Here is a 239,586-nt window from a genome sequence, read left to right as displayed (position 1 = left end):
CAGACCAGGTGGAAGCTGTTGTAAGTGATACTCAGTTACAGCAGCTTCTGAATTTCAGTAGACTTGGACAACTATCAAGCCTATACATGTCATGATGTCAGAATTAGAAGCACCTAATATGCATTGTTAAAAAAAGTTAAAACCCAGGAATTAACCTCTTATGTCATTAGTCAAACAGCTCCCTTTTAAAAAATTCCTTACGGAGAACAAATTACACCACCTAACACTAAACTCATTCCTCTTCTTCACACAGTCCGCTCCGGTGTTATAACTCAGTGAGCGTTAAAACGGAGTGCAAAATTCAAATTAACGCCTCAGACACCACATTTTTAAGACCTGTGAGCTGAAGCATGTTTACAAAACTGCACAAGACTGTAAATGAGTCATGCAGTTCTTGTCGACGTGGGAAGTTTTGGCAACACTTTAAGGACAGTCATGTCAGAGTGGATTAAGTTCAGATGGGAAAGCTGATAATAGATTGTGATGAAAATACTTAGAATAAGTATTTGTGGAATGCTTTGATGGAGAGGGGAGAGTAGTGTTTTTATGCCATTTAACAGACCTAAATATAAAAGTCATACTATATTCTTCCTTCTTAGCAGCCTGGATAAACACTAGGTGTCATAAATAAAAAAAGAAAATCATCAAAACCAGAGTATTTATGTGATATCCCATAAATATGATTCTCTGTGTCATTTATCTCCTTACAAGGAGTCAAGACCAGAGGTCTGGGGGAAATAAGAATCGCTTCAACATGACTATTTCTTTTGAGGCATTTACAAGAATTATCCTCCTCCAGGATCGGGATGTTGTATAAATAAAGAAATGAATGAGTTAGCATGACATGGATTTTAGTTAAAAGTCCAAACATCAGCTTAATAAAATAAATAAATTACTCAACAACCAGATATGGTTCCATATATCAGTGGAGTCTGAAACAGAAACAAAGGTTTTGTCTCCTATTTCTACACTTATGGCCCGGGAAGAACACATTGAAAACAAGTAAAATGCATAGAAAGACAAAAGTGTAAGAAAAGTCGTAAGGCATAAGACTATGTGTCATGCATTACAAATAATTATTTCATTATGTATCTGCTGCATTATACCTGCCTTCACTGTTATAAAAAACTTTACGTTAAGTTCGAAACAAGACTTCTCTTCTTTCCTTTCCATTCTATATTGATTTCAGATTGGACTAACTACAGTACATTCATATACCCTGATATTACTACGTCCAACCAGGCAACTGCCCAGAAAACCCAGACTTTCAGGAGACCCAAAGGAAATGTGTGTCAGCTGTGTGTTCACTTGAGGATATTCAACACTACAGCAAAGTACCAGCTGAAATTATCAGGGCCTTACTTATTTCTCTACTTCACTACATTTCAAAGGCAACTTTACAGATAAAGTCAATTTAATAATTGACATACAAACTGTATTGAAGAATATTTACTGTAAAGGATACTGATCTTGCCTCAGGATAGTCTGTTTCCAGGAAAGGCAGGAGTTCCAGTTCAACTGGTTTATCTAACAACAGAAGCAAAAGGATAAAAAAAAAAACAGATTAATCTAGACATCATAATTGCTAATTTCAATCATTAATAATCTAACAACAGCAATTTAGCTTCAAACGATTACTGCATACATTTGGGAATGAAGAAATAACTTTACCACTGCTGAAACGTAATCAGTACAGCTAATAAATCATAAACTACTAAAGCTGCCATAAAGGTTTTTAAACAAAAGGAAACTTAAATATCATATACACAGATACATTATTGAAGGGATCCACAGGAGCCCAGCTGGCTTGTTTTTTCTCAATAAGTTTGCAACAGGTGAGCAGCCTGCATTTAATGACTCTGAGGCTCCACCCATGCAGGAAGCAGAGAGGCAGGTAGAGTCGCAGTGGGAGGAGATTCTTCTCTACATGATTCATAGATATGATACACAGAACCACCCAACAGGATGAATTAGCTCCACCTGGATCAGCTGCAACATAACAATTATGCTTACACATTAATGCTTCAGTAAGAATAACCAAATATTCTAATATAATATAATATGATAGAACAAATTGCTGTTACTTCTGTACTTTTACTTAACATTTCAAATGCAGGTCTTTTACTTGTTTTTGGAGTATTTTTTAATTTTGAAGTACTTTCATACAAGTAAAGGATCTGAATATAATTCTTTCACAACTCCCAGTCAGTCTAGAAAAGCATCATAAATATATATATGTATATATAATTAGATGTATTCATTTATTCAATGTTATTTTAAATGGAGAGTATTTTTAAAAGATCACCACATACATACATCACATAATGGCCTACAATAACCCCAGTTAGGTTTAAATGTTTTTTCTTAATTGTCATTCTCCTGTTACTCCACAAGGGGGAGCTGTCATGTGAAAAAATATAGATCTCTAAATACAGTACTTAATAAATATGTCCTGAAACTGCAGGATTCATTTATGAATTTCAGACTAATTAAAGGTGTATATCACAGCGTGCTCTGAACACGTTGAACAGGAATATGGAACCATGCAGATACAGACAGTTAAAGGGAACTCTCGCTTCAATGGCTCCATGTTGATTTTGTTAATTATAATGACACCTGTAGGTGATATTCTTTGTTCTGTAAATATCTTACTACATGAGGACAGTAGAATCAAAATTCCAACTAAACTTATCATCAGTCAGCCTCATCACTTCTTCAGCTCTGCTTCATTCCTTCTGTCTTTTATACCTCTTTCTGTCTCTGATTCCATTCACACAGTACATCTAAATTACTACTAGACTATTAAATAATAATCATTTTTGAGTATTTTGTTTTGAAATTATAATTAAGCACAAAACCATTATCTCAGCTAGGTTAATTATTGATGTTTGTGAAACATCATGTGGTGGGGATTAAACACAAACATAATAAACAGGGTGTATGCACATCCTGGATCCATCCATGTCAACAGCATTAAATATGAAGACAGGAAGGCTCCAATAAAAGCATTCAGCAATAAAGTGTGTGTGGTGGAGACCGGGGCAGAGGCTGCATGCTAGAGAGCGAGTGAATTGATCTGCAGGATGTTCACTTCCTTCGGCCTTCCAGCTCTACACCTTGCCCCACTTCTCCCTCCCCGCCCTCTAATCCCGTTATTCCATCAAATCCTGCCACTCCCAATCATCACCCCACCCCAAAGCCCCTTTAAAACATTCATGCATGCATACTACAAACACTCACACACCCACCAACCAACACTGAAAAATAAACATCCTGGCATGCACAGACATTTTTTATATCTGACTCAAATCAAAGGCATTTTACCATCATTTAAATCGCGCCCTTCTGACTGTACATTGTTTGAACTGTGGAGCCCTACTAGAAAGAAAGGCAAAGAGAAGGGCGGGGGTCAAAAGTTTCAAGGTGTGGAGCATATTATGATCCACATGGGAGCCAATTTCCTTATAGCTAAAAACAAAGGCTGACAACAGCAGTACAGCGAGCGGCACACAGAGAGAAAGGAGTATCCTGAGGCTAATGTAACTGTGTAAGCTTTACTACAAAGGCCTGGCATATCTCTGCGTACCATCAATAACATTAATGTTGTTTGCTAAACAGTGTGCCCATCTGCAAAATGTCCAAACAGCTTTCCACAGAGACTGCTATCATCAGCATCTCTACAGCCACATTCACCTCAAGAAGAGCCAAGTGCCACTGTTTGCAAAGAGTCAGACTGCAGGACATCAAAACCAGCAAACAGAAGATTCTCTGTTCAGTCATCACGCCAGCCCGCTCACAGAATGGCCATCATTCTTTGCAACTGCAGGGATGGTGCCATGCAAGATCTATTAGAGACACAAAACACAAATTAAGCAGCCTTTGCTCCTACAGTACCACCCCCTCAAACTCAAACCAGCCAATCAGAAAGCTACAGCGTCTGTAGCAGCCACTCTGGACCACCTTACTCTACTCCAGACTGTGTGTTAACACTGTTTACACGTCATAGACGACAGTCATTTATCATGAGTCCAATCGGGCCATTGAATAGTTCTTTGCTGAAACACAAATTGTATTCACGCAGTGTCATCTTTTTCAATCAGCGGTTATATAAATTCAGTGAATTATTAATGGTTATTTAGGTTTAAAGGTTTTAAATATTTATGGATGCGAATAGCGAAATGCACATGAATTATGAATGAACATGAGGAGTCAACAATCTAGCTCTATTATAAAATGATGCATCCATGACCTCACATTATTCCCCACCTCAAAGCAATCTTGTATAAATCTTAAAATGCAATTAGAAATGTTACGCCCAATGTCTTAATGCAATCATTTCATTATATAACGAAAAATACAGGCCAAATGGATAGTGTTAATTCATCTTTGGAGAGTTCAGAGTTGCTCAGCGAAGAGGAGAAACACCTGCTCGCAGCAGTTGTTCAGGCTGTCTGGGTCCTCCAGAGTCACCGCTGCATCCTCCGTCCTGCTATCTTCCTCTAAAGATGTCTAAACTCACCAACATGCTGCAGCTGGACATGGGAGGAGGTTGTAATACTTTGGCATGTTTATTGTAGATCTTGTCAGTGCTGTTACCAATAACAGATGTCTTGTATACACCAACACTATTATCTTCCAACACGCTATAATGTTGACGTGAATATTGAGGGGAAACACATATAATCGTTAATTTGAGCGGATAAAGAGAGGATAATAGGTAAAGTGAGTTACTTTAGTATTCTCTGTTCAGTTTAAGTTCCTCGCAGGCAAGGGGGTTTCACTTTTTTTTTTATTTGGAGTTCATTAACTCCCGCATGGCCCAAGGTCTAACCTGCCATTATCACCCCATGAAAAATATGTCAGGAAAAACAAATAGCTGTAACGATTTTTTATTTGAAAATGTCAAACCACATGCAGTCCAAGCGTGGTACGAATTCCTGCAGATGAATCACACTTTGTGATCAAAATGGATGCCATGTGTTATTACGCAGTTTGATTTTCTCGTCCAGTGTTGCTTTCATTAACCGACTTTTCTCTCCCTCAGGTCCCGCAATTCTTTGCTGTGGGTGTGTAGCCGTTTTGGTTGAAGGCCATTTACTGCAGTGGCAAGTAGCGGAAATATCTGTTTATATGAGAGGTAAAGTGGCTCCACTTTTATAGCTGTTGTAAACATTTTAAGCATATTTTGGGTAATAAAAAAAGACCAAGAAATGACGATGTAAATACAACGTACTGGGAAATGCTCTCCAAATCGTTCTCTTGTAACTGGAGCGAGAGTCGTCACTGTTGAGGGAAATTCTTGCATATATTGGATTTCATTGCATCCAAATGTTTGAGGGCCTAACCCCTTTGATGTGAAGGTCATGTACTTCTGTAATTCCTGTAGTTGGCTTTAAAATATGAAATTGCTCAAAATACAAACTGCTGAAGTCATTTCTCCCCCCACAGCTGTAGTAAATACAGTAAGTCACAGTCAAACTGGAACATGTGCTCCGCTTGGCCAAATCAAACCCAAAGGGGAAATGATTATTTTTTCACTCACAAAAATACAACAGTCACCCCGGACCATCCATCAGCCACTTCATTCTGTGTGACCTGCCTCTGATCGACTCTAAACTCGGATAACTCGCGCTGACTTCTGTGTTGCCGCCAAATGCCTGCAGCCATGGTATAAACTCTAAGAGGTGGTGTTGCCTCATTGGAGCTGTGCAGGAAGTTGTGCAAGTTGTGTTTGTCTGGCCTTTTTCTGGGATTTTTGTTTCCCAGGGAAAACAAGCACTTCATGCAAACATAACTCAGGGAAGAGCTTTTCCTGCTTAATATAACTGATACTGAGGAAATATGGTAATAGCATATTACATTTAAGATAACTTACATCCAAAGTGCAGCATGGGTGGGCCAGAGAGCAAACCCTCCACAGCACTGTAACACCATTACTTTTCACAAGACCTTCAGTATATACTCTACTCCATATTGCCTCCAAGTCAGAGCTGGCATCTGCAGGAGCGGCATATACCTCAAACAAATATTGCTCTTGAATTACCTCCACATGAAAAGGTTATTTCCAAAACAATACTGTATATATCGCTTGCACATGGGAACCCTCTGACTCCACTTTTGGTGTGTTTAATGTTCTCAGATTCTCAAACACTGTTGAACATTATCAAATATGATTTTCAGTGTATTGCAGGAGTTGTCATGAATTGTTGCTGTTAGTTTTCTGATTAAACCACATCCCCTAAACCAGCCTCCTGTGCTTCCCTCCAGTTAGAGAGAGATATGAGAATGCATGTCAATGGTAACAGCAGTAACATTTCACACAGTAGACATTTTGACTTTTGACAGGAAAATCACAGGTTTTACTAATATAATAATTAGATTAATTATGGTTTGTACCTTTTAGGTTTCCCAGTAGGTGACGTCACTGAGTCAGCATGCAGCATAGCTGGGCTGGGATCAGACACATTTCGAGGAATGCAGCTGCAATTAATTGTATCAATTACTCAAGTGCTTTACCTGCCATGGCACGTCAAAAGAGTTTTCCTTTTGGAATAAAGTCAAAAGTTATGCCTTTATTTCAAAAAGCAGGCTGTAATGTGGCTGTGTTAGCTCCTGCTTTACTAATTTGACCATTAGTGGAGAAATTAGCATTTGTTGTCAAAACAATGAATCTTAACAGAATTGAACAAATTCAAGCATTCCAGACATCTAAATTGCTGCCCACAGATTTTTTCTTTTTTCAGAGATTCAAATCTCTCAGTTGTTGTGCTCAAAGACGAGTCTGAAAGACATTTCTCTGGTTGGAAAACCCACCAAGCCAATCACAGCTTTGTAGGTGGGACAAAGAATGAGGACGTCCCCTTCCTGTCCCCAGCCTGAAAACCGTTAAAATGAATAAGACTGAACAATAAAGTGAAAATGAAACGTCAATTCAGTCTGATTATCAGGCATTGATAATCCACCTTTCCGTTTCTGGAAAGACAACTGGCTGTAGAATTTTTCCAGTTTCATTTCCAAAGCTGTAACAGGCACAAATAAAATTCCATTCACCTTCATTGGCATGGATGCAGAAATCCAAGAGGCAGATATCTGAAAACCAAAACAAATATAAACCAAAACATCCTGCATGGCAACGCGCTGGGGTAAGTGAGACATTATTTGTATTACTATTATTATTAGTGTTGCCAACTCGTTTCCAATGAAATTAGCTAGAAGCACTAGCTACAAGAGTTATTAAATCTAGCGAGAAAGTTGCCAAGTTGGCAACACAGAGTTGTCAGAGCATTTGATTTATTGATTGCTGTCAGGATGTAAGGAGAGTTTCAACAAATACAACAAAGATTAGAACCTGTAATACTCCTTTAGGGGTTCAGAAAGTTCAACAACTCATGACGCCTCGTGAAGAACTCATAAAACCTTTCGGCTAAACTCAAAACTGCATGGTGGTCAAGCTAAAAACAAGTTTGTTTATGTTCACCATATGTTCTGGTCTAAAAGGGGATGCAATTTACAAAAAGCATTCCCTGAAGCTCATCTTCTTAATATCTCCACACAGTATGCACTCTATAAGAATCATGTAATTTCACTGAAAGGATACGGTTGGCGTTATTTGACATTTTTCTTATTGTCAACAAATCCCATACCTCAGCCCCATGCACATTGGTTCCTACTGATAACTTAAATCTTTAAAAAAAAGGGTCACAGATGTATAGTTTCAGTAATTTCTCATAACAGCTGGGCACTGTTATTTTTCGCAAACATTTGTCAAATTGGAGTAAATAGTGCATTAGTTGGGGACTACTTGCAGCCGCGGATTAATACACAATTGAAAGGCTGTCGCAGTCACATCCCAGCTGATTTTTCCTGCCTGTCGGAGGGATCAAACTGGTCACAAGCCCTGTTGTATAAGGTTATGTCATCACTGCTGTTCAGCACATGGGCTGCTGTATAATAGATGATTTCAGAACCTCAATGAGTGAACCAGCGTTATCCAGAAACATTTAGATATTAGCATGACAAAGGTGTTGTGTTTTTATCCGCCATATGATTTATTTAGTGTAATCTGATGGTTAACTTTCATCACAGGGATCCCCTTCATATAAGAGTTTATTTCATGATTAACGGCATCTCGCATTATAAGAGTTTTATTATTTTATTTATGTATTTATTCATTTTAAATACAATCTGAATACAGAATCTTTGACACCCAAAGATTGATAGTTTGAGAGCAATGATGCACATCCTTACCTCTGAAATTATGTTTATTCAGCAGTCAATATAGTATGTTAGATAAAACATTTTTGGCACAGTTGCTTAATGATAATAAGCTGTCCCGTTTCTGTGTGGTAATCTAAATAAATATGCAAGACCATAATTTACTTCCCAAATAAATACATTATAAACTACAATAAAGATGCACCGCATCCGCGCCCCGCACTGCACCTCCTCAGGAAAAAAACAAACAAACATAATTTATTGTACTTCAGGCAAACAGTTGCAATGGGTTCAAACCAAATAAAGATTGTCGAAGGTGAAAAAGATGCTTCATAATTCATTTAAACAGCTTATGTTACCCTAAAACTCTACCAGGCAATACAACGAGGAGGCATTTGATGGGCCAATAGAAGGCTGTACTGTGGGCTTCGGATCGTACAGGGTTTTATGGATGGGTGCAAACACATTTCCAGATGCCCACTCTAATACTACGTCATAGTTTTCTGTCAGCGAGAGAAAAAAAAACACGCCTCTACTGATCACTAAAACCATTATTCTCTTTTACACTTGAGCCTCGGATTAGCTAAAAGTGTAAACATTCATAAATCACATCCAGAGACGATATCAAAGAGGTTATATCACCTGGAACTTGAGATGTTAGATGTTTATGAAAAGTTTGTGAATTCGTCATGCGTGTTGAATTGACTTGGTGTGTTTTGGCAATTCTTTGAGGAACATAATTCCAGAGGATTATGGGTAATTACAATAATGGGTTATGTGGGGAAAGTATAAAAAGCAAGACTCAAAATGACAATGTCTTTGCGTGTGATGAGTTATTCTATGGAGAGCAGATGGGATCACTTTTCATGTTCTATTACTTAAGTGATTATTTATGTGTTTTGAAACAGGCCCTCTACACAACATCAATATACACAAGAATTAAAGGTGGGTATCTGACCTGGAGCTATAGAAAAGGATTTTCTTTCCTCGTCAAATTCTTATCATGACACTTTTACCTGTGTAATAACACTGCAATCAGTAACAGTAATGCATACAAGCAGGGAAACAGGTCACAAGGTCATGACCCCTGATAACAACAACTCAATGCTCCTTTAAAGGCATTTACACACTGGGGGCGTTTTTTTTCGTGCGATTAATTCGCACATCAATATGTTTTTTTGAAGTGTTGTTTTTGTCATTAGTTCCTTCACACAGAACACAAATATTATGCAGCGATTAAAAAGCGACAAAGTTGATTTTCTGAGCTTTTGCACCACGAATAAAGGCATCAACCAATCAAGATCTGCGGAACGGATTGGAGTTGCCCCTTTTTTGATGAAACAACAACACGGAGGCTTCATAGTCCGAACCAGGACGGCAAACTTCATTACTCCTTTCAACCTTGACAAAGGCACCGCAGACCAACATGTTCTCACCCCCAACTCGTCAAATACCGCCGTTTGGCAAGTGCCCCTCGGCATAGGAAACAGACGCATAGAGGCACCCTTTAGCGACAAACTGTGCTTTCAACTAACTCCAATGTAAACCCACCCGCGGTGTTATTCAACGGTCGGAGCAACTGACGTAGTATTAACAGCGTGAAATTTCGTGTAGGGCGGACGGGAGGGGAGGTGGATGGGTCAAACAAACACAAGACTTTCATTCAGTTCGTGTCTCGTGTGAAACTTAAAGTACTGTTGACTTAGTAGCGTGACTTGTCGATATCGTCGGTCCCGTGAGTCGCCAGTTACGTGTATCGCCAGTCCTGTGAGTCCCGTGAGTCGCTAGTCAGTGGAGTTAACGTCAATCACGACCGTTTCATAACCCTAACTATGTGTTGCCTAATCCTAACTTCCTGTGAAAACGGAAGTTTATTTTGAAAGGACGCTATGCATGTAACGAGTGTATATTGACATGCCGTTCCTGTTCTGTCCAAAAGTAGTAAAAGAGGGGTACCCTGTGCGTCGGTCTCCGATGCCGAGGGGCACTGACCAAGCGGCTGTTTTTGACAAGTTGGGAGTGAGAATGTGTATGTCCTTTTCCATTCTTACCTTTCACAATAAAAGCCCTCGTTATTTCATATTTTCAGGCCAGTAGGCTATTTCACATTTTCGTGTCGTTAATTCGTCACACCCCCGGTGTGTAAAGACCTGAAGTCAATATACTTTCTGGAGACCATTGATCACTAGACATCAATTTAGGTCAATGGTTCAATGGTCTGCACAGATACTGACGCATTATATGTTTTTTACGGCAGAGTTTTGAGCATTTTTTTGTTGCCTGAAAAGTGATTTACTGTCACAATTATAATAATATAAAATTTGGACTTAGTGAAGGGAACGCCCTTGGATATGAAGTGTCGTAACAACAACAATCTAGTCCCTCATAGCTCATCTATCGTATGTCCTACTACTCAAATGTAATATCACAAACATAACGTTGCTACATTGTTGTTGCACCACAGGTTACAGTGTTACTAGACAGATAGAAAAGATAATAAAAACGTTTTTGGTATGAACAGTCATTTTCTGTGTCTCTTTACATGGAGTCCACACAGACGCAGCACTCGCTGTCCATGTGATTCGGTTCCAATTTGTATTGACAGACGCCCAAAAGAAGTCAAGTCTGCCTGTCACAAAAAGGCTGCCGTGGAGCAGCCATAAACATTTTCCCATCCTTTCCTCTTTTCCTTGAGTTTATATTCCATAGTTTTAACAGCATTCATGTTCAACTCTCCCAACAGAGGCTGAGAGCAGCATGAAGAAGTCCATTTCTCTGGGTCATACACACCCACAGTTCTTCGCCGACACATTTTGTATCGTGTGATAGCGGCTCCTGTTGTCCAGGAAGGAAAAGTCCTTCTCAAAAGCAGTAGGTCGGCAGCAGGGCCCGTTGCTCACCTTGTCCTTGCGGCCCTTCTTTCTGAAGCCTGTTCGCGTCATGTGCTCCATGGTGATGTCGTAGTTGTGCCGGTGGGCCGTGCACTTGCCGCTGCAGTAGCGCAGCATCACCGTCTCGTCGCTCTCGTAGCCGAGACCCAGTTCGCTCACGGTCAGCTCCAGCTCCCTCAGAGAGCAGGGTTTAGGCCTCCGGGCTCTTTTAGTCCTTCGGGTCTGGTTCTCGCCCAGACGTCGGCTCTTCCTTCTCTTCCTGTCGAGCAACGTCCCGACCACGTGCTGCAGCTCGCCCTCCGTGAAGCTCTGGAACATCATGGAAACTGGCAGAGAGGAAACAAATCATACGTTTATGGACAGGTGGTAGAGCGATTATCTGATTTTTGGGTAATTTTGTGACAACAATCAGTTATGAGTCACAGAGATAGCATAGGCCAGTGGTTCCCAACCTATTTTCTTAAGAAAATCTGAGCCCCACCCGACGCCATCACCCAAAAACAAATTACAAATCCTCAAACAAAATCCTCAGTTTGAATAAAGTGATTCAGTGTATTAAATGAGTTAGTCTTTTTTTATCAAATCAACTTTCTTTAAAGAATATAACTCATCAGTTTCGTCTTGACAGATTCGCCAAGCGAATGTAGATACATAATATGATCTTTCTTTTGGTAACGACTTAATTCATTTAATATAATAGCATTAATAGCCTTTTGGTTATTGTGGTTAAATAAATGTGGTGCTGTTAGCCTGCAGCTAGACCGCCCAGTTAATACAGGTGCAGGCCTCCCTTTGTGTGCGTCAAGCGGGAGAGCAAATAGGTTTTTGACCATAGTGAAAATGTTGTTTTTGAAAGGCTGAATGCCAAAAAATATGGATTGAATATTTCATTAGATTTTGCTACTGAGTATCAAAAATATATATATATAATTTTAAATAGTTTTATATCCAGACTTTTGTATAAATTACCCAGTAAGTGTGTTATTACGATTTTAGTTATAAGGCAGGATAATGAAAAGTCATGTTGAAACAGAAGAACACAAGTTTATCTTATCTGAAATCATGACAGCTACTGACTAGTCTTATCACTATCAGCATCACAGAAAGATTTCCTTGAAGCCTATTTATGTTGACGAAAGCTACACAATAAGGCCAAGAGAAACCAAAAGAAAGTGTCTATGTCATCTTCTCCTGAAGGGTAGAACGGTTCTACGGAGAGCCAGTTGTGAACTATGAGGTGCTAATTGACTGCAGATTATTGTGAGACATTAAAGCCTGCTCTATAAACAGCAGCGTCAGGTACTAAGTGTCCTGTCTGAACCCCAGCTGCCCTTTCACACGACACCTTATCTCAGACCAGACGAGGAAGGAAGACAATAACAGTTTATCTTACACTCTGAGAGGAGAGAGTTCATCTCGTCTGCTGAGCGGGTTCTCCGATGAGGACCACCCATCTGCCGGGACAACGCCGTCAATTCGGCTGACGATGACGATGAGGGTGATTGCGGTGAGGTCTTGGATGTTGATTGTGATGATGAAAACGATCTTGATGAGGATGAAGATGTGTATTTTGTCTTGGGTTTGAACTGTCCGATAGTGGCCATGTTTCTAACGAGGATGATGGACAGGGTTGCGCCGCAGAGCATGAAGGCAAAAGTAGCACCTTTCCATAACTTCATCTTAGAACGTGGAGGAGCATTGAAACTCTGTTGGGAGAGGCAAAAAAGGACAGACATGTTCAAACAGTCACACCTTCCATCGTGTAAACAATCTCAACTTGTCACATTAAAGCACAGAGAACAATGCAAAAATTGTTATCTCCAGCGCCATCACATGTCTTTGACCTTGCCGTGAATCCACTTCTCTCACCAGGGCTTTTATTCTACCGTCAGTTTACTTTTTCTGCTTCTGCTGTCAGCTCATTTTCACTCTAAGTGGGTTCGTGATCCGCAAGCTTGACATCTCTTGCTGACATATGAGAATGCAGTGTGTGTTTAATCGCGGCTGCCTGAGGAGGAAAAAACACAACTGCAATTTCTTATTTGAACTGAAGGCATGCTGGATTAGTTTTGCAAACCCCTTGCCTCTTGAAACCTTTTAAAAGTTTGTGTATCATAGCAAAAACACCTGATGTGAATATAAGCTTCTTCTCTTCATTTCCGAAGAAAAATACACTTTCTTTGCAGAGGTAAATGTTCCTGAACCATCCTTTTAAAAAGGGGGAAATCCATTCCTTCCTTTACAGGAACCACACCTATTTACAATGCTATGTATGATGAGGCCTGAGTGAACATGTGTGTTTGTACATCCCTTTATCTTATACCGCCCCTCCCTTCCAATAGGCACTGCGCCATGGCAGCCACAAAAACTCAATTTGTAGGAGTTGTACCTTATGTTTCCTCTCTTCTTATTGTCATGCCGCAGGCATTTGAGAAGCTTTACAACCTCACTTCTTTGTATTTTTCATATCGTGTCACCAGTGAGCAAAACATTTCCCCAGAGTCGGAAATGGTATACTGGCAGTGACTAACAGCATATCCAGACCGGCCTCACAAAGTGTTTTGCCAGACTGGATTCTGTAGTGTGCATATACAGGCTGCTGGAGTGTTTACAATGGGACAAAATGTCACATATCTTTGTCTAGTTTAGTACAGAAACAAAAATCACAGAAGTTTATGAAAAATACAGGAACATTTCAACTTTTTGCAGGGTAGTAAGTAAAACAAAAGAGAAGAACTATATGGAAATTGAGAGTTTCTGAGTGTATTTTCCCTCTGCGGTGCCCAAAACAAAGACGTTGCATGCATGAGTTGGATTGGTATAAACAGCGTATAAACAGGTGTAACCAGTCCTATCAGTCAAAGCTTGACTCATCACTCATAATTCCATATGGGTTTGACGTGGTAAGCAGCCTGCGCACAATGAAGGGGTAGAATGGTATTCATTTGAAAGTCAAACATTTCAGCTAACAACCTCATTTGACACAGTCAATGTGGAGCCGCGGCTGCTGCAGATTGTTCCTCGGTGCCCGGCTATGCAGTACGTCTGTCTCTCACTGTATATTTAATCAAACATGATAGATAGAAGCCTCTATGGAAAGTCTCATTTTGTTTCTGTTGGTTCAACACCAACTCCTAACACCAGAAAACTTGCCGCTCCTGCTCTAAATATGATACATTTTCAATTAAAAAAGGAGTTTATTATGATATATGGCAAAGGATGAGATCATTGTTTTCTTCTGCTATTAATAGGTCAATTTGGGACAATTATTCAGCCTCGGAGTTAGCCGATTCACACGGTCGTGATACATCACTGTCTGTGGCCTGTTAGCTCTGTGGCTCATCTTGATAAAACAATTAGCTCGTAAAGAACAGATGAGTCCTGCGATGTCTCAGTCGCTGACACTGGACGAGGCCTGGTCATCAAACACCGATCTCACGTCCCTGAGGACACTTTAATTGTCATAATTACTCTACTCAGAAACACATTAGTCCCATCTGCAGGCGATTGGAGCCAATAAAAGTGCCAAGGAGCATTCTGTAGCTTGTTCAGATGGTCGCGGATGATTAATCAGCACGGACATTTAATATCTACCACTGGACATAAATATACGGGTATTGATAGAAGGAAGGGGGCACCGGTGTTTTTTTAGGAGAGCAACGGAAAGACATGAATGACTACTCCACTTCCTGAGAGGACAAATGCTGCTGTTTTCCAGCAAACAGAGAAGAGGATATAGTGGACCCCCAGAGGACTCTCCAGCAGAAGGAAAAGCCATTCGCAAACTGAGACATAAAAGTGCAGATGAGTCGGAAAGACAACTAAAACAGCAACATGTCTTCTGGCCCTCACAAAGCATCTGATGTGCCCATGCACGCTCCCGTGTGTGGAGATAAGGCCGGCCCAACGTGTGAGGCCCTAAACAAACAAAAAACATCCATTCACAAGGAGGAAACGACAAAGTGTTCATGCATGAACGTTCTTATCAGGATTTAGTGTTTCTAGTGAGAGTGGGAGTGAATATGAGGTGTGTAAGAATTAGTCCACCTGATGTTAGCCTTATGTTACCTGAAGAGCTACCAGCTGAGTGAAAACAGTCCCAGGGGATCATTAAGATGTTTGAGGCCAACCCTGAACGTGAACAGCTTGGCCAAGAGTTCCTCCGTCTGTCAAAGCCATTCCTGAGACATTATGTATTCTCCGACGCACGCATCGCACACATCCTCAACCCTCAACCGAGCTCTTGTTGTGACTCAAAGATCGCATTATTTCAAAATGACACAATAAAATTGATGTTTTCAAGGAATAATTGGGTCAGTGGCGATGGCGCTGCTAAGCTGGCGGTAATGTAATTACAGCAGCATGGCACTTGTGTCCACTCCGCCCTCCCATGCCAGAAGGAGACACTCAACAGAATGGAAGATGAACTAGAGATCTGTCAAAATGGGGATAAGGGGCGTCTGTGGTTAACACTTGTGAATGAAGCTGGCAGACAGGGGGTGCCTTCTTGTCAGCCTGCTTGGATCTTGACCATTGTGATATAATTACAGCGAGAGAAGATCACAGAAAAAGGAATGAATGAAGAGCGTCTTTGTGCTGGAAAAAAAAGCAGATACCAACTTTTATAGCTCACCACTCTGTAGAATTTGCTCCTATACATTTCCTAAATACAGCCTGCTCTGTCCCACTCGCTCTCCCTCGCTGTGACTCACACATGCCATAAACACACACACGCAGCAGCAGCACTTGCGTGGTTTCACTTTTCCCAAATCATATGACACGGGCTGGTGTAGAAATCGAGACAAAGTCTAACCTTCCATTGTTGTCCAGACACCCTCTTCCCTTCCAGAGCGCACACACACTCCCAGCAGCGCCATCACACAACGCTAGATAATCCAGCTTACATAACACTGCTGCTTCTTGATATCTAGAGCTGTCTAAGCATTGTGTATGTGCCACTGCACAACCCGAGGCCTCTACCGCAGAACATTATTACTACGCTGTGTCTCAGCTCGGCTCCACCCATGTGACGGGCTGTCTCTGCGCTACGGTGAACACACCCCATAAATACCTGTACTGAAAAGATAACAGGAGCATAACAAACAGCGGGAAAGGCACCTACTGTGTTGTTCCAAGGAAACAACGTGCTTTAGGGAGTCCTAGAGAGGCCTTGTCTCGTCTTTTCCCTCTTAAGTGAGCATCAGGAGGCCTGGGGACAGCTAGAGAGTGCTTGGGGAGGTAATAGGGACATATTCCAAAGATCAGGGCGGGATTATCACTAATGCCTGCCGGCTTTATCTGCAGTCACGTGGGTTAACACCTGGCTGCAGTGTTGGTGGCGGAGCTGTATGTGTGTGTGCGTCTGTGTTAATCCATCAGACACCTCTAACTCGGGGGTTAGGCCAGCATGTAGGGCCCAACGAGAGAGCACCAGCAGGCGCTTCTTCTTTCTTCTTCTACTTCTAAAACCTGACCTGCTTTCAGTCAGAATAACGAAGCGGAAAAGTGACGAGTTTGGTTAGTTAGATCTGCTCTGTTGGCACCAGGGTGGGCCAAAAAAGGCTGCTAAATAAAGTGGATGTTCTGAGCCAGGATTGGCTGTTCTAAATCCAGCCTCGGTTCTAATGCAACTGAAAAAGGCTTAGGTTAGACTGCGCTGTAATTTTGCTGGGCAACTGTTTCGGTTGGCTCGCGTTCTGTCACTCAGTAACCAAAGGATAATTAAAACAAGCCTGTTCCTTGTTAGTGAGAAAAGCTGCCGTTCATTATTGAGAAGAGAAAAAAAGGGGGAAAACATCTGTGGGCAATGCCAGAAAAACTGTGATAATTTTTACACACGTTCTGTAAATACTAAACAAACATCCTGTTAATCTACCGGATGGAGATGAGTGGTTAATAAGATTCAATTTTATTAGAGCTGCAACAATTAATCGATTAGTTATCGACTATTAAATTAATCGCCAAATATTTTGATAAATCGGTTTGAGTCATTTTTTAAGAAAAAAAAAGTCTCCGATTGCAGCTTCTGAAATGTGAATATTTTCTGGTTTCTTTACTCCTCTATGACAGTAAACTGAATATCTTTGATTTGTGGACAAATCAAGACATTTGAGGACGTCATCTTGGGCTTTGGGAAACATTGACTGTCAATTTTATAGACCAAACAACTAAATAAATAATAATAATAATAAATAGACACCCTGATTAAGGCTGTTTGTGCCGCTACGCGTGGGTTGTCAATCTGAACATGTACCAGCATTATTTTTCATCATGAAATAGCCATTTGAATAAAGACTTTTTATTTTTTGCCAGAAGAGTGCCTTGGACTCCCCCTTTTTTTGAACCTTTGTGTACCCCACCAAAGAGCACCTTCATCACACTGATTTGAACTTCTGAGCAATCTGGACTTTTTCCCTTTTTTGAAACTAAATGAATAAATAATAATAATAATAATATTTTTAGCTTTTTCATGCCTTTATTTAGAGTGACAGGGACAGTATTGAAAGGTGGAGAGAGAGAGGGGAAGACATGCAGCAAAGAGCCACAGGCCGGACTCGGAACCTGGGCCGCTGTGGCAAAGACCCAGCCCTGACACATGGGGTGCCCCATCGCCCTAATTTTTATTGTGGGAGCTCCACTATCCCACCCCATGGATTCATATGGATTAATCCAGTGACCCAACAGCCAAGCACAAAATCTCAAAGACTCAAACCTGTTGCTGTTAGGGCAGCGTTCATGAGGTGTGAGGGGAAGACACACTTATAGATCAGCACATGTGACACCAGTCCCAATTTGTCACCTCTTTGCTATTCCTGGAAGAGTTGAGTCAAGGTATAGTGTATTTAAATAGCCTTTCTAACAGACAAAGAGGTTACATGAGGCTTGGCAGGGAAACGTCACCTTGCCTCATCATTTTTGTGTAGTAAGATTGATGATCGTGGTCTCGGCTACTTTCTAAAGAGTCCATAAGCTGCTATTCTGGATGCTAATCTGTCTATGCCAGATCCTCTATGAACACAACAGCATCGCCTCTAAACCCATGTTAAACACGTTGATGTAGCTGCTACAAAAGGTTGACTGCCATCTGGCACACGCTGAATACTACTTTCAAATATGACCCACGCGAGCAAGCACAAGCAAGTACAAACATCTGAAATATGACGACATTTTACGTGTTTATAAGCCCATGCTCTCCTCAAACTACTAACATACTAATTATTTGCACGCACAATGCATATTTTGGCAAAGATCTGATAAAAACAAATTGCTGCTGAGATGATGAGGAGTGGTGCAGGAGTGCAGCTTCTCCTTCAGTTTCCTCCAGTTATGAGCACCTTTGGCAGGTTATGAAGGTTATGACAGTTGAACGGCTCAATTGACTTGAGGCTTAACCTCTATCCGGCCTCTCGGGGCTCCGCTGGATACAGTATAATCTCTAAGTATGATATGGGCTTAGTGAGAAGGGGATCATCACTTCAGTAAAATGCCCATAGTGAGTATCATCAAGTGTGCTTCTCTCAGAGCATCTTCATTATATTTTTAGATGACAAGTTCAGCAATTTGATCCAGCTCCTCTTAAATATTTAAACTATTAAAGCCGCAGCGCTGCAAAAAAAAAAAGTCCATCTCTTGAAATGATGAACGCAGAGAATAATAATGATCTGAAATCACTTTTTCATAAGCGTTCAAAGTAGTGCTCCAACTTGTGGGAAAAGGAAAGCCAGAGAGTATTTGAGGGAGCAATTATGCATGATAATGAGGAAAGCCACCATGTTGGATAAGTGACAGGGAAAGAAAATATTCCTCCCTGACAAAACAAACTTATCTGCGTGGTGAGAGCTTGTTCAAATTGTGCAAGGAAATTATAATGATAATTTATTTTTCTTGTTGCTTTTCCAAAATTGCGGCGTGCCACCTTGTGATCAACAGTAACCGCTATGCAAACAGTTCGTGACGGGCCGCTCTGCACTATTGACATGCGGTTCCAGCAAGGGCCGCTTGTTGATACAGATAATCCAACGTGTGTTTTCTGCCACTCAAGCACTTGGTGAGGCATCCCTGTCAGCGGCACCTAACGCCTTCCCCATAAGCTGCCGGCTTAAACTAACAAAAGAAGATGTGGTGTCCTTACCGTTCGGCCGGCTAATCCAGACTTAGCTGCGTGGCGTCGTCTTCAGCTGACCTCCACAGGCAAGTGCTGGCTGGGTAAGTCCATCATCATCACAGGCGAGGAGCGAGGGCAGCACTCCTGCTTCTTCCCCAGAAAATCATCCCAGCTCCCCGTTCCTGCAAGTAGGGGAGGTGTCCTGACTTGATTCAGGTCCAGACCGTATTATTCTTTTATCATATTTGCATTTCCATAGATGGCTTTTAGGTTGCAAAGATCAAGATCAACATTCCTCTGAAAATAAGCATGGCGCTTCATGGCACTCAGGTTGGTCCATTCAAAAAAGAGGAGAGTTGGGTGTTTAGAGAAGTCCCCCGACTTGGCATCTGGTTCACTTCAGAAAACTTCTGTCATCATACTTCTCCATGCAAAACTTTCTCTTTGCAAAAACCGGAACCTGAAACAGAAACAGAGCAAAACAGTGTCATGTAATAAACAGATCTTGCAGAAGCCTTAACTTGTATTCCATCTGTTGTGAAACTCCTTTCACTTCGGGATCATTTTATCTCCTCACAGCACTGTTGGAAAGATAATGTACATCTCCTTACCCCGTTTCCCAGCAGCAGGTCTTCTCTTCAGCTCCGGGGTGGGGAACTCTGCGGGTTGAGAAGATGGGTTAGGGTGAGGAGGGAGAGCGTGGTTACCGTAAGTGGAGCAGAGAGCTTCTCTGATGCCTCTGCCTCCTGCCTCCCCCCCTCAACTGTTGCTCCTCCTCCTCCATAGTTGTGCTTGTGGGCCGAGTCGGATTACTCCTGACATGATAATCTCCCTGGCTCTAGCTCCAGGAGCACTAAAGGATGCCTTGGCCTGAGCGAGGGCTTACATTTACCTTCTGCCGCGATAGAGTCTGCCATCTTAAGTGGCCGATTGATAATAGCCTCAATTGGGCAGATCAGAGGGGTCTGCGGACGCAAGTGTTTTTCCAATCTTTTAGTAGGAATTAAGAAAGTTCACAATTGGTTTAAATGGTGCTAAGTAAACACTAACCCCAGTTAAATGGACTTATCACAGCAAAGTTGTACAGTACAGCTGGCTTGAGATAAAACCAGGGATGTTGTTGTTGAGAATCTCACGTTCACATCCCCTCCGATACAAACCAGTATTTTAGCTCTTGAGCCTCGAGCGGCAAATGAGGAGCAGATGGTTGTGCTTTTGGAAGGTATCAGGCACTCCAGACTGCAATCTAAATAAATACTCCATCCAAGGGGGAAATGTGTCAGGTGTGTGGGGTCAGTCATACGTAAACAAAGGCCAACCAGTTTGGAGGCAAGTGAAGCGATGCATAATGGAGGGAGAGCCGAGGGAGATGTGCTGTGTTTGGTAGAGTCAAATAAATCTACAGGTACGATGTTGATCTAACCAGAAGTGATGGTTTCAGAACTGTGTCGGCAGCCAAAGAAGTTGAGATGAAGCAGCTTTCACTGCGAGAGTAATGAAGTCAGCGTCACAACAGGAAGCAAATAATTTGCTAACAAACATCTCATTCTAACGCCATGAGTCACTCGGATATCCTCGGGCCAAATTATACACAAATCACGCTTTGCAAAAGTTCCACTAGCGAGGCGGAGATGTGGCCAAGCGCTAACTTTCTAGGACTTAAAATTCCTTCAGTGTTGACTGAGAGAAAAAGGGGGAAAACCAAAGCAATCTTTACCCAAGCTTTACTAAAAATGTGTATTGATGGATATTCTAAGGTTCTTATCTCAGTGACCTGAAGTGTAAATTTCATGTTAAGTTTGGAGCGAAGCCAACACAAACCCTTCTCTTCATTTAAACCCTTCAGCGCTGACCTGAAGGGCGACACTGGGCCACAAATCACAAGAACATTTCGTCACACTAAGAATATTTTGGTCAGCAGGTGCAAAATCACCCAGATCCCCTCCCCAAAAAAACATGAGAATTATTACAACTAACTTGTTTGACATAACTCACAATTATTGGCTAGAGGGGCATAAATGCATAATGACTTCCAGTTAACAGGGGATATCGTGCTTTTCTAGCCTTGAAAAGGAACCGAAACATTTCCTGACATCGGGCAGGAACATTTCTACTCTATACATATTGTTCACAGATGTGTAAAGTTTTCATAGACTAGCCTCCGCTGCAATAAAAGCCCAACAGCTGTTAATTGCTAAACCAAGTCAAAGACAATAAGAGTGAAACATTTGATCCGATCCGTATACAATGCAGAGTCTCACTCAACAGATAAGATTACATTAGTCATGAACACATTCGGCATATACAAGAGAAAAAAAAACAACAGAGTATGTTTCCAATTTGAATATGATAGAATCCCATACACATCGGATAGAATCTTTTCCACTGGGCGTGGATGAGTGAAGAAACACATTTTGTTTAGGTTTGGGCAAGATTTTAAGGAAGCCCTCAATCAGTAACACTATAAACACACCATTCCAGTCGAGGTGTCATTAGAAAGGCTGGAAATAAGGCACAAATGTTGCTACTACGCTCGTCTTGCACAAGATGTGGTTTGATGATTGGACAAGTAGCCTTCAGCCAAATGTTATCGCAGAGAATGGAAAACTACTTTTTAGCGAACCAAAATCTAAACAGGCATTTGTGAAAAAGATGCAGTGGGACAATGAGGGCTCTTTTCTGAGCGTTTCATGTTGAAAGACAACACCTCTTTCGTGGAAAGTGGTAACAAGGTAAATCCATCCTGACCCAAGAACAAATATACATTGCAATTTGCAGTGGTGACCAGATGAGCTGAGGCCGCAGGAGTGCAGAGGCTGCTGGGGTTTCAAAAAAAGGGCCTGTGTGGATTCTGGGACACTTTAACTTCAGCACTTAAATACCTCAGTTTGTGTAACAATTTGTACCTCCAGCTAATATGTGTTGTAGTCTATTTAAATGCTTTGCAGTGTATTTACTTCCTACGCAACTCCAGCTTGACAAGGACAGAGTGAGTGTTTAAAATAACACAGCTGTGAACACAGCTAAATGCTGCCCCCATCTGTCAGTGGTTTACAACTACATGCAACCCAGAATAAACAATCTCTCATCATTAGAGAAAACCTAAATAGTTTTTTTTTATTGTTTAAATTTGCAGTAGACAGAATATTTTTGGCATCATTGGGCAAAAATTCCATAATAGCCTTTCAGCATATTGTAATGAAAAGAAATTGAGAAAACTAGACTTCTGCACCTCCTCATGGCTGTTTTCAAGCTTTAAACAAATCTATCCTGTGACGGGAAACTTTGGCCTCTCAGAGAGAGAGCGTTCATATTGGCTGTTCATTCAACGGAGGCAGCTGTCAATCCCTCGCGAAGTCTGATCAAACGGTCAAACTAGGCAGCGCTGAGAGTTTGTTCCGGCTGGTGGGCAGTGCTTGGTATTTCCTAAACTGATCTTGACATGGCTGCCGGGTCTTAAACTTTCTCATTTTACAGCTAAACAGTACACTACAAGATGCTTCTGAAAACATTTGCATTACAGTAACAGAATATTGATTCATATTTGATCAGCGCTGCCTAGTTTGACCGTTTGATTGGAATTTGCGAGTGATTGACAGCTGCTCAGAGACGGCAGACTCCAGCTCGCCTCTGATTGGTTGTTTTCCTCCGGTGTGTGAAATCTTGCAGATGCCATTAGGAGCACCGGAGGACACAGAGGCACATGATTTTTTTAAGATTACCTGTCTCATGCACTACTGTCAGGAGATAGTGACCGTTTTATAAAAATAACTTTTTTGTAATCATATTTGCTCCAATTCCACGCACTGCTGCTTTAATGCAAAAAATATTTTATTTCCTTCATCAGCTTTTAGCGTGTTGTTGCTCCACAGATCTGCCATTGTTATTCAGCACAGGTGGTGTTACTACCACTAGTGTTTGAGCTCCTCCTACTACAGCGGCTTCCTTCTGCTCCGAAAGCCCTTGGTGCCGTCAGGGCCGAAGGGCTGACGCAGCACTCTTTGCATCAAGAAGGGCGCGTTCACGTGCTGAGCCACCTTGGGGTTTAATGCGCTGGCTGCAAATTTGCGCCTCAGCACCCAGGGGCACTGAGAAGTCTCCGTATCACCGGTTCCAGAGCACTGGCTCCTCTCTATACTGTACCTCTGATTCCAACCGGAGAAGGGCTGGCTGCTACAGCTGACGGAGATCTGCTGAAAGGCTCTTTGCATAGAGTTATCCAAGGACTTCTGGGGTTGAGATATGTCTGGAGTCTCGTCAGAAACTTTAACTGGTGCAGAGGGTTCCTCCTGGACTGAATCCTCTGAGGTTTCAACTGGATTTTCCTGGGAAGGTGTGTCCTCAGGTTGGTCTTTGTTGTCTCCCTCATTCGTGGTGACGTGGCGCATCGAGTGGAATCCCAAAGGTACCACACGCATGCCCTCGCCGTTAGACCGCTCCTCTTCCGCTTTCAGGGAGTTGTAGGCCTTACGAACTTCCCCCAAATGATCGAACTTCACCACTGCGCACAAATGTTGGCCGAGCTCTTTGTGACGCTTGGCGTAGCACTGCAGCTCCTTGGGAAGCTCTTTGCCAGGATGCAGGATCCAGACTGACGTAACGCTGCCATGAGAGCTGAACTTTTTGAGGATCCTCTCCTCTAAGAGGAAAGGGTGCTCCAGGCCTCCGTCTTCTCTAGTTGTTTCCTCCACAGCAATGTTCCAGGCGAGGAGGAACTTGCAGGTGGGTGAAGACAGCAGCCACTTGGGAAGCGGCTCTATCCGCCTCACTTTGGTGCATTCATCGTTCACCTCCAGCAGCTCTGAGCACATCGCTGCTGCTACGGTCATGTACCACTTTGTGGTCAGCACCTTTATCTGTGACAAACAGTGGCAACCTCAGCTTTGTTTGCATTTCATTGTTTTCATTCAAACTGGTGGAATGTAAACACCACAGAAAGCACATGAAATCTTTTTTACCTTTTTCGAACAAGTGAGGAGCTTGAGACTGACGTAGCCCTGCTTGTTCCTCTGCACATGCTTCAGCAGGAAGCCGTCCTTTGCCAGGTGGCTGTCCGAGAGCAAATCCTCCAACTGGTCTTTAATCTTCAAGCAGAGCAACTCACCTTCACGCTCTTCTTCACCTTGGGCAGATTGTGCATCACCTCTACAAGAACACACAACTCAGCATCATGATATACTGCATTGTAGATTAGTCAACCATATGTTTTCTAATTTCCTTACCCAATCGGATTACTCATGGTATCGCCAAAGGATAGTGATAACAGGTCACTGAGCAAGTAAAGACGGTATTAAGGAAAAGCAGCAGGCTAGATACAGTTAATACTACCGAATGAGGAAAAAATGCACCTGGACTCAGTTGGTTCTGTGGGATCCAAAACAACATTTTGTAAAATGCTACAGGCAAAATTCCACATTACACAACACCACCTCTATAGCACTAATAATGACTTGCACTCAAAACAAAGTTCAATACATGTTAAAAAAGGGAAAACGGTCGACAAACAGTTAGCTGTCATAAACATAAGAATAGTATCACTGCTTTCTCTGCACAATACAAAGAACAGCAAAGTATCAGTTTTATTATCATAGCACAAAAGAGCAACAACATCATTAAAGGCGTGCATTTCTGCAGCGCTGCTCAGAGCTAAGTGCACAAATCAAATCAAAAGAAAATTATGATACTGCTGGATTCCCAAATACACAATATACAGCAGCACTGAAGTATTAGGCAGCTACAGTAGTTATCCCTTAAATCCAGCTTTATATCCTGTTTGTGTGCTTTTGTGATCCTCTTCAGCAAGTTACTGCAACAACAAATCCATCTGTTACCTGTTAGTTTCCATGTTTTCATTAACATCCCTTCCATATGTTACAACCATTACACAAAGGATACATATACACAAATCCAAACCTTGGCAGGCTTTTTCCACAGATACAGTAACGGTCAACTTGTATTATTATTATGTTATTGCTATGTGACATTGACAGGCAGTGCATGATTTAAGAGGCTCTGTGGGCTGCTGGTGAGAAGTAGACTGAGCAAGTTACTGACACACACACACACACACACACACTGTATATATAGAAAGAGTACTGTTGCTGGTGTAGTGAAAAAAGGAAGAATCAAATCCTAAAATAAATAAATAAATAACAATTTAAAGCAACTGAAAACTTGGTTCTCTACAATATGATTTACTAAATAAGCTTTAATTAAAATTAGCTCCAATCATATTTAGATATTATATGATAAGAGTTTAAGACTCAAAGACCCAACAAATTTGTGTGACAGTGGCGTCTCCATGGCAACATAAGCAACATTATATAATAATAATAATAATAATAATAATAGTAATAATAATGATGATAATAATAATAATAATAATGATGATGATGATAATAATTTAAAGCAACTGAAAACTTGGTTCTCTACAATTAATAATCACTAAATAAACTTGAATTAAAATGAGCTCCAATCATATTTAGATATTATATGATAAGAGTTTAAGACTCAAAGACCCAACAAATTTGTGTGACAGTGGCGTCTCCATGGCAACATAAGCAACATTATATAATAATAATAATAATAATAATAATAATAATAATAGTAATAATAATGATGATAATAATAATAATAATAAAAATAATAATAATAATAATAATGATGATGATGATAATAATTTAAAGCAACTGAAAACTTGGTTCTCTACAATTAATAATCACTAAATAAACTTGAATTAAAATGAGCTCCAATCATATTTAGAAATGAAGACCCAAAACCCCCCAAAAATCTGTTTGTGACAGTGGCAACATAAGCAATAATAATAATAATAATAATAATAATAATAATAATAATAATAATAATACACACTTCACCCCCAAAATAATCCTATCAGTTACTCACCTCTGTTATGTTGAATTCGTGAAGAAAGCTTTGTTTTTCTCTGATGCCTCCAGGGTGAACGAGGAATCAAAACACGTCTTGATGATGAATTAAAGTAAATGGGGAACACGTTTAACAGCAAAACTACACCAAAACATCCGTTTACAAACTCTCACACAACTCGTGCAGTTTAATAGAAGTCTCATTTATCCAGTCGTATGCTCACTACTTCCCAAACACACATGGATCTCCAGTAGAACCCCTTACCATTTAAAACACTTCCGTAGAAACAGGCTCGCGCTGCTCGTTTGAAATACCAATGAAGGTAATTAGCAAAGAGTCTAGTGAGCAATGAGTTGAGATTTCACACACCTGTGAATCATCACTTACCGTCATCATTGACAGGTGTCATGCATGTTGCGTGCACAGACATATACAGTACACATATGGTGCCTTCAAATGAAACTGGTGAACTTGTGAACTTTACAACATGGTAAAGTCATGAACATGATATGCTTGGCCTTCACGTGGTTAAGTCTTGAGAACACCTCTGCTAAGCAACAGCAATGTTAATGCTACTGTCAGCATCTAGGAGTAAATGCTAAGGCATAATGACAGAGGAAAAAGATGAGGTCTTTGGGAATATCAACATTTTCCTCAGACATATTATAAAATTACCAAAAAAAAACAATATACAACTCAAATAACAATATATTAAAGGGACTGTTTGTAACTTCTTACACGTATAAATCACACACTACACACTGCAGGAGAGTTACTTTAGCTCTGAGAATATCTAGTGAATGTACAGGGGACGTTTGTGCATAAAGAAATGCTGCAGCTCCTCCAGACCATCAGAGGTTTCCCGTGTCTTGTGAAGTGACGGGGCTCCGCAGAGAGAAACGTTATCGTCTCTGACCAAAACTCCATTGTCTCCCCTGTTCCCTCCGGCCGCGGTCGGGAGGCTGAATCAGGAAAAGCCAACACTAGGATCAGCATTGATTCACTGAGAGACCTTCGTCTGGTCAGCTAACATTACTGCCAAGCAGCTGAAATATAGAGTGATATTGTGGTTTTAGCTGACGTGTGTTGCCTCACTGTTTTGAGCGATGTTCGTTCATGTCTATGTAGAGCGAGCACAAGCGCGAGCCCGACGCTGACTTTCGTTGACTTAACGGCCACAGGTGTCGCTGTTAACAAGCATTTCTGATTCTTACAAACAGTCCTTTAACATATTACATGTCACAACTCGTGAACTCTGAGTTTTCAGAAACTTTCCACTTACACGTAGTGAATACCACAAGAAGGGGGGGGCGTTCATATGAGCCCAACTCTTAAAGACGGTAAACACGACCCCATTTGAAGGCACCAATAGAAGCAGCATTGGAAGCTTCAGCCCGTTGTGGCGATACGTCAACGTGGGTGCCATATTGGACCGGGCAAGACTGGCCTGTAAACCACCTACTGTATATATAGCAAGGAAGGTACTAGCAGAAAGTACGGTGGGCAATGAATTGAGATTTCATACACTTGTGATCACCATTTTGCGTCATCACTGACAGGTGTCATGTTGCATGGCTGTAATTTGAGCGTCCTCAAAATGAGATGAATTGCACTGTGGGATTGTTAGAAGAAAGTAGTGATCGTGTCATGGATGTTACTTTTCCATTTCATTGTTGAAGTTTTGAAGGCACTGTAGGCACAATGGATACATTTCACACTAAAGGCCTTTCACACTGGGGTCGAAACGAATATTCGTATTTGGTCTGAAAAGACCTTTAAAATTCGAATACAATGGCGTACATTAAATAAAATGCACTATTTTTTTAAATAAAGGGAGATTTTGAACGTAACCAATCTGCTTGATCAGGACTCCATGGCAACATAAGAACACAACCCAACTACGGTCATAAGATTCAGATTCTTTAACTGTTAATGTCATCATCATTCATTCATCATGTGACATCATCTCTCTCCAACAGAGCCCCGCCCACTTTAAACCAGTCAAAAGACAAAAAGCACAAATACATATAAATATATTTAAAATATCTTTACCTTAATAATTAGTGATGACAACTAAGCCATCTCCATGACAACTGAGCAAGGCTTATTGAAAGAGGCTGGGACATGGGGTAATGTAACTGGAGCTGCGGTTGTGCGTTGCTAATGGCTCAATTTCAACGAGTGCGCTTGTGTTGTACCCCAATGATATGACGCGATGATGACATGTAACACCCTCTTTGGGGGCTTGCAACTAAGCAAATTCAATCCGTTATTGAAGACTGTGACGTGGTAGAAAGCCCTAGAAAAAACTAGTAAGTGGACCTTGAGTTTTTGTCAGAAATAAAAGCTGATAAAGAAAAGTGGTTTTTGGGGGCCTTTCAAAAAATAGGAATGGTTGGATATCTTTCAGGAGTCTTAGCTAGACACCTGCAAACACACACGTTCAAGTATGTGAACATTAAATTACATCGTTGGAAGAAGACAACAAGAAGCTCTTAGAAATGCCTTGAAACAAAGGACACAGCGGTCATACATCAGGAAACATTTTTTGGGCAGAATAACGGGCAAATATTCCTGGAAATGAGAGATAAAGCAGACAGTTTCCTGGTGTCCCTACGGGCAAATGGCAAAACAGCAAACAACAGGATCAAGAAACGAAGCGCCACAAGCTGAGATTTGTACAAAAACCCAATTATTTAACTTTATTAACATCAATGTTTTTTCTTTTTCATCAACAGTTTCTTTTTAAATTCCAGTTCTTTATCAACAAATAGAAAACAGACTGTGTGTACAACAGATCGAACCCCTACAGCACTAAGCATTCACAAGGTAAAAATGAACATTTTAGTTTTTCGCCAGTTTTCAAGTCCCCCCTCCCTCCCACCACCGCCTCCACCACCGCCACCACAACGTTTAGGCGATCTGACGCTCCCCTTCCTGCGGCTCGTGTGGGAGAAGATGTGTGCTTGAGTGGTGCGATTGGGTGAGGAGTAGTCCGTTTCGATGGGTGGGGTGGGGGGTTGTGCTGTTTTTCCTCATTCAGACGGACAACCAGCTGTCGAAGATTACTATGGTAGTACAGTAGATACAACGGTGTTTCCATTAATACACACTCTAGGACAGCAGGCTCTCTGCGGTGTCTCTAGGGTTGGTAGATCAGCAGAATTAATCCTTTTTAACAATATACCTTTGAAGCTGTGTATATATCTATATGTAATTGTACATATATATAATCAATCATAATTATATATATATTTATAGTTCTATTCTGTATAAAATAATATCAGGTTTCAGTCCAAAGGGCCGAGTCTCTTTCCCTCTGGTAGGAATGGTTGATTCTGTACAGGTGCCAGCGTTTGTTGGCTCTCTACTCCGCAGCCCATATGAACCACTTCCGCTCCTTTCGGTCCGTGTGGCTCAACTCCAGCAGACTGACCACGCTAATGGGCAGCGAGGAGATGGGAGGGACTTGAAGAGCAACTTTATTCAGAGATCGGGGAGTTTATTTTTTGTCAACTACCCTTTGGGTACAAAAGTCTGTTTTCCTCAGGTAAGTTCTCCGCTGTGGAGTATGAAGGCCTCAATGCCATAGGCTTCTGATGAAAAACAAAACAAAAAAAACACGTAGAAATCATGTGCTTTCCATTTCTGTACACCTCTGATTTAGTCTCTTGTTAGCTAATTCACTTCTTGTTTTATAAGTAGCTACCATGTTTACAGGCCAAACTTTAGCAAGTGTGTGCTCTGAAATCAATTTTCTCAAAGTTGATTTTTTTTTTTTTTTATATATCCAAAACGGCAAGTGAAAAGGCAATTTTCTTGAGTTATTGAACTGAGTAAGACCAAACACAATGTTTATGACACATATAATGAATAAAATAGATGTCATGTGACAAAAGAAATCTGACAGCAGCTCAGAGAACAGTGGTCCTCCTGTATTAGTATCTAGGAACGTGTTAAAAATACATGTCCCTTGTGCTAAAGTACCCTAAAATAAAAATATAAAACAAAAAAAGTACCGATTATGAAAATAATGCACGCCCCAGGCTGGGCAGTTTAAGACAGAAGAAATGTCTGATGTTAAAATGATTATTAAAAACAAACAATATACGAAACAATAACATTTGACATAATGAATCATAATATTGACAATAAAATAAAAACAAAAAAAACAGAGAGAGTGCTCTCTTAGTGCTACCAGTAGCCTTTGACAATCAGGGAGGTTTGGCTTCGACAGAGCAGAGAGGCGATCTGCCAGTCTGCGCTGTCGCGTCTGTACAAGAGTTGTCATATTTGTCATAGTCACTGTAATGTTTCTGTTATTATTTTTAAAGCAAAATCTCATGTGGTTGGTTAAGTCGGCGTGGATCTCTGTGATTGGTTGAACCCCGTCGCTGGGTCTGCAAGCGCGTCCCTTTCTCCTCCCCTCCGGTAGCTGCGAAAGGGTCGGGTTTTTAGGGGGTCAAGTGAGTGGATGGTGGCTGAGATGGGACACTTGGCACACTCCTGAGAGGTTTGACCAGGGAGGCTGCTCAGTGGGAGTGGTTATGTTGCATAGTGGTCAAAGCTCCCCAGGTACTCCAATGCTGCCCTGTAGCACAACTGGTACTGGTCCTGAGAAGGAGAAGGAGAAGGAGAAGGAGAAGAAGAAGAAGAAGAAGGAGAAGAAGAAGAAGAAGAAGGAGAAAAAGAATAAGAATAAGAACAACAAGAAGAAGCCTCTGTTAGAACGTCTAAATATCACATATCAACCTGTAATTTATACTATTCCTGTCTGCTCTGTAAATACAACATCTACTGCATGTCTGTCTGTCCTGGGAAAAGGATCCCTCCTCTGTTGTTCTTCCTGAGTTTCCTTCCATTTTTAACAACCGTGATGCATCCACGAAACGTTTGGGGGGGTAGTTGAGATCAAAATGAAGGCAGAGTTTGAAGATGGGTATGGTCCGAGCAACGGTGCCGGAAGTAGGGGGGTAGGAAGTGGGGAAGGGGCCATTGGTCCTCCCACATTACACCCCTGGCCCGATTTGGCGCCATGGCTGGTACTCTCTAGTTTTACCTGACGGTTTCTTGAGGGGAGTTTTTCCTCATCTGTCTAAGAAAAGAAGGTGCTGTATGCTGTATGCTGCACAGCTGTAAAGCGACTTGAGGCAAACTGGTGATTTGTGATATTGGGCTATATAAATAAATTCGACTTGATTTGACTTCTTGTGATTATGGCAACACTTTTCAGAGGACACAGAGAGCTTTTCAACAAAAAGCTGGTCGTGTTATTTTGTCTTATTACACTGACACACTGACAGCTGTTGTTGCCTGTTGGGCTTGAGTTTGCCATGTTATGATTTGAGCATGTTTTTTTATGCTAAATGCAGTACCTGTGAGGGTTTCTAGACAATATTTGTCATTGTTTTGTGTTGTTAATTGATTTTAAATAATAAATATATACATACATTTGCATAAAGTAGGCATATTTATCACCTCCCGTGTTGATAAGAGTATCAAATACTTGACAAATCTCCCTTTAAGGTACATTTTGAACAGATAAAAAAACGTGTGATTCATTTGCGATTAATCACGATTAACTATGGACAATCATATGATTAATCGCAATTATAAAATATTTTAATTGATTGACAGCCCTAATAACTATATGTTGATTACAATAGAAGTCATAAAGTGACTCTTCTCTATAACTATAGCTGTACTACGTTAGAGTGTTTGCACTAGAGGCACTAATGAAATGTTTCTGTGTCACCTTAGTAACCTTAAGTTGAGAAAATCAAACTTTTTTCTTTTCATTTTCTATCTTATCTAAAACGTGTATGAACTCATTTAAATTCACACCACAACCGTTTTCTTCAATATGCTTTGCCTGTTTGTTATCGAACGTATTTGTCAATTTTTAATTTGAGGAAAACTTGACACTGGCCCTCTGAGATAGCACCAAAGGAGTTTGCTACTCTGAAGCACCTCTAAAAACTTGTCAGTAAGTCAGAAAAGGACACTTACTAGATAGCATCAAGTTTACACCGTAAAAATATTCAATATTGACTTTGAAGTAGCATCCTGTCACTGTGGGATATTGAGTATGAGCAATCTCCGTTCTTACCTCGGTCTGCACCATGGCAGGCCGCTGGGTGCGAAGTGTCTTCACTGTCTGGAAGAGGTCGACCACGCCTTCGTACCTCATCCTCTCCAGCACGATGCTGAGGGTGATGAAGACTCCGGTCCTGCCCACCCCGGCACTGAAGAGCACACACACAAGAGTCTTTATAACATCTACTCTCTGAGGCTCCTAAACTCACTTCACAATTAAAAGAATTAAAGCTCATTGTACTGCAATAAATCATTTCAGGTTTCTCTGAATAAGGAAGCCTGACTGGAATGTGGAATTATAAAGAAATGTATTGGGAGGAGAGTCTATCCGAACTGTGAGCAGGTAACATGAATTATAATACCTATTTCTGTTGCTTTTACTCTTATAATTCACTGTATGTATACAGTACATTGTATTTTATAGCATTCCTGGCTTAAACAGTATTTGGACATGAATGTAAGTATTTTGTCAACCACGATCAAATACTTAAAATAACTCTCAGTATAACGTAATACAGTTCAACAGCACCACAAACTACAGCCTCTGAAATGACTATAATAACATTATAATCTTCCTGAAGGTAGGACTTACTGCAGACCTAAGGGGCCGTGTCCACCAAAACATTTTTTTCCCAGCTGAAAAACGCCAGGCGCTCTTCTGAAAACTCTCAGCTGGGAGCGCTTGAGAACACTTTAGAGGCGTAGGACGATTTTCAGCTGAGATGCTTTGGTTGTGCCTGGTTACAATGAAACGGAATATCCACGGAAGTAAACATGTCAATACAAGGTAGAGTGCTTGCTCTGGCCTTTGCTGACGGACCCACCAGACTATGTGGGTTCTTGAGATTTTGTGGGCGAGGAAAGATCTCGGCGAGTACGATCGTTTAGTTCAGATTCAGATCAGCTTTACTATCCCAAATTTGTTTTGGTCCAGTGCTTCAGACAAGAGGACAACATAAAGTACGCAGTAAAAACAATATCATAAGATATACAATAAGACCACAACATACTCATAATAATAACACATTTCATCACGTCTTTGTGGTAGGCTATTTGTCCCGCCCCTCCTCCACTGTGATTGGACGGCTGTGTAAAGAGTGACAGCGCAGAAGAGATGCAGAGCTCCCATCGCAAAGCATTAAAATAAATACGCTGGCCTTAGGAAAAAGCATTTTGGTGGACGCCCTACTGGTGCAGTATACATCTCCGTCATTATCTCTGGTACTTGGTGCATGATTAACACAGTTTGTATGAAACTGCAGAGAGAATCAGAAGAACTCTGCTGCTACATAATCATTTAGGCATGTAGAGAGGTCTGAAGTAGCAGCCATCCTTTATGCCTACACATTTGTCTTAATTTTACGATTCTAAAATGAATTTATGATCCTCCTTACCTGCAGTGTACAGTGATTGGTCCGTCCTGTCCAAACTGTTCCTTGGTTTTGTGCACTTGTCCAATGAAATCAATAAAGCCTTCTCCAGTTTTTGGCACTCCTTGCTCGGGCCAGTCGGTGAACTGGAATTGGCGGATTGTTCTGGACTGGCCGTCCTGAGGGGCAGCAAATAAGTACATTTACAAAGCGCAGAAAAATGTAGGTGATATATACAGTATCTACATATTAGGGCTGTCAAAGTTAACGCGATAATAACACGTTAACACAAATTTGTTTTTACGGCACTAAATTCTTTAACCGATATTTGGAGGTTGTAGCGGGCTCAGTTTTAGAGTGAAGATACTGGTATATCATATGAAACTAGAAAACCTAAGGAATTGGTACCAACCATGTCGCAAAGGAGGGTAAATAATGCTCCAAACTTATGCTAACTATTGGTGAGGAAAAACCAGCATGGCCATTTTCAAAGGGGTCCCTTGACTTCTGACCTCAAGATATGTGAATGAAAATGGGTTCTATGGGTACCCACGAGTCTCTCCTTTACAGACATGCCCACTTTATGATAATCACATGCAGTTTGGGGCAAGTCATAGTCAAGTCAGCACACTGACACACTGACAGCTGTTGTTGCCTGTTGGGCTGCAGTTTGCCATGTTATGATTTGAGCATATTTTTATGCTAAATGCAGTACCTGTGAGGGTTTCTGGACAATATTTGTCATTATTTTGTGTTGGTAATTGATTTCCAAAAATAAATATAGACATACATTTGCATAAAGCAAGCATATTTGCCTACTCCCATGTTGATAAGAGTATTAAATACTTGACAAATCTACCTTTAAGGTACATTTTGAACAGACAAAAAATGTGCGATTAATTTGCGATTAATCAAGATTAAATATTTTAATCGATTGACAGCACTAATATATATACTGTATATGTGCATAATTCAGCTGAGCTTTTGTCGATGCTTTTATTCATCTCTATGAGTAAATAACACTCTGCTGTACTCTGCAGTTTGTGCATCAGACATCTCTCTCTCTCTCTGCAGCCTTCGCTCTAATATGCACTCAACAACAACAAAAAAAAAAAACATCACAGCACAGCCTCCCAGTCGATGTCAGCGACAACCGTAACCCTGCTGGTTTTCACCGCAGCCATCAAATCATCTAATTTTCACCTGGGATGCAATATGAATAAAGCTGATGACCTGGCAGGAGAGGAAACCAGCAGGACCGTGGCACTCTAGGACCAGGACTCACAGACACTCAGCAGCAAGCTGGAGTCCCACATTTGACGGCACAGTGATGTCAGCATATGTGAATCGACTGTTTTTTTCGTGCATATTGGGAACGTAATTCTCTCTTTCTATGCAGATACTGTATATATAGATGTATATAGATGTGGAGGAAGGAGTGGATGTGGGATTAGAGTGCTGTGCTGTGGGCCCTCTGATGACAGTAAGGTATATTTATAGCCCATTGAAACTACTGCATCACAGGGAGTTGCAGTACAGGCCCTCGGGGATTGAAGGCTATGCTTTTCATGTATTTTCACAGTGATCTTGTAACACACACACACACACGCACACGCACACGCACACGCACACGCACACGCACCCCCCCCCCCCCCACACACACACAATCCATAGAGCGAGCATACTGTTACTAAATCCGGGTAAACATGTTTGATGGTGCATTCACTTGATGTCAGCCTGTCAGGAGAAATAACACGGGATGCGTTCTGATCATCTCTACCTTGAAATCACAGCCGGTATAATTCTTAACACCTAGCGCGACTGTCAGCATTTGTATGAAAACCTAAAATTAAGATGGATTTGGGTTGGATGGTCGTATTTGTGTAAAATGCCAATCAGTCCTCACCCCGAGCCACATAGATAGACACATACGAGAAGAACACACAGACACACACGAGGCCAAACCCACAGATACTGACACACAGAGTGAATCCAACATACCCTGGCATCTGTGACTTTGAACTCTCTGAGGATGTACTGGGGCATGTTGTACTCAGCCATTGGATCCACCACAAAGTACTGATACCTGGCTGAACGCTCTGCTGGCCAGTACTGATGGCACTTCTCCTACAAAAGAAAACGGAGGCAAAATTTTAAGTATATTTGAAGAATCTTTTTCCAAACACATTCAGGGGAAAAAACAACTGACTTTTACATAAGGAAGATGGATATTAGTAGTGCAGTTTTATCATTTTGAGTGATGAGAAGGTCTGTGCTTACAGAGGAAAATTGGGGAGAGATTATTTTTTGAAATATTGTCTGATTCATTTAAGGTGGCAAAATATTTACATCATTTGTTTGTGTTCTCAACTACAGCGATGATGAGCACGAGGGCTTTTGTTCATAAACTGTGATTATGGATGAGAGGGTGATAAAAGCTTTGAAATGCAGTTGAGTGCTGTCGGAATCACTCGCATAATCACACAAAAAAACTCAGTCAAAGATATTATGGATTTAATCAAACTGGATGAGGACACTGATTTTTTTCATTAAAGGAATAGTTTGAAGTTTTGGGAGATACGCTGACTCGTATATTAGCTCAGAGTAGATGAGATGATTAATACCACTCTCATATCTGTCCCTCAAACATGAAGCTGGTGCAGCTGGTCAGCTTTGCTTTCCATAAAGACTAGAAATCACAGACTGTCTGCAAGAAGTGGACAAAGTCACAGTGACGTCACCCATTGGTTTTTGGACTGCCGATTTGAAGCCTCGAGTTCGGCATTTTGGCCGTCGCCATATTGTTTTTTTTTTTTTTTACAACCAGAGGTGAAACGAGAGGATGGAGCTAAGTACAACCGAACACTGATTAAGACATTTTTAGGCGACCAAAATGTAAGAAATAACTTTCATGAACTGAAAACACACTGTGAAAGGGTTAAAGTTGTAAGATTAAAGCACGCACAATTCCCAGACCGGACAACGCCGTGGTAGCGACCTGTCAATCACAAGGTAGCCACGCCCTAAAGCATCCCCTACTTTATGGTCTATTTGACTCTAAATGGGACCATAATTTACTAAATGAACATCATGCTGTATTGAAGAAGACTTGAAACTAGCGATTGAGACCATAAACTCATGTTTACAATGTTTACCGAGGTAATAAATCAAGTGAGAAGTAGGGTCATTTTCTCATAGACTTCTTCCAGAGGAGTCGCCCCCTGCTGGTTATTAGAAAGATTGCAAGTGTAAGCATTGGTTTAACCTTTCAGTAACGGAGGTTGCCACCTGCTGGAAACAGGGGGAAATAGCTAGCCTGGCTCTGTCCAAAGGTAAACACATCTGTCTACCAGCACCTCTTTAGAACAAAGGTTCCACTTCTGACAGAGCCAGGCTATCTGTTTCACCCTTTTTCCAGTCTTTATGCCAAGCTAAGCCAACCATCACCTGGCTGTAGCTTCATATTTAACAGACAGATGTGAGACTGGTATTGATTTTCCCATATAGCTCTGGGCAAGAAAGCGAATAAATGGATTTCCCAAAATGTTGAAGTACTATATTAAAGATTCACTCCTCAATTTTGTTGTGGTGCCCTTATGACCCATACCAAGTCACTTTTGCTATTTTGAAACAGTAGGCAGTAGGAGCAGTAGGAGTGTTATTACAAACTTAGGAGTGTATATTGTTAGGTTTTACATTATTTAGTTCCCTTGTTACCAAAACAGAACCAGTCTTTGGCAAAGTGTGATGATGCATTCGTGCAGTATGGGAATTTTCAGTATGCTTGGAATGCAACCAATTATTGACAAATCTGACCCGGTAGCATGCTAGTTTCAACCCAGATGTATTCCAGCCATGGTGATAAGGAAGATAACTTTCAGCCAAAGTTACTGTTCGGGGTTGGAATGAATTAATATTTGAGCAACGTGACGCTGTAGCTTAGCTGAACCGACTGAGCGTTTAAACATTATTATCATTCCCTGAAATGGTCCAATGACGATAACAGGCACTGCATGCATTTATGTACAGTATGTGTCAGCGTATTACCCGTCCCATCTCTCGTAGCTTGGTGAGCATGACGACGATGGTGGAGTTGTGCTCCCACAGCATCCTCCAGAAGTCCTCGGTGGTCTCTGCCAGGGGGCCCTGTGTGGCCAGGTAGGCCTTCTGCTGTCTAAAGACACAACACCACACACAGAGATTAAACACAACACATCATAATTATCAACTTTATGGCGCTTTTACAACTGCTATTATAAAGCACATCACAAAGCAATAACCAGAAATGGATTTAATGATAAAGGAGTGCTGTTGCTGTAGAGACTGTTAAACCAACTCACGCCCCGAAATTTAATAACGGACAAGAAGATATAAGACGTGCAACAAAACTGGTGTCTCATAAAGCGCTCAAATACATTAAAATTTATTCTAATAAAATTCAAAGGCTGGGGAAGAGCGTTCTGTGTTACTCCATGTTTGTTCTATAAAAGCAACATATACATTTAGTGGACATTTATATATGAGGCATGACTTGTGGGAAAGGGAAACCCATGAGGCCATGCTGTTTAAAAACATCCAACTGCAAATTGTAAAGTATGTACAGTCCTGCTGTCCTTGTACTGTTTGTCAAAATTTTCTCCAACCTAATGCCAACAAGACAAATTCCTACACATAGCAAATAATCCTTGGCAACTATCATCATCACTGAGCTATTTAAGCCTGTATAGATCCTCTACATCTTCCTCCTTCCTCTGTAAGGCTCCACAGACTGAGAGAGAGAGAGAGAGAGAGAGAGAGAGACAGAGAGAGAGAGAACGCTTGATATGCTCACAAAACTAGAGATGAGCTCATCCACTGAGCCAGAGCTGTGCTGGTGTCCTACGTGACTTTGCTTCAGCTGAGCAGTTTTTCTCTCAAACAGCAGGTGGCAGCAGCGCACTGATCAACAGAGGGAGCACCAACACAAAACACGCGCATGATGGTGCACGCACACTCTCACATGTCTGCAGCACATGCAAGTTTGTATTCAGGTGTACGCATATACGCATGCAGTAGTTTCGCATGTATATTCAGACACGCTACGATACACACTCAGTCACACACACTGAGCCACGGCTGAACAACTAATGAAGGTGCTGCAGGCGAGGCACTAATGTGGAACCGGGAGATTAGAATATGCTCAGGGCCTCGCTCGCACAAATAAAGAAACAACAGATTGGTTGAGAGGAGAGGAGATGGCATACGAGGAGGGGAAGGCAACAGAGTGAGGAATCAAATTAAAAAAGATGAAAACGGGGGAAAGAGAAATGCAAAGTAAAGAGAAGAGGAGGTGGTGTACAAAGTAGAGGGAAAGAAGAGGAATAAAAAGAGTGAGCGCTACTCTCTCTCTCAAGCTGGTCATCAGAGTACAAAGTACAACTGGCTGCTGAGGAGGAGAGGAGAGGAGATGAGGAAAAGAGAGGAGAGGGGATGAGAAGAGAGAAAGAAAAAAGAGGAGGGGAGAGGAGAGGAAAAGAGAGGAGAGGGGAGGGGATGAAAAGAGAGGAGAGGAAAGGAGAGGAGAGGAAACGGGAGGAGAGGGGATGAGAAGAAAGGAGAGGAGAGGAAAGGAGAGGAGAGGGGATGAGAAGAGAGGAGGAAAAAGAGAAGGGGAGAGGAGAGGAAAAGAGAGGAGAAGAAAAGAGAGGAGAGGGGATGAGAGGAGAGGAGAGGAGAGGAGAGGAGAGGAAAAAGAAGAAAATGAGAATGTAGGAAAGTGAACATAAGAGCAGAGGAGGAGGAGGGAACGAAAGCAAAGCTAAGCAGAGGGATGAATGCTAAATTTCAAATTGATAGGGTGGACCCCTCTAACCTCCCCATAATACAGCCCCCAGCCAAAACAAAAACAATTCTAACCGTATCACACAATACTGACTCCTCTGCACACAGTGTCCTGACGAGCGCGCTGCCAAACAGCACAAAGCACTCTCTGCATCATCCCACATGACTGCAGTGCTTGAGGACATAGCGTTTCATTTCAACCTCATTACAATGCTAAAACTCCAGCCTGCATCGGAGCATATCCAGGGCTCATAGCTGGAATCAATGGTTCGCCTCTCATTAGCTTAGCATATTATTGGCTTTTCTTGAAGACGCTGGGGTGAAGGGCACTGGAGGCCCCTGTTTAGTTCTTATTTATGCCCAGGCTTTAAAAGTGGCTTAATCACACAGTGCCGCCGGCGCACACAACAGGTCCCCACCCGGATATGTCTGTGTCTGCCATGATGTTTGGACGGAAAATTAAGATGGCGAGCGAGAGAAGAGGGTGGGAGGAGAGAGCGAGTGCGAAAAAGAGGTGCGAAGGAGACAGATTAAGGAGGAGAATAGTGAGAGACAGAGATAGAAAAGGGTAAAAATAAAGAAGGAAAGGGAGAGAAAAGCAGAGAACATGGAGGAGAAAAAAAGAGAGGGAGGGGTTTTGGAAACACACTTCATTACACTACTCTCTTGCTGCAATTATGCTATTTACACAGCAACAATAGAGGGTCTGCCTCTGCGGAGCACCGTCTCATTAACAACAGGACTGGAGGAAGAGGAGGGGGTAAGAGGGGCGGGGGTGGGGAGGTGTTGTCTCTTGTCATGGCCCTGTACCAAGCAGAACCCCATATTGACTGAATGGCATTTCAGGCTCGCTAAATCCATCCCCTCTCTGTACACTTCAACCACAGACGAGTCAGCTCCTTCTGTCTCTTCTGTGGTACTTATATAGATATAAAACACAGAGCTGCCTTTTCATCTTCCTCCCTCTAGGAAGCAATTTGGACTCACAGAGCACACAAGGACGTGCAGTAGCTTGGATATGAAAGCGGTAGTGGCTCAGCGGACGAGAGCCACATTGACAGAGCCGCGAGTAATTCTTGCAACTGGATACTGCCCACTGCGGACTCATCTCCAGTCCCCTCCCATACATTTTCATCTAGTCCGCTGTGAATAGCTACTGGGTTTTTCACACCTGTAACAATCTCTGATGCCAGAAAACACCTGCAAGCACATTTGGTGCAGTCCAGAAGGTATTGGGACATCGAGGCAATTTTTGTTGTGCCGGCTCTGTACTCCAAGACATTGGATTTGAAATAAAACAATAACTGTGAGGTTAAAGAGCAGACTCTCAAACAATGTCTGCCTTGAAGTCTATGACTCATTAACATCAGCAGACCCTTGGCATTTCCCCTGAATGCTCAGCAAGGCCTGTACAGCAGCCATCTTCACCTTTTGCATTCAGTGTGGTCCAACCTGTATCGTTGGATTGACAGGTGACTATTTCATTGTGCGGCCATAAAAAATATTGTTGGTTGCTTTGTATGCATGTTTAGGATCACTGTCTTGCTACTATGTCCTAAAATTGGGTGACTATGTATACAAAAGAGCTGAACACCCAGAGGCCATCCTTACTATAATAATACTACTTTAGGAGCAACGGAAGTCAAACGGCAGCTGGCGGTACCACGGTTTTTCACTCTGCGGCTCACGTTACAGCAGTTTCACAAGCGTGTCGGAGAACTACGGTGGCCTTCAGGTGATGTAAAAACACGAAAGGCTCTCTCTAGAGCCAGTGTTTGGTTGTCTGTTCTGGGCTACTGTAGGAACATGGCGGACCCGCTCCCTATGTAGATATGAAGGGCTCATTCTAAGCTAACAAAAACACAACGATTCCTATTTCCAGGTGATTATACACTAATGAAAACATAGTTCTGAATGTTATATTCCATTTCTGCTAATAGATCCCGTGAAACACACTGTTCCTGTAAAAACATACCAATGAGCCACACCGTTGCACTGGGTGACATGTCAATGCCACACACACCATCCTGCTGTATTAAAGAGGACCTATTGTGCTTTTGTGCTTTTCCCCTTTCCTTTAGTGTGTCATATGTTTTTTTTTTGTGCATGTAAAATGTCTGCAAAGTTACAAAGCCCAAAGTTCAGGCCAAAGGGAGTTCCTCTCCCCCACAGAAACACTGCTACTGAACTGACTGAAACGCCTTGCTTAAAGTCCTGTCTTTCCTTCTGTGGAACGTGGTGATGTCACCAAGTAACACATTTGCATAATACCTGCCTGGCAGCTAGTTTGGCACGCCCTCAAACAAAGCTAGTTAGAGTGGAGCTCAAGAGGTGTCCGAAGAGTTTGGTTCGGTTTACCAATCACAACAGAGTGGGCCAACTGACCAATCAGAGCAGACTGGGATTTCCGGAGGCGGGGCAGGAGTTCAAACAGAGCGTTTCAGACAGAGGGTGAAAAGAGGTGCAGCTGGTATGAGAAAAATAACATGTAAACATGTTTTAGTAGAAACACAAGTATGAACCTGAAAACAAGCATAATAGGTCCTCTTTAAATACTCACTAGAGCAACAAATGTGCATTAATCCATCACTGAAAATAGTCCTCAATAAATGATCTATTTACTCCAGTTTGAGTAACTTTTGCTAAAAACTACAGAGCCCAGCTGTTTTGGGAAATTAATTACCAAGCCGTGGGAACTATACATTTGTGAACCGTTTTTTAAGATTTATATCTCCAGTAAGAACAAATGGACTCGGGGATGAGAGCCAAAGGCAGTGTGGCATGGATTGTGAAGTTGGTTAATGTATTGTTGGCTTTGGTCTTTTCATGGGATTTGTTAATTAGATTAATATAGAACAATGCAGCCTGGTCCTTTAAAGCTCAGAGTCAGCACTTTAGCCTCACTCATTGTGACTGCATTCAGCTCAAATCTGAAAGTTGAAGTCCTTTGCTGACCTGTAGCCGTCGATGCAGCTGGCGTTGATGTAGTCAGAGCCCTCGACGCCACGGATGGGCTGCAGGCAGACGCGGGTGGACTCGAAAGGCATGATGTTGACCAGGCGGTTCTTGAACTTGTTGCAGGGCAAGTTGGCGCTGATGAAGCGTGACGTGTGGGCTTTGGAGTTGGCCAGTCTCTGTTTAATAAAAGGTTGGAAGAAGACAGGGAGAGAGATGGAGAGGAAAAATTAGTGACCTGTGACCTGCTGTAAACAAACAAGGAAGTCTGGAAGGCTTCCCTGTCAAGTCTCTATTTAGACTTAGACTCAAGATAAATAAGAAACGCTGCTGGTAGGTATGACTAAGTGCAGTGGACTTGTCTCCTATAGAGTCCCAGAGCTTGAAGGACTGTGGGCGTGACAAGCCCAGTGCTGGCAGTGGACAGAGCACAGATGGACAGCACAGGAGTGTGTATGGACAGTCATGATACTCCGGAAGAATTTGTGTGTGTGTGTGTTGTGGCCAGACTGTGTGGGCATGGAGGCTGTGGCCCCCACATACGTCGCAATCATTCTCTCACTCTTTCATTCTCCGATGTTGGCAGGAGTGTAGATGCTATTATCACTTCAAACAGAATGGATCATGGTCATAAGAGGGCTAATGGCAGAGCCGCGCTGGGAGGAAAGTGTGTAATAACATCACAGTCGATGGCTATTGACAGAAGGTGTGCGTGTGCGTGTGACTGCGAGTCACCTTGAACACCAGCTGCGTGTACGTGCGTGTGTCAGTCATTTTGTAATTCTCCACGTTTATCTGTTTGTGTGTTTATGTGTGTTTGTTCTGGTCCATTTGTCCCTGAAACATGTGTGTTCATACGTAATGATGCTCCTGTAGCTGCTGAGATCAGCACCAATGTCAGAGACAAATTCCTGGGCATTGACTTATTTGGTGATTCAAACATGCTTAAACCTCTATGTGACCACACAGGCACAACAGCGACACCCTGGACAGAGGGTCATAATCTTACAACTGAAGTCTGATGCTCTTTTCATGGCGTTAAACAATAAAGCTTTCAGATCAGAGTGGATTGAAAATGTTTCTAATATCTGTTAATTATTAACAAAAGCTCACTTACTGTACAGAGTTACAATGTCACCCCTGCAAACTATCCAGTGCACTATGAATCAGGATAAGCTCTTCTGAAATGTCTTTTCTTAAGTTAAATGCTTCATCAGCAGGAGTCAATTACAGCACTGGTAAAAAATTAAGTACCTTTTTGACACTACTCAAATAGAGCCTTAAGTAATACTTGTCTGAGGTGTGAGCTTATCAGTCACCTTGAACTCCAACTCCATGGCAGTAACCGTTTCGCCGGGCGGGGGCTGGGTGAGTTTCTGGATGTGGGCGTACAGGTTGCGTGCCGGAACCTCGGTGTTACCGCATGTGGCGGCTTCCAGCAGTGCTTCGTGGATAAAGATGTACTGGTCCTCGGTCTGGACCATGTAGTTCCTCTGGGCGCGCATGCACGTCACGTGGCCGTAGATGTCTACAGACTTCTCGTGCTTCATGCGCTCCAGCATGGCGTCGATCACGATGAAGCAGCCAGTCCTGCCCACGCCCGCACTGATGGAGAGACAGAGAGAGAAGAGATGTGAATAACTTCACTATATATGGCAGATCATTGTCTTACGTCTGTTTACAAAAGATCCATCGATAGTAGAAACACAATGGTAAACATCCATTGAGACTGAACTAGCACTAAAGCACAAGGTTATCAGTGTAGAGCTGGAAATCCAAAGCACTTATAAACTATTTAATCACAACAGTATTGAGTTAATATATCGTTCAAGAGTATTTATCATACAAGATACAAATGATCTCTTTATCAGTCAGTCACCTTCAGTTCGTTTTTGCCTGAGAATGTGAACTTAAAGGGTAACTTTGGTATTTTTCAACTATTTTCCCATGTTTTTGCCACTGACATCTTCAGATTGTTATCATAAGTGTCTGACAACATTATAGAAAGGAAACTACAGAGAAATAAAACATTTTTCTTTAACTTTCGCTTGACCCTGTCTGTTTGTTATTGTGTTTACCTGGACTCATTGTTATTGTGTCTCGTTCTGAAATCTCCCGTCATATCCCCATTGTTGAAATCATCTAAATATTCAGCCATGACATTGAAAATCTTTTAGATAACACTAAGCTGCAGTTTTTGTACTCCAACACAACAAACTGACAACACCGGCATTCACGTTTCCACCGATGTCTTCCGGCAAACAAGTCACATGACACAATATCTAAAAGATCGGATCTAGTGAAAGGTAAATAAAACATTTTATTTGCTTTCCCTTCCTTTCCATATTTAGAGACACTTAAAATAACAATCTGAGCCTGTCAGTGGCAAAAACAAGCACTTTTAGTGAACGTACATTGACGGTGCGGAATTGCGAGTGATTACATTGCAGCCCGTTTAACGTTCTCCCTCAATACTGGACCAATTTCAAAAATTGTTGTCCCCTATTAGTCACTTAGAATGATGAAAATGGGGTTGAAAAATACCGAAGTTACTCTTTAATTTCTCTAACCGTACCCTTATTGTGATATATGCACTATATGAGTGTGTATCAAAATGCAACTTCACATTACATGAGGTTATATGTGTACGAATGTTCATCTGAATGTGGTCAAAACAGGTGTGGAGATCAAGAAATTGAGATGAGTCAGGATGCATTGAGAATATGTAATGTAAGATAAGTTCTCCAGTCCTATTACGTATGTTCTCTCTGTTTGACAGCTGAAAACTGGACATTTTGCATTCCAGATTAGTTGATTTACACCCTCCAGCAAAAAAGCTGGACCATAATGAAACTGTTGCTGCAGATTGTGCACAACATTTGTGATTGGGGAAGGTGTTGACCCCAAAAACAGGATTTCCATATATCTGTTACATGTGGTGTCCTTTACGGTGTATTGGCATTAATCTTTGATTAAAGAACACAACCTTGTCTTGACCAAACCTGATCATCCATGAAGGAGACAAGCCATGCAAAAATAAATAAATGTGATGGGGACAATTGGCAGTTAATTTACTGTGTGCACACATACTGAGCTTGTTCCAGTCTACACCCACCTGCAGTGGACCACCATGGGCCCTGCATCTGGAGGATTGCAGGCCTTTACCCGCCGTAGGAAGGCCAGGATGGGGGTGGGGTACTCTGGCACCCCGTGGTCTGGCCAGGCCATGAACTGGAACTGTCTCACCTCTCTCTTCTCACTGGAGCCATTCTGCAGGAAAGAGTAGAACGGTGTAAGATATCCTGACATAGTAAACTGTTATTAGCTGTTTTTTAAAGATAAACCTGTCATGCTGGTGAAAAAAAACGTTTTCAACAGGTTAAGGTCACACTGTTTGGATGAAAGCGAGCTGAAATTCTACAGTTGAAATTTGAAAAGCACAAGTGATTTAATCAGAAATGAAGCTATTTTAAATAAAGGTCTCGGGTTAACTCCTAACTTTGATAGCAGCAGCAGTAGGTGTAGATAAAGTGTAGAATTTCGGAATTGAACTCAGCAGTTTCTCGGATACGGCTTCTTGGCATTGTCACCATTCCTGATAGAAACCGCTCCAGCTGGAGACATGCGTTTAATTAGGAATTATAATAATAGAAATCACAAGTAAGTAATGGGAAAAAGAATGGCAAGAGGAGAAATAAAGGTCACATCGTCGTGGCACTGAAGTATATGAATCAAAGTGAAAAACGGAAATATTTTATTGCTTTTTAGAGAACAAGAGACCAATCTTGGATGTAAAAAACCAATTACAGCAGTGAAGAAATGATTCCAGTGGTAATAGCCTTTATCTGTCTTCAGAAAAATAAGAAATTACATTTTAAAATGTGACCCCAGTCATGATGAACTGCAATTACCTGCTGGGAACATGTCCTTCATGAGGATGTCTCGGTTAAGTGCAAGTATGTGTTATGGATATCGCTGGAATGGCATGTATTGTGTTGCCTTTATGTATTGTATGTGTTCTAACATAAAAATGTTTTAGTGAATGGAAGAAGAGATCTTGTATCTCAATGGGACCTTCATGGCTAAATAAAGGATGAATAAAATAAAAAAATAGAATAAAAAAGGCAGTACTGTACCTTGTAGAGGGCGAAAGTACGGACGCTGTAAGTGGCCAACTCCACAGTGTCCAGCATGGTGACCTGGATCATTCCATAGGTCTCTGTTCCTCGCGACGGCCAGTACTGGTCACACTTCACCTGGCAGAGCAAGAGAGAGGGCACACTGTCAAGAGTGAACTGCCGCTAACAACCGCCACGAGGCCCGCGAGAGGCTTGTAGGATCACACTGATTAACAAGGAAGGAACATTAGAGAGGTCAGGTCAAAGGCTTTTGTCCACCGTCTAATTAAAAACTGAAGACTCACAGTCAGCTCCTGTATCTGCTCAAAATTTAGCACAAATGAATTGAGCATGTGCATCCATGTGTGTCTGCATTTGAATCGGACTTCAAAAGGGCATTAAAAAGCCCACTTTGTCTTTTACCGGCTTGTGATCATTTTCAATTAGCTAATTGTCGGGGGTGGTTCGCAACACTTTGTCATGTATGCTTTTGGCAGATTTGTGATGATTGGGCACTGCATTGTGGAGGGAGATGTGTCTAAAAAGCCTGTCGTGGAGGGACAGCAGGACCGGCCACCTGGCTCCATATGTGCACAGAACTAACTTCACTGTGAATGAGGCTAAAGATCCTCCAAACACTGGCATTGAGTGGCTTTACTTCAATCTGTGTATCTATGAAAATGACAAACTGGCCTTTGCCACAATTCTCCCTTTACTCCCTCTCTTTAGCAAGGATCAATTAGACTGGAACAAAAAAGGACTTTAAAAACTGTTGACCAGTGCTTAAACATTTACATGAACTCTTCCTCATCATACGGATGAAAGTCACTACTGGCTGCCACTGGAGTTTGGCTCCGGTTTTAAAACAGCAATAATAAGGCAAATATGTCCTAAACTACTTCTGAATCAGTCAAAAATAGGCTGATGCTGTTTGTATTGATTGTATCGTTTCTGTTGTTGTGGAAAAGTGGAAAATCTTAATAAACATATTGTTTAAAATAAGTAGATAGACCATGCGGTTGCACAATCATGCTTCATTTGATGTTTCTAACATCTATTTGAATAGTTGTTCACAAGGTCTGCAAGTATCTATAGGCAATGAGTCACATCATTATCTAAACACTCGGTGTAGCATAGGATGTTTTCAAAACTAAAATCTTATTTGGAAAAACAGTCCATACAACAATTTCTGAAATTGCTTCAGTATTGATGGAGAGCGCTGTAGACGGCAGCTGCTCACAGGCTGCAATGTAATACTATTAGGGCAAGCTGGCCCCGTCATTTACGTCCACTAAAAGTGCTTGTTTTTGCAATGACAGGCTCTGATTGTTATTATAAGTGTCTGACATTATGAAAAGAGTGTCTCTCAAGGAAAAGTCTCGTTCTGAAATCTGGTAAGGTGACGTGTTACCGGAAGACAACGGTGGAAACGTGGAATACATCAACGCGAGTGACAGCCGGGCAGAGTTTGTTGTGTTGAAGTACAGAAAGAGTAGCTTAGTGTTATCTAAAAGACTTTCAATGTCATGGCTGAATATTTAGAGGATTTCAACAATGTGGACGAGGTTTTTGAATTCGATCGCCGCCTGTATTTATTTGAGCCAGAGTATACGGATATTCAAATTTCACAACGAGTCTCCTCTTTGAGCTGGACTTGGACACAATAACAAACAGTTTTATTTCTCCGTAGGGTCCTTTCCATAGTGTTATCAGACACTTATAATAATAATCTGAGCCTGTCAGTGGCAAAAACAAGCACTTTTAGTGGATGTAACATTACATTGCTGCTCACTTGCCCTTGCAGCTCATCTTGCTGCTGCCAGTTATACAGCTCTCCCTCAATACTGGACCAACTTCTAAAAATGTTGTCCCCATTAGTCACTTAGACACAAACACATGGAAAAATAGGGTCCAGATTGAAAAATGCAGAAGTTCCCTTTTAAAAATGTGATCTACCTTCTTCTACTACTACTACTACTCATAATAATAATATAACATTTTATTTGGTGGCTCCTTTCAGGACACCCAAGGACACTTTACAATGCATAAAAGAAATACTCAAACACTCGAACTACGTTTCTTAAATGAGAAGCTGAACCCATCTTCAAACAGTCCTCGGCACTCTGAATAATAGCATGAGCTAAAAAAACAACACATTTCAGAAGTGTGTGGGTAAAGTTTGTCAGTTCACAGAATCTCTATGAGTCTGTTCAGCTCCCTTTTTACATATAGAAACAGAGCAAATGCAAACTGTCAGAACTGCAGGGACAAGGACTTGCTGCTATTGATTTGGAAAACATTAGAGGAAGAGATGTGGCGCGGGTAAGCTAATCATATTGATACCACAGTACCGAGCTGACATTTGGAAGCACCTTGGCTGTCTCGGCGAGCTGGTACAAATCGACAAACAAAATGCGTTAAAATTCACCCCCTCACATTTCACCTCCCCTGGTGACAAGTCCCATTCAGAGGCAGAGGGAGACCTTGCAGGAGAAACTCAATTGAGTGATGGGGAACTGCTTGCAGTACAAACATATGGATTAGCAGTCACCACCGTAATGAATATCTCTGTGCTGTCTGAGGTTGGGTGGCATATCCTCCCTCGCAAACACACACATAAACAGACACACACAGGCACACATGCACAGACTGCAGGTTTCACTATCATCTGCTTCTGCTTTGAACCTCGCTTCTCGCATGTCGTCGCCTGGCCTTTTGCAGAGGACACAGGCCTCTTATCTAGACACATACAACCACACACATACACACACAAGTGAGTAATATCTCCGGTCTCACGTCAAATCCTGACCTTTTAGGGTTTCACTAACTGGTAATAATAGTGCTAGAGGAAGCTGAAGTTTTCCTGCTGCCGGATCTCATCATATATGTCAAGCTCCTGCTCTGTTTGTCATAAGACATCAGCCTGGCTGAGTGGTGGAGGTTAACTCACTCACCATGTGTGTACGTCCGTGTGCGTATGTGAGAGAGGAATAGACAAATAGAGGATGTGTATTTATGTAAAGGATATAACAGGAATAATAAATAACAGAAATCCCTGAAAATTTAGAATACCATGTGTCTAATCAGGAGTACAGCCGGCTTTCAGTGTTGGCTTGTTAAATGTCTATTATCAACTTACAATTGCTTTTCTGACGTACTGTAGTTTGCAGTCTGATGGGATTTTTCGGGACAGATCCACATATTAAATAATTTTAATTTTTGGGACTGATGCAGAAACAATTTAATCAATTCAGTTCACAGTTACATGCCTCATATTGTGTTGTAAAAAGTCATTTAAAAATTGTGACAGATATTAATATCACAGCCAATGTTAATTGTAATTTAACTAACAATGTTCTTTTCTGTATAGCGGAGGTTGTAATTGTGATTTATATACACTAGTGTTCAAAGAGTAATTAAACACACAAATGTTTTTCAAGCTGTTAAAACATTAATGTATAATATGTATGGAAAATTCTTTCAATAGTATAAATGTCAGAAATGCAGATAAAACTCTACATGCTCGTTTTAGCCGTTAAAGTGGCTAAATTCGAAAAATCGGAGCATATCTATGACTGAGGTTTGCCTCCACATGGCTCTCAACATGGCGAAAGCTGAGATGGTGGCTAGCAGCTAACAGTGCAAACAACAGAACTGCTTTATGTTATTGTCTCTATGTCTGTCCATCACATCTGTCTCCTATGTATATACTGTCACTTTATATTTAAAAAAACAAAAAAAACACTCTCTACCGGGCCAGAATAAATAAGAAAAGAGAAAATAAAGAAACTTATTTATTAGAATAAAATAAAATAAATGGGGGAGGGCGGGCGTTACGCTTCCGTGACGACGCATGCGTCGGGACTGCGTTATCAGCTGTAATCGCCGGACGAGTGCAGCGCAGAGCGACGGCGATAGCCAGTGGCACACACACAAGAACTCACATGCACTAATATGCAAGCGTGGCCAGCCCGGCTATGTCGACAAGGCAAAGAGAAGCTTGGATTACAACACACACAGAGGGAGAGTGATTTTGTTCTCTGCTCAGGTAGACATTACTCCTCTATATCTTAACATAGCAAATAGTTGTTTTCTGCGATATTAATGCTCTGAATTTCGAATTTTGCACCTTTAAGAGTGTAATTAAAGACCCTCTTCTGGGTGGAAATTCCAGCTGTAAACCGTTTGATGATGTTATACTGAGGATTTCAAGCTACCCTGACATAAGTGGGCAAAACATGTTTTCACCCCCATTGGTGAAAGGCGGGGTGGTTCTCTGAGTCTCTCTCCATGGTGTTGGCAAGCCAGTTGATTCTGATATGTGTGAGGCTGGGACAGGCTGAGAGGCTGCTTCATTTCTCTTTAAGTTCCTTATGTTGTGCTGTGGTGATTTTATCCCTGTGCTGTGAGTCTGAGATCAAAGCGGGAGAGCATGTTCATCCGTCACAGAGCTCTGAAATTGCCACTCAGACACACTAAATATATGGAAAGGTATTTGTGAGAATGTGTGCATCCTCGCTGAGATCAACTGAATGTGTAATAAAAATCATCTTATCAAGTATATCCGCGCTGCAGATATTCTCCGAGGTACAAATAAATGAGCTCTGTTCCAAAAAGACATGTTGTGCCCACAATTTGCCTAAATGATTGATTGCATCGATAGCTCAAAAATTAAAACAGATGATGGTACGTTTTGAAGGATGGCAAATCATTTACTTGACAAAACAATTGCTTTTTTTTACAGACTCACCATAGATACTGAATAATGAACTGAGCATCCTGTACTGATTCACCCCACCCCCAAAAATCAATGTCTAGGATTTTGGAAATGAACTCTTTCATTTATAATCCCTGTTACTTCCAGTTCTTAGTCTGGGGACTCTCTTTCATTAGGGCACCGGGTGCACACACTAATAAAGAAAACCACATACTGGCAGGGCTCCACACTGATTTATTTCCTCCGAGGAATTCATGAGCATGATTTTGTGATGGTAATTAAATAAACCCATCCCAATTTTGAATCTCAAGTTGCTCATGTGCTCTTTTTTCTTTTTTGCTTTTATTAGCTTGACTGTATTTTTAGGAGCACACGGGTGTTGTTGGGTGACAATCCTCTTAACTCCAACTTCAGAGTTTTCATTACAGCGCCGAGGCTTTTCCAGAGCCAAATTCAGAAAGTGCAAACACAAATGAGACACTCGATGTCTATGAAACCTTGGCATGGTGTTGCAAAAATAAATATGTAGTAATCAAGTATTGAACTCTCTGAGCAGTTTCTAAATAACAAATGAAAAATAGAATTCGCATGATAACTACACTGTATATGTTCATAATTTAGCTGATTTTTTTAGTGATTATTTTTAGTAGAGGGTATGCATGTGTTGACATCATATGCAAAGTTGCCATGGTAACTCCCCCATCAGTGGCAAACAAACAGCAGGAGGGAAAATGGGAAATGGTGAAAAGCTGTTGCGCCATGTTACTTCACAAACAGATTTAGACTGAACTCATGGAGAAGTTTCTAGAGATTGCTGAGGACTCATGAGAAGAGAAGCAACAAGAAGCGATACTGTCCAAAGACAACCAAAATATACTTTGAAGTGCTTGTGACTTTGATCAGGCTGACAAATCCTGCTTTAAAGTAAGAACAGGTGTCTATATGCCTTCAGGCTTTGTTGGGTGTAACGTTACTTCCCCGGTGTTGAGCTATATAAATGTATACATATATATTTGTCAGGAAACTCCATCTCTGGCCACAGTTCAACTGACTGTCTGATACTGTTGTCTTCAATGGCCTTAAGTTTTACAAGATAGTCATCCGTTTTTCCTCCTAGTATCACAACTCTCCCCACTCACAGAGGCCACCTGTCGGTTTGTTTTGGTAACTAGGTTGTGAAAAAGGGCGTGGTATCACATAAAAAAAGGTGAAATCAATTCATAATCTGCTGCATGTCATGTGTTTTGATGATATTTCACAACAGGAAAATGTATTTCTTCTTTATTTACTCGTTTATCACTAATATATTATGGTAATCATCATCACAAACTAAGGTAATCATTATTTACTGCTTATTATTCAAAATTAAATCATTTATGATGATTGAGTTCATATGTGGTTTATTATCAATAAATTATTGAATGTATGTCATTAAATCTTTATGTATGCACATGTCAGGAAATGAATACATCATAAAGAATTAAAGGTAATTCAGAGCATCTATTACCTCCACATGGCCCTTTAAAATGGAGACGGCTGAGCCGGCGGCTAGCAGCTAACGGTGCTAACTAGTGACGGTGCAGCCCCACTGTACACGACCAGACTGGCGACAAAATTTGCTGCCTTTCATCGTGTATGGGAAGCGACTGCTTCGTTGCACAAAGTATGCTGGGATACCTTCGATGCGGACCAAGCTGGCGGTGCGTCAAGAGGGCGTGACCATTTTAAAAATTCAAACCGTGCTCACATCAAGGCAACAAATCAAGCTGAACATCGTGACTTTCTGGACAGCTGTGTGTACGACACAATGATATTTGTATTGTTGTTGATAATATATCCATGTAAAAAATATTTTTTTTTCATCGAATGTCTGAGCAGGAGTCATGTTAACTGCATTTTATCCAGAATCCACTTCTTGAACAGCATATACCTTTAACGGCTTTTTTCCACCTCATTAATTGATGTCATAATCATCCATCTGACAGAAAACAGTTTTCAGCGAGCTAGTGGGGCACGACAGTAGTGATGTGTAGACCAACTGTTTTCATAAAATCGGTTCCTTCGAGTTGACACATGTAAATGTATCGAACCTTTCGAGTTTTTGCAAAATCTAGCGTCATTTTCTCCGTGACTCTCCGTTATAAGTGGCCATCCGAGGACCTGCCGTTAAATCCGTTTCGACTCTAGTCCGATTCAATCGGTCCTCGCTAGTTCATTCAGTGCTGTTGGGTTTGTGTACGCCGTTCCCTATGTTTTGAGCGACTGCGCCACCGTAGCAGGCAGCGTGAGCAGTACCGTACAGTAACAGCGAGTAGGCGAGTGGGAAAAGTCTGGGATTCATGATCCCTCTGTCTGTTCGACAGGCTGACCCGGTACATACTGGACACTAAAAAGAGTTGTTCAAAAAGATTTGTTTGTCCATTTTTGCACATCATTACACGACAGAGAGACTCACAGCCAGAGAAGCTCTGATTACAACACAGACAGAGTGAGAGTGACTTCATTCTCTGCTCAGATTGACATTACTCTTCCATATCTTTATATTGCAAATAGCTGTTTGCGGCTATATTAATGCTCTGAACATTGTATATAAAACCTTTAACTGTTATGGAATGAAGTCAGTGATTGTCAGCATTTTAAAGTAAATGACAGCATCTCTCCTTACCCGTGACTTCTCCTCCAGTCTGGTCATCATGACGATGGTGTTGGATCTTTGCTCCCACATCATCCTCCAGAAGTCGCTCAGTGTCTCTGGCAGTGGCCCCTGTGTGGCAATGTAGGCATTCTGCTTCCTGTAGCCGTCAATGTAGTTGGAATTGATGTAGTCACTGCCTGGAACGGCTGTAACAAAGACCAGAAGTAAGGATGTGACTGATGTATTACACCGTAGGGTTTCTTTGATCTAATAAGGTTGATCAGAAACAGAGATCAGATTAAGATCTGAATCTCTTTAATCACAATGGATGATAAATCACTTCAGACGCATGGCACTTTCCAATCTACATGTTGTGATCAAAACTCTATATGAAGCACAAAGTGAACATGTGTTTTGTGGTTGAACTGGGGCTTTCTAAAGCAGCAGCCATAGGCATCCAAAATGTTCTTGGTACTTGTGAAGGAGGTCTCGATCAATAGCAGCCTCTGTCAATGGCTATCTGAGGGGTTGAGTGCTTACATGAGCTCTTACCATCAACAGAGGTGAGCACCACTCTGCTGTGGTCATAGGCAATGACGTTTGCATAGCGATTCTTTGGCTTGTTGACCTCCATGTTGGAGTTCTCCCAGGTAAACTGCTGGCCTGGATCAATGGACTGTGAGAGAGAGCAGGAGAGAGAGTGGACAGAGAGACACAGACAGGAGGAAAGAAAATAGAAGCACAAAATGAGGCTCTTGAGTATTAAATGGATAGAGTGGAGTTTGACAGTAGGGTAAGGGAGTAGGGCACAATTACCCTACTGCTGTTACCCATTCAACCACGGTATACAATGGACAACAAAGCCTTTAAATGGAACATATGCTAACATCGTGCCTCTTGAAAAGCCACCGTGGAGCGTTACAGGTGAGTGGTTTTACACTGTGTAGGAGATTGTGCAGACTCAAGCTATCAGTTAACAAAGTGCCATGTTGCTGACTCCACTGTTGGTGCATTAAAGTCCCCATGAAACGGAAGTTAAAGCTTCTCTAACTTCTGTACTGTGACGTATATTTGAGCGGTGTACAGTTACAAGAGGGATTCAAATCAAATCATTCGCATTTGATTGGTTCGTTAAAATAAGTGCCTTATTCATGTGACATTGTCAATGAGCCTGTCTTTTTTCGTTTACTAGTACAATGTATACATAGCTGTGTCTGTCTATGTTTAAATATGTGTACCGAGACATGTGGATGTGTATATGTCTTTATATGCACATGTGAATATACTGTACATATGTATATTTTTGTAATGGATTATTGGTTCTAATTGTGACAACAAACCGAGTCTCTTTGTTTTCATACACGTTTAATTAACTATCTTTTCTACATTTATTTTTACTAATTTATATTTCTACTGTTATTTTTTAACATCTATTTAGCAAATAACAAGAGGTAAATTAACAATTAACACAGGGAGACAGGATTAAAACTGGGAAAATATATCTTTCATTTCATGGGGACTTTAACAGATTGATTATTTGCATGACAATTGATCCCTGCATTGCTAATGAGGCAGAAATATAAAGACTACTGTTTTGGTGATGTAAATCAACAACAGCCAACAACAGAAAGGCCATCTTCCATGGATTGAGCCAAGAGAGTAAACCAATTCCTCCAATTTCTAAACCCAACATGATAAAAATGTTCACTTTAGCTGGGAAATGAGTGCAGCCAACCACAAACACTCACCCTCTCCCTTTAGGATGGTCCTATTGAATTACCTCATTCTGAGAAGCCACATGCATGACTTGTTGCGGTAACCATGATTCTTCTCATCCTCTTTCTTTTCTCATCTTCTATTTCTGCTGCCCTTTCCTATCTTGTATTTTTGTTTCAGCCCCTCCCCTTCCCCCCTCTCTCTGTTTCTAACCCTTTCCTTCTTACGTCATTTGTCTCTCGGGCTAAGACGACAGTAGACTGCATACATATTGATCTGGGGAGATATGTGACGGCCTCCCATCCCTCGGCTCGATAATGTCACAGAGTCTCTTGTTATTCCGAATCGATCCCCCCTCAGCTCGCACCGGAACCATGTCCACTAATTCCCCAGACCTTTCGCCTCGCAAATCCAGCAGGAGACAGAACGACACCTTCGAAATTCCTTCACTTACTTAACGTGGCTGTAGCACTGATTTAATTATTAGAGGTTATCTTGTGTCAAAACTCAAACTGTCTCAAACATAATAATAATAGTGATTGGATAATGGATGAAATAAAGGGCACAAGGTGAGGCCTGGAGAGTGTGGAGATTAGGATCTAGGCCATAAAGTGATTTTTATAAGTGTTGTCCTGGTGTGTGGGGTCATAAGCTACACATGAGGCCGGTGTAGTTTGCCTTACTATAACAATCTAGATACTATCAGTTCATTTATAAATCAAAGGTGGCTTTCAATTGCTCTCCCACGACAACAGTAACTTTCTAGCTCTCACTATGTTGTCCTATGGAGTAAAGTGGCACCTACATAGGTACGAATATGGCATAAAAGTTATATACAAGCTATTTACAACACAAAGTTTACTTCCAGAGAAAGTCATGTATTTGTTTATGAAGAAGATATGAAAAATGTGGAGTGCATATATGCAAGAAATTTTCCACTACAGCTCCAAATTGCTCGGCACTAAGAGTCACGTGGGTATAGGCCATATCGCTGCTGATGAGCTCAGCACTGCCAATTTCTCTGTCCGCGCCCGCCAGTACGAAGAGAAAGATTTCATTTGCAGTCAAAACATGTCATATCCATTTGAGAGCTCAGTGAACACAGCATGCACATAAGACTGATGACAACTAGCAAACAAGTTAGGTAGAGATGGTAAAAAAGAGGTGAAAAGCAAACGCCCAAAGGTTTTCTCGCTGACACACTGGAAATGCTTTCAAATGAACATAATGATGCTATGATGACAGCAGCGTGATAGTGCTTCCTGCGGTAAAAAAGACTGTCAGGGGGAACTGCAGCACGTCTGATTGTCAAATTCTGCTCATTACCCAGTGTGCTCATTGCTCAGTGTGATGTGGACTGACGTTGGTGGTAAAGGAAGTGTCGGGCCGCCTAAAACATCAGGGAGAGGAAGTGGTGAAGCCTCTACAAATTGTGTGCCTCGGGGTAAGGCGCGACGGGAGCAGCCGGCGAACGTGACTGTGACAAAGCGCCGTGAGCTCTGCCACAGCGCCTTGGCTGGCACAGAGATGGTCGGCCATCTGCTGGGCCATGGAGGGGGTCTTCCCTGGCTTGGAATGACTGGTGCGGAGAGGGAACGGGGCCGGGCTGGTTTCCTGCAGTCATACGAGCCACTTCCCTGGCTTGATTCGTTTACACTAACTGAACAAGCCGGGAGGGCGATGTGCTGGAGAGGCACTGAGCAACACAAGATAGCACTTAATTGAGTGCAGATTTTTTACCAAGGCCTAATTATCTCCCCGGTTAGCTGTTAATTTCATGGTGAATCGCTATATTTTTAATATATTGATATCATATTATCATTATCTCTTTAGGAGCCACCATTATTGTTTTGAACGCTTCTCCATGTGGTCACGACACACACAGATAAACCACACCCGTAGCTGCCAGTAGCTGCCAGTAGCTCCTCACAGAACGCTGAGTGGTCCGCTCACTGGCACAAACGCATTGCTTGAAGCCTGACTAGGTGGATTTTTGTGTGATATGTGATGCTGTGATCCTCGCATGATCCCGTGATAGCTTGAGAATCCAGCTGCCGTGCAAGGTAAAGGATTTATTGCATGGCTGTTATATAGAGAGGCAAAGCCCCGCCCCTTCCTGTGGACCCCATGGGACCTTATTTCTGACAAAAAAATATGAACGGTAGTCAACAGTTGGTGACGTATGTTGTGCGAGACGAGAGATGTAGTTCACTGAGCGGTTTCACACAAAACTAAATGATACTACGACAAACTGGAACTTTCTTGACTTGCAAAATTATCTTTTAAATTGACAAACATCATATGTGTGATTCATGGCGCAATTCAAACAGGGTCAAAGAATTATTTGTCTCTTGCCGTTGACTACCGTTCATATTTCTTCTGAAATAAGGTCCCATGGTGGTCCACCGGAAGGGGCGGGACTTTGCCTCTCTATTAGAATGCATTAGTTTCTGCTGCAAGTACTGCAGTTGAGAAAAACTCATGTATGAAATCTGAAGAATTCAAGGATTCAACTTACTCATGCAAGACAAAATACACAAACACTGGCTGTTAGTGTAAGCACCATATGGTTCTAAATGTTTTTTTTTTCATGCACGCAAGGCCACTGGTTAGATCGTAATGAAAGTTTATCAAATAGATGTTATTTTCACAGTAAACACTGGACAGAACAGATAACAGGACAGTTTGGGCTCGTGTTGATGCTCAGGGAAAGGGTTATGAGGTCACCAAAATAAATTAGCTGTTTCACTTGGGAGTCAGCAAATTTCATGGTGTAGCAACATATGCCGGTCACAGACAAACAGGCAGAGGCAATCAAGTTTTTAGGTGAAGGTAAAAAAAAGCCGAATGGATTCATCAATGTGAGGAATTGAGCTGATTAGACAAAACAGATCAAACACTCAGAACAAATAAATAAAAGGCAGCTCTTGTTTTTCTGTATTCAATGGTGCCTCTCCTTTTCATCTGGCCTCGCTTCGTCCCCAAACCAACTACATGCCACTTTAAATGCAAATTCGTTCCCCTTTTTTTTTTTGAGGAAGAACACTGACAAGAGATAATCCCTCACCGAGTTGCATCGGGGAGACCGCCTGCAAAATAACATTCTTCGGGGAAACATCAAGATGCACACAGATTGCTTAAGCAAGTCGCCACCTGCTAGTTTTGTGAAAAAGCATCACGCAGCATTCAATGTAAGTGTTGGTTTCCTGGTGGGATTGGTAATAGAGTTGTAAAAATGACTGAAGAATGTCTGTGTAAGAAGTCTTCCATAATCCATTAGAATACATGGGTATGGGATCAAAGAGGCATAAACACAAAACTTCCTCACAGACACGATAACAAAGAAACACATTTATATGCCAGAAAGAGAGGGAGACACTGCTGCAGCATTAGTGCACGGCTCTTACCTCATACTCCTGGGAAAAGCGGAGGCCGTCGTTGGCCTTCAGGCGCTCGATGTGGTCAGCCAGGTCGGAGACAGTAATGGGTGGGTGCTCCCTCATTCCTGGGAGAGGAAGAGGAGGAAGAGGAAGAGGGGGAAAGACAAAGAAAGGAGTGAGTTCTAGCTGCTCCTTCATCAGACACAGACACAAACACTGGTAGGACCACAGGGTGAGTGAGGCTGCCGGTGGGACCATGAGGTGGCTGTGTAACGGTGAGCAGAGTGCACTTTGTTCAACAATGCATGAAGAGAGGGAGAGAAGAGAGAGAAGAGAGAAGAGAGAGAGAGAGAGCGAGAGAGCGCACAAGTTGAAACAGGCTGGTGACATTTGGTGACATTTGGTGATGTCGTCATGCTAAGTGAGGAGGACAGAGGTGGGGCTGGCACGGCGATGCACATGAGTGACTGGGTGAGCATGCTCCTGGAGGAAAGCAGGAGGCAGACATCGCTCTGACTCCACAGCGCTCATTTGGTGGCAGAGGTGGATGATCAGAGCAGGAACCCACAAGTCTTTACAAATCAGTCACACTGTCACTTCCCAGAGAAGAGAAAAAGAAACTGACTGGTCACCAGCCAAAACTCATTTCTTTGAAAATCTCTTTCCCTACAATAGACTATCTTTCGGCCCAGCCTGGAGTGCTTGGGCTGGATTAATTTCAACCAACCCCCCCTGCCGCTCTCTAGATTTCTCATCGCCGAGTTATTGGATGATATATTGCTAATCTACCGACACAAATTCCCCCTGTGCCTCTGAACTTGGCGAGGCTCTGTGCTTAAACGGATTGCTGGGAACTTGCCTTATGTGTTAAAAGTTAACTGTATGCGACGCATGACGAGGCTCTGAAGTTATACACGGAGCATCATTAACCTTACATATATCCTTTAAAAGGTACACATATTAACATTAGTGTCTTTGGCTGGGCTCATCTGTAAGGTCATGGGTCATGCTTTTCAGATGAGCGACTGCTGCAAGCTCATTATGGCTGTAATGCTAATGGCTAATGGCTGGTAACTATGGCCACTGCACAAGATGAGACCTGACCAATTACACTAATTTAATGCCGTCGCACCGAGGGACCTATGAGCACATTAACATCAGTGTGTATGTGTTTGTGCGTGTTCAGCCAGGTCTTTTACAGCCACGCTGTTGGGTAAATGGAGAGTGAAGCCATAGTTAACGAGGCTAATGCACAGCAAGAGTAACTGTTCGCACTGCTCAACTATCCATGAAACCATCTAGTCCTCCACCAAAAAGGTGTTGTGGGAGGTTCACAGCCAAAGAGAGGACATCGATGCATCCTTGGAGCGCCAGGGGCTACAAGCTTGTGGGCTTGTGATGTCTGTCGGGATCGCAACGGGGGAATGGGATCAGGAGCACGTGAGAGAGGGGGAGAGACTGCATGTGTGGGAAATACACAGTAGGTGAGAGAGCAGACTAACTTGGAGTGTTGGGGCAGCGATGAGAGCTGGGACCTGTGGAGAGAGGAGAGTGAAGGAGGGAGGAAGAAGAACACTCAATCAATGGGGATGGCTCTGGATCAGACCAGGGCCAAACAGTATCTGCAAATAACCTTTCAAGCTAGTTGGAGTGTGCAGCGGGAGGTGTTTGCTCTGTCAGGACAATTAAAGTAGCGTAGTTAGGGCTGTTAAACAGAAGTGCATACAAACGCCTGACTTTAAAACACAGCTCAGTGTGAACTGCAACACTGAGTACAGGGCGATACATGTTCACTTTATTAGAACTTGGGTGTATTTTCATTGTTTTGGCCATCATTTTAATGGAAATCGGTTCTGACAACATCATAATCAAAGTAATTACTGAGATCTGGGAACATGAAATGGTCATACGCCAGGTTGTAAACAAGTTCTGCCAAATGATCTAAACCACTTTATTTGGAGGTAAAATAAAAGTGAGCGCACCCGAAATGTTGGTAATATCCCCTCATTGCACATTAAAATACTCCTCTGTGACTACTTACTGTAAATTGCACTACTCCATAAATGGAACTACGTGCTTTATCCGAAGTGTAAAACACAAGGGATCTCATTTTAGGTATTTGCAAACACTATCTGAACCAGGTCTGCCGAGGATCAACCGGGTCTGGTACTCATAGAACCACACGCCTGCTGCTGAAGTGCCAAAAGGTGCAGCCGGAGTCTGTTTAACCAACCAACATGCTGGAGACATGAGCTGCAACCGACTGGACCACTTAGCAACAATCAGAATCAGAGCAGGAATGTTTCACCTTCTGTGGGCGAATCAAAGACAAGAGAGAGCTAGAGGACAGAGGAAAGGACTGTTCAATATTCACCCAGCTCAACCTTGGATTCTCACACGTTTTCACGAGCTAGACGCAGCCTTGGTGATTTTTGATAATCACCACTCTTGAAGCAAAACAGCGAGGTGGAAAGGGAGAGAAAGAAGGAGAGAAATGTTGATCTACAGAGAGAGAGGGGGGGGGGGGACAGAGAGTGAGAGAAAGAGAGAGAGATTACCCTACAGGGGAAAATGGAAGACAAAAGAGGAAAGAGGTGGAGTGGGAGGACGGGAGAACAGGGCTCTTTTAGAGCGGCAGCGCTGCTTAATTCCTCTGCAGGGGTTCAAAGGGGCTGTGTGTGTGTGTGTGTGTGTGCGGCGAGTGGGATCTTTAATAACCCGTGAGAAGGGATACACACACACACCGAAAACACACAGAAACGTGCACAAACGCGCGTGCACCGAGGTTGACATTTTCTCTCAGCTCCATTGTTCCCTTCGCCTGGCTCACCTTGACATCAGAGGCAGCAGGACTCATTACCAGCTAGGGGGAATGAAAGGAGCTCACGGAGGGAGGAGGAGCGAGGACCGGGGGAGGAAGGAGGAGATCAGGAAGAAAAAGGAAGAAGGCTGATGCTGAGGCGGGCACCCTGACACAACACCCCCCCACCTCCCAACTCCCTCCCCACCACCACGCGTGGATGGAATGTGAATTCACTTGGCTTGACTCCATTGAGTCCAGAGCCGGGTATGATGGTGAGCATGATTTGTTTATTTTCTCTTATTGACCAATTTTTCTTTTTTTTGACAACTGGTCAGATTCACAGCCTGAGGATAAATAACAAAATAAGCAGGACACATGAATTTCATACGGCAACACCTGCTACAAAGCACTAATAAACAAGAGATCCATCAAAAGCAATGGGAAGGCAGGCGTTCATTGCCGAGGTAGATTGCTTTTGGATAGTTGAAAAAAATAAAAATCATTCTAAAATGCAATATCTACCATTGAGGAAAAAAAAAAACACATGATATTAAGAAACACTATTAAAGGTAGTATTAAAGTCCCCTTAAGATAGTTTCTTTCAGCGTAGACGATAGGATCATCTGATAAATTTCAGGGAGGATTTTCCTTTTAGAATGAAGGCTCGATCACAAAAATACACTTTTAACTCATTTTTTATGAAAGGAACATTAACTGAACCTGCATAACCTGATTAAAATACACACACTTAGTGCTGCAAAGACATTCACACAATATGTAACAAACTTGCCCAACAGAGCAAACTTTCCTTAGTTTACCACAAAGCAGGCCGATGAGTTCACGTCAACATCCAAGTCGTAATTGCTCGGGATATGGCGTATTGTCTTTGCACATTATTTTAAGGCAGATGCTATTAGCACCCAGGTGTCAGTAGCCAACAATACTATTTGCATCCGACCCGGACACACATTAGATACTGTATGTATATATGTAGTACTGTATGTATATTTTCCCTAAACCAAACCAAGACGTTTGGTTGCCTAAACCTAACCAAACTGTGACTGAAAACTGAAAATAATAATTAAAAAGTCAGAACATAATAAGTCAACTATGTGAAAAACAGGCTTCTTACAGGACTCAAACTCCAGTCTCTGGGGTGAACAGTAAGTTCTGAGTTTGACCCATTCATCCACCACAACCTACTCCTTGCCTGTAGTTTGTCACTCTTTATATTACTACTACTATTACCGGGTGTAAATAGCCAAATAGCTGCCGTGTGAATAGACACTCTTTAGACAATAGACACTATTTTTTGATCCTCACACAACCAACTCTGTTATCATATAACCATCTAGTTGTCAACATAGGAATCTTTCCATCTCTACCACCCATCCCATATGACTTGAACGCGGTAGTTCATTAGACGCCGGTTGTTGAGGGAAAGCAGAGCAAAGTTTACCATAATGTAGATGATTGTAAGACCGCTTTTTATTACCTGAGGTCTGGTAGTTGAGTCTTCTCATCTCCACAGGGTCGGAGGAGTTGGCCAGCAGGGAGTCTTTCACCCCACCTGAGTGGTCATCTTTGGGTAGGGGTGACGCCCGCTTCCTGAGGTGGCAGAAACAGACAGCAAGGCGTTAATCAGGAGCGAATACAAGAGCTCTAACTCAGCCATCAATTCCTCAAGCTAACTGCAAGTGGAAATGACAGGTTGATTAAGAATGACGTCAGTGTTTCCTCCACTTGTTTAGAAAAAAAACACACTTTGATGAGGTTAATGGAATAATGGTTCTCGAAACTAGTTCTGAGGACCAGCAGTTCAAGAGACACTAGGTACCATGGCATTACCCCCATTAGTTTACCAACTGGAGTTTAATGTGTTTGAAGGAACGCCATCATTTTCCTGGAGTGGGCTAGGTTGGGTTTGTTTGCTGCTGGATAGGTGACAGCTGCTGTGTGGGTATGTGTGTACATGAGCGTGTGTGTTTGAGCGCAGCAAAAATTTAAATGTGTGATTTTTTTGCTGCTGTGTGTGTGTGCTAACAACACATTGTGTTTACTGGCTTTCCAGATTGAGAGGAAAACAGGCGGATGCTGTAATTAGCTCATCAGCTGGGTGGCACAACACTGGGTAATTAGACCAGTTCTGCAGCACCTGCGCTGCCAGGCCCGGCCTAGCTGAGTCTAGCATAGCACAGAACAGAACAGCACGGCTCGGACTGGCTCAGCTCAGTTGACCGTGACTTTGTCCGTCAGGCGGAGAGAGAGGAACAGAAAACGCAGCCTGCCTGTATTCTAATGTTCAGACAGGCAGCATCTGTTGACATACACACACAAACAGGCACACAGATGTATGCTTTCACAACTACACACGCTCACACAGATACAGCTGCAGACTTGCAAGCCTTCTGACTGCAAATGGAAATGGGCGGAGGGAAGCATCAGGGCGCCCTGTGGAAATTTCACATCTCATTGCACTCCATTTGTAAGTGGCGAGCGTGGGTTTTAGGCAGGAGCGGGGCCTTCTGTTGAAGCCAGGCGTGGAGGGAATACATAAAGCTGGTGGTGCACACACAGCCATAACCCAATCCACCTCAGCCGCTGGGGCTCGGGCCTCGCCGCCACCTGTTATCTTATGCTGCAGGGGCTTAAGCTAATGCTAGCAGCGTGACGGCTAATCTATGACAAGCATCTTTTCCTCTCCAGCCGAGAGCTGGGCCAGACCGTATCCGGTTTTCCCAGAGATCACTGCTGTTGCTGGCCTGGGCCGGGCCGGGGGAAAGGGTTGAGGAGTTGGGCATCTGTGATCTGCTCTCCACACCCCTCATCTTTCCCTCTGACCCAATCAGATGCCAATCTCCATCACACTTAAGTGCTGGGCTAAAGTAAACATGGCAGCAATCAATGGTGTTATTCATCTCAGGCTAAAAGTGAAGGGTAAGACGTGTGAGAATGTAAGTACATACAGACTCATACACACACAGTGTGAATGTATGAGTGTGTGTGCAGTACAGGGTACGCTTAATGAGGGTAGAACAGGGCCCTTTGTTGAGACTCCTGCCACAAGGAAGCAGGGAGAGGGGGGGGGGAAGGCTAAAAGTGTAGGAATGGGTCTTGGTGGAAAATGTCAGCTTAAAAGATGGGAACATTTCTTTTTCAGCAGTTCCCCCGTCTGGCATTTCCTTCACAATGGCCTATTCAGGAGCAGGTGATGCCTTGGCATATTCAGATGAGGCCAATCCTGAAGGGGCGCGCTGACACTGGCTGGATAATGAAACACAGCACGGAGACAAACCATGGCAGACAGGACGATCTGAGAAGGAGCACTGGCACTAGATGTGGAACATGCACTGGTACACGGACATGACCTGGGGGTTCCTTTGACCCCAGTTATAAAGGGCTGCGGAGTCAGCTGCTTCTCATGTCTTGTAAAACGGAACAAATCAGATTAAAGACGTTTCCTTTTATTTCTACTTCAGTGGATTTTTTTGTGTGTAATGCCGGAGTTGAGAGGAAGCTGACCCTGCAACCCTCAGGAGCTGATGAATACCACCAATTTCACAACACAAATGAAAGGGGCTAGGGTGGTGGGAGATGACTGATGTAACAGTGACAGTACCCACCTTTCCTGTTTGCTGCTTTCACAGAGGGCAAAAAGAGGAGGGGAAGGGGTGGATTAATAGGTAATTGTTATCCATAAGGACCTATAACCTCTTCACTCAAAGTTTCTTCTAACTCTGTACTATTTTCAGAGAGCTAAATCCAGTTCTTCCAAAAATGTAAACCACATCTTGAGCGTAAAAAGTTCTTAACACTCACTGCAGACTTTTGAGAATAGCCTCATCATTGTTCGCTGCTTGTATTGGTCTTGGCGAATATGCAGGTAGCAATAACAACCCGAGCAAGAGTGTGATTATTCCTTTGCACATTTACTGCCAGTCCACAGTGAAAAGGGCACACAGCCACCTCCCCACAGTCCCTCCTGTCGATCTGTGTCTACATGGAGAAAGAGCTTCCAGACAGAGGATGTGCTGCTCAGCAGCAGGCTGTCTCAAGGCCTATTATTAACCAGTCCCTTTGTGAGTCTGGCAGAGACGGCAGCCACATAGCAGCCTGCAAGGCTGTGGATGGCAGGTTGGAGAATAGGTACTGTATGATGTGAAATGGAGAATTTGTAATGGAGCCATCAGGAGAAGATAGGGAGGAAGGACTCAATCAGTCAATCAATCACTTCCTATCTAGATGATATTTTCATGGTGTCCAACCCACATAGATAAAAAAACTAGACTTCTGCACCTCCTCATGTCTCTGTTTTCAGGCTTTAAAAAATCTAAAGACTTTGGCCAATCACAGGTAATTTCAGAGAGAGAGCGTTCTTATTGGCTGCTCATTCAACGGCGGCAGCTGTCAATCACTCATGAACACAGATCAAACGGTCAAACTAGGCAGCGCTGATCAAATATGAATCAATATTCTGTTACTGTAATGCCTATTTCTCGCCTCAAATGTTTTCAGAAACATCTTGTAGTGTACTGTTTAGCCGTAAAATGAGAAAGTTTGCTCCGGCTGGTGGACGCTGCTTGATATTTCCTCGACAGATCTCAACATGGCTGCCGGGTCACAAACTTTCTGCTGCTCAGAGAGGGCAGGCTCCAGCTCGGCTCTTATTGGTTGTTTTCCTCCGGTCTGTGAAATCTTGCAGATGCCATTATGAGCACCGGAGGACACGGAGGAACATGATTGTTTTCAGATTACCTGTCTCATGCACTACTGTCAGGATATAGTTTAGTAGTTTTTAATCATATTTGCTCCAATTCTACCCACTGCTGCTTTAACATACAAATACTTGTTTATTCCTAACGAGCCTAAAGATGGCTAAGGGCTGCAGCTAATGATTATTTTATAGAGCTGCAACAATTAGTTGATTAACCCTTTAGTCGATTGACAGAAAATTAATCAGCAAAGAAGTCATTTTTAAAGGAAAAAATGCCCAAAATGTTACAGTTCCAGGTCCTCACATGTGAGCGTTTGCTGCTTTTCTTGGTCTTTCATTATAGTAAAATAACTATTTCTCGCTTTTTGACAAAACAAGACATTTGATGAAATCACCTTGGGCTCTAGGATATTGTGATGGGCTGTGTTCACTGTTTTATAATGTTTTATACAACAAAACATTATTTAGGAAAATAATTATCAGATTAAACAAAAACAAAAGCAATCGTAGGTTTGTCAACGACTAATCTGTCAATTATTTGTTTGATTAACTGATTAGTCATTATGCATATGAAATAATGAAAAATCCCCATCACTGTTTCCAAGAGCCCAAAGCTGACTGACAGTCCAAAACCCAAAGATATCCAATTTAAAGATATATAAAAAATAGAAAAGCAGCAAATCCCCACAGTTTAGTAGTAGTAGAAGTTTGGCTGTATGTTTGTATTTAATAAATAAAACTAATCAACTATTCGTTTCAGCACTAGTAGCATCATTATCCATTTATCTGTTCCTCCCCAGCACCTTGTTGGCCTAAGTGTATCCTCGGCGTGCTGCACTGTGGCAGCTGAAGTGCTTTTAAGAGATATCGACTGAGCTTTTAGTTAAGCCCTCTGTTGCAGCCTTCTGTTTCTTATTTGAAATGACCAATGGTGTTGGCCAAAACACATTTCTCCCTCCTAACTAAGGGTTTTTGACAGCCGAGCTGTGCTTTTCATTAGGGAGGCAATGTCAGCTGCCATTTCAACTGACACTTCACATAGCACTGTTAAAACCGACCAAATGGGCCAAAATCTTTTGGGGAGAAATGCGAATTTTCTGAAAGACAAATCAATCCGCCTTCGTTTCCTTTCCCGTCACCCTGTACATTATGGTAAGGAAATTGAATTTTACAGTTTGGTGTGTGAGCAGCCTGGTGCAAGTGGCAGAAGGGAGCATGACTCATTACCATTCCTGATGCAACCAAAAGAAACCTACAATCACAAGTGTCAATGCAGTTCAACCGCACACAAACACAGAGGAGGATAACTGAGAGCAGCCTCTTACTTCTTAAAGAGCAGGATGGCGATGACGATGCTGATGATGAGGATCACAGCCAGCACTGGGCCCATAACCCATAACATTTCAGGTTGCTCCATCCCCTGGGCCAAACTCGATGTGACCTGGATCGGGTCTGAGTAGGGACTGGCTGAAAACGTCAACTGGAAATGAAAAGAAAGGAGAGAAAGTGCAGGTGCATGAGAGCCAAGTCACTATGCAGGATTTCCCCTTCTTATCTAAATGTAAGGGTTTTTTAGACTTCCTTAAAAGCCCAAAATAATCCACACATCACAGGAAAAGGAGACAGAATTTGAGAGAACAAGCACGTTATCATGCTGTCAAGGTAAATCAAACATTTTCTTTTAATTGTAGAGGAACCACAAGAAGTCTTGGAGGATATGTACAAAGTTGGTCTAAATCTACATTTGAATATTTTTCTTAACGTTTTTGTTGATTTTCACAAAGGTTATTATTATTACATAAACACCTCCATCACACAGACTCGAGGAAAGCTTTTTGTTTTAAAGGATATGGGTCATACATTTGAGAAGTGGCAAACAATTGGGAGACAATGACAAGTTAACAGGCAGCTCCATATTCTTAAATTACTCATTTTTAAAATGAAATAGCAGACATTTATTACACAGTATTTTCTGTAGCTCATGTTAGAAACAGTGAAGCATATAAAAGTATATATAGTGTCAGCTCTGTCTGCCTTGATAAGGAAAAGGAAATCAAAATATCTGACTGCAGATTTCTTGTTTCTGGCACCCTGAGAGCCAGGTTATTTCATGCTAATAATAGGCCACGGTTCAAGGAACCAGCAGAACAAGCCATAAAGCTATCGACCTAACTCAAAAAACACTTTCCCAAAAAACAATAACCATCTCAGCTAATGAAGTGAGGTTTCTATTAAAGCATTGCATCACGTTAGACATGACGACGGAGCAAGTGTGAGACGGGAGAGCGAGAGAGGCAGAGACAGAGGGGCTGGGATGAGTGTGCATGTCCCTCGGCCGCTGAGATAAATGGGGGCACAGGAGAGGACTCATCTCTTCTTCATTAGTGTTCACACCGTGACGGAAGAGGAGGAGGAGGAGGTGACGGTAAGGATGCGTTTCCACCTTGGTTGTAAATGAGACATCTCCGTGCTCCCTCGTCTTCAAATGACGGAGAGCAGGAGGAAGGAAGGAGGTGTGTGTGTGAGCGTGTATCTAAGGAGTGGGTGCACGAGGCGACACGGTACGGTGTTTAAAAATGTGTGTGAAAGAGGAGGGAGTCCAACTTCAGGAGAGCAAGGTGACGGATGAGAAAGAGAAAGAGGGAGGAGCGAGGCATCTGTCATTAGAGCTCAGCGTGCCTCCTATTGAACGACGATGGGAGATGCAGGTCCTGGAGAGGAGGGTGTGTGTGTGTGCGGAGGGGCACGGGTGACAGATCGCAGCCCTCGAAGGGAATTGGGCTCCCAGCATGCAGCGGGAGTGGCGGGGCGGCAGGCAGCAGTAATCCGGATCATTAGCCGCACAGCAGCCGGCTCTTCGGCACCCAGGCAGATATTAATTGGAAAGATAAGCTGAGATGAGCTCAAAGAGTCCTGCGTTCTGTCATATAGTTCCGTTATCTCTCATACTCTTGGGCAACTGCCGGAAAAAATTTACAGTATGGGTGTGTGAGCGTTACAGCATGTCTCAGCCGTGTACGTGCAAACCAGCGTGCTCTGATATTAGGCACAGGCACAAGATATCTCAAGTAGGAAAGTAAAAAGATTCACTTTTTCATATTACAGCAGTAGTTTACAGCAGCAATGTTTTTCATTTGTCTTTGTCTTCACGCACACACTGATACACACCAGGCTCATGAGACTGGTTCTCTCCTGTTCTGCGTGCCTTTGGGAGGAACCTATTATCTAAGAACAAAGAGAAACTGCACAGCAGTGGGACATTGCTGATGTGACGACGCCACAAGGCTTCCTGTTCCTTCGGGAGGGCCCAAAAAAGGCTGTAGGATGTGGCCCTGCAGGGAATCCTGGGAAAAAACTTTTCTTTTTTTTTTCTGTAGTGTAACAAATGACTGCAGCTGTGCTTTTAGTTGAAGGATAAGGGAGGAAGAGCGAGAGGAGAGGAGAGGGACAGACAAAAAGAGAGGGCTTTTTGTCTGTTGGTCACGGCAAAGTACTGGGATCATCCATTTGAACGGCCCTAATATCTGATAAAAGCTCAGTCACGCAGCTCCTAATGCCTCGCAGAGTGCTATCACAATGGAGCAGTGAAGGAATGTGTGAGCCTGAGAGTGAGTGAGTCAGAGAAAGTGAGAGACATAAAAGTAAGTATATGTGTATGTGAATCTCTTACCATTCTGAATCAGTGTGTATGTGGGTGTGTGTGTGTGTATGTGAGAGGTAGGGTCGGCTCCATGCAAAATACCAACGCATATAATATTCAGGTAACAGGCTTTTTCCTTTTTAACCTCCACTGACACCGACACATTGGTCAATTGAAATACCTCAACTGTGGCTAATTAACCTCGATTACATAAGAAATTTGCATTAAAGCCAAAGCACAGACTGTATATAAGAAGTAGACGTAGTCACCGTGGCAACACCTATTGGTTTGTGGACTGCTGTTTTGAAGCCTCGAGTTCGGCATTTTGGTTGTTGCCATCTTTGTTCTTTGCAACCAGAAGTGACACGAGAGGGTGGAGCTAAGCACAACCGGACGCTGAATAAGACATTTTTAGGCGACTTAACTTCCATGAACTGAAAACACACTGAAATTGTTAAACTTCAATGACAAAAACACGGACAACTCCCAGACCGGACATCGCCGTGGTAGCGACCTGTCAATCACAATCACAAGCCACGCCCTAAAGCATCCCCTGCTTTATGGTCTATTCTGACTCTAAAGGGGACCTTAATTTACTAAATGAACATCATGCTGTATTGAAGAAGACTTGAAACTAGTGATTGAGACCATAAACTCATGTTTACAATGTTTACTGAGGTAATAAATCAAGTGAGAAGTAGGCTCATTTTCTCATAGACTTCTATACAATCAGACTTCTTTTTGCAACCAGAGGAGTCGCCCCCTGCTGGCTATTAGAAAGAATGCAAGTTTAAGGCACTTCTGCATTGTCTTCATTTTTCAGACCTGGAGGTTGCCGCCTGGTCAGTACTCAGATGAAGATTGGTAGAAATAAAAAGGCCTCTCAAGTCAATCTTATCTCAGTTTAGATGACATTTAGGATTTGTGGACACTAGGTATATACTGTGTATATATATATATATACACATACACACACACATTAATTTAATTAAAAGGTGGGATGTCCTGTCCTCCGACTCCTCGTAGCTAAAATTGAACACCCAGAAGCATTGATAGCAAGCTAGCTAGCCAGTGACAAGAGAGAGAGCTGTTGATATTTTAGCTTGTTCATCTCAAGTAGTAGTAGTACTGGTACATTCTAGTCAAAGATGCAGGCATGACAGGACGGGTGCCGAATGAAGTCAATCAAATTTACAGTTATAGTTAAGATTTCTTAAATTAAGATAAGATAAGAGGTCTGAGATAGGATGGGACACAGCCATGAGTTTAGGATTGCTTCTGTAATAGGAATAGAGGATTTATCCTATCTTTGAAACTTAAGTTAAGATAGGACAAGCAGTTAAGATATTTTTTTCTGCAATGAGGCCCCTGATCTCATTTTCAGGTTGTTTCAGGCTGACAAATTGTGAACGGTAATCAAGCTGCTGGCACTCAAAACTGAAGTTCCGTCACATCTCATTTGATCTTTTTAGTTATTCATAACTGAAGTTGCTTTAAAATGTTGACAGACAAACCTAAATAGATTTCATAAGGGAATCAAATTCAGAGAGCGGAGAAGATATTGGATTCAGATTTGACAAAATTCTATCAAATGTCATCCCTACTGAGAAGAGACACAGGAGAGTATATGACTTTGTTTGTTAACACTACAGATGAGTATTATTATTGTACTGTAGGTACTGTACATACAACTGTAAGCATTACGAGTGAATGAATGTATTTGCTTGTGCTGGTGCGTGTGTGCATCCGTCAGTGAGAGAAAGAGAAAGTGTTTGAAAGACTCTAAACAAATGTGTGTAAGCGTGTGTGTGCATACATGAGTTTTTCTGAGCCTTTTCACAAGATCTTCTGGGCCTCAACGAGTGTGTGTGTGTGTGTGTGTGTTTGTCTAGGTAGCAACCGCTGAGAGAGTGTGTGTGTGTTTGTCTAGGTACCAACCGCTGAGAGAGTGTGTGTGTGATTGTAAGTGTTTGTTTGAGACAGTAAGAGAACAAGAGAGAGAGAGAGAGAGAGAGAGAGAGAGAGAGAGAGTGAGAGTGGGTGATGAGAGATGGCAGAGAGCAAGGAGACAGAGAGACTGAGGCAGAGGTGTTATGGTAGTAGCACTATATCGAGTCAGCTATCTGGCCCGTGGGCTGCACAGCCTCCCCAGTCAGCCGCTGCTCCGCCATCCCCTGAGCGCAGAATCCGCTACGCGCAGCACACAGACATTTGTTTCAACTCGTCGTTGACCCCGCTAGCGCCGTGTCTCTCCAAAAGTGGCTTAAATGAGCCGCAGGGTTGTGCGCCAGACAAACAAACAAACATGCAAAGACGGCCATTATGTATCTGCTGCTCTCTCTGCCTCCTCAGGGAGGCTGAGGAGCCCACACGCTCCTCATTGTTGCAAGACACAGGGAAAGACAGCAAGAGGGAGGCAAGAGAAAGAAACAAAAAAATGGAGGTACAAAAAAGTGAGAGGGAAAGCTGATAGCATGTGTGAGTATGCCTTTATCTACAAGGAACAGAAATGTGGCTGCGGGGTCTAGCCTACCCTCTACGATAACCCTTCTCCTTCGTACTGTAGTTCTCCCTTCATACTTTTATTTCCTTCAACACCCATTTTTCCCTCACATGCACTCTTTTCCAATCAGCACCAGAAACCACACTTTTTCCCTCTCTAGCCGTCTGAATACCAAACATCCAGATATCTACAGGGATCGCTAGAGGGAGACGCCTCTAGGAGCCTATATGTTGCCTATATTTCTACCACCCTTGTTGAAAAGTTAGGCTTGAATATGCTTATACTCTCTGCCAGGAAAAAAACATCTTGTTTTCACAATTCTTCCTTGATATTGTTTGTCAAAGCCTGTTAAATTTAGAAAGAAGCCAGTCTTCCATGTTAAGGGTTTAGAGCCCAGAGCAGCAACAGAATTAGAGCTACAAAGCCAATTCTTGTTGAGAGTGAGCAGAATATAAACGCCTGGATAACAGTGCAAACAGAAAACTGTGGTAAACACATTCGAACACTCCATTCTCTCTACGCCATAAGCTCACCTCTCCCTTATCAAAAGAAAAGCACACATTAGCACAACATCCTCCTCTTCTGCCAGTTCACTCTCTCTCATTCAAGCTTCACAGGCTGGACGGGACACAAGACAAAAATGTTCCTCTTTTCCTCTCTCCAACACCATCCCTCCTCTCTGTCTCACATCACACAATATTTCATGCTACCTCCCTCTCTCACTCTCTTCTCGCATTAAATGATACTGTTTATACACACCCAGCATCTATCATCCCATTTCACACTTCCCCCGGCTTGTTTATCTGCCTTGGGTGCTGGGGAGACATGAAGGCACACTCTCTTCTTCTTTTCTCTCTCTCATCCCCCTTTGCCTTCCTTCCTTCTCTTCTTCCCTCCAACCACTGCTGGCTGCTCGTGGCCATTGATATACGAGGGCTTATTAAGCTCTGGCGGTCCCGTTTGATCTACGCTCAGGGAGTTTGGGTGGTGGCGAGGAAGTGTAGTAAAGACACAAGTCATTTACTTCAGTACTTGTTGTCTTATTCTCCTGGGTCTGGTGAAGATCCAGCTCGAGGCGGCTTCTGCCAACTGCTCGAACTCGCTGCACGCTTTACCTTCTGTAGCCGTTTGTGGTTGGTAATAAACGTTTGCAAGTGCCGCGTTGGGGGTGACAAAAACAAACACCGCTGTGGTATCTGAGCTTCCCAAAGAGTGCGGTTGGGGGATTTGTGTGGCGATCAATGACAGCCTGCCTGTAGTCACCACCTCAGAATTCAGTATGTTTTCATGCACACAAGAAACCAGGTTACTGGGAGAAATGTGGAAATCAAGGTGTTCACATGCACTGCAGTAATCTTGTTAGTGTAAATCCCGTGTTTACTATATGCAGCAGGTCAGTTATTGGATTTCCTTCCTATCCCCTACTGTATTTTTGAACCAAGGATGGTACATTTTGATTGAATTTGGGCCACAATATTATGCTCCTGCACAAAGAGGGTTTTTTCCCTTTATATGTGCTTCTGATTTTTTACAATAAGTCTACTGCTCAGCTGTGGATGTCAACTCATTCAGACTTCTTTTTTCAGTCTCAGCGTTAGTCTGAGTTCGGATATAATTATTTTGGGTACAACACAAGGATGCACTCCAACGAGTAACGATCTTTCCTTTAATCCCTGTCAGACACCTTCTCTGTCTAAACTAAGTCTTTGTCATGCACATGCCCACATGTAAAAACTAGGGCTGTCAAAGTTAATGGTTTCTTTAACGCATTAACACAACTTGCAATTTTTAGGTTGTAGCGGGCTCAGTTTTAAAGCTAGAGTGAAGATACTGGCATCATATGAAACTATAAAACCTAAGGAATCCATTGGTACCAACCATGTCATACTAGCTTGTCGAAGGAGGTTAAATAACGCTCCAAACTTGCGCAACATTTTGGCAAGGAAAAACTGGCAGTTCTCTGGGTACCCACAAGTCTCCCCTTTACAGATATGCCCACTTTATGATAATCACATGCAGTTTGGGGCAAATCATAGTCAAGTCAGCACACTGACACACTGACAGCTGTTGTTGCCTGTTGGGCTTGAGTTTGTCATGTTATGATTTGAGCATATTTTTTATGCTAAATGCAGTACCTGTGAGGGTTTCTGGACAATATTTGTCATTGTATTATGTTGTTCATTGATTTTCAACAATAAATATATACATACATTTGCATAAAGCAAGCATATTTGCCCACTCCCATGTTGATAAAAGTATTAAATACTTGGCAAAGCTCTCTTTAAGGTACATTTTGAACAGATAAAAAATATGTGATTAATCAGGATTAAATATTTTAATGGATTGACAGCCCTAATAAAAACCCTGTTGGAGTTCATACTTGGTCAATAAAACCTTCACCCCAGTTATGGATATCAGGTGTCTCATTTGCATGAAGTTTAAGAAATATGATGACTGCAGAAAGGCGTCAATAACCAGGTTACTGAAGTGAAGGTAAGCACATTGATTGACTCATCCTGTGAGTGAAGCCTGATTAATCCAAGCGATTTAGTCTGAAGGTGGGAGGGTGCAACACAGTTTAAGGAGGGGGAGTACACAGAAAAAGACAAATCTTGAACGCCGCACTGATCCAACCTGGTGTGTCTGGCAGGTGCAGTGAGAGTGTTGTGCAGCGATGGGGTTTAAGCATCTCCTTTGAAGTCAAGTGTATCATGGCTGCCCACTACAGCCTCCTTCGCACCTCCCTCCCCTTCTCAGAGCGAAGGAGTGGGGGATTATTGGGGGGGTGGGGGGGCTTTAGGGACATTTAAAGCAGCATTTCAAGGGAATCAGGCCTGCTTTACAGATTCCCTAGGCCATGTGACCAGGCCCTCGTCTCCCTCTTAACTCCAGCCACACTAATCAATCTCCTCTGCTCTCTTCACGGTCGAGAAGGATGGGGAGAGGGAGAGAGACGCAGAGAGGCAGAGAGTGCGCAGAAGAAAAAGAGCTGAGAGGGGAGAGAGAAGAGAAAGGAATAGGTGAAAAGTCTGGGATTTGGTTTCGGACATGAAGCGATCGCTCTCTCTCCCTCTGTGGTTGCCCAGGGCCCAGCTACTGAATATGCATGTCCTGCGTAGTGGAGGAGCCCAGAGCAATCGCAGACTCTCATCCTTCCTGCAGTGAAGTTTACTCCAGACCATCCCATGGAGAGCTGGGCCTCCGCGTTGGTGCTGTTTGACGAGTGCACGGGGCCTCCACTTAAAGAGCCAAGAGCCTTGTATAAGCAGTGTAAAGAGACGTGCGTGGGGCCCTGCTGGCTGCCGAAATGGCAAAGCTGGATCTCTGATGTCATTGTGGACTGATAAGGGAGTTATCAGGACAAGCTGCAATGACTTTTAAAGGCGGCCGTATTAAAGGGTAAGTGGTAATAAAACAACAACAATTTGGCTTGCCGCTGCCATTCTGGAAACGCTTGAGGGGCAGCGTGTTTAGAGTGAGAGGATGGGTGATAAACAAAAATAGTTTGTCCGTGAAACTAAAAGGTGACACATGTACAAATATATAGAACGGGCTCAGGTAAATTCATTTTTTAATCTAACAAATACAGGAGGGACCTTTACTCAGAAAAAAACTACTATGAGTTATGCTGTCGACAATGATTGTCTGCCCTTAATCAGTGAATGGAAATATTAATGAATGTGTGCGTCTCTTACATAATTAGCAGTGCTGTCGGTCCCTTCGTTTTGGAGCACGGCCAGGACAAAGCATTGGTACTCCTGCGGACTGGTCAGCGGCTTGTTGTAGAAGCCGTTGTACGTCTTCTCATCACCCACGGTGAAGGAGTTCGTCAGTGAGTCCAACTTGGCAGCAATGTAAGGCTTGGAGGAATCCAGGTGACGGCGGCGTCTCAGGGCGGGGCCTTCACTTGACTTGAGCAGCTGGGGAAAACATAGAGGGCAAATGTTAAGGTCATGTTTGGCTAAACTTTTACATTCTCCCTATTTAAACTTTTTAAATAAGTTAGTACAGAGACTAAATTTACTGCATCATACAGTAGCCTGGAGGTCAAAGGCTCAAGCCTCTCGACAATCAATGGGGCTTTGGGCAAGAAAATCTTTGTGGGTTGTGTGTAGGCTTGCCACTGTAGTCGGTGTTATCACTGTTACCGGTGTTCCGCCCCCACTGTCATTTTGCATTTTTTTTAATAGAAATAAAACCCATTTCGTTAATGTTTGCGTATCAGCACAAACATTCATCACATCAAAAATTCTAATTTGTAAAATACTAAGCGTGTTATCAATACATAATCGGACAATGGATGCTACAATTATAAACTTAAAGTGAAAGTGTCTGAGGCTGAGTATCAGCACAGAGTAGCAGGAGTCAGATTTCACGCTATTATCACGGTACAAGAGAGAGTTGACAGACAAGACGATGGCGGAGGATTTGTTGTCAAAGGGAAAAGCAAAAAGCAAAAGCGCCTATTTGGCAATATTTCAGAATTAAACCCAATGCTATAAGAGAACCATAACGTTAATGAGGCAATCGCCGTGTGGAGGACACAGCCGGTGTGCACAGTGGCGCCGGGTGGAAACCTGCGGCCCCGCAGCGAAAGCTCAACCGGATAGGCCAGACACAGCCATCCGTCGTTAAAGATCAAAGTAGGCGCGCTACACATATTGAGGGTCACCTTTTCTTGTAAAATGTCCAGTGTAATCAGTAACACCGGTGATGTCACGAGTTTATTAACTGGTGGGAAGTTTTCCTCACCGTGACCATGAACTAATTTATATGCATTAAAACAACTTCCATCAACTCCTCTCAAAATCCCCCCCAAAAAACAAACCTTCTGCATTCACACCATAAGTCCGGGTCTGGTTCTTACTATGCCTCCTACGAGATAATGAATCCACACAGCTGAAATGCCCTTTGCTCAGTGATATAACTTTGCAAACAATGCAGCCAAGTTACGAAGTGAGCAATTAGCGCTTGCTCCAGCACACAATCCCAGCATGACTGCCAGCCTGCTTAATAAATGAGCAGGGGCATACAGCACTGCGGCATTGTGTTTTCAGCAGCATTTTGTTTTCTGTCAGTGACGTCTCATGTGCTGCTCCAGATGTAGCTTTATTAAATCATTATGTCTAAGGGAGGAGACAATGGCCTGCTCAATGTTTAATGACTCAGGGAGTCCCATCCCTCTCCCACTGCTGGTCTCTTCTGCCATTTCTTCAGGGAGCTTGAACAATAGCGATCCAAACCAACGAGCCTCGCCGTTTACTTAAAAATGATGCTATTAATATTCAGGCACGTCATTTAGCTTCAATTCTCTTGTGGACAAGGAAGACCTTTATTCAATAATAAAGCAGCCATAAATCTTTATTCTCATTTGAATACCTTGTGTTAAACTTTGTTTGGAGTTGCCAAACCCTGACAATAAAGACTATAAAGACAAATGTGGAGGAGGTAGAGCAGTAATTTGTAATTACTGTTTGCTTAACATTTACATCAATGGCTTTATAAGATTAAGATGACTCTGTATGCACTTGGATTCAGCAGATGGGTACTGTGTGTAGACCTGGCGTCCAATCAGGATATTCCCCACCTGCCCGAATGACTCATTGTTTAAAATCTCTGCCCTGCCGCCCCCCCCCTCCCTGAGCCCAGGAGGGTAGAGCTAATTAGCTACAACCAGTGACTTCCTACCCAGTTGGAACGGGAGATGCTATTGGCGACCCCTGACCTGGCACATTAGCATATCAGCCACCGGCTGGCACTCACCTCGTCCAGGTCCATCTCGTCTGGATTTTTCCACCGGCGCGTTGACTGCGACACCGGCACCACCACGATGTAGTACCACCTGCCAAGAAAAATAAAGCCTGTGTTAAGGCAGACTGACTGAAGCACATACACGCTGAGATCAAAGTGAAGCCGAGCGCATTAATAACACAGTCAAAACATTTAGTAAGACATACTTTCACTGTGAGGCTTGCTGGGCGCAATTCAAAACTTGAGTGGTACACAAGCGGGTCCTAACCAAGGTCGAACACCAGCAGATTGGCACTGCATTCCCCAATTAATGGCTAATCACTAAGAACATCTGCCATGTAGACTGGAACAAACACTATCCCAGTGAGAGGAGCCTTCAGCTAATAGAGATCCCCATAGGATTCTTTAGGTTAATAGGACCAGCTATGTGACTACTCGTGTGTGTGTTCTTTTACTGCTTATTATAAAGACCAAAAATAGAAGAAGAAAGACACCAGAAAGACGTTCAGGAGTTTAGGGTCAAACTAAGGAGTAAGGTAATGAATGAAGGAACGTGCTTGTGAGTACAAACATCTGTGTCTGCAGTTATTGATGTGCTTTCGTGTTCTCCCTGAGTCTGTCTTCTCCCAGCTCAAAGTTTTTCCCCCTCTGTGGCATTCAACCACTTGTAAAATCAGCTGCTGCTGACAGCGAAAGCAGCTGCTTCTCTCCCCTTCTCTCCAGGCCTCGACTCTGTGATTCAACAGTCAGTCAAGTCTGGGAGTGGGAGAAGACATGTATAACAAGACTCCTCAACCCCCCTCTCTCACCTACACACACACACAGACCGCCACTCTGCCATCCCCAGTCACGTGCTCTCTTTGCCCGTCAATCTGAGCTGGAGCTCGGCCAGCCCTGACAGCCCTGTAATCTTTTTACCAATCAACCCTATGCACTCCCCTACTCAGATGTGTCTGGAAGTGTGTGTCTGAAGAAAAAGGCTTTACTCGCCAGGGTCAGGCACAATTCTGCTCTTTACAATTTGAGTCAAAAGATAATACAGCTCCACCTGATGTTAAAAGCCTCGATTATCATCAGCCGCTGTGTCATGAAGTTGGCTCAGATTAAAAGTTGAAGTTTTAAGTTTGAAAACAGGTTTAGTATTGATCAGATACACAGTGAGCCACATGTGCTGCTGTTGCTGTAAGAAAGGTTGTTCAGAGTTGCAGTTGAATTAGCTCCCGAATGAATGATAATGTTTTTTGACAACAACTAAGGGCGCTTTCACAAACCATAGTCCATTTTGCTGGTCTGAATCAGAGTGAAATTGATACTTTGGTTCGTTTTCTATTTAGTCTGGTTCGGTTTCAAAGTGCACACATTAAAGCAGACCAAATAAAAAAATGAATTTGCTGAGGGGCATGTGCAAAGGAGCAAATTTATTTATTATTTTTTTTTTCGTCTTGAGACCTGCCACTTCTATGCAGGGAATCGCGGGCTCTGATATAAAATATTGCTGTTGAAGATTTTTCACTTTGACCCGGCAGTGATCTACTGTGTGCATCTCTTCTCCTCCAGTTTATCTCGAATGCCTTTATAAACGTCACTATTTTTGTGGACTTTATTTAGCATATTCTGTATGTTCTCTTCGGCCCACATGTCAAGCAAACATCGGACTTCTTTTGGTTCGCTTGGAATCGGTCTGAGACCACCTCTCGCAAGCGGTCTCGGACCGATTGTTTTAGTCTCCACCAGAGTACAATTACTGTGTTCACAACCGCCCAAACGAACCGCTGGCTTGTGAAAGCAAAGTGGCCGTTTAGGGGTCCAGGGCCACAAACAAGCCCCCACATGTACATATTTCAAGTACAAATTCTTATACAAAGTCTTAATTTTATGTTTTTTGGTGTTTATACATTTGAACTTTTCATAAAATGAAATTGTAATGAAATAGTTTTTATCAACTGTCAGTAAATAAATGATTCAGTGGTTTTAACTGCTGGTTGTTCAGCATATTTGCACAAATGCTTGTAAAAACAGTGTTGCCTAATTTAAATGTATATGTGATAAACATTAAGTTCATTATTGAAGTTATAGAAAGGGATAAGACCTTATAATGTAAGTTTTTACCTTCTGCCTACTCCTTTTTGAACATATAATATTTATTTATTTAGTTTATTTAGAATATACTGTATATGTTTACTGCTCATTTTATTGGTGATTCTTGTTTTGTTTTGTTATTAGTTATTACATGTTCGAAATAAAATCCATCTATCCATCCATCCATCTATTTAAAAGTCACCATATTCTTAGTGCCACAATGTGTTTTTTGAACGGTAACACTTTCAATACTAACTGGTAGTAATATATGGGTCCCTGAAAGGGCGACACTGATGGAAAGCTTCGTTGCTGCAGCAGCCAAGAATCAAACACAAATGAAGCTCCATTATTCCGAACGCTAATTCAAGAAAACTGAATCTACTGGCTAACAACAATCATCATCTATTGGTGGATTTATGGCCAGATTCGGAGCTCGCCCGTGCGTTCGGTCCCATGTGTCTCAGTACTGACCTGACACGTGTGGGGTTCTGGACCTTAGGCAGGTTGATGGTCATCTTGCCCCCCTGAGGCTGATGTGTGCTGGGCTTAGTCTTGATCAGGTCAGGGGCAGTGCGGATGGACACCTGCTGCTGCAGACCCCCAGCAATGTTGCCCCGGCTCGTCAGCACAAAAGAGTAGTCCGTGTCTGGCTGCAGTTGCGCGATCAGCTTCCTCTTCAGGTTTCCCTGCACTTCCACGCTTTGCTGGTTGTACAAGATCTGTGAGCACACAAGAGAAAACTTGGAGTTATGTTTTAAGTTAACATGACATACACATAATGTATATCCTCCAGACAAATGCAATACTCTCTCAACACACACAGACACACACATGGAAAAGAGCAGCATGGTCCTAAGGGAGGCGCCCATCTCATCTGACACCTCATCTCATGTGCATCGGTGTCACACTTGCCCATCGGTGCAAATCCAATAGTTTTTTTACACTTCAAATTGCTCCATTACCATGAGGTGGGAATTGATATAATATAATTTTGACAGATTATTACACCTCATAAATGAGCATGAGTCTGGCTTTTCAGTGAAAATGGGGAAAATCACTGCATCACACCCTGGTGAAAGTGTTAACAGCTGATAGTGCTGCAATGCAGTTAGGTTGCAATTATATGCACAGTGAATCTTATACATTGTGTTGTAGTAACAATGACAGTAATAGCTTTCCAATTAAAAAAAATCATGTTACCATTGTTATATTGCATTTTGTTGGTTGAAGATTTGAGATTTTACAATGATATCTTTTTTTGTAGAATTTATTCAACCAGGTAAAGCCTCATTGAGATTAAAAATCTCCTTTTCAACAGTGTCCTAGCCAAGGCAGCAGCAGCGCATTACACAAAGTTTCAGACATACAACAAATGACAGTTACAGAAAATAAAATCTCAGGTCACAGCATGAGTATACAAAAATAAGACTCAAGTCACTCACCATATTCTAGATCACATAAGATCAAATGGCTCAGAAAAGCATCCACAGCCTGATGTACCTTCCTCCAACTTCTTCAATCTATTTTTAAAACCACTTAAAGAAACCAGCTCCCCTAGACCTAAATCATTCTGCAGTAAATTCCAAGCCGCAGGAGCAGCGTACTTAAATGCCCTTTTTCCCTTTTCAAGACTGTTGATAATACTAAGTATTATAGTTTATGAAACCGTTGAAAAGTGATCATTAAAGGTACAGTGTGTAGGATTTAGCCGCATCTAGTGGTGTGGTTGCAGATTGCAACCAGCTGAGTACCCCTCTGCTCCCTCCTCCCTTTCCAAGACTGCAGTAACGTGAGGCACCGAGTGCAAAACCGTGGTAACGCCGTTCGGCTGCTGGCGGCTGGCGATAGCCTGATTTTGCACTCTGCGGCTCACGTTACCGCAGTTTCACAAGTGTGTCGGAGAACAACGCCGGCCTTCAGGTAACGTAAAAACGAGAAAGGCTCTCTCTAGAACCTGTGTTTGGTTTGTCCGTTCTTGGCTACTGTAGAAACATGGCGGAGCAACATGGCGGAGCAACATGGCGGCTCATTCTCATAGTTTCAGGTGATTATACACAGTTATGAATATCATATTCCATTTCTGCTAATAGATCCCCCAGAATGCTACACACTGTTCCTTTAAGGTAAAAGCTATGTCTATGCAAATTGTGTTCATGGTGAAATGTTTTGTATCTGACTTTGAGTAAATGGATGGGGATTTTGTCATCCTGGCACTCACCTTGAAAGGCGCTTGGGATTTGTAGTTCGGTGGCAAATCCCAGGTGAGGAGGACAGATGTTTTCATGACAGCTTTGACACCAAAGTTCAGGGTCGGAAAATCTAGGGCGGGAAAATTCTTCGATTAATATCTCAAGTAAGACATCTTGTATACCGCAAAATGTAATCTCTGTGCGTAATACAATTTCACACTACTGTACAGCAAGTAACCCCCTCAGTAAACAATGTGAACACATTACCTTATGACTAAACTTGACAAGCCACAGGGGGGCTACAAAGAACATCAACAATCTCATTCACGCTTGGTTATAGATCACATAAAAATAGCCTTCATCTCCCTAAGCCTGTTCCATTTATTACACCCCTTTCACAATAAGACATACGCAACAGGCAGAGATCTCTGTGATTACCAAGAAATGTATATGGCAGAGGGAGTGGCAACATGTGTCTTAAAATAAACATCACGCACAACTCAGGTTATAAATAAGAAATCTCCCATTTATAAGATTATAAAATGCATGAGGAGGTACATACTGGGTACGCGGAGGATGAGGAGGCATGGTAATGTGACTGTGGCGTGTAATGAGATTAGTACTCTATAAATCAATAAACACAGTGCTGTACTGTACTGAGTGGTAGATGAGAAAGACGTGGCACTGATAAAGACAGAAAAGAGCCCGTTAAAGTGTTCAAATAGAAGCAGGTGTTTATGTATATGCTCAAGTATGCTGTGGGCAAGTTTGCCGTGTGTAGATGTACGCTAGTGTGTAATGATTATGTGGGCATGTATTAAACCCTGATTCTATGTTTTCAAATCAAACACCTCGGGCATGTTTGTGTATAAATATCATTCATGTGTCCTACCGATAGACATGGTCCGGCTCTGAATGCTGGGGCTGAGGGGTCCCCCGCCCTTATTGGTGAACGCCTGCACCCGGATGTCGTAGGTGGTGTCAGGATTAAGGCCCTGGATAGTCATGTGCGTGTCGGCCGTGTGGTTGGTGCTGTTCTGCTGACTGTTGATGTCCCTGTACACAACCACATAGTGCTGAATCTTCCCGTTCCTTTCGGCTACCAGCGGGGGCTCCCAGGTCAGCTGGGTGCTGGACTGGGTCAGTCCCGTGACTTGGAGGTTGAACGGGAAGCCTGAGGGCACGTCTTCGGGGGTGCTGATCTCCTTTACGTAGGCATCGCCGATGCCTGCGCGGTTACGGGCGCTGAGGCGGAAGATGTAGGTGGCGCCTTTGTGCAGCCCGGTGACAGTGTAATGGTCATCGGTCTTCCTCAGCTCGCGTGAGGTGTAGTTTTCCTCATCGGTGCGCTTGTACTGCAGCTGGTAGCCCATCAGCTCACCCACCATTTCCTTAGGCGGCTGCCACTGGATCAGTGCCGTGTTGCCCGAGGTGGTGCTGATCATCATAGTGGGCCTGCCTGGCACTGAAAAAAAGATTAAAGAAGAAAGCAAAGAATAAGTACGCAGGAACTATTGTAAACAACCTTCACTTTAAAGGTAGGGTGGGTCATGTTGTTCAAATACATTTTTTGTTATATTTGTTGAAATTCTCTTTACAAAAAAGGAAAAAAAGGACTGTAATAAATCCTCATTCCAATGAAATGATTGGACGGGCTACAGTCCGGCCTGCCTGCATGTACTCTGCCCGTGCAATCATTGCATGTCACCAGAGTCTTCTAAAAGCTGCAAGCTTGACAGATGTGAGTACTACAATAGCCATGTTCATTGTTTACGATGTTTATTATGATATATTTGCGTTAGGGCTGCACAATTAATCAAAATTGTACTGAAATCGCAATACGGCCTACTTTTTCAAATCACAGGAGATGCAATGTTTGTTAAAGGGGAAATGTGCGTCAAAATACCATTTTAAATTAGATATTGTGGTGCTCATGTCCTGATCTACATCATATTCTACAGAAAACATCTTTGTTTGGTAAAGATCCCTTGTTGTTCAATGAAAATGAGAATGATTTAAAATGATCATTCCCTCCAATATCGCAAATCATATGGCAATATCAGTCAAAATAATCGCAATCTGATATTTTTTTCAAAATCGTTCAGCCCTAGTTTACATTCATAACGATAATTTTGGGAGTGTGGCTTTGGAGGGAGGCCTGAAGTGACAGACTGTCAATGTTGCTGACTTGGCGATTTTCTCGCTAGATTTAGGGACTATTGGAGCTAGTGCTGCTAGCTACTTTCACTGGAAAACAGTTGGCACCATTGGGCTGGGTTTTTCAGTTGGATCATTTTTAAAATGTAGTGTACTCTTGCTAGTTTCTCAACATTACCGACCCTACCTTTAAAGGTGAATAGTTATTTGGTTTTATGGCACTATCAAAAGGAAACAAAATCCACCAAACCAGAAGCTCAATAATGAACTAGATATGAAGATATGAAGGTTACAGGCCTTGCTCATAGCACTTCAGCTGCAGCTAGTTATGGTAACTAGTCTGGGTGTTGATGGAGCATCCCACTAAAACTAACATGACATTCCAGTCACATGCACAGTCTTCTAATCATACCACAGGAGTACAGAGGTTATCATTTTTAAGCCTTAAAGATAATACCACCGTATTCACAGTAAACAGATAGCACATATCCTATGTTTTACATGATAACCCGGATAAAAACAACCCTGACCTGCTCCAGTCGTGGTAATGACTTTAGCTTTGCTGCGAGCTCCGTCTCCCTTGGTGGTGTACGCTGCCACGGTGACGGAGTAGGTGGTTTCAGAGTGCAGTCCAGCAATGACGGCCTCCTGCAAAACGGAACAATCACGAGGTCAGAGTTTAAAAGGAATCAATAAGTTTGAGCGGGACCGCCTCAATGGCAAAAATAACAAAACCCATTTCACACAAGCTCCCATCCCCTCGCAGAACACACAGCACCAAAAGAAACCATAATGAGATTAAACCCCCTTCTCCATCCACTTGTAGTTTCTTGATCAATTTGCCTATAACAGGAAACAAAATATGTGACGCATTTAACAGAGAAAGGCACACAAGCAGGACCAGGAACTTTTCTTCAGTCAAGAAAAACTCCTGGGCCCAACCGTAAGGCACACTCTGAACCCATTAACCAAACAAACCAACCAGATGAACAAGAACGTCACCAGTGTATCAGTGTTCATGCCTGCTGCATGGATAAGCATGAGATTATACCCAGAGGAGCTTAGGATCATCACCACACTATAAAAGTCCACAAATAGTACACTTCTGACTGTGGGACATATTTCTTAATAAATCTTAAAGATTAAAAACATCAGACAGATGTTACACATTGCTTTTTTTAATAGTTAAATTAGATTCTTGGTATTTATTGTCCTCTGGATTACCATGCAAGCTGGGTTGAACAGTCTCAAAAACACAGACACACTGAGGTGGTTGAACAAATCAGTAACTCAACAGTCGGGAACCAACAGAAAAACAACAAACAACTGAGGTAACACACTGTTATTGATAACCTGCTGCAGTGCTGGCACTCACTTCACCAGACTGCATCGGTCTGAATAAAAACACCCACACACGCTGGAATTAAACACTCTCTGAGCTCGAACAAAGCTCATATGCAAACAGACATACGTGAATGAACATACTCACAGATGTATATATACTGTATATGAACACACACTAAAGTATATGCATGCACGTACAGAAAAAAAAAATGTTCACACACACAATGATACACGCAGACATGAGAACACACTCGATACCAAGAACAAATGAACGCCTGCGGCTTGAGCACACATGCTGGAGTTGTCTGTTTCTGACTGGGGCCACCGAGAGGATGAATACGCCGATGCCTACGAGCCTTCCTGCCGGAACTCCTCGCAAACTTCTCATACTTGGGATATTATACGGCTTTGCCCTAATGCTGTTTTTCTAACTAATGAAGTTTTAATTTCCTAACCATAGAAGAACATTTAATAGTCTACATAAGCCCGCTCTGTTTGACAATGCTTTTTACTGCCCCTCTCTTTAAGGGACATTTGGTGCTCCCACACTAGCCTTTAAGAGAGACGGGGGAGAAAATGCTAAATTACTGTATCATAAAACCATTTTAACTTTATGGAAGAAGTCTCATTACTTTAATCATACAAAATGGCTTTAACAGTCTCAGCAGTGGCAGCCGAGGAGATATTTTTTTCCCCTATTCTGGCAAGGTCAAATCGGGTCTAGTAGCACTTTTGAAACTCAGCAGAAATAGAAAAGCAAGGCTTCAAAGTTTCCTTCAGAGCAAATGCTTAGAGCAGCACCAAAGGGCATTACAGAGATTATCAAGTCGACTAGTTATAGAAATGGATTCTTCTCTACAAGCCTCCCTTCACCACTATCCTCCTCACATGGGGCTGAAAATGTCAGGGGAAAATACAAAAAACAAATATATACGCTTCAGACATTTTCTTTTTGCTAAACCGCAACATTTGAGTTCTATAGAGTGCTCCAGGGACGGCGTATTTTTGTAGGCCAACAGGAAGTTAGCATCACCCTGGTTCCCTCGACAAAAAGCCAATGGGATTGTTCCATTGAGTTTTGGATTATTGCAGAAAATAAACTCTGTGGCAAACAAACGTTTAAGATACTTAAACGTTTTGTTCAGCAAGATAATATTCACAAATGAACTCTACTTTTATGATTTGGCATTTCAAGCCTTTATTGACAGGACAATGGACAGTCTAGAAAGGGGGAGAGAGAGAGGTCGGATCCGAACCCAGGCCGCCGCGGTTAGGACTCAGCCCTGTTATATGGGCACCAGCTCTACCAACTGAGCTATCGGGACGCCCACAAGTGGGGTATTTATTGATGTTTTTAATGTCGTAATTCTCTTAATCTTATGTTAACGACATACCTCATTTCAGGCATCTAACTAAAAGCCCATTCAAAAAACCCATGGACTTCCAGACGAGGGAACCGGAAGTGCTAAAATGCTAACTCATTTCCAGGTTTTAGGACTCAATCCTGTAGCACTCTATTCGTGTTGATTTGCATTAAAAATGCCACAATTATCTGTAATCCTTCTCCCTGTGAACACGCCAAGGGTCAACAAGAAATGCTAATGTTTTTGCTGTTGACATCTGTCTGTGGCTCGTCGCACTACATTAGTTACCTGGCACACACATTGCTATCGCCAAAACGTGGCTGCGAAAGAAATAATAAAGATGTGTGAACAGATGTCTTCCTCTGACAGCGTCTAGCTCTGTGTCTGTCAGGTGTTAATCAACACATTAAGAGGAGAGGGAGAGGAGGCAAGCCTGACTCATGCCGTGTGGGTGTAGCTGAAGGAATCTGGCCGTGTGTGCCGTGCAAACAGATTTCTGTTTTACTAGCTGTTATAAAATAAATAAAATGATCTGCGCACATCCCGCTGGCTCATTTTGTAAAGAGAGAAAAACATCCAGTGTTGATATATAAACAGGTGACCGAAAAATCTTTGCAGGTGGTCACTGGATTGATTAACCAGTTTTCTCTGTGAGAGAGGAAATTAGCATCCACAATTGTTCAAGTTAATTTCTTAAAAGCAATAAACCTTTTTTAAACAACTTCTTTGCCCTTGTTCGAATGCTGACAACAGTATTTGTTATTCTGGCAGGTTTCTATTGAATTTCTGACTGGGAACAGTAAGTGGCTCTGCATTTATGCTAGTGCGATATGACGTCTAGGAGGTAATAAGCCATAACAAAGGGCTGCGTGACAGCCATGGAACAGTGAGCTGCCATCCAGGCAAATGAAAAGAACATGAAAGGCTGGTGGCAATCTCGGAGATGTGCGGAGCTGATAAAAACACACAGCTCCTCCCCTCAGATAGACATGTCATCTGGAACAGTAGGGGAGACAGCAGGTTAGGCGAGCCTGATTAATGTCAGCATCACACTGGGATGGTGACATACAGCCTTTGACTGCGCTGTACGCTCAGTGACGGGAGGGAGAGCGCTGCATGCTCGCTGCAGTAAGCGCCTCAGATCCGAGTGAATGCCCAGCTGTTATTACGAGTTTGTCTTATGGTAAAATGGTGAAATATTAGACTTGTACGCAATCATCAGTGGCAATATCCTTATGCTTTGTGGTTGTAGTAGCGCTTAGAGAACATCACACACAAATATAAAAACCAGGAATCATTAGGGCACACATCTCTCGCTGTGGTTATGATGGGGTTATGATCTTTCATGAGGACTCACACCGAGTGGATTACAAGCATGGCTTACACAGAAATAAACACACACACACAGGCACGCAACTCATAATCCAAAGCACACACAGCACCCCCAAAATTGCAGTGGGGAGAAGAGCCTGCCCTGCAAGACAACCCAGCAGCACACATGAGGGTTACTCACATGCTCGGTGGACTCCTCAATATTCCACTGATGGGAGAGAAGACACAGGACACAGGATGGGGGAGAGAAATGAGTCAGAGACAACACTACGGGAAAAAAAGCACTCGTCTTTTTTTCACTCCAAGACAGATGAATGTAGGTGTCAACAGAGTCATGCGGTAGAGGGAGACAGTGTGATGGAAGGAAAAGAAATGAAGACAAGTTGAGTGGCATAAAGCAAATTGTGTAGCCAAGTTGAGCGATGGTCGTGAATTCATTATTGTTTATAATGCACTGCCTTGTTTCTCATTTGCCTATGAATCCAATAAAAACCTCTCTCTCCCTTAATCACAGAACACCTCTATTCAGTATGATAACTATCTCGCTGTGGACATAAAATATTCAGAATCTCTGAAGCATTTCCTCTTTTCAGAAATGGAGGGAGGGCCTTTTATTCATTATATTTCAATATGTTTTTCAAAATGTTCTCCTTGCTCACTGTGCTTGGCCAAGTGATTCCCGGGGGAAGTGAAAGCCCATTTCGTGCCGCGGGGCTCCGTCGGTGCCGAGCGTGAAATCCTATTACCAGTGCTGCTATGCTAGCCCTGTGACATCAAACCCCATCGATGCAGAACGCAACTGCTGGTGTTTACCAGCAACTCGCTCCACAGTTGAGCTACTGCAGAGAGTTCACTGATGGGTGGCGTGGCTGACAACGGGCAGGAGAGATGATGACACTGGTGACACTGATGTGGGACAACACAGAAGGAAGGGGGGGGGTGAGGAAGTAAGGTAGGTGACGGTGGCGGCAGCGACGGCAACCAATTACATTCGAACATTAGGGTGCGGAACTACAAGAAGAGCTGCTGGTGGAAGGATGGAGGAGACTGGCAAGTAGTGATGCTGGAACATGAGGGGTTCACCTAAATTACAAAAAATATTATACCTCTGTTAGTATCAGTCCATGCTTGTTTGGATTTTATTTGCCTGTTTTGGAAGCTGGTATTTTACTGGTCCTGATTTGAGAAATCCATGTTTGAGATTTTCATTGTCTGCCCCCATACAATACAATACAAAGGCAGTGAATGGATTTTCATTGGTTGTGCTCACAACATTGAAAAATTCAACAGCAACGTCTCCTTTCAGTCTGTGAAGTTGCAATGTAATCTCATACAACGGTTCATATGATATCTTAAGAAAAGTTATTCCTCATTTTACGTGCGTTTTGACTGTCCATCAACACGTGACGCACGTGCCAATTTCCACTCCAGTCTTTTCAAAATAAACTTCCCTCTTCACAGGAAACATTTTGGTTGGGTTTAAGCAACAAAACTACTTAGTTATGTTTAGGAAAAGATCACACAATACTTGTGGTTTGAGTTAAAATAACTCTGGAAGTGGTGTAACTTAAGCTCCTCCCTACATTGTGTTTGTTGCTCTTTATACCTCCTGGTTCACCATCATGCGGATTACATAAGAATTGATTTCATGGGATATGTATGAATTACAGTGCAATACTTTTCGTAGGTACAGCTTTGAACGGTGTATGAGTACAGTCTGTGAAGTTAACATGAGAAAACATTAAGATTCGTTTATCAAATATCAAAACATTGTCAGATGAGACTTATGAGCTGAGTGTAACGTTATGCAGCTTTCATCATAAAATAGAACGCTTCTGTGGAATGTTAAATTATTATTTTTGAAAATTACTGAGTAGTGTTGTTGTTAGCTAAGTTGACAGGCAAGTTGGCTTTTCTGCAGCTGAAAGGTTTAAAAGCTACAACAAGCAACTTCATCATTTTCTTTTCCAGCAATAGCTTTACTTATTTTTCAAATTACTCCCAATGACAAAGAAGCTAATGTGTCCTCATCCAGAAAAATATCAAAGGCACAGAGTTTATTGTCCAACATTAAAATGAGGCCTTCCCTTACATGTCAGGCATTTGAAAGATAATAAACTGCATCAATTTATCATGTTTTCTTGTAGAAATAAGCTTGTGATTATGTCTGTGCGTTGTGTAATTTAGACCATCAATACAGGCCTCAATTACTTCATACATTTAAATCTCACTCACAATATTGGTTTTCATCAAATTGCTCAGCCATTGAGACCGATGCATATCTCAAAACACAAAAACTTGCAAAAAAATCGATATGTTTTAAATACCATCTAGCATTATACCATCCACCATTAGAGGTAATTGAGAAAATATCTATTTTTTTGTAATTTAGGTGAACTAGTCCAGTAGACACATGCCTTCAAGACGAAATTGGGCAGCGGTGTCTGCCTTCCTGCTTGCCCATTCTCCCTTCTCGCCTCTCCAGACATCCACAAACAAAAGGAGTGAGCCTCACACACCGCTGATTCATTGTGCACTGGCGAGACGTGTTCATCATCCTCCATTGACTGTTGGCATATGAAAAGACAAAAGACCCAAGTTCTCCGCCCTCCTCCCTGTGGATGGGTCTTTATCAACAACCAGCTAACTGAAGCATAAGCGAGGCCTTTGTATGCTTCCCAGTTGCGACTGGTCGAGACACTTGCATCAAAAACTGCTGCCTCATGCTCCCCTGACGTAGCGGGGCACTAAAGAGCACCATTTAAGAACAGCTGCTACTTAACTCCATGAATAACAGTTTGCGACGTGCCTAATTGCTTAATTTGTTTACCGTCGACTCCGCTCAGTATGTCAACAGAGCAGCGAACACATTAAGGTTCGGAAGAGTTCCTATCTCATCTTGGGCTTAATCCCTTTCTATCGCAACTCCTTTTGCTTTCTGCTTAAATCCACGGGAGAATTATAAATTATCCCCCATTTATATTTCGAATGCCAACGCAAGCTGAAAACACATCATTGCTGATAAGCGTCGTTTGTGGAAACGGAGCGGTATAATTTGCAGGCGGGTGAATGCAAATGTGATGACATGGGCTGAGATGTGTGGCTATAAAAATGGGAACGAGGGGGGAACGAGTGATGTGGAAGAGAAGGAGCTGTCATGATTGATGGAGTGAAACGGGCGGAGGTGCTTCTTTTCTCTTTTTTTTTCGATTCACATTCAACTCCAATCTGAGGCAGTGAAGGCCGTAGACGCAGTGAGGCATTGCCTCGCTCGCTCGCTCGCTCCCACACACAAACGCACACGCACCACAAAAACGCATGAGTGGTCAAACAAAATGAACCTGGAAAAGTGGTGCTGAATAAAGGCAAACTTGTGCAGGAAGGCAAACTTGTGCAGAAAATGTATAGAGACACAGACCGTCACTAATGGCTTCAAACGCAATCACGCCTTTTTTATAGATGGCTGTATGAAACACATGAGCCTAGAGGTTGCTGTGAGTGCACAGTGACGGAGCAGGCTATGTGATGTGGAGTTGCCCACTCAGGTTTAGGCCACTCTCCCAATGGAGACATGGTTGGAAAGGGGTCGATAACATCACACTGTTAACATGGCCTCTGGTTTAAATTTAGCAGGGAAATGAGGGCGCTGTGTGGGCTCCTGCTTGAAAAGAAAAGAGGCGCTTAAACCGCCCACGCACAGCCGAGCTCTCCTAGCTCTCCTCCCAGCGTTTCGGCTAACCCTGAGAGAGGGTGAAGAGGAGAGAAGGAGCCAGAAACACAGAGACAAAGACGAGGGGAGAGGTGACAGCGATTTTGACAGAATCTGCAATCCAATCAGCCTGCTTAGATTTGTGATGGAAGCCTAAGGTGAGGTTGTGCTATGTTGTGAGAGCCCTGGAAAATCAGGATTTTTCTTTTCCTCCTGGCAGGCTTACTGTGAATTCAATGCAGGTGAAAGGGTGGATATGGAGCTGATTTCACAACACATTAGGCAGATTCTTGAGAAAAACACTACAGGATGTGTCAGGATAGAAGAAAATTGTTTTTTTTCTCCAGTTATTCATCATCAATTACAGGTGTGCGTTTGTGGGATTTGCATGAGTCTAGAATGAGTCATGAACTCTTCTCAGCCAGCTGGAACGCCTACTGAAAGGTTGATCTAACAGCGAGCATGTCTGCTCATGTTATCTGGGCTGTTTTTTTCCACTTGTTGTTGGGGTACGGGAATGGAAGAGATGTGTGAAAAAAGGAGGGATTGTTTTAAAACCAGTTGGGCGAACGTGGACGAGGGAGCGTCGGCCGACTGTGTGGTCTGTGATGACGTCTGGGCAGGTCCTTGCAGGTCGGCTACTCGGCGCCGTCTCATGGAAAACAATCTGTTGAGATGACTCAATCAAGGGTAACCAACCTGCACGCAAGCCTCTGGTAATTACTCAACCGGCTTCTCAGGCAGGAAGGGTGCAAAAGGAGGACACGAGAGAAAAGGGAGGGGAGCTGGAGGGAAGGAGAAAACATAAGAGGAGGGTGGAGAAATTCAGGTTTCTGCCAGGGAGGGAACGGTGAGTGTGAGAGGTGTCCTGGACACTGAACTGGAACATGAGAGCTATCCTGAGTGCCAAATTGCAGTGTGTCTCGGTGTTTATTGTGTGAACTTGGCACAAATGAGACATGGCGGGGAGTATTGTTTGCACAACAAGTAGGGTCATGTTCAGTTCAGTTTTCATAATGCAAAACAGAGCCACGCTAAACACTTCCAGGAAGACAAGCAGCCACCATGTTTTTGTCTTCTTTCAGGCCAAACGATGCTGTCCTGGCTGTCAAGCACTCTGGTACACAGTCAGATAACAATGAACTGTCAGCAGCAGCTGCCGGAAAATAGTGCTGTGGAATAAAGGTGCTGGACGGTGTCTGGGAACTGAGGGGAGACCATTTGGCCAGAGACATGGACAGAGCCTCACTTATACACTTATTCGCAGCTCTATCTGGCAAAAAATTATGTTCTTTTTACACTATAAAGTCCCATGTGAGCTGTGCCACTTGGGTGGCTTGACAACCACACAAAAAATACTCATTATGTATTTATCACTGATTGCCCAGTTACACAACTGGGATCCATGCGCTCCTTCTTAGCGTCGCTTGGGATGTAGCACGTCTGACACGAGATTCCAAGGTGACTTTGACAGTGCTTCCTCTTCTGTAATGATAAGACTTAAGACAGCGGGGTGTTTGCCAAAGCAAATGAGGGTTAATAGCTCCACTCAAGGGCACAGCAGCGTGCACCGCCTGGGAACTGAACCAGCAACCTGTTGGTCTCCCTAAATACTGCAGCAAAGCGTTTATCAGCTGCTCAGAGATACATGCAAGGCTGCTCTGATTTTCTTCTTTTTTTTTTTGTGGTGTTCCTGCGGCCAGGGAGCGCTTACTTGTTCAAATGAGATGTTGTTGTGCGAAGCCATCGGGGCTGCGAGTGAATGCGTGTTCGCGCAAATGTTACTCCCGGCAAACAATCAGAAGGAGGCTCTTAAGCCGGTCTCTCCTCGCCCAAAGAGAGGGAAAAAGTGAGAGAGGGGTTTTTGGTTTTAAAATATTCATGAATCTCTGAATCCCTCTTAAGGATTACAATCTCTCATTCATCTCATGGTGTCACATAGCTTTGGGCGATTCGGAGCGGCCCTGCATTAATGCGTAAAGGGCGGCGTCAGGAAAATAACTCTAATTTATAAACATGGTAACAAGGCAGTGCATATGTATTACTGCTAAAACCCGCAAAGAGAGGTGCATTGATTCCACTAAGCCCCATCCTGATGTAACACATATAAAATATTTAATAGCTATTACTGTAGAATTAGAATGGATCTTGTTACGACAGCTAATCCAAAGCTGAGGGAGCGGGATACCAATTTAGAGTCAAATGTCACATGTGGAGAAAGATGAAAAAAAGGGGAGGGGAGGGTAGGGGAGGGGAGGAGAGGGGAGGAGAGGAGGATACTGCAGCCGACAGAAAGAAAATTCCATGTGTGTCATCCAGTATGGGGGAAATGAAGTGTGAACTCAGAGAATGTAAGGGAATAGGGGAGCGGTGGAGAATGAAAATAATGGGAAACGAACATAAGACAGCTATCGACAGTGAAAGAGAGACAGAGAGAGGCAGGACAAGAGTAAGACATCATCCAGTACCTGTGCCTCTGGCAAAGCAACGTCCATGATGTTAGGCTGGCCTCGCGGTTCACCGTTTTCAAGTCGAGAGAAGATGACTTGGTAGCCTCGGATTTGGCCGTGCTGCTTGCCCTGCAGGGGCGGCTTCCAGGTTACCCGGATTGCTGTGGAGTTAATGGCCTCTACCTCCAGCTTCCTGGGGGGTGCTCCTGGCACTGGAAACCAGAAAAAAAGGGGGAGAGGAGAGGGAGGGAAAGCAGAATGCAGGAGTAAGACAGAAAGAGAGAGAGAGAGAGAGAGGGAGGAAAGAGTCAAACTATGCTGAGTTGGTGATTTTCCTCACTTGACTGTGTTTTGTGATGAGGAGCCAAAAACTATCAAAATAATGACTCCTGAGTTGTTGTTTTTTTATAGACTTGAGTGCTCTGTAGAAGGAGACCAGATTTGGCTATGAATCAAAATCTACTCAGTTTAGACCTTCTATGTCTACCACGTCCCCAAAATCCCCCCCCATGCGGGACAGCACGTGGTCTAGCGATGTCTGTAATGTCCTTAATTTCAGTATGAAATTAGCTGTGTTGCAGCAAACTTCAAACACATTAATTATAGACGACTCTCTTCGGAGCAGCCGCTCTCTATCACACTGCAAACAAAACGAGGAACGAGTGAGAAAAAGAGGCAAGACCGACAGAACGGAGAGGGGGAGTTCTGCTCCACTTCTATTCCTCGGAACAGAAGAAAGGAAACAAGAAGGCATTTGAACAGTGAAAGCAGAGGAAAGTGGTGCCGAGCCGGGGCCCGGTGGGTGATGAGCCTTAACCTGTCAGAGATGCAAAGTGTTAAAAGAGAAGGTGACCCGCTCTGCTACCACTACCGCCTCATTAACTCTAAACTGACCAACAGGACAGAGAGGAATGTTCAGTAGAAGTTGAAGAGAGTGAAGGGAAATAAGAGTCAGGCAGCCCCAAGCTAAAGAGTCTGAGAGCACTGAGCTCAAGGGGAGGTTTCAACCTACCATCCTCTTTGGTTCTTATCCTCACCGGGGCACTCTCAGGGCCCGGGCCCACGTCAGTGTGCGCCCTCACCCACACCTGATACTCAGTCCATTTCTCCAGGCCCTCCAGCAAACAGCTGGTGGCGTCCGCGCCGATGTCCTTCACCTCGTGCCGATCCGTGTCCTCTCCGGCCAGGGCCTGGTAGCTGACTGTGTAGCGCACAATGGCGCCGTGGCGGCTAGCGGCGGGCGGCGCCACCCAACTCACCTTGAGGCTGGTGGAGCTCAGGCTGACCAGGTGTACATCCTGAGGGGGGGCGGATGGGGCTGCAAGGGGAGGGGAGCACAACCACTTGGACGAGGGCACGGATCAAGCAAACAAAAAATAAACTAAAACACAAGCAAACGTAACAGGTAAAACTGTGGAAGCTTTTTGTACAGTAGTCAATATGAAAATTAAAATCTTATATTCAAAATGTAATATTTTTGAGTTCCACCACCGACAGTATGTATAGAAATGAAGCTACATATGAAGACTGGAAATGTTTAATTCTACTGCTCATCTGACACATTTCCCTATGTGCAGATTTTAGTATTTTCTGTTGTACTGCATTTGCATTTTTTAGACATAACACATTAAGCTGGGAGAATGAAAATTGTGGTAAGTGGCATTAGTCTTTTCAGTGAAAATGTAATGGTTATGTATGATCCTAATGTTTATGCTTATGTGTTGCCAAAGCTGGTTTTAATGTTGTTGTTTTTTCAGACACTGATTCTATCCGAAGTACGTGATATCAAGGTCCAGCCGAACTATTCCATGTTTTGGATGAAAGTCTATTTTGAGTCACTTTCTGAGCAAGTGTGATTCACAAATCATTTGCACTCATACTGTCGGTGATACATTTGTTACAAGTTTGAATATTACATTTTCATTTTTCATTATACTGGATACAAAAAGCTTCCATACTAAACAGGATGCTGCCTCCGGACTGAGAGATTGGCTGCAAAAACACATTACCAGTCTACTGCTGAAGCTGTGTTTGGCACCGCATTTACACGAGAGGCCATGAAACTACAGGGTGGGATGAACCGAATATAAAATGTGCCCAATTTTTACAAGGCTGTGTTTTTGTAAAGATGTAATTTGTCCCTAACTGTCCTCTCCGCTGCCTCTCGCAGTATGCGGAGGGAGCAATAAACTGGCCATGGATGTGCGAGAGTGTGAACAAGTGCTCGACAGTGTTGACTGGTGTTCACACATTGATGCAGAAGCTCTGGGCTTCATAACAGCGTTTGTCAGATCCTGCTCAGTGCTGCAGCTGAGATACGCTGGGCTGTCTCCGAAGTCAAGCAATCGTTTCATAAACAATAACAGTCATGAAAATTCCAGCTATTGTCAACGTCTGTTTTTTAGCCACAGCAATGGAAAACTATATTGTTATGATTATCAGATGGTACAAATTCCTATATGTTCAAGATTTACTACAACATGCTGCTCTGTCATTAACCCTTTGGATTTGAATGACTGTAAACGAGGTTGTAGCAATATGGTTTTGGTCTTAAAACTACTGTCTAACAGGACATCAACATGATTTTTGTATTTAATATCTAGGTATAATATCGACATAAGGGCTGCAACTAATGATCATTTTCATTGTCGATTAATCTGTTGAATACTTTCTTCATTAATTGATTAGTTGTTTGGTCTATAAAGCCCAAGATGACGTCCTCAAATGTTTTGTTTTGTCCACAACTCAAAAGATATTCAGTTTACTGTCATAGAGGAGTAAAGAAACCAGAAAATATTCACATATAAGAAGCTGGAATCAGAGAATTTAGAATTGTTTTTTCTTAAAAAAATACTTAAAACCAATTAATCAATTATCAAAATAGCTGGCGATTAATTTAATAGTTGACAACTAATTGATTAATCATTGCATGTCGACTCAACATGCCAGATACAATTATATTCTGTCCACCTCACCCTGCTATGTTTTATAATCACAAACTCCTCTGGCATGTTCCAATATGTGTAGAAACACAAATAACATCTACAGTATAATATGTCTATATAGAGTTAGACTGGAATAATAAGATTACTGCAATAAAAAGGATTATTTACAACAGCCGCAGTAAGAAATATATGTAAACTCTCAAGTCCAGAGGTAAAAACAGAAAACCAATAAACTATTCTAAAATACGGAACAAAACAAACATAATAGCATCATACATTTCATGCATTTAACTCAATCACAAACTTATTCAACTCTACAAAAAAATGCGTCTACAACAGAGAATAAAATGAACCAAGGAAAAAAGGGAAATTCAAACCAATGTGTCCTTACAGAGCATGCCCATGAAATGTCTTTTTTTAATAAGCAGAGCAATGAACAGTTCGCTCAAATATGAATCCAATAAACTAATGCCAGAACATGAAACTCCACCTTTCCAAAACACTGGCGCTCAACAGAAGAGAAGTGAGTCTCCTCAGGTGGTCCCTGATGCACAGGGGAGTGGACAGGAAACTACAAAGACCTGACAACACTGTGTGTGTATTACAAAAAAGGTGACAGACTGAATCAAACTAACGCTGACGATTTGCAGAATAGATTGTGATATTGAGGTCCTGATGAAAAATCTGCTAGATCACAGTCAAATTGGACGAGGTGAGGACAACACCACAGGAAATACATACGCCCGGAGCAAGAGCGGGCTTAAAATAGAGACCAAATTATAGATGAAGAAGATAAAATACCTCCATGTACCTCTTCTTCTTCAAAATTATAAAGCCCAATATCTAATAGAAATACAGAACTGTTTCACTGCTGTGTCTTCGGTTTGATTTTTGGCGTTGGAGATAACCTTTTGCTTAAAATCTGATTATGAATTGCACCTTCAACTACTGACTTTCAGTTATCTTAACCACTGTTACTTCTGTAATTTCCCATTCCATTTTAGGCAAAGCATCACATAACTTTTACAAAGCTGAGTAGCATAGGTGTAGCGTTTCATCATATATAAACAGCTGAGTTATGTTCATTGCTCTGAATCTTAAAAAAAAAATATATATATATATATATACTAACCATTTAAATGCAGCACTAGAAAATGTCACACTTTCCCCGCTGCCTATTTGCCTCAGCAGCTTCCCAAGGCTGCTGCTTATTTCATGCACACCATCCTCCCGCTGCATGAAATCCAAATTCTGTTCTCCAAATTCTGTGTCCTTGTGACTCCTGCTGTCGAGAGGCCCAAGGACGCAGACTCATCACCACTCGTGATCTCAGACAGTTATATAACTCTGTGGTTGTCGGAGGTGTTGGCTCTTCAATGATTGTGTCTGTCCTAATGGGGAAAAATTTCAGAAAGAGATTCTGTCCCATCTATTGTATTCTTTTCTTGACTATTGCTAAGTAAAACGTGACGTATCAGAATCCGCTAAAATAAAGCCAATCAAAATCCTCTCTTTACTGTTCTCTGCTGTGTTTGTGCTAGTGTGCTAGCCAGAATTGTGTGGCGTATGTGAGTGAAAATTAGAGTGTGTGAATGGGTGCACCGGTGCGAGTGCGCACAAATCAGCTAACATTAATTCCATGAGCAACTTGATGGCGGGCCAATATTAAACATGCCTGTTGTCAGGGTTCATGTGCTCTCTGCAAGCTGGTGTCTGTCCTCAAAGATCTTTTATGAGGGCAGGAGCTCCACTCTGTAACACCTCCGAACAACCACAAGAGTTTCTGTAGTTCTAAAAACTCCAACGGATACTGGCGATACGTCTTCTCTCTGGCTGATCACATCAGTTTCAGGAGTTGCATTCTCCCAGTTAGACTTTTATCCATATCATAGATAAAGCTTATAAATCAAATGTACAAATCAAACAATTCAAATGTAGTTCTATGCAGGGCAAATGCAAGGCACAAATGTACTGAGTGTACGCCTGCTGGTTGAGGTACGGCACGGTGCCACCACAGCAAAAATAACAGCAGTCAGCGGGGAGAGTGACATTTTGAGTGCTGCCACTGTAAAAGCACATAATGATATGAGGTAAAATAACACAGCACAGCTCACGAATGTGGGAACAAGACACATTAAACGTACCTTTGACACTGAACACAGGGCCTGCCCTCAGATAGACGGACAGGAGGGTTAGTGTTGGTGACAAGAGGGGAGGTGGTGGAAGCGAGACCGGGTTGGCTGCACTGTCAGCATTTTATATGGTGTGCTGAAATTGACTTGACATTCAAGTTGCCAACGCTGTCTGATTTAAGCTCTATGTAACTCAACTTTCTCCCGCCTGAACCTAAACCTGCTTCAGACGGCTGTGGGTGACTGTTTCTCCACAAAAGCATTGGTTAGTAGACAACAAGGAGAGAAGACAAGAGACTTACTGGACTGGGCGGTGCGAGCCTCGATGGGCTGGGTGTAGACGCCTAAACCCATCTCAGAGCGGGCTGCCAGCGAGAAACGGTACGAGGTGTCAGGCTTTAGACCGTCCACCGCATGGGTGCCAGCTGGGTTGAAGGTCACATGTATCTGGAGGTTTCAAATCAAAGACAGTTACACAAGTGTTTTCATGTGTAGAGCTATAGGGGCAGTATTTGTAGACTGCTGTCTCTCCTTCCTACATGCATACAAAGTAGAGGATGCAGCCAAATGTGAGAGCAAAAAACAAATTGTCCTCTAGTTTACAACTGGTGCAGCGGGCCAGCAGAGTTGAACGAATGGCCACAACACAACTGAACGACTTTGCTGTTTGTTACTACAGTAAATCTTTCTCATCAGCTGGGGAGTTGACTGCATTACTACCATAACATTGCTGCAGCCGAGGCTTCCCATTCAGAGAAATTGCATCATAAAGAGCAAGATTCATTTGACAGATAGATAGCTGGAAACATGGATAGATAGATAGATAGATGGATAGATGGATAGATGGATAGAGAGATAGATAGATAGATAGATAGATAGATGGATAGATGGATAGATGGATAGATAGATAGATAGATAGATAGATAGATAGATAGATGGTATGTAGGAGAGAAAACTAGGTCATACAATAGTTATAACTCCATGTTGTTATTCTAACCTTGTTCTCGGAGCCGTCCTCCCAGTACTGCAGCTCATACTTAGTGATGGGGTCCTGTACGGGCCACAGCCATGTTAGCATGATGCGGCTGTCCAGCTCGGCTTCGGCCTCAAAGCTGGACGGCTGGGCAGGGACTGGGTACAGAGGGGCGAGAGGACAGAGGGTAATGAATTAAAGGGACAAAAAAGAGCACATTACTAAAGCTACATGTTCTCCACGGTGTCAGCAGCAGTAACCACCTCCCGAAAACTGACTGTATGAGAAAGCGTTTGCAATGGCAGAGACAAATTAATACACAAATAACCTTATGAGCCCTTTCGCACACGCTGTAGGGGAGTACATGTAGTGCTAATGCCTTAACTAACAAACAATACCAAAATATGTAACGATAATGAATAAATTGATACAAAGATGAAGGAGAGTGATTGCACTCAATGGATAATGAGAAATAAATGAATAAATGAGCCCACTGAATACAACGATTAACAATTAAAGAATGACTGCCATGTAGACCAGGTAGAATCAGTGAATAATATCCTTGATGTTGACCAATGACATTAACTGAATGCACCGTTCAACAGCTGAGAGTTTAAGAAGCACCAGATTTTGAAGCAATTCAACATCACAGTCTTTCTCAATTGCTTTGGCTAATTTTTTCCTCACAGTACTTAACACCGTGTCATAGATATTTACGGAATATACATATATACAGATTTTGATATTTTAATGGATCATTTTGCATGTGACGGCTCAAACGATGAAAGGATGTTTAGAAGTTGTGAAGAGTACGACAATCTATCTGAGAATCAACTCATCAGTTACTTACTCTTTTTGCACACGTGTGCCAAAACATGTGCAATTTGCTTGAATGAATGAGAAATTCAAATCTAATGTGAATGACAAACTAATTGTTCAGAGATTTGAACTCATTATTTTAATAACTCTCATTCAACAATTAAGCCAAAGCAAATGAGAAAAACTGTATTTCTAACACTTCTAATCATCTTCTCAAACCCCCTCCCTTAGCTGGCTTGAAGTCATCGTGACAGCTTTTATCAGACCCAGTTCAATTCAGGTTTTATAGACTTCTTCCCAGGGTTCCAGTGTCACTGGCGTTAAACCCTAACCACTCCCATCAGTGAAAGTCGTTGGTTGGATTCTTTTTTTTTTAAAGAATTAGAATTAATATTGTTTGCTTCACATATTTAATTCTTCCATATTGGAAAGTTGGGCTCTCTCACCTGTCGAACAGTACCAAACACCTGATATCAATCACTGAATAAAACCTGATGAGTTCAATTAAAAGCATTAAACAGGCTCATGGATGGCTCTCATGTTAAGGCATGTTATTATGATATAGATATACTGTATATAGGTGGACCTATATGCATAGTAAATGAATGGATAAACTAAAATCAGGACAAGTCTTCAGGAATGCGGAGGAGAGGAGGATTGCGTATGAGGATCAGGACGAGGAGGTGGTGGTGTTAGTGGTGTGTGTGTAGCCCTTTGTGTGATTTTGAGGCCCACATGGCCGTGAGGTATGCAAGATAGTAGCCATAAAAAGGGGAATGGGGTCATAAATTGACCATTTTGTGGCTTAATATTGAGTTTGAGTTTCTGTTCATCTGTCTTGAATCAGAATTCTGTGTAAGATTGTAGAGTTGCAGTCACCAATATACGCTACATACTGTACAATACACACAACATTGGTGTAATAATAAAATACTTCAGCTAACTATTAGGGCTGTCAAAGTTAACGCGATAATAATGCATTAATGCAAATTTGTTTTAAGGCCATTCATTTATTTAACACATGATTCTTAGGTTGTAGCGGGCTCAGTTTTAAAGTTAAAGTGAAGATACAGATATCTTATGGAACTACAAAAAACTATAAGGAACCATAAGGAATCCATTGGTACCAACCATGTCATACTAGCTTGTCGTGAAGCAGGTAAAATAGCGCTCCAAACTTATGCTAAATATTGGCGAATGAAAATGGGTTCTATGGGTACCCACGAGTCTCCCCTTTACAGACATGCCCACTTTATGATAATCACATGCAGTTTGAGTTTGCCATGTTATGATTTGAGTATATTTTTTATGCTAAATGCAGTACCTGTGAGGGTTCCTGGACATTATTTTTCATTGTTTTGTGTTGTTAATTGAATTCCAGTAATAAATATCTACATACATTTACATAAAGCAGCATATTTGCCCACTCCCATGTTGATGAAAGTATTAAATACTTGAAAAATCTCCCTTTAAGGTACATTTTGAACAGTTAAAAGTGCAATTAATTTGCGATTAATTGATTAATTATTTTAATCGCATGGCAGCCCTACTAACTCTACATGCCTAACCTCAGCTGTTACCTTGTCTAGCACTATATGTAAGCATAATTAGAGGCGGTTACACAACTGACACACATTAATTAACACACAGAGCCACACACAGTGGTCGGCTGCTCACCTCCCTGCTGAGTTTTGACTTGCAGGACGTCAGAAGGTGGCCCGTCACCCACAGAGGTGAAGCCCAGCACCCTGAGGCTGTAGGTGATATCAGGAGTCAGGCCTGAAATGGTCGTCAGACTGCTGTCATCGGTGTTGTGTTTCTGCCAGGCGCTGAGTGGAGCCGTCAGATCCGAGCTGTAATAGACCCGGTAGCCTCTGATCTGCCCGTTGGGTTCCTCGGGCGGTTCCCACTGTACTAGCATTGTGCTGGCACTCAGCATGCGCGCTTGGACGTGCAGAGGCGGCGAGGAGGGGGCCTGTTCACCGGTGCGCGTCTCCACGGGGTCGCTGGGCGGCCCGCGGCCAATGTTGTTGACAGCCATGACACGAAACTCATACTCAGAGTAGGGGCTAAGTCCACCGATGCTGTAACGGGTAGTTGCCACACCTTCCACTTCCTGGAAGCCGTTGTCTGAGGTCTTGGCTCTGTACTGGATCATGTAGTAGGAGACGGGTTCTGGGTTTCCAGAGTCCCAGGTGAGAGTCACACTGGTGGCGGTGGTCTCAGTCACAATGAGGGAGGTGGGGGGCTTTGGCAAGGCTGAGGACAGAGAAGCGGAGTATTAGCTTTGATATCAAGAATGGACTTTTAGGACTTGTGGGTAATTTGAGACAAATTGGATGTCTGCCACATTTGATACCATGATTCTCAAAATGTAGGCACAATACAGCTAAAATCAGCTTTTGTGGAGAAAAGGCATGACTGGTCATGTAATTGTTCATTCTGTTACTCATAGCACTGCAATGATTGTTTCATAAGCTAATCCTTATAGTGCTGTCAGCAGACATTACCCCCAAATGAACAGAAACGCTGGACTGAAATCCCAATTTTGTGTTTTATAACCGGCGTGGTCATTACTGACAATACAAGAAAATTGCAAGAGTGCTTCCCATTGTGACTGTACAACACATACAAACAAAACAGAGGGTCTTCATTATGGCTTCCTTACAGAGGGGGCTCGGTATTGCCGCGGTCTCTCTAAATGCCTGAGTATCGATCAGCTGAGGGGAAAGTGGGATCAATACAGACGTCGACAACTGATAAGAGAGGCTGCGACGGGTAGACAACACACTTGCATAGCCGCATATATACACAGATGGGTAGAGCCACACTCACACTCTGATACAAAGGACTCAACGAACATGAAGAAAGAAACACCTACCAGCCCTGACATCGATGGTCACTGACAAAGAGGCTGCAAATAGCAACAGCCTCATATTCTGACCTCTCAGTATCAACAAAAACCATCGGCCCCAGCACAAGGGCAGCGATGATGATGTACAAGAAGTTTTGAAAGGGTTTTATTCTGCTTTATAACATTTCATTTTCAGATCTGTTGGTGACTCAAATCAACAGCAAAGTTCACACAGTTAATCACAGCAACAACCTCCCACGTAGATACAGTAGATAGAACTCACCCTTGACAGTGACCTGAGCGGTGGCATCTATTATGCCCAGAGAGGACATGGCCACACAGGTGTAGTTGGCCGACTCGCGGATGTTGGTGACTTCCAGCACGTTGCGTCCCAATGGCATCTCCTCCTCCTTGGTCAGGTCCTTCTCGCCTATCATCCACTTGACGTAGGGCATCGGGGAGCCCACCGCCACACACGTCAGGTTGACGCTGCCGCCTGGCATCACCTCTTGGTTGGTGGGTGGAATGGAGAATCTAGGTGGGACTCTTCGCACTGAGGGGATGAAGAGAGGCAGGAGAAAAATAGTGAATAGGTGTGATAATGTCAGGTGAATATGATGGTTCTATGTGATTGCATGAATGGTCTTGACCCACCACGAGGCTAAAAGCTAACGCAGAAAAAACTAACCGAAAGGAGGGCTTCTGTCCTAATGTGCAGGCGAGCACAATGGGAACAATAATACTGTCACAAAATGGATAGAAATTCACAAGAAAACTTTGAGGGGGCGTTTTATCCTCTTGCTTACAATAGGGGATATAATCAAAAAATAGCCCAGAGACTCTGTCTGGCCCTCTTTTGTCAGGGTGTCAAATGGTAGCGAGAGTTGCATCATTGAGGGACCCTGTGGAGATGGCATTGTTTGATTTCTCCTCCCGCTCCCTCTCTCTGGCTCCTTCTGCTCTGCCTGTCTTTCTCCCTCTCTCCCTCTCTTTGTGCAGTTCTGATATGCAGATAGGCTGACATTAAAAAGGGTTCCCATGGAGACAAGAAGGGCCCGTTGACGTCGCCAGGGACATGGCAAACACCGATGCAGAAGCTCCATGCAATACTGAAAAGCCGGCCCAGAATAAACAGGCAGCCAGCATTTACATATGACTTGTTTTCTGTCTAAATAAAGATACACAAGAAACGGCTGCCATATTTACACACTTCAGATCTTTTTCTGGTAACTTTTGGCAACCGTAACAAAGTTATCCGCTTGACATGGCAAAGAAAACATAACGTGACAGTGCAATGTGAGCATCCATCAGTGTCACCTGTGAAATGTATGATATGCTGAACGTTTCGTAACGTAGTAAGAAAGTAAGAAGGAGGAGCTCTGACTTCTTTAACCTTGATTATGGAGAAAGTGAAGCCAAGCCAAACATTTAGCTCCCCGGTGAGGACCCATTATTGCTATCCCACGACTGCTGGGCTTACGTATTCAAAACACTACGGCATGAAACTGTCCCTGCAGAATTTATACTGCGTGTTTCCCCTAATGCACTACAACATCTCTGTGTCTCTCTGGGAAAAAAAGAAAAGAAAAAACCCATGACTGTAATTGCTCTTTTGCACTGGTCTCCATGAAAATGGATTTTCAAATGTGAGTCTCCCTCCACCTTCCCTTTCCCCCCCCTCCTACCCTTCACCCCTCCCTCCCCGATCTAATTTGAACCAGAACGTTGTTATAGCCATGCTTGTTATTCCCCTCATTATGTGCTGAAATGGAAAAAACACAAAAGCACCTTTTGAGATTCCAGTCAGGAGAAGGCTGGTTCTCTGGACCATAATAAGGGGGACCTGGTTCACACTCATCTGAATTTTCCCCAAATAATTGAGGTGCCATATATAGACTTGCTATTTTTTTTTCTTTTCTTAAATCAATACAATCCTATGGGCTTAAACTACTTGGCTCGATATCTCATAAAAATATTAATATCCCAAGTCTCAGCCACAAAACGCTCTTGGAATTTGGTCTTGTGTTTGTTTTACACCATTACCGAGATAAATCTAAACTGTGCAGTTCGTTTTATAACCTTTTCAGAGGGTGTGTGGCAAACAAAGAAAATCAATTTAACACTGGGAACAGTTAAGAGGTCAGCAAAGGTTTAGAACAGAGAAATGATGACCCTTTAATATTAATAATAATAATGATAAGTTTACAAAATGACTCAACAGCTTTAGTGAGTGTCAACATTATAAAGGAGGGTTTCATGCAGGAAAAAAGTGACACATATTAAGAGTCCAGAAAGATTAACATCAGCCGTGAGGTTCACAGGCATATGGCTGATTTTGAAATGAAAACGCTGGACAGGCCGAGTGGTGTTACCAGCCTGGGAACGGGACATGGACGACATTCTCAAGCAAAGCATGCGCGGGAGCTGAGGAAAGATATGGGACGGGATCACAAGCCTGAGCACGCTGGGAGACGAAGATAAAGGAGGAACTTGGTCCAATTTTCTCATATGAATGGCTGAACATCTGATTTCCAGTCCGACTAATGCACAACAGACTCCTGTGAGTATTTCTTGGGTAAAAAAAAAAAACGTTCCACTTATATTGGTGACCACCTGTGTCTTTTCACACAACCGTAACGTTCTCCAAGTGCTGCTATTTCTCACAACATATGCTTATGGAAAAGAGAAACCTGAGAGGAGCGGTCCTAATGTAAGACCATTAAGCTCCGAGTATCTGTTATTCTTTCATGATTCCATAGACTAAACAGTGCTAAGAGCAGTCAGTCAATGGGGCCTGTGTATATTGAACACTTAATGTTGTGAATAATTCATGGCGTGCGGTTAAGTTTGGAGAGGTGCTGCGGAACAAAATGACTAGAGGGCAGGTAATTGTTATCGATTCCCCCGAAGCCTCTCTCCTGTCGAGAGCGGCGTGGAGAGACGGGCTCCGGGACTCTATCAAAACCACAAAATAAGCCCTGTCTCCACTCTGCATGCCGGCTTGCTGGATACCTATAAATTTAACTGCCTTGACAAAGTGCCCAAGGATAGCAGAACCTGTCCAGTCAATCAATATGTGAGCAAACTGGCACAGAGTCAGCGGGCTCCCGGGCTTCCTGGCAGCAGCGCTGGGCTATGCTGCTGCCATGATGGCTGATCATCCCCCCTGTCAGCACACTGCCAGCTCTTTCTTAAATATTCTATAGGTCAGCGCTTTGAGCAGCCGTGTTTTGCAGATGTTACAAGTGAAGAGAATTTCCGAAACATTAGCTCTCTCTCTTGGACAATGTTAATGTCACCATCCATTAACTCTAAAACGTATGTCTATGTGTGGACAACATGATAAACGTATTGATAGCTTAATTCCTGCAGGGTCTCCTGCTGCAACATTACCAGACCTGTCTCCTAGAATTTACAGTCTCATACAATTAAATTGCATTCTCAATTACGTTTGATAGGTATTTTGTCACGGATTACGTTTGTCTTTTACGTATCAGAAATACCTTTGTAAGTCTGCAGACGGCCGCAGTGAGTGACGTAGTACAACAAGCGTTGCGCAAAGCAGGAGACGCAGTATATCGAGCGACCGTGAATGAAAATATGTTGAATAAAAAATTTTATTGAATCATAACAGGTATAGCAAGTGATAAAGTCTACTACTGGCAGGCGGGAAAGGAAGTGGATGGGTCCAATAAACACCAGACTTTCCCCCAGGAGACCGGTGTTTGTGTTCGTGTTCGTGTCCCGTGTGAAACGTAATCATTTCATTTAGTCACATTAAGTTTTTGTTTGGTTTTTAAATTTTAAGCCAAACTATGATGTGTTTTTACTAAGCCTAACCCAGTAGTGATGTTGTATTTTTGTTTTGTTTCCATTTACAATGTTAATCACATGTTTAAAACTGTGACCGTAATCTGGGAAAAAAATTGTTTCCCTCAAAATGTATTTTGGTTATGCAGTTTTGTTGTAAGGGAAAATAATTTTTTGGGAGACAGGGTTGACATCACACAAAGACAGGGTGGATGTCTGTCTTCTCATTAGGCCAACATGTATCACATCCCTCAGTCTCTAGGTAGAGGATGCCCATGGCGGTAAAACAGACATAATCCCCTGAGAGTGGCTTTGTCAGTTCTGATACCCGTGTCCCTCGGTGGGAGAGCCGGGGTGTTGCTGCCTAAATATCTGACAAATCCGGTTGCCACCTGAATACCGGAGTAATCCATCACACACCTCTGATGGGCCTACAGAGGCGGATGGAAAGTCGGAGGGTGAAAGGAGCTATAGTTTTTAGTGGATGTGGTTGACATTGACAACATGGGTGTGGTTGGGAAGAATGCACGAAAGAGATCTAATAATGACTTAAACAAACTTCACGGGGAGTCCTTGTGTGTCTTGGCAAGGCTAATCGAAACACGCTTTGTGGGGAGTGGCGTTGGAAGGCATGCATGAACTATTCAGGGATTCATGCTGAGACAAAACGACACATTTATACTATCATGGATTAGGGAGAGCTATTATTAATATTCAGGTTTTTCAGGGAAGGGATATATCGGTGTCTTCCTCAGAGGGTCTGGAGAGGATGGTTGACCTCACCTAAAATCTGCATCAAATAAAAGGTAGGGGATTAAAAGTGAAAATGACAAACCTTCACGTTGACCTGTTTGCGGATGAAGTGATTTGATGGAGGTGAGCGATGGAATGAGAAGATACAAAGAGGAGAGGAAGACAAGACAGTGAAACAGAACAGTGTTTCCGTAGACACAGTGGAGGTTAGTGACATGGCACAGATAGGCAGAGTAATGCATACATACAGTACCAGGGAGGGAAACTCACTTTTTATAAATGATTTAGCATTATTCTTTAGCATCTTTTTGGTATTGCAGATAAACAAAATTATATTGTCTATATCTATGATATCAAATAAAACTCAAACACATTAGATGTGGAACATTTTAAGAAACACACTTACACACTTACTGTTACATAATTGTGCAGTTACAGTAAATCTATTTGATGTCTTATCATTAAGGATAGACTCATTTCTCATATCCAGAATACTTGTTGATGTAAAGGACACTCAATGTGCTCCTGTACCCAACTTTTGTAAGTTCCCCTCCCTGACACACAAGACACACACACACACACAGTATGAAGATATTTTAGTAAGAGAAAAGCTCGACTGCAGCACTTTATCCTCTGTGACATATTGACATGTCACACGGATATATGAAGGAGTGCCAGCAGACAGAAGCTGACATCCCTCCTCCGTCGTGGGATAAACAGTTGACGAATGAGCCCTCATGCACAATCACAGGACGCTCGCGATTCTGCCCACGTTGACGGAGTCCTCCTCTAGAGGAGGGTCACCAAAAAGCGGCCACAGCAAAACAAGGTGCGTGCGCACCTGAAACACCTAACAAACACGCACATAAACTCTTAATGGATGATAAGTGGAAGGACATAAATAGATGCGCAGACAGGGAGGGAAAAACAATCCATGAGCAGAACCCCTATTCTTCTCCTTCAGTCTAACTCACCCTCCCCCCTCCCACACAGAAATATGAGGACATCATTCTCTGGTGGCTCTAAAATGTCAAGACAAGGGTGGCGACGCTGGTGCTGGCAGTGTGTTTGTGTACCTGCAGACAGGAATTGGATCAGGTAGCTACGGTGAGTGGAAAAAAACACAGAAACACATTCGCAGACACAAAACACCGACCTATAACAACCCGTTTAATGCAAGTCTGACAGGTGTGTGTGTGTGTGGGTGGGCGGGTGGGTGTTAGAAGGGGTTGATAGAGAATAATACCACAATTCGTTCTCCCATGGTAATCTTTTCATGTCACCTTAAAGTAGAGGTAACATTATTGACATTTCAAGGCTACATATTACTGCTGTAACCAGAGAGGACGCTGAATTTAATCAAGTGATCGATTCTTATAATTTATTCAAAAGGAAAAAAAAAAAAATGAAATATTGAAACTAATGCTGTCAAAGTTAATGCAATAATAATGCGTTTATGCAAATTTGTTTTAAGGCCACTAACTTCTTTAAAGTATTAATGCAACTTGCGATTTTTAGGTTGTAGTGGGCTCAGTTTTAAAGCTAGAGTGAAGATACTGGCATCATATGAAACTACAAAAACCTAAGGAATCCATATGTTTTATATATATGATACCAACTTGTCGCTAAGGAGGCTAAATAATGCTCCAAACTTACACTAAACTGGCATGGTCATTTTCCAAGGGGTCCCTTGACCTCTGACCTCAAGATATGTGAATGAAAATGGGTTCTGTGGGTACCCACGAGTCTCCCCTTTACAGACATGCCCACTTTATGATAATCACATGCAGTTTGGGACAAGTCATAGTCAAGTCAGCACACTGACACACTGACAATATTTGTCATTGTTTTGTGTTGCTAATTGATTTCCAATAATAAATATATACATACTTTGCATAAAGCAGCATATGTGCCCACTCCCATGTTGATAAGAATAGTAAATACTTGACAAATCTCCCTTTAAGATACATTTTGAACAGATAAAAAACTGTGTGATTAAATTGAGATTAATGGTGATTAACTATGGACAATCATGTGATTAATCATGATTAAATATTTTAATCGACTGACAGCCCTAACTGAAGCACTGTTAATCTTAGCACTGAATTGCAATATTTTGTACACGGAAGTTTGGAATAAACCAAGGTTTTACAGCTTGCTGCTACACATCAGCACTGTGAAATTTAACAGTTGTCAACTGACATGTTTGCTCCCAAAGCTTGTTATGTTTGCAAGTTTGAAAGCAGACGCTGTAAGCCCCTAAATCTCCCCTCTGGTGTCTCGGAATAAAAACAAAAAACATATAACAACAGGAAAGGAGGAGAGGCATGTCAAAGGCCACTTGTCTTGAGTCCCTCAAGTTTTAAACCCAATCAAGCCGCCTGTGATAGCACAGCCTCGGGTCTCGTCTCCTCATTCTTGCAGCGGTAACAAAGACGGAGTGAAAACATGGCTAGAGCCTTTGTTCTCCATTCCAGACAAGTGCACTTTTAAAAGGTTACGGTTGGTTTGATTTCTATCTCTTCGCTGGTGTGGTGAGGCTGGCGGAAAAGTTGGTGTCGGGGGCCAACGGGTTGACAGCTACCTGGGTGGTGTTACAGACTAGCTGGGCCTGGGGCCCCTGCTGGCGCCACGCCACACAACTACTGTAATTACCTCTGTGGGGGGAGAAAAAGCTGTGTTTGCACCTGTGACAGACATGCCCTGATTAATAGACGAGACTTACATCCCTTCCTCGCCTTTGCTGTTTGGCTGACTACCTCCCCCTGTCAAGATTTACTGTTAGATCTAAACCTTCTGGAGCCCACAGTGTTTATTTAATCTGTAAATTTGATGCCGCTGTGGTCCTTGAGGATGATTTTACCTCTGATTCCTCTGATCCAGGAGGAGGGTCTGTCTGCTGGAAAAACATTTTTCTTGGATACCTTCCTATAAGAAAATACTTGTTCTAAAGCTTATTAGTGCACATCTTAGTGAGAGGCTTTTTTGTTTAAAAAATAGTACCCTAAGCTGTGGTTTGTAATTTTTAGACTGGAGTAGAAGGGAAACATTGGACACTAATTTGCTTATCTTATCTTGATGGATGGAAAGAGACACTGGAATCACTCAGTCATAAAATAGCCTCTATGATACACTACTGCATATGCTTTTAACAAAATTATGAAGTGATAGCCGAGTGTGTCTCTTTCTTACACTGACACTTTCCCTCCCTTCCTCCCGCCCTCCTCCACCCACACTAACAACTGGAGCAGCTATTCTGTTTCATGTACATCAGACATGGTGGTGTTATCCGCAGGGGCTGACCTAGACTACTCTCTCTCCCATACCAGCTCTTTCCAGAACGGGTACAATGCTCACCCTCACCCTGCATTAGTCTGCTCACGGAGACACCACAACAAAAACAAACCCTGAAACTCCAGACCCCTCCATGCCTTTAGGAGCTCTGGGTTGTGGGCGGGTGGGGGGGGGGGGAATAATGGAGCCTTTCGATACAGTCAAAATAAAAAAGAAAGGGGGCCTGGCACGGCTTTCAATGCCAGCGGAGGAAATGGTTTCAATGCAGCTGTTTTCACAGAGGCTGCACCTGGTCAAAGTCGCAGCCAAACAGGAGGGTTGAGGTTAGTTCAACTCATTGGTATGGGAGGAATGGCAAGGCAAGGATAATGGTTAGAGAAGTGAAGAAAAGGAGAGAAATAGTAGCATAAATGTGGAAATTACACAACAGCCAAAGGCCCACAGGTGTCTTCACTTATCTCGGCTAATTAGAACTCTGCTCAGGTTGAAGGTGGGCAGAGCGATGCTGAGAATTACTCCATGCACCAATAAGAGTTACAAAGGTGTAATTTGTCCCACCCTGACAGGTGCAACCGAGCTGATAGGAGAGCGAGGAAGATGTCAATCAAACACCGTCTGAGGAGAGTTCTAATCGTCCAAGATAACTGAAATCCCCTGTGAGGCTTTAGCATTGGAGAGTGGCTCCAAAGGCAGAAAGAAACATAAAGATTAGAATGTAGAATGAAACAGACAAGATGTTTTTGCATGGCTGTTTGTGGTCTGTAAATGCTTGAGACAACAGAAATGACAGATTAATTCAAAAAGTGAGAGAGACATTTGACTTTACCTCGTACGTAGAGATTGGCAGGAGAGGAATAACGGGTCCCAGCACTGTTCATGGCAACGCATTCATATTTCCCCTGGTCGGACTCCTCGCTGTTCTCGATTTGCAGAGCTCCTGCGTAGGGGATTAACAAATTTAGCCGTCTTGACAGTTGTGGAATATGAGATGTAATTTGGCATGAAACCACAGCAAATATCTGCACAGTGACTCGCTAGAGAGCCTGTAGTCAACTAGTCTAACCCAGGTCATGCGTAATTAATGTGTCAGACGTGGTCGCAGATTTGTCGAGAAAATGCTTACGACAACATGAGCATTTAGCTGATTTGGCAAGTTTAATGAAACTGCTAACAGAATATTTGCCTAGTCGTATTAAGGAGAGAAAAAAGACCATGACTGAGGGTCAATTAATCATCTGAGTAACATGTCACAACCATCACAGTCTGATCAGGCCTTCTGCTTATGGGAATAATTGACAAACCAAAGTGTTTGTGTCATGGAGGGTTATCTATCTCAGCCAGATATCAGGACGAGGCTAAGCTACACTGCAGAATAACCACAACAAAAGCAGAAGAATTGATCAAATCTAATAGAAATATCTAAAGAACTAATGAACCTGCTGCTCAATATCAACAACCGTGCAATATGTGTTTTACACAGTTTTACCAAAACATATTATTTATAGTTAAGGGCCTCAAGAGGAATGCTAATCTGATTAATGCTCGGGTTGGTAATCCTCTTCAAAATCCGTTTTTGTTACATTTGTGAAATTCTCATTACATCCTGACATCAATAAATCAATCAAATTCTCTAGGCTGGATTTTTCGGATGGATTATTTTTATTATCTAGTGTACTTTTGCCAATTTCTTAAGATTACCAACCCTAACTTTAAGTATTCCAATTTTTGAGCTGAGAGGAAATAAGGTTTAACTTTAGGTTTAAGGACTTAACCTTTTGTCTAAATGGTTATTTTTTCTTGATTTTGCTGCAAAGTGAGTGACAGCCAGTGCAGGTATCTTTCTTCAATCTTTGTTGAGTATGCATTTAGCAGTGAGGTTATAATTGTGTTCTTTCATTACCAACTATTTCCCCATGTGTCACCGCAGCCCTCAAGAGAAACACTCCTATGCCAGATGGCTCAGATTAGTATTCACAATCCCAAGAAGCTGTAGTCATCAGACTGAAGGCTAACATGTTGTTTCTAACAAAGCATGAATGCCCTGGAGACCTGTCTTTGTGTGGTCACTTTGACACCCCGTGACTATAACCATCATATAATCATTGCTACTGAATTGCAAATGAGACAAGCTGTAATTTGAGAAATTAAAAAAAGAGACCTAAAACAGCAAAACTTACCTGCATCACAGAATTTTAAAAATACATGTTTAAAAACTTCTCTTAGCAGTACATGTGTACGTCACAAGCGAGTGGTAACATTTATCACGTCTCCAAAACAGCATGGTACTAGCATGAAAGGCAGCCAGCCACCATGCAGTTTGAGAATGACAAAAATACTCAGCATAAGATGATGTCAGGATACGTTTTTTTTTTTTTTTTTTCACATCATGCAGTATGAGATGAATGCAACAAACATGCTCACCACCAACCAACGGGGACTCGAATCAAGACGAGGCCAAAACAACGAGAAGCGAAACAGGGCGGGGCAGTAACATGTGATAGCATCGCCTCAGATCTCATGACAACATATCTCTCCAAGGTGTTTGCTCTGCACGCTGAACTCATCGCTGTCTGATTCAGCACTGACATGCACCTGCATACTAATGCTGGTGTCACCAATCTGTCAATCTGCCCGTCCTCCCATGGGAGAAAACAGCGTGACTACTACAGGAATGTAGAACGTTACTGCTATGGCAGTTGTCAGAGCCGCAACACTAAACCCCTTCAATTACTTCCAACTAGTCAAACACTGGCGGATCTTCTGCAAGCTCATTTCACTGTTTACAAGTGCAGGCATGACATAAGGGGCAAAGAGGCTGCCATAAGGCTGCCTTAACTCCTTAAGAGTTAAACATGTTATTGAATATGGGCGGTGTTAGGAGCCAAGGACGTACAGACAGCGAGACAGACAGCTGGTAGCTCCAAATGTATTCAGCTTGCCCCAGACGTCCACTATTTACCCCACTGTTGTTGAGCGGAAATCATGCTTTCACTCAGGGGAAAAGCGTGCCATTACCATAAAAAGGAGTTGAAGCTTCCACCTTAACAATCTCGACCAGGCATCCTGTTCCCATGCTGGGGGGCAATGCTGCATAGGCTGTATGCAAATGCAGCCATTTCAGTTTACAGCGAGGCTGCAGAGAGGAGACAGGTAGATCCTCTAGTGGCCACGGTGGCCTTTAGTTTAAAATGCAACTCCTCGCCCCTTTTTCCGCTGAAAAGCCAAGAGGAGAGGCTGAAGCCGAAAGGTGTGAATGTGTGTTCATAAACGTGGCTCATTTCTAACCGTCTATTGGAGGAGCCTTGACAAAGCTAATTTACAAGATGACACCTTGGACTTTCGCATTTCCATTCTCCTGACGTGAGGGTTGGTGATCATTTGTTTGTTAGGGAGCAGACAGCAGACAGGACAAGTTGGGAGGAGACGAAGGGGGGAAGTGGAAGAGGGGCGGGTTGGCGCTGACAGCGCCGATGAACCTGGTGATGTGGCGTTCGGGGGGGTAATGCAGGGGTCTGATGTGGAGGTGAGGGAATGGTGTGGATGTGATATTTTCCAACACACTTCATCATCCTTACCTCTAATTGGTGTACCACCTAGGTGGGAGTAATTTCGATGCAAACAGGGTTGAGAGATTAGTTAGTAATCCACTTATATCAGTGGGAGAAAAAAAAACATGGCTTCTGACACAAAAAACGGATACAGAGTAGAAGCCACTTAAATGCAATGTGACAAAGTTCAGTGTACTAATCAACGCTATGAAGCAGGTATACATTGTGGACTGTATATGTTGTCTGTAAATGACAAAAAAAAACAGAAAACAGGATCCCTTCTCTCAGGCAAACATTTTGAAATATAATGCTGCTATTTTTGTATTTGCAGACAACACCCACAGACACATTTACGCTTGCTTCATAGTAGCATTAAAATAGTAAGCAATTTAAGCAGATTCTTTTATTAAGCTTTCTTATTTAAGACGGCCTTACTCTTTGTACAGACTGCATTTGTGCAGAAAGCAGTTAGTAAAATGGGCAAGAGAAATGAATGAAAGTCGTACACAGTAAATAGAATGATGCACAGCAAAAAACTATTCAGGTCAGAGGTATTAAATAGAAAAGAAGTTAGTATCTCTACAGAGTGAATGATTTGGATGGTGTGGAAAGATAGACCAAATGTGTGTGTGTGTGTGTTCACTAAAACATCGAGGAGGAACTCGGTCTGCCTTCTCTGTTAAACTGTGGTGGCAAATTAATGCGCTTTTTTTTCTGCCATCGCAAAAATTGGCCTCTTTTCAGGTCATAGGCAGTAACGTAAATCCTGATACAGCAGATGTCAAGAAAAGGGTGGTGGATAAAAAGAATTGTTAGTGTGAGGGCATTACATATCAGCATATTTTCAGGCACTCTCACTATTTGCGAGAAAGAAAACTAATTAAAAGTTTGTTGCTAGATATAAATATATATATATATATATATCTTTAGGCACTGTTTTAGCCCTGTTATCTAAACATTATCAAACAATTAAGTGTTATTATCCAGCTTCTGTATCTAATTTAGGTTGTGCGTGCAGTAGGGCCGGATTTTAATATTGCAACAGCATGGACAGTCTAAGTGAATGTGCTCCAGTGACCTGTATTCGGCCTCCACTGGGCAGCTCTGGTGCCAGGCTTTTTCCGGAGTAGCTCTCATCTTTAATCTTTGGGGCCTGACACTCTCTAAGTGAGGTAGATTTAGTAAGGAGTCACAAATCTGGTCAAAAGCCACTAATCTTTCCACCTTGCACCTTTTCAATCTGATCCAGGTCAGCCACACACTGTTTATTTATCAAACCGACTGCTACTGCAAACAAAGAGCACCTCGTACATTTTTTTGCAAAGTTTGAATCCGAGCTAATGCATCATCGGCTGGCCTCATTGTCACCCAGCTGCATGTTTAAAAGGGGATTAAGGATTATTTAATATGGTGAAAAAAGTCTCTTTCTGTACTTTTGGATGGTTACAAGCTCATGCATCACTGTCAACGAACGCAGGAACAACTTCACTCCAACTTCTGTGTAACTTTATAAGTGGCTGCAGCTGTAAGGAATAAAACTCTGTAGGAACTCAGCCAACTCGTCAAGGTGACAAACTTTGAGTGAAACTTTCGTGTCCTTTGTGATGAAAGAGAATACATGAAGTCATACATGACAACAAAGGCCTTTTGTGTTCTCACATCCTCCTCATGTCTAGCATGTCTCATGTCTGTTGGCATCTTGTACTCTGCAACTTGCCTTTGCTGTGTTTACATTAACAGTGTGTCATTTAGAGTAACACCTTGAAGATATGAAATCAGATGAAATCAAATTTTACCTGAACGAAGCTGTTTAATGCGCCCGTTGCTGCTGCTGATGTCTACAGGAAGCATGTCCTTGAACCAGGTTATCTCCGGGTCCGGGTTTCCGCTGGCTGCACACAGCATGGTGGCGGTTCTGGTCTTTTCAACCACCTTCAGCTGGGGACCCATATCGATGGTGGGGAAGCCATGGGGGATCTGGTTCTCTGCAAATTTGCAAAGGCAGATTGTTAGTGTATGCAGAGCCTCACAGAGAAATACATTGCAGGAGGGGGAAATAAAAACAAGAGGAAAAAAAGTGTAAAGATTGCGACAGAATATAGGCTCTCAATTGCTGTGAGAGGCGTTGAGTGCATCAAAGCTGTTGAGCAGGCAAGGACAGAGAAGAGGATGAAAGAGAGCAAATGTGTTTCAGGTGCTACAGGCCGAACAGCAATCAGAAAGCACACACACAAACAAAATGAGTGCAAGTGCAGAATATACTACAGGGGAATTAAAGATCTGGTATAATTTGGATTTCAAATTTGGTTGGAAAAAAAATATCTCTGATTGATTATCATAGCAGGCTTATTACCCGGCATGGGGAGACTCAGGTTTAGACAGAGGAAGGATTGCAATCTGTCTCTGGGCACCCATGCATAAATGAGCCGCCTTAGGCTTAGCAAGCTAAACAAACCTATTTGAATAATCCAACTCATCATAATGAATGTAACAGCATATCCATGACAGCACATAAAGTATTATCCTTAAAGCAAGATTTGGTATTCTAGGGTGAAAGGTTGTTCTCAAATATATACTGACGTTATTGCATAAGATTAGCAAAATATGAACAATATATAGTCCTGGGCGATTTCAGGCTCAGCCTTGACATATCGGATTCAAAATGTCATCAGGAAGAGGAACATCCCAGCATACAGTGTCTACCATTGACATTTAACACCTGCATGTATGTGTTTCTATTGTGGATACCTTACAAATTATACAAACTAGGGAACACTTGTTTACCTCTGAGTTCTCTCTGATCCCCCGCTATGTTGAGTTTTGAGAACGTTTGTTAGTGGCAAAACTCTCTAACAGAATTCTTATCTTTAAAATAAACTAGTGTAGTTCCCGTTCGGAACGGGCCAATTGCTTGGCCCCCAGAAGTTGTGCTTGCAGCGTTGTCGAGAGCAGCGGTATGGCTGCTTGTACCCGCCAAGTGTGAATTTGATTGGATGAATGGTTCTCGAGATATGCGAAGGGCAGTCATACAGTCATACATACATATAGACAAAGCATACCTCCTTTACAGTTAGATGGTGCTGCTACAGCCCCACCTATTGGCCCGATAGCACCAAATTTCTCATGGTCACTCAGACATAATATCTACACATGTCCACCAAATGTGGTTGCAATAGCACAAAGCATCCAGGAGATATGACATTTTGTGTAATATAAGCCCCGCCCACAGCACTTGAGCTAACTTTGAGGACCAGCTTTAGCAAAACTGTATGAAACATCAACAATCCAAAATAGTTATTTTTCCTGGTTTGGTCCAGAGATATTCTGTACCAAATTAGGTGTTGATTTCTCAAAATTTGTAAGAGGAGTAGCAAAAAATCTGATCTGAATCTCAAAATTCAAAATGGTGGAAAATCAGCCTAGACGCAAAGGGGTGTGGCTTATATGGATGGATTCGTCTGGACCCACAGAATCCAGGAAGAAATCATTTCGTTTCTAAGAGGTAAGGTTCATAAGTTAAAGGCCAAAACATAAAGTTCATCATTATAGCGCCACCATGTGGCCAAATTGCACCACATTTGATACTGTCGAATGAAGTCGATCGGATGAGCGACTCTCGAAATATGCGAATAACACACAGAGGGACAGACCGACAGACAGATTCCTTGCTTTACAGTTAGATGACCCAAATTATTTAACTGTTTTGTAATGGTTTTGCAATCCCCATTTGGTCACTTTAATAAAATACAAAACTGTCACTGACATGGCCTAACTGTGCTGCAAATCCTAAATCAGATCTCCCTCCCACCTGCCCTCCTAATAAACCCTAATTTAACCTCTGGACAGCGTTAATAAAGAGGAAACACGATGGCCCTTGAGAGGTCTTATTATCAGCTTGCTCTTAAACTTGTAATCTCTTTTATCTTTTTCCTCATACGGTATGTAGATGTGTCTCTGGGGCCAAAGTGCTAAGATGAAATCCTTGAAACAGTGCTAATGATTGTGGTTCACCATGAGAAGATACCTAACTGCAGGTTAACAATAATCAACTGAGAGCTGCTCTACAGCGATGAACACAATTAATACAAGACAGAAATTTGGCTTGATAGGAAATAAGTGTCCAGAACAGGATTACGATGTCACAAAACTAAAACTGAATGGTCCACTAGAAATTAGTTACAATGTATTCAAGAGAATTTGTGTTATGATAGGTGAGGAAAACAAAAACAAGGTGTCTTGGCGCACGGTATTTAATGTCAAACTACAGCCCTGAACTGGTCGACCATGTAAGACTGTGATTGCAACAGTGTGCATGTACAACTGAGAGGGAGAGAGCCGGCACTCTCTGCACACTTCCCTAATTAATTAAGACATGAAAGTTGTTGTTCACTCCAGACTCAGACACAGAACAAATATCTTCTGTTACAGTGTACACTGTGAGCTGTGTTACCAGAGACACAAGGTTGTCTCACATCAGTCATCAGCTATGAGAAGAACAATACACAGTCGTCTCTTGTATGTAGGAAGTGATTCTCCAAGATCCAATTAATGCACCCTTAAAAATATACTTCTGATTCATCTGTTTCCGACTACATCTACTCCACTCAAAGTATTATTTGAGTATTATTTTTCTACTTTCTTAAGCAGACATTTACAGCGTGGACCTATGTTTTGATTTGATAGTCTCTAAGATCACGTCAGCAAGAAGGCTGTTTAACTTAAAGGTGCAGTGTGTAGAATCTGGCGGCATCTAGCGTTGAGGTTGCAGATAGCAACCAAGTGTGCAAAGCGTGTAGGAGAACACGGTTGCCGAACGCAAATGGCCCTTTCTAGAGCCAGTGGTTGGTTTGTCCGTTCTGGGCTACTGTAAAAACATGGCGGCCGGCTCCATGAAGAGGACCCGCTCCAGAACGGCTCATTCTAAGTTAACCATAACATGACGACATACACTAAAGAGAACATAATTAGCCAATAGATCCCCCTAAATGCTACACACTGTTCCTTTAAGATGGAGTTAAAGGGATGCATTGAATAGTATTTTTCCACTTCACTTTGCTTGTCTGACTCCTCAATCCATATGTAAACTTATATAGCTGGAGCATGAATAGGTGCATGGGTGTTGTACTTTGTTCTGATCCCCAGCAGAGCACTTGTTCCTGCGTTCACCCTTGTGTTTGGCCTGTAGCCCGGATCGTCTCATATTCAGATGTAGTTGACAGATCTCTGCGTGGCCTCTTATCTTTGTGGCGAGGCTTACTTCCTGTCTAACGATATGGGATTCGTTTTCGGACGTCCCAAATGAAATCGGGATACCTCTACAAAACAGACAACTGCAGCACAAGGAAATAATACTGTACAATTTGTCATGACGGTAACAGTAGCGGCCTGTGTTCCTCTGTGGTTTGCTCTCTCTAACCTTCAAAGAGAGAGAGAAGGGAAAAGACTTGTAGATACACACCCTATATAATGTTGATGCTGCAGTCATTTTCTGAAAGAGGGTTTATTTAGAAGATTTTTTTGTTTAAATGGACAGTTTTGTGGCCAAAGATGAGTAAAATAACACTCTTCTGCTATTCTCCTTGCCTCCATACACTGGTTGCCTGTTAGCTACAGAATTGATTTTAAACTCCTGATGTGTGTGTTAATAAGGTATTAAATGGTTTCACCCCATCTTACATTACAGAACTCCTGTCCCCATATCACACTGACACAAAACTGATCGTCTGACCAAAGACTTCTGTCTGTCCCGAGATCCGGGACTAAGTGTTATAGGGACCTTCTGTATTGCGGCCCCACTGTCCGATTCTCCCCCACTATTGAGATCTCATCTCATTAACTTTTATCATTAGCCTACCTTAACCAGCTCACATATTTCTCCTTAAGTCTCTGTAGGTCTATGTTGTCACTATGGACTCTGTGTGGTCATGTGCCTTTACTATTATTATTATATAACCAGCTGCGACAGTGACGCTGGTATTGTTTTCACCTTGTGTCCAAATACCTTGATATCAATATTGCGCATTTAGAGATTCTTTTAATTACACACAGAGATTGAAATACAGTTGCACATCTCTCCACACACATGCTACAGTAGTACTGGCCCCATACCAAACTGCCTTCTTTCATGTCATGTGTTCCACAGCACAATGAACACAGATTTGGCGCCGCAGCTGGTGTGATCCCATCACAAGATGGTCTCTGTTATCATTGTTATTTATCATCATTGATTTTTTTTTCTCTTCTGTTGTGTTTGTTTCCTTCTTTTCTTTTTGTTCTCCTCTGTGTGTGCTGTAAAGCACTTTGGAACAACTGTGTGGGAAGTGCTATATAAATAAAGTTGAGTTGGGTTTAGGGTGCAATGTGGGGAAAACATTAATTATATCAAACCTAGAGAGAGCTGAACTCCAGTCTCACCTACTTACAGTTCATTTAGAACATGTTAATAATGGCCACAGATCACCTGAGAGGAAGTCCCTTTGTGACTGCTGACATGGACCCAATTTTCCCAGGTAGGAGTGTGGTGGGAGGCACAGTTGGTATGTGCTCAGGTGGCTGTGTTTGTCTCGAAAAAATGACTTTCATAGATTTTTGTTTTGAACATTTATTTAATCAAATCATTTTAGTAAAGTCATTAGTTTTATTACTCAGGAGTAATCTTTATAGAAGATTAAAATGTTTAACAACCGTATCTTTGCACAACCTCTGCCAGTCTGTCAGTCAAATGATGACTGATGCAGAACGAGGACAAGAAGTTTGTGAATATAGACACGTATGCACATGTAAACCCATTGATTAAAAGAAGTTGTGTCCTAACGTGTTAAAAATCTCTATCGATTTCAGCGCTGTAGAACCGAGCTGGTGGCTGACCTTTAATCAGGCGTGAAGATGAAAAAAGTGTGCACATTGAAGTCTACCTCAGTCCCCTGCTGATTCCCAATGTTCATGTGTTCACATTGTACATGTAACACATGGTTGGCCATCCCAAATCACTCCATCTCTCGGCCAGAAAATGGTGTAGCTTCCCTCTAGGTCTAGCATTAAGTAACTGTATGGTAGAAACCAATCGATTCAATGAGGCATGACACTGATCCTGTCAATCACACCTCGCAGTCACCCCAGGGATCACACTGAGGAGGATTGAGAAGTCTGTCGTACCACATTTTGAGGTGAATTTCCTAAGATTTGTTCTATTTCATCCAAAATCTACCTGCAGCAACTTCAAGATTTGTAACATACAGTTTCCCTAGAGAAAGAAGTGTCTTGTCTTACCGGAGGGAAAAAGCTATTAATGCCATAGTGCCTTGTGGAACTATGCCATTCACTGAAGAAACTGGAATATCAGCATCGGATATTTTCCACCAAACCCTCTTGTATTGCTGCCTGTAGAATATTTATGATGAAGATTATTGGCAAAGGTTCCTGGGCTGTGAAAAATGCAAACCATTGGTAAAACAGGGTGAAAGACCCCAAAGGAGTTATTACACGAGTCAGCAGCTCTGCCATATCAGGAAGCACAAATAGAGAATACTTTAAAAAGGCGAACTGCTGCTGCAAAGCTTATACATGAATCTTTCCCCTACTTTCTAATGTTTAATGTATGTCTGATAAGTGGAGTGTACTGTGGCTCCACTTGGTGTGTCAATTTAAATTGCTGAATGAGACTGACCGGGTTGCATGTACAGTAAATGTTATACATATATAGGAGGCAGAGCATTGCTTAGCTTCAATGTTATTTCCATAGTGTGTGCTGTTCCGTGAGCATGATACAGTATATCCAAGATTAGCTACTCTTGGGGAAGCATAAGCAGAAAGAATACAGAGAAGCAGTTGTATTTCTTAGGCAAACAAATTGGATTTCATTGGTATGGAAATGAAAGAATATAAAATCCCTGGCCAATTTAAACTGTTAACACAAAGGACAACAAAATTCCATCTTCTTAAATGTGAATATTTTCTGGTTTCTTTACTCTTCTATGACAGTAAACTGAATATCTTTCACTTGTGGACAAAACAAGACATTTGAGGATGTCATCTTGAGCTTTGGGGAACACTGAACAACAACTTTCACCATTTTCTGACATTTTATAAACCAAAAAACTTAGCGATTGATTGAGAAATGGAAGACTTAGTTAAGCTGATACCCATCAAGAACTTTGTAACGTTTGAAAATCTCGTGTTCATTATTTTAATTAGGTTAGAATGTTAACATAATGCTCCGTATGAAAAGGTAAAACGTCTCTAATAGTTGCAAAACCATGCAGCCCACATCTAATATAGCTTTCTTAAGCTGTCTATGCTTTTGGCTTTAGGTAAAAAAACATAAATAATTGAAAGTTCTCTCTTTACACATACAGTACTTATCAAAGATCTTGTGGAGCTGATAAGATTTGCGCTCTGTCTGTCTTTTCCTTCTACTGCAATTCCTGCGGCTGGCCTTGTCTGCCAACTTGTCATACCGGGAAGACAAAGACATGCTTTGTTCAGTCCTCTTTAATTTGAAGGGAAAAGAAAAGGAATGGGGGAATCTGGAGAGAATCCAATGAAATAGTGCAGGCAATGCAGGTTGATGTTTGTCAAGATAGAGGGCATTTTTAATAAAAAGGCCCTCTTGTGCTGGAGTGTAATTCATCAAAAAAGCTCCACTTCTCTGTCTAGTCAGGGCGGGAAAAAATATGTGTAAGGAAAAATCCTGCGATAATGTCATGCAGGCGATCCATTAAGGCTGATTTATAGTTGTAAGTAGGCTCTACACAGAGTAAAGCTCCTAAAACGCCAGTTGGCGGAGGTGCTTCTATGCCACTGTGTCGGGTTTCTTCGTGTACTTCAAGAAATGGCGACTGAAACTGAATGGATCGTGTTGCAGTTGGAGTTAATAAATGTGAACAATCGTTAATGTGGCAAAAAAGAGTCATATAAAAGTACACATTTACGGATTTTCTCAGTTAACCTCTCCTCGATTTGGTCCATGATCACGGAGAAGAAGGAGCAGCTGGAAATGCGATGCTACCAAGCGGATTAATCACGGTTGTTACGGTCTGCGTCGCCACAATGTGGCATGTAGTTACACTTTGGGGGAGGTGCACGTCAGGCTACACTGTATGGTACATATCTACGTTGTAGATTCAACACAGAAGTATAAATGAAGTGGCCTTTACGCAAATTTGATTTAACACAACTAATTTCTTTAACGCATTAATGCAATCGATCTTTCGGAGGTTGTAGCGGGCTCATGGTATCAACCATGTCACTAGCTTGTCACGAAGGAGGCTAAATAACGCTCCAAACTTACACCGAATTTTGGCGAGGAAAACTGTCATGGCCATTTTCAAAGGGGTCCCTTGACCTCTGACCTCAAGTTATGTGAATGAAAATGTGTTCTATGGGTACCCACGAGTCTCCCCTTTACAGACATGCCCACTTTATGATAATCACATGCAGTTTTAGGGCAAGTTATAGTCAAGTCAGCACACTGACACACTGACAGCTGTTGTTGCCTGCTGGGCTGCAGTATACCATGTTATAATTTGAGCATATTTCTTATGCTAAATGCAGTACCTGTGAAGGTTTCTGGACAATATTTGTCATGGTTTTGTGTTGTTAACTGATTTCCAATATAAATATATACATACATTTGCAAATAGCGAGCACATTTGCCCACTCCCATGTTCATAAGACTATTAAATACTTGACAAATCTCCCTTTAAGGTACATTGTAAACAGATAAAAAATGTGTGATTAATTTGCGACTAATCATGATTAACTATGGACAATGATGCGATTAATCACAATTAAATATTTTAATCGATTGACAGCCTTAAAAAAAACACAACATGCAGGCAGACTTAACAGTCTGAAAGGATGCGTGTTGCATGCGAACCGGAGTCTAATCTGTCTTAGAGAAGTAGTATTTAATGGAACTTATTTGTAAAGTGCTTCTGTGACACAGTTGTTCAAACAAAAAGCAGTAGAAACGCCCTGGATTTGCAAATACGTAAGGCCAGAGGCAGAAAGGCGTCGGACACAAAGCTATGTACGCATGAACTGGTTCCTTCATGATGTGAAAAATACGGAACATTGTTCTCTCAACAGCCGTTTATCACGCACACAGCCATACTGCAATACGAGCAGCTTAGCAGATGAACTTGTTTACAGCGGTTACAGCAGCACGGTAGGAAGGAGAGGGCAGGAGGGGAAGGCTTTCTGTGGGTTTGTGGTTGTACTACTCAATTAGGATAGCAGTGGGGGCCTTGACTATACACAAAATGAATGGGGAGACATGGCCAATATCATGCGTCAAGAGAAAATTACAAATATGGTAATTAGTGAAATTAAGAAAACATGATCATAAACTGTTGTGTCAAGGAGGTGTGCCTCTGTTGTAATAGCCACAGGCCGGACCAGAGAGGTAAGATTCAGATGAGAGAGGAGAGAGAGGGAAAAGAGTAAAAAGGAGAGGGAAAGGGGGGAGGAGAGGAGGGGGGCATGCCAACCTCCTGCCAGCTCCAATTACCAGTGTGAGTGGAGCGTGGCAGCTAGGGCGATGGGTCTAATCAGAGCCCTGCTGAAAGAGACCCGTCCCTGTCCTCCTGTCCCACTGGGAGGCTGCTGGAGCTCAATCCCACACTAGCGTCAGCTAGCGTTTTTCCCCTCAGCCCAAACATACTCATCTCAATGGGGGAAAACACTCCAGACACCCCAGTTCCCTCATAACAGGGGAGCCCTGACACAGTGGCACAAGATACAACAGCTCTGCATAAAAAAAAATCCTCATTTCCATTTCAGTGTGTCCTAGTACAGAATCTCCTCCGTTCTTACACTCTCAAGTGCAAAAAGTGGCGAATGGCATGTGATGCTATGAATGTTTTAAGTGAGTGAAAGGTCCCTTCAGAGAGAACATGCAATCATGAAACGTATGGCGAGCAATATTCATGTCAAAACATCGCTGCAACATGAACAGGAGTTGTGTGCATGCTCGCTAGCTGCCCACACCGTCTTGCTTCATTCTGTATCAATAGTTAATCTAACTCAGCATCAACGTGTGCCATCAAAAATGAAGGTGAAGCCTTTCTTAACTTCCTCAGCTTCTGCATCTGAGCTGATCTCATTTCCAGCGAGAAATAAAAGGCCTTCTGATCTCCATGTGTGCCAATTGCCAAGTGACGGATGACAACAATTAAAGGTGATGTCTCCTTTGATAGTGCGAACCAAAGGACCAGAGTGACAGCAACACAGCCACTTGCCTCATGAAATATTACTGCTCTAAAATCTTTTAAACATACATCAGTGCACTGTCTTAATAGGTAGAAAAAAGGAAAAGGTTTATGCACTTCTAGAGAATATGTAGGCCGTTTGGGTATTTAATTTGCATGTGTGTGGGGATGTTTAGCATTTAGCTTTAATTGATGGCTAAATGTTTGAAAGAGGTTAAATTTGTTGAAACTACAAAGATTGCAGTCTGAGTGTTTCCTACCTGATAAAGCCCTTTAATTATTCACCTTTCTGCTAGCCCAACCTGTGAGGGAAACTAAATATAGTGCAATAAGTGTTGTCGACGTCTCGACTGGTCTTGAGTCAGTCTGGCAGTGAAAAGCAGACGAGTCGTGTACAGAAACAAAGCGCATGGCCTGCGGCTGTTTCTAGCCAAGAACACCGTCGAGACAGACATTTGAGACACGGAAGTGTGTGAGGCGTGTCAGCGCCAGTGGGAGGTGCAAACACAAAGCCAAAGCTAACACGAGTTCAGCCGGAAGAGCTCTATGAATAGTTGGATCGCTGGTCGTGTTCAAAACATTCAGCAAGTTCACTTGGAAAATGTTTATCTGCAAAGGATTTATGAGTTTGCATGTTCTTTCTGTGCCTGAGTGGGTTTCCCCTGGTTTTCCCCCCAAAGACATGACCCACCTAAGGCCTGGAGGTTGCCCGTAGGTCAACCTATAGCCCTGTTCAGACCTGGAATTAACATGCATCCTGGGTGATCCAGGTGTGAACGCACTCAAGACGCATTGAGGACGCATTAAGATCCGATCACTCGGACCACATTCGGAAATGGTCTGGGCCACAATGAAGGACCGCCTACTAAACTGATGTATGTGTGTGTGCGTGCGTGCGTGCGTGTGTGTTTGTTACTAACCGAGAGGTGATCACAACAGCTTGTCTAGCCGAGGGTTACGTTGCGCCTATACTTTATGAAGGTAATAAAATAACGGCAAACACTTTATTACTCCCAGATTGTCAACAGCAAAGCACAGCAGCTTCACTCCTTACGTTCTGACCTTTCACAATAAAGCCCCTGCACATATAGACTGCATCAAGAGGCAACTGAACAAAATAGCTTAAGAGTTTGTCGGTGATGTGTCGGTGTTTCTGTTCGAGTGCTCTGCACAGATCCGACGCCTGCCTTGCCGCTCCCTTTCATCGCCTGCTCTCTGAAGCTCTGTGCGTCAAGGAGGTCCAACAGGGACTACCGGTAGACAATAGCCATATTTATGTTGTGTAGGTGAGTGTGGTATAGAAATAATTAATCATGATTAATCGCACATTTTTTATCTGTTCAAAATGTACCTTAAAGGGAGATTTGTCAAGTACTTAATATTCTTATCAACATGGGAGTGGGCAAATATGCTTGCTTTAAATTAATTAATAACACAAAACAATGACAAATATTGTCCAGAAACCTTCACAGGTACTGCATTTAGCATAAAAAAATATATTCAAATCATAACATGGCAAACTGAAGCCCAACAGGCAGTTGATGTTGTCAATGTGTCAGTGTGCTGGCTTGACAATGACTTGCCCCAAACTGATTGGGATTACCAATGGATTCCTTAGGTTTTCTAGTTTCATATGATGCCAGTACCTTCACTCTAGCTTTATAACTGAGCCCGCTACAACCTCTGAAAGATCGAATAGCTGCTGGGCCCAACAGCAAGTTGGGGTAATGCGTTAGTGGCGTTAAAACGAATTTGTGTTAACGCATTATTATTGCATTAACTTTGACAGCCCTAATTTTTCTGTTCATAAAATGTATCAAAATTCACGAATATGTAGGATATTACTACTGCTGTATCTCGCTGATTAACAACAACAATGCATTTGGTCTTTGCAAACGGAAATGATACGTATTTATTTGCATATAGAGATGGGAAGTGAGATTCGATCACACATGGTCACTCGAGACGCATGAGATGCATTCTAATGCCAGGTGTGAACTGACGGGTTAGAGCTGTCCACTCGCATGTTAATGCCAGGTCTGACCGGGGCCTGTGTGTCAGCCCTGTGACTGACTGGCGACCTGTCCAGGGTGAACCCCGCCTCCTGCCCCGATGTCAGCTGAGATCGGCTCAACCCCCCCTCGACCCTCAAGGATAAGCGAGTATAGCTGATGGATGGATGGATTTATGAGGAACAAGAAGGTGATGGTGGTATTACACTCTGATGTAAAGTAGTAATGGATAAAAATCAAGTGACAACAGTGTTTCCAGTTACGGTAACAATACATCATTACAGCTATTGCTTATTAACAGTTAACTTTCATCTTTGATAGTAGCACATGCAGGTGTTTCTTTCTGAAATCCTGTGACATTCAGGCAGCGACTAATAAGTCCCACAGAAAGGCAGGCAGGCAGGCAGACAGACCCGGCTGGTGTTCATGTAACTGCCTCGGCGCCTTTGACTTGCAAAACATCGGAGGGCAAGGAGTTTTCTCACATGTTCTGCCATGAAGGGCATGTGAGCAGGACCCTCCTGCTCTTCAGAGAAATACTAGCTGGCAGAGCTCCCACTGCAGAGGTCTCCTCAGCAGGGATGACACGGCACACCCCGACATCAAAGACACGCCAAGGAGGCCATTGATGTAATACTGTTGTAATGACATGAAAATGGTAAAAAAAAAAAAAGAATCTCCATGGAAATGGAGGCAAATGTACAGTGTGCACCGAAATGTGCATTGAAATACGTCTCGACTTCTCGTCAAGCCTGTTGTCTCTGGCACGCTATCTCTTAGACCAGGTGTTATGGCAGTTGCTATGGCGATAGTAGTGCATCAAACAAACAGTGCTCGGGATAGATGAGCTGCACGCACAGACACACCTGCATGCAACGGACCGTGACAAAAACACAGTCATAACAAAAACACTGTTAATGCCGTTGTTAGCACACCCTGCGCTACATGCTGGTGGTCGTATCACGGCGCTGTTATTCTGCTGTTTATCCAAGTGTACTTGGAGTAAAAAGACTGTAATGCATGCCACGACCTTTGAAATAATACACTTTTTTGTCTAGCAGAGCAGAACATTTGGCCTCACATCCTCGCCTACAGGCAGATAATCAATAACAGTCATCTAATTCCCCCCCAACTCCTTCCTTTCCTTCATCTCTTTTTATCATCTCCCTCTCTCCACTTTCCTATTCATCTCTACTTCTCCCTTTTTCTCCTATCTGATATCATACTTCCACTGTCGTCAGTATGATCTACGGCCCTGCCAGATGCCCCGCGCCTGTTATTTATGCTGCTGCGCACCAGTTAGTACATAACCGTGGCCTCCGACCATTACTGCAACCCAAGGGTGGTCCTCTGAATTCACATGGTTATGCTGACCGAGTCACCTTGTGGGACAAGCACTGCTGCACAGAATCACATCCTCCATTAACTACGCTATACGAGTAGCACAGCTGTAGGCTTTCATTTTGAGATTACAGCTCTACTGCTTGCCTTGTGGACCTACCAACAGGAGTTTGATTGAAGACCCTTGAGATTATAGTATTACAGACTACACGGTTTGTGGTTTACTACTCATTTTAATGTAACTGGCTCTAAGGTGGGAAAAGCTAAGAGCTCATGGTAAATTTATGTGGTAACACGATGTGGCTAATAAGACTATTCCTCCAGGTGTCTCGGAAAAAAAGAACAAGGACAGGACCAAAAATCAGGAAGCGTGACGGTTAATGAAATCGGTCTACAAAAGGAAGCAGAGCGGTGGTTTGCAAATAAATGAATTAATTGATCCTCTCCACGACTCAAATTAATCATCGGCAGAGCTTTATTGTGACATGTTTAGTGTAATTACAGCAGATAGGGATGGCTTTTATGAGTTCTGAGAAAGGCAGTGGATGTAGTGGAATGTGGCAGGTTCTGTTAATTAAATCCTCACTGACTGGGCTCCTGTGACAGCCTTTACTTATTCCCTCGGTCTGAGATAAAGAATAATAGTCTGTGAGTCAATGTCGACAGCCTCAGCTATGGAATGGTTTGCAGAAGTGTTGGGTGTTCGGAAACACCGCACTGTGGCACGACCTATTAACTGCTCACCTCCAAATGCAGTAATTTCATCAGTGTTGGTCAACAGTAGCAAAGAGGTGAAAGAAACATAACTATGATGGAAAGGTCGAAACACCTTCGACCACAAAAGGCACGATGGCTGCTGTTATTCTGTGGTTATAGTGAATTAGCTGGCAGCTATGAATGTTGAATATTATCAAGTTTACAGTTAAACCAAATCTGATTCTACTACATTTATCAGGGCTGTCACAATGTCAGATTTTCTCTACATGATTATCGTGGCTAAAAGAATTCACAACAGCAATATTATCGCAATCTCGATAGAAAATGCTACTAAAAAAATAATAATAATACCGTCAGTCAAAATCATCTGTGGTTTTGTTTATTGTGCATTTTGTATTTTTTGGCAAATTTTGTCAACTTTTTTCAATTTAAGTATGTAATAATAAAGTATAAATCTCAAAATATCCCATGAAATAAGGAATAATCCCACAACATTAATCGTTATTCATATTCAACATTAATTATTATTAGTTATTCTCAAACGGCCGTGCCGAGAAGCTTTGAATATTACTCACTGAAGCTTTGAAGCTCAAAAATGGTATTCGGGAAAGCCCTAATATATATATATGTATAAAATTATTCAAGAGGCACTGGATTATTTACACGATATAATCATATGTCTATTAACATAATATCAGTGATATAGGTTAATATTGCTAACCTATATTTAAGGTTCCACTGACCATTTTAGTATATTGTTTCCTGTATTTGGTACTATCTTGGTCCTAACCTCACCACAATTTCATTAGGAAATGACAAACACCTGCATTACCTTACAAATAAAAAAAAGGAACGGGTAAGTGCTTCAAACTCCTTGGTGAACAGAGTGTTAAGCAGCCGGGCAGACCTGAATCCGAGCATGCTTGCTCAGTCAACCTCACCTTGCAAAACAGGTTAAAAATATTGATGCTGATGTAATGCATGCAAAATCAACAGTGCCTTTGACAGCTGTAAGCAGGCCGAACAACTACAACCTTGAGAAACACAGCTTAGCAGCTTAGAGAAAATGGGACTATGCCTCTTAAACATGAGGAAAATGTCAAGCTTAAGGCCGAGCTATAAGGCTGATAGTGAGCCAAGCCGTTCTCCCCTGCTTTCTATGGCCCAGTGGGTAAGCCAAGAGGGCTTGGTGTGTAAATGTGTGAGGAAAAGGGGGTCAGGGTGAAAGGACTCCCATTAGCCAGCTCATTGAGTGTAGGTATTAGAACCCCCCTGACATGCAGCGAGCCCATCCATCCATGGCCAGTCAGGGCCTGGGGAGCCGTTGACTCATTGGCCTGCAGAGCTTTAAGGTGGACCTTGCTCTTTACCTGCCGGGGTGCAGGCCCCGGCCTTCATTATTAACAAATAAAGCAATGTCAGGTGGGGGTTTTCTTATGTGCACTCGGTGATGTTTTTACTTTTACTTATTTCATACAGAAACTTGTGCACAATATGATGCAGCAAATGCAATATAATAAAAAAAAAAGCCTAGCAATAATATATTACATTTTTGTTGAGATTGCATCAGTAATGTGTTACCATGGTCATTTTTGAGGTGGTGTGTTGTGTTAAATAAATAGTGGTGGGCAAAATATTTGAAAATGCTATTAATAATGAATGTGCTTCAACACAACAACTGTGGCCTAAAAATGACCAGAGTTGTAAATCAATTTGCATTCATTTAGATTAACTGTCTTCCATTATACTGGGATTTCTAGTTTTCTGGTGTGGTGTCTATATTGGAGTGTTGTCTAATTGATGGTTTTGCATGACTTAGAGACAGACAGAGACAGGCATCTATAATAAACCAACCAATACAATGTGCAATACATTGTGAGGGCTAATAATATGAAGCAACTGTTAGAAATCTATTAAATCAAAACAACAAAACAAACAAAGGTCCTTTCTACGGCTGTCAATTGATTAAAATATTTAATCACGATTAATCGCATGATTGTCCATAGTTAATCATGATTAAACGCAAATTAATCACACATCTTTTATCTGTTCAAAATGTACATTAAAGGGAGATTTGTCAAGTATTTAATACTCTTATCAACATAGGAGTGGGCAAATATGCAGCTTTATGCAAATGTATGTATGCATATATTTATTACTGGAAATCAGTTAACAACACAAAACAATGACAAATATTGTCCAGAAACCCTCACAGGTACTGCATTAAGCATAAAAAAATATGCTCAAATCATAATATGGCAAACTGCAGCCCAACAGGCAACAACAGCTGTCAGTGTGTCAGTGTGCTGACTTGACTATGACTTGCCCCAAACTGCATGTGATTATCATAAAATGGGCATGTCTGTAAAGGAGAGACTCGTGGGTACCCATAGAACCCATTTTCAATCACGTATCTTGAGGTCAGAGGTCAAGGGACGCCTTTGAAAATGGCCATGACAGTGTTTCCTCACCAAAATTTCAGATAAGTTTGGAGCGTTATTTATCCTCCTTCACGACAAGCTAGTATGCCATGGTTGGTACCAATGGATTCCTTAGTTTTTTTTAGTTTCATATGATACCAGTATCTTCAGTCTAACTTTAAAATTGAGCCCGCTACAACCTCGGAAATATGGATTGTATTAATACGTTAAAGAAAATAGTGGCGTTAAAATTAGATTGTGAACTTCGACATCCCTAGTCATTTCTTGTATTGAATTCTGTGCATTTTTGAAAATATAACTCCTGCTTTTATCAACTGTAAAGCAAAAATTAATTTCAGCCCACTTCTGATTTACATTGTCGAGTTTTTCCTGTGCCACGGAGAGGAAATTAAATGTAATATACTTCCTAATAACAACTGTTGAAGTAGAAAAATGCAGAACGGTAACAAGGGTGGGGGTTGATCCAAGGCTGAACATTAAACACTTTCAACTAAAGTAAGAAAAAAAAGCATGAAGCAATGAACAAATTGATTCGCTACAAATTTACACTGTAACTGTCTGCAGGGCTCAGAGTGCTCAGGTGTAAGTAAGTGTTTGACTTGCATTTGACCCTTCAAATATCAATTTGATTCAGGAACACATGAGTGAGTGACAGCTTCCATCACTCTCTGTGTTCATATTCAGTGAGGCCGCTTATATTTCTGGAAAAATAACATTGGATCTTCATATTTAGATGTCTGACTGTCTCTCCCTGCTGGCCTCTTGTCTGGTTTTGAGTGAAACGCTCCAATAAAAACGTCAGATAATCATGAGCAAGTGCGTGCAAACGTAGGGACTAACACAAAAAGTATCAACCCAAGGGGGGAAAAAAAGATGACCTGTTACTTTGCTTAACACTCAATGGAGGAAGCAGTCTGTCGCTGCACGCATGGTGAAACACTATTGATAATCACATCGGTCACGCTCTCGCAAACAAGTCTTCAGTAAAATCTGTAATTGAATAATGAATGTCTGTTGCAGCTGTTTGTGGCAGATATTTAATAGCAGATGTCAATTCACGGATATCGCTGTCTGTTCCAGATGATGCGCAGATATCAAGGGATGCGCATGTCTTGTCACATCTCCAATATCTTCTGAAGCCCAGAGACAAAATCCAGATAAGGAGTTCAATATGGCCTGACAATCGACAGTGGCCATAACTTAGGGTTTAAAACAGTGACAGGCTGCAGCTCTGCTCTCAATAACTGTATGACAGCAGGAGCCATAATGTTTTATTGTAGCTATGTATGGACACAATATCAGAAACAACCATGGAATAATGGGTGAGCTGTTCCTGTTTATTCCCCCACTGTATTTGCACAAAAGCCGTATTTATTGCTGTAACTGTACAGGTGTTATTATTATAGTGTCCACCCACCCTGTCTAGGTGATTATACACAAGAGACAACAACTTTAACTACGCATAATTATTTTATGTTTGAATGGTTTTGATGATTCCCCAAAAGACTGGAGCTGACACCATCATCAGTGCATCAGATGATACCAAAAGGAAGAATTTCGTCTACGTTCGTTTTCTTTTTTCCTGCTTCTTGTACTTAGGAGTTTGAGCAAATGTGTTTCTTTGGGAGAAAGTGAAAAGCTCTGACACTCTTTGAAAAGCGCTGGCCCACTTAAAACAGGATAAATACGTCCCAGCATTAGCTGTTCCTTAACACCTTTCAGGATGTTGAGTTTTCGCCAAAGTGGTTGAAGTTATGGGATAAATTAGAGAAAATGTAAATCCGCTCCGCGAGTCATTAGGACAGGCTGCAGATGTGTTTTGAGGCTTTAATACCAAATTACATGCTCGCAACAATTTAGAAAGTGGTGGGAAGCAGCCAAAGCTGTAATGATTAAGTGAGTTTTAAAGAGCTGGTCTAATTCACCACCAGTGGCAAGAAAAACAAAAATATAAAAAAATATATAGACTCTAAAATGTTGCCGTAATCTCTATACAATTAAATGTCTGACTCTCTTGGTTCCCTAATATTCTATCAACCACTTATTAAATGTTATTTTTACTCATTGACCTCTTTCCCTCTCTCCCCTTAGGCCATAGACATGATCAGCACTGACGGCGCAGACATACCAGACGTTGCGGTCTTTACAGATACAGCTTGCCAAAAGCATTCAGCAATTGATGGACAAGTACAGACGATAAAATGTTGCCTCGAAGCAACAATGACTCCATCCAGATGTCTAGGCTACGTAACATGAGATATGTGTCCTGGTATCAAACAAATCTAACAGGACAGATCGATTAACCTAACAACATTAAGTTTGACTAGTAAATGAAAAATTCTCAATCGGTCATACCACATTCATCTTAAATTATTTAACTTAAAACAGAAGATTATAACTAATAATAAATAATTATAAAGATATAAATTCTTTTTTTTAGATATCTGCTTCCCGATTAGCGCTGCATAATTAATCAAACTTTTATCAAAATTGCAATATGACCTACTGCAGTTTTCTAATCGCAGGATGAGGAAGAAATTGCAATATTTGTTAAATGTGAAATATGTGCCAAAATACCATTTTAAATTAAATATTGTGGTGCTGCAGAGATGTCCTGGCTTTCACATCATATTCTACAGGCTTAAGAAAAACATCTTTGTTTGGTACAAATCTCTGCAAAAACCACACCATAATTATTTTACCATGTTGTTCAATGAAAATGAGAATAATGATGTAAAAATGATCATTCCCTCTATTATCGCAAATCATATCTCAAAAGCAATATCAGTCAAAATAATCCCAATTTGATATTTTTTTCAAAATCGTGCAGCCCTATTCCTGGGTGTTTTTTTAAGATAATTTAATTTAATGATAATTTATTGATCACACACACATCAAGACCAGCAGAAGGTCAGATCCACAACAAGCTGGCAGAGTTATTGTCCTGCTCAAGGACACTCCAGCAAGGTGGCTGCTGCTAATTAAAGCCACAGATATCACCCCCCAAAATCTCAACAAACTGCTCATCTGCATTCCTCTGCATAGCACAAATTAATTGATTGGTTAAAGAGTGAAGACTATCTGCCAGCGTCAGTGTTGGGCCAGCTCAAAATAATACAAAAAGCCAAGCAGCAAAACCAGAATTCCTATTTTTTAATTAATGTTAATATTACTTATTAGACTGATTTTCCAAGGTTGAAAACAAGTTTATGTTTTGTAGTTTTCTTTTTATCTCCTGTGTATCTTGGTAAGGTAAATGGGGACTACAATAGAAATGCTACAGCCCTGACCAAACCTAAAAAGCTATCTGTCCCCCATACAGTGCCCAAGTCCTTGGAAGTAAGGATGTGAGGATGCAGATTGGGTGGCCAGGAGGGTGATTCCACCCTGCCATATTGTGTGAGTCCTTGGGAGAAGCATGAATAGACAGATGCAGTTTGTATCTGTCAGGCTGGATATGATCTACGACGCTGGGCCTCCAGCCAGCAGATGGTGGGAGAAATTAAATCTGTGACACAGACCGACACAATGGAGCTCAGAAATACAGTAGGGGGGGGTGCACCTGTAGTACGGTGTGTGTGTGTGTGTGTGTGTGTGTGTGTGAGGATTCGTGTCCCTGAATGGTTTCGTGTGCGTGCAGGTTCGTGCTTCTGTATTCCTACAGCATGTCGTGACAAATAACAGCCCTGCCCCTAGGAAAGACGGAAGCCAAACCTGTTCTACTTAAACTAAATGCAAACTTTCACACCCTGCATCATTTTCATAGATAAGCTACAGTAATGTAATGTTAAACACTGAACTGACCACTTACTTTCTTCAACAACACGAGGGAACAGCTATTGAAATTGCAGCATGAACATTACAGAAACCCACCAGTATTCAAAAAGAGAATCAGAGAGAGTGAAAAAGTGATGTGGGGGGAATAGCAGTAACACAACAGACCTTATTCTGGTCATTGTGGATGATTTGAATAGCGCGAAGGAAAGGATTAAGTTGTCGGAGGAGCGGGGCTCGGTATTAAATCATTCCGATATAGCTTCTGTATTTATCTTGCCTGGGAAGAGGCGCAATGCGATTTCTATGCTGTTTATCCAGTCAGGTTTGTTGTCCGCACTTGCCTGGCTCCTGAGATATTTATTACTGGCATTGTGTCGCAGTCATTTTTTGCCTCTGCACCAGGGACTATAATGCATGCCAAGCAAATAAAGGCCTTTTCTAACCATTTGTTTACTGCCACCAAACACAGGGCAACTAAATACAGTCAACACAGTAAAGCTGGGACACTTTGCTGAGTTCCATTTTGAAATTTGGTGTGCAGAAACTGATGAGTTTTTAACACTGCTTTATAATTATGGCCTCTTTTCCAATCTTTAAAATTAGAGAGGCATAACATGTACTCACAGGGCAGAACTCTATTAATATTACAAGGAGCTGAATCGCTCAAGAGTTTGATGTTTGACATGTTTTCACTAAGCAAAGGGGATATTTTTTCACCACTGGAGAAGCTTTGAATCCTTGCATATTTCTCATTTGACCTTTCCAAAAAAAAAAAATCATTTTTTTCTCGACATTACATGTTCAGAAACGAGTTGCCGGGGAACTTCAAAAAAGGTGTGCAAGCTGGTCTGAAGGAGAACCTTTCTAATTCGCGCTCTGACAGCGGAGGATTCCGGTAATGATGGGGGCTTTTGATCTGGTACCGTTAGATAACATTCCTTTTTCCTAGAGACAGGTCCGCTGTCTCCCAAAGGACAAGAGAATGTTCTCCAGCACAGCAGAAAAGTCACAGAGTATACCTGAGATTCTGCTCACACTTAAGGAATACTCTGGAGTCACAAGGAGCTCTGCAGATTATCCGCTTGACATTTTTACGTTGGTTTTAACTTTTTATTTTAGAGGAATTTTGCTGAAACTACTGAAAGTTACAGTGGGTAAGCAGTTAAGATTTGACTGTTGTCAGGCCGTTGAATAGGCATTATCGCTCGCTATAAGCACCATAAATTGGGGTTGAATGGGAACCTTTTACACCCAATAGTAGGTTTTATCATATATTCACATGGTAGATCACCGAAAGAAGTTATAAAAGAACACGACAGGAACCTCTAGCGACCGTAATAATTATGACAGGAGCAGAAGCGGAAGTCAGGCGCAGTAGTATAGACAGCATGCAGCTTCGTATGGAGTGGAGGTTGGGGGCGATGGATGGGATGCAAAACAAAGGGTTTTTACTAGTGCTGTCGATCAATTAAAATATTTAATTGCGATTAATCGCATGATTGTCCATAGTTAATCGTGATGAATCACAAATTAATCACACATTTTTTTATCTGTTCAAAATGTACCTTAAAGGGAGATTTGTCAAGTACTTAATACATTTATCAACATGGGAGTGGGCAAATATAATTGCTTTATACAAATGTATGTATATATTACATTTAGCATAAAAAATATGCTCAAATCATAACATGGCAAACTCAAACCCAACAGGCAACAACAGCTGTCAGTGTGCTGACTTGACTATGACTTGCCCCAAGATGCATATGATTATCATAAAGTGGGCATGTCTGTAAAGGGGAGACTCGTGGGTACCCATAGAACCCATTTTCATTCACAGATCTTGAGGTCAGAGGTCAAGGGACCCCTTAAAAAATGGCCCTGCCAGTTTTTCCTTGACAAAATGTTGCGCACGTTTGGAGCGTTATTTAACCTCCTTCACACATGGTTGAGATGGTTGGTACCAATGGATTCCATAGGTATTTCTAGTTTCATATGATACCAGTATCTTCACTCTAGCTGTAAAACTGGGCCCGCTTTAACCTTAAAAATGGCAAGTTGCATTCGTTAAAGAAATTAGTGGCGTTAAAACAAATTTGCGTTAACATGTTATTATTGCGTTAACTTTGACAGCCCTAGTTTTTAACCAGGAGGCCGGTGTTCGCATTCCGTGTGAAACCAACAAGCACTGAGTTTCGTTTTCACCTTGGAAACGTAGTTACTTTAAGCTAAAACCACTGTTTTTCCATAAACTTATCTAAGTGGTTTTGTTGCCTAAACCTAAAGAAGCCTTTTTGTTTGTGTTCAAAACGTAACGTTTCATGCAGTTTTACAACGTGTTAGTACGTGTTGTGTTTAAGTTTCACTTTTCACTTTTACAACATAGTAGTCTATGGTGCTTATAGCAACCGACAACGCCTATTTAATGGCCTGATAACAGTTGAATGGAATGCAGCTTCACTTTCCTGGGGTTTGATAGGACATTTTATTAATACAAATGACTACAACCACTTTGGCTGGAAATAAGATTCCAAGCTTCCAGCTTGTTTTGAAAATACAGAACTAAAGCAGAGCAAACAGAGCAATTTCATTCTCACGCCATAAACGGAAATAAGAGCAGCTTTAATGTTTGTACAGTGTTTTTTTCTCTGTGATATGTGACTTCCAATTGGATGTTTGTGTTGAATCGCCTACCAAGTATCTTGCTGATTTGTTTTCACTTGGGAAAATATGCCTTATTATTTCTAAGTTACAAGTCTGGGTCGCTGTAGGCCTTTCCCAGGACTTGTAAATGTTGCAATTTCCTGGTTGCTGACAGCAGCCAATTAAAAATATGCACCTTTAGGGATGTTGCGCAACAATCTGGCTCTGGTTGTGGAGAAAACCTGTCAGCTTCCAATTGTGAAAACAGTCACTCTATTCATTGCCCCACAGAGCCTCATCAGTTTTATCATCACCATTAGCGCTGTGACATGGCTTTGACACGGCTTTGACACCACCTTAGTCATTTCTTGATCTGAGTCATTGCATTTTACATTTTACATGCTCATCAAATGTTAACGGCGGTGAAAATATGAAATATTGCCTTGACATGGAGAAGTGACAGCACACTGCTTTTAAGACTGATGTTGTGAGCCGAGATGTCTTTTCTGTCCGGCAGTAGTTTATTTCATACATCACCGAGACAAGCACCATTTACCTGAACATTTACTGAGGCAGTTCAATTCAGGAGGGGCACTCAAGGTCAAAACATCGGCATCGTTACCCAAGTAATGAGTCATTGTTCCCTCTGGTCATCTCTTTAAACTGCCCTACAACGTCAAAGCTACACTGTCCACTATATTTAACAGAGAGAGAGAGAGTAAGATAGAACAGAGGAAGGAGTAGATACAAAGAAATACAAGTTAAAGAGACAAGAAGACAGAAACAGAAATGAAAGAGGGAACGAAGTGAAAAACTGACAGCAACAATTCTTCTCAATCACACATCCCCGTCTTGTCTCAGCACCATTTATCCATCCAGGTCAGACCTGCACATAACTGACTGACTGACTCTCTCTCTATACATATACACACACACAGTCTGGGCAGAATTGTACATTTGTAAAGTAATTTTCCATGTGGACCATTATTCAAAACATCACAGTGAGAGAAAGATGATTATAGACAAGGATCCTCAGATGTTGACAGTGTGACGACAATAAAGAAACACAACTCTGTTTTTACCACTCTACCGCTGCATGTGTGTGTGTCTCTCTCTCACACACACACAATGAAAGATGGCAGAGCTGACTTTGGGCCCGTATGTAAGTCTCAGCGGTGTGACCTCTTGGGCGGGGGCGTGAGAACCGCCACGAACAAAGAGCGGGGCTGTTACAGCGTGACAGAATTACAGAGTGACTCGAGACTCATGACTGCAAAAGTGCTAAAGCCCCGACTCGACTCTGGAGTGAAAACATACCATTGTAACTCCCAACAGGTGAGTGGCACGCTAAACTATACAGTCACAACTCCCCTAACTTCCCTAACTCCCCTCATCTGTGCTCAGGGTTAAGAAAGAGACGGGCACCAGACTCCAGACATAACATCCAGGTCTAGTGTGACATGCATATTCATTTCTATACAACCGGTAACATTCATCTTAGTCATTATTTGACAGCCTTTGACCCAGTTGCTGGCACAGAAAGTCAAGTAACTGCCAGTGAGTGAAGTCAACTTAAAATATTAAGTTTGAAAAGTAATTGCACGAGTCACTATTTTGAGACAGCTCTTATGTTTCCATGCAAATATAAAATCTCGTGAAGGGAATTCTTGCCTGCTGGTTTCAGTTGGCAGTACTGACACAATATTAACTTGGACCCAAGACGTGTCCACAATATGCTTGGCGTTCAAGTGGTTAAGTCTTGAGAACACCGATGCTAAGAAACGGCAATATTAGCGTTACTGTTGGCGTCTAGCAAGCGGTAACATAATGCAGGAAATGCAAAGGCATAATGATGTTGGGAATATCAACATTTTCCTCAGACCTATTCTAAAATTATGAAGAAAAACATTAAACGACTAAAATTACAATATATTAACTTATTATACACCGAAAAATTAACTTCCATGGCCCCCGTCATTTCTGACAGCGTCACCAAAAACGTCACAACTCGTGAACTCGGAGCTTTCAGAAACTTTCCACGTACGAGGTTGTGAATACCACAAGAGAGGGGCGTTCATATGGACTCTTCTCGTGAACACGGTAAACACAACCCCATTTGAAGGCACCATTAGACTAAAAATCACAACCAAGTGATCCAGACACTATAATGCACTTCTGAACCTTGATATTTTCCTTCGAGCACAGTGATACGACTGTCATAATCCATATTTTGCAGGCTTGGCATAACAAAATAAAGAGCCAGTATATGGAATAATCATAATTAATGCTCGACCTTCCTTTGCTCTGCTAAAACCTATAATCCAGATCGACTTAGTGCTATAATGACTTCTCCATTCTCACTGCCTCTCTGGACGGGGGTGCTCAATGTGTTATGACAACTTCCATGTGGATGTAAACTCGCATGTACTTTAAGTCATGCGGAAAGACTGAGGCTTTTCTTTTGGAATGCACAAACAGGAAGTTTATGCTTATGAAGTCATTTTCTCAACCTTTATTCAGGGAAGGTTGACTGAGACGTGGCGTGTTTTTAAGCAGTGTTACCCGAGACCGCTACAGTCCTCTACTATGGGTAAGTGAAGCTTTGCTGCTTCTGTGCCTTGCTCAAGGGCACCACAATGCAATAAGTTTACAAAAGCTCGGCAGGTTTCTTCGTCACTTTCTCCAGATTTTTATCATTTGATTCGAAACGGCAACACGGTGTGACGTGACACCGACTTCTCAAACCTCCAGGCTACAACCGCCCCATTAAGGAGGTGGATCATTAGTCTCCGTCTGTTTGGTGCTGCCCCGGTGTTTTCTTGTGTAGTGCTGCTGATATGAACTTGATGTATCGCTGGGCTACAAACAATAGTCTAAAAATAGAGCCGAGCTGACAACTTTGCTCCATGAGCGTGTGTGTCTTTGCACCGAGTGTGTTTGTGTGAAGTGAATATGCATGACTCTGTGTGAATGATTGTACTTTTTTGTGCACGTATGAACAGGCTCCAAGTTGCCCAGCACATCCTCGGGGTTCTGGACGAGCAGAGGAGTTATTTTGATTAAATATGATGTGTGGTTCTGTCCTCTACCAGCCTCTGTGGTTGCAGTAACACTTGTGAGTCGTCCTCTGACGACAAAGAAAAACGATGAACTACTTGAAAGGTTATCACCAATTCTATAAAAGCCGAACCACTTATTTAAGGACAACCCATTCTCACACCACTGCATGTTTAGTGACCCTCGGCACGGATACCGACACAGAGAGGAACCCTTTAGCGACTGTATGTGACACACCGGGCTTTCAACTAACTCTAATGAAACCCCACCCGCAGCATTATTCGACGGTCAGATAAGTAACGTAGTATTAAGATCGTGAGGGGTCAAACAAACACAGGACATTCCACCAGGAGACTGCTGCTCCGTGGCCCGTGTTTACTTATTTTGTCACGTCAGTTGTTAGTCAAGCGACTTGTTAGTATGATTAGTCCCATGAGTCGCTAGTCACATGAATCGTTAGTCACTCTGTAGTCACGTGAGTCACTAGTCAGTGAAGTTAACGTCAACCACGACCATTTTTGAACAATAACAAGTGGAAACACTCTAAAACAATATGACAGCAACATGCTTTTATCAGCTCATAAGGTTATCGTTTTCAGTTTTGGCTCAGATTGCTTACTTCTAGCAGATACAGAGCAACTTGGCAACATCCTACTAAAGTACTAAATATCTATCTCTCTTCACATTGCGAAATGTTCAACGAACACTTCAACTTCACCAGCCATTCGTTTACTTTGGCTGTCTGCCATTTCACCCTGAACAGGTAGCGTAGAGCTGGCTTGCTTGAGCTTGTAGGCTGGGAGCAGCTGTCCACAGTTTGCTATGAACCTTCGTTGTTGTGGTTTGTCAGACCAAAACAAAGAGCTTAGAGAGGCTCACCTCTGCATGGAGGTGCAAATTCAGGTGTTGATTTTTGGTGGAATCGTCAACACTAGCGACCCTATCATATTTCTGTCACTCGATTTAATATTATCATAAAGAATATTGCTTAATGCAGCTTTAAATAGGTGTATATTAGGAGAAATTGTAGAAATATAACTTTTCAATTCATTCTGACTTTAAAGATTTTATAATAACTGTACTTGGTTCAAGCCAAAACACAGACTGTTGGTAAAGCTGTCGTGGTTAAAGGTTGGTTCCCGTGCTGAAAATGTCTGCAGTGAATGTGCACTAGTAAAGCGCTACAGATAAAGCCATCTATCATATGGCATGTGTCTGTGTGGCACTTGACTCAGGGGTCAGCAGCTACTACACTGAGCACAGGATCACAGAGAGAACGCGACTTCATGCAAAACACGTCAGCTGGTGAGAACAGTTGCTCACTGTTGAGTAAGACTGTTGTGCGTCTTTCTATTCCACTAACTGAGGGGATCCACCCCTCCCTCCCTTCCAACACTAAAACTGTGAGTAATTTCATCTCATTCATGTGCGCTTCATGTCACGTTAGTGCTGTTTGTTTGTGCAGCATTCCTCACGATACAGTGCAAAGGACGGTGCAGAAAGAGAAGCTTTCTTTATGCAGGAGAAAAGTCCCTACGGGAAGATTACGCAAGCCCAGTCGATGATATCATCAAATCAGCGTGGACAGAGAGAAAAAGGAAAGGGTGGGTGTAAGAAAGATGGGATTCAAACGAGGGATAGAAAGGCTGTATTTGAACGAGAGGGAATCTGCTTTAATGCCAGTGTAATGGCTGTGGACGGCCTTAATCCTCCTGCTGGCGAGCTCTGGAGCCTTTTTCTTGAAAGTTTCTAATGAAATCAAGTCCTGCTGTGACTAGCACCCACATGACAAAATTACAATCAATTAAACAGGAAATTCATGCTCACAGCTCAGCGATATGGAAGGCTGAGCAAGGAGAGGTGCAGCGCCTCGCTCCACATAAATCACATACATTAACTCTATGGGCGAGAAGGGGAAGGAGGTCCACGGAGGTCAAACCAGCCTGTAGGCATGGAGGGAGGCTCTATATGTGGAAACATGCTAAAAGTGTTTATATATATGGAGCAAGTTCTCCGGATAAGCAGGGAAGTCATATATTTTAGCCATCCCTATAAGGCTTTTTTTTATTCATTATGGGATTCATTTTCTGTTTTGGACAATGCTGACTGACTCAATGAGATGAGGAGACACATTAAATATAGTATTATAGCCAATAAATGGCAAATATATCTTACAATATAACTGGATTCCAGGTCATACATTTGCTGAATTGCTGAACTGTATGCTATCTTATTTAAAAACGCATTCCTTGCATTTTTTTTTCACCTTGTGGAGTTTACATTAAGCTAGATCTGCTCCTCCGTGACACCAATACCAGGAATTCTAACCATTTGCAAATGTTTATGTATGAATTGTTAAGGTAAACACTCATATTTGCTTTTGAGATGTATTGGAATAAAAAGCTTGAAAAAACCAGCAGAAGGAAAATGAAGAGGGGTGAAAGAAAAGAGTGAGAGTGAAAGCAAGATGGAGAAAGAAACCAAGCGAGAAAAAACAAAGACTTATCTTACCTTCAAGCACTGTGAGCTTGGCACTGGTGTTGATCTCGCCAGCGCTGTTGGTGGCTGTGCACTCGTAAATGGCTTCGTCTCTGTGTGTGCGCAGTGGCTGGATCCGCAGTACGGAGCCCGAGCCGTCATCAAACTCAATCACCTGGGAGAGCCGGAGCAAAGCAAAAGGGCAGGGATGTTATTTTTTGGGGCCGAGGATAGCACTTTATTGCAACATATAAATAATATTTGTTTAGATGTTTTTTTTGTTTTTCTGTTCTGAGAGAAGAGAAAATTGAACATTTGCCAGTTTTGCCAGCTTCTCAAAGGCCTATTTTCATATCTTGGTACAAAAGTTAGACTTTTCAGAAGTAGAATATGAGTCTGTTGTTCTCACTAAAAATTAGGGCTGCCCGGTCTTTGTCGACTTTTGGTCTTAGTCGACTAAAATCTCTTTGGTCGATTGTTCATATTTTATGTTTTCATACTGAATGACTTGTTTCTAAGAAACTTATGAGCACATATTTGGTAAACACAAGATTTAAAGTAGTGCTTCAGTGTAATTCTTTGTGGAGAAACTCAGTTTTACAGATCTGTCAATTAAAGCAGCAGTGGGTACAATTGGAGCAAATATGATTACAATAAAGTAATTTTTATAAAACGGTCACTATATCCTGACAGTAATGCATGAGACAGGTAATCTGAAAAAAAAAAAATCATATTCCTCCGTGTCCTCCAGTGCTCCTAATGGCATCTGCAAGATTTCACAGACCGGAGGAAAACAACCAATCAGAGCCGAGCTGGAGCTGGAGCCTGGCAAACTCTGATCAAACGGTCAAACTAGGCAGCGCTGATCAAATATGAATCAATATTCTGTTATTGCAATGCCTAATTCTTGCCTCCAATGTTTCCAGAAACATCTTGTAGTGTACTGTTTAGCTGTAAAATGAGAGAGTTTGCGACCCGGCAGCCATGTTGAGATCAGTTGAGGAAAAACCAAGCACCGCCCACCAGCTGGAGCAAACTTTCTCATTTTACTGCTAAACAGTACACTACTGTATGTTTCAGTAACAGAATATTGATTCATATTTGATCAGCGTTGCCTAGTTTGACTGTTTGATCGGAGTTTGCGAATGTTTGACAGCTGGCTCCGATGAATGAACAGCCAAAAGGAACGCTCTCTCTCTGAAATGACCTGTGATTGGCCAAAGTCTCCCGTCACGTGATAGATTTTCTAAAGCCTGAAAACAGAGCCATGAGGAGGTGCAGAAGTCTAGTTTTCTCCTAGAGCACTTGAATTACAATATGCTGAAAAGTTATTATGGAATTTGTGCCCAACGATGCCAAAAACATTCTGCCTACTGCAGGTTTAAATCAACTAATCAATTCGTCGACCAAATCCTATGAGTGTTAGTCGACTAAGAATTTCTTTGGTCAAGGATATTCCTAGTAAAAATGGATAACGAAAAGATTGTTCCTCTTAAATACAAGAGGGAATCAACCAGGATGTTAAGAGAGAATGATATTATGAAATAATTTCCCAAAATACTGTGATGCCCAGCGGAACCAGTACATGTATCATATCAAGGAATACCAACCAGGAGTCAAATAGCACCCCCAGCTACCACCACTACATTATGCTACAGAGGAAAGGCTGGTCAGAAACAGTGTGAGTTCCCACCTAGGGCACTTCCTTCTGTTCACATGGGTTCAAAAGAGGGAGGGGAAATACATCAAGTAATACATCAAGGGGGTGTATGGCTAGCAACGGTGGAGCCGAGGAACACAAGGGGAAGGATGGGGGTGTGAAAAAGTCTGAAAGAGATGAAGAGGACTCTATAAATCAAGATGGAAGCAGATTAAAGAGCAGGGAGGCCTGTCTGGTCTCGCTTGGAGAAGAGAAGAGTTGGTGTGATGCTCAATAACAGGCCAATTGATTGTGTGCGAGTGTGTGCTTTGTGAAAACGAGTGTGCGCGCATGTGTGGGTGTGTCTGTGTTAATGAGAGACGGGTTATAGAGGCAGTCTAAAAGCCCACGTCTGTAATGTTTTGTCACGTGTGTTGTGTTTGTGTGCCTGCTTGTGTACACGTGGGTGTGTATGGGAGTGTTCAAAGATCTGAGAGTCACGCATGAGTGCTCACCTCAAAGCGCTGAGAGCTGACTTTCTTGCCTTTCTTCATCCAGGTGATCCTGGGTTTGGGGTCCCCGGCGGACTGGCACACAAACGACGCTACCCCTCCCGAGATGCCCGTCTGGTCGTCTGGGGATTTGACGAAACTTGGCACGCCTGAGGAAGCCGGAGCAAAAAGGGGGGGTAGAGGGAGACGGGGAGTGATAAAATGAGGGAGGGAAAGAGGGAGAAGGGCAGAGCAGAAGGGAGGGGAAGAAATGAAGGTGATGTTAGTGCCTGCTGCCAATCAGATCGGCATGTGAAACTTGGTTATCTATGGGTATCACTTTCTCCACACAAAAAGGGCAACAATGACAAAAAAAAAAACACAGTGGCATTGTTGCTGTGCACACCTGCAGCTCAGTCATGGGAGAAACATCCAGGCTTTGTGAGCCGCCCTGTCACTGTATCATGTTGGATTTCTCACCTCTGCTTTGACACGCCATTTGAAAAGTTTGTCGCCCAAAGACAATTAAGCTGCAGTTCTATGTTTTGAACATAAAGGATCGCATTAAACCCAGTAGATAAAACGAGATAAGCACACACAAACTCCTAGAGCAGGTAAATTAGACACTTTGGGAGTTAATCAGGTTATTTAGCATTCAAACCATGTCTGTTTTAAGAGGCATTAAAACTGGTTGATGTGTCCTAAAATCCAAACAAGGCCACTACTTGGTTGTGATTCTGTAACCTCTGCGTGACTTCCTAGATCACGTGTGTTTACAACAACACAGCGGACTACCTAGGAGAACACCTCTTGACTTCCCCTGTTTGCCTTCAGGGTGTTTTTACCGACTCCCGAGCTCCACACCCAACATCATTGTGCGCAGGACAATGAAGTGTGTGTTTCAGCGGCAGCCCGTATTAAGTTGACATGACGCTACACCTTAGCTCCGCGCTATAGCCGCCAATGCTTTATGCTTTATTTACAGCCTCAGACGTGCATAATGCGAGTCTGGCTTCAACAACGTGACACGATGTCCTCATTACCAGCTCCGTCAGCTCGTGTTTCATCTCCAGAGTCATTAGAGAGGGAGGTGGGGAACACCTAAACCGCAGTGGTGACGAGCAGACCGCCCCGCAGAGACATGCACAAAGGGGTGAATCATTATGCTGTATACACAGAGGAGACGCCAGCCTTCCCTCTCTGAGCACACGCTGGGGAAAATCCAGCAGTGGCTGCCACCGTTCCTTTCTGGTTTATGTGTTCTAATATAACATTGATGGGAGAAGGGGGTGTGGGAATGTGGGGAGGTCAATATCTAGTTAACATAATATTGTACCTCTTTCTGACACGGTTAGGGCCTTCAGTGAGCATATTCTCCAGGTCGACCTGTTGTATGGTCAACCTCTGCCCTTACTTGGATACAGAGAGAGAGAGGTGGTGCTGTCTGTCCTTGCTCGAGGACATTTCTGCAGAGGAGCTTTCTTCAAGCAATACAGCAGCACACAATAAAAGAGATACTGAAAGCATACACATATCAGGGCTTAACAATAAGGATTGTCAGATTGTCAGGGGCAAGTAAAACACCACGTCTTGGTAGTAAATCTAGCAACTCACTTGTCTGATCGGGCAAGTGGTAAAAAAAGAAATAAACACCTTGTTTTTTCCGGAGCTGTTTATTGCTTCGCATCTATGACACACTGTGTCCTTGTTCTGATTCACTTACTTAAAGGTGCAGTGTGTGTAGGATCTGGCGGCATCTAGCGGTGAGGTGGTAGATTGCAACCAACGGAAATTTCTCCCGTGTGCCAAGCGTGTAGGAGAACTACAGTGAACTAAAGTGGACTATGGCGGACGCGAAAATGTGAAAGGCCCTCTCTAGAGGCCAGTGTTTGGTTTGTCCATTCTTGGCTACTGTAGAAACATAGCGGACTATGTAAAGAGGACCCGCTCCCTATATGTAGATATAAATGGCTCATTCTAAGCTAACAAATACACAGCGATTATTAGGTTCAGGTGATTATACACTAATGAAAGTTAGTTATGAATATTATATTCCATTTTTGCCAATAGATCCCCCAAAATGCTACACATCGTCCTTTAAACAAAGATAAAACATAATAATTAACTTTAGTCTTTGTTGTTATTTAATTACCGCTAACAAATAAAACAATTTGTATAGGAGAAAGTAAAAATTGACCTCAGGCAAGTAGATTTCTGACCTGGCCAAAAAATTTAAAACATTAACATTGAACCCTGCATATACTCGACACTTTTAATATACACATATACACATCGGGTGGAGGGACAGAGATACTAGAAGAAATATGAGATATTTATGCTAAAAAATATATATTTTTTAACAATTTGTCTTAATACTTGCACAACATGAATTGCAAACTCAAGTATCTGACAAGGTTGGGTGACACAAGTGATTTAAGATGACCATAGAGATAACAGCAGTGCAATTACACTAGTAAACATTTATATATCAGTCAAACGGAAGTTAATACCTTAAAACTGCTCCATACACTTCACATAGGAACGCACTGAGAGATACCATCTCTTCCCTGCTGTAAAAAGTAAACAGCAGGAATCTATCTATCTATTATTTACTCTTGAAATGATCCATTATATGACCTGTTTTTCTTGGATCAAATCATTGTCAAATAACTGTCACATTAGCAAAAGAGATTAAAGCTAACCAGGTCCTTTGTTTAAAAGCCAATCCTGATAAGCTAACAATGACGAAAACACAATCGCTTTACATAACACAGATGGACTGAAGTGTGCTGTAGTGCAGTGTGAGTAGTGAGTGAGTAGGCAGTTATGCGTGCTTGGCGATACACAGTAATCCAACACATCCATCCATCCATCTGTGACCTGTGACCCCTTCATAGTACCTAAACCCACCTGACATTTGAATGATATTTTCGTCCTCCCGGGGACAAGATTTAGACTGCAACAGCACCGCACTAAATCGTTTTCTATAGCGTCAGAATGTGACTGTGACACACACGCAGGCGGCAGCGGGAGAGCTGTGCTAATGATTCAAACCTGATAAGCTCTTCAGAGTATATGCCTGAGCATGCATCGGAGCGTGCTCGGGCGCTGAGTTGGAATCCTCGAGACCTGATTATCACCGTTCTGACTTCCAAGAGTTCCCGCCAACATCTGTCAATAGCAGCTACATTTAAGTTGATGTGAGGGCTTTCCACGTTGTTGCTAAGATGCGGGATCAGGCGGCATTAAACAGTTCTCGGCACATGCTTCAAAATTAAAGGATGTAAGCTTGTGCACTGCAACAAACATTTAAGTGAGAAACCGCTGGATCTTAGAAATCGTAAGGATTTTTAGGGATAAGTGGAAGAAAAGGGTAAACTGGCCCTCGCTGAGCTTTTCCCGTATTAATCCTCTTAAAAAAAGCTTTGATAGTTAACCTTTGACTCAAAGGCGAAACTATGGCAAATTCTGAGCTGTCCATCGTTAATCCAGATCTCACCAAGCATTCAATCACAACATTTCAAAAAGGACTGCGGTGACCCTGGACCCCGGACTCACGGACAGGGTTAATAGTGGCCCTAATACAGCTCAACGAAAGGGCAGAAGCATTTATTTTTGGACTTTGCCGAGTTCCTCCATCACTCTGCCACCACTGGTGGGAGAGGATTTCAAACTGTTGGGTTTTGTCAGTTCTTTTCTTAGAGACAAAATCCAGACTCGACCCTTTTTTTCTCTGCCTGTGTCCCATTTTCCTGGCTGTCAGGCACTTGTCACATGAAAACAATGGCAAGGACGAGGTGGAAAACACATAAGCCTACCTATGCAAATCCTTCCCTCAGCCACTGACTGCAAGCTTTGAGCTGCACTTTTTCTAAGCTTTGATAAATCACATCCAAAAACTCCTGTCTTGACACTCAAGACTTTAACTCATGCTCGTCTCGCTGGCAATGTGTAGGAAGCGCTGCCACAACTGTCAGGCCTGCAAGGTGCCAGAATTTCAGGGCCGAGGTTATCGACTCATGAATATTTCATATTTAGCACATTTAGTTTACTCTCGCTAACAAGATCAAGGCGCTGCTCTAATTAATGACGCTATCATGTAAACACCTAAACTGGGTTATAAAAAATCAAAGCAGATAAACAGATCTGGATTACAAGTCAATCATTCAATATTTTGGTTATAATTACCATATTAATGCATTAGAAAGATCAAAAAGTGATCTGCGTGCAAAACAGTGTTGCTGGAAAAAAACACATTTGTTTGTAGAGCAAAAAGGCTTTCATGTTACAACTAATGAATGGAATAAGTTAATCAGAGCAACAAAAAAAAAAACAATACACAAAACCCACAGTTGTTTCTCTTATTTTGTGGGGCTAATAAGGTGTTTCTTGTATGCTATCACATCCTGACAACCTGATTATCAAACAACTCATAGGGTTATTAGGGAAATGAATGCAAACCCTTTTAACGCCTATGTTCAAAAACGTCATACAAAGTGCTAGCTCAGCAGTCATTGTTAGTAGTAAGTCATAATATTTAGAAATTACACTGTATACAAACAAGGTGTATTCTCACTTATGCATATTTGTGCCCTATTGACTGGAATGTAAAATTTGTGAGGGCAGGATATTGACAATATGTGAATAGATCCCTGGTGTGAGGAAGCCTAGAGGCAGCTGATTTCTCTGTGTGTGGGGGATTAAACAGCTTCTCTCAGTAAACCAAATGCCTGCAGCAGTATTTGTGAGGTCTGAGGTCATTAGAGAGATGAAAGGTATAGGGGTTCCCCAACTCCGGTGTTGCTACAGGTGTTTTATTTTTCACTAGATCTGAAGATCTGAAGGTGTTGGGACGGGTAAGACCTGTCAATGTACAGCAAAACAGTGAACGACATTGTCAAGTACAGCGCAAGAAAATAGGTAAACTAATGAATATGGGTCAGCACAAGAATAGACGTGAGCGTTTAAGAGACCAGATAAAAACGTAAAGTGGTTTACTAAAATATTTATTCATATGTATTTTTTGCTGTTCTGACCCACTCAAAGCAGTGTTACTGTGTGCTATGTTTCCTAAGCAGCTTTACAGTTTTCTCTTTTATCCTTGTCGGGGGCCTCGGAGCTAGGCTTGTAATAAATGCAGAGACAGCAGGGAGAGTCGCGTAAATGGCACTTGTGTGGCTAACAATTAGTGTATTCCCAAGCCTGCCAGAGTGCCCAATGAGAGCTACTCTGTGGTGTAGAGTATCAGGGATCGATACCCACGCGGCACAGAGAAAACCATTAATTCTTATTAATAATGGATTAGCAAGTTATCATTTTCACGAGGCAACACTTAGTGGAAATTTGTCTGATGGCATCTGCACTGGTTGTTTTAATGGAACACTTCCATTAAGGCCTTTTTCGGGCCATTAGCAGGCAACTTGTTTGCAATTAATTCCATATAAAGCTGCCTCCCCTGCAAGTTATTTACCCAGATAAAGTCAACTGCACTTCAGGCTGTTTGTTTAAACCAATAAACATCATGTTTGCTATCTGCACTTCTGTTTTACAGCTGAACACCAAGGACAATTGTGTTTTTTTCCCCCAAATGTGACATGTACATAGTACAAGTTAGAATTTATGTGGAGGAACCCGAGGATTAAACAATATGAAGCAGGATCGACTAAGACCAAAACGACTGATTAATGGACTAAGAGGGGGCAGCGCTATTTTTTTTATTATCTAGCTACCTCAATTTAAATCTCACATTATAAAGTGATAGCAATGCAACTGATATTGTGCAACAGTACAGCAGTCCACCTGCTCCTCCACTTGTTCTTGCTGAGTCAATCACACCACATTGTGAACTTTTGACACAAAGGTTCAGTGTCTGGTATTTTCTCCTCACACTGAAAACATCCTGTTTTCAAACAAGGGCCTATATGGGAGGTGTTAGAACAGGTTTGTGCTGGATGGTCCGATTTCGTTGCACTATCCACTCCCGCTCATTGACAGTCAGTTCACACTGCGTTCACTCATGATAACACAGAAACCAAAGCATTTTTTTTTCTTTTTAGAGAATGATAGTGTAGTGGCCGAAGATTGATGGAGCTTTTAAAGCTTTATCAGAACTTCAAGAGCGATGTCATTCATCATCTCTGAGATACTGTACTTAAGATAAAATGTCTAAACCTATAGAAGAGAAAAAGAAAAAAGAAAAACATCAAACTTTCAATACCCTCGTGGACCATGAAGACGGGCTTTCTATCGGGCCTTCCAGCCTTCAGTGAATTATTCACGACAGCGGAGAAGAACAAGAACTCTAAGTGCAATTACCCTTCACTCCTCTCTTCCCAGTGTGAGCAACATTAATGTAATGGCTTTCATCTTCTCAAGACGATTATGAACGAGGCAGGCATCTCTCAAGGCTGCTCTCTTTCTCTCTTCTTGTCTGTCAGTCAGTATATGACATTTGAAACAAAAAACACAATGTGCTTTGGTGACCAATGCCTGGAGTGGGCATTTAGAAACATCTGTTTCAAAAGCATGCAGGGATAAATGCTTCATTGTGTACTTTTTGATGGTGCTGGTGAGGATGTGGGTGTTTGTGTTATCACACGATTAGAAATCTGAGGTTTTATATTACCTGTGGTGTATTCACACTGGCGCCCAACCTAAATCTAGACAACGATGATTCACTACCTGTGGCTTTTTTTCAACCCACCCAAAAGGATGCAGATGCTCTTTGGCGGTCTTTGTGTTAAGGGGAAGTTTTAACAGACAGATTAGATAAAGGCAGACACTAATTCCTTTGTTACTTTCATAAAATAAAACTAATTTTGTTGCACTATTGCGTAAGGATATATATGCTGTTGTAATGGAAATGATGATTATGAAACGAGAGCAAACTATATTACATGTTTGACAGTTTCTTTTCTCAATGCTAACACCCATAATTTTTGCTGGTTGGAGACTCACCATATCATTATCTGAGTGAAGAGTCTGCCACACGACAATACGAATGTAACATGCAAAATCACTCCGTCTCCAATGAACATGCTCTTTATGAGGTATTTGGCCTTCACCTACAAGACAAGCCTGCTAATGTCTCGGCTGAGCTGCGCAGCTCATCTGCATAACCCTCGGGCTGCATCACCTCCGATGTTCATTTATTTCACTTGATGAAATGTGCTCATTTGCCCTGTCATGAAACTAAGCGTTTTTCCCATTCTGAAGCTGTGAAGGACTGACTGACTGCTGCATAAGGAGACATGTGTGGGTGGGCAACAAAATACAAAGAAGAAAAAGCACACTTTGAATGCAGTTTGAATATGTAATAAAGTATATAGCGTGACATCTTTGTAATGGAAATCCAAACTACTCTGTAAAGTTGCAGTGGGAATACGAATGGAGATTGAGGCAAATGACGGGATGGCTTTTTATTAATGTTGCTGGGTGAAGTCCAATGGTCACCTTGGCTCGGACAATGACATTAATAGACCCGTGTGGGGAAAATGTTAAGTGTGTTAAGTGATCCCGGGAGGGGGTGTGTCGTGGGGGTCCGCCGCTGATATGGCTCCTAGCTTCTTCTTCTTCTGGGGTTAACTCATCATCCATCACCACGCACCCCCCGTGCGACCCCACTAACCTCATTAATTTGCCTCCCCTAGATTAGCCCTCCCTCAGAGACCACAGAGAGCCCCTACCATTGTTCTCGTCTTCTCACCCACACGGCCCGGAGCTCTTACGTAATTCAACTCTCCACTAACCGAAATTAAGGGAGAAATTTAATTATGTTACTGTAGGGACATGGAACAACAATGGGATTCTGTCTCTTTGTTTAATCCCTTATGATTTAGCACCATTTACCCAAGAACTAGTTCTCACTTGAGGTCCAACCATGCTTTATGCTTCAACATGTCCACAGGCTGTTTGGGTTGAGTTACATGTCTTTAAATGCACCTTAGAGGATGCTCCAACACTAAACAATACGTGGGTGTATGGCAATATGCCTATACGTTACTTTATTGTGTCCTATTTAATCAGTGGGCAACCTCCTGGTCTGAAAAGTGAAGCCAATGAGGAAGCAGCTTAAATGTGCATTCTGTCTAATAGCCAGCAGGGGGCGACTCCTCAAGTCTATGAGAAAATGAGCCTACTTCTCACTTGATTTATTACCTCGGTAAACATTGTAAACATGAGTCTATGGTCTCAATCGCTAGTTATGGTCCCATTCAGAGTCAAATAGACCATAAAGCAGGGTATGCTTTAGGATGTGGTTACCTTGTGATTGACCATTGTCCGGTCTGGGATTTGTCTTGTTTTTCTCTTAGAAGTTTACTTTCACAGTGTGTTTTCAGTTCATTAAAGTTAATTGTAACATTTTGGTCAACTAAAACCGTTTTATTTAGCGTTCGGTTGTACTTAGCTCCACCTTCTCTTCTGGTTACAAAAAAACAAGATGGCAACGGCAAAAAACTAAGAAGGCGATGTCCAAAATGCCAAACTCGAGGCTTCGAAACGTCAGTCCACAAACCAGTGAGTGAAGTCACGGTGACTACGTCTATGTATCTAATGCCAGCTATCTTGAATTTCTCCAATCTCAACACAGTCTGATCAATAATCAGAATGTAACAAAACAGCTGCATGTGCACAAATTAAATCCACATCAACCCTTCAAACTCTCTGATTATATTGGATTATTTCAATTCAAAGGAACCAAAGATTAAGTGAGAATGTAATACATAATAAATAGCAGCGAGGGATTGAAGTGTCTTTTGTCAATAAAGCCGTCACTATGAACACAGAATTTAAATGTCTTTCTCAATCTGCCCTTTTCTGGAAGGACACTGGCGGTTCTTGTCGTCCTGTGGCATTGCCGAAACCGGGACACAGCAGAGGGTTTGGGTGACTGCCTCTGGCCCTGCAATTGAGCTCCCTAATTAAACTATTAATCTCACATCATTAACCTCTGATGACCCTTTCCTCCCTCCATTCTGACATTGCTGCACTGGCTTATGAAAACAACTTCCCATCAAATCTCCCCAACCTCTAAATTGCGTCCCTCCAACACTTTATCTTGCAGATGTTTTCCTCACTTATATTGCACACACACACACACACACACTGGTTTCTCAGAGAGCATTTTCTGTTGTTTAGTTCTCCCTCCACCTTAGCCTCTCTTTCTCTCTCTGTCTGTATGATGTGTGTGGACCACAGCTGTGTGCTAACTGCATTACTCTCCAAGTGGCTCTCCAAGGTGGATATGGTTACTTTTAATTAAAAAAGAATCAATTTCTATCCCTGTCAGTTTTTAGACTGGGTGACCATATGGGCACTAAAAAATACAATCCAATTTCCAGCCACCCAGCCCCCCGTCTGGCCACCCCTCTCAAAACCACTTTGGCACTTCAATCACATCAGTCCATTGTAAGAGCTTTAGAAATTGCCAAATCAATCTATGGAGCTTGTCTTACAGGTTAATTTGTTTAAGATATGCTGTATTTTGGGATATTTATGTCCAAAACCAGAGTACCTATATATTTAGCATAGCAGCACCATGGGAAACCTCTTAGTGGTTTAGCCATTCGACAATAAATACACACAATAGCCAAGACAAACAAACTTCAATTAATCAATTGGTGGTACGTGGGGGGTCACAAATAAGACATTTGAAGGTCGTAGCATGACATGTAAAAAGTCACTTTAAACTTATGAAGTTAATTATGGTCCCGTTGTAATCCTCCTGCCACTGGGAGTGAAAAGAGCGGAGCTCGGGTACAAAGGCCTCGATGGTCCTGCCGCACCTCGCGTGAGAAGCCGCCCAAGATTATAACATGAGAGGCACAAGAAGATACATCAAAAGCTTATTAAAGCCAATGAAATAACTCACAATGACAGCACTACAAAAAGATAACCATTACATTTAAGTGCTGGGTATGTATGACTTTGGGGCTGACCTTGCGAGCCAGTGGCCTATTGTGTACCAGGAGGCTGTATAGAGAGCTGGTTGATTAGGCTGAGCTCCCCGGGGATCGATGGGGCGTCTGCGATCAGCACTCAACAGTAATCACACTGTATTGTGTTCCGACTCAATGACGCTATAAGATGAATGATGTCACAGGGCTATAACACTGATGGTGCCGCTGGAGGATTTCTTGTACTTATTTGTGATTCTAAATCATGATGAATTGTACCATCTTAAGTATTACAAACACTACGACAACAACCTTTCAAATGTAGCCACCCTAAACCAGGAAACAATGCACTGTGAAGGGAATAGATTTCGTTTTTATATAAGGAGAAGGCCTAAAGCTGCTCACACGTTTGCTACCTGTGGTTGCTTCGCTGAAATTTTTCAAGGGGGGAGACTAGGACACCAGACCGAACACCGAACCCATGTAATCAGAAACTTGCCCGGCACTCCACCCATAATATCTGTCTGGTGTCTGCCCTGTAATACAGGAAATCCAAACCAGAACTATCAAGTTCACATAACTAAGATGCGTACAAATTACAGGCTGCACAAATGCACACAACCCTGCTATTAGTGGTAGGTGTTATTTTTGCCCCCCAACTGTCTTATTTTAATTCTATGTCTGTTTGCTTTACAGTCTGGGTAATAGCAGGGCCAGGCCTTTTTCCCATGTGTGCTTACATTAAGCTACAACCACAGGTTAACCTCGGACCGGTGCCAGGCTTCTCGATAAGTTTGTTTTATGTTTCCTTTAAGATAAAAATTCCATCTTTTTCTCAAGTTCCTCATTCATGTAATGTATGAGTGTTTGGGTGCATCTTCATTAAAAATCCTCGTGCCGGCTCGTCACAGCAGAGTATCTTTGTCTGTTAATTAAAATGCTTGGCTCTGGGTTTTTATCCGTGAATGAGATGATTACCAAAATTAGAGACCAGGGCAATCTTGCTCTCATGGAGACAGAGAGGCAGAGAGCAAAAAAGATTAGCTTTACAAAAGTAAAGATACTGCAGATGAGATTATTGTCCAAATTAACCCAATGTTCGAATGCACACAGTGAAATACAAGCTAGCCAGCTGTGTGGGAATCCTTAAATATCTCAGGATTGTTTGGCAACTGAAGATGGCCAACAAACCTTAAAGACATAAAATACTGTGGAGACAATCGTGACAAAATATGTTCTACACAATTTTAAATGACTTTAGCCATCCTTCATTTTTCTTAATATTCACCTTTATATGTAGCACAATATAGATTAAAAACAACACAATAGCAACCCAGCTTAGTAATCAGGGCCATACTGGCCATCTGACAGACTCAGCACATTTAAATAATACCTTGGCACCTTCGACGCCCATGGCATTACCTTGTTTCCTTGATGATGATCTCTAAAAAGCATATTCATTTGAATCTATTCTATGCATCCCCTTGGTGGCAATTAAAATGCAGGAATAGAAGAGCATATGTACACAACATAACATGACAATAAACATGGTGCCCAACCAATAAATAAATTACTGCAGATCTTGCTTTGTAAAGAAGAGCGCCACGCCAATTATTCATAGACCAAGAATTGGCTTACAGTTATTTAATTTATTTCCTCCAGACAATTCATTATCGGCAATTCATACTTTATTTGAATTCTTAAGCAACTGTTATTATTCCGAGTTTGTTATTTTTATATCAGAATGCAATGGAGGGACTATTGCAATAGTTTTGGTTGCGTAGGAACAGCAGCACAAATTGACTTGGGTCAAATAGATTTCCCTGTGTTTAAGTCTGGGGATGGATTCAGTGCAGAGGGGCACATCTTATAAGTCTTACTTGATTTGGTCCGATCACATTACAGGCAGAGCAAAGACAGAGTCTTGCCAGACCACAAGAAAAAAGACGGGAGTGCAAAACTTTTCTGCAAGGTCAAGTTCACTCTGATACTGTGCAAAGCTCTACACACACCTCAAAGAGACACAGCTGACAACACAGGGTTGAGTGAGACGTGGCAAAGGGTACAGAAAAACAAATCCTACTGGACCCATGTATGAAAGCGCGGGGTCAGTTGGCGTGTTCGGGTGGGGGAATGGGAGGGTATTGTGGGGTATAATTGAATTACAGTGACCTCATGACAGCACTATAGGTGAGGTCATGCGCTGAATTAATTCTGTCCCTGACCCCGTCTTCGGCAGGGCAGTGATTCTTGGCTGGCCCCCGGGACCCAAAGGCGCAGCTACGGTGACACATCTTTCTGAGCTCCTTCTTCCGGCCAAAAAACGTCATTCAGATTGACAGCCAGGCACATGGAGGCCGATGGAGAATCACTTTGTGCACTGTACGCTTATTTGTAGTGCAAATACTGAAGCTCTCTATACTCTGGGACATTCATTAAACAAGCTGCTATTTCTGTTTGTCGGAATCCACCAAAGACACCAAATGTAAATTGAATCTATATTTTATTTTGAATGAAGCTCTGTGATGCACAGCATGAAAGCTTGTTCTCTGCAAATATCCCTACATTCAATTAAAGTGCTGCGATGTAGTGGGTTAAATTCAACATTAGATAATACAGTCAATCTCTTAAAAGAATCTCTATATGATATCCAGAGTATTAATATAGCAGCAAACAATGATTTGCTATGTAAAGATATAGAGTAGTACAGTAATGTCTACCTCTCTACCTGTGTGTTATAATCCGGGTTACAGCTGATAACGCGGTCCCGACTGATGCCGTTATCGCGGAAGTGTAGCACGCACGCTCCGGTTCTGCCCACACTGTAAGCTATGTCAGCACTGTTGCCATTGTTTCCTAGCGCTGCTAGCATCGTTAGCGCCGCCAGTTCAGCCTTCACCATGTTAAGAGCCGTGCGGAGGCAACTGAAATGCTCCCAATCTCATATTTAGCACCTGTAAAGGAGGAGAACGTCTACAAAAGAGCGTCACTAGGTAAGGTAATACACCTGCTGTTACTGTCAAAATACTTATGAAGATAATTAAGGTATTATTAGATTGTTCAGGAAGCAAGGCAAGTGAATGAGGTTACTTACTGTCTGCCTGAGAGGAGAACACCATGCAGCTGAGTAGAAGCAGGAACAGCAACGCCCCTCTGGGCAGGAGGGGCACTGCCAGGTGAGTATTAGGCCCCATGTTCCAAGTTGGCACTGCTCCCTCCTCAGTCCCCTGCTAGACACGTCCCACTCTGACAGGATCAAAGACTAACACCTGGGAGAGGAAACACATGCACAACAGGAGTACAGAAACATTAGTATTCAAACCCACTATTTATTTGCATATATTTGAATGAGCATAATAACACTGGTAGCAGAAATATCAAAAGCAAGTCGCAGAGCAGAACCAAAGGAGACGGGAATTTTGTATACTTGTAAGAAACCCTAACCCTACACTTGTTCGAAAACAACATCACACGACGCTGGAGATCTTTGGTTGCGATCAACGCAGCACCCAATACCCACAACAAAATCCTGCTCGGGGGCAAGAGGAAAATACAAGTGAAGCGAATGTAACGCGCAAACTGCATCAGCAGAAGAGTTAGGGAACAAATGCAGTACAGTGAGAAATCATGGGAAGAAATAGCAAGAACAAAGGGGGAGGTCAGGACGCTGGATTAAGCTCCTCCGCTCTCCTCTCACAATGGGGATCAGTTAAAAACCCAGAGGAGCTCCTAAACAGTTTTCCCTAAGGACCGCCGCCCACTTAATGTTCCCCATTAAGAAATTGAAACTGTGTCTTCCAGATGGGTTCAAATCACACAGAGTGCCATGATCTCATAATATGACAACATGTATGCATACATGAACATTTAACATACAACACACCCCCAAGGGGGGACACGGCCGGTCAACAAAGCAGCAGCAGGTGTACCACAAATTAACCGTAATTAACCGAGCAATAAAACAGAAAGCATTGCTCCATCGTCTTAAGTAGTGGGTGGAGACACAATAACAAAGGCTGTCCCTCAAATTGAACCACGCCAGCATTGATTCTTTGTCTTTTTGGGAATTAGATTTAGTGTAGGAAATGACTATGCTGATAAGATTCGGATATATGACCTTAAGTTTGTTACAGCCTGCAGTTTCGACGTCTAATGCTATTATAAACAAAGTAGCTGTGTATCCCCATGAATTGAGCTAACTAAATTTCTTATCCCTAGACTCTTGCCCATGGCCATCTGTGATGAGTAATCATAACGCTGTAAAGCGGACCACAATATGGTAAGGATAGATATCTCTCTTTTGATGGAATTAAAGCAGTATCTCCAGAGGACTTCAGAAAAAAAAATTAACTAAAATGAGAAAAGTTTTCAAAGTTTTAAGCCTACTTTTGTCTTCAAGGGCTCCCTGACAATGACTCTGTGTAAAGCTTTTACAAGAGGCCTATTGGAATTGAATTGAGAACTTTCTCAGCTCGTCTGTTCAGTCTCACTGCCGAGTTTATAGTGGAGACTGAACAATACTGATTGCTGATATTTGTGAGAAGAGAAAGAGAGGCGCTCCACCAATGTGGAATATCTAGAGGCTTGCTGGGTGGCCGGTCAGCTTTAGTCTATTCAGTTCAGCTAAATAAGTTAGAGTGTCAGGAACACAAAGCCTCCAGTATCTTGTGGAAAAAAAACCTTTCCATTCTTAAGCCTGTGGAGGTGTTGAGCAGCCCATTACTCATGTTGCTATTTCAATGCGTGTGGAAACATTGAAAAAACTGCACACAACGGGCACCTCTTTGACCACCCTCTTTGTGAAACACGACCAAGGAAAACACTCTGCTAAGCAGAGATCTTAGGAAAGCAACATTTCGAGAGTGGCCTTTTCTTCGTCTGAGCTCTGCTTTTAACCTCTTTTGACAAGTCACTTGGCAAAGGAAAAAAGACAGAATGAAGTGAAGGAATGTTATGTGTGAGTTACGGCGCCGCTGCCTCACCTGGGCACAGTTGCCGACAGGTATCATTGACGGCTCGCTCCTCATCACCGTTTGTCACTTACAGGAATGTGCCTCTAGGCTTTCATGTCGATTAAACTAGCTTCCGATGCAACACACCTTGCATCTGGGGAATTTCCAAACACTGTGTGTGCAGTCAAGATCATCCATCGTCAGTGAAAGTTCAAGCTGTGATCGTATCAAGCTGTATTATACTCCTACCTGAGTGTAGATTTTTGAGAAATACCCACAAGTGCAGCAAAAAATAAATTAACACCTCTGGAAAAAGAGATTCCCCTCGCGTCTTCACCTTCACTGCTAATGAGAAAACAGCTCATTGTTGGTGTGTTAAGCTGTAGCAGTCAGAAGAAGAAAAAGATACACAAGGTGCCAAAGAACTGGATCACACCCCCACTCTGCAACCAGAATCAAACGCATTTAGGCCCCATTTCTATTTCAACTTAATACCCCAAGTTAGCTTTACAAAATGAGTGTAACTCGCGTCAAGTTTGTTGGCTGACAGATTTGTTTTGACACTCATTTTTCTGTACGCCAGCGTTGCGTTGGTTCATGTCGGCGGGTAGAGAGAGTGAGTGGGGCTGATAGAGTTGGCTAGTCGCCGTGCTCCAAACCCTTGGCGGTGGAGGGATATCTTTTACAGCAGATGCCAGAGAGAGGCAGATGCTTTTCATCTTCAATGAGACAAATTCCTAGAGCGAGGTTTATTCTTTATTTATATAGCTGCTTATTTATCCCAGTGCAGCTTGGTGCCTCCCAGCTGCAAACAAATACTATGGGACAACAACACTTGCCACTATGTGCGTTTGTGCTGTGGCGTTATATAGTGCTGCTGAGAGAAGGACAGGAAACCAACATGGAAACGGTGCGGCGTGATCCAAAATCTGAGCAAGTGGCTCAGCACACAGGAAGACATTGTTTGCAACTATGTGGGAGAGCGAGAGAAAAACAATAAGAACGTGTAGGGGTGGATGTCTGCCCTTGTGAGATTGTGTGTGAATCCTTCTGTCTTGGTAATGATTTAATTCTGAAGCCTGTTTAGTGTGTGAGAGGACGAGAGGAAAGTGTGTACGGCAGAGAAAGAGTTAGCGCTGCATAATTGCAGGAAAAATGGTCATCCAGATTATTTCATCAGAAATGAGATTCTAATTAATAATCACGATAATTAGTCAGAAGCAAAATTGTTTTACAGTTAGAGTATGAATATGAAATATTGTTTCATAAACCAGTGTGCCACAACGTAAACCAAAGTTCTACAATATTTTTTTTTATTATCAACAAGCTAACAAAGTTTAGACTGAATTTAATTACCACTCAATTCTGTCTGGTTCTGCCTTTTTGTTAAAGTAGTAGAGATTTCTGGCATAACTTCACCTACTTCCAATGTGCATGGAGAAGGGAAAAAGTCTGAAGTAGAGCTGCAACGATTAATTGATTAGTTGTCAACTATTAATTAATCGCCAACTATTTTGATAATCAATTAATCGGTTTCAGTATTTTTCAAGAAAAAAAAGTCAGAATTCTCTGATTCCAGCTTCAGAAATGTGAATATTTTCTGGTTTCTTTACTCCTCTATGACAGTAAACTGAATATCTTTGAGTTGTGGACAAAACAAGACATTTGAGGACGTCATCTTGGGCTTTGGGAAACACTGTTTTCACCAAACAACTAATCGATTAATCGAGAAAATAATCAACAGATTAATTGACAGTGAAGGTAATCGTTAGTTGCAACCCTAGTCTGAGGAGATCAAAACTCCAGCAATACTTGTAGTATAAAGAACTACTTCTGTTGCCTTCTCTTCTCCCATTTTCTGGGATTAGATTTTGTCTTAACCAATCATTTGGCACAATTAAGCGAGTTTATGGAGAACAGAATTTGGGGTCCTGATATAGGAAAATAATAGACAAAACAAAGATTTGTTAATTCCCTCCACCTCATTATCACTTGTAACCTATTGAAAAAAACAAAAGGTTGTGTTTAATATATTCAAGCTTCCTAGGCTGATGATTAGCTAATGTTTAGGGAACAGCTATTCATTAGAGCCCAAAATGTTCTGAATCACTCAACACAATTTGAGATGTAGATGGTGATTTGGGATAAACACAATTTAAGGTGCAGCATTTGGTCTTGTGTCTCATTTGTCAAGATGTTAATATCATTTATTACACGGCTTTGTCGAATACTTGATTCTGATTAGTCAATCACGGCCTTCTATGGTCTGTTATTTCTTTATGGCAACCGTTGCTATGTATAACAGACAGTTGCTATGGACGCAGTTCTGATGTCGGACAGTGGCGGACCATTTTTGTGTCAAATTGTTGATTTCTTAAGTAAGTAGCCGTGTAATAAGCGGGATAATGTACAAAGAGACGGTCATTATTGTGAAATAAACCCCTTCGAGGCGATGCAAGACCCCTCCGCTTCGCCAAATCACCCTGTTGATGTTTATTTCACAACAATGACCGGCTCACTGTGCATTATCCCTTATGTATCCTATATAGAGAGAGAGAATACTCTATGGTGGCAACATTTTTATCTAAACAGAAACCATGAAAGAGAACATAAGCTCATTAAATTGATACTGAAGTTGAAATAACTCCAGCCACTCTTCAGGGCATCCACTCTTTCAAGTCCTTTAGGAAGAGGCTTTGGAGTCTCGAGTGTCTGGGGAGTTTCTCAGTAATGCAGAGCGTGACGTATACTGTATATATACGCTGTATTATAGGCAGGCGACTAAGAGGTTTAGTGAAGTAATTAACAAGGGAACAATGGGGTTGTGAACATCTAAAACGGTAAACTGTGGAGGACAAAGGAGTTTTTGAGTGAGATCGGTGGGGAGGGGAATATGACAAAAAGTACCCACCTATCCTGTTTGCTTGTTTGCCACCCACATCAGGTGCCTGTCATTCAAGTCATTACCGCCTGCGTGTGTGGCAAGGGAGTGGCCACCCATACAGAATTGGTAGTCTACCAACAGACAATGACGAGATGAGACGAGGCACAGCTGCGCAGAGAGCGCGCAGAGGCTGAGTAAACACTACTATTACACTAACTACAGGTAGCATCTCCCTGCACTCCATCGTTTCCATCCCTCCTGCTCATGTTCTCTCTTTCTCTCCGTCTATGTTTAATGGGTCATCCTGAGCGTGCGTGGGGGGGACAGCTGAGATATATGGCTAGCAGTGTGGGGAGCTAATCATGGCCGTCTCTGGAGGTGATAAACCCAGACCAGAGGGGTTTGTGTTGGCGCAGCCTGCAACGGCTCCATAAACACAGTTACAAGCTGAATTTTCGACAGCAGTGTTTTGGCCCCTGATTAGTTTTCCATGCCCTAGAAGGCTAACCCCTCACAAGCCTCTGCTCCTTTTTTACCTCCGCGGCGAACACGCACCACAAGACCCCGGGAGAATTACTGCAACCCGACGAGCCCCGTATTGTAAAATGAAAGTGCAAAGTAACAAAATGAGTTTTTTTTTCCCTCCAACTCTGAAAGCCTTTTCTGTATACGCAGACTTGATGGTGCGTGTCTTTTTTACAGGGCTGCGACAAGGCCCCGCATTGAAATTCACCTAACAAAGCGTAATGTCCTGTGACCTATCAAGTTTTACAGCACCTTTGTTTACAAGCTGATTCCACAGAGTTAATTGTTAACGTTGTACTGCCGAGCAGAAGATTGAGCGACTGAATGGCGCCTATAACAGATAAATGCACTTCCTTAAGTTGAGCAATAGAAAGTCACTGATTATGCTGACCTAGTGTGATAAATCACACGAGTCAAGTCTCTGCTTGTGTGGATGACTCAAATAAATCCATCAGGTAGTTCACTTCAATAATTACGTATGTTAATACTACATCCTTGTGAAATGTATGCAGAGATTTACAACATATGACGCAGAGCCTCCGTGACGCATTGTGATGCAATCTGTGATGCAATCAGTGATGCATGAGGGGTTGGACTTAATGCACCAGGCTCCTGACTCACCCCTCAACAGAATGCAAAGACGATCTGCACATCGGCTTCACCCACATGATACAATGTCGATTGGCATTTAGTCTGGTTGAGTGAACATTTAACAAAACTCAAGCACCTCCATAAATTGCCGCTGAAGTGGGGATTTACAATCACCTCTGGGGGGCCACCAATCTTTTCAGCTGCAAATCAATCTTGGAATGAAAGGTGATATGTATTACACTGATGTGTATTACGCAGAGTAGAAGAGACATACCAGAGTGCCACTTCCATTTGAATTTATTGGAGAGTGATTATTGGCGTTGTCGAGCTGCAGAGCAAGGAGAAATGGCTTGCACTACAAAGTGCTGGGCAAAGGGACTGCGATAAATCAAAACGCAGGCTCAATGTAAAACAGACATTCATCAAATAAAAGCAATGCTGTGCATACTCTGAACAACTGAGTGGAACAGCTTTCTGTAAAGTAGCACTAACTGTAGGAGCCCTATTTACAATAATACAATCTAGTCTAGCTTGAAAATTAAAATGGAATATTCATAAAATCATAAAGTTAAATTTTAGGGCTGTCAAAGTTAACGCCATAACACATTAACACAAAATTGTTTTAATGCCACAAATTTCTTTAACACTGCTAAATGCAGTACCTGTGAGGGTTTCTGGACAATATCTGTCATTGTTTTGTGTTGTTAATTGATTTCCAATAATAAATATATACATACATTTGCATAAAGCAAGCATATTTACCCACTCCCATGTTGATAAGAGTATTAAATATTTAACAAATATCCCTTTAAGGTACATTTTGAATAGATAAAAAATATGCAATTAATCATGGACAATGATGCGATTAATCACAATCAAATATTTTAACCATTGACAGCCCTATAAAATTTTCAAAATAATGTTTACCTCACAGACGAGTCTCACATATATACAGAAGGACACATTGTCTTTCTTTTCTTAAATTATGCTTTTATTCTAAGGACTTCTGTATGCAAAACTTGTATTGTTTATTAATTTCATCCCCTTTGTTGACATCTTGGATCTTCATTTTGACATTCTTATTTATTATCATGGGTATTATCATTATTATGATTATAATATTGCTTATAAATCATTGCTGTTTGCATTTCTCCAACTGAAATTATCTTTGCTTTTTATCTCTGCTGACTGTGAGGCACCATTGTTTTGAAAAGTGTAAATAAGATATGTTGTTATTGTTATGGTTTAGGACAACCTCAAAGGTAGGGCCTAATGAAACTAATGGAGAATGATGAAACAACAAAGCTTTGTATTCAGTTCTCTAAAACTGTACACAGCCAATAGCCTTGCCCTAGTTCAAAGATTGAAGAAAAAGTTTTAAATATTTTTGTGTTTACAATTCAGAGAGTTCAACAAATGAATTACTGCATAATTAAGAATGATTCTGTGCTGTGGCCAAACATTAAATTAGCAATATAAACTGAGAGTCATTCCCAACAACAGATGTGCATATATATCAAAAGGAAATTCACACTGTCAAGCAAGAAAGATGGGAAAGACGTCACCACTCGACGGTTTGCTTGTGGACAGATGGTGCCATAAAATGACTAGGCAGGCAGCACAGAAGGCACGGCAGGCCCCCCACCCCCACCCCTCCTAACAACGCGCGACTTCAACTCACCCCACCCCCACCACCCCCTGGACAGAAAGCCTTGTCTCCGCCAGTAAAAGACAAACAGAGTGAAGGCATGTGAGCAGAAAAGACTGGCAAATACAGAGCTCCGTAGATCAATAGATGGCTCAACAGATGCAGTTGTTAAAAGTTCAGCTCAACCCACGGATATATCACGGCTCGATCTTTAGCAACCGGAGAGAGCAGACGTATGAGAAAAATTAAGCATTGTAAAACTACGGTAGAAGGATTGCGGAATAGAATACAAACTGAAAACACATAGTATTGCTGAACAAGGAAATAAACCTTCCCTTTCTCATTGGGTTTAAGTGTAATGATTTCCTACAGGTGGCCCTGAGGTGAGGATGTTGGACCCAACTTTGTATAAGAGGGTAGGAGGGGGCTTTTGAGTGCTTCATACTATTCAGCAGGTGCCTACACTGTTCTAAATCAATTACCTCTAGTGAGTCAGTGCTTAGGGTAGGGGGTATTGTAAATCAGCTTGGTGTCAGGCCAGATTAGTGACTGTAACGGGCTGGGAGTGAAGCTCTTTGGCCAACACGGACCCTCCAGAGGCCTGCATGAGAACCAAGCTGTGGCCTCAGTGCTCCTTGACACAGCAGCAACTCTGGGAATTGTTTGCAACAATACTTGTATACTGTGAGACAGGCAAAGGATTCGTTATACCCTTTTCCGTCCCTTTAACATGTCTGGTAATTGGAGAAAATGATTCAAATCAATGAGCAGAACTGCTTGAAGGCAATATTGGATTTTTTTCATCAAATACCTTCATTTGTCAGGTATTTAATTCACCGGATTAGCAACAACAAAGATTCCTAGTGGGTTTTTTTTTATCTAGGAGTTTCTCCATATTGCACAGCTCGACTTTGTACACATGTTTACAGTTTCACAGTGATTAAGATTTGCCTACTCATACTAGGAATATTCAAATTGGCTGTGGAAGGATGAGCCAGACTGCTAATAGTCAAATAGGTGGTCATTCACTAACTCATGGATACAGAGTGGATGGTCTGTTGCATGAGCAACAGCCCCTTATCTCACTACATCCTTTTATGCAAATCTAACTCGGAGGAACTGTTACGCCAGCAGCTATATCCACCAAACACAGTTGGAGGACGTGCAAATGTAGCCTTCATTCACTTAATGACACAGAATGCCAAAGATTGTTCCCACTATTCTGGTGTGGATGGTTTTGAGGCTTGTTTGGCTTCAGTCTGCTGAAACATGTTTATGTGAAACTGTATATTGATACAATGGTTTTATTATTTCACCCTACAACGAAGAGAGCACCTAAAAGACACAGTGAAACAACCCTCTGTGGTCCGAGGTACAGAGGAACAAACCCAGTGTTGACACAGGGAAGGGTTAGACTAACGTTGGGAAGGCTAGGAAAAGCACTTCCTATATAACCAAGCATTTGTGGTGGGAAACAGAAACATTGGACCTGATGGCGTCCGCGGTGAAGCATAAGGTTCTATTTACAAAGGAGGACCCCTTGATGAGAATGGAGGGATCTAAAAAGCACACATAGCATATGTTATTCTGAGACCTAGCTTGAAACAAAATGTGTTACACAAAGTAAGCCCTGGTCTACCTGAAACAGTTAAGACCTAACAGACTTAACATGGGTTAGTTGCCATTGCAAATGTGGAAAGAAGAGGATCCCCAGGTCCTAATCCAACTTCTTTCCTGCCTTTTATTCCAGACGGCTATCCTCTCAGCCCCCGTCTAACTAGTGAAAAGAGGCAGATTCTAATAAGCCATTCTGTCTTTCTGTCAGTCTGTGTTTCTCTGCATCCCCCTGTTTCCTCCCCTCTCTCTCTCCCTGGCCATGTCTCCTTCTCTGTCTCTTTCTCTCTGTCTGAGCCACGAGCCAGTCTGTTGGAGCAGATGGAACCATATATCCCCATCGCTCTCCGGAGGCCTGGGGATTTAAAATGTAAAAGAGATGAGTGCGGAATATGCAGGGCCGAGTCGATAAAGGGCAGGAGAAGCAGGGACTCTCAGCTCAGACCATGTTCATCAGACTCACCACGAACCTGGCATGTCCGTCCTCACTGTCTAATCCAACATTTTGTCCTACATGGTAATGAGCAGAGCAGGAAATATTCTATTGGTACCAGATGTAGATGCCCCAAAATGTTATTTTTCTGTCGATAGAAAATTAATCAACAGCAAATTGATCATCATTTAACTGTTGTAGAGCTGCAACAATTAGTCAACTAACCGATTAGTCGATCGACTGAAAAATAATCAGCATCTATTTTGATAATCGGTTGATCATTAAAGTATTTTTTCATAAAAAAATGGCAGAAAGTGCTGTTTTCAGCCTCTCAAATATGGATATATCCTGCATTTCTCTGTTTTATATTTTTTATATAATTTATTATATTATTATATAGTTTATTATATTATTATATAGTTTATTATATTAAACTGAATATCTTTGGGTTTTGGACTGACAAAACAAGACATTTAAAGACATCACCTTGAACTTTGAGAAACTGGGATGGACATTTTTCACTATGTTCTGACATTTTGTCGACCAAACAATTAATCAATTATCTAGAAAATATTCGGCAGACTAATCGATAATGAAAATAATCGTTACTTGCAGCCCTAAATTGTTGTAAGTCCTTTATCAAGCAAAAATTACAAACATTTGCTCATTCAAAAATGAAAACAAGACAGTTTTTTTTTGTTTTTGTTTAACTATTGCTGAAACATTTATTTAATTAATTGATTAGTGGACAGAAAATGTATCTGCAACACTTTTTATGATCGACTATCATTTCTGTAAATTGCTTTTTGTTGTTATATATAGAAAAAAAACATAGATTGAATAAATTTGGGTTTGGGACTTTTGGGCAAACAGAACAAGACATTTTAAAGCAACACCTTGGCTCTGGAAACTTTTGATGGCCATTTTTCACTATTTTCTGACATTTTATAGATTAATAAACATTTTATAGATTATCAATAATAAACATAAATAATTAGTTGAAACCCATAAAAAAACACAAGTCAAGATCACAATTTAACAAACCGACTGATGGCTGATTATCAGCCCAAAACAAACAGGAATTAATTTAGATTTTTACTCCTGAGGCTTTCTCTTTATAATACATCAGCCGGAAATGTGGAGTTGGACCTGCCTTCCTCTACACCTCGTTTCCTGCCACCTTTCAGGTAATGAGAAAGCATCAGGACACTGTATCTGTCGTCTGGGAGAAGATTCTGCTTCGTCCTCCGTCTCTGGGTGGCAGGTTGACAGACAGGAAGAGTGAGGAACAACAGGCAGACGAGGTTGTGAGCAGTACAATCGATTGCCAGCTGACTAGCAAGCTCCATTATACTGACAGGCCGGAGCTACAACACGACGACTTGCACTCCACCAACGCCCTCATTACTACCTATGAATCTCTCACTGGGACCAATCTCTCTTGCGCTCTAGCCCTTCTTGCTCTCTCTTGCTTTCTCTCTACAGTACGTCTCCCTGGGCAAAGCACGGGCCTGAATTTCACTCTGTCAATCTGATGGAAACGTTTTAAAAGAGGCAAAAGCCACACTTAAGCCTCTGCACTTAGCTCCGTGTACTAGGAAAGCAATGGATACAGAACAAAGATGACACTGGGTAATACACTGTTCTTCAGAGCAATGTTCTTGAGAAAAATGCAGCCTAAATGTACATTTAAGCCGGTGCAATCTTGAAGAAATTTCAACTGTCTGCGAGGGGAAACCTCTGCCATATTAAACATTTCTCCCACTATCACCCTGTCTTTCAGCTACGCTATCTGCTCTCCTCGTCCTCTCTCCCTCCAACATCCCCTCTAGTTATTCTGAAATCCTTAGTCCTTGGAAGACTTATTTATACTCTCTCCCCTACCCCAACCCTCTTCCTCACAGTATAGCTGCAGATAGGATTTACCTGCAGCTGAGGCAGCCTCCAGACTATCAATTACCACCAGTGTAGAGTCACTGTTCTGCAGCTTGGCTAACAAGGCATACACACACAACACATACACACAGTGTGCACACACACACACACACACACACGGATCTCTTGGACACATCCAGTTAGAGAAATTCTAAATTGACTGTGAGTCACAGGATTTTACTGACTAATCAAATAGTTTGGTGAAAATCCACTTCATAAAAAAATCCAGACAAGAGCGCGGACACATCCAATCAAGCCAACTGGTATTTAGATCAAGTGTTCTATGAGAGAAGAGCAGAAATTAGAAGTGAAGATGCCGGAGATGCTATCTTCAGAAAATAAACTGGTATCATTTATGGAAAAATCAGTCAAACTTAAAAAATTAGGTCATTTGAGGAATTATAATCACATGTTGAAAAAGGAATTAAGAGGCCTAAATAACAGCAGAACTAGTGCTAAGACTTAATAATACCCTATAGAGTGCTGCAGGGATGATGCATTTTTGTAGGCCAACCAGGAAGTTAGCGTTGCCCTGGGTTCCCTCGACAAAAAGCCAATAGGATTTTTCCATTTGATTTTGGATTATTGCAGAAAATAGGCTCTGTGGCAAACAAACTTTTATGATACTTTCATGTTTTGTTCAGCAACATAATCTCCACAAACCACTTTTATGATTTTTGAAGTGTAAATGCAATCGCCAGATGTAAAAGCTAACGACAGGCTATAAACAAACTACACCACAGACGCATGAGCAACAGTATAAACAACAAGGCTGTAAAGGCAGATGAGTCGGCGTGATGTTGTTTCGTAGTCTCATTAAGACACTTGTTAGCGACCAACTTTTTTAAGACACATAAAGGCTTCAAAATTCACAAGTGGGATATTTATTGATGTATTTTATGTCGTAGAACAAAACCTTAAAATCTGTTAAGCTTGTGTTAACCACGGACCTTATTTCAGGCAACTAAAAAAACATTCAAAAAACCCATTGAACCGGAAGTGTTAAAATACTAACTAATATCCGTGTTTTAGGACTCATTCCTGTAGCACTCTATTCCCACCAAAATTAGAGCGTATATGCAGTTTTTTTTAATATGGGAAAACCTGCTAAAATAGGCAAAAGACTTCTTTCCCATTGCGAGTATGCCGTACCGTTGCACTGGCTTTTCTGTTTTTTTTCCTGCTCATGTTCGACGTCACCTATGCGCCGGCTGGCTCAGGAAGCAGGGTTAGTAAACTGTGAAAATGTTACAGTGGTTACTGCTTTTTTTTATATCTGTTACTTATTCAGTCTCTCTTTTGAAGCTCTGAAGCCAGAGTTTTTGTTTGTTTGAACAGTAGAAAGACTAACAAAGAGTTTCGATGAGTTTTATTTTGTTTCTGTCGAGTTTGAATGAAGTGTGTTTTACGATCTGCGAAGTAAAATGTCTGCTGTCTGACTGGAGTCTGGTGGCTCTGAGGACAGCATAATAATTTTATGTTTTGTACGTTAATACATTATCCCTGTTGAATTTATTTATTATATATTCAATTAAACGCGCATTATATAGCATCGCGCCGGAAAAGCGGGTGACAGATTAGCGTGTCCGCCCGGGTGTCATGTTTCCATCACTGCCGATCGGAGCTGGAGCCGATAAATACCCGTCACTACTACAGAGTCATTTGGGTTTTTTTGTCCAGTGGTAAAGGGGCTTAACATATACTATATACTGTCTGTTGTTGAAGGATCTGTGAGTAAAAGTGTAGCGCTTGCATTTGCAAATGATTACAAAGTCATAAAAAAAAAGCACAAACACGCAAAACTTGGAGCCCTCACTGCAGTCCATTTGTATAGTTGTGACGTTTGACTGGTCTGAGATGTGCTGAAAACAGAAATCTCACCAAACTCTTCCTGACATGTCACCTCGCTCTCTGACAACGATTAGACTGAACACCAGGCGGTTACACGTACAGAAAAGACACGCAGGGACAGGACCCGTCACTCACCCCACCAGATCCACCCTGACACCTAAAGTGCCTCTGTCAGGTCAGCAAATGAAAAGCCATCACAGCCAATGTTGCCGTCATCAAGCTGAAGTCATTCCATAGAGTGTTTAAATGCTAGCATGCCAGGTCCTGTTAAACTTGGTTGGGCATGTTTCGGGCTCAAGGCAGTCAGTTTTGATTCCCGGGCTTAGCGCTCTGTTGATGCACGGAGGTAAACAGAAATCATGTAGGGGGCATAGGATAACATGCACCAATAAAACTCTTATGAGGATTACAGCCTGCAATCTACCAATGCTCGGTCACGTAGCCAGTCCACACAGCCCAGTTTGAGCCTGTGAAGAATGATCAGAGGAAGTGAATTCCTTTAAAGTGAGCCATCGTGTCTAGCCGCGGCAGTTGCGCAGCGACCATTAGGATAACATATTCGGGTCAAAAAGATAATGAATGTGCACTAGCAATGGACTGTATCAAGTACAAGCCATTCGCAGCTCACCATCAAACCATTAAAACCATTATCCTCATGAGATACTGGCCAGGGGGGATTTTTTCATGCACTTACCAACATGTCCAGAAAATGCACCATGAATTATTTACCTCATATATAAAATTTGAGCACGCTTAAAGGCATTTCCATGTATTAACTGTTCATCTGAAGTTGAGTTTCCAAGCATCACATGCAAAAGGGGGGCTTCCCTATGAACTATAAAGAGGGAACTGGTTATCCCTCTACTTCCCCTTTCCTCAACCAGTCCTCTTGTCTGACTGTCAGCCTAGGCAGTCAAGACTCCCATGTTTACTAATGTAGAAGCAACCCCTTTATCAGGGAAGAGATTTGTAGGGAAGAGGCAGGGGATTAGCCTTCAAATTACCAGGCAGACAGCGTCCCTGCTCCAGGGTTGTGAAGCGGTAATCTCTGAGGCTGAAGGGGGAGATCCAGATAAAAGTTTGGGATTGGTGCCGTGGAACTCCAAACTGTGCATAAGTAAAATATGAAAGTGTGTTTCGGGGGGCTATTTAGCCCCAACTTCCCTTTTCTTGTGGTAGCAACTTTTATAGGACCAGATCACATTAGTTTCTCCCATGCTGTTGAGCTATGCGGTATCATTACATAGCACCAACACCCCCACAGTGCAAGACTTCTGATAGGTGAGAGCTCTCAAACAGGAATGCTGTATCCAGGCAGATCCAGTGGAATTAGATTTCAGCGGCCTTGCCCATGGTTCTTGCATTGTCACCCCGCCGCCCTCCCTTAAACAAGCAGCGCTCTCCTCAGAGAATACCCCCTGGACACAGGAATGTTTCATCAACGCCTCAGCCCCCAGCATCCTTACAGGGCCACATGTGGGCTAACGGGCGCTGCACAGGCAGGCTATAAATAAGTCAGGCATTATAATGAAACCAAATGAATCTCCATCCATCTTCCCAAAACAAGCCAGGGACCTCTGCAGGAGGAAGAGTCATTGCCTCGTGCTTGAGCATGAACCACAAGATGAACAAATGCCAAACGTTACACTGACGCTGAATACATCCCTGCTGTAAAACATGCAACACACGTGCCACACTCTCAGATGCTAGTAGTATGAGTACTTCCGAGACAGCGAAGACTTATTATTCCATTATATGACATCTTATTGATAGTGAGAGGCCAGTCCTCCTTGTGGCTATTTGAGATCAGCAGCAGTGGACTGTTGAAAAAGAAGCCGTAAGTTTGGGGGAAGTGACAGGAGGGCTGATAAAGTAATCAAGTAGAATGTCGAGTCCAAGTCGGGCATTTGTAGAAATTGGGAGGCTGAGCAAACAAGAGCGGTCGTAGAGGCAGAGAGATAAATCAGCCACATGACTATACTCCCAGAACCAAGCACCAAATAAATCAAACCTACATTCAATTTTATTTTCTCTGCTGCAGTTTAGCATCAGTTATCCCCTCATACTCAGAAGCAAGGTAACGCTGCGACCTTTAGTTCCCTTTAATGGCAGTCCACAAGCAACCAATCTGACCGGGCCTCTCTCAAGAGAAAAAAACAAATTGAAAAAGATATTAGCAGCGTATCATCCATGATATAACATCAAGGTATCATAAAACAGAAATACAGTGATCCCTAGTCATCTCTTATTTTATAGAATTAGTATATCAGTATATTTTTTGCATCATTTGGCAAAAATCCCATAATAACCTTTCAGCATATTGTAATTCAAGTGCTCTGAGAGAAAACTAGACTTATGCACCTCCTCATGCCTCTGTTTTCAGGCTTTAAAAAAATCGAGCCCGTGACGGGAGACTTTGGCCAATCACAGGTCATTTTTTAGAGAGAGCGTTCCTATTGGCTGTGCTCTGACTAGTGGGCGGTGCTTGGTATTTCCTCGACAGATCTCAACATGGCTGCCGGGTCATAAACTTTTCTAATTTTACAGCTAAACATTACACTACAAGATGTTTCTGAAAACATTTGAGGAAAGAAATAGGCATTACAGTAACAGAATATTGATTCATATTTGATCAGCGCTGCCTAGTTTGACCGTTTGGTCGGAGTTCGCGAGTGATTGACAGCCGGCTCTCATAGACGGATGCTGGACGGCAGACTCCAGATCAGCTCTGACTGGTTGTTTTCCTCCGGTCTGTGAATACTTGCAGATGCAATTAGGAGCACCGGAGGACACAGAGGCACATGATTTTTTTCAGATCACCGGTCTCATGCACTGTGTTTTATAAAAAATAGCTGTTTTTAATCATATATCATTTGCTTCAACCTTGCCTACTGCTGCTTTAGATGCATGGAAGAATTTACATTTGCCATGGCCACTGTATGTTTCCAACCTGTATCGCTACACATTTCACATACAAAAGCATAAACTTTGGCCTTGTCATACATACTGAGTACAAAAACTGCAGCTGCCCCGGAAAATGGAGGCTGTTTCAATCAATGTGGAGTCGTAATGGGATGATGTGGAATTGAAATGAGTTTTGTGCAAGGAGGGAAATGTCCTCTCTGACAAAGCGGATTTGTGCTCCCATTGAGAAACCCACGGCTGTAATGCATAGAGCTAAGGTTTAAATGAAAGGTGCAAGACTATGAGCACAAAACAGACTTCTGATGGCTAGCCGTAACTGGGCATAAAGTGCAGAGTAGAATATATAATGTAAAAAAGGACAGAAGGTAAGAAAAGAGCTGATCATCTAAGCCTGAGCAATAGGATCCACTTTAATTCCCTTTAAAGAGACGATGAGCTACACTGCCACAGTTGTAGCGGGTTTTTACAGGACAATTTCTATGCATCAATTATTGGCAACAAAAATGACATCACCTTTTCTGAAATAAACCTGTCTGCCTATTTGGATGTGATCTTGTGTCAAAACCTTAACGTGTGTTTGGCAAGCCTGTGTAGAAATCAAAGCATAGACCTAACTTCAATCAAATGAGTTCTCTGCTTGGGGCAACTGAGGAAGAGCGTTCTTGTCAAAACACTGCTGATTTTAGTGGTAAAGAAGCCCTTTTTTCTAAACCTTCTTCTCAGCACCTGTCACAATGAATGAGCGACTGTCAGCAAGAAAGAACTGTCACAACTGAGACAAAAAAAAGTGGCTATCAGCACAGCTAACACATCACACAGGCGGTGGCCTCTGATTGACATTGCACATTACGACGTATCTGACACACTCACCCCTAGCTGCAAAAACATGTTATTTAGCACAGAGTATAGAGGGTTGACAATTAAGCCTTGTCATCATAGAACAACTTCTCACCACCTTGTCACCATCAGGCAACAATCCCCCACACAAAAAATTAATGAGAAACTTCCCTCTGCTGGCATTTAAAAGGGTAACTTCAGTATTTTTCAACCCTATTTTCCTATGTTTTTGTGTCTAACTGACTAATAACAAGACCGATATCTGAACCTGGTCCAGTATTGATGAAGAACACTGTAGACGGCAGCTGCTCACAAGCTGCAATATGGTGCTATTGGGGCAAGCTGGCACCGTCATTTACTTCCACTAAAAGTGCTTGTTTCTGCCATGAGAGGCTCTGATTATTATTATAAGTGTCTGAAATTATTTAAAGAGTCTCGATCAAGGAGAAGTCTCGCTCTGAAATCTGGCCATGTGACGTGTTGCCGGAAGACAGCAGTGGAATAGTGGGATGCATCCATGGTGGAAACGCCAGTGTTTGTTGTGTTGGAGTACTGAAAACGTAGCTTAGTGTTATCTAAAAGCTTTTCAGTGTCATGGCTGAATATTTACATAATTTCAACAACGTGGATGAATTTGATGGCCGCTCACATTTATTTGAGCCAGAGTTTACGGATATTCAGATTTCACAAAGAGACTTCTCCTTGAGCGGGACTTGGACACAATAACAAACACACCGGATCAGGTGAAAGGTGAGAAAAACGTTATATTTCTCTGTAGGGTCTTTTCCATAATGTTGTCAGACACTTACAATAACAATCTGAGCCTGTCAGTGGCAAAAACAAGCACTTTTAGTGGACTTAACATTACATTGACGCTGCTCACTTGCCCTCACAGTTCGTTTAACAGCTGCCATCTACACTGTTCTCCCTCAATACTGGACCAATTTCAGAAATTGTTGTCCTTATTAGTCAGTTAGACTCAAAACATGTAAAAATAGGCTCCAGGTTGAAAAATACCAAAGTTACCCTTTAAAGTCTAAGACCTATTCATAAATAAGTCTACACTTCAGGTACAGCATCAAAGCTTTGAACTTTAATAAATCAACAAAAGCTATTCCACTTACAGTATGTGTCATAGACAAATGTCCGACTCCAGTGACAAAATGGCCTTCACAGACATTGATCTGTGATTGTAAGCAACCTCTTTCATGTCCCAACTGAGACTAGCGTGATTAAGAGGATCCATCATGCGTCAACAGGCCATTACACATCAACCAATTCAACGATGATTAGAACTCAAGTTCTATAGGAAAATCCATATGCTCAGCCTATAATTACTTTTGAGGAATCCGATGGGGAGAGAGATTGAATGATTGACCGTTCCATACAGAGTCATTTATTCAAAAGGGAAGTCGAGGTAATTATTTAAGTGAAGGATATTTTGTATGTTTAGTCAGGGAATCTAATAAGGAGCCTGGCTTTAGTTATTTCCTAGACATCCCATAATGTTTCTCTGGAACATTACTGGTGACAAAGTGACTGAAGTAAGTCGTAAAAGTGGAATGAAGGGTCAGTGGCCTGCATGCTGGAGGTGAAGGAGGGCGACCTGCAGGTCATCCGGTGTGGACGGGGATTGGCTTTCTTTGAACAAACGACCACGGCTGACAGTTTCTTGTCTTGTTTGTTTATGCTCCTGAGCAGCTGAACACACATTTTAACTAAGTGTCCATCTTGAGTTTCGCCTCAAGGTCATTTTTTAATCAAGACTGAGTTACCACTCCAAGACGAGACTAACAGGGGGGAGTCTGGGTTGCCGTCCTGAATCATTAGCTAAAAAGGAAAAATATAAACAATAAATAAATAAAAAGCAAGCTCAGCAACTAAGAAGGAAAAACACATTAAACAGCTCCCATTGCAGTGAGACAGACCCGAGGGGATGTCTAGCCATTTCAAAGGCCAAACAAAGAGAGACAGACATGTAGTCTACACTATGTTCTTTGAAAGCTAAAGACAGCTTTGATGGAAAAGACCAAGTTGCAAAACGGATATTTTTCCCACTGACACAAGACTCCTTGTATTGAGCAGCACATTTATTGTGACCAAGAACAACATGAACTCAGTCCAAAAGTTTCTCATACAAGCGTATAAAAGTTTTATGATGTAAGTAAAAAAATAAAAGAAACAAAAGATTGCAGACAGCTGAGGGGGGCATTTAGAGCTGGCTTTTCTTTGTTGAACATGAAGATACAAAACGTTTTATGTGTCTTCAATCCCAGAAATATCTTTCAACAAAGGTATAGCTGATAATCACAGTAAGAGAAACTTGTACTACAGGTTACACTTTGTTGAAAACAAAGCCAAAACATTCTCCAAAAATCATAATTTGTGACTTCCAAAAGTTGTCCTCTACAATTATCTTGAATTTTTTTCAGTGTCTCCTTCGAACTGGAATTCTTGTCGCTGAAACTTTACCCTCCAGATTGCCCAGGGAGATAAAGACAACTGGAAAAACAGGTTGTTTGGCCTCAGTGTAGGCCTAATGCAGTAGAGCGGCAGGGTGCCTCACCTTAGCAGCGGTAGCTAGGGGACATTCTATGGCCCTTCTATTCAAAGTCCTCTGAATACGTAGGGGAGGGCTCGCACCAGACAGGGCAATTTGCCAGAGAGCCAGCCAATAGAGCTAAGCCAAGACGAGGTTAAACTATTGTTTTGGCTTAACAAGCAAGAGTGAGCAAGGACAAAAGAAAAGGGGACAAAAGAATAGTAAGAAAATACCTGACCATTGAAGTGTAACACATCAACTTATTTTGTTACTTTTATTATAAGAGGCAACTTGTAAAAAGGTATGTATCCCGAGATGAAAAATAGCACATGCTGGAACGGGGATAAATAGACAAATAAAGTTCAGAGTCTAGGTCAGCCCAGCACAGCCAGTTTTTAAAAAAAAATGCACCTGCGCCTCATCTGTTTTTAAGAAGTTTTGTTTTCTTCACTGACAAGTTATAACAATTCTGTGGTACAAAATTCACACTTACCAATGCATCTCAATTAGGTCCACTTATAAATAAATTGGTTTTATTCCTTATTCCAGAGATAGAGAGAAAGAGTATCCAAATCCTAGTAAAGAAAATCCAGCAGTATCCACGAAAGATTATCCCTGAACGATGTCTTGTGAAAAAGTGTGTGAGCGAAAAGTAGTCTCCAGTTGCTGCTCAGTTATTCCATTCACAGCGTTTCATTAAACCAGAGGAACTGTCTGTTGGCTCTCCAGCGATACGTTTCCAGCTGTGGCTATAGAGAAATGTGGCTACGGGGAGAGATCCTTCTGAGGCAGAGCTTGTTCACACACTGAGAGCGGGGTGCTTAGGGACTGCCTGGGAGAAGCCAAACCCACTAAGTGATGTCACTGGTGTCAGGTTTCAGTGGGAAGAGGGAGGAGGCGGCAGGGCCTTACCTTTCTGAACCTTGACCAATGAGAAACTATTTTGTAGTGCACCTGCATGTAGAAAAAAAACGTTTTGAGGTTCTAGTACACGTGATGTTATGTATTCCTGGAGCTGAGAAACTCCATTATGTTTTATCTATTGAGCAGCTTCCAGGAAGAGAATATGACCTAATATGCAGGCTTATCCTAAACCAGACTGAAAAATAGGGATGTGAAATAAGGTAGTCAATACCAATACCAGGGAAATTCCAGGATTCACGATATCAATTTGAAAAACAAAAGTAAAACAATAAATCCCATGTACTTCAACATACACTCCTTTATTTTCATTTGCATTTTGTTTTTTGTTAGGCAGTTAAACAGGTTATTATTCCTTCTCTATTATTTATTTTATATTGATGTGAAAACATCTCCATCAAACAACTGTATTAATCAAGTTTCTTGACAATACTAAATTTTACAAGATTACATTTGAACGCATCATGATAACGCTTGTATCATAGACTGTATATAGTAAATGGACGTAGTCACCGTGACCTCACTCATTGGTTTATGGTCTGCTGTTTTGAAGCCTCCAGTTCGGCATTTTTGCCGTCGCCATCTTGGTTATTTACAAATGAGAAGGTGGAGCTAAGTACAACCGAACGCTGAATAAGAACATTTTTAGGCGATCAAAAAGGTTAGAATTAACTTCCATGAACTAAAAACACACTGTGAAAGGGTTAAAGTTATAAGACGAAAACACGGACAACGCCGTGGTGGCGACCTGTCACTCACAAGGTAGCCACGTCCTAAAGCATATCCTGCTTTATTGTCTACTCTAAATGGGACCATAATTTACTAAATGAACATCATGTTGTATTAAAGAAGACTTGAAACTAGCGATTGAGACCATAAACTCATGTTTACAATGTTTACCGAGGTCATAAATCAAGTGAGAAGTTGGGTCATTTTCTCATAGACTTCTATACAATCAGACTTCTTTTTGCAACCAGAGGAGTCGCCCCCTGCTGGCTATTAGAAATAATGCAAGTTAAAGGCACTTCTGCATTGGCTTCACTTTTTAGACCCCGAAGTTGCCCGCTGGTTAGAATTCACCTTCACCCAATACTAATTTGTACTGTATAAAGCCTGAACGCATCATAATGTATATCAATGTCACCTGCCGTGTTGAAATCGGCAGGACGAGAGCTAGTTAACTTTAGCACTTAGCAGCCAGTAAGCAGCTCAGTCCTGCACAGAGATAACAGCTAACGTTAACTAGCTCTCCTCCTGCCAAATTCAACACAGATTTGTTGTTCGCAACGTAGCATTATCAGGGGAAAAATAGGGTGTGTCCCCTGGATGTGTTGATGAGTTTACTGCGTCCCAAACACATTTTCTATCATCCCCAAGACGAGGGGACGCTATTAGTCTCGAGGCCTGACGATACAAATGCTACCTGCGGTACAGTAGCAAAACGAGTACCATCACGGTTTCAGAATTTCTGCATCAACTTGGTATCAAAGTATCGGTTCTCCTGACATCCCTACTAGAAAAGGGCAGTCTATTTTGGATGTCCAACATCCCCAAATCTACTTTTGAAAGGAACTTCTGCATATAATTTATCTCAAAAATCAATTTGCCATGTCATTATTTCTGAAACTAAGGGGTTAACAAAGTGTGACCTTGAAACATACAAGCATTCCCACGGGACTGTGCCAATACAACATGTCCAGTAATATGATTTGTGGATAATGAACTTGTTTGAAAAATAATTTTCTCTCTCTTGCAATAAATATTTAAAATCCCCATTCTTAAATCAGCAAGGCGTTGAGTACACACACACACACACACACACACACACAACTCCCAAACACGCTGGTTCTCACTCCCTCCGGTCAAACTCTGCTAGCCGTGGAGCTAATCATCCACAACAGATGTTCAGAAATGTTCAGTTGGATTTATGACAGAGCTCAGAGGAACAGCCAAGTCAGCCTCTGGTGCTGTTTTTCTCTTCCGTCCTACAAGGACAAGGGATTGCACTGAGAGAGGATGTCAGCACAACCATTCTCTTCCCCAAAAATTCCCTCGCTCTCTGAGATTCACCATCCGAGACGACAGCGCCTTAATAGATCACAGAGCCGCGGGACCTTGGGGAGAGGTTTGCTCATTTATCCCAATAATACTGTGTGGACTGTAACTTGACTCATCCAGCAATGCTTCAACAAATGTTTCGCCCTCGACGTAATGATGGGTTTTTCTATATATCATTGGCGTTGCTGACGCTGCGAGCTCTGACCTGGTCCGAGACAAATGTTGTCAGACGAAGTCATATATAATATCATGTTGCATTAATAATTAAACTACACATTACAACTATATCATAATATGGTAATACGTTCTGAAAGGGGAAATAAACTTGAATGATTGCCATACTGTTGGCTTGTGTAATCCTATTAATATAAACAGGCGGTACTGCTGCTGATACCTTCAATAAACTAACATAACAACAGATATTCAGAGTGAGATTCTAAAAAGCACTTATGAGGGTTTCCACAAAGAGCAGCACTGCTGAATGTCTTCTAGGCCTAAACTCTGCTGAAGGAAATGGCGAGTTGCAATGTGTTCTACATTTCTCTTTGTTGTTAACAATGGGAGACAGTCTTATTTTACTGGAGGCTGCAGATCTGCGCATACAACTGACTTTTCAGCAAGAGAAAGACTTGTTTTATCTTTAACTTTCCTTCTAGTTGAGATCAAACGGGATGTGGGTCATCTCAAACGAAAGTAATTCCATTTGTGCAGCCCAACATACGGTATAAATATATTCTAACTAATAAAAAATGGGATCTCAAGCATGCACCATTTACAAAATCACATCTATCTGCAAGAAGCAGAACAACCAATCTGGATATTTTGGAAACCTTTAATTCCTTGCAAACTCATAAGAGTTTGAGAGAACCTTCTGGAGGATAATTATTACGCCCACACACCCCCGAGGAGAGGAGAAAAACGTATTTTAGTGGGTGTAAGAGAGTCTGTGCCAACTCAAATGTCACATTCACCTGAGATCAAATCGCTGAACAAATCACATGGTGGTAAAAGGTAGCTGTAAAGATTAGTGGTCTTAACAGCAGAGTGGGAGCGAGAATTAATTGTGAGCTACAGTAATGTAGTGTAGTGTGTCAGTTGATCTCTAGTGTAATTTCATTTTAGCGCAATGTAAAACTCAAAACTAAGGCTGTCAAAGTTAATGCGATACCGGCCTCAGTTTTAAAGCTAGAGTGAAGATACTGGCATCATATGAAACTAGAAAACCTAAAGAATTTATTGGTACCAACCTTGTTTGGCAGAGAAAAACTGTCATGGCCATTTTCAAAGGGGTCCTTTGACCTTAAGATATGTGAATGAAAATGGGTTCTGTAGGTACCCCCGAGTCTCCCCTTTACAGACATGCCCACTTTTTGATAATCAAATGCAGTTTGGGGCAAGTCATAGTTAAGTCAGCACACTGACACACTGACAGCTGTTGTTGTCTGTTGGGCTGCAGTTTGCCATGTTATGATTTGAGCATATTTTCTGCTAAATGCAGTACCTGTGAGGGTTTCTGGACAATATTTGTCATTGTTTTATGTTGTTAATTGATTTCCAATAATAAATATATACATACATTTGCATAAAGCAAGTATATTTGTCCACTCCCATGTTGATAAGAGTATTAAATACTTGACGAATCTCCCCCTAAGGTACATTTTGAACAGATAAAAAATGTGCGATTAATCACGATTCAATATTTTAATCGACTGACAGCCCTACTCCAAAGACAGATGGACTCGAGCAGTAAAGATTAAAACTGCTGTGAGTTTTTGTAGCTCAGGCAGTTTTAGGACTTATCTTTTGCCCCACCCCCCAAGAGCTTGAATGGAGTTTGGAACACCCCTTACCAAGTCTGAGAATTTATAACATTGTGACAACCGCCCATCCCCCGCTTATTTCATTACACTGAAAAAAAAAAAGGTTGACAACCTCTTCAATCTGAAGGAGTCGACCTCTCCCTGACTTAAGCCAGTCTGCTAGAAGTATCCCACTTAATAGATTCTAGTGAGAAATTGCTTTTGGGAGATCAATATTTTTTCTGGCTTTATTTTGTGAGTTATTGTATGTGCAAAATCTATTGTGCAGCTCCAGGGTTACCTGCAGGTGAACAACACCTGGATCGAGCCAGACACCTCAGCTCCTCTGTGATACTGTAGCTACAGTCATCATCTGAGTGCTGGCTGCTGTGGGACGGGATGAATCACACTGGCCCTGGGCTTTATCAATATAACTGTCTGCACCATCTAACAAGTCTGCCAAAACATTTTAACAAGGTTCAGCTTCAAGGTAAGAAAATAAGTTTCTTGGTCTAGTCCTAAGGTCAGAAGAGCACACACACTCGCTGAATAAATGATATAAGATTATACAGTATTTGTACTGCATTCTGAAACACTGCAAAAACACATCTCGACATGTTATAATCTATCATCTAATGTAAAAAACATCCTTTGTAATTGCTTCCATATAAATGTGCTTTATCGCCCCATTCAGCTGGGTCACTGATGAGCACATTTCTGGCTGCGTGCCAGTGAAAAAATGCTGACCAGTGTCGTAAACACTGAGCTGTGAAAGTCAGTGTGCTGCTGCTGATGGGCTCTTAAGACTAGCGCTATGTTATCATGCCCAAAAGCACAGCTGGGCAACACCTGTTAGCTAAGAATTCCCAGTCCAATTCACAATTTACCAAGGCCTGGCTACTGTCGTCATCTGTTTGTTAGCTAATTTACCCCCAGATTGCAATCGGGTGGTATTTATACCACTCACATGGATCATATTATAATAGACAAACATGGGTTAAGGGCAAATTATCAATGTAACATTTATCCTCAGCCTGTGATCTAGGACGAGACAAGTTACAGGGATAGCTTAAGCTACACGGGAAGCATGTGAAAGCTACACATCTAATCAAACTATATGTCGTTTTCTGTACGCAAGCCACCACATTATGTTTATCTCCCATCAGTTAAGAGAATAAAAGAGCAGCATTTGCACAGATCAGATAGTTAAGCAAAAAATCGTTATCTCTAAGCCACACAAAAATGAATGAAAAAGTCAAAGATCGTGTGAGCATCATGCTTCTTCTGCACCAAACACCAAGGGCACAGTTTTTGGCCCTGTATTTTTCTCGGGACTGTCTGCAGATAACACTGGCTCCGGCGCTGAGAGGGGAGGTGGTGGCACATGGCGACAGGAGGTGTGAAAACGACAAGGACAGTGGGGAAACAGAGCACATGAAAACACAGATAAGATTGGCTTCACCGTGCTGACCTTCAGTGTGTGTGTGTACGACGTGCCCGTGCAGATGTGTCTATGTGTGGAGAGCATGTGAAATTGTGCATCTGTATATGTGTCCGTAGAGGTGGGAGCATGTGGCTGGGTGCCTATATTGACTTGTTAGCGACAGACAGCATGGGTGTACGACGAAAAAAGAAAGAAGACGAGAGGGGCGGAACTGAGAGAGGAAGGCACATATTTTCCTGCTACGCGTTGAAAATCAAAAACAACGAGCGTTCTCCCATTACACTGCTGCTGCTGACAACTGGCGGGGCACGCTCTCCGAGGGGAACAGCAGAGCATGCCGCCGAATGCATGAGACAAATCATTTTTATCTGGGACCCTGGCGGGTATTGACAAACCGGGGGTGCATTTAGATAGCCCAATTAAAACGGGGAAATGAAGCGACATTGAGGCACTTTACAGCGCTGTGCCCCCTTCTCCACCCTCTGGCCCCCTGCGCTCCCTCAACCTCTCCAGAGACTCACTTCTTGCATACTGCCTGCACTCAGTGAGGGTTAGTGAGGGTTAGCGAGGGGGGGGGGGGGGCGGGGGTGGCAATGACAGCAAAGAAGCGGGTGGCTCAGAAAGTCGCTTTGAGGTGAAATCTGCACGGATGTTTGTGGGAGGTGAGGACAAGCCCAAGTGATGTAGCATCGTTTTTATAGTCATTTAGATACCCCAATAGGTGGCAGTGCATACAGCAGGGTCAAGAACAGCGGGCAAGACAAGGGACTCGATGCAACTCTGTGCAACTTCAAAGGGTAAGTTGGCAATCAATGATATGGATGTTGGCTCCATTTGTCCAAACGTGTCTTAGCAGGTGACCTTCAATGTCATCCACTCCCCGCTCTAAAGCCTGCACGGTTCAATTCACTACTTCTCTCACCTGAATATGTCTCCCTCTGGTCTAATTTTCAGACCTCTATTTGTCTTTTTGATCAATGATCATTCCACTGAGATTACAGTCAGGAGCATTTTGGGAACACACCTCAGCACTGCAGTTTCAAGTACACTAAAAGGTTACAAGACCTGGATACCGGTAAGATGTCTCACCTCTAGCGTAGGTGGAAAGAGTGGATAGCAAAAGCAGCCTAGTTAGTTGTCCAATCAAGGAGAAGTCAGCATTGAGAAAGAGAAACGCTGTGGCCCAGCTGTTCAGCAGTGTTACATTTCACAGGCTACCGTCAACAGATCTGCAGAGATGCAAGCTGCTTCTACAATGCCTCCTGTTTTGTGACACTATTGTCGGCAGAGAAACTGATGTCTCTGCTTGTTTTGTGGTGTATTTCTCCCTGAATGTTTTCAAACCTCAGCTTTATCTCATGCTTAAAATAGGCTTCTACAAATGACGGCAGTTTGTAAAATGAAGTCTATCATGTGCATTATCTTAAGTCATCTTAAGAGAATGAGGTAAACCACTACCGAACAGCAAAATGCGTAGGCTACAGAGATTAGCAGCACAATACCGAATTCTGTCTTTTATTTCAGTGTTTTTAGGGCACATTTTTCCTCTAAAGCAAATATTCCGTTTGGGAGATGTGGCTTAGAAACCAGCATAAAACAAGAACAAAACTTGCACACAAGCATGCAATGTACGAAAGAATAGGACAAGGATGCGATCCAAATAGGGGCCACTATTTTCTGCGGTACCTCGGATGCATGCTGTGTAAGGAGACTTTGATGAATCTGAAAAACTTTCAGCGAGAGGTTCCTCATAAAAGCCCCACAGAGCAGTCTCTCCCAACCTGAGCAGGCTGCACTTTGTCTCTGACAAGACAGCCGTCCAGATGCTTTCCCACAATATATGTCTGCCTCACACTGAGGATAAGGTGCTGGCACTCAAGAAGATAAGTAGTCTGACTGGCTACAGTGAAAAGTGTCAACTGCTTTTCAAATACACTCTATGTTTCGCGGATGTTCAATGTCAACATTTTGAACCGCACTAAAACAACCACATAATCCTGTGTAGCGCTTCTCGTGTTTCTCTGGGATCGCTTTCCAGAGAACAAACTGCTAATAAGCATTTTATTATTCTAATAATTTCCCATTGGCATGCAGGAAAAACAACTCGGACACAAAGGGATGCATTCAAAAACACAAATCAACTTCAGCATTGCTAATAGCTCTCATTAGGAAATCTCCCCAAGCTTGCACCAGAGTGCATCAGTTTGCTGGAATCAAAAGAAGGGGGGGGTATCAAATTATTCCCTCTGTTGCAGAAGGCTGCTTCCACTGCTAAAAGGAAATAAACCACAAATTAGGAGTTAGCTTCTTGCATGAGTAACTGATAATGGTCTAAGTACTTATGGCTTAGGCTATGCAAAGACATAGTTTAATGGATTGAAAATATATGTAAATAGTTACATGATTATACTAACAAAAAATATATATATACAGTATATATATACTGTATATATATACATATATATATATATATGTATATATATATATATGTATGTAGTGAGACTGATATTCATGACAGCATTAGACTAGCTTCCCCCATGTACTAATTAAATGTTTTACAGAGGGCTGTCAATCGATTAAAATATTTAATCGTGATTAATCGCATGATTGTCCATGATTAAACACACTTTTTTATCTGTTCAAAATGTACCTTAAAGGGAGATTTGTCAAGTATTTAATACTCTTATCATCATGGGAGTGGGAAAATATGCTTGCTTTATGCAAATGTATGTATATTTTTATTATTGGAAATCAATTAACAACACAAAACAATTACAAATATTATCCAGAAACCCTCACAGGTACTGCATTTAACATAAAAAAATATGCTCAAATCATAACGTTGCAAACTCAAGCCCAACAGGCAACGACAGCTGTCAGTGTGCTGACTTGAATATGACTTGCCTCAAACTGCATGCGATTATCATAAAGTGGGCATGTCTGTAAAGGGGAGACTCTTGGGCATCCATAGAAACCATTTTCATTCACATATCTTGCAGTCAGAGGTCAAGGGACCCCTTTGAAAATGGCCATGCCAGTTTTTCCTCACCAAGATTTAGCGTAAGTTTGGAGCGTTATTTAGCCTCCTTTGTCACAAGCTTGCCTTAAAAAAATGAATGACGTTAAAATGATTTTGCGTTTGCGAGTAATTATCGCGTAAACTTTGACAGCCCTAGTTTTAAAGTTAAAATATAACCAATAGACTGAGATTTTGGAAATCTGAGTTGAACTGAAGTCAAATTGTTTTTTTAACGCTTCACATTCATGAATTGCAGAATCAGCTTCAGTTATGTTCTTCTAAATGTGTAGAACAGACCTCAAAATATGCTGCACATAAAAATTCTCCCATTTGTCCCAAGCACTGAGGCAAACATGCATGTACGAGCACGCACGCACGCACACACACACACACACACACACACACACACACACACACACACACACACACACACACACACACACACACACACACTCACCATTTGAACAGATGAAAAGCCTGTCAAGTAAAAGAGTAATCCATCACTTGTGCCATTTTGCATTTGCAGGGTCCCTCTCTTCAACAATGGCTTGACTGACAGGGAAAGATAAGGGCCCTCTGTTGACCAAAACAGTGAACACATCAAAGCAAAAAGAAACTGAAATGGTTTGACATTTTGTGGAAAAAAGTATTTAGTATCCAAGGTTATAAGAATTACAAAAATGACTGATTAAAAACAAAGATTGCTACCTTATATGCCTAAATCCGAAGTCCAAACTTAGACTTGGACTAGACCTAAGGGTAAGACTGGATATGTAAGAGCTATCAAATGATAAGCGTTAGGTGATTATTGTCCTGCAAATGGAATACATTGTTTTTGAAAACACTTAATAAATAACTAAACAACTGACCAAAGCTAAACAGTAATCTGAGCCGTCTCCAGTTTTACTACAGTTTCGGTGCATTTCTCTTCATTAACCATTCATAGTGGGGAGTAACAAATGGACTTCAAGTGACTGACTAGAAAGCTAGCCCAAAATAATTAAGGAAATGAAATATTCAACATAAAACTTCTTATTATAGCATCAGTGCCTCATAAATTTATAGAGAAGAAATGAGTGGATTAATTTGAGTGCTAATGGGAAGAAAGCCAGCCATTTCCCTTTCCCCCCATTCAACTTCATTTAGTCTTTTAAGAGTTACACCTTCTATTACTTATCCCTGGCACATGGCAGAGCAGCCAAACTGGGTCCAAGGCACTGGTCTCTATCGTTATAAAAGAGGAATCTGAGGCTAAGGGAGCAAGCTAATAATGACAAAGATCTGAGTTTAAGTGCTCCAGGGGGAAAGTACAATTTTTCTAACAGCTCAGAGCTCTGTGCCACTTTTTACCTCTTGATGGGGAGGTTTTGCCAAATGTAGAAGTGCTAAAGTGCAGTGCTCTTTCAGGCAGGGACAAAAAAAACAAAAAAAAAAACCTGTGCCTCACGGACAGATTTGGAAAACCTAGACTGGGGAAAATACCCACTCATCTCCACCTTACTTCAGACACCAATACAAATCCTAACCACTCATCTCAGGCATTTCCATGCACTAATATTTCATAGGTTTTGTATAATTTCGTTGTATAATTTTGTTTTAAAAGCTGAAAAAACATGTCCCCAGAATGCCTTCCTTGTATTTTTATCTTCTCCTGCTGAGAGCACAGTGTCTAAGCTTAGGACCTCTGGCACTTTGACAGTCAAGTCAGGCCAACTGTCAGGTCGCTCTCAGACACCAGTGGATTGTACGAGGGGAAAAACCAAGTCTTGTTTCCTAAGAGACAGTGGAGATATAGCCGTTAGTTACACAGCCACCCTTTGACTCTGAGTGTAATATAGTCTGTTAACAATAGAAAGAAAACAGCAGAATATTTGAATGAAGTGAATCCACTCAAAAACAAGAGCTCATTTAATGCTAACTCCTAGGGACTAAAGTATCAGTCAAGTGCACCACAAAAGACAACACTACATGGGTTGTTCCTGATCTTCAGCACAAGTTAAATTACTGAATCTAAAAATAATTAGATGGGTTTTGTATCACCAAGTGTTTGTACTGGGTGCGGCAAAGGGATAAGCATTCCTAGAGTTACTAAATTCCATTTAGGCTCCCTACTGTCTGACCCACCAGCACGGCGTTAATGAGGCCACCATGTGGGTAACACTGAAGGAACAATCCGTACTTCCTGCAGCAATCAAATATTTCAGGCTGAGGTCGAAGCCATACTGGAGGTCACACTGTGGGTATTGCTACCCAGTAAACACAGCATTCCAATCGTGGTCACAGATCGGACTTTAAGAGGTGCTGCGTGGTTTAAAGTTAGACTGTCAAAAAAAGGTATGGCCCCTCTACTCGTTCCACAAGTCGATCCCTCTGCAGCCGTGCAGCTGATCCCATCGGACAGCCCCAAACTGAAATGGTCGGTGAACCGTGATGTAATTTCCTCCAGCATCTCCTAATGCGTTTCGCCTGGTGTTCGCCCATGAAGAGGCTCCCCGCTAGGAAAATGTTCAGATCACTTCTGATCTCTGTAATGAGTTTTGCCACTCCGGTTATATCTCTGACAATATTGAGAACAGCACTGGAGTGGACAAATGCCACCTCTCTGTCACTGTGTGTCAATGGCCAGGGTTACACTTGTCTACTCAATATGACCTTTGTGTTTGAATGTGGCAAAGGTGAAAACACGTCTGACCACGCTGACGCTTCCACATTAGACACTTAAATGTGAACTCTGTGTATGGATCACTGATCAGATCTGTCTTATTACATGATAATCCTACTACAAACACTTGCTACATCTAAACTGTAGCCAAAATTGTGTCCACTTAGGAATGCAAGCCAGGCCACTGCCGAATGTTGATTTTTATCCTGGATTGAACATTTCGGGTGTATACAACTGACTGTTATGCAACCTTGTTTGTTTGTTTGTTTGTTTGTTTGCATTGAAAATACAGGTGTAACCGCAACAAAAGGGTGCTGTTTGTTAGGGCTGTCCTCGACCAAAGAAATTCTAAAACTGCAAAACTGAGTTTCTCCACAAAGAATGACACAGAAGCTCCACTTTAAATAATGTTTATCAGAGATGTGCTCTTAAGTTTCTTGGAAATTCAGCATGAAAAAGCATAAAAAACGACTAATCGATTAAAGAAATCTTATTTAACTAAGACCAAAACGACTGATTACTCGACAAATCGACAGAGGGGGCAGCCCTACTGTTTGTAATGCCTTATAGCATCCACAGTGAAAAAACATTTATGCATAATGATGTAAAGTTAGTATCTGTATTTTATATAGTTGTCTGTTTTTTATTCACAAACCCAATTTTAAGACCCACTTTTGAATATTTTAGAACAAAGGTGCAATTGGCTAACAAGGTTACAACTACAGGAAGACTATAAAATAAATAAATATTCTTATTTTGGTCTCATTTGTCAAACAGCATGATGCATTTTGCTATTAAATAATAAAATTATATGCACATCTAGGCTAGGTTTATGCTTGAGGGCTCAGGTAAAATAATGTTATGCTAAAGAAGGGGTACAACATTTTAAAAGCCAAATGTCCTTCCCAAGTATATGATAGTATAATGCAATCAAATACAACATCCCTGCAATAAATGCTACCGTTGTGCTCTGATTTGTCCTTCCTCCATAAATACACAGTGGGATAAAATAATGTGAATCTACTTCCGTATAATGTTAAAAAAAACAGCCTTGAAAAAATGGAACATTACAACCTCCACAAAGACAGTATTTATTTATTGCAAGGCTATTGTATTAGATTCCATTACATTGTAAAGGTGCTTACGTTATTGTGTCCACCTCCCCAGTATATTAATGCGGGGATAACAATGTATTCCTGGGGAAAATAACTCTTCTGGAAACCCTACGCCTAATTTTCCTAAGGAGAGGTTTAGAAATTGTGTCACCAGATGGCCAATACTGGTGGGCGGACAAGCCACCATGGCAGCGAAATATGTTCACTGCTGAATTAAAGTAACCCTGTGTCCCTTAAGTGACTATGCAAATTAGTCTACATGTCAAATGCCCTAAACTAAATTGGCAATTTAAATCAAGTAGCTAAACAGTAACTAAATAATACGAGTGGGGGAAAGAGAAAAGTCTCTGGGGCTAAATATGACTCAAATTTTAAGTAGCAAGTTGGTCAGCCACATCAAATCCTAACAATTAAAAGTGTCTGGGGTGTCAAGTTTGCTTAATACACTTATTTAAAGAGTAAAAATATGTCATCCCCTACAGTCTGCCATTTGATAGCACACAATATTACAGAATAGTAGTAATTGTTCAGTAGGAAGAGTTAAGGGTGCTTACAGACAAGATTTGTGGATTTTTCTATGTTCATATATCTTTTTTTTATCTTATATAGCTTAGTGACTTTAAAAACTCTACAATCTCCTTTCTTAATATGCTAACAGACACCAAATCCTAAATCTTTTCTGGATAAAAAAAACACAGGCTTCCATTTGCAAGTGCAAACAGGCCAGTAAAATCCAATCAATACCCATTATTGGCTCAGCGAGGGCCAGGATTTGTAAGAAAACAAAGCTCCAGTCTAAGGGGAAATCCTTTGAACTCCTTAACTTGAAATCTGAACGAACGTCTCCTGTTAACTCTACTGCAAACCTTTTCTTCATCATTTATGTCAAAAGGAGACCACACTCTAATTTCCCAATATAAAGCCTAAATGACATCAGCTTTCCACGGGGCGCAGCGCCGCAGTTAAGATGAAAGTAATCAGAGCAGACAAGAAACTACAGAAACATGCTGTGACCTTTCAAGTCTGAGGGGGAAAGGCTGTGTATACATTTACAAAATGTGAGGGGACAGTAAAAAAAAATTCCCATCACAGAAATTGGAGTGTGACTAATGGGTAGTGAAAGAGCTGGTCTGTAACCTGAACTCCAAAATAATCTTAGCCAAGTCTCCATGGCCACTTTGGGGGAGCAGTGGGGGGTTTGACAAGGGGAATGGGGGACCACCTGCACACCCAGCGGAGCCAGCTCTGTACTGGCACCACCATTTGTTACGCTCTGGGTTCCCATTACTTTAGAGCTAGGTTGGCTGGGAAATCCATCTCCTGGTGTCAGGTTTATCAAACTTCTATGCAAACTGCAAAGGTGGAGTGGGGGAGAATGATCACAGCCATGCAAAGAGCCCACGGAGGAAAGAGATGTCTTCACTAAAGCTGCAGGAAATCCAGTGGCTCACCTAGCTATGATCTCGTTTCCGTATGTTACCATCATTTTAGGACAGTGTGAAGCGTAAGATACAGGCCTCCACATTAAAATTATAAGTAGCAGCATTATATGCATGCAAACCAGCATCAGCAAGCTTAGTGTCAGCCCTAAATTTAATAGGCACTTGACACACAGCGAGAGCTGCTAACAGAGGTAATATACGCTGTATATTAGGAGGACAGCATTAGCCAAGCCTGGTTTGAATGCCAGCTGGGAACGTCTGCAGCAAGGACAAAGGCCTTTAACCTCCAATAGTTTAATTTGAGGTGATCACTGTTCAACAGTGGAAGACTGCGATTCCATGTCCTGCCTGATGCTACTGGATCGGCACTGAAAAAAACTCACTAAGGTGATCAGTCATACGAGACCAATCCCCATTAAATATTGTTTCCTAGTCAGTGTTTAAAGGTACAGTATGTAGGATTTGGCGGCATCTAGTGGTGTGGTTGCAGATTGCAACCAACTGAGTAGCCCTCTGCTTCTTCCTCCCTTTCCAAGAGCGGCAGTAACGTGAGTCTCCGAGTGCAAATCCGGGGTAACGCCGTTCGCCTCGCTCAGAGGCCATCCTTACCATAATAACACTACATTAGGAGCAATGGAAATCAGGCTGCAGCTAGCGGTTTGTCTGTTCTGGGCTACTGTAGAAACATGGAGGAGCAACATAGAGGACTCTGTAAAGAGGACCTGCTCCCTATGTAGATATGAAGGGCTCATTCTAAACTAACGAAAATACAATGATTCTTAGTTTCAGGTGAATATACACTAACGAAAACATAGTTATGAATATTATATTCCATTTCTGCTAATAGATCTTCCAAAATGTTACACTCTGTTCCTTTAAATCATTTAACAAGGAAAAATACCAAACATTTGTTGGTTCAGGCTTATCAAATGCAAACACTGGGACCCATCTGTCTTTTATATCATTGTAAATGGAATATCTTTGGGTTTTGGACAAAACGAGAAAGACAGATTAATCAATAAAAAGTAATTGTTAGTTGCAGCCCTAAAATTTGCACAAGACTAAAAGGAATTTTGGTGTTTGATCGTCTTCAATTAAAATTAAGTAGCGAGTGGGTAGTTAAAGCCTCATGTTAAAAGAATGATCCCAACCAGTTCCAAATCGGGTGATAAATATTAGAGGTAAGGGAAAAAAATCGATAGAGTATAGTATCGCAATATTGTAGCGATACACAGACGTCAAGTTTCGACATTGTATTATATAAACTATTAACTTCTTAACAATCCACCGGCGGGCGCGGCCACTATTCTGTCTTTCAGAGGTTGTTGCGGGCTCAGTCTTAAAGCTAGCATGAATATACTGGTATCATATGAAACTAAAAAAGTAAATAATCTATTGGTATCATGTAATGTTAGCTCGTTTGGAAGAAATTTTGGCAAGGAAAAACTGGTATGGCCATTTTCAAAGGGGTCCCTTGACCTCTGACCTCAATAAATGTGAATGAAAAACTCTGAGATGAACAGAGTGAAAATTGTATCTTATCAGATAAAACAGATGTTGACAAACTTCATAATTTGTAGTTGAAAAACGATTGCAAAATATATCGCAATATATCTTATCACAATACTCAGCATATCGCAAAATGTTTAAATCGTAATAAGATCGTATCGTGACTTAAGTATTGTGATAATATCATATCGTGGGGCCTTTGGTGATTCCCAGCCATAATACATATATTTAAACTGAAAAAGGAAGAGGAGCACTGGTATCAGATTAGTACTTAGGACCTGATTTAAGGTGTCACAATTGGCATCAAGATCTTTACTTCCAGATGTAAATGTTTGTAACACTTGATACATATGGGACAACGCTGAAAAAGTGCGTACATCATCTTTGATGGGTTCAGAAAGGTTAGAAAAAAAGGGTCAGAATAGTCTTTCCTACTCACAGAGACAGACTTCCTTGAGGCCTATGCTTTCTACATGGTTCTCTGCATCAATAATACAGACTGACATGCACAAGATACTCTCAAGGAGAGCCAGTCAGTTTGCGTCGCCAGAGTTCTTGCTGTGAAATAAACAAATGAGAACTGACATTCCTTGTGATAGTCCATACATCCTCAGCCTCGTCTACTCTGTCCATCCCCTATGGATTTTACTCAGAATCCAGGTGGCTTTGTTTTTTCTAACAGAAGACATTACCGAGACGAAAGGAGCACCACCCCATAGATGTAAAAATAGTTTGGAGTTAATTGAAGGTTCTTTGCAAAATGTGAAAAGAAGAACATCAAGTAACAGTGAGCGAGCAGAGTAAACGGCTATGAAATACAAATCAGATGTGCTGAGCATCTGGGAGCAGCAGCACTGAGAACGTGAACCAGTAAAATGTCTGTCAGGAGTTGAAACAGACCTAAAAGAGCGAGGAAATTGTATTAGTTGCAACAATATATGGCTCCCAGTGGAATTTTATAACAGACGCGCAGGAAAATACAAGGATGTGCTGCAAAATGCATCTAACCGTACCGATGATCAAATTTGTAGGAGATTTTCACAACACAGTTTAAAAGTGTTGCAAAATACCATGAATAATTCTGACATATTAGCAGATCCCCACAACAAGAACACACTGTTGATGTCATTACATCCATCAGGGGGGAGTAAATGTCTTAAAAACATACATGTGTGCAGTTAAAAGAGCAGATCATGTTAAGGACACAAAATTAAATAATAGTAGAAATCTGGAAAAACACATGTGGGGTAATTCAAACACATTAATTCAAGATTTCTCTTCTCCTGCTGATATTCCAACAGTTTTCCTTGTAACACCGAGCAGCATTTCAGATGAAAGCCTCATTCTCAATAGCTGTCAATCATTCAACATAGGTGCAAACAGCAACTCTCATTTCAAGTTACGGTTGATCCTAACACAGTATGGATCAACAATTAAAGTCGTTTCCCATATAACATAAAAGTCCTACGGAAAGCTTAGTTCAAATAGGATGCAAGAATCCAAGAAGGCTGAACTTAGATCAGCTGTCAGTCAGTCTGACTGTTAATTGGCTCTTTTATGTGGAAAAGTCACCAATGCAAAGTCAAAATATAAGACCAATACAGTCTGGAAAAAAAGAAAAGAAAAGAAGAAAAAAGGAAGTTAGTCATATGATCCATTTCTACAGCTTTGCTCCAAAGCTCCTAATTAGTTGAGACATTTTGCTTAGTGGCTTGGTATTTTAGCCACAGGGGGGCTGATGCAGTAGATTGTATTGGACATGCTAGCAGGAGGACACAACCTAAAAGGCTGATACAGGAGTCTTAATCCTGTGCTCTACTAAAAATGTGTAAAAACAACCCAGAGCAGAGAACACGCTATTAGAATCGCATGCTAAATTTGATGGGTGGAATTTGTCATCCTTCATGCAAAGTCACGGTATTTTAGTGAAGGTGTGGAAAATAAGCGTCAAACTTAACAATACAAGGACACTAGCAATTTGCAGAAACAAGTAATTACTCTTTTAAAATTTCACGCAAGTCTATCCTACACAAACTTGTTATCACAAGAGTTATTCAACAGCAGCGAGGCCTAGATAGAGATGTTCATTAGCCTATTGCTGAGACAAACACATTTGATGGATTAAACAGTCAAATATAACAAGATGCTTGAACTGCTGTCCTGGTTGTTAAGGGAGATCAAAGTGGGGCCTGAGGGTCTGGTAAGCACGAGGAGCAGGATTGGTTCAGCAGAGCTCCGAAAGAACAAGCGCTGGACCAAGGAGATACGACGACATCAGACGTGTGCACTGCATTCCCTCAGGCCTGTTCTTTCAAAACTGTCAGCCTGCCCTGCACCAAATGAGCTGCAAAGGAGGAGGGCACAGGCATTCTTTCAGAAAGCACTTCTAATCTAACAATATGCATAAGCCTCATTTGGTAATGTGCCATTTTAGTGAAGCTGGTTGAATATAGAAAAATCAATTCAGTTTTTTTTTAGATGCCACCCCTGTAAATTCTCATCCTACTGTGAAAACAGTGACACATTGCAGAGAAAAATAGAATCCCAGAAGCAATTAGCAATTATGGTCTCATGTATCATAATAGGTATGCTTAGGTTTTATTTCCATAAAACATTCCTAAAAAAATAATTTGAATTGCATGCAGTGAAACAGCGAAATGCTTTGTAGCGTAAAACGCTTTCACCAAATGACATGTTATGCTTGGGATCAGACCCAGGGTTTTGAATTTCAAGCCAGGCCGACCAGACGTCACGTATGGACATTAAAAATATGGATGTGTGTGGCACTGGCTCTGCTGTTGGAGTACTTTTCTCAGTGACACATACTATATTTGCTTGCTGATGGATTGCCTGTCTGCCTGAACTAGTGCACAAACAGTAAGGAGACAGAAGTGCTGATTAAATGTTTTTTACCTAGCTTTCTGGCACATCATAACAGACAGGCCTAGGTTGTCGGTTTCCATGACATTTCAGCAACTCAACAGTATCTATCAATTTTGTATCTGTTTTTTCTACTGCAGATTCAGACTTTCTAGACGAATTAGGCCTGGCGGTGTTTATTTCTTCTTCTTGTCTCTTAAAGGCCAAAATATACTCAAAATGAAGCTTCGGTTTGTCAGTTTGAATGCTGCGGAAAGCATTTTTTAGTGCTCTCTAAAGTCCCTTTCACACACACTATCCCTGAAATTTTCAAGAACATTTCCTGCATGGGGCCGTGTGTGAATGGGAGCAGGGGTTGAGATTCAGGGAAATCTGTACCGCCAATTTGCCACCTCTAGACCTTGTAACATTTCAGGGAAAATGCCAGCACAGCTATGTTGTGAATAAAAGCTATAACATTGCAGGGACAAGCATGTAAAGGTTTACGTTCGCCTAAAGGAAGACGCTTTCACCCCCGAGAAAGCAAACCTGTCACAAGACTCTGCTGAATCCGCAACTTTACGGTTTAGCATTTATGCCAAAGCTTTCATGGGTTATTCGATTTGTCTCGCAAACTTGTTGAATATTAAATACACTGCAAGAACATTGGCACCACTAAAAAACAGCTCCTCACTCGCCATGTTCCTTGAAAATAATACACATGTACATCCGACCATGTTCCCATCTTCTTCTTCTGTTGAGTTTTATGATAGTTAGCTTCCATAAGTGTTGCATTACCACCATCTGCTGGATTGTCCCTTACCCCATCTATTCCGACACTGTCACGGCATGTGTGAAAAGGGGCAAGATCTAATGTAGTGCATGTGTGAATAGTGAATATCCCTAGCGGTGCCTGAAAGGTTATCCCAGTAATTTACCGGGAACTAGGTGTGAAAGAGGCTTAAAGGAACAGAGTGTAGCATTGAGGGGTTATCTTTTGGTAGAAATGGAATATAATATTAATAAGTATGCTTTCTTTAGTGTATAAAATACAAATCGTTGTGTTTTCGGTATCTTAGAATGAGCCATTTATATCAACAAACAATGACGTTGATGATCAATGAGAAGCCATTTGTCAAGGTAAACTGCCACACATTTATTGGTTTCAGCTTCATAAATGTGAGCATTTCCTACTTTTATTTGTTTTATATCATCATGCTGTGAATTGAATTTGAATGTCTTTGGGTTTTGGACTGTTGTTTGAACAAAACAAGCCATGTGAAAATGCCTCTGGGCTCCAGGAACTAGGCATATTTTAGCATTTCTTGACATGCTCTAAAATAAAACCAGATATCTGTCTACTATAAATCAATCAATGAATCAGTCAACACATTTATTGTAAAAATGATTTACAGATGAATTGACAATGAAATTAATAGGCTGCAGCCCTACCTTGGCTTCTTATGCAACTCATCACCAACAGGAATAAAGAAATAAGACACCAACTACTTCCAGCTCATAACCACCCCCTTTAGCCTACTATTAGAGACGGCTTCTCACTCCACCTTTAAGTGCAGTCATTCGGAAAAAGTATAAACAACTTGGCTTCCCAACATGGTGGATGATGTAACATGCAGCTTGTTCCTTTAAAGTTCATTCCCAGCCTAAGAATTAGTCAACCTCTCAGTCAGCAGTTGTACTTTCAGTAATACTTGAAACAAAATTGAAGAGAAGTCACGCAGCAAAGAAGTTTACAGGATGTGGCGAGAACATCAGCTGAGGAGCTGGTATTGGTGCATTGACTTGACACGCCAAGTACTTCCCTTAATGTGTCTAAATCCACACAGGAATGCATGAAGACGTGTCTGAGGAAAATGGCATCCAGTACTGCATCGTTGCCATAGGAGGACATATTACCACAGTCCATGTGCAAAGTGTGACCAATCAATTTCACTTCCTCCTGAAAAACAACACGGCGAGTGGGGAAAATCAGCATCTGCTATGTTCCACCCTCTGTTATATCTGTGGACCACTCAAAGACATATGATATCATGCAATGCTCAGTTTTTGAGGGACGCAAACAAGGGGGCAAGAAAAGGGAGGAAACTGTGAGAAAGGGAAGGAGAGGAAGGCTTTTGTCTCCACATTTCTCACGGTGGGTATCGGAAACAGCCAGATGCTGTCCATCACAAGTGAAGGCCAGAGAATAGACTGCCCTATTTATCTAATGAAGAGGTCAAGGGGCAGGTGCTGGGAGGTAAGTGGGGCATAGCCACGACTGTCACAATGCCATACACCGAAGAACTCATTCCATAGGAGCCAGATTACCCGTGGCATGGCACGGGTAATAAATAAGTGGAATAAATGTGCATGTCCCAATAGGTGTACATTAAATGGTGGCTCATTGGCCATAAAATTGGCGGTATAGTGTAGTGTGGTGTATTTATAGTGAATGCAAATTCAAGCCAACCCTGCAATTTAAACTTTTCACATTCAGTTCAACCGTTTATGCTCATACTCAGTCAAGACTCACTTTATTTGCATGTTCTACACAGTTAAGTAGCCCTGGAGGTCCATTCATTGGTGGAGAGAGCTAAGAACCAGCGTGCTCGTTTATACAGGGCAGACACAATGGTAAAATGGAGGAACATTGCTCAAGCCCTGTTATAGACACTATTCAGGTGATGCCGTCCCAAAGTGTTTGGAATTTGGAGTGTTTAAGTTTCCAAACACGTACCCAACCTCATTTGAATAATGCCTGAAGACCCTCTAAACCCTAACCCAAACACGTATAGGTTGTGTTTGAAATTCCATACTAATATGCTATTTAGTACGCTAAAACAGTATGTGAGATATGTTAGTGTATCTAAAACCTTAGTATGAAAACAATAGTATGCGAATTGCATACTATTTCCGGTGAAATATTACAGTAAGCAACGCAGTAAGCAACGCTGGACACTACAGCGGCATAAATATCCCACAATACAATGTGGTAAGGACACCAACGTTCATAATGGACGTTGACGGACAGCTCTGTGACATCAAGAATGCTTCAATTTAAGTGTAAGTATAAGATTTCCCTTAGCTAGGTGTAATATATTATCGAAGCCATATCCATCATAACCATATTCTAAAGCTAGGATGGTTGCTTCAATAACATTTCACACAGGTTTTCTGCTAACAAAGTAGAGAAACAGGGTAGTAGCTGTAAACAGCATGTTGGACTGGCACTCTTACCTCATCAAGCTGGAGGCTACAACTCGTAATGAAAACATCTTGAACAACCTCTTTTTTAGCAGAAACACTCAAACACACCTCCGTTATCACTCGAGGGTCAACAGCACACACTACTTAAAGCATGGACATCCAGAGCTAAAGATCCATTTCATCTGCAACACTCATACATCTGCCCAGAGGACAGATGTCTTCAAAATGTCTTCTGCGTTGCCAATTTCCATTGTATGTGCTGCTGCTTCAAGGCCAAAATAGACAACACAGGTTAGGATGGAAAAAATTGAAGTATAAAACAAGTTGAGTGGAGCAAAAAGAAGGAGTTGAAGGTTTAAGCAGCTCTGATTGTAATAACTTGGCCCTTCTACACAAAAACAGATGATTGAATTTCTGCTGATTGCTCCGCAGGTCGTGCAAATTTTCATAAAGCGCAGCTCAAGCATGGAGGAAGAAAAAAAAAAATGGGCGAACAATTTTGAGGCCTCATTTCAATTAAACTATAAATAGCACCCATAGAGAGGAGAAGATTCACAGAATTTGTATAGCCGCTCTTTTTTTCTTCACAAAACTCATAAAGCCTGACTTCCTCAGGTGCTGGAAGTTGAATGCGGTACTTGTGTTACCTCACTGGGTGTGACATACATTTGATTACAACATCTGCATAATGGCTAACGCTATTACCATAGTAACACCTGTGATTGATGGCTTTGTTAAGAGGAATAGTTACACGCCATTAAACTGGTGTAATAGTGCATGGCAGTCATCTCAATAACCAGAAAAGCAATTACCAAGTCATTAGAAAATGGAATAGACTAATACAACGTGGTGCACACGAGTATGAGTGACGTGCCTTGAGATCAGACTTTTAAATATAAAAATGTTATTTGTGTGTACATTTTTGAACTAGCATGGACTATTTTAGATAAATATTTCACATCTGGTATGCTTCCTCATCTTACTACAGATGCTCTCATATTGTCATCTTGAATACTCATTTCCACTGGGATTACATTCAGCTGCGTCTTGATAATAATTTGATGGCTAAGTCAAGAATACTCCTTCACAGGGATACCGTCCCACTCTGCAGCCCACAAGCCAGGGACGGAGCACTGCAGCGCTGAAGATGATTAAGAGAACTCAAAATTCAAATGAGAGAGAGGAGATGGAGTGACACAGATGTGCTGTTGTTCGGCGAGAGCAGCATGCGTACAGGGTAAGCAGGCACAACCACACACCACTACACACAAAGCTGTACACACGTGCATAGACAGCAGCGCCACTCAATCATCCTGGTCGAGGGCCAATCCATCTCTTGCTGGTTGACTGGGATCCAATCACCATTCCCAACAGGGCCAGAATGAAAGAATGGCAGACAGCCTGTGAAGAAGCCCACTCTCTCATAGTAGATTGATGAGGCAAATCTTGGGGCGGTTCAAGAGGGATTCCATATTGAGACGAGCATGCCATAAAAAATCTCTAATGTCATACAGCACATGAAAACATGCCTTTAACCTTACTCTGTGTATACAGTGTGTATTTGTTGTGAAAAATACATGTTTTGCTAACAAGGTATTTTGCCATTCAACCATAAGAAGCCCATTAGGATGTGTCATGAGTTTCAGTTTATTTGTCCCCAGCGGATAACACTCATTTTCTTGTGTTTAATGCTGCAAAACATTCTCATTCTCTTATAGCAAGGCAGAAACAGCTTGACATGAGTGCAAAACAAAGCAAGAGGAGAAGCTTTACGAGGACTCAAAAACTTTTTGATTTGAAAGGAACATTGTGTGTAAGATTTAGGGGGATCTATTGGCAGAAATGTATATAATGTATGTGTATAATGTATATAATATTAATAATAGGGCTATCAATCGCTTATAATAGTTAATCACGATTAATCACACATTTCTATATCTGCTCAAAATGTACCTTTAAGGGAGATTTGTCACGTTTTTAATACTCTTATCAACATGGGAGTGGACAAATATGCTGCTTTATGCAAATATATGTATATATTTATTATTGGAAATCAATTAACAACACAAAACAATGACAAACAGCTGTCAGTAGGCATGTCTGTAAAGGGGACACTCGTGGGTACCCATAGAACCCATTTTCATTCACATACCTTGAGGTCAGAGGTCAAGGGAGCCTTTTGAAAATGGCCATGACAGTTTTTCCTCGCCAAAATTTAGCATAATTTTGGAGCTTTATTTAGCGACAAGCTAGTATGACATGGTACAAATTGATGACTTAGGTTTCATATGATGCCAGTATCTTCACTCTAGCTTTAAAACTGAGCCTGCTGCACCCTAAAAATCTCAAGTTGCGTTAATGCTTTGAAGAAATTAGTGGCATTAAAACGAATGTGCGTTAATGTGTTATTATTGCGTTAACTTTGACAGCCCTAATTAGTAAGTATGATTTATTTAGTGTGTAATCACCTGAAAATAAGAATCATTGTGTGTCCGTTACCTTAGAATGAGCCGTTTATTTCTACAGTAGCCCAGAATGGACAAACCAAACACTGACTCTAAATAGGACCATTCATGTTTTTGCCCCAGTAGTTCTCCTATAGGCTTGGCACAAGGGAGTAGCTTCAGTTGGTTGCAATCTGCAACCTAACTGCTAGATGCTACACACTGCACCTTTAAATGGTGTGTTTTCAGCGTGTTAGCTGTTAGTTATTAAAGATCATTGCTATATCTTAAATAGTTGACAGAATAGGTGAGTTTGAGAGAGGTTAGGCCTAAAAGGAGAACAAGAAAGGAAAGAAAACAACCCTGAGACTAGCAAAAACATTAACCTAGGAAAACATTTGTGTGGCATTTTCAAGATGGACAGCTCTTAAGATGGACAAACGACTTTAAATTGAAGCTAAAGTTTTTTGTTCTTGTTGATTGTTGGCAACAAACTGGATCATTTTGACTAACCATATTAATCTTTTCATGAGTTATTATGCTGTGTTATTCCGGCTGTTTTACAGGGCAAGTCAGAGCCTTTAGGGAAAATCCTTGGGAGAATCCCTTAGTGTTCCTTTAACTGACTCTGAATAATTTAAAATATATTATTTTTAACAACTCCATAATATTAATTGGCCCTTGTTGCACATTTTGTATTCATGAGTAAGCCCTCTTACCTAACAGATAGAAGCCTTTCTGTAAACGTAATCAGCACTAACATGAAAAATCACAGAGAATGGCTATTCATGAGGCAATTTAGCCTCCACATCCGTTTTGCCACTACATTAACAGGACCTGATGTGGGAGTGTGAGGAAGATGCGATGCCAACATACAGACTAGGTGCTGCTGGCTCTGCTTACAGAATGGCCATTTAGTCCGTGTTTACAGTCATTTCCCTAAAAAGTCAGCCAGATACATCTGCCATACACAGTAATCGCCTACACGTGGTATGGTGCTCATCATTTTCAACCTTGCTAGCTGCTGGTTGTTACACAATGAAACAAACAACATGCAGTATTTCTTTGTTTGTCGAAGTTGCTAAATGACATGATGTCATATTTGCTCCAAGTGTCGCTCTGACTAACTCTGAGGTGGCATCCAGTAAGGCTGTCAGAACAAATTATAATATTCAAAGTTGAGTCTAATATGAAAAAAACAAACTCTTGTTTGTTTGTTTTTTCATGCACACCCGGCTCCTAGTTCTCTCTCTTGAAATCTTACAGCCTGTTCCTACAAGTAATAACACATTTGGATTCCCCCGTGTGAAAGGCATAATTTTGCAGAACTCAAACATTTCAACAAAATGAACGGTGAAAGGCAGAGTGTGCGAAACCAACTCTATTTATAACATGTTAAACATTCATGACACATTAAAGCATTGTTTCTTGCTTTAATGCATCACTAGTTAAGGGGCACAAAGTCCAAAGCAGCTTGCATGGGTTCATCCACAAAATGAAAAACATCTTTAATTTAATTTCATCAAGACAGAGTTTTTGCCTTGTTATATTATCATGAGCCAATAAGCCTACAAACCTTTTGGATTATGCAACAACTCAGCAGCGTATAGAATTGCATATCCTACCATTCATAAGAGTAATTATTTATTAAACTAAGGGAATAATTAAGTTTCAGTTGATTTTTTATTTTATTTTTACTTTAAAAGTAGGTCGGCGTGGAAAAGCTTTGATTGCAGAATTATAATTAAAATGTAGTCAATAATTAATATGCATAATTGAAACCAAAAGGAATACAATATTATTTGAGAGAGTGACCATGGACGGATGGGATTCATTCTTAGCTAGCATCATGTCATTTTCAGATATGTGAGAAAGGCACAAGATTAGAACTGACATTTGCATACACAGCAAATTATAGCCCTTTTTAAAATATGTATTTTTACTAAATATTTGTAGATTGATAAAAAATAAAGTACCAGTTATGAGTCTGTATTTTTTCATTTTCCATCTTTTTTGTCTCTACATTTCTGTTCCATGAAGTCATAGTGTTTAGTAGGGATGCTCATTTTGAAAAAAATTCTTAACCAATAACCGACCCTCGTTAACCGATTATTAACCGTTAATGGACAAGATTTGTGCCTCGCATGCGGCGGTGTACCAGCTGCAGGAGCACTACAGATATTCGTTGACGGGAGTCCCCAGTTCACCCGTCCGGGGGCGTTAACTTAGCAGCCACGATGCTGCGTGTAGTGTCGTGGACATGCAGCCACTTTCCCAGTAAAAGTCTCAACCGCACATTTAGTTCAGTTTAGCAGGTTGTCAGCTGTGTGACAACCTGTGTGCCCGGCGTAACTTTAGCGAGTGTCCAACAGTGTGTGTATTTGTGCTACATTAGCAGCTCTAGCATTGCCGGAGGCTTCGGAAAACTGCCATAGAATAAAGAATATACCATATGAATATAATCGAGTAAAAAAAAGTACAGTTCAGAACAGTAGGATCCGCATTTGCATTTATCACAGTCCCTGTGAAATCCAACATTCAACATCACCCCCCTTTGCAAATGAAAAAAGTAAAGTAAAAGTACAAAATGAATGAGTTAATCTTTGCATGTAAACTATTAATAAAAAATCCATAGCGTTTTTGAGAATCGATCCAGTATCACAAAACTTAATACCGCGATATTCAATTTTCCGATATTTTCTTACACCCCTAATTATTACTGCTCTACTAAACTTTGACAAAAAGTAATAGATACAATGCTGTTTGTGCACTGCTGCTACTTTTCTGTCTACTTGAACTTGCTTATAGGAAGAAAATGGATGGATGGAGATCTGCAGCAGGGACCAAACCAAGTGTCTCTTTTGACTTACGTAGGCAGAAAGTGCTGCTATAAACTATAAACGTCTAACTTAGTAAATAAATTACTTCATCTACAAAATAAGCTTGTATTATCATTCAAAAACACAAACCCCAAATATAATTTTGTGCATAATATCAAGTCTTCCTGCATTTTGTTAGCAAAATCAAACAAGATGTTAATGGAATCTGTGAGACAAAAATGCTTTTCAAGAGCAGATGATGCCCTTATGCAAAAACATAATACATTTCAGCCAGTTCATAGTAAAGTTGGATTGACAAAGTTGGAAGACAGCATACTACAAATGGATCTAGTGTGCAACCTCACCGGTAAAAAAAAAAAGAGAAAACAAGTGAGTGGACAGAGGAGAGAGGCCAAGATAACAAATTGGCAAATATTAGACAACAAACTTTTTTAGAGCAACTGTCCGTGAGCGACAGGACAATTGTTATTGTCAAACCCTGTTAGTGGGTCTAATCCTTATTATGAAGATTAATGACATATACAGCAGCCAAGAGATGCTGCATTATTTGGAGGAGTTCTCATGAAAAACTGCCATTTACTTCTCCTGACTGTCGAGATTGACAAGAGCAATATAATCCTCATCTTCCTGGCTGTTTATTGACATGTGCTGGAGGACCCAGTCCTCCGCTCAGCCTCTCACTGCTCCTCTTGTGTCAGCATCACACACAAACATTGCGTCGGCCTGTTAAACAGCTCAGTCAAATGGCAGCTGCACTACCGCTCTTGCTAATGTGAAGAAGCACATGCTCACATTAGAGCGGTGCACCAGAGGGGAGAATTGCCTCAGGACAGACACCTACTGAGCCTTGGTCCTGTGGCTGCCACAGCGCTCTTTAAGATCCAGCATGAACCCCGAAGTGTCAGTCTCTCCCGCCGTTTAATGACGGAGATAACCTTGAAATGTATCACACAGAGGAGGAACTGTTTAATTTCACAGCTTTTCGTCTCTGATTTGGATATGGGCAATTTGTCTGGTACTCATCAGGGTTTACAGGATTTATATTCAGTTCATATTTGGATATATTACGAGGAATTGCAGCCGGCACCAGACAAAATGCTTCTTCAGTATTATGGCTTCTCACACTGATACAACCATTGCACTGTGTGTTTACTCTACTTTATGATTGTATGAATATAGTGTACTGCTGAAAAAATTGTGGTCTATAAAAATTGTAGTCTATAACCAATTTTAATATTTTGCTTTTGCACAGAAAATGCATATATAACTGAGAGTTAAGCTCTGTGTGGTGAGGCTTTCAAAGTAAAAACTAGCAATGCACCAATCTGCTGTAGCTGATACAAATCAACTGTTGTGCATTTTGACACTATTTGAAACTATAAACTATAATGCAATGAGGCCATAAAAGATTGTAAAGATTGCAAAGAGTCCACATATAACATAATATAATAATTACTACAAATATCAGCTGCAGTTAAGACAAAAACATTTATTTTCCTGAATGTCCACTTAATGGTCAGCATTTCTCCTATAAGTGCATTTAACAGAAAGCCCAAAAGGGGCATAACATGCGGTAGGCTAACCAATAACAAATGCTTTGCTTGATGATGTGAATTTGGTTGCTTTGAAACAGCAACGAAAGTTTTCCGAAGTGTCAGGTGTTGGAGTTTCCCAAGAGTACATCAACGCAGCACATGCCATACCATAAGTGCCAGCCCCCACACAGACTGTTGAATGAAACTAAGTCCAGCTGCTGCAGAGCTGCTACATTGCACAGCATGAGCACATTTCAGAATGGGATAAAACATGCAAAAACACCAGTGTGGTCTTTGAACATCGTTATGAAAGATGCACCAGTGAAGAAGAAGCAACAATGAATTCATCATTCTGTAGCCTAGGGTGCCTCGCAGCACCAGAGAGGGCTGCACTCACAGAAATAGCATATTCGCTTCTGCACATCCCAATGAAAAACACTAAGTGTCTCGGAAATTGCTCAACGTATGTGGAAAAACACAATATCCTACAGTCCAATGTCTATTATTACCTGCTGAAATTCCATTATTGGAAAAAATAATAGGCTTGTGATTACATTTTCCAATTTCTCTGTGGATAATTTATCAGTCTTGTGCCCCCCATTGTCAAAACATATGGATGTCCAACATCTCTAACATATCAGTTCGCCTGTAGCCCTGAAGACATGACTTTTTGTAGATACAAGGATTTCAGCAAGTCACCACATATTAAAGCAATCTACACAATGTGTCCTTGGCTTAAAATCAAGGACAGTGTGATCACATCATCTCACATCCAACCACTAAGACATCTCACAATTTATGACAGTCACACTTGTTGCTGATATTTAGATTGTCACACATCCAAAGCAACACATGTCACATTTATCAACCCAGACGGACTGACATATTATCGGCAAATATTTACTTCAACTTAACATCTGCGACAAAAAATCCTGCAGATGAAAGCCTGAGGGAGCGAGATAATTGGCAAGACATCATGGCGAATCGGAAGTTGAAAGGCGTGCCTTTCCTTAAAAGCTTCACAGTAAAATAAACCCATTGATCTGACAAACCCAATTAAGTTATCAATGCATATTAAATGACAATTACAAAATAAACGCTAACGTTTTTGTTGCCTTAATTTAAACTGAACAAGGTCAATCACTGCCGTGTGTCCCTTTGAAGCTTCAGCAGTGAGTGACTGCTCATCTGCTCCCAGCACAGGTCAGGCTGTCTCTAATCAATAGCCTCATCTCTTCCCTCAAAGAGTAAACTCATTGGAATGCTCCAGAGGCTCATGGGAGGAAGTACACACAGTCCTTGACCATGATATGCTGCTTAAAATGTAAATGAGCCTCTGGATAATGGGACAAGTCAGCAATGAATATGCAGACGACCACAAATTATATTTGCTCATCTTATAAATCATTTTTTGTTTGTTGGCATTTTGGAGGACTCAAGATTGTTGATTCTCAACCAAAACCAGGAGCCTTAATTCATTTAACCCTGAGGCATGATGGAAAGTCCTCGCGTCTATAACCTTGTTCACTCTTTTGCTTAATCACAAGTAAACAGCTACAAACATAGTCGTAAACCCATTAGGTTCACACCACTCCAGACAAATTTTGATGTGGTTCGAATTTCCTGTGTGGTTAGATGAATGTCCTGAACCAGGATCAGGGCCGATCCAGCCTTTTTTTTTGATGGATCGATATCAGCTATATAAAACATTATCCATTTCCAATCCTTTGTTTGCTTCTGGTACACCAGTTGTCAAGAATGTCCAATTGCACTGCTGCAACCATTTACCCAATGCACAATGATGGAAGCGAAAAGCCCCCAGCTACAATTACTGATGATTATTGGCATTCATTGGCAAGCAAAGCAAGCAGAGCTGTTTGCTATGTAAGGGATAATGTACAGCGAGCCGGTCATTGTTGTTAAACAAACCCTGACAGGGCAATGCAAGTCCTGCATATAGGCTTGCCGCGGTAGACGGTGTTACCGGTGTTACACGGTAGTCGGGCATACACTGATTACATTACTTGCCCACCGTCATTTAGCTTATTTCATAGAAACAAAACCCATTTAGTTAATTTTGGCATATGAGCGCTGTGTTATCAATACATTGTTGGATGACGGACCCTACAATCTGAAAGTGAAAGTGTTTGCTCCGTACGGAGTCTCAGCACAGAGTAGCAGGAGTCAGATTTCACACACGGGACGAGAGAGAGTTGACAGACAAGACGATGGCAAAGGATTTGGTGTCGAACTGAAAAGCAAAAGTGCCTATTTGGCAATACTTCGGATTTAAACCCAATGCTATAAAGGAACCACAACATTAATGCGAAGCGGTGTCATGTGGAAACCTGCGGCCTCGCAGCGAAAGCTCGACTGGAGAGGCCAAAAACACAGCCATCCAGGATAAAGATCAAATTAAGTGCTCTACATATGTTGAGCGGGGTCTTTTCTTGTAAAATGTCCGGTGTAATCGGTAACACCAGTGTTGTCACAAGTTTATTTACCGGTGGAAAGATTTTCTCACCGTCAAATCCCTCCCTGCATAGCACGTGGCCTGCTATAAAGAAATAACGGACCGTAGAATGCCTTAATTGACCAATCAGAATCGAGTATTCAACAAAGTCGTGTAATAAATAAACTTAAATATTTGTTGTCCAAATCCTGTCCAAAACTATCAGCCACAGTAGACTGATACTTCTTACTTCTGAACTTTATATAAAACCATATAATATATACAAAATATAATATGAAACCATCAAAGGAAAGCAGTAATGATGGCTATAGTGTGTTATTGCAGAGCGATGCAGCTGTCAAAGATATTTAAAAAGCTGTACTGATCTTAAATTAGACCCACTTTAAGTTATGTGTGCACTCTGGAGCTGTATCATCAAGGACGTTCCATGTATCAGATTGGATTCAACCCAACATCAAAAGGCTAGTGGACTGATAGTAGGTCTGAGCATAGCCTTTTATCATCTGTCATTAAAACTTCCAACCCCACTCTTCAACTACTTTTCTGTGGACTTCTGTCAAATCAACTTGTAACCAGTAGTCGTTCTGTAGGATGTTGTTTTATGTCCTTTTCAAAATTCGCCCCCTAATAAACACAACAGTTACTCTTTAAACTTTTAATATTACTGTTAAGTGTTTGAAAGTGTTCCCTTCTTTCTAAGAGATACCATCCAAAGGTTTACCTCAGAAAGAGCCAATTAGAACTCCAATTAATTTGTCAATTAAAATAATCTTACTTATTTCCCAACTCGCTGGACTTGACTTTGATGTTTGTTTGTTTGGTTGCGATGCTTCCTTTGGCAGATAAAGTATGCCTGCACATTGCGTTCAGATCAGATCAAAGTGCCCGACTGCTTTGTGCAGGTACAAAAGCACAGATAAGTCTTGTAGCAAGCTAAAGTGAGAAATACCTTATTTGGCCATGCTGCTGCATATCAATGGTGAGTCCTGTTATTAAGCAATTGTACTTGCATTAGCCTTATTTTTTTTTATCAATTTTTAGAACAACAAAGAAGTGACTATAAAACCAGGCATGGTGTGCTGTCACTACACACTGTGAAAATAAGAATAAAATGATAGAAAGGAGTCGTAAAGGCTGCTGAAATAATGCATTTTCTTAGATCAACCCCATCTCGTATGCTTTGTTTGGCTGGGCATGTCTTGACTTCTCCCTCTGTCACTTCAGGGTTTCATATATGAAAAGCAATCATGGATACAACTAACAGTGCACTTTTCCATTTGAAAATGTTCACTGAAACAGGAAAATGTGGCATGATGGTCCATTTGGTGGTTTCTAACCTTGATGTGATATTCCTGCTAAATTGTAATACCAATATCGCTGAATAAATGTACTTTTCCAATATTACCTTGTTTTGTCTTATCTCCAAAGCACCATAATCAAAGGTGAAGTTATCAAGAATGTTTTTGGCAAGCAACAGTAAGCTGACCCACGAGTCTCCCCTTGAAAGACACGCCCACTTTATGATAATCACATGCAGTTTGGGGAAAGTCACAGTCAAGTCAGCACACTGACACACTGACAGCTGTTGTTGCCTGTTGGGCTGCAGTTTGCCATGTTATGATTTGAGCATATTTTTTATGCTAAATGCAGTACCTGTGAGGGTTTCTGGACAATATTTGTCATTGTTTTGTGTTGTTAATTGAATTCCAATAATAAATATATACATACATTTGCATAAAGCAGCATATTTGCCCACTCCCATGTTGATAAGAGAATTAAATACTTGACAAATCTCCCTTTAAGGTACATTTTGAACAGATTAATGCAATTCATTTACAATTAAATATTTTAATCGATTGACAGCCCTAGTTAAAAGTGATCAAAATCCTTATTTGAATAAAATACAACAATATCCAGAATGGAAATGATCATCATATTCTGTATTTCATGCACAAAACATATGGCTAGTCTTTACTATGTTCACTTCCATACAAGACAAGAAGAGCACAAGACAAGGATTAACCCTGGGAGTTCTCTAACGTGGCCCAAATCACATGAGGTGAGTTAGCACAGAGTACTACACAGCAAAGCAAGGAAAGGGGGGCAAAACAAGCTAATCAACATGCAGAGACAGGAAGCCGAGTGAGTCCGAGTCAAGCTGCCAGGCCGCCAGATAAAGATCTGTCTGACACGTAGCCTTTTAAATAATCCACTTGTAAGTACACCATTTAGAAACATTAGCATTCAGCTTGGAATAGGTGATTTTCTGATGGGGGGAGGGGGCAGGATGTTTAGAAGATGGATGATAGCTTGGACAGACGCCGTGTGGAGACCTCTGAGACATACAGACTTTAGATGTCACTCATTAAATCCCAAAGCAACTGCTGCTGATCCTCTAGAGAGTTCTAGTAACTCCTTGGAGAGAAGAGTTGTGAGCTCCCTCTCTGCCTTCATATAGATCTTACACAACAATGGTGAGACAGGACTGGGAATTTCCTAATGGGGCGGACTGCAACACCAGAAGCAGGTGATGTTGGCTAAAACATTCGCTGTCAGTTTGCATTTTAGACGCTTCACAAAGTAAGTCAAATCCGGTTTGTGCAACCCTTGTTTGCAGTCAGACTTTCCCGCCCCCCCTTCCCTCTCCCCTTGGTTCTGCCAAGCCCTGCTATGCTGATGAGAAAAGGCTAAACAGAATCCCAGGAAAGAACATGCTTGATGTGAAAACATACTGGTTATTCCATTATGACTATTACTCCGTCAGTTAGTAATCCTTCTTGATATAATAATGAGACTAATGTCTGCTTGCGTGTGAAGCCATCTCTGTGTAATGCAGAGGAACCGGCGTGGGAATCAGACAGGAGTTTGTCTGACTTATAAAAGGGCTAGAAAATTCATAGCCCTTCTGAGAGGCTCAGTCAAGTTGTTTGCCGTGTTAATTGCTTTGTGACAATTGAAGGCTTTAAATAAATCTGCACCATTTCAAGTGACTCAAGCTTTTCCAAACATTTTCCGTTTACTCTGTCAATTAATTATCTCAAATATTGTAGGCAACATTACCTGGCTGAGAGCAGAAATTCAGAAGTGCTGGGAGGCTTCACAGCTCAGACATGGATATAAAGCTTATTAGGGAGGAGGCAACACAAAGCAATCAGCAGCCTTTCTTAAGACTCAACTATCCAGAAGGGCCTAACCACACTATTTCACACTATTTCAAAGAGAAGAGTTTTATCTTCAGATTCAAGATTAAAAGGAACAATTTTCAGGAGGCAATTTCTATTTCTCTGACAGTGGTCCCTACTTCATGCCAAGGATAAGGTTCATATCTATATATGGGCCTTGACAAAGAAACATATTGGGGGGAAAACTGCTTATCCTTGTGCTTGAGGTATTAGGAACAATAGGCTACTTCTTTCACTCCACAACTTTGGTGTCATAAATGTAGCTCTCTCTTTCTTTTTGTCTTCTAAATACATGGCCAGAGTAAACCGAAGATGCACAGATTGCGAGAACTGATGTGAGGTGGTGTGAGTTCATGTGCGTGTTCGTGCATGCAGTGGTGGCGGGGGCTCATACCTATGCTGGAAAAGAGAGCCTAGCGCATCTTGAGCTATAAATCAGTGCCCTGGTCAACCTGGCCAAGAGCATTTTCAAACCCATTTGCAGAAGATAATGCCAGCTATTCCTCCCAGCCCCAGGGACGGGAGAGCCAGCCTCATGAATCATTGCCCTTTTAGAGGAGCTGCAGCATGGATCTCACCTTGCTATGTCCATAGGGTTCTCTTGACTCTTCCTGGTAGGCAGAAACAAAGGGTGGCAGTGAAAGAAAACGTTTGAACTATGACCAAGGAGTTTCAAAAATCATGTTATGAAGCATAACGACCCAGTGCTGACAATAACCGGGCTAAGAACATGAAAATGGCAGTGCACCTCTACAGCAAACTATTGTTAGTCTGCTGGGTAGGAATATTGCCAAATACCTGAAGGATACTTTATTTCCAGACAACTGCATCCATACCAAGTAAGGATTTTGCATTAGTTCACTGAATGACAAATGTAAATGGCCTGTCTGTGTATTAGTGCCAGGGAATCAGGCAATTTCACTGAGTGAGTACAATTAGATATCATCCCTTGACACAGACAGGACACAGGATTGGAAGTTATTAAAATAAGAGGGGAAATAAACTTTTGCTGTAGTTCTTCAACGTATCCTCATTAAACGGTACGTATATCTTACAAAAATGTATTCCTCATTTTTCGTGCGTTCTCCTATGAATGTCCAGCAACACGTGTCAAGGTCCACACGTTATGTGCATGCAGTCTTTTCAAAATAAACTGCCATCTTCATAGGACACCACCTGGTTAGGTTTAGGAAACAAAACTACTTAGGTTTTGGAAAAGGATGTGGTTTGGGTTCAAATAACTCTGGAAGTGGCGTTACTTAAGTACAGAAGTTACGTGACAAATGTGTCAACGTTGACATCCAACCATCCACTCCGACCTCCTCCCTATGCGCCGTTTGTTGCTCTTTATACTTCCTGGTTCACGATTTTGTGGATTAAATACGCATTGATTTCATGGGATATATATGAATTACAGTGCATTACTTTTCGTAGGTATAGCTACAAACTGTGTATGAGAACAGCCTGAGTTCTTCCTGGGTATTGCGCCAATATGACCATCAAAAATATCTAACCATTATACTTTGTGTAACATTTTTGCAAATAGTAAATTAACTGATGAATAATAGCTAGACTTGTTGAAGGGAAGATAAATTGGCAGGGCCAATATATCGGCCAATATTAGCTTATTGAATTTTGGCCAGTAACTAATACGAAACTGCAGAACAGGAATGCCAAAGATATATTTAGTTTGTTCCAAAGAGAGCACTGAGACGTCTGCTCTGTACATATCATTGTCACAATTTATTATAAAACAAATTTAAACTAAAAATAGTTTTTATTGGGTTTTATGTAAATAATAATAACACCAATAGTCAATATAGCCTTATTAGATTTTTTGAACTCTCAAATATTGATATTGGTATCATCTTCAAAAATCAAGTATTGGTTGGGCTGTAGAGCTTTTTTGTTAGACTATAAGACTGTGAGACTTTTTGCCAAAAAAGCTGTATATACAGTAGCTTCTTAAGATGATAATTAAACAATTTTGGATTGGGAGTAAGTAATATCTCTATTGCCACTATTGCCATGGTCTAAAGAAATTATTAATGTTAGGTTTCAATAACACCATTACATTTATAAATGCAAACTTACAGGATCAGGATTTCCTAAGGTGTTCAGTGACAGGGTTAAACATTTCTGGCCCACGTATTCTGGGTTGATCTATGGGGAATTGTAAAATGTTCTTTCATAAAACCTCCTTTGGACAGACCGCTTTCTACCTTCTCTTTATCCGCATAACTTGCAATGGATCAAATCGAGGATCACTTTAAATCCAAGTTTCTGAATCTAATCAGGCATGCAGTTATGGATGGTCAGGTGTCATCCCTTAGGATTTTATGTCACATTTATTTTAATGTGTATTTAATATTTATGTTTGTGTCTTGTCGTGTACTGGCATACGTATTCTGTATGGCACTGTTTTTCTTTGAATAAAACTCCATCTAGCTATAAACATTGCAAATTAGCCTAGGCTGTAAATGCTATGATATGTGGTATTTGAGGTTTTAGGGAATGCTTTTTGCTTGTATATCTGTCCCTATAAATATAAGCATAAAAATATTTATTCATATAAAGGATCTACCACGCCCATAGATGTGCTGCAATGGAACAGACCTTGTTGAAATGGAAAGCAGCCTTTTATATAGTGTCCATAAACATTAATAAATTACATTTATTACAGATACAGTAGAGCCAATGAGTTCTCCTCCATCCACCACCTAAACCATTCTGTGACCTCATGCTGAGATATTCCATTACTTTCTGACTACAGTTAGGAAAAGTCAACAGCTCTGCACTACAGTGTGTAACCTTGAAACATACTTATTGTGTAGTCTGATGAATGCTGGTAATGTGCAACTACATATTGGGTCATTTATATTATCACAGCACCATATTTATATATTTATATATAAACAGGATACAGGAAACAACTTATCATTTTGGTCACTGCGCGGACATTCCATTAAAAGCAAGTTCAAAAGTCCCAGTGATGCTTCATTCCCTGTTACTTCATTTACTTGTGCAGAGATATGAGAGTGGAACAGTAAAACCAGGTCTGTGATGGAAAGTATTACGATTTTTCAGCCGTATCTATTGCCAATTTTCTCAACTTTGAATATGTGATTAACTTAAGTACTATCACACTGGGTTGACTTATATAACAAGCATTGGAGTATGGTAATTTGTATGAAAAAGGTATATTGTAAAAAATCAAGCATGCAAGTGGTTATGGACACCACTTAAGTTGGATAATTGGACGAATATATTGGCTATCAACGATTGGCCGAGTACATCGGCGGTTGTTTTTTTGGGGCAATTGTTTGGGTGATGCTTGTCATTTTATTTTGCTGATTTAATGGCCTGCCTCCAAAGAACAAGAGACAGCGGGGGGGGGGGGGTACCAATAATATTAATGGGCTAACTGGAAAAAATAGTGATAAAGATTGTAACATTATTTCAATATCAGTATTTACTATTTATAAAATTTGTTTACATGTGCATCACCTTGGTTGGGATGTTTTACTACTTTGCTTTAATGAAATCCTTAAAATCTTCCAAAGCTATATGTATATATAACACTCACAAGCATGCTTGTGGACATTTTGATTGTGTTAATTATCTCAATTTCAAATTTTAAACCATATCGCTTGTAAACGGCACAGACCTTAAAGATACGATTGGCTTCTTTGAAGTCTTACCATGTGAAACATTCTTCCCATGTTTCAGCATTTGCCAAGCCCAAGCTAGAGGCCTGAGAGTAAATTATTTACAGTAAGTGGGCTCATACTTAAGTCTTTAAATGTTTTCCAGTTGGGAGAACAGCACTCTTTTTAGCCTTGCTCAGCCCTTAATTCAGTCACTGAATGATTGCATTACGTGGCGATATTAGAGTCACTTGTCTTCACTTGTGTTAAACATTCAGGTTTAAGTAAATCACAGCATCTCTAGAAACATTTCCAACATTAGCTGTGATGGTCCTCTAAACAGTCTATGCTCGAAGTAAAAGCCACAGGCCAAGACAACACTTGGACAGCAGGGGAAATATTGCAAATGAAGCATAATCTTTACAATTTATATGTAAACTCAGTAGAGATTTAATGTAAAAGTCATGTAGATAAGAGGGAAGAAATCTTCAGACTGGCATTAGCAAAATCTGGTTTATTTAAGTGTTCCGTCCTTATTTTCTGTTCTTACTTATTCACTGCTTGACCGTGAGCTCCAGTGTGACATGATGACATGCTGTCAACATTAATGGTCTATGATGGCATCAAGGCTGTGTCAGGAGGGACCCACTAGGTGCTCAGAGCCAAGGCCCCTGGTAGCCCTCCACGGACGAAGAACTGTCATCTCCGTCCCTCACTGCCAAAGTGCCCCGCCCCCACTCCCTAAGATCCTATCCATCTGCCGTATCAGCGGGGCAGACGGAGTGCAAGGCATGCACTTTTCCGCCATTCACTGCTGTGCTTTCGCATGCCCAGTTGGTGGCAATGAGGGTTCCTGTGTCAGAATCTACAATCAACACATGGTCAGCTACTGATTTTTTTTGTTTCTGTAAGCAAAAAAAAAATGCTTTTGGCTTGTCTTGACACTGTTGCCATAAAGTCAGTCTACTAAAAGTGATAGCTCCAACTGTCAGTTGCGAATTATCTTTACCCCTTCTATAAGCTAAAAGTGTTGGAGTGGCCTGACAAAGTGTCTTGATACTGATTTCTAATCCTTTTTTCGAACAGTCAGCATGATTTTTGCACCTGAAAGTGCACACAAAATCTCTGACTGTCCATGTGCTTGTAGAACTGTATTCTCGCCAACATTGGTAATGGCTTGGACAGCGATTCCCTTGAGAGAAGAAGCTTTTAAAGTAAAAAACACAAGGAAAAGCTATGATGTGCTGACATCCTTCAAATGAATGAAAGAGTGCAAGCTAAAACACGCAAAGCCACGACTGGCTCTCTAAAAACATAAATAAAGCTTTACGACTGTCAAATGACAAATATTCCCATCATCAGTTATGTGACAGCAACAGTGTTACAGCATGTTCAGTGTCAATAGTGAATAATAAAGTAAATTCAAGACTAGAAGGACATGTCTTCCATCTCTCAAAGGATAGGTTTGCTTGCCTGCACCGCTAATATAAAGTATGAACATTGAGAATCCAGGCCAAGCTCAGTGTGAAAACTGGCTCATTGTTCATTGCATTTGACGTTTAATCTACATACGCTGTGTGAATTTGTCACATTTCTTCCATTTTTGAAGCATGGAGTTATGTGCCATTTAAATCCAGCTTGATAAGACGGCTGACTGTTTGACCTTCATGTAATGTTCTGCATCAATTCTGGTACAGCCTGTGTGTGTGTTTGTGTGTGTGTGTGGGGGTCTGTGTGTGTTCTAATTAGATGAGAACCTGAAAAGAATAGGTTGACAATGACAAGCAAAATGAATGACACCAGCCGGTGAGCCGTTGCTCCATTTGTCTGCATCGAGCATTTGTCTGAAATGAAAGAGTGCGTCATCTGCGCACTTCTGCTGACTGGGCACAGCCAAGGCACTGAGGTCTTACACGCATGTCACGTACCTGTCAACTCCCTGGTACATTTACCAATACACAGGATGTGATAAAACGGTCTAATGTGCCATAACCCAGGATGAGCATCCATACAGAATATATGTTAGGATCTCAAACGAAAGATGTAACAACCCACAAGTGGCAACTGTAGGACACGAAGCTATTTGGGCTCTAATGATTCATAAAATTCACAGTTGGATTTGATGCATTACAGTGGCATCACCATTTTATATATATTCAGCGCTGCAACAATAATGACCGCCTGGGAATGAGTCTCATATTTCAATTTACTATGACACTCAACTTTATGAAAGTATAAAAGTATAATATTTGAGAGCGCAAAATAAAACAACAACAGTTTTGTCCCATTTCGAGTGGTTTCTCAGCAGGATGATACGGAACAAAAGCAGTGCTTTACAATACAACAAAAACAACCACATGTGGCGTCAGAACAGGAGACATCACTTGAGCTGAACAACCACAGCGCTGTATTGTTTGACAGATATTGAGTAAATTGCATGGCCAATTGTTTGATTCATCCCATGACTGAGATCAAGCACACTGCATTGAGTGATACTAAATGGTACAATTTATTATTATACCCCAACAACTCATGTTATCATCAGTCTACACCAAGTGGGGCCTGCGGGCCACCATCAGGTTCGATTTAGCCCCACAGCAAATTTTTATTTTTGTCTTTTGGAGGCTGAAGCAGGTTCAGTTTTAGTGCAAGAGTGAAGGTAATGATATCATATGAAACTAAACAACTAAATAACGCTCAATTTGGCCATTTTCAAAGGGGTCCCTTGACCTCTGACCTCAAGATATGTGAATGAAAATGGGCTCTATGGGTACCCACGAGTCTCCCCTTTACAGACATGCCCACTTTATACTAATCCCATGGAGTTTGTGGCAAAATAATGCAGTTTCTTTAATGGTGTATAAATGTGTTATTTTCACCTATTCTAAAATGGTGTATTTTATTTTTTTGCTTTCTGGGGTCCCTAAACATTCACATGAATTGGGTATGACTGGAAATGAGCCCAATTGTATTCAGCAGGTGGGTTTTAAGGGGTTAACTATGTAAAAGTTACAATAATATTCAATTGGAAACTTGGGATCCTAGTACCATTTTGCATCTTAACAATACAATACAAAAGGTGTTTACTTTTGGCCCGTGGTCCACCATTGACTTCTAGTTTTGGCCCCCCGAGGGAAATTGTTTGGGCACCCCTGGTCTCACAGACCATTGGTACCATTTATTAATGTCCTCAGGTAACTAACTGTATAGCCAGACCGATAAATGAATATATGAGGCCGATACTAACTGGCCTTTGGTTAACAAGCTCTGATAGCCCAAGGTGAAGTCTTCAAATTGCTTGTTTTATCTGAAAAACAGTCCAAAACCCAGAAATAATCAAAGTTATATATAAATCAGATAAGCAAAACATTTGAGAAGCTGGAACAAGCAAATAGTTTGGTATTTTTGATAATGAAAGGGCTAATTATTTCAGGACTTCTTTATCGCAAAAACAGCAAGGCAGATACTTGACACATACTCTACTGTAATACCTTGATGAAAAACGTTTTTTTTCCCCACACTACCAGCAGGCATGTCATGATTAAGCACTAAACTCATTAAGCCTGTAAATACTATGTCTGGACAAAAAACAATAATTAATTTTCACATGGTTGGACTAGCGATGCCATTGACGTTAAGACAAGTTTGGTAAACACACTGTTAAATAAATAAATTTGTGTTTTTGTATCTTATCAACATCTCAACCATTTACAGTTGCAGTGGGTGTTCTCCACAAAATGAAATGCTTCACATAATTACTCTTAAATGTCAGAGAGAAGTAAAATAAGCAACTAGATATGCAGGTATCCTTATATGGGAAACAAAGATAAATAATAAAACGATTACAACACCTGTACACAATCCACTTTTATGTGTTTGGTGGTTAAATGTTTTAATTAGATGGCCTGTGTGGTGAGAATACAAAGCCATCTGTGACCATCTGAGATCACAGGGACAGCAGATGAATAGCAACAGTTTCTACATCTCGCTGCAGACTTTGTTATGCATACCAATAGGCGGCTAACTGCACATTGTGATTATGATAGTCCACAGTTGTCTGAAAGTTCAATTTCTCACATCAGAAAATCTCTCAGCGGCAAAAAGAGCAGTGATATTTTTGAGCTGTCAGCAAGTAATAAACTGAGGACATGAAACACTGACCTACTTTTAATCTTTGATTTTCTAAATTGTGAATTTGCATGAAAAATCCAATTCAATTAAGCAAATATGAAATGATCACGCAGCTCTAATGCCGACTATGGTTATGTTGACGGTTGTATATTCCAACGAACACACGGACAGCTGTGGACACCACAGGCTTGTTGGCTGCTGTCAGCGGCAGCACTGAGCCGTGTGGGCGAGGGAGTCACAGTAGTCGCACCACTGGTGTCCCCATAAGACTGGGCGATATACACTCAATGTATTGCGGCTTGTTCTATGTGAGATGTAGGAAATTACTATATCGCGAACATCGAATACAAATATTAATCATCTGTCAAGTCATTGTTTTAAGGCACCTGCATGAGACTTGCTTTGGCGTATCGCTTCTCCCACGGCTCTCTCCCTTACAGACACTTTACTGGCCGAGTGTGTGTGGCGTACGGGGCGTGTTAAGATCGGAAAACGTGATGGAAGGCGATCGAAAAACAGCCATGACGTTGTTTTGCAGTATGTGTATATACTAGGCATTACATTAAGAGTGTGCAAGAACTGGCTTCAAAATAAAAACGACCAAGTACTGCCTTCAAAATAAAAGTGATTTTTCCAGTGAATGTGATTTCACATAAATTCAATAAGTCAGTCAGTCAGTCTGTCAACAATAAATAAAGAATTACAACAAAATAATAAATAAAATGAATTAAAATTCAGCCTCGGAGAAAAATTTAATTTCAATTGTGTGAATAATTAGTCAAACTTAATAAGAATACATTTCCAATCTGACTTCAATATGACTACGCAAGTAAGTAAATAGCGTGCACAGTGTACTACATGGAAGTGTAAAAACAAAAGTATCCCAATTGAGACACAGCTTTCCTTTTTCAACCCAGGTTGAAATTACAAAAATAAATTTGTCATATCTGTGTTTTTAACAACGTTTTAAAATCAGATTTTAGGCAAGGTGTTTTTTCAAAGATATTTGGGCACTACCAGTGCCAAAACATGCACGTTTCATGTCCTCTTTAATCACTTTCATAATGATAATCAGTTAACAAAAACAGAAATTGAAAATATCCAAATGCAGATTTATACCATATTTAACCTTTTTTGAAACCTAATAAAATGAAGGTATGGCACCATTAATGACTGTAACTGAACACAGACTGTAGTTGCTTCACAATAAAGCCATATTCAATTATCTTTGCTGGAAAGCTTTTACTGTGAAGCAGCTACAGCTAATATTGAGCTTTGGTCATTAACCGTAGCATTAACAGAATACTGACATCCTACAGGTTTAGCTATCAAATTTCAACATCCTTCGCTCGTTAGTCTTTGCGCTTTCTCTCCTCTTGCTCTTCAGCAACACTTCCACTCTGTAATGAGTTGTGTGTTTTTTAAGGCTTAGGTGGTAAAAATGTAATTAAGTCCGCTTGGTCCATTTAAGTAATGGCTACCTTCTAACATATGTTAATGCATAACAAGTGCAAAGAAGTCATAAGGTCTCGACACAGCAAATTGCCTGAGCCAATTTTCACAGAATTTGGACTGCAGTTCTGATTCACACATAGCAGCTGGAGAAAAAAGCTCTGCTGCTTGCAGAAAATGCTGCATAATCCAAAACAGACAGACCCCCTAGATCTAGGAGGTCATTCTGCTTAAATGAAAAACAGCACTGATTAACATTTGACCTTTCAATGTCATCCATATTCACTACTTCACTCAGCTGCGCTAACATACTTTGAAGTAAAGACAACAAATCACACAAGGAATGGATAAAAATAGGCCTCTAATGGTAGCGCGGGCCATTTTTAGGCCGTGTGTCTGTTTCCACTTTCTCCACTGCAGGGGTGCCCTGTAAAACATCGGTGTAAATGGTTTATAATGCCACCAGTGGACTCTGAAATGGTAGACCTGGTTTCAATCAGCAGTCAAATTGCTCCTACATTACCCTTGCAGACGGAGTAGTAAATCACTCTTTGCCTTTATGCTGCTGACGTTAAGGAACAAGCATTGTTAAAAACCTACCAAGCGTGCTACTAAGAGCAGCATGTCTCTATGTGGGGATGGGATGCTAAACAGGACAATGGCGGTTGCTTGCGGTGTCTCTATAGACGTAAAACATCCTGAAGCAGCACACTTTGTATCTGTAGCCGAATCTTGAAACCAGTAACTAGCCTGATTTGCAGCCTTAAATGTTAGGTTATAGTCTGTTATAGTCTAGGTTATAGTCTGGCCCTTGTAAACCCCATGCCAAAGAGCCCCATCACAACCAGTTTGAACCAGTTTGCATAGTTAAAAAGGGTTCTTGGTTTCTCCGTGCCAACGCCCTGACAGTAGGCCAGTGAGGCATCTCAGAGCAGTTATAATCCCCTATAAACCCGAGAAATGCTGATCCCGCCCACCACAGACCAACACACTATGGGCACAACCTCTCATTATAACTCCAGGGCCCTGAAATTACCAACATTTTACCCATATGGAAAGCATGAGAAAGCGTCAGTTGGGAGAGGGTTGTGCCGAGTGGTTTTTCAGCGTGTGGCCACAGAGGGGCTGGCTTTCTTTAACAGTGCCATTGAGCCCAGCCCCTGCCAGGTTGCACCGGCACATGAGGAAGCTGATGCAGATGCTCTGGCTACCAGCCCCAGACCAACAAAACTACGTACAAATGCTCACACAGGCCAGGGACTTACCCAGGACAACAAACACAACAGATACAGCATTAAAAATGTGAGTAAATCCATTCAAAGACAGAATTTGTCATTCAAAAGTTTAAAACAAGGGTCACCCTGCCTACGATGTTCAAAATACAACACTGGTTACTGGTGTCACTCCTGCATTAATTGACAAGTCTTTCCATGAAAGGAATAATATCCAACAACTGATACTAAGATGTTATGGCAGGGGGCAGCAACCTTTACTATCAAAAGAACCATTTTTGGACCCCCAAAATGATGGAAAAGAAATCTATCCTGAGCTGCAAAACATATGTGAGCCTTATAATGAAGGTAACACATCTTTTTAAATCTAATGCAGTAAGGACCCAAGTGCAAGGCAGGACACTGAAGAAACGTGTCAGGAGATTTGGCTGGAAGCTCCTGCTGGCTTCAGCAACTACTATGAGCTTGTTCTGGAAATGTCTTTCAATTACTTTTTTTGTTGTTTACTAATTTCTCACCGCAGATCATGCATACCGGTAAGCCAGCAGCGTTAGCGCTGAGAGCAAACAAATCTGTCCACAAACTATTAAATTCTCTACTTTCCTCCTAGACTTTTCTATTTTTGGATCTGGAATCCATAGCTAGCCTAGCTAGAGAAACACTGCTACTGAGGTTTTGGCATAATTTGAGGATAAGGCGCCGGGCTATAGATGTACATAGGCTACGAGGCACATTATAGTTGACTGAACAGTAGAAACTAAGGCTGTCAAAGTTAACGCAATAATAACGCAAATTAATTTTAACACCACTAAATTCTTTAACGCATTAACACAACCAATGTTTCGGGGGTTGTAGCAGGCTCAGTTAAAGCTAGAGTAAAGATACTGATATCACAACTAGAAAACCTAAGGAATCGATTGGTACCAACCATGACAACGTAGCGCGAAGGAGGTTAATTAATGCTCTAAAGTTACGCAAAATTTTAGCAAGGAAAAACTGTCATGGCCATTTTCAAAGGGGTCCCTTGACCTGAAAATGGGTTCTATGGGTACCCACGAGTCTCCTCTTTACAGACATGCCCACTTCATGATAATCACATGCAGTTTTAGGGCAAGTCATAGTCAAGTCAGCACACTGACACACTGACAGCTGTTGTTGCCTGTTGGACTTGAGTTTGCCATGTTATGATTTGAGCATTATTTGTATGCTAAATGCAGTACCTGTGAGGGTTTCTGGACAATATTGGTAATTGTTTTGTGTTGTTAATTGATTTCCAATAATAAATATATACATACATTTGCATAAAGCAGCATATTTGTATCGTAAGAATCACTCTAGGCCTACAACAATGATAAATGAAAATAAATATGTTAAAAAATAGGCTAATCATTATTCATTTCCATATAATTTTTGTCAAAGCCACAGGGAGCCACTGGAAAAGGACTAAAGAGCCGCAGATTGGCGACTCCTGTGTAAAGGTTTCCTGATGCTGTTTAAGGTTTATTTATATCAGTATCGGTTATTTGAATTATAATCAGTTGAGAAACAAACAAGATGTTGATTCTCCTCTGAGTCAGTCTCTACAGTTATATATGTTAACAAACTATAATTTATATGATAGATAAATAAATAAAGATCCTGAAATGTCCCTTAGGTTTCTGTTCTTTTAGTCATGAGTCAATCCACAATACAAACATACAGTTTAGGTGACTGCAATGTCAGCTGGCTGATGTTTTCTTATTGCTTCTGTGTAGACTAGCTTCTGCCAGTATGTATGCCGAGCAGATGACGTCACCAGCTAAGGGCCGAGGCTATTTTCTTTCAGAGGCACTCTTTCAAAAAATCCCGAAAGACACCAAATGAACTGTTGACTCTTCTGGCAAGAAACAAAAGAAGAAAGCACGTGGTGATCCATTGTGAGCCACCCTGTAATCCCTCAGGACTCATGAGGATTAGGTCAAATAAGTCATATGTCTTCCCTTGAATCATTTTTGGTTTGAAGTGGTTGGAGTACAAAGGCCTAATAGCTTGCGGGAGTGTGTCAGTATTCAGCAAATAAACACCAGTGCTCAAACGGCTGTAAAGCATTACCATATTTTAGAGAAAATGCCAAAAAGTTCATTCATTGTATAATGGCTTTCGTAGCCTACAAAAAGACAGAATTAACAGGAAATGTATCAGAATAAACACAGCAAAGAAACCCTGCAGCTTCCCAAAAACATCTAGTCAACATGATTGAAGAAATCCTTAATGCTTCAGCAGCATGGCACCTAACTGCACTGTCAACACAGGTTTAAATGATAAGATATATAACCAGACAACAACAGGTAACTCTGAATCATAGATCCAATGAATACCAGAGAGAGTCACTTGCGTTATGAAAGAAATTACAGTGAGACTCCACTGCGTAATCGGCATGTATTCTCCAGCGTCGATGGAACAGCCCACATGCAAAAAGCCATGATATTATACAGCAGGCTGTCCCACTGAGGCCTACAGGACAGTTTAATATCAAATTACCCTGAATTTAGTGTAGAAATACACCGTGTCACTGTCTTTTCAGTGGGCAGAAGCTGAAGGTTAGAAACCCGAACGCGCAGCAGGGCCTAGGATTCACTTGCAAAAAAGCCTCTGATGCAATTCCAAGAAACTAACCCATCCTGTATCATCCTGTTACGGTTTGGCTCATGGTTAGGTCTCTTCATTGTGTCTGTGACAGCTATAATCGGATTCATGTATTGATAAAAGATGGCCATAAGGCTACTTCTGCATGACACTCTGGCTTCCCAACCTTTCTTTAAATAAACCAAACGGGGGCTGCAGTCTTGATGCGATGCTGGGAATCTTTCTTGTATATCCACCCAGTCAGTGATAAACGCGCCCCCACCTCCTATTCCAGATCTATTCAAGAACCTGAAGAGGGCTTTAGGCTAATGGCTATCAGATGAAAGCGCACCTGTAAAAAAAAAAGCTGTCACAAAAAAATGGTTTTTCACAATTGAATTTGGATGATTGCTGAAATGTAGCCTCAGCTGCAAGGAGGGAAATGCATGACATGATGAAGCCCTGTCTCCACGGCCAGTGCTGCAGCAATAGTGATTTTTTTTTTAAGGGCAGATGAATGACACATCACAGGAGCTTTTTTGAAACAGATCGAGCATACAAGAACTGAAATACCTGTCTGTGGTAATGATAAATAAAGAAAGAGGAACAGATTTTCATCTGCCTGAGGGTGCTGCTGACTGACTGACATGGTGACGCACACATGAAGGGGGAAAAGGCAGGTTTGGAGAGCTATGATGGCACAATGTGGCAAAGAATGGGAGCAAATCCTTACAATGCAATTAGACAAAAAACACTGCTCCTATTTGTTTTATTTCATTAGTGATTCTCGACAGATTTTCTGCTTGATTGAAGCTTTCATCCCTGCACAGACTATAACTGCTATACACCAATTGTGCTCAGTGAAAAGTGCCTCAGCTCATTGCCAACTCTGTGCAGGTTTGCGCATCGAAAAATCACTTGTGAAATAAGTAATAGAGACAAAAAAAGTACCCTGCTTCTTCTTCTTCCACCCATTCATTTGAATATCTGTGGATATTTTGTGAAAATGAACACAAAGCCATTATTATGTGCTCTCATTTGGTGGCTGAATTAAAGTAGTTAGCTGCACATTGAAGGTTAGCATCAATAATAAACAGCAACAAACTGTGTGCGTGGCTGTCTGACCGTTACAGCTCGTTTTAACCAGACTGGAGTCGACTCTACAGTATTTCACCGTCACACCTTTAACAAAAAAAAAAGCCTTTTCAAAGTATTCCCAGTTTATAAAAACACGCTTAACAAGCAGATAAATGTTAAAAATGTCAGCAAGTTCAAGCTAAAAGCTGCTCAAGTTCAATGGAGGACAGAAAAAGAAAGATAACGGAGCACAACACACTTACTGAATCTCCTCTTTGTCACCGCCGTTGGCATTTCTCTCCTTCTCTGAACCACTAAGTCCCGTCTTCAGCTGCTATAGCGAGCAGGACGAAATATCCACTTCATGTAATGAACAGCAAGAGTTAGAGCCAGTAGAAAGAAGAAGATACGAGTCCAGTGGCAGAGGAACACGAGGTGCTATCCCGGTCTGGGTCGTGGATACTGGATCTATTCGTGGCAGCAGCTCTCCGTGTCTCGCGGGCTGAACTAACGGGTTAAAACGTCAGCTTCACGCTCTCAAGTGTTGAGTGTCGCTGCTGCCTCCTGCACAACCGGCCAGACGACAACAATGTCCTCTCTTTACAAGTATATTTCTTCAAGTTAATTCGTGAGTCTGTACACACAGGCTGTCTCCCCTCTCCAGAAGGAGCTAACGGAGAGTTGTTCCGTCTCTCTCCCTTCACACACAGTCACGCTTCTTTCTGCCTCTGTGGAGAGAGAAACACATACAGGTTTGGTCAGCAGGATTTTCGGATTCACTCGGCTCCACTCGCTGCTGTGTCCATTCATTCCAGTCCTGCAGCCACTGAGAGCATGCACTAGTTAGTAGACACAAGGGGATCTCATACCTCTCATGTTTTATTCCTGTTTATACTAAGCACCTGCTAAAAAAGAGAGACAATGAACCCATATTTGCAAGGTGATTTTGGACGTTGTGAGCCACCCTGTGTAATCCCTCAGGACTAATGAGGATTAGGTCAAATAAATCATAATATGTCTACCCTTGAATCATTGACAATCAATAAACATCATTGGAATTTGCTCCAAAAATGACCTTAAAATCAAGGAGCTGGTATCATTAAATATTTTTAAATCTAAAATGAACACTGTAAACAATTGCTGTTAATTTAGAGCAGGATTTCAACAGTATTAACATGTTATTGCTAAAAAAAAACAACAGTGCTTTACTGTTAATACAAAAGAAAACCTGTTAAATTTACGCTCATAGGTCGTTTTTTAACTGAACTATAATGCATTCTTAAAAAGCAGCACTTTACTGCTGATCAACTGTCTAAAGTATCATCAGTAATAGTTTCATGCAGTATTTTTTTTAATTCTGGGACCTGATCTGCACATGTGAGGCTTGTACATTGTACATGATTGTAAAATCAGTGAATTAGCTTTATTGTTCTTCACTCACATGTTGTTCTGGTTTGCATTCTGTGCTTGTAGCCAGCTAGAGACAGACATTTTGGGAAAAGTGTCAAGAAGTCTATTATAGCCTTTTTCCTAACAAGTGCCTTTAATTGTATTTAGTGTGACTATTCCTATGTCTGTTACCTGCTAAGTCTATTCATCTAGGCAACAAATAATGTTTATTAAAATGTATGTAGAAAATACAACCTAAATAGTGCATTAAAACAAATCAGTAAGAGAATGTAAACCAAAAAAAAGATGAAAAACAGCTATATAATGTATCTTTGAACAGTAAATTAACTGTAAAATACTGTGAAATCATTTTTTTTTAAAAACAGTATTTTTCATTAACAGTACAAAGCTGTAAATTTCAGCGACAGTATAATAATGTTAATTTTACAGTAACATAAAGGCAACCCTGCTGCCAGTTCTTTACTGTTATTTTACTGGGAAATTATTAACAGTGTATCTCTCATTTTTTATTCCTGTTTATACTCAGCACCTGCTAAAAAAGAGAGACAGTGAACCCATGTTTGCAACGAGGACAGGTGATTTTGGACATTGTGAGCCGCCCTATGTAATCCCTCAGGACTAATGAGGATTAGGTCAAATAAATCATAATATGTCTTCCCTTGAATCATTGACAATCATTGAACATCACGCAAATTAATCTTGATTTTTAATCTGTTCAAAATGCATGCCTACCTTAAAGGGAGATTTGTCAAGTAATTAACACTCTTATCAAGATGGGAGTGGGCAAATATGCTGCTTTATGCAAACGTATGTCTATATTTATTATTGGAAATCAATTAACACAAAACAATGACAAATATTGTCCAGAAACCCTCACAGGTACTGCATTTAGCATTAAAAAATATACTCAAATCATAACATGGCGAACTCAAGAAGCCCAACAGGCAACAACAGCTGTGTGTCAGTGTGCTGAGTTGACTATGACTTGCTCCCAAACTGCATGTGATTATCATAAAGTGGGCATGTCTGTAAAGGGAAGACTCGCGGGTACCTACGGAACCCATTTTCATTCACATATCTTGAGGTCAGAGGTCAAGGGACGCCTTTGAAAATGGCCATGCCAGTTTTTCCTCTCAAAAATTTAGCGCAGATTTGGAGCATTATTTAACCTCCTTCGCAACAAGCTAGTATGACATGGTTGGTACCAATAGATTCATTACGTTTTTTAGTTTCATATGATACCACATCACTCTAGCTTTAAAACTGAGCAGATGAGATGCACTAGACTAGTAGACACAAGGGGATCTCATACCTCTCATTTTTTTTCCTGTTTATACTAAGCACCTGCTAAAAAGAGAGACAATGAACCCATGTTTGCAACGAGGACAGGTGATTTTGACATTGTGAGCCGCCCTATGTAATCCCTCAGGACTAATGAGGATTAGGTCAAATAAATCATAATATGTCTTCCCTTGAATCATTGACAATCATTGAACATCATTGGAATTTGCTCCAAAATGACCTAAAAATCAAGGAGCTGGTATCATTAAATATTTTTAAATCTAAAATGCAGGCTTTAGAAGCGGACTATAAGGCATGCCCAATGTTTTTAGCTTCCCTTGTTGAACGGCTGACTCCCAGAAAAGTTCCTTTTTGTCCCCCCATTTGTCTTTAGATAGTTCTCTTTTAATGCAATTTTTAGTGCCTTTAGTGTTTGTGAATTGTATTGTATCTCTATTTGTGTCTCCAACTTTTTGTTCTTGCTGCTGATCGTCTTGGCCAGGTCTCCCTTGGAAAAGACGTTCTTAATCTCAATGGGACTAACCTGGTTAAATAAAGATTAAATTAAAACAAATTAAAAAAAAGTTTTTGTTTGAAGTGGTTGGAGTACAAAGGCCTAATAGCTTGCAGGAATATGTCAGTATTCAGTATATAAACACGAGTGCTCAAACGGCTGTAGAGCATTACCATTTCTTACAGAAAATATGCCAAAAAGTTCATTGATTGTATAATGGCTTTCATAGCCTACAAAAAAGACAGGATAAACAGGAAATAAATCCAAATAAACACAGCAAAGAAACCCTGCGGCTTCCCAAAAACATCTAGTCAAGATGATTGAAGAAATCCTTAATGCTTCAGCAGCATGGCACCTAACTGCACTGTCAACACAGGTTTAAATGATAAAATATATAACCAGACAACAACAGGTAACTCTGAATCATAGATCCAAACAATACCAGAGAGAGTCAGTTGCGTTATGAAAGAAATTACAGTGAGACTCCACTGCTTATATATTCGACATGTATTCTCCAGCGTCGATGGAACAGCCCACATGCAAAAAGCCATGATATTTTACAGCAGGCTGTCCCACTGAGGCCTATAGGACAGTTTAATATCAAATTACCCTGAGTTTAGAGAAGAAATACACCGTGTCACTGTCCTACAGCCTCTGAAAACATGCACAAGACACCTGTTTATACTAAGCACCTGCTAAAAAGAGACAATGATGAACCCATATTTGCGACTAGGACAGATGATTCTCGAGGTAAATTATGATTTGAGATAGGACAGAAGGTTGGAGAGACAACCAAGGGTAAAAACTAGGGCTGTCAATCGATTCAAATATTTAATCGCGATGAATGGAATGATGGACCAAATTAATCACACATTTATTATCTGTTTTAAAATGTACCGTAAAGGGATATTTGTCAAGTATTTAATACTCTTATCAACATGGGAGTGGACAAATATGATTGCTTTATGCAAATGTAGGTATATATTTATTAAATATCTGGTTCAATGTAGCAAATTTTTGGCAATGTAAAAGCCTCCAAATATATGCTATGTAGGGCAGTCAACCGATTAAAATATTTAACTGTGATTAATCGCAAATTAATAACAAATTAATAGCAAATTAATAGCAATTTTTAATCTGTTTGAAATGTATGCCTACCTTAAAGGGAGATTTGTCAAGTATTTAATACTCTTATCAACATGGGAGTGGGCCAATGCGCTGCTTTATGCAAACGTATGTATATATTTATTATTGGAAATCAATTAACAACACAATACAATGACAAATATTGTCCAGAAACCCTCACAGGTACTGCATTTAGCATACAAAATATACTCAAATCATAACATGGCAAACTCAAGCCCAACAGGCAACAACAGCTGTCAGTGTGTCAGTGTGCTGACTTGACTATGACTTGCCCTAAAACTGCATGTGATCATCATAAAGTGGGCATGTCTGTAAAGGGGAGACTCGTGGATACCCATAGAACCCATTTTCATTCACATATCTTGAGGTCAGAGGTCAAGGGACGCCTTTGAAAATGGCGATGACAGTTTTTCCTCTCCAAAATTTAGCGCATATTTGGAGCGTTGGTTAACCTCCTCCGCGTCAAGCTAGTATGACATGGTTGGTACCAATGGATTCATTACGTTTTCTAGTTTCATATGATACCACGTCACTCTAGCTTTAAAACTGAGCCCGCTACAACCAAAGATCGACTGTGTTATTGCGTTAAAAGAAATTAGTGGCATTAAAACGGTTTTGTGTTACCACGTTATTACCCCGTTAACTTCGACAGCCCTAGTAAAAACAGTCTCCTTAATACACCCACTCATTATAACTGGAATTAAACTATTCCTCATTTTCTTGGGGAGCCCCTGCAGCTAATCCAGGTGGTCCCCAGGCCCCACTCTGGGAGCCTGTGCAATAAGCAAAGTCATGAATCATCACTGAGAATAGAAAAGGTATAAATACTGCCCTATTATCCCCTTTTTCTAGAGCAAAATAAAATGCATCCCCTTCCTCATCCTTGCTCTCACCTTGTGAAGGCTCAGGACAAGACTGTAATTCATAATTTATACGTGCAGGCCAACTTTCTGGCTCTTTCACCACTACCTGAAATTGTTTTTTAACACAGCCTTGGGAGGAGGGTTTCAGAAAATATTCCCCACGGTCTTCAGTAACACACAGGCATGTTAACAAGCTGTCTTTGACAGGAATACTTGAATGATTTTGCAACTTGCTCACATTTGAATATTAAGAGAGACATTAAGAAAGACCCTAAGCTCTACAGTCATTTAAAGCAGCAGTGGGTACAATTAGAGCAAAAAGTTATTAAGACAGTTGTACATGAGACAGGTAATCTGAAAAAAATCATGTAATTCTGTGTCCTCCGGTGCTCCTAACGGCATCTGCAAGATTTCAAAGACCGGAGGAAAACAACCAATCAGAGATGAGCTGGAGCCTGCCGTCTCTGAGCAGCTGTCAATCACTCGCAAACTCTGATCAGATGGTCAATCTAGGCAGCACTGATCAAATATGAATCAATATTATCTTACTGTAATGCCTATTTCTCTCCTCAAATGTTTTCAAAAACATCTTGTAGTTTACTGTTTAGCTGTAAAATGAGAAAGTTTGTGAGCCGGCAGCCATGTTGGGATTAGTTGAGGAAATACCAAGCACCGCCCACCAGCCGGAGCACAGCCAATAGGAACGCTCTCTCTGAAATGACCTGTGATTGGCCAAACTCTCCCGTCACGGGCTAGATTTTTTAAAGCCTGAAAGGCAGAGCCATGAGGAGGTGCAGAAGTCTAGTTTTCTCTCAGAACACTTGAATTACAACATGCTGAAAGGTTATTATGGATTTTTTTGCCAAATGATGCCAAAAACATTACGCCTACTGCAGGTTTAAGAGAGACATTGAAAAAGACCCAAAGCTCTACAGTCAGTTAAACTGTAATTTCCATATTCGAAGATGATATCAGAAATAATTAAAATTTAGATTTGGCGTTTCCTTTTCAATACAACCAACTGACAATCAAGGACAGATATGGGGAACTATAGAAATCATAAGTGAAGCAGTGTAACGGGCACAGAGAGAGAGCTCTGCATACAGTACAGTGCAGCTTAGCTGTTAGTGCATGAGCACTCAAGCGACTCGTTTGAACGTGCAGGGCATGGATGCTGCGACCCCCGGTAATGAGGACCTGAATATCTTTAGGATTCTGACATCCCATCTACTCCGCCTTCTAACCTTACCATGATCAATCGTTAGCTTGGCAGAGCTCCCGCTGAACTGCAGCCTGGCCACCCACCAGCCACACCTTCCTAATGACTGGTGCAAATGACGTTTACACAAGTTTTTACATCGCCATAAATGTCTTGGGCAATCAGGTAGGTCCTCCATTCACAAGAAATTGCACACACACACAAACAGGCACACGTACACATCGACTTCACGTAACAAAATGAGTTGCTGTGGATGTCGAAGTGACTGAAAGGGACTTCTGTTCCTTTTAGGATACAAATGATAACCTTGGACAGTGCACAATGTTCCAGGAATAGCATCCTGTCAGACAAATAAGAGAGCCAGCCAGTGCTATTACACTCAGAGGAAGGCCATTGTTTAGATACAACAACCATCAATATGTAGGTGCCAGACAGAGAAATTGGTGCATGCGCTCAATAACGCTGTTACTTATCTCAACACCAGGCCTGTTTTTCAGCATCCGACGTCTCATGTGGACAGTGGGGCAGACCTATAAACAGCCTTTGCCTGTGAAGGTCAAATAAGATGTCTTGGTGCTAAAGAGGCCTATGAGGGCAACCTTGCTTTGCCTTTGCCAGATATTGAATTAAAAACATCCACCACATTACAGTTGTTCTACCCTGAGCACCAAACATTTTGGATGTTTGTCTTCTTGGTGTTAAATCATACATAATAAACTTATTTCCATCCAATCAGATTTCACACAACTCTATTTTCGCTGAACATAAGGTAGAAAATCTGCCGCTTTTTGCACACGAATGTTATATTAATTAAGGAATGACATTTAGGATCTCAAGCCCTTTTTTTCAGTCAATTAAACAACTTATATCCATCGGAGTATTAGAGCAAAACTCCCACTCTAAACTACTTCCTGCTCTTAATTATTGCTGCAATTTGAAATAAATGGTTGGCTAAATTACTGCAAATCAAAAAGGGTCTGAGGTACCAAATCAGCCCCTAACCATAACACTCCTGGAGTGAAGCTTCATACATGGATCCCGTTATCAGCTGTTCCTCCTTATTAATTTTTTTTATTGAACTCTGTGGGGAAATTAGTTGGGAAAAATTACTTGTAAAGAGATTCATTTCTATCAGGAAGCCCCTCAGTTGGTACTTGATGGTTTGAAGGCTGATTTAATACTAGTGCAGCTACTTTTCTATCCATGATCCGTATTGAAGAGAATCATTAAACATAGAATATAGACCACGAGCACATTTTAAAAGGGTAACTGTATATTTAAAAAGAAACTCGCGTTGCAAAGAATAGAGACAAGAATGTAAAAAATAAAAGTTGCCATTTGCTGTATTGTACCAGATTTCATTTCCCCTGAACACTATATACACTACCACCCTCTGAGCAAAAATCCAAATTCCAATAACACTGAAACATATACATATTTACCAACCAGCAGTAGCCAGTGCTAACTGCAGGCTTGAATATCCTTTCTCAAGAAGCACTACTTCTGGTGTTTAGTGTTTAGTTCTGTGCTTTAAAGGTTCTTTATATGATATCCAGAGCATTAATATAGTAGCAAACAACTATTAGCTATGTAAAGATATAGAGGAGTAATGTCTACCTATCCATTGGTACCAACCATGCCATGTTAGCTTGCCGCGAAGGATGGCAAATAACAATCAAAACTTACACTAAATTTTGGTTAGGGAAAACTGGCATGGCCATTTTTAAAGGGGTCCCTTGACCTCTGATCTTAAGATATGTGACTGAAAATGGATTCTATGGGTACCCACGAGTCTCCCCTTTACAGACATGCCCACTTTATGACAATAACATGCAGTTTGGGGCAAGTCATAGTCAAGTCAGCACACTGACACACTGACAGCTGTTGTTGCCTGTTGGGCTTCTTGAGTTTGCCATGTTATGATTTCAGCATATGTTTTATGCTAAATGCAGTACCTGTGAGGGTTTCCAGACAATATTTGTCGTTGTTTTATGTAGTTAATTGATTTCCAATAATAAATATATACATACATTTGCATAAAGCAAGCATATTTGCCCACTGCCATGTTGATAAGAGTATTAAATACTTAACAAATCTCCCTTTAAGGCAGGCATACATTTTGATTAAAAATCACGATTCATTTGCAACTAATTGGTTGACAGGGCTGTCAACTTCTCTTATATTTGGAGGCTTTTACATTGACAAAAATGAGCTACATTGAACCAGATATTTTTGTCATTTGTGTGTTTAAAGCTAAATTGGAGTCCAAGATGATATCTGTCAATCCTTTCATTCTGAAAATAAGTGTTATGTGAGAAATGACGTCCCAGCTTTTGCTAATGAACAGAATTAGCATGTATGCACGATGTGATCAGCATACATACAGCATACATATTATTCCATGACAGTATTGCGGGAGATAAAAATGAAATCCTTCAGTACTGTTGCCTGAGGCACATTGTATACATTATGCTGCCTAATTGTTTACGCAAATCTATAGGACCATCTCAAACAACAACTCTTTGAATTTAATTAACTTGATAACATGTGGCAGTTGCAGTGGTTCGCTCTGAAGCCAGTTGTATATAATACAACAGAGTTAAATGACTAGTATTAAGATGTCTTGTCAGTTGTTCAGTGACAATTCTATTTACACAATAAGACATTATTGGCTTACTGGCTCCAGAGTGGTCTCCACATTTAATAATAACAGGGATGATAACAACTTGTTTCTATGTAATAGGACATTTTTCTGTCAAACTGACATGTATTATTGGTTTTGAGCCAATAATACATGTCTTTCATTAGCATGTCTTTCATCAGATAGAAATATGATATTAATATATTAGTATTTCATGTTAAAAACAGAGGATACCCTCCTCTTTGTCCACATTTGTAGTGAGATGTTTAATATTTTTCCAGAGTAGCTTATAAGTCCCGTATGCCTCATTCATACTTTTGAGATAAGTGGATTTTAGTTAATTTCAGCTCAGAGATAGCACAGAGTTTCTCAGCCCTTTAAAAATCTTGTCATCTGTGTCTAGTCTTGATTTCTGTTGGTGGTACATCTCCAGATTTCCTCAGAGTCATTGAACCAAGTTAGATTCTGCTAATTCCTAGATTTTTACCAGAAAATTCTTTGCTCATGAGATTGACTGGGGTTGTTAGTGTTTTACAGCCCAGCATATCATCAGAAAACATGAGACGTTCCCATTTTATTCTAATCAATTCAATCTCAGACACAGCATGCATACACTTATGCTGCAAAAGTCTTAACCTATTTTGTCAGCTTGCTTGCAATTAGAATAAAAATTAAATTTTTATGATAAACTGTCATACTAATTGATTTTATTCACAGATGGTTTACCAATAAGTAACACTTATTTGTAACTGTGCAAGAAGAACACAGCCCCACCCACCCCTATCACCCTGTGGAGTTGATGCTGTGGAGTCCCTCCACTTCCTGGGCTCCATCATCACCCAGGACCTTTAAGTTGGAGCTGAACATCAGCTCGCTCATCAAAAAAACACAACAGAGGATATACTTCCTGCGTCAGCTAAAGAAGTCCAGCCTGCCAAAGACAGTGATGGTGCACTTCTACACTGTCATCATCGAGTCAGTCCTCACCTCCTCCATCACCATCGGACACGCTGCTGCCACAGCCAAGGACAGGCTGCGGCGTATCATTCGCTCTGCTGAGAAGGTGATTGGCTGCAATCTGCCATCCCTCCAGGACCTGCATGCCTCCAGGACCCCGAGGCGGGCAGGAGAGATTGTGGCTGACCCCTCCCACCCTGGACACAAACTCTTTGAATCAGTCCCCTCTGGCAGGAGGTGGCGGTCCATCAGGACCAAAGTCTCATGCCAAATAAACAGTTTCTTCCCATCTGGAACTGGCCTCATCAACGAGGCCCGGGACCCCCACTGACAGGACCCCTATCCCCTCCCATTGACACTAAATATGCACATTTCTGCACAAAACTACCACTAAAAACTGCAT

The 239,586-nt window shown here is 41.6% G+C and overlaps 3 protein-coding genes and 1 long non-coding RNA gene across 31 annotated transcripts; all 4 read right to left on the bottom strand.

Annotated features, from left to right (window-relative positions):
• Positions 1-9,776: 9,776 nt before the first annotated feature.
• LOC119499426 (neurturin) lies at positions 9,777-26,286 on the bottom strand. 2 transcript variants are annotated; one of them, XM_037788735.1, is made up of 5 exons: positions 26,113-26,286; positions 19,821-19,868; positions 19,237-19,669; positions 12,499-12,811; positions 9,777-11,431 (listed from the first exon to the last, which is right to left on the bottom strand). In XM_037788735.1, exons 4-5 carry the CDS (start codon positions 12,782-12,784, stop codon positions 10,995-10,997), a joined length of 723 nt encoding a protein of 240 aa, XP_037644663.1. In that variant the 5' UTR covers positions 12,785-12,811; positions 19,237-19,669; positions 19,821-19,868; positions 26,113-26,286; the 3' UTR covers positions 9,777-10,994. The 2 variants fall into 2 exon arrangements, with proteins under 2 accessions (XP_037644663.1, XP_037644664.1); XM_037788736.1 differs by lacking the exons at positions 19,237-19,669; positions 19,821-19,868; positions 26,113-26,286 and adding an exon at positions 15,919-16,073.
• larp6b (La ribonucleoprotein 6, translational regulator b) lies at positions 23,020-24,593 on the bottom strand. The gene is made up of 3 exons (XM_037788734.1): positions 24,432-24,593; positions 24,168-24,354; positions 23,020-24,065 (listed from the first exon to the last, which is right to left on the bottom strand). Exons 1-3 carry the CDS (start codon positions 24,446-24,448, stop codon positions 23,142-23,144), a joined length of 1,128 nt encoding a protein of 375 aa, XP_037644662.1. The 5' UTR covers positions 24,449-24,593; the 3' UTR covers positions 23,020-23,141.
• A 2,482-nt stretch (positions 26,287-28,768) lies between the features above and the next one.
• On the bottom strand, positions 28,769-229,882 carry LOC119498895 (receptor-type tyrosine-protein phosphatase F). Of its 27 annotated transcripts, none has more exons than XM_037787989.1 (36): positions 229,416-229,882; positions 160,858-161,032; positions 147,892-148,037; positions 145,771-145,912; positions 117,861-118,049; positions 116,092-116,109; positions 113,343-113,453; positions 104,943-105,212; positions 103,483-104,064; positions 101,011-101,144; positions 100,316-100,460; positions 95,949-96,254; positions 94,955-95,148; positions 88,959-88,985; positions 85,268-85,385; positions 83,473-84,045; positions 82,610-82,710; positions 80,863-81,110; positions 78,325-78,403; positions 76,257-76,481; positions 67,744-67,898; positions 65,328-65,342; positions 63,200-63,312; positions 60,404-60,436; positions 58,929-59,026; positions 54,346-54,481; positions 53,836-54,011; positions 46,472-46,591; positions 45,451-45,605; positions 43,655-43,940; positions 42,336-42,514; positions 37,608-37,734; positions 35,562-35,687; positions 33,585-33,739; positions 32,204-32,339; positions 28,769-30,708 (listed from the first exon to the last, which is right to left on the bottom strand). In XM_037787989.1, the coding sequence occupies exons 2-36, from the start codon at positions 160,955-160,957 to the stop codon at positions 30,640-30,642; spliced, it is 5,787 nt and encodes a 1,928-aa protein (XP_037643917.1). In that variant the 5' UTR covers positions 160,958-161,032; positions 229,416-229,882; the 3' UTR covers positions 28,769-30,639. The 27 variants fall into 27 exon arrangements, with proteins under 27 accessions (XP_037643917.1, XP_037643916.1, XP_037643920.1 ...); XM_037787988.1 differs by lacking the exon at positions 229,416-229,882 and adding an exon at positions 180,994-181,309; XM_037787992.1 differs by lacking the exon at positions 229,416-229,882 and adding an exon at positions 180,994-181,309 and having other exon boundaries at positions 54,358-54,481.
• Positions 119,058-121,241, bottom strand: LOC119498898. Its single transcript, XR_005209207.1, has 3 exons — positions 121,231-121,241; positions 119,873-119,880; positions 119,058-119,648 (listed from the first exon to the last, which is right to left on the bottom strand). It is a non-coding gene; the product is annotated as an uncharacterized LOC119498898 (long non-coding RNA).
• Positions 229,883-239,586: the final 9,704 nt, after the last annotated feature.

Source organism: Sebastes umbrosus, chromosome 12 (assembly GCF_015220745.1).
Source record: "Sebastes umbrosus isolate fSebUmb1 chromosome 12, fSebUmb1.pri, whole genome shotgun sequence".
NCBI lineage: Eukaryota > Metazoa > Chordata > Actinopteri > Perciformes > Sebastidae > Sebastes > Sebastes umbrosus.
Note: the sequence above shows the minus strand (reverse complement) of the source record. Positions and strands in the feature narration are given on the sequence as shown.

What these genes read in the sequence shown, in the direction of transcription:
- LOC119499426 (XM_037788735.1), bottom strand. Translation starts at nt 12,784, where the DNA reads ATGAAGTTATGGAAAGGTGCTACTTTTGCCTTCATGCTCTGCGGCGCA. An exon ending in GAACTCTCTCCTCTCAGAGT is followed by an intron (nt 11,432 to 12,498) that starts GTAAGATAAACT and finishes CCTCTCTGCCAG; the next exon opens with TTTCCATGATGTTCCAGAGC.
- larp6b (XM_037788734.1), bottom strand. An exon ending in TCCTCACTTGTTCGAAAAAG is followed by an intron (nt 24,066 to 24,167) that starts GTAAAAAAGATT and finishes TGTTTGTCACAG; the next exon opens with ATAAAGGTGCTGACCACAAA.
- LOC119498895 (XM_037787989.1), bottom strand. Translation starts at nt 160,957, where the DNA reads ATGGGGCCTAATACTCACCTGGCAGTGCCCCTCCTGCCCAGAGGGGCG. An exon ending in TCAGCTCTCAGCGCTTTGAG is followed by an intron (nt 145,913 to 147,891) that starts GTGAGCACTCAT and finishes CGGCTCTCCCAG; the next exon opens with GTGATTGAGTTTGATGACGG. An exon ending in TGCCAATCTCTACGTACGAG is followed by an intron (nt 105,213 to 113,342) that starts GTAAAGTCAAAT and finishes TCATCCCCTCAG; the next exon opens with TGCGAAGAGTCCCACCTAGA.